The following is a 240,755-nucleotide window of genomic DNA, read 5'->3' as shown; positions in this document are numbered from 1 at the left end:
GACTTGAAGACTCAAGTCCGCATCCCACCCTACACCGTCTTCTGTTTCGAGCTTTCTCACAAGTGCACCCTGGGCTCCTGCCGACCACCTCCCCTTGAAAGCCTCCCTGCCTGGGCTCCTGCCGACCACCTCCCCTTGAAAGCCTCCCTGCCTGGGCTCCTGTGGACCACCTCCCCTTGAAAGCCTCCGTCTCTCATTTTCTGAGCTTCCCCAGTTTGGGCTCTGGCGCCCCCACTGCGCTCTTCCCGACAGCCTTTGCTTGGCCTGATGGGATCGTTGGCACAGAACTGCCTGTCCGGGTGGCCCTTGCTCTGGACCCACGCTCCCATCTATGGAGTGAATGTTTGCGAGTGGTTGGTGAGGAGTCTACAGAGTCCTTGTCTGAGACAGACAGACGGTTAGGGTACAGTGTAAACCAAGGCGCAGCCTGGCGAGAGGACAGACAGGAGCTATCTCAGCGGCTACCAAGCCCTCTGGGTAGCCCAGAGTCATAGGATGGAAGCTCCAGATCATTGATTCTCAACCTTCCTAATGCTTTGACCCTTTAATACAGTTCTTCATTTTATGGTGACACCCCGTCCCCATTATAAAATTATTTTGTTGCTACTTCCTAACTCTAATTTTTGCTGTTATGAACTGTAAACATTCAGAATGGGAGGGGAGGCTGGGTCTCTGTTGGTGTCAGAGGCTGGGTCAGCCTGCTGACTGGTCCCCATTGTGAAATCCCACTTTTTTGTTTTCACAAGTGGAATTTTCCAGATAAACTGTCTGTGCCTGAAAATGCTCATCTGATCTTTCTCTTAATTTTTATTTATGTGTGTGAGTGTAGTGTGTGGTATAAATCTGCGTGTGTTGGTACACGGGGAGGTTGGAGGCTGACATCCGTGTCTTTGTCTATTCTGTTACCGTCTCCACCTTGTTTTTCTGAAACTCCAAAGACCACTGACTTCTAGACTGGCTGGCCAGAGAGCCCTGGGGATTATCTGCCTGTCTATCATGTCCCCTGCCCCCATCAGTGCTAGGTTACAGATACATGTGACCATACCTGGCTTTTTGCATGAGTGCTAGGATCCAAATTCAGTTCCTCATGCAGGCACAGCGGGCACTTTACTGAACGCCTCCCCAACCCCTGCTTTGCTTTTTGTTTGTTTTGTTTTAAATTGCCACTCTGAATGTAGTTAAGAGTTTGGGTTTGAAAACCAGAGCATCCGAGTTTAAATTCCAGCCCTTCTTTCTTACTGGCAGGGTGACCTTTGATCAGTCTCTCAGTCACCTTGTGACCATTTCCCCGTCTATAAAATGGGGACAGTGCCTAAGAGTGGGACTGGCGTGTGGCATGAGTTAACCAAGTGATGTCTTCTTCACTCAACACACGGTCAGGGATGTCCAACAGATGTCGGCTGCTGTGATGTTTTGGATGCTCACTGCATCCTTAGAGCTCAACCCTGAGTTTTCTTTGTAATTAGGTTTATTCTCTCCCTCTCGCAGATCAAAACACTGATCTGCCTAAGTCCACCCCATTTCCAAGTGACCCAGCCAGGACTTGAAGGGAGTTCAGAACCTAAAACTGCTTCCCTCAGTAACTATGCTCCACTCCTCCCTCCCTCCCTGTCTCCCTCCCTCCCTCCCTCCCTCCCTCCCTGCCTCCCTCCCTCCCTCCTTCCCTCCCTCCCAACCTCCCTTCAGGAAAGAAGAGAGCTGCAGCCCACATCGCTGCACTTCAGACTCTCGGAGTCCAGTCAGGCTGTGGTGATAGTTAACTGTAAAGTGAACCCCATACTGCTCTCCTGCCTCACAGTTCCTGTGGTGCTATGGATGACCTATGTCATAAGGTCTGGTTGGAAGCCCCTAATTCAGGTTAGCTCTACTGAGTGGTCCTGTCTCCCTATTTCTATCCTGCAATCTGTTTGCAGATGGCCAGCCAATATCTTGTACCTCTTGCTGCCTGAATATTCTGTAGTGCTGGGAATTGAACCCAGAGCCTCATACAACTAAGCAAACACTCTACTCCTCAGCCACACCCTAGCTCCTAAATGTCCTTGAATTAAGCTTCCTATTGATTTGTACCTCACCTTGTGAGACAGGAGGACGTCTCTCACGCCCAGTTTCTCAGAGCAGCAGAATTGGTGAGAGAGGTACAGACAGGGCAATTCTGGCCTTCCCCTCCATAAGAAAATTCTAGATTTGAAAAGGTGAGCTAGGCACAGTGGCACATGGGCATGCCTTTAATCCCAGCACTCAGAGGCAGGCGGATCTTTTGTGTGTTCGAAGCCAGCTTGGTTTACAAAGGGTGTTCCAGGACAGCTAGGACTGTTACACAGAGAAACCCTGTATTGATCGCCCCTACCCATGGCCCTGCCCACTCTGCTGTCTTTTGACCAGGTTTTTCCGGGGCTCTTGGGGTCAAGGTGACTGACTCTTTGGCAGGGGCAGTGGAATTTGTTGTACTGCAGATGAAACCTGGCTACAACCTTTTAAACAACACACAGCTCGCTAAGTTGTAAGGAAGTACGAGTCACCTTCCAGGAGCTTCCTAGGGCTGGAATGGGAACTGCTCCAGGAATCCTGATTTGGGATACTCTGCTAACCACTATCTTTCATGCTCACTGAAGTCTCTCCCCACATGGGCAGGGTTCCAGAGACAAGGCCAGAAGTTCTCTGTCCCCAGCAGGTAAGGTTTGCTCCAGGCCTTCTTTTCCAGGCTCTTGTGGTTTGGGGTTTTCTTGTCTGTATGTTTTGTCTTGGCATTGTTCCTGAAGACAGTCTCCATGCTGAGAGCAATGGTAATGGGTTCACTATAGTTTTCAGTATCAAACTTTGGGTGATGCTCTGCAAGGTCCAGAAAATGGCAGACATCAGCCCGTGTGCACAACACCTTTGCCCAGGCGGGAGTTTTCTGTGTTCTCCTCTGTCTGTCCACACCCATTCTTCACCCATTTCTTGGAGGACTGAGTCCTGGCTCCCTGCCTTGCCTTCTGTGTTTAGCCAATAGGAGGAGAATGGGGACCCAAGGGACCTAGTCCCTTTGCCAGGGTGGCTTTAAGACAGCTGCCTCCTCTTGTTGAAGGTGTCAGTCCCAATAAGCTGTCCCTTCTCTACTTTCTTCCCATTGGCCTTGGGGGAGCCCCTGGTTCCACATGACCACCCCTTAGGCCAGTCTTCTGGACCCTGTCCCTCAGGTCTCCACTTCCCACTGGGACTGGGACTAACAAAGAGGCAGTGGATACACACACAGGGGACAGAATGGGGAGTTAAGAATGAGCAAATATGAACTACTTGTAAAAATAACTGTCTTCCCTGGCTTGTTCTTCCAATGCGCACAGCTGGCCAGCCTCAGAGCAAATCCCTCTTCATTCTCCAGCCGGAAGAGCGGACAGTTACTCCCTCCCCAGCCTCCAGCGCCAGCTCATTTCTGTGCCTGCTCGGCCCCATGGCTTCCATCACTAACTGCCCTGCCCCGTGCTCCCTATCACGGTAACATGTCCTAGGCAGAGCTAATCAGGCAAGTGGATGCAGATAGACAACTTTCCTCCTCAGAAATACCCGCCCGTGCTGAGTCAGGCACCTTCTAGAATAGTCTGGGCAGCAGGAAGCTGGTCACTCTGTGGATGATCATTTCTGGCATCAACCACACACCAGCAGGCTGGGGCCTGAGCTGATTCATCAGATGGCCTGGGCAAGCAGAGGACCACATGGCTGGTTTTGCTCCTCCCTAGGTAATCTGAAGGTTCTCAGGAGACTGTGACTAATGGGGACACCTGAAGAAAAGAGATGCTGAGGCTGGTGTGTGTGTGTGTGTGTGTTTGTGTGTGTGTGTGTATGCGCACGCACACACGTGCGCGTGCGGGGGGGGTGTGTGTGAGGGCAGCGTGTCTCAACCTGTGGTTCATGACCCCTTTGAGGGGTGGTCACATAGCAGAATCCAGCATATCAGATATTTCCATTATGACCCATAACAGTAGCAGAATTACAGTTATGAAGTAGCAATGAAAATAATTTTGTGGGCAGGAGTCACCACAACTTGAGTAACTGTATTAAAAGGTCAGAGCAGCCAGGCGATGGTGGCACATGCCTTTAATCCCAGCACTTGGGAGGCAGAGGCAGGTGAATCTCTGTGAGTTCGAGGCCAGCCTGGTCTACAAGAGCTAGTTCCAGGACAGGCTCCAAAGCTACAGAGAAACCCTGTCTCGAAAAGCAAATAAATAAATAAATAAACAAATAAATAAAGGGTCAGAGCATCAGGAAGGTTGAGAGTCATTTAGAGGGCTAGCCTTGGGATTCTAGGAGAAGATTTCAGGCCGGGTTTGCTCAAGTTGGGTTTCTTGAGAAGAGGAAAGTGCAGGGAACTTACGCAGGTCTGATGCTATGAAAATAGGCAGCTTCCCTGGGTCTCAGTTTCCTCTTTAAAATGGGCTTAATATAAAGCCGGGCTGTGGTGGTGCACGCCTTTAATCCCAGCACCACCAGGCTGTGGTTTTTCGAGACAGGGTTTCTCCGTAGCTTTGGAGCCTGTCCTGGAACTAGGTCTTGTAGACCAGGCTAGCTTCGAATTCACAGAGATCCATCCACCTGCCTCTGCCTCCCGAGAGCTGGGATTAAAGGCGTGGGCCACCACTGCCCAACTTCCATTTTCTTATTTGTAAAATGGTATCACTAACAATACCTCACAGGGTTGCGGCAAATGAGTTAATGGGTCTAAAACTCTTAGAACTATGCCTGGCTCTAGCGAGCACTCCATGAACATTAGGCTAACCCTCCTTAGCCCAGCACCCATGGAAAGTGCTGAGCTCTGCTCTGCCTCAAGAGTGCCAGGCTTCTTTGTGGCAAGGAGTTGGGTAGATGGAGACTGGTTTGTTCGCTCGACCCTCTTGGGTCGTATCATCTTGGAGTGTGTGAAGGAAGAAGGATGACAAAGAGCCCTTAGAGAGAGCCCCTGGGACTAGACACAGTGATACACATGTAGTCACAATACTCAAAGTTTGAGGCAAGAGAACCCAGCTGAAAGACAGGCTGCATAGTGAGGCCCCGTCTCAATAAACAAACAAACAGACACAGTAGTAGAGTACTGACCCAGTTTGCACAAGGAGGCCCTGGGTCTGTAAGACTTTAAGACAATCCTGAAGCCATTTCTGACTATTCTGAATCCTCTCAGCCTCTGTGCCATAGTGCTTCCCCTCCTCCCCTGGGAACCAAGGACCTAACAGCTACACTCGCACGTACTCAGTTCATGAACAATTACCCATATACGTATGTTTTGGTTCAGTCCCCTGGGAAACGGGGTCAAAATGACCTCTTACCTCACCTGATCTGGCAACAGCTCTCCAGTCAATTATTGGTAATAGCCCTTTCGAAACAACCCCCCTTGCTTCTGTGGCCCCTTTAAAAGTAGACTGTACCAGCTATTCGGGGTCCCTCGGCTTCCCGAATGCTGGGGGACCCTGTCATGACAGAATTAATAAAATCCTCATGCTTTTGCATTGGCTGTGGTGTGTGAGATGCGTCTCTGGGGGCAACTCCTCCTCGGTGTTTGGACGCTAGAGTCCAACAGGTCCAAAGTACCCCAAGGAAACCAATCAACCAATAATCAATCAACCAAACAATAAAACATCTCCTGGAAGCTTTCCTTAAGTCTTCAGGGACCATAGTTTAGGTGCCTATTATGGGGTGTGGAAAAGAGAAGATGGGGAGGACTAACAACAGACATAACCTAGACCAGGGCCTGGGAAATTCCAGTGAGAACTCTCTCCCCAATCTCTCCCCCAGTCAGCTTTAGACCTTGCTTGGTCTGAGCCCAGGGTGTAGGAGCAGCAATGGTACCAGAGAGGTGGTGTCACCTCAAGGTCAGAAAGGGAGTGCTGTAGAGTCCAGCTCTGCTACCCGCAGAGTTCTAAAAGCCCGAGCGCAGCATACGTACAATGAAGATGTATGATGTACCATGTACGATGGTGCCACCTGCCCAGGGTGCCATGCTATAACCATCCAATGTCAGCCACTGCTAACACAACCCTACCACAGGGGTTCCCGGGACATTCCCCCACAGATGTCGATGTCCTAGTCCCTGGAGCCTGTGAATATGTCATCTCACATGGCAAAGAGGACACGGTCAGTATAATTAAATTTGAGATCTTGAGATAGGGTGGTTGTCTGGATTAATTTAGGGGGAGCTCACAGAACAGCAAGAGCGAGAGAGGGATGCGGGAGACCCACCAGCCATTGTCCATTTTGAGGGAGGGAAGGGGAATAAGGAAAAAAAAAAAGCAGGCAGCTTCTAGATGAAAAAGGCTACCAAATGGAGATCCTCCTGAAAGATCCTTCACAAAGGACCCCACCCGGGAACTCTTGGCCCTGACCTTCAAAATTCTGAGATTATAAATCTGTGCTGTTCTGAGACAGCGCATTTGTGGTCATTTGTCATGACAGGAAATGAGTACAGCCACGGAGTTCCTGCATGGCAGTCTCCTTGATGGATGGGCCGACTAAGGAGACGCCACAGCATCATTGAGCCCTTGTGGCATTCACACCCCCTCCCCATCTCCTCTGCGTAGTTCCGCAACCCAGGTCATGGAAGCAATTGTCCGTGCTTGGGCACAACCCAGGGATGGAAACTTCCGGGATAGGCGAGCTTGGTTTCTAGAGAAACGGCTCTCGTTAGGTTTTTCTGTAGGTCTCCTGGAGGATGGACGTGTGTAGGTTTGGATGAGTAGGAGGAGGGCAGACAGAAAGACAGAAGGCCATCATTGGAATGGGACCAAGAGACCAGTTTTCATTCACCCGTGTCTTCCATACTTCAGGGCGGGGCACCTGGATAGTGACGGGAACTTTTCATGATATACGGAGTAGCCAACAACACACCAGAAGGATAGCGGGGTCACAGTGGGAGGTAGAGTCGCTGTGGGTGACGTCAGGTGGCTTCCTGGAAGAGGCGTCCCTCCAGCCACTGCAACAGGATGAGGTGCTTTCACTCAGCCCTGGGACGTCCAGGTTGACAGAAGCATTTAGCGATTTTTGTTGTTATTCTCTATCCAGTTCTCTTTTAATTTGTCTAATAACACGGAGGAAGTCTCTGCTGGGAGCAAGCATGCCTTGAATGCCGTTAGAGTTCTCTGCTGTGTGGAAGGGCCAGCCTCAGGCTGGTCTGCAGGCAGCGAGGACACGGCTTAAGAGCTCTGCTCGGCTTTCTTTTGTTTCACCTTTTGTCTAACTACTTTCCTTTTGTGTTAGGATACCGATTTCCCTTTTCTGGGTATGGAATACAATTTCTCTTTATAGCAAGGACCTCTCTTGATTCCTGCCTGCAGGTTAGTTGACAGGGACAAGCTCCCTTCACGTTGGGACAGAGCTAAGCTAAGCAGTGGGTTGGCCCGTGCGAATGAATGAATGGGAGCAGGAAGGGAAGGATAAACAAACTCAATAAATAATCCTGGGCCTCTCCCTTTCCCTTCCTCTCCCTGGGCCAGGGCCCACCCTGCCTTCCCCTCCATCTGTAATGCCACTGGTGGTCCCTGGTCTCTTGCCCTACACATTATAAGCAGGACGGTCAGGACGTGTCCCAGTAACTGGGCAGGGTTGGATTAGGCTCCCTCAGGAAGCCTAGGCAGGTGACCTCTTGGATCTGCTGCTCCTTACACAGCCTGGCAGGTCCTATCAAAGGGGATGGCTGCTACCTCCCAGCCCTTCTCCTCTCCATCCCCACCCCTCGGCTTTTATCCCTGAGCCTGGAATTTAAATTTCCCGTGAGAGGCCCGGAGCATTGCTGAAGGTCAGGGTCTTCCCTGTCTTAGTGTCTGCAGTCGTGAGTTCATCGAAGGTGTTATCTCCTGGCTGTACTGTACTCCTGGCTGTACCTTCCTCTTGTGGGCATGGATGGCACGCAGCTGGCACAGCGGGGTCGTGGCACGGGTCCGATGGAGGTTTGGCACCCATCTGCACCCCAGTGAGAGCAGGCCCCAGGCTGACACAGAGAGGCGCTGGCCAGCTCTCCCTACCAATTGCCCAGCAGTGGCCTGGGGAGGGTGCAGTCTCCACATTCGCTGGAGATAGAGGGACCCAAATCCCTGCCCAACCTTTTGAGGTACTCGGCGGCCGGCAAGGGGATGAAGAACAGGTAGCTGGTTTCAGAAGGCCAGGCAGACTGACTGATAAGGCTCACTGGTATGGGTCACCAGGTTGAGCACAGCCACCTTCCTCTCCCTCCTTCCCCAGGCACTAGGTGACAACAATGGAGATCCTTGTCCCCCAGCTCTGGCTGACTTCAGGCTGCTGCCAGGCAGAGCCTCACTGCCAAGCTGACTTCTGCCATGCTGCATGGAGAAGGGAAGGGGTGTGGGTGGGGATGGATTTAGGGCAGCTGAATTTGGGATGACCTGTGGTGGCCAGAGCAAGGAAAACACTAAGGGAAGTGGTGCTGTGGGCACACCTAGCCATCTCGATTTCAGCTTAGGACCAGCCTCACTTCCCTTCTGTTCTTTTGTTTTTGGCCATTTCTTCTTGATCTTATGTCTGTCCCCTCTACTGGTGAAGAGTTGGTCCACTCTGACTCCTGACAGCAGAACAGTGAATTGTGCAAACCAGCTGTTCAAGGTGGCCATTACCAGGAGAGGAGGGAGGGGAAACTGAGGTCGGGTTGTAAAATAAATGAATAAATTTTAATTAATAAAAACGGTGACCATTACTGAAGATGAACTTACGTCAAGCTATGATCAAACAATGTAATAAAAACAGGGATCATAAAAACTCAGAATTCACCCTCTTCTGTACTACTTTACTAAGTTCTGTGCCTTCACGGTTGACACGCATCTTATCTGTACAGTGGGTTTTACAGTGGGGGAGGGCTAGTGCACACCTTCCTTCCTCATCCATGCTCTATCACCCCATGAAGGTAGCTTGAAATCAGTTAAGTATTTACACCATAGGAATGGGCATGCTGTACTCATGGCTGGATTTGTGGCTGGTTTGGGGGGTTTTGTTGAGATAAGATTTCACTAAGCAGTTCAAGGTTCTCTCTCGTCTCAGCTTCTTGAATGCTGGGAATAACCGGCATGGTCTGTGCCACCATGCCGGGTCAATGTTTTTCCAGTCTGACTCGAGAAAGCGATGGAGACAGTAGGCTAGCACTATAAAAGCATGTCTTGGGTGAACACTGCGGTCCTGCCTTTAAGGACAGCTAGCCATACTGGAGACCGTTACCTCCTGAATAGCAACACACACGGAGGAACTCTCAATGCTGCAACCAGAAAGCACTACCTGACTTAGCAGGTCCCTCCCAAGTCAATGAAATCTGACTCAATCTTTGCCTTGCTGACCAAGTGCCAACCCACATTCACTTTGGACTGCAAGCACCCGCCAGCCAGGCTGACGTCAATACATGAGCACGGCAGCCATGAGCGAGAACATCCTTTGACAATCAGCTGGCTGCACGGCCTTTGATAAACTTTTATTATTTGTAAATATTTCATATCATTTACATCAATGAACTTAGATGTATGCAGTCATCTCTCCCAGACACAGGTATTTGCCAGAATGATCCCCAATGTCTGCTCTATTCCAAATGTTCTCTAGAGCCCCTTGTCCCAAATTTCTTGAAGACCTCACTGTGAACATGAAGACTCGTCTGTCACTTGGGTACTTTCCAGACACCTAAAGTTAGTGTAGAAGGTGGGATATGGGACCTAGGAGGGGTTAGTATTAGAACACACTTCTTAACCACTGGACCCAGGGTGTTTGTTGCTAAAGGACCATCATCACTTGGGATTGGATGTGGATTCAAGGCTTGAGTTGAAACCGTCTGAGGGAAGGGGCAAGGGGGAACACAATTCAAACACCTGGGCATGAATCATCATGTTTAGTGGAAAGGGGAAACGGACAGCCAGTCTTGGTGCTTGGGGCAGATGTGAGTTACATTCCAGGCAGCTTAGCGACATCTCAGTCATGTATGTGCAGATCTGGAATTTCAAAGGAGCTGGGGGCTGAGGATGGCACCTCCGCGCCTCCTGGGAATGGCCTGTAATTAGAATTGTGGATCTGGAGGAGCTTGTCAGGATGTGAGGGGTGATGAGAAGTCTAGGTGTGCCTCAGGTGGACAGGACTCAGTCCGCTGAGTGCAGGGTGTGGCTACGACAGAGCCCCAGAGAGGGGAGTGTCAAAGGGAAGGTCACCTGGGGTGAACGCACCAGTGCCCAGACTGCCTGGGGATTTAGTGACCTGAAGAGCAGTCTTTACGTTGGGCAGAGCTGGACAAAGTAAGGCAGAGAGACCAGAACTAGGGTCCTAGGGCTGGATGCCTGGGATGAAAGAGCTAACCAACCAAGGGCAGGACAAAAGCCTGGCATGATCTCTAAATATAGTTAAGAGGGTCAAGACCAAACGCGAGCCTCTGTAATGGCACAACAGATGGTGTCCACTCGAGAGCTTGGGGAGATGAGCTGAGAAGCTGAAGTGCAGGAAGGCGGACTTCATGCCTGAAGCTTCTAGGTCTGCGTTTGTGAGCACAGGGGAGGTGTGTGGAGGGAAGGGAAGTGGTGGAGGGAACCCAGGGCAGCCCACAGGCTCTGTGTGGGTGTGTGAGTGTGGGAAGGCTGTCCCAGAAGGGACTCGGTCGTGAGATAAAGGCTGCCAACAACAAGGCATGACTGGCCAGGTGTCAAATCCTACAAAGGTCACACAGAGTGAAGTCTGCCAAGTGAGTACTCCATGGAGAGCAGCTCCCAGCACGCAGCCAGCTTTCAACAGACTGCAGAGCCTCGGGAAGGAAGGGCAGGGCCAGGAGGCAAGAGCAGCTCACACAGGAAGTCTGGTGAGGGAGGAAAGGAACTTGAAATACCAGGTGGGCCAGGAAACAGGACACGATTAGGTCACCTGGGGAGATTAATATACTTTTTCTTGTCCCATTCATCCACCTAACTGATTTAAATACTAGGCTCTGACATCCAAATTCAAGATTAGCACTTGGGAGCTGTGTAAGGGGATCTTGTCCTGACTGCAGAGTCCTATGTCTAACTGCAGCTCCCCCAAGGCTGGCTACATGTGACATGGACCATGGGGGTTGCTGTCACTTCCAGGACAGCTCTGTTCTTTACCTTCGCCTTGCTGGCTGTGCAGCTCTGCATATCCAATGACTCAGCCAACTATGGACCCCCACAGCCGAGGAGCCTGGGGTGTGGGTGGAAGCCCTAGATTGTGGTAGCTCACTGCATGCAGCCATGGTGTTCACTGAAGAAAGCCAGGACTCACTCAGGTTCCATTCCATTTTATTATGGCCCTGCCCTTGTCTTCCAAAAAGAAAGGCTATTTAACACACAACCCAAACACCCTTACCATGGATCTTGTTAACATACAGAGATCTCCCGTTTCCTCCTTAGCACGTTACACCAAAACAGAAAATAAATCATTCAGTCCATTCCAGGAAAAAGCACCATGACAATAGGAAACGCAACATGTTAGGAATTGGACCGAATATAAAAACAGCAGGTCAGACCCTGAAAGAATGACTTCCAACATAACAGGAACATAAATAGGCCCCCGAAAGTATATCTATCTATATATATATTCATGTGTGCACATATATATTAAAGAAATTTGGTTTCTACCCCCAAAGTTATTCAGAAATAACAACATTCCATCTGAGCTAAGTGAGCTGGGTGCAACAGCCGCATCACAAAGGAGCATGGCTTGGCCTTCTCTCTGTACTAACCATGCCTGCCGGTCAGTCCACCGGTGGGACACTTCACACCCTAGGCCTAGCAGATCCAGTGTTTGTAAAGGCTGGTCCCTGGGCAGCCTCAAAATCCAGTAACAGAGCCCAGAGCCTGGGGCTGACCCTGGAGCTTGGTCCTGCTGGAGGGACAAGCCTGGAGCCTAGGAATGGGATGGCCACCACCCTGGGTTTAACAGCCAGCCCTGTCCTGGGCTTTTCCAAACACCCTGCAGATCTTTGCAGTTTACACAGCCCAGGCCTTTCCCTAGGATCAATGGCTTTTAGATGGGAGACCTAGAGTTGGGACTTGGCTCTGTGAGCTGGCGCACACATATGTATTCACATGTGCACACGCATGCTTTAACGGAGGTCGACAGGTTGCAAGTGAGCATTCCTACTCAAGTAGTGTCTCTTCCTGTGTAAACTGGTTTTGCCACTGGATTCTAAGCAGTCCCCCTGCTAAAGAGATCTGTCCATCAGACACCAGCTACCGGAAGCTGTAGATATAGAAGATAAGTTACAGACCCTGGAGAGCAATCCCCTTAGGGTTTGGCACAGTGTTTCCATCAACCAACAGGATGACTGTGTGGGAGCCCCATTCCCCTTTCCATACCCTTTCCTGGCACCCTGGGCAAACAGGAGAAAAGGCCATTGTAATCAGAAGGCGCACAGACAGTTTGGGGTTTGCAAGCCGCAGATCCAATGACAAGAGTCACACACAACCATACTCATACCACACTGTTTGTGGGTCCCCACCTGGCTCTGGGGATGCTGGTGTGCTCTTTGAGCTGTTCCCTTGACTGAAGTCATCAGGGCCCCGGCTGACATGAGGAGCCAACTCGGGAGACCTACCAGGGCTTTTGGTCAGGAGCCCCTCGCTGTAGCAATGCCCCGCGCCCCCATCTCCTTCTGAGGTGCTGAGCCCTGATCGTACAGGAGCGACGGTGGCTATCTCCCCAGAGTGTGGTGACACTTTGGGTTTTGTCCTGGCAGCAGGAGCCACAATGGGAGAAAAGTGCTGGATCGGGGGGTTGCTACCGCTGCTACACGCAGTGGCAAGGGCTGGGGCAGTGGCAGACTGCTGTAGGGGGGCCAGCCTCTCCTCCTTTGGGGGAGCCAGAGAGAAGCGCCTTGTGTCCAATGGCCGGCCACGAGGACCCGGGCCTGGAGAGGAGTTGTCAGCTTTTCCTGCCAGAGGAGTCCGCTCCCGGGCCAGACTGTGGGAGCCCTGCGAGCTGTGGCTGCCTGTGTCTCTGGTTCCTGCAGCCTCAAGACACCCAGGCTTCTGAGGAGACTCTGGCCTGCAGGCTTCTGGCCCACTGGCCCGGAGGAGGTCAGCCGAAGCCAGGCTGAAGGTTCTGCTCAGAGATGCACTTCGACTAGCAGGCATGTGGCAAGTCGGGGGCATCGTGGCTTGCCTGGGTCTACCCAGAGACAGGCTCTGGGGAGGCTGGACCTGTCTCGAAGGAACCCCAGCTAAGGCTTCTGCCTCAGACTGTCTCAAGTTGGGCTTTACATAATGCCCTGGTTTCAGCCGCTGCCCCTCAGAGGTGTTGACTGACATTTTGATGGTGGGAGCCACAAAGTTGGTGGGCATCTTGGCTCCGTCTCTCCTAGTTGGTCTTAGCTGGCCTCCCGTGGCTGGAGGTTCATGGGCCTTTCGGAAGTTGTCACTAAGAAGGTCATCACGGCAGCTGGGAGTGTCCTGGGGAGGGGAGAGAACAGAGGTGGAAAGTTAGGCCTGAGGGTCCTCGGGAGTCCAGACTGACATTTCTTTTTCTTATGGGCTTCTAGGCATGCCCGGGAAGCAGTCTCGGATGCGGGGCCAGGAGTGCAGGAGACACTGGGTAAAGAACCCCAGACATCTCCCAGGCAGCCCACTGCCTAGGCAGACACAGAGGGAAGTGACTTCTCAAAAAGCCACAGTTTTAATGCCCACAATGAGACCTGGGAAGAGCTGGCTGTTTCAGTCCATTTCCTCCCTATAGTACAGAGTAGGAGTGAAAAGTTTTGGGGGGTGAATCAACCCTTCTTTCTCCATCCATCCCACAGGCTTGGGCACTCACGAGGACAGGAGAGAAACAAGACACACACCACAACTGGTACTGCCACTCACATCTTCCTCTCAGGAACAGGAGGGGAGGAGGTGGAAGCCAGAGATGTGGAGGGCCCGGAGTGGAGATGGTTCATCCCGGGCTCCGGGAAACTGCTTCTATCCAGGAGTGGTATCCTTTGCCACCACCCTGGAAACAGCAAAGCTATGGGAGGCAAGGTCTGTGATACCGGTAGGGTCTGCAGTCTGTCGTCTCATAGGCTGACAGAGGCAGCGGTCAAGGTGAGGTGTTCTTTCCAAGGCTGACAGGAGAAGGGCTGGTAAGACAGCTCGGGGGTAAAAATGTTTGCCACCAAGGCTGACAACCCGAGTCAGCTCTCCCAGGACCCACTGGTGGAAGGGAAAACCCAACTCCTACTGCTGTCCTCTGAGGTCCACACGTGCCACCGTGCGTGTGGCCATACACACACATGAACAGACAACTTCAATGGGAATAGGAAGAGATGGGAGTGCAGACAGGATGTGAAGGGGCCGCCAGTTCCTGCTGTGACCTGCAGTGGGGCTCTCTGATGTGGCATGTGCGCTGTGGACGAGCGCTAATGTCCACAGACGTCATTTATCGGCTCTGCCACCAGGCCCCGCTCCAGGCTTCATCTACTAAAAAAAAAAAAAAACCCACAAAGAGCAAAAGCCACCTCACCTGTTGTGGAATACCTTACACTGTGTGAAGATGTGTCGCTGTGACGGGTTTAATAAGAAAAATGGCCGATAGCTAGGCAGGAGGTCTAGCAGGGACTTCTGGACAGAGAAAGCTCTGGGAAAGAAGAAAGGCAGAGTCTCCAGCCAGATGGAAAGGAAGCAGGATGGGCAGTGCAGAGTAACAGTAACCGAGCCACATAAAACAATGGAGATTTAAAAATATGGGTTGATCTCAGTTATAAGAACTAGCTAGGAACAAGCCTAAGCTAAGGCCAAACTTTTATAATTAATAAGTTTCTGTCTTTTTTTTTTTTTTTTTTTTTTTGTGAGCTGGAAGTCCAAGGAAAAATCTGTCTACATTCACCCAATTCCTAAAGCAGCCTGGCAGGGGTTGGTTCAAGCTGTGGAAAAGTACTTAGACAGATTGAAGAAATGAGGCCAAGCAGGCCGCAGGCTGGATGTCAGGTCAGGGCTGTGTGACCCTGAGCCCCTTTCCACACAGCCTCTCCTCTCTGCATGCCGCTTCTATTTTCATTCGGTCATTTGCTTCTGCCTGTGTGCAGCGACGGGGTCAGATCTCACCCTCCACCTGCTGTGGCAGGGCCTCTCACTTCTGCTGCAGTCCCTAAGGTTCTGCGGAAGCTGTCTCCTGTGTCTCCTATCTACCTCCTACCTCACTGGAGGAGCACTGGGATTACCAGTGTTTGCCACCATACATCCAACTCTGTGTGTGGGTTCCAGGAATTGAACTCAGGCTGTCAGGCTTGCATGGCAAGCTTTTTTTTTTTTAAACCTTCTGAGCCTCCCCCCGCTCCCCGGTCCCTCTTGTCTTCTGCTGAATTGACTTATAACAGCCATTTAGAAGACAGTACTTGGCCTTCTACACATGCCTAAGCATCCTATAGCATGCGTAAGTTCTTCGTGTTTGGAATCTCCAAACGCTTCTCTTGCAGTTCTTCCACCATTGGCACTCACTAATTCTCTATCAGTTTCTTTTAGCTTCTACGTGAGGAAATGTGTGGTGTCCGTCTTTGTGCAAGCAAATTTCCAAGTCTCGAACACGCACCTTCCAAAGGTCAGCCTTCCTGGCTACCCCAGGAACCCACCTTATGCCCTTTTCCCCCAGGCATCAAAGGCTTGGATGGGGACCCTACTGGGGAGGCTCTACTGTGGTTCAAACAATCCAGTGGTCCTAGGCACTCAAGGAAGGTGCGAGAGGCTATGGCTGCCCACATCAGATTTCATCAGAAGTAGCTACAAAAGGCCTCATATTAGCTGAGAAGAGGTGGGCGAGCCTATAGGGCTTGCGGCTCTTTCGCTGACAACAGGTCTGAGCAGAGGAGGGGGCCTCACCCTCTCTCAGAACCTGTAAGGGGAGAGAACACAACTGCTGTGGACACCACACAAGGACAAGAAGGAAGGCTCAGCTGCAGCCCCTGATTCCTGAACTGTGCCTTGTGCCAGCAGTTCATATGGTGCCCACTGAAGTGATCTGAGCACTGCCTCGGACCCATGCAGTCAGAAACCCCAGTGTGCCTTGTGCTCTGGCAAGCCTATTAGGCAACTGGACCTACAGGAACCATGAACTCAGAAGCATCAACTTGCCAGGGGACTCCGTCCTCCTCAGCTGGAGACCTCCGGCATCTGGCATGAAGCCAGCACGACAGACAGAAACAGTGCATGTTTCTCTCCTGTGCTGACCATGAAGTCAGGCACTGAGCAAACTTCTAGAGGAGTTGGTTGGCTTCACTGTGAAAAACAGGCACCATGCCCACTGCCCAACAGATAGCAGGTACTCAATGAACACTCACAATCAAGCATTTTATATACCCCGTGTCTTTGGGCTCTCTTAGTATAGGCCGTAGATACTGCTACACGGAAGAAATCTGTTTACTTAGGGGGAGTAAGGGGTGGGGGGAGACTGAAGCATTAACTCAACAATTCTCAACATCAAGATGGTATATTTCACTCAAAAACCCAAGACTCCCATTACTAATTTCAGAGAGCATACTGCAGCCTATGGGTGGCCCTAAGACACTGAAGCCCTGAAGAGCACAGAGGAGGGTCCATCAACAGGCAGTCATGGGGAGGGGGGTGAGAAGCTACTGAGCAAGTCAGCACACTAAAGCCATGAACCCAATCTAGCTAGCTTCTCAAAGATGGGGTGGGGGAGGGGGAGAGGGGGAGAGGGAGGGAGGGAGGGAGGGAGGGAGAGAGAGAGAGACAGAGAGAGAGAGAGAGAGGCTGGAGATCGAGCCCAGGGTCATGCCGAAGCCACCCAAGTACTCTACTATGTCCCCAGCCCCTACTGCAGCCTATCCTCACATTGTGTGAACAGACAAGTCTCTGATGGGTGGGTGGGTAACGCAGGTGTGTGTGTGTGTGTGTGTCTGAATGCAATGTGAAGACATGTGGAAGCCCAAGAAAAAACCTCTTCCAATGCTGCCTAACTTAATTTTTTTATTTTTTAGGAGACAAGAGTTTTTCCGGTCTGAAGCTCACCAATTAGCACAGCAGGATGGCTGATGAGCCTCAGGGATCTGCAAGTCTCTGCCCGTTCAGTGCTAGAATTACAAGGGGATAGCTACCATGCCCTGCTCCAAGCAAGTTTTCATGCTTCTAAACATTTGAGCAGACAAAAACAAAACGAAAAACAAACAACAACAACAAAAACAGGACTAGAAATGGCACAAAGCCCTGGGTTTAATCCCTAGTAAAATACACACACACACACACACACACACACACACACACCCCGTTACATCATGGCATGTGAAAATCATTCAAATGTCAGTGCATGTGAGCACAGCTGTGACAGACACGGTAAAAGCCTGCACTCTCTACAGGAGCAGAGAGAGACAGCTCTAACGAAACTACCCAAGGGTCTAGGACCTGAGATGTTTACTCTGCGGTCCTCGGGAAGCCTGTCCAAGCTGCCAATGGCTGCTGGAGACGACACAGGCTAAGAGGCACTCAGCTCTGCCACAAACGCTGCCAGTGAGTGCTGGTTTCCAAAGGGAGAGCAGCTGCTGTCTGGGACCTGAGCCCCTGCTGTCCCTCCCTGCACCACTGGCTCTGCTGGGACAGAGAACTCACCTGGTTGGGAGAGCCGCGGTTACTCTCCTCTAGAAATTCCTCCAAGGTGACCATCTCACTGCTGGGTGAGGCCGAGCGGGGCCGTCCCCCGGTGGGGGCTGGAGCTGCACCTCTCTTCTGGACACTCTCCTGGGGGACAGGCCCGTTCCGGAGTGGAGGGTACTCGTGGCGGCTGAGAACAGCACGTCCTGGGGTGCTGGGGTCCCTACTGGGGATCAGGTCTGAGCTGCTGAAGCTCTCGCAGCGGCTGTGCAGACGGTCAGAGGACCCTGGAGGGCAACGCAGGGCACACGTCAATCTCACTGTCCCCTGCTCCCTGCGGCTCACCTGAAACCATCCCAGCTGGGAAAAGCTGCCCAAGCCCTGCTGTGCCCAGCTGGGATCCCTTCTTCAGTCACTAACACTACACCTCAACTCTTAACAAACTGGTGAAAAGGAAAAGAAACTTCCAGTAAAATTTAAAAATGTATTTAAAAATTTCCCATCTCCTAGGCAGTATTTCTCCATGTCTTATTATTTATTTATTTAGTTAGTTTTTAAAAAACTTTATGTCTCATGTTGTGCAGGCTGGCTGGTGACCTTGGACCTCTGACCCTCCTTTACCTCCCAAGCGCTGGGATTATAGGCCTGCACCAGGTTTATGCGGTACTGGGGACTGAACTCAGGGCTTCATGCATGCTAAGTCAATACTCTATCAACTGAGCTATATCCCCATTCCTATTTTTTTCTATTCTTTGTTTGTGGAGGGGGTGTTGAGACAGGGTTTCTCTGTAGCTTTGGAGTCTGTCTTGGCCTATTTTTCTATTCTTAAAACAAAATAAAACAAAACCCCTCCCAGGACTAACAACTACTTTTGTGTCACAAGAGACAGACACTCCAGTTGGTGGCAAGTATGAGTGCTGAGGTATAAGGTTTACACTGGAGCAGGAAGTCTGGGGCAGACGGATGGATGGATGGATGGGGTGCCTCTTGGCTCCACCAGTTTGCACATCCTTCTTGCTCAGCAACAGTGCCCATCTCTTCTACACTGCTGCAATGTCAATATGTGTGACGCCACAGCAAGCAGTGACGTTGAAATGACTAACCCCGGCACCCTCCGAGTTGGAGGCCAGCGTGGTCTACAGAGCCAGTGCCAGGACAAGCGTTAAAAAAAAAATAGAACACCCAAAACCAAACCAAACCAAACCAAACCACGAAAACACCACAAATGTGGGGGAGGGGGGTCCAAACACGAAAACAGATCATGAAATAAACTTAAAATTTCTGTTGAAGAATCAAATTTGGCCTGAGGATGTACCTCAGTTGGCAGAGTGTTTGGCTAACACACATATAATTCAGGGTTGGAGTTCTAGTATCACACAGACTAGCATGGCGGCACTCTGGCCTTGGCTCTAAAGTGAGCTGGAGAGCTGCCTGGGATACGAAACTCATCTTCTAAAAGGAATCACACTTGTTCTCGGTTCTGCGTGGGAAAGAGCACTGGTCCCTCTCTCTATTCCACGTGGCTTGGGCCCAGAGGAGCTGTGATTTACCCATGTCCTTGGGGTAGGCAGGGGAAGAGGGGACCGGAGCCCTAATCTCCTTGGCCTGTGCTTGGAACCGTGCTGTAGCCTATAACTGCACCAGAATGTGTCTCCAGCCCCGCTAGGCAGATCTGAACTCTTAAGAATGGTGCAAGCCCAGGGCTGACCGTCCTAATAAATGTGTGCCTTACCCTTGAGGCTCAGAGGTGAGCTGTTGCTGGACGTGTTCCTGCTGCTCTCCAAGCTGTTTGGCCGCGACACTGAGAAGAAACAACTGTGTTTAATACAAAGGGCCAATGGCCAGGTAGATCCCAGGTTAATATCCCAACTCGAGGAAGAAAACATAACAAAGCAACTCTACACCAGTTCAGGCCAGCGCTCTCAGGCAGGGAGGTCTGCAGGATGCTGCATATACTCTTCTGAGGCAACTGGCTTTAGCAACAGGCAGGTAGACACAGCACGCAGCAGGCAGCCATAACTGGCAGAGTTACGTCTCTATCTGTCCCCAGGTCTAGGCATCTAGTTTAAAATGTTAATAAAACAGGCCACATCACAGAATTCTAACACAAAAAGTACATAGGGGGTCCTCTGGGCAAACCTAGGACTGAGGCTTAGAGACCACCTCTTACTGCACAGAACTTTCCAGAACACACGCCCACAGTCCTGTCAGCAGTGAGGTACTGTTGAAGACAGGAGGTGCACACATGTATGTGCGAGCAGTAGTGTGTATCTGAGTGTGTCCTGTAGGTAATCACAGGAGGTGATGCCAGGATGTCTGTCTACATGCTGTCTGTATTTCTTCAGCCGCTTTCGGTCACCTGCCTCAAACACTCATTTGCTCTAAATCGAAAACTCAAGGGACCCAGCCTTCATGACTGTGAGTGACAGCCTGAGCCAGCCTGCAGTAATCACCCTGCTTCAGGTGCAGAGGGCAGCACCTCACTCCTTGCCCTGGCTGGACCATCCCTTCTAGGGTCCACAGACCTCTCCTGGTCCACCTGCAGCAGCCTGTACCAGTGTCAGGTGAGAAAACACCTCTGCTCTAGGCTCTGAGCCCTGAGGGACAGGGGTAATATTCCAACATCTCTGTAGCTCTGGAGTCAAGTGCCGTGTGTGACAGCACTAGGCAAGCCTTCAGAAACTCTAGAAGGCCCCTGGCTTGCTGTCCTCAAGGGACGTCAGCTTGGTTGTCTACACAGGGCTAAGTACCAAGTGTGGTAGGCCTTGGCACAGAGCAGACATCCGGAACACATCCGTTGGCTAAGTGTTTAGGGATGAGCCAAAGAAGACTTGGAGCTTGGCAACAGTACTAAACCAAGACCCTTGGTGGAGAGGCAGTCGGAACAAACACAGGCTGTTCTGTATCAGGTACAGGGTGTGCTAAACGGAAGCATCTATGTTTATTATTTAATTCTGGTTTTGAGTTAGTGCCTTATTAGGTAGTTTAGGGTAGCCCTGAACGCACAACCCTCTCATCTGAGTCTCCTGAGACCTGGGATCATAGGCCAGAACCATCATGACCACTCACCCATATTCATTAAACAATTCTTTTTGTTCCATATTCCAAACAAAGAAACTGGTGTGGTCGGGAGGTGTATGAAGAACCTCACGGCCAGGCAACCAGTCTCCAACTGGCTCCACAGTGAGCTGGTGCACGTGGAAGGGCCCCCTCCTACTACAGGGCCCCCCACTCCAAGTAAAGACAGAAGGGCTCCTGGACCAAGAGGCCTCATTAAAGAGCCTGTCCTTACCCACAGAATCATAAATAACTAACACCAACACTGTCACACTCTCTAAAGAATGGGTAGAAGACAAGGTTGGCTTCCTCACGACTCCAAGCACATCAGAAACAAACTGAACCCATGTAAACCTCCAAGGTTTCCCTTCTGAGGAATTTCTTCCTACCCTTCTAGGGTTTACATTTTTTAAAAACATATTTATTAGTGTGTGTTATGTGTGTGTGAGGGCATGTGCGGAGGTAGGAGGACAAAACGGCAGGAGTTGGTTCCCTTCCACCATGTGTATCCTGGGATAGAATTCAGGCCATCAAGCTTGGTAGCAAGTGCCCTAACCCACTAAGACACCCCACTATCCCACTGCTTTTTAGTTTTTAAAACATTCATTATTTTTAAACATTTATTTGCATGCATGCATGCATGCGTGCATGTGTGTACATGTGTAGACACATGTGTATGGAGGTCAGAGGACAATTGCAATAGCTGGTTCTCTCCTCTGACCACTATGGGTTATGTGATCAAACTCAAGTTGTCACACCTGCACTTGGCAAGTGCCCTTACACACTGAGCCCTTTTGTCAGCCCCTTAGAATTCCTTTTTAAAAACTGAGAACTAGAGACCACTGGGAGAAGCGTGAGCAGCAGCATGGCAGGCCACAATGAAAACAGCAACGCCAGCAATGGCCTCCACAAATTACATGACCATGGGAGCCTCAGTCCCGCCAACACCAGGAGGAACGACCATCTGAGCCTTAGGCCCGTAGGCACCTGGAAGAACAATCATCAAAGGCTCTCTACACCTGAACCTAAGAATATGAATTGAAGTCCAGCTCAAAGGCACAGAAAATATACTCAACAAAATCATAGAAGAAAAATTCCCTACCTAAAGAAGGACATGCCTATAAAGGTACAATAAGCTTACAGGGCACCAAATACACTGGATCAAAAAAGAAAGTCCCCTTGCCACATAATAATCAAAACACTAAACATACAGAATAAAGAAAGAATATTAAGAGCTGCAAAGGGAAAAGGCCAAGAAACATATAAAGGTAGACCTATCAGAATTACACCTGACTTCTCAATGGAAACAATGAAAGCCAAAAGGTCCTGGTCAGGCGGCATTATACAGACACTAGGAGACCATGATGCCACCCCATACTACTACATCCAGCAAACTTTCAATCAACATAGATGGGAAAAACAAGATATCCCATGACAAAACCGGATTTAATCAATACCTACTCACAAACCCAGCCTTACAGAAAGTACTCGAAGGAAAATTCCAACCCAAGGAAGTTAGTTACACACACACACACAAAAACACAGGCAATAATCTCACAACAACAAAACCAAGAAACACACACACACCACCACCACCAAAAATGACAGGAATTAGCAATCATTGGTCATTAATACTTCTTGGTATCAATGGACTCAATTCACCTATAAAAAGACACAGGCTAACAGACTGGATACATAAACAGAATCCATCCTTCTGCTGCATACACGAAACACACCTCAACTATAAAGACAGACATTACCTCAGATGGACCTAAGAAACAAGCTGGTGTATCTATCTTAATATCTAACAAAATGGACTTCAAACTACAATTAGTCAAAAGAGATGAAGGTCATTCATATTCATCAAAGGAAAAATCTAACAAGATGAAGTCTCAGTTCTGAACATCTATGCCCCAAATACAAGGGCATCCACATCTGTAAAAGAAACATTACTAAAGCTTAAATCACACATCAAGCCACACACACTAACAGTGGGAGACTTCAACACCCCATTCTCACCACTGAATAGGCCTGCCATACAGAAACTTAACAGAGAAAGGAACTTACAGATGTTATGACTCAAATGGACTTAACAGACACCTACAGAACATTTCGCAAACACAAAAGAGTGTCTTCTCAGCACATCATGGATCCTTCTCCACACACTTGGTAACAAAGCAAATCTCAACAGATACAAAACAATTGGAATAACACTGTGTCTTATCGGATCACCATGGCTTAAAATTAGAATTCAACAATACTCATTGCAGAAAGCTCACAAACTCATGGAAATTGAGCAACGCTCAACTGAATCATCACTGGGCCAAGGAAGAAATAAATTTAAGACTTCCTAAAATTCAGTGAAAATGAATACACAATATACCCGAATTTATGGGACACAATGAAAGCAGTGCTAGGAGGAAAGTTCATAGCCCTAAATGCCTAAAGAAGCTGAAAGAAAATCCCACACTAGTGAGTTAACAGAACACCTGAAAGCCCTAAAACAAAAAGAAGCAAACTCACCCAGGAGGACTAGAGGACAGGAAATAATCAGAGCTGAAATCAACAACATAGAAACAAAAACGAACAATACAAAGAATCAATGAAACAAAGAGTTGGTTCTTCCAGAAAAATATCAACAAAATAGACAAAATAAACAAACCTTTATCCAAACTAACCAAAAGGAAGAGAAGGGAATATCCAAATTAACAAAACCAGAAAAGAAAAGGGGGATATAACAATGGACACAGAGGAAATCCAGAGACTCATCAGGTCATACTTCAAAAACCAGTACTCCACAAAATTGCAAAACTTAAAGGAAATAGACAACTTTCTGAATAAGTATCATTACCAAAATTAAATCAAGACCAAATAAGCAAATTAAACAGACCTATAGCTGCTAACGAAATAGAAACAGTCATCAACAGTATCCCAACCAAAAAAAAAAAAAAAGCCCAGAGTCAGATGGTTTTAGCACAGAATTTCACCAGCACATCAAAGAAGAACTAATACCAACACTCCTCAAATTGTTCCAAACAACAGAAACAGAAGGAGCTTTGCCAAACTCTTTTTACAAGGGTACAGCTACCCTGATACCCCAACCACACAAAGATACAACTAAGAAAGAGAATTTCAGACCAATCTCCTTCATGAACATTCATGCAAAAATACTCAACAGAATACTGGCAAACTGAATCCAAGAACACATCAGAAAAATGATTCACTATGACCAAGCAGGCTTCATCCCAGAGATCCAGGGATGGCTAAACATATGAAAATTGGTCAATGTAATCCATCACATAAACAAACTGAAAGGAAAAAAAACACACATGATCATCTCATTAGATGCTGAAAAGCCTTGGACAAAATTCAATACCCCTCATGATAAAGGTCTTAGAGAGAGCAAGGATACAAGGAACATAAATGGACAGAAACTCCCAGCGATCCCACTGAAATCAGGAACAAGACAAGGCTGTCCACTCTCTCCATATCTATTCAATGTAGTACTTGAAGTTCTCAGTAGAGCAGTAAAAGAAATAAATAAAAGGAGAACAAGGGGATATAAATTAGAGAAGAAGTCAAACTTTCACTATTTGCAGATGATATGACACTATGCATAAGTGACTGCAAAAATTCCACCAGGGAATTCCTACAACTGATAAACACCTTCAGTAATGTAACAGGATACAAGAGCTCTCCTATACACAGATGATTAACAGGCTGTTAAAAAAAGAACATTCAGAGAAACAACACCCTTTGCAATAACCACAAATAGCATAAAATACCTTGGGGTAACTTTAATCAAACAACTGGAAGACCTGTATGACAAGAACTTTAAATCCTTGAAGAAAGAAATCCAAAAAAATATCAGAAAATGGAAAGATCTCCCATGCTCTTGGACAGGTAGGATAGTGAAAATAGCAATCTTACCAAAATCTGTATTGCGATCTACAGATTCAATGAAATACTCACGAAAATCCCAGCAAAATTCTTCACAAACCTCGAAAGAACAATACTCAACTTCAAATGGAAAAACAAAAAACCCAGGATAGTCAAATCAATCCTGTACAATAAAGGTACTTCTGGAGACATCACAATCCTTGACTTCAAACCCTACTATAGAGCTACATTCATGAAAACAGCCTGGTATTGACATAAAAACAGACACATGGATCAATGGAATGGAATTGAAGACCTGGATATCAACCCATACACCTATGAATACCTAATTTTGGACAAAGAAGCCAAAATTGTAAAAGGGAAAAACGAAAGCATCTTCAACAAATGGTGCTGGCATAACTGGATATCAACATGCAGAAGAATGCAAATAGATCCATACCTATCACCATGCACCAAACTCAAGTCCAAATGGATCAAAGACCTCAACATAAAACCAATCACAATGAACCTCATAGAAGAGAAAGTGGGAAGTAGCCTTGAACGCATTGGCACAGGAGACCACTTCCTAAATATAACTCCAGTAGCACAGACACTGAGAGAAACAATTAATAAACTGGACCTCCTGAAACCGAGAAGCTTCTGTAAAGCAAACGACATGGTCAACAAGACAAAATGGCAGCCTACAGAATGGGAAAAGATCTTCACTAACCTACATCAGACAGAGGTCTGATCTCCAAAATATACAAAGAACTCAAGAAACTAGACATTAAAAGAACAAATAATCCAATTAAAAAAAATGGGTACAGACCTGAAATGATACTCTCAACAGAAGAATCTCAAATGGCTAAAAGATGCGTAAGGAAATGTTCAACATCCTTAGGTATCAGGGAAATGCAAATCAAAACAACTCTGAGATACCAGCTTACACCTGTCAGAATGGCTAAGATCAAAAACACTAATGAAGCCGGGCGGTGGTGGCGCACGCCTTTAATCCCAGCACTTGGGAGGCAGAGGCAGGCGGATCTCTGTGAGTTCGAGACCAGCCTGGTCTACAGAGCTAGTTCCAGGACAGGCTCCAAAACCACAGAGAAACCCTGTCTCGAAAAACCCAAAAAAAAAAAAAACCAACAAAAAACAAAAAACCACTAATAATAGCTTATGCTGGAGAGGATGTGGAGTAAGGGAGAACCTAGACAACAAAGAAGACCCTAAGAGAGACATACATGGATCCACTTTGGAAGGAGAAAAAGACAAGATCTCCTGAATAAATTAGAAGCATGTGGGATAGGGTGGAAGGTGGAAGGGTTGTGAATTGTAGGCTGATTGTTCTTTGCTTTATGTCTAAAATCCAATTATGAGTGAGTTCACATTATATTTGTCTTTCTGGGTCTGAGTTACGTCACTCAGTATGGTTTTGTCTAGTTCTGTTCATTTGCCTGCAAATTTCAAGATGTCATTATTTTTTACTGCTGAGTAGTACTCCATTGTATAAATATACCACCTTTTCCTTATCCATTCTTCAATTGAAGGGCATGTTCTACTTATTACAAATAATGCTACTATGAACATGTTTGAGCAGATGTCCTTATGGTATGATCGAACACCATTTGGGTATATGCCCAAGAGTGGTATTACTGGGTTTTGAGATAGATTGATTCCTAATTTTCTGAGAAATCGCCGTAATGATTTCCAAAGCAGCACCCTCCAGGTGTGCCAGGGAGTCCTAGTGACCAATGTAGGGAAGGGAAGATGTTTTAGGAAGCCCTGCGGTTTGCCCTTGCTCGGGGCCCACATGCCCGTGGTAACACCGAGTTGTTTTCAGAACCCGGGGCTTCTAGGGGGACAGTAAATTCCCTACCTGGAGAGGCTGCCAAGTAGAACTGTGTGGAAAGTTCCTGGCAGGGCAGAGAGGCAGGCTCAGAGACGTTCCAGTCCCTGCATCTCCACGTCCACCAGAACAATTCCACCCTCACCTCTCTTGTGTGTTAATATCCATGACGCCCATGCCACTTGGCTCAAACTCAGAGTGTGACCAACAAAAACCCACCTAACCACACCGGTGGGCTACTCACCTGGCTGCCGGTGGTAGGGCCCCTCAGGCTCCATGGGAGGCTCACAGAGATTGTCTTCTGAATTACAACCTAAGGAGAGAATAAAGTTAATGTGTTGGGGTTTCTAGAATGCCTACAACCCACAAGGAAAACCCTGGGGTCCCGGGCTACAAGACCAACTCAGGCCTTTGTTCAGCCCCTCAATCAAGCAAGCAAGAGAAGGTCCAAGGGGTGAGGTAGGGGTGTGGATGGTGCCCCCGCTCATCTGTCTACCTGGGAAGAGAAGACAGGCTAACGCACTGGACTGACCCCATCCAACTCAAGTCACACTGTGCTGTGCATGAAGGGCAGGTGAGCTCTGGCAGCCAAGAGTCTAGTGCCCCAGGAACTTTCCAACCCCCAAAGCTAGCAGTACCAAAGGCAGAGGGTGTGCGATCATCTTTAAGGGCCACAATGTCATCAAGTGGTGGTGGTGGGGGGGGAAGCAGACAACTGGGACCCACCATCTACGGGTGGAGGGTGAGCAAGCCTAGAGCCCTCAGCCCCTAACAAGATACTATTTGGAGAACTCTCCAGTCAGTAAGAGGCATCTCCAAGATTGCCTGTTTCTATCTGAACACTAAATGTGGGGTCATCTCTGAAAAGATCTCCATACTGAAATCAGTTACCTACCCGCTGGCAACAAGTATCCAGACTGTGAACTCAGGGACCCCATGAGTGTTGCTTGTGTTTTACTTATAGCAGCAAGGTTGTGCATGCTTCCTTCCAAGGCTGAGTGTATAGCTGTAGCCCTGGAGAGGCCATCATATTCAGCTGTTTCTTTTTTCCTTTATTTTATTTTCGTATTTTCATCTTCCTTCAATCATATGGAGGGCGGTTCCTTTCTGTTTGCGTATTCTAGACTTTCAAATGCCTCTCTCTGGCCATCACTTCTTTCATAGCATCCTGTTCTTGTTTCGCGGCCACAGTAACTTTTCTTACCACTGTCAGGCAATTTAACACTTCCATCTCAATGCTTCCAAACACCCCAGTTTATGCCAGTGATTTCTGCATTGGCTTTTCCTCTGTTAGGGGCTGCAGGCTCTCGTGTGCCTACAGAATCCTTGAGCCTCTGTGGGCTTTATGTGACAGCTGACCAAGCCATCTGGCTGGGATCTCTTCAGCTAGTGAGACTCAAAGACTACTGATTTTGCACCTGCGGTGTGTACAGGCACTGGAGTGCTAGGATATAGCTATCTGCAAACCCTTCACTGATGTCGTTGTTTTCGGTACGGGACATTTGCCCTCGGTTCTGTCAACAGACTTCTGGGTTAGAGACCCTCTCATTCATCTTTTCTAGAGAAAATATCTTCTGACTTAGGGAGCTGCCTGGTATCAGCCCAGCCCTGGTGACAACAATGCCTGAATGCTCTTGCTGATGGGTCCTGAGGCTTTTCTTGTGGTACTTAGGCCTACTGATGGTTGAATTATTTATCCAAACTCACTTGGCTGGTAAGTAGAGACAAGGCTTGTACCAACTTGTGACTCAGAAGTCTTCATCAGCTTTTCCCCTCTGAGAATATCTCTGGTCTTAAGAAGGCCCCAGGCCCAGAGCTCATCACCTAAAGAGGTCATACTCACCTTTGGTACGGCCTGGGTGCTTGGGGACTGAGGTGGAGCTGGAAGGGGCTGCCGTGATGGCTGAGCTTGAAAAAGTCCGGGAGCCAGGCTCTGAGGGCCAGGACTTCACAGCTGGGTCTGTGGAGGCATCTGTGCGATCAACACTGCCTCCTCGTGGGGACCCTCGTTTTGGCTTTAGCTCCCCGGAGCCTGGGGCAGAAGACATTGAGAAATGAGGTTGTGAGCCCGAGTCAAGGCTGGGCAAGCACACGGAGGCCCAAAGCAGGTGCAGCAGGGCACAGAGACTACAGAGACACAAGCTGGGTGCCCCCCAGCTAGGACTAGCTCAGACTCCAGTGTGGCCACATGGCTATCACTGGGGGACTGGTGGGGAAGAAGAACAGAAGCAGAGAAATAAAATGTTGGGGATGACCCAAAAGTCAACTATGGGGCACACTTTCTGTGATCCTCTACAAATCCTGTCTCAACAGCCCGAACAAGTACCTGCAGCTGTCTCCAACCCTGCCACTGAGGAGCTAAGGGCCCTGCCAACTGGGTTCTTTGGGGTGTCAAAAGGAAGTTCACTGACAAGCTCACCACAGTTTGTTCTCAGAAACAAAACAAAAATAAAACAAAAAACAAAAACCCAAAAAGTTTTAATCTCTGCAAGATGGTTTTCACCTTGTATCTTAGGTTTTTATGCAGCGCTAAATTTTCTGCTACAACCTAATTTCTCAATGTCTTCTGCCCCGGAACCCGGGGATCTACCTGCTGAAATTAAGCAGTATTGTTGAAAAGTACTACCTCCAAAAACAAACAAACCAACACCCCCGCCCCAAAAAACCTAACCAAAAGAAGTGAGTGTGGGATCTCCAGACACAAAATATAAACGACCAGGGAGGGATGAGGGCACAATGAGATGGCATCATATGGAAGACCCAGGGTTCGAGCCCAGCATCTCAAAAGAAAATAACCCCGGATAAATAAAAGAAAACACAGGAGCATTCCCAGCAGCTGGCCAGGCTGAGGTGGGGGTTGCTCTTGCATAAACTGGACTCCTCAGCCCTTCCACTCCGGAGCTCTTCTCCGTGTGGTCTCAAGGCTCAGACCTTAGGATCTGAACCGAGGAGGAGATTAGGTTTTGGATGCGAACCCTGATGAGAAGCAAGACTCGAGTCTGGTAGAATAGATAGCAACGAGGCCTTCCCGAGGTTTATGAAAATGAAGTTCCAGAGGGGAGGTGGAGATGGGCAGACAGTTAGCATGAGCACCAGACACACAAGCACAATTCCAGCAGCATGCGAGGAAGACAGACTCTGGGGTCAGGCGCCACGATGGCTGGGTGTTCTTAAAGACAGGGTCACAAGCTGAAGTCAGCGGCAATGGTAACCAACCTTAACGCTGTCATAGCTGCAGGTTTATACGGTCACCTGGTTTCTACGGTGACACTTTTTTTCCATGTGCAGCACAGCACTGACAATAACCTTTCCTTTTCAAGATAAACTGAAGTGTAAGCACTGAGTCACTTTAAGGGAGAACATGTAATAACCATGCAGGAGACGGGGCCACGGCCCAGATCACAGAGCTGTGGTGTGAGACAGACAATGACGGTGCTGGTGACCTCTCTGGTCAGCATCTTCCCCTGCTCTGGCTGTAACTTAAGTCCTGATATATGTTCTGTCCACTATGGCTGTAATGTCACCATCCACGATGTCAAAGAATCACAACACAGCCATAAAACTCCACTCTGGCTGGGTGGAATCAGCTCAATGATTCAAAACGCTAGAGAAGAGCAGGGCCATCCTTCAAAACACAGACTGGGGGCTTAGGAGCAGAAGGCAGCAGCTGTGTTCTGAACAAGAGAGGGGAGCAAAGCTGAGCTGCTTAAGAATAAATCTCTAGAAAGGCAGCTCACGTCTGGCGGGACTTCAGGAAGCGCAGCGACATCTAACCATGCCTGCTTTGCACATACACAACAGAAGCTTGTAGACGCGGGAGGGGGAGGAACACGAGGCCTCTTCACTTACTTAGCACGGGTCTCCCGGCCCAAGGGCAAGTAAATGCACGTACATCCCGAGGGTCCCCTAAAACTGTGCTGTGCTGAAGAATGGTCCAGGGAGCATGAGAACTCATCTTCTATTTTGCAAATCAGAATCCACGATGGCTACTTTGTAACTGGGGTGAGGAACAGGGGTTCCACTAGGGACTGCGTGGCCTTTAGGGACTAACTTCCTTTGGTTGGCAGTTTGAATTTTAGAAATGAAGGAGGGATACATGATGCAGACACATGGTAAAGGAGGGGGTCAGAAATCCCCAATGTCTGAGAAAGAGACAGACTCGCTGGGAGAGGATGGGATGTCAGAGGAAGACCAGAACCGCAGGCGTTTAGACAGAGCTGGGTGGGCCGACGGAGACTTGTCTTTATCCTTGCTTTTGCTTCTCAAAAAGGGACTCTTTTTGCGCTGGGATGCTAAATTGTTATCATTGTGATAACCCAGAAGAGGAAAAACAAAAAACAAACAAATGAAATGAACAATAATCACAATGAATCTAGGCTAGCAAAAAGTACTTAGGAAAGCGGAGTCCTGTCCAGCCAGTACCCAATATCTGGGGCCAGAACCGTTTATGCTCTGACTCAATTTAATTTAGTGGCACACCGGTGCCAACCATTACTCCTGAGGTGCATCAGGAGAACGATACGCTGCCCCAGGAGCCGCCGGTTCAGATGACTTTTCAATTTCAGTGTGTTAAATTATTAAATACGAATGCTTATTAACATGGAAGCCAGCTCTCTGACTCATTCATTTTAATGACAGGTTCCCTGACAACTCATTGGACACACCTAATGACATGCTGGCCCACTGTCAGGGTACAGTCTGCCTGAAGCACTCACAAAAGGCTGTAACTCTAGACCCTCCTCCTTTGGCAACGTGAGTTTAGAAGCACTCAAATATCTTTTTCATCCCCCTCCACCCGAGACCAGGGGGAATTATTTCCTTTCAGATCCCCCACGTCCTCCACTCCTTCAAGTGGAGCTCCTGACTGCACCTGCCAGGGTATTCACTGCTCCAACAGATGTCTGGTTTAGGATTAAAGTGGAGACCAGATGCTCTACTATTTCTTTTGCCACAGCACCACCTAGTGGTCAAATCCCACATTACAGACTAAGGGTTCCAGGTTAGTGACCACAGCTGAGGGAGGACCTGAACAGAACTCCACAGCTGCTGCCACTCCAGGCAGTGCCAGCTCAGGAGGCTGAGGCTGAGGCTGAGACACCGGGCTTGGATCTCTATTACTATATCGGCTTTGCCTCCTCAGTGTTAACTTTGTGAGACCATCTTTTAGAAAATAAATAGCATTAAAAAAATGGACAGTAATAATGCCCACCTTGTGGGTTAGGAATCAGAGGAGATAGAGACCTTGCAAAATGGCTCAAAGGGTACTCAGCTCAGCTCCCAGTGGCAGTTTGGACCAGGCAGACACTTTCTCTGAAAGTCTGCTTGCTTGCTTGCCTTCTGGATTTTTGGGTTTTTCTTTTTTCTTTTTTCTGAGACAGGGTTTCTCTGTGTAGCCCTGAATGTCCAGGAACTTGCTTTGCAGAACAGGCTAGCTTCAAACTCAGTGGTCCACCTGCCTCTGCCTCCCAAGTGTGAGGACTAAGGGAATGTGCTACCATGCCAGGGCTTCTGAAAGCTTTCTTAACTCAGTTAAACTAAGCACAACTAACTCATTTATTCAACTTAAACAACAATATAGGCAGAAATGGAAAACGTTCAAAAACTGCTGATATGGAACTGGAAGACCCTCGCTGGCTATCAGAAATGTTAATGTCTAGAACTAGTTAAGAGCTGAGGCGTGGCAGCTCTCACCTGTCATCCCTGGACTCAGGAGGCTGAGGCAGGAGGAATGCCATGAGTTCTCGGCCTGTCTGGGTTAGACTGAGCTGCAGCATGGGACCCTGTTCGCTGTGACTCACCTTTCACCTACTCCCGTCCGCATAAAGGACAGACGCAGCTGACGGGAGCACGCGCACGCCTCCCAGCTGAAGTGACATGAACACTTGCAGTGGTGAACATGCCGCAACCCACAAGAGAGGGCACCTGTGACTCCTTCTCATGTGTTCTGTCAGCCCAAGAGCCCAGGCTTTCCTTGACGTACATTCAGAAAATTCCAGTGTCTTTAACAAAACTTTAAGTTACTTAGAATGAAGGTCTGGCATAAATAACCCAGTACTCCCTCCTTCCACGCCCCCATTAGTGAAAAGTAAATTTGAACTTCTTGACATGTTTAAGGTAACTTGTATTTCAGATTCGATGTTAGTCATTTTCGATGTAACATCGGAAATTTGGACCTAGCTTCAAAACTGTTCAGTCACTACAGACCTAGTGGTGACCGTGATAACAATGTCTGTAGCATACTGGCCTTGCCAACCTCTTCTTATTGTATGTTGTGTGCACAACCATCTGTATTGTTAAAAATAATAGTAATAATAAGAAAAGAGCTGGGCATGGTGGTGCACATCTTTAATCCTACTTGGGAGGGCAGACTCAGGTTCCCTGAGTTCCAGGCCAGCCTGGTCTACAGAATGAAATCTCAGGACAGCCTGGGCTGCACAGGAAAAAAATTAAATTTTTTTTTTTAAATTTTGTGTACAAGATCTTACTTCTGTGTGCATTGTGTGTGTGCAGTGTCTGTGGAAACCAGAGAGGGGCATCAGATTCCTGGAGCTGGAGTTACAGACACTTGTGAGCTGCTATGCGGGTGCTGAGAATCAAAGCCATGTCCTCTGCAAGAGCAGCCAGCGCTCGTCTCTGCTGAGCCGTCTCTCCAGCCCCAACAATCTATCTCTTAGATGAGGTTTTTACTGCACAGGAGCATGGTAAAACACCTCAGTGGTGAAGTGCTGCCAAGACCAAAGGCATGCACCAGCACACCTACGTGCAGCTCGTCCGGTCTGAGACGCTTGACGAACTACAACAACTAGTGTTCCTGTCTTCAGAGCTCCTGGCCCATCCCAAACGCCAGCCTTCAAGGGAGATACACCCAGTGTCCCAAGACTACAGTGCTCAGGTCGTATCTGTGTGGAGAATAAACCCACATGCTTTTCAAATGATGAAACACAACCACTCAGGACTTTCTAAAACTTGGCACGTGGAAGGTGTGGTAAATACGTGTGTACAGAAAACAGCTAACCATAACCTTTGACACACCTGAGGGAACTCCAGATGCGTAGCCCACGTAATAAATGGTGCTTCCCATTCTAAAGTAACAACCCATCCACAGCAGAGACAGGCTTGGTGACATGCCCAGGTAGGGGACACGCATACTGCCACGTTCATGGAGACACGGCACACCCAATCAGTGGGTGGAGCTGTCAGAGCTTCTATCAATGCTCTGGCACATCTGGCAAAAGCACCTACCTTTCCCCACAGGCCCGTTGTGGGTGTCACGTTCTTCTGCACAGTTTGAACCAGATGTGGGGTTGTCAGGGCTCTCTGTCTGTGATCTGACAGTCTGGGAGGCAGATGGTGAGGCGGGGTCTGAGGGCTCCAGCTGCCAGGAGGAGTTATCTGTGGTGGATTTTAATCGTTCTCTGGAGCCTTCTTTCTTTGGTTTGATAAGTTTGACTAGGGCTTTAGCTCCGATCCAGTGGTTCTTCCTAGTGAGAAGAATTTTAGGAGTTACAACCCATGCTCACAGGAGGCAAGCAATGGCATTGGGATGGAGGTGTGGCTCTGTGGCAGGGTTCTTGCCTCGTATTCACAAGGTCCCGAGCTGGATCCCAATAACCTCAAGAAAAGAGGACGGTGTTTATGAACATTGCCATGATCTTATTTACACTGCTGAGGCCTGGAACTGAGAAGCCTTGCTGTTGGGTGCAGGCTCTGCAGTGAGCAGAGGGTATGCGGCATCAGACCATGCTGGTCTCCTAGAGGACGACACTTAGCTGCACTGTTACTCATCTCCTGTGCAAGAACAGGGCTGTGCTGTCTAGCTGCTTTTTGTTTTGTTTTCCCCGTGAAAGTCATCTTCAGGCGTAGCTGCTGAAGTCAACCAGTGACGGCTGGTGCTCACAGACTGGCATTCAGGAGGTGCACCAGGGGCAGAGGTGTCTGGGTTAAAGGGAGCTCAGGGCATTCTCGGGTACCTGGAGGAGGGCCCCGCTACACGCCTCCGGCTCTTGTTCACCTGTCACTCCTACTCCTCACTGCAGCCTCAGTTTCCCCACCGCATACAAGATGGAGACTGGGCGTCTCAATGAAGCTCCCGTGAAGGACTGGTGGTGATTTCAACTCCACGGCCTAGCCCAGGCAGTCCAAAGGGACCGCTCTCAAGGCTTCAGGCCAGCGACCAGGGGAAGTACTACAAGAGATGATGGGCAATCTACAGGCACTGAGCTAGCCCCATAACCCGGGGCACTGCTCATGGGGGTAGATTCACTGTTCATGCTTGTGAAGTCATCCCTTGTAGACAGTGTGTCTACACAGGGAATAAGGCCAATATATATACCACATGTGATAACTGTGGGGCCCAGGCAGGGGTTCTGCTCACGATCCCTTTCCCTCCCGGGACCCTGGCTGTGCTGCCGACATCATGTTAAATTCTGACAAGCCAACCACGTCATTCAACTTTAATGACTGACTCACAACTTTCTGACTCGGATCAAGGTTCACCCGGTGTCTCATCAGGGCTGGCTGGCATTTGCCACCCCTCTCAGGACCAGCTGGGGTATACAGGGCAGGGCTGAGAGCTCTTACTTCTTTGCCATAGGCCAGTGGTTCTCCACCTGTGGTCGTGATCCCTTTGGACCACATATCAGATATTTAAGGTACTGTACAAGGACTGTGCACCGACCTAAGGTCTACTCACTTCTTTGGAGCAGGGTCATAGAACTTGTACTGATCCATAATTTTTTCTTCCAGTTTCTCCTTGTGTCTCCGTAAAGCATTTAATTTGTCTCTGTGAACAGAGGAACGGAAAACTGATCGATCGATCCAGTTTAAATAAACAAGTTAGAGTACTCAACATCCCAATCTAGATCAGAAGTCAGAGTCTGGATTCGGACCTGAGGGGGTTCAATCCTACACTGCTCACCGAACTGGGAATTTACGGTCAGCAGTACCAGCTATGCATCCAGCCGGCCTTGTTGGCGCACCCCTTTAATCCCAGCACTTGGGAGTGAGAGGTGGGTGGATCTCTTTGAGTTCGAGGCCAGCCAGGTCTACACAGTGAGTTCCAGTGTAGCCAAAGTTACAAAGTGAGTTCCTATCTCAAAAAAATCAAAACAAAAACCCAGCTATTCACCTCTTGGAACACCTGTGATCAGCTAAGTGGGCTTAAGAAAGCAAATCTCTAACGACCTGGGAACTCACGCTCGGAACTCCCACAATTTCCCAGCCAGGCCAAACTGTGCAGGACTCGGTACCACTGGCCTGGGGCAGACACTCTAACGCAGCAATGTCACCAGGCACGTTAGCACTTGAACACTGAGACTGAGCCAGTGGAGCAAAGGCACCCTGGGGCCTGGTAACAGCTTGTGAGGCACATTGCTTTCAGAGGACAAGCAAGAAGGCAACAGGCTGAAGGCCACAGACTGGGGCCCGCGGCAAGCCTGAGCATGCCCTGGGCAGCCAGCCCTGGCAGAGCAGCCATGCGGGAAGAAAGCATCTGGGTATGATGACCCCTTGAAAAGCCAGAAGCTCAGGGGCCAAAGCAAAGCTCCACTTCTAAATGGTGGAAACCGGCTTACGCCAGTTTCAACATCACAGTAGCGACTGACTGGCAGTCCCAGTGCCTCTGCTTCCTGTCTGCCATGCTTGCCGAATTCTGCGGGCCTCCTGTGTGGTCAGCTGGCTCCAAGCCCCCAGCTTCCTCATGGGAAAGTGAGGCCCTAGACAGTAACTGCTCAGGTTACTTCATTGCTGAAGCTGAGAAGATTAACATCTATGCGGAACACTTTCCCAAGAGCCCCATGAAGGCTGCACTCTGGGAAAAGGCAATGAGGTGCGCGCTGCTTGGAACAAGCTGAGAGGGTGTGCCGATCCACCGGCCTGACACAGACACTCTCTAATACAAAAAACATTACCAATAATCTCCCTAGGACCAGTCTTCTACGCTGTTTCGTTAGCATCTGCCCAACCTTGGCTGGCGACTCCACCACATGGATTACAGAGAAAGGGTAAACTTCAAGCAACTGCCACTTAGATCCCAAATTACAGTGTGGGCTGGCACATGAACCATCCCGAAGGAGGTGGCAAGCAGATGCATCAGGCAAAGAGGAGGCAGAGTTACATCAGAGAGAGCTGGGAAAACACCAGGGGTCAAGTGACCACACCCCTCCATAAACAAGCCACTTCCTGCTTTTGTTTTGAGACAGGGTCTCTCTACGTAGCCTCGGCTCTCTTGGAATATGATATGTAGACCAGGCTGGTCTCAAACTTACCAGAAATCCACCTGCCTTTGCCTCCTTGAGTGCTGGGATTGAAGCCACGCACCACCATGGCCCACTCTTCTTGTCTTAAGCACACTGAGCCCAGCAGCACAGGGCTTGCCCAAGATGCTGGTCATCGGGAAGGACGGGCATAATATATACAAGCATGGTGCGCTCGGATTACCCAACTGTGGGTTTCCAGCATCGCCGTTCTTCCTCACACTCACCACCGCTGACAAGTGACAAGACACGCATCCCTTCGGATGTCCCAGTAGAACAATGTCTAGCTGGGCACCCCTCTCACCTACATTCCTGATCACCTGCCACACCCGCCCCTCCCTATCCAACCTGGCCTCTCTCATTTCAGCACCACAAAGGACCCCGCCACGTGCCCTTCTGTGCCTCTCTAATCCCCATGGGAGGGGACACAACTCTGTTCATACCTGTCGCCCCAGGGTTCCAGGCTCCTACGGAGGAGGCTGGGGGGGAGAGAGGGGTTAAGCAAGGCACGGGACTGACTTACTTGCTACAGTCCGATGAGATAGAAACCGATTCCCAGTTTTCAATCTGAACTCGATCCCTGAGATACATCTGGTGCTAGCTGCCTGTTTCTACACATGAACTCAAGTCTAGAAGTAGAGAGAGACACCCCCACCCCCCAGTGGCAGATAATGCTACAGAAAAAGCAAATGAAGGCAGAGGATATAGCTCAGTTGGTGGAATAACTGCTATGGATGCAGGTGAGGACCTGAGTTCGATCCTCAGAACCCATATAAAAAGCCAGACCGAGTGGAGTACCCTTGTAATCCCAATAGGGAAGAGACGAGACAGGAGGACCCAGGGGGTTCACTGGCCAGCCAGCCTGGCCTAATCAGGAAGGTACAGGCCAATGAGAGGCCTTATCTCCAATGACACTCCAGGCTGAACTCTGGCCTACACACACACACACACACACACACACACACACACACACACACGCATGCGCGCGCGTACGCATATGTACCCCTCCCCACACGTTTTCACAGAGAGAGGGCACAAGGGAGCAGAAAACCTCTACCTCTTTCAGAAACCGAGAGCATTCCATAAAATGGTACAGTTCCATCTCCAACCCTCCAACCCTAACGGCTAGGGGCTGCTCTCTGTCTTGAAAGCAACAGGTGTATTGGGGAGGAGAAAACAGGACGTCAGGGGGCTGAGCGAAGACTGCCTACTGTAGGGGCTGAGGACAGTGGTCCAGGGGCCCCTCGTGGACACGCCCACCGCAGCACTCACATGTACTGTTTCTGCTCCTCGTGGTACTGCTCCTTGTTCTCCATGTTCTGCTCTAGCAGCATCTGGTTCTGCTGGCTCAGCAGCTGGATCTGGCTCAGCAGGTGATGGTTCTCCTCCTCTAAGTTCCCCTTGAGACGGGAGAGCAGCTGAAACACAGACCAAGGCTGTGATGCTACGCCGGGAACCCAGCCTCTCGAGGGAAAGGAACACTTGCACAGGGCACCCATCTTGGTGCTGTCTGCACTCATGAAGACCTGGGAAGGATCAACGAGTCTGGAGCCTGCATTTTCCTACATGCACACCTGACCCAGCAGCCAGCTGCAGCTCACAGCTGTTGGGAGCACAGGTGAGCCACTCTAATGGAGGTGTGAAGCCAGACACACAAGTGGGTGCTGAAAACTCAGTATGAAAAAGGGAGAATCCAAGATTACATTATGAAATAATATTTTTGATCTACTGGTTCAATAAAATGTTATTACAATTAATTTTCTGGGGCCAGGGATGTGGTTCAGTGGTAGAGGGCTGCCTGACATCCCAGCACTGAAAAAAGAAAAATTTATTAATCTAGAAAAGAACTGTTTTGAAGGCGGCTACTACACAGTGCTAAATCACATGTGCAGTTTCCATGTATTTGAACTGAAAGCTCTGCTGTGAAAGACAGCCTTTTCTACCAAGCCAGAGACTAAAGACTGTGGGCCTCCCAAGACATCTAGTGTCTTGTGCCCGAGCAACACAAAAGCAACCTAAGAGTGGCTGTGCCCCAACAAAACTGCGCTCTCACACATACTGACAAAAATCTCATATAATTTTCCCTAGCCACAAAATATCATTGTTAGTTTGATTTTTACCTTCAACCATTAAAAATGTCAAGAGCCATTCTTAATCCACGGGCTGCGTCACTGCAGGTGATAGGGAGACTCTGGCCTGTGCAGTGAAGTTCAAAGACTTTTGTTTTAGAACAGCACTGTGGTGTAGCGGGAAGGTCCAGAAGGTGGGAAGCAGAGATCGGGCTCCTGTCCGTTATGTACCTCACTGAGGATGGAATGAGCTAATGGGTAAGCCACAGTGAAACTCCCAGCATGCCACAGGAGGGAAACCCCATGAGACCAACTTCACTAATCGAAGGACCAAAGTCTACCTTTTTCTTTTCGATTATTTTTTACAACTAATATGTATGTCGTGAACAGAACTGGAAGGACAATAGAGGTTAGACAATTTTCTTTGCTAGAACACTTCTTTGAGGTCCAAAGAAATGGCTCAGTTCATAAAAGCACAAGCCATGCAAACCAGCAAGCATGTGCATGCACGCACACGCTCACAGACATACAAACACACAAAAGAATCCTCCTGCAATGGCAGTCTCCAGTGGATATGGGTTCCCTGAGCAGTGACAGCCCTCCCTAATAGGGCACTGGGCCAGGGCCTTTCTCTCTTATCCTCCATGGGCAGCTCAGATCTGGCTGGGTGATTGGATACTAGCACCTGGGACTTGTCTCCCAGGGGTGTCTCAGAAATCAGGAGGGAAATCACTTGCTTTCCTCAGTCTCTCTCTATACAGTGGGGTCTATCTGATATTCTATTTAAACAAGGTCTTTGCTTCCCACAATGGCCATTTCTGACCCAGCTCTGTGCCACCAGCAGCTAAATCACCCAGGGGAACGATGCCAGGCAGTCACACTCAATTCCAGGCCATTTTGCTTGTATAGCTCTCTACCGAAATAAAGAGGTAAAGAAGATGGTGCTACCATGTCCTGAAGGGCTGACAGGAGCTACTGCCGGCCTCAGGGAGCAAATGTCAACAAAGTGGTCTTTGAGATGTCCCTACCCCTGGTGGCGCTCGGGTCTCACCTTGGCTGCAAAGACACCTCCAGCCCCTCACAGACTTGCCCAACGCCACATCTCACCTCACAGTGGTTGTCCAGCTTGGTCAGTGAGATGTCCATGCTCTGGTGCTGCTCCTTAAGCTCGTCAAAGCGCGCCTGCCAGCGGTTCAGCTCTAGCTGGGAGTTGTTCAGGGATGTTTTCAGCTCCTTGGTGTGTGCATGCAGCTCTTCATATTCCCCTTTCAGTTGGTGGTGCAGAAAACTGACCCTACGGGGAGGAGAGCCACAGGCAAAGGGGCTGAAAAGCATTCCAAAGACAGAAAGACCTGCAGCAGCTACGGCTTCTGTACCCGTTCTGACAATGGCAGACTGTGCGAGCTGTTAACTCTTGTGTGTAACGTAAGAATTCTGAACAAAACTGCTGCTTTTCAGCTGTGTTCTCTGGGGCTCTAGGAGGGCACCTCTGATGCCATGCTGGCCTGGGTGGGGGGAGAGAGGACAACACACATGCAGGCTAAGATACTGGCCTTAAATTGGACATCAAGGTCAGTAGCCTTCTACATTACAGTTTAGGCATTCTGGTGTAAGTGGAAAAAAGAGCTACGGAAAAAAACATTGGGGAATATTTTTACTCTAAAACACAGCACTCACTCTTCCAAAGGAGAAAGGAAACCAACAGTCCCACCCAGCCAGGACACCTAAGAACCACGTTAACCACCAGCATGGCACAGTAACGCTACAGGTGCAATACTGGTACCTACTTGACAGTAACCAACAGCTCAGCTCTCTAACTGGACTTAAGAACCACTCAACCAGAGGGAGATCATGCCTGGTACTGGAAACCTAGCTAAGTAATCAGAGCTAGAGAGATCATGGCTACCGGAGGAGAATCTACAACCAGTAATTTACTAAACCAGCATAATCCCTAATAGCAACCTATAAACAGTTGACCTTAGACCCACAGGTAAGTGTAGTTTCACCCCTCGTCAAGGAAACTTCTCTTTGCAACAGAAGCTACTACAGACAACTACAACCAATCAATATGCAGAGATGTGGAGCCCAGTCCTAACATACATCTACAGACATTCCTACATCTAAGGCTCAGGGAACACTGCAGAAGAGGGGAAAAAGATTCTCAGAGGGGCTAGAGATGGCCCAGAGGTTAAGAGCACTTGATCGCTCTTCCAGAGGTTCTGAGTTCAATTCCCAGCAACCACATGGTGGTTCACAACCATCTATAATAGGATCTGACTGCCTCTTCTTGTGTGCATGAAGGTAGATTACATAAATACATGAATAAATTTAAAAAAAAAAAAAGATTCTTAGAGCCAGAGGATCGGGGACTTTACTGTGTGAGATTATCCCCTAGAGTAACATCAGAAACTATACCCATGAAGTCTCACCAACATGACTGTCAAACATGAGCTGAACAAGGAGGACACCAAAGAACATGCCACCCAGCATGGCGACCTCAGGAGACCTCAACCCTACCCAAAGAACTCTAGGCAACTGAGTAGAGCTGGGAGCTGGCGAGGTGGCCCTCCCAGGAAGAGAGCACAGCAACAGGTTGTCCAGTGCCAAACGTCAGCCCTGAAAACACAGGTACAAGCCTGCGACTCTAGGCAGGCGGGACTTATTTAACACAGGTGTTTTCTCTGCTAGGCACAAGGCTGCCACTCTGCACTTAGGACACCGACTGCATTTGAGCACTGTGCCCTGGGTCTGTTTAACACAGCAAGATGAGGACTCACGCCACCGAAGATGTGGCAATAATCGGTCCTGGGAGGACTTGGTCCACAGTGAGAAAGATGGAAGAAGGGAGCTGGTGAACCTGACAACTGGGATATTTTGTGAACGCTGTATATACCCACAAAAGATCCACAAACAAGGGGAGATGCTGGTTACAGATGCGCACTAGTGACTGGGTGACTCTTGCTGAATAAGGAGGACCACCACAGCTCCCGTGGGCTGGGCTGACATCTGAAGACGGCTATGCTATCCAGATACATGACCCTCCCTTCCCTGTACTGGCTGGGCACCGCCATCCATGCTACCCCCATTAGCACGGCCCTCAGCTCCTCGCCTGGCCAGCATCACGCAGTCCGTGACAAGGAGCTCACAAGCCTTCCACCAGCAGGTTTTAGTGAGGACCGGTCTGAACAGACTTTTGGGTAGCTGCCACTCCCCCAGGTGGGCGAGCCTGGGTGCTCACCTATCCAGCTCTACTCGCAGCCTTTGGTTCTCGCTCGTGGCAACGGCGTTGGTCCTCTGTTCCCGCTGCAGAGCCTCCCGCTCGGTGCTCAGCACTTTTTCCAGCTCCTCCAGCTCAGCTTTCTGCTTCTGTAAGTCACCGTGCCTGGTCGAGGAACAGTCATTGGAATCACAGCCAGGTTTTATCTTCCACAAGCAACTTACACCCCAGGAGAGGGAACAAATGCTCTCAGAAAAATGGGGACTCCTCTGAGACCGTCTCTCTGTGAGGTGAGAGGCCAGACGGCAGGGCAGCAAGATGGATGCTGCCAGAGTGGGGTCTGTCAGTCTCCCAGGGGCCCAGAGTCCTCTTCCATTCTCTGGTCCCTTGGCTTCCCTGTCACAGTCTGTCCCTTCTATAGGTCACCTGAGAGCATAAGGCCCGCACTCTATACCCTTTTAGAGACTCATGTTACAAAGCAGTTCACTAACAACCAGTAGATCTAAAGGAAACCACAAAATAAACAGCTAAATTCCACTGCATAAAACAGCTAATCCCTGCTCACACCCTCCTCGCCCTATGGGGAGCCCACATCTCTGTTCCCACTGACATGGGGGGGGGTATTGTTGAGGTCTCCCCCCTCTCGGATTGAACTTTCTCAATCCTTGTAGGCTTCACATCTGTCGCTGGGGGGCAGCAGAGCACAAGGAGGATCAACAAGCCCTGACTTTTGTCCCTCCCTGCCGATAACCCAGGATCTCCAAGTCCATGAAAGGAGTGGTCTGAGGCACATTGTTCAACCATCTGGCTCAGAAAACCTGGACGCCCTCCCCGCTTCAGAGTATATAACATTCTGTTGGTGTCTCCAGTCTCCTCTCTAACTTCTACCCCCCACATCAGCTGAGCCTGGGCCATTCACTGGAGCCCCAGGTAAGGGATCTGGTTAGGAGACTCAAAGACAAATATTTTCAAGGCCATTAGCCAAAGCACAGAGGTGGCCCTACCATACAGCAGGGCATAGAGATAGGATGTGGGGATCTGTCTGGCTTCTAGAGCCAAGTTAGCGACCGTGGAAGAATCATCCAAGGTTGACAAGTAAAGGCCACAAACTGACCAGCAAGGCTTTCCAGTTCCTTCTCTCCTTGTGTGACTTCAAGCAAAGCATACAGATCAAGCCTGCCGTGGCCCGCACGCCTACGGAGTCTTGCTTACCACTGAGCCCTTGACACAAAACCGCGAATATCTGGCAGGAGGCCAATTAAACATCAAATGAAAAGAATCCAGACTTCTGTCACTCTGAAGACTATGCCTCTAGTCATGCGTCCAACTAGCCAAAGACTTAAGTAGATGACATGCTATACCAAGCCAGAACCTTGACCTTCAGGGTCAGTCTCAACTACAAAAACCTTCCTCCTCTGAATGGGCATTAAGACTCTAAGAAGAGATCTCTGTGAGTTCGAGGCCAGCCTGGTCTACAAGAGCTAGTTCCAGGACAGGCTCCAAAGCCACAGAGAAACCCTGTCTCGAAAAAAAAAAAGACTCTAAGAAGAGGGGAGAGATGGCTCAGTGGTTGAGAGCACTGGCCATTCTTCCAGAGGTCCTGAGTTCAATTCCCAGCACTTACATGGTGGCTCACAACCATCTATAACTGTACTCCTTGGGATACAATGCCCTCTCCTGGTATGCAAAACCACATGCAGACAAAACACCTATACACATAAAATACATAAGTAAACCTCATGGTGGTGCACACCTTTAATCCCAGCACTCAGGAGGCAGAGACAGGTGAATCGCTGAGTTCAAGGCCAGCTTGGTCTACAGAGTGAGTTCCAGGACAGCCAGGGATACACAGTAAAACTCTGTCTTAAAAAAACAAAACAGACCCCCCCCCCAAAAAAAAAAATCTTTAAGAGACTCTAAGAAGACAGTGTTTTATGATGCTTGAGAGCAGAGATCACAACCGTATTAGGGCCAATGCTGTGTTCCACTGCATTAGTCTGCCAGGGGCATAGCTCCTTCCGGGACTAGACACAGCACAGTATAGGTCCAATAAATGCTGCATATAGTACGGGCAGCAGGGGAACACCAGGGGATAAAGATGCCCAGAGGCAGAAGCTGCACCATCCAGTAGGGAGGAAAAGTCACACTGAAGCCAACATCTTGGCAGCCCTGAAGGACAGAGATGGGAGGGAAGCTCTAGATGAAGGCAAAGAGGCCATACTTGATGGGAAAATCCACTGCCGCCACATTCTACCCACAAGTACCATCAGCACCCCCACAAGGCTTTTCTGGCTCGATAACATTTGCAGATCCCTACAATGGAAATTTCTTACACATCAGCCACTCCTACCAGACATAACCAATATACTCGGTGCCTAGCTGTTCTGCTGAGGACTGGGCAGAAATGCTGTCAGCGGGGGCACTTTGCTAGTCCAGGAAGGGGGGCTGGTTCTCTCCTGTCCCACTCCTGTGGGTTCCTTCTTTGGACAAACCTCCTTCTGATGCATGGCTCACTGATTCTCCAGGCTCTGGAGATAAACCTCCAGATGGGACTTTAGATACACCTGCTAGGGATCTGGAACCCACAGTACAGGAGCAGGAGCAGTCAACAGTGGGTAACTTTAATGACACACACCCCAGGACCTGGGACTGCCAATGGCGAAAAACAAACATTTATGTATTTCAACATAGCTACAGTTTACCTTAAAAAATAAAAAAGTGACAAGTGCAAATGAAAGGACAACTGTGGTGTGGGTGACCATGGGGGGCACCAGGGGCTAGAGCAGTCTCTCTTCCACTCCCTCCCTCCTGCTTCGACCTCCCACCGTGCTGAGATCACAGGAGTGGGATTCCTTTGTGCTCTGTTGTATGCATTGGAGGATATATATATACATATATATATGTATATATATATGTGTGTGTATGTGTGTGTGTGTATGTGTGTGTGTATGTATATATATATGTATGTGTATATATATATATATATATATATATATATATATATATATATATATATATATATATATATATTTCTTCGAAACAGGGTTTCTCTGTAGCTTTGGAGCCTGTCCTGGAACTAGCTCTTGTAGACAAGGCTGGTCTCAAACTCACAGAGATCCGCCTGCCTCTGCCTCCCGAGTGCTGGGATTAGAGGCGTGTGCCACCACTGCCCGGCAGATCTGGGTTTTTTAAGCAAGCCCTCTAGACTTAAGACTTGGGATAGGCAGTCTGAAGTGTGAATGTGCACAACCCTGCATAGAGGCAGCAGGAGAATTTTCTCAGGGCTGTGGGTCAGGAGAGGAGAAAAGGCGGGGAGGAAGAAGAAAGAATTCTTAGTGAGCAGATCTCCAAGTGTCCACACTGGGTCACCCAGAGTCACCCCTTTGCTCCAAAGTCCCCTGCCACACTTCCCAGCTGGACAGACAAAAATCACATAAAAATTGCTAAAGGTTCTATTTCCTTCCCTTTGGGAAAGCTCAGGTGCACCAACAATGGGAAGCGGCCCGCCAAGAGGAAATGCGGGGGAGAAGGAGGTGCGTAGAGGCCTCAGGAAAGTCCCAGAAGCTCTGGGACAGCCTAAGGGACTCAGCACAATAGCTGCCTCCGCCACAGGCTGCAGCCCTGCCCCCAGGCTCTACCCCTGCCCTCCCCTGGCCCCCCCAGGCTCTACCCCTGCCCTCCCCTGCCCCCAGGCTCTACCCCTGCAGTCCCCTGCCCCACGGGCTTCACTCTTCCCCTCCAGGGCCCACCTCTCCCCAAGCTCCTTATGCTCCAGCTCCAGGTTCCGATGCAGCGTCTTCAGGCAGCTGTGCTGTCGGATGAGGGCCTCGTACTCGGAGGACTGGCGCTCGTACAGGGCACCCAGGTGCTCATGGTCCTGCAGCAGGGCCTCATAGGCCGTTGCCAGTTGTTCCTGCTGCTTCTGCAGACCCTCGTGTTCAGCCTCCTTGGCCGCGTGCTGGCTCTGCAGCACTGTGTACTGCGCACCGAGTGCTGCGTTCTGGGAGCTCAGTGTAGAATTCTCCACCTGCAGGAGAGCAGAGCCCTGTGTGTGGTGAGCAGGCCAAGGACTACCAGCCGCAGGGGCACCAGAGGGACCGCAAGGCAGGCCAGGCACGGGCAATGCTTCTAGAACGTGAAGACTTGGCTCTGGAAAGGGTGGGGGTCGGGGAGGGGCAACATGGCAAACCCTGGCCATGAAAAGGTTGTCATCCTGAACCATCTCCAGAAATTGTCCGTCTAGGTAAGCCTGTTACATGTCATTACTGATTATTTTTTAAAGCCTGTTTTCTAGACAAGCCAACAGGAAATCTATAAGGATAGACTATCAGACCATAGTGTCTGTTATTTTTGTCCTGCTAGGGTCTGCACTGAGGACTTTAAGCATGCTAAGCATTTTTACTAGTGGTCTGTATTTGAACCCCTGGTGTTTTAGAATATTCTAACATAATCCCAAAACAGAAAACTGAACAGGGGCCAGAATTCCTCTGATATTAAAGGCAGACAAAGGCTTTTTCTAAGACAAAACAAAGTAACAAATCAGCATCCTATTTTGTTATTTTAACAAAACAAACCCAACCTCTTTGCCAAATACATTTCCTGTTTATTGTCTCTGTCCCATACGTAACTTTCCAACTTTTCCCAGAAATTACATTAATGAGCAATTTTTCATTTTCCCACCACCTAATAGCCACAAATACAACCATGTGATACGTGGGCTGCAATGCTGGCCCTACTGGCTGCTTCCAGCAGACGGAAGCCAGATCACAGCCCCACTTCCCCTCTATCAACTTCATACAGCTCTGCCAGGTTGTACAATACAGAAACTGTTTAACCGAGTTAACTTATTTCCAAACCTCTCTTTTGGTGTGTATGTATGTGTGTATGGGTGCGTGCGCATACGTGTGCATATCATGTTCACTTGTATAAACTGAAAAGCAAAGAAATGAAGTTTTAGTCAGATTTCTTTAGGCCCAGCTACAGGAAATGTCTCATGAGCCACCCTACTACTTTCAAAGACTCCTGTCTACAGCAAACCTCTTAACAACTACCCAGTCCCTACTGCCCCACGCTTGGCCTTGCAGCTCCCACCAAGGAGCCGCCCTGGGTCCCACTACCTGCAGTTTTGCGGTCTGGGTCTGCAGTGTGGTGGTGTGTTCCTGCAGGAAGGCGCTCTGCTTCTGTAGGGTCAGAATCTGGCTGCTGAAGGCCACATTCTGAGTCTCCAGGTGCTGCAGCTGATCCTTCAGCAGTTGCTTCTCAGCCTGAAGAGCTGCGTTCTAGAAAAGAAGCATGTGCCAGTTATCCACAGCGTGACTGGTTCTCTGACATGAGCCCTGGGGCTCCTGAACCCTCAACGGTAGATACAGCCCAGAGCTGGGGTTCCTCAGGCACAGGAAGTTAACAGCTTCCCTCTTGGAAACAGAGAGACAACTAACAGAATTTTCAAAATAGGACACAAGATTACAGGAGTTACTGCCCAGGACCTGAAGCACACGAGCATGCGAGCCACTTTCAGGATTCCATTTGTTTCCTCTGGAATGGAATACCTGAAGAGTCCTTTTCTGTGAGCTGAAGCCACTCCCCACTGATCACAGAGCTCAAGCCCTCAGCAATGGCTGTCCTTATATTTGAGACAGCAAATGGAACAGGGTACTTAAGAGTGGAAGACTAAGGTTGGAGGGATAGTTCACTGGCTAAGAGTATTGGCTGCTCTTCCAGAGGTCCCAGGTTCAATTCCCAGCAACCACATGGCAGCTCAAAACCATCTCTAACTCCAGTTCCAGGGGATCTGACACCCTCACACAGACACATGTGCAAGTAAGACACCAATGCACACAAAGATAAACTACTTTTAAAAAAGGGTAGGAGACTAACAAAGATCATATGTATCATGTTACCAACCAGCTTAGGAGCCAGGACATGGGCTTGGTGTTACTCCTTATTAGCATGTGACTTTGAGAGAACCTCTAATGTTCTGTCTCAGCTGGTTTGTCTATTGAAAAGCATCACAGTGAACTTCAAAATGTCACTGTTGTAAATCAGGGGGGCAAGGGGGGCAAGCATGCACTGGAGAGCTTTCTCTGGTAAGGGCCAAGGGTAAATAAATGCAGGTGTGGTGGTCTTCTCATCTAGATCCCAACAATGAAGGCTGCCGACGTGTGGGAAAGCAGCGCAGACCACATGGCAGTATAAACGGTGAGTGTGTGTCAATAAAGCTTTGTTTAGACACAGCTTGGGCCGTGGTACTGGGAGGTAGCTCTGGAAAACATATCACTGTGGGGATAAAGGCTGATGCACAGATTCTAGGTTTGTCACCGCAGGCAGGGAGGTCAGCCCAGGCAGGAGACTGGGTGCAGCCCCCTTGTATATGAAAGGCACCCAAGGGACCAGCCAGGACAGCTGAGGAAGTGTCCTACTAAATCCAATAGCCTCTGTGGCCTCTGCCATCCATATTCTTTGCAGTGGTGATATACTCCAGGGGTAACTGCTAATAAGACGCTCAGCTCAAGGGCGGCCCACTCACGCTGCGCTCTAGTTCGATGGCCCGGTCCTTTACACGGAGAAGCTCCATGGTGGCCTCTTTGTGGCTGGGCTCCCAGGCCTCTTTTTCTTGGGGACTGGTGACCACCTTGCCCGAAGGGAGCTTCAGTACATCCTGGGCCTGTGTTCTGTCCTCCTGGGTCTGCCTGAGCTGCTCACGTTCGTCCTTTACCTGCAAGCAGCATTGGAAAGCAGACTCAGGCAGGAAGCAGCCAGCGGGAGCTCCACTAGTAGGTAGGGAGGGACCCCTCACCAAAGCCTCAGACACTCATTACCTGAGGAGGGACAGGCCAGATGCTCTCCTTTGCCATGTGTTTCCCCAGAGAGGACATGAAAGGTGGGGACGTGAACCTATGCCTGTCTTAGCCCCACCTCAGCTACATGATTGGCAGGTTCTGTTGCTTGCCTGGGCCTCCAGTCTACACCATACAACAAAACCGGGCATAGACAGTCACACATCTCACAAGGGCCTTGCCAGCTCTGCGTCTGCCTGACTTCAAATCCCAAGTCAGCTCTGCCACATGTCTAAAAAGGGAAACGGTAACACGTGGCGCCAGCCCACCCATACACAGATGGAGATAGAATACACAAGTGTGTGTGTGTATGTGGAGCTCCTTATTGACATGTGTGGAAGATGTGAATGAGGGAAGCATATTTATATGCATGTAGACTGTGCACACATGTCGCCTGTATGTATGGGAATGTGTTCTTGTATGCATCCAAGAGTTGACACACATATTCATACAAGGTCCTGTCCCATCTAAGGGGCCTTTGAGTCTGCAGGGCTCTGCTTGGCGCTCTGGGCTGTTTCATGCTCCTACACCTTACCAGGAGGTGTGGGACTGCCCTGAGCCACAGCCTCCTTCCTATCATGCATCTGGCTGTCGTGCCAGCTCCTATACCCTGAGCTGGGCACCCTCATGGGCCTATAGCTCATCCTCATATGTCCCAGGACACTGCCCTGGTTGTCGCAGAGGCCTGGCAGGTAGGACCTCAGTCTGGTCCTTACCAGCTGCAGTTCAATCTGCAGTTGGCGATTCAAGCTTTCTTTCTCTTCCACCTGGGCCTCCAAAAACACAATCTTTTCTTCTTTCATGGCCAGTGTTGTCTTCAAGGCCGATTCACTTTTGCTTTCCAAAATCTTGCATTTTCTGAAAATACAAAGATACAATAGTACAGTTTTCATGCTACTTCACCCCAATCTCATCTCCCTGTGGCCTGCACACACCATTCCCATTTATATGCCACTTGCAGAAAGTGTTCCAGGGACCTAGAGCTCTGCCCGGGGTTCCCGGCTGACATGTCCACACCGCTACACTCTGTGGCTACTCCTTGAAGAGGTATGCTATCACCGCCACTTTACAGATGGCTCTCTACCCATCTCAGCAAACACCAGCAACCGCTCCAAGGTCACAAAGCTAGGGCATGGCAGCTCTGCGGCCTCCCACTGCACCAGACATATCAAAGCAGGCATGTGAGTCTTGGTGCTTACAAACCCAGAAAAGTCAAGTTATTCAGGAAGGCATCACTAGGAGAAAAGGAGATGTGGCTCTCCCCGGCTGCAGGTCATTGCAGAGCCTGTCAAACATGCTAGAGGCCCGGGGGTTCACTTCCAGCACCACAGCTGTTTGATCACACACAACAATCTCCTTCCATGCCTCCTTGAGACTCTCCAGGGACAAGACCTGGGCAGACACAAGGGTCACATGATAGAATGACTTCAGCAGTGAAGAACAGATTTTGGTTCAGGCTAAGATCCAGGAGCTCAGATTCCTCGGAGAGCACGATGCTAGCATGCAGGGGACTGTCCTTACGTGTCACTGTGACTATTATCCTCCTGCAGCAGCAGCTCCTTGCTGAGGCCAACCTTCTCCAGCTCTTGGCTCAGTTTGTCCAGTTCGCTGGTCAGCTGCTGGCTCTTCAATTTTTCCAGCACCAGGTCCTACGAGACAGGATAATACCACTGTAGACAGGAGTCTGGCAGAGGCATGGCAGGGAGGCAGGGCCTCATGACGGTGCCACACCTTCAAGTCACCTCTTCCCCAAACCTGGCCATTTCAGACGTTACAGGCAAGCAAGCGAGGTGACAAGGGGGTCAACTCCAGGATGCTCCAGGTTTGGGGACAAACACCCTTTCCCAGTTTTCTAGGTGCTAGAAACAACAGACCACACAGCAACATAGGATGGATCCAAAATGTTCTCCTCCAAAACAGGTCAGAAATATTCCACTGTGCTGACTTTTAGTAGCGAGAATGATCTCTACTAATATAACTTTTTAAATTACAAATTTAGCAATTAAACACTCAATAGCGACAGTGAAAAATAAGCAAGGAGAGAAAGATGGTTTGTTACCGTAACTCAGGACGGTCTTGCTGTGTAGCTGAGGCTGATCCTGAACTTCTGATCTTCCTGTCTCTCCAAGTACTAGGTGTACACCACCATGCCTGATTTTACACTGTGGTTTCAACCTTGGGCTCCGCGCATGCTAGGTGAGCAGGCACCCAACCAAGCCACCTGTCTCCACACCCAAAGGAGTTTATTTTAAACCTTGGCTTTGGTTAACTTTTCAGAATGTGGGCACTGAGCCCAAGGTTCATCTCCTCAATCCATTTTGCTTCCATCCCCACACATATCTCTGAGAGTAGCTATTACCTTCTGCCTGGTGCCACAGCTAACCCTCCTATCAAATCATAGGCAGGATGGTATCCCCACCACCACATTTCCTGGCCACACCAGCAGTTGATGCCAGGCGAGCAGCTCTGGCCATGAGTTGTGGGTTAGAGCAACATGGATCAGCTCCTGGATGAAGCAGAGACGAGCTAGCATGTGTTTTCCGGCAGCCTTCTAACCTGCCATGGTCACTGCCCAAGCCCAGTGCTGATATGGTGGAGCTCTAGGTCAAAGCTGCTGCTGGGCCCTTGGGAGGTTGAGACAGGAGGATCAAGATTTCAAGGCTAGCCTGGGCTATGCAAGGATCTAAGACTAGCCTGAGCTATATAGCAAGATTCTGTATTCAAAAATGAAAACAAGAGAAGAACAGAACCTGGGACGGCTAAGTCCCAGGTCACATGGCCGACTGCTTCAGGACTGTCCTGCGGCGGTGAGAGGGGCGTGCATCTGTGTGACAAGCCCTGGAGATCCCTGGGAAGTTGGTAACTCCATCACAGCCCGCACTGCCTGCACTGTACAGACATGGGCTGTGGGAGGCATGTAGGGCTTGTGTTCCTCTCTGGCTCAACCTACGTTGTCAAGGTTCTGGGCTCACTTTGAAGTCACTCCTTCTCACTAGGCACACAGCACCCTGCAGCCGCCTCAGGCTGAGCTCCACAGAGTGTCGAGCTTTCTCCCTTGATCTCTTCCTTGTCTACCTGGCACATGCTGATGAGCCAGAAAGACAGTCAACTAGGGGATGGTTTAGTTATAAGCTAGAAGGAGCCAGGCACCCAATCAATGAACTGCAACTAACTGGAACTGAGCTGAGATAAAATCTGCAGGTTGGACCACTCTCTACTAGAGCACACCATGATGAACACACCAACAGCCCCAAGAAAAGGTACCAAGGGCAGTAGAACAGATGCCCAGGAAGCAGAAGATACAAGAGGCTAAAACGGTCACACACTTTGATCCCATCACTCTACTTCTAGAAACATATCCTTAAAAAAAGTGTCTGATATGTTCGTGAAGTGATAGGAACGTCCAGTCCACGGAAGCAGGAAGAACAAGTGGAAACCGGAAGATATCTTGAGAGAGTCTGTTCTGTCCTTCCACTGTTTGGGTTTTGGGGATCAAACTCAGATCGTCAGGCTTGTCAGCAAGCAAGTGACATACATATGCCTACACACACACCAAATGAATGAATGAATGAATGAATGAATGAATGAATGAATGAATGTAAGAAAACCATCACCTAAAACCTGAAACTTATTTCATGTGGAAAAACATGAAAACATAATAAAAAAAAAAAAAAAAAGAGGAGCTTAGCCATATGTAGTCTAGTATGGAGAAACCCTATGATACATGACTGATTCATGATTCTCTTTAATTTATGGTCAGTTTGGGGGAATCCTGGTTTTATCCCAGGCTAGCAGTATACACAGTTCAATACTGTCTCTCAATGCTGGGCAAAGGCAGTGAGCTCTGAATCGCAGGCACTCCAGAATGCCATGTGCCTAAGCTTATGTGCAGAAGATGTGGTGTGTTAAGTGCATCTTCCACTTACAGAATCCGATCTATAGTGAGTGACAGGGACACAACCCACGGTGAGTGGAGGAGCGCACAGGCACGGGGGCACAGAATAAAAGGATAGGATTCCAGGGGGTTGTTAATGAGCAGTGAGCCCCATGCCCTTCCCCCAGGCTGACTGAGCTACCTAACCTCAGGGTACACACCAAGGTGCGCCTCCATTCCAGAACCTTCCATCCTGGAAACAGGCCGAGGCTCACCTCTCTCAGGGTGGTCAGCGTCTTCGTGTGCACAGTGACCTGCTTGGTGAGGTCCCTGTTGTCCTTCTCCAGCTCCTTCAGCTTGCTGGCCGCATCCCGGCAGCGTGCCAGCTCTTTGTCCAGCGCACGGCTCTCCTTCTCGGCTGCTGACAGTTTGGCAGCACTGTCATCCAGGACAGCATCCTTGAGCTCCACCTGCTGCCACAGCCGCCTGGTCTCCTTCTCCAGCAGTTTCTTGTCCTTCTCCAGTTGGGCCACCTCCTGCTCCAGGGCCTTCCTGTCCTTCTCAGCCCCCTCAAGCTGCTTGTTGGTGAGCTGCAGAGTCTCCAGGTCTCGCTTCAGAGACTGGCGCTCGGCCTCCAGCTCGCCCAGCTCCCTCTCGAGGGCCTGGGACTTGTGGCTGCTGCTTTCTAGGCTGTGCTGCAGCCGCAGGTTCTCGGCGCTCACGCTCTGGTAGCTGAGTTCCAGGCGCTCTGAATTCTTGCTTAAAGTCTTCAGCAGCTCCACACTCCTGCGCAGCTCCTCCTTCTCCTGCTCCAGCTGCTGGTTCTCCGTCTCGATCTGTGCCATCTTGGCGCTGGTGAAGCGCATGGCCTCCACCATCTTTCGCAGCTCCAGGTTCTCCTGATCCAGCTGCTTGTTGTCCCGCTCCAGGCCCTCGAGCTGCACAGACACATTCTGCAGGGTGTCTAAGGACTTTCTCAGCGTTCGGTTCTCCAGCTCCAGACCCTCGACCTTCTCAGTGACTGTCTTCAGGGAGGTCACATTCTTGGCCAGCTGCTCATTCTCCTTCTCCAGACGGTGCAATTCCTTCTCCAGCACCTCTGCCCGCTCTCCCTTCTCCTTGGCCTCCTCCAGGTCTCTGTGCAGCTGCTTCTTCTCTAGCTCCAGTTGGCTGACCTTGCTGCCAGCCTCAGTCACAGCCTGGTGGAGGGCTTTGTTTTCCTTCTCCACATCCTTTATGCCGCTGACCTGTGGCCTCTCCCGCAGTGACCACACAGCCTGGTGGAGGTGGCCCTTCTCCTGCTCCAGGTCCTTGATCTATAAGCAAACACATTAGGTATGACCCAGGCTGCTGCAGGAACCCACACCAGTGATCTGGGTTCACACAGGAGCTGCCAAGTAGAAGTCTTCAATAGCACTCTACGGTGTACCCAAACACATCCATGGCTCATCAAAACACACTCAACACAGTGAGCATGGCCTTAAACCTAAATGACATGTCTCTTTCTTGAAAGTGTGATTCCCTTGGTCATGGTCAGCAGAATCCAGTGGATATCCTCTATGGCGTTCTCTTGGGCAACACCCTTCTGTTGTCCAATTTCTTCCTACCATGGACACACTGGACAGGCTGCTACTTCCTGTGCCTTGGTCCTTTCCCTATGTCTTCTCTTCCCTGACCTCATGGTCAGTGCCCCAAGAAACCTTGCACAATGGCTCTAAAGAGCCGCTGTACTTGCTTGGCTGTGAGTTTCCTGGAAGTGTGCTGTGTGGGGTACCAAGCCTTCAAGATCCAGTTTCCCTGACCTCCCTTAATGATGGACTGTACCTGTAAACTGTAATGAACATTTCCTCTTCTACACTGCTTTAGGTCATGGTGTCTGTCACAGCCACAGAAAGAAACGAGAACGTTTGTGTCGGGAACGCTAGTCTTTTCCTTCCCAGAGTCCAAACAAACAACTGTCGGAAGACACTGCCAAGTGTCCATCCCAGACACAGGGGAGGGTGGAGACATGGCCGTGCCCCTCAGCGCCTCTCCGCTAGCACGAGCACGTGAGGGGGTGACAACAACGACGATGCCTACCTGCCTGGCCTTGTCAGCCTTCAGGGCCTCCATGTCACTCTGCAGCTGCTCCTTCTCCCGGATCAGCTCCTCGCTCAGAGTCTCCAGGTCTTGGCTGCTCTGCTTTTCTCTCTCCAGCTGTGTTTGCAACTTTTCAATCTGCAGATTAAAAGATCCAGCCTGTGACAATCAGCCTAACTCAAGCGAGCTGTGTTTGGACAGACAGACAGAGCCTTCTCTGCCCAGGCTATCCCCACAGGCCCTTGAGAAAAAAAGGTACTAGTGTTACTTTGCAGCGAAGTCCTCTCCCCCCTCAGTCATGGGCTTGACATGATCTGCACTCCCTGCTCGGGATAAGAGAAGTTACTTGGCAGAGGCCTGCCCTTGTCTGTCCCAGGTTACCCATGTGGCTTTGTGTCTAATCTACCCCATATCTTGCTTTTTTTTTTCTTGACCTCATCTACTTCCACTGTGTCTGACCACATCTCCCAAACACCCAGTGCCAGATTCCCCACAAGTACTATATGGTTCCCCTTCCCTCCTTACGCTTGGCGAGAGCACCCGGACGCTTAGGTTTTATCTTCCTAGGTAAACCTATCATCAAACCCTGCCCCTTCTGCCCACGCTACTTCCCCCCCCACCACACACACACTTCATGGCTGCACTGTTCTGCCTAGACATTACCCTCCTATTACCCCCTGCCAACACCAGGCTCTGACAGAGGCACCCACCGGTACCCAAGCTTCCAAAAGCATGAGTTATCTGGACAAGAGTTCTCCACATCTTTCAGCATCTGGGTGCCCGTGAGGACTCAGGACCTGGCTCAGCAGGGCTGGCAATCTTGTTCTCTGGAGATACTCAAGCTAGTCTACTCTGCTGAGGCTTCAAGCCCAGGCTGTCTCTTCTTGCTGTCACCAACTATATTCAGCATGGGACACAGATGCTGGCCTCAGAGGGGCAAAGCAAACCTGTCCTCCCTTACTGACGACGTGACGTCGAGTGAGTGCCTGACCATTCATCAGGACCAGACACACTCATGACGCTCAGTCACCACGTCTGCCACGTCACAGGTAGCTGACCCTCCCTGGAGACTGCAGGGCCCACACCCAGTTTCTGACTCTACGGGTCTGGGGTGAGGTCTGGGGATCTGCATTTTATGTCATCTTAGTGTGCCTCAGGCTGCTGGTTGGGGGCCACTGCTCTAAAAGCGATGCTGAGAAGCATCGGAAGCTCAGGCCACCATTCAGTCTGAACCTTGAAGGGAGAACCAGGGAAGCCCAGTGACCCTGGGAGCACAGAGGCTGAGCTGTGGCTCTCTCTCAGCTCGCGGTGTTGTACGGACAAAGGTTCAGGATCCCACAGCTCTGAGAATCCTTGTCTATAAAAACTCTGCAATCTCTCTCTCTTTTTTTTTTTTTTTGGTTTTTCGAGACAGGGTTTCTCTGTGGTTTTGGAGCCTGTCCTGGAACTAGCTCTTGTAGACCAGGCTGGTCTCGAACTCACAGAGATCCGCCTGCCTCTGCCTCCCAAGTGCTGGGATTAAAGGCGTGCGCCACCACCACCCGGCTAATCTCTCTCCTTCTTGAGGTGCCATCCAGCCTTCTGATTTCATAGTTTGGTGTACCATGATACCTTTCTTAGGAGAAACTGGGGTCCACCAGCGGAAAAGGCAGGGCCACTGGGGTGTGCATGCATCATGGTTGTTAAGAGACCCAACATGGGACCCTAGGGCAGGTGTGACTCATCCAGCCATATGGGTCACGGCTTTCCAGAGGATGCTACAATGTGCCACATACAGATCTTTTCCAAAATCAAAACCACCTATCTCACCCAAGACCTGACATGCAGAAGGGAGACTGAATTGGCTCAGCACAGAGCATGCTATGGGGCCAAAAGTGAGAAGAAAGTGGGGTCACAGTTATGGAAGAGTAAGAAGGGCTGGATGCATAGTTCCAGGCCTGTGGGATGAGGCCCCCAGCTCTGCCCTGAGCTATGCCAGTCTTTGAGTCCGATGCTACCACTGCTATCTAAACATGGGATTTTCCTGGGTCCTGCTTAGCTGCTCTGGGGTCACCTCCATCTTTTTCCTTCTTGGTTCTCTGTCCCACATTCTATTGCTCACTGAAGACAGCAAATCCCTCCACTCCCCAGCAAGCTGGCTATGCTGGGTTGAGAGCTAGTTACAGGCTTGTGAGCTTGAGAAAGCTTCTGTCCTTACTGCTGGGGCTCAGACACTTCAGACAGCTGCTTCTGACTTCTAATGGCCCCAAAGCAAGCGTGGCCCTCTTCCTCTGATAATACGGAATCTTTTCCTATTTGGCTACAGGAACTGCACCTCAGTGACACTGGTATAAAGTTGCACAAAGACTGGAGGGAGGCAGTGTCTCAAGGACCCAGCAGGGAAACTGCAAGGACTCCAGTGAGCCCTACCACACAGAGGATGACTGGGGGTAATAGAAAGGAAATGGGGGGGGGGGGCTGAGCTGGTTGAGTGTGACTGCCTACTGGTGCTCAAGTGCTTACTCACCAAACACAGGGAAGTAGGACTAAAAGATGGTCAGAGCTGTATAAAAGGACGGAAACGGCGCCTCTACTGGCTGGGCAGACTGCTGTCAGACACACTCTATAGGCAGGACACAGGACAACTCTGATCTGGGAAAAGCAACTTCCCTTCTAGTGTCCCATTAGTCCCTAACTACTGAGAACTCTGTGGGACATCATGGCTTTCCTGGGACCACAGCAGGACAGGGCTGGTAAGAGCCAAAGGGCTCAGGGAAAGCAGAAGCTAGGACTGGACATGGGCAGGAGCTGGTGGCAGTGTCCACTGCTTGTGTTTGTATACCAAGGATAGTCTACAGAACGGAGGTGACCCACACTATCCCTAGGCCAGTAAGAAGATAGCCCAGGCTTTCCTGAGAACCCACAGAGTGGGAAGGTCTCATCTTCTTTTATGTCAGCTCTTTTTCATTCTATCCAACACTGAATGCCCATTTATAAAGACATTCCCTGCCTTGGAACCACAAAAACCCAAGAGACCAAACCATGTGCTCACTTCTCCCCTTTTCGCTTTGCACCACAAGACAAGGCACGAGAGAAGGGTGTCTCCTGTTCTCTAAAGGAAGAACAAATCACTTGGCAGCTAAAATGTCACATGACAATCCGTACTTCAAAGGACCAGGAGTGTAAATGCAGCTAGATGGTTCCATGAAGGTCCTTTTCACAGCGGGAGGGTTTGGGCCACGCCCTGCGCAGAGGAGAGAAGCAGCAGAGAAGGATTCCTGGGGACTGGTCTCCTGCCAACAACCCTGCTCCCCTCCCTCCACTGCACCAGGTGCCTTATATGGGACTAAGGAACAAATCATGAGAACACAGACATGAGACAGTTCCTAGGAGAGCCACCAGTGAGGAAATGATCGCTGTCTCCCTGGAGCCTGGCAGTGAGTGTGTTAAAGGCCCAGAAGCATGCCATCTCCTGCACTGCACACTGGGTGTCCCGTGCCCGCCCAGGGAGGTCACCTTCTTGCTAAGCTGCTGGTTCTCCTTCTCCAGCTCCCCACATTTGAGGCTGTTCTCCTCCAGCGCCAGCGATGCATCCCGCAGCCCCTGGATGGTACTCTGGAGGCTCTGGTTCTCCTTCTCCAGCTTCAGGATGCGGCTCGAGGCACACTCGTTCAGCTCAAACACGAAGGACTTCCTGGAGGCTGAAGTGCCGAGTCAGTCAGGGTCTAGCATTTCGGGAGCCCCTGCTTCCACCCTCTGACAAGCCGAGCCCCAAGAGCTAGGCATTCCTCTTGTTCTCCGTTCTCATCCAATTGGGACTGCTGCTTCAGTGCCAAGAGTGAAGCCTCTCCACTCAATCTAGAGCTTGAGGAAAAACTGGATTACACTGGAGGTACCAATCGTGGAACTGATGGGAAGCTGGGTGACCACACTGCTCACTCGACTGACTCAAAGGCTGCAGGCATTTTCGGTGCCCACTCCAGAAGCAGTAGGTATCTCGGCTGCTCAGCAGGGAGGGCAGAGTGACCAGCCGACTATGAGTGAAGCAAAGTGGTGCCTGTGTATGTATGCCTGTAGCTGTCAGCCCGGGCTAGAACCTGGGCAGCCTGTGTATGTATGCCTGTAGCTGCCAGACTGAGCTAGAACCTAGGCAGATTTCTTCCAACCTCACAGTTACATTGAAGAAAAGTCAGACAATACATGCAAGGCTGCTTTAGATGTCTCAGTGAGATGAGGTAAATGTCTCTGTATTTACACATCCCAGGTATGCAAGTAGTACAGAGATATGCAAGCAGGCAAAAACACCCATGCACACAAAATAATGTGGTCGGTGAGATGGCTCAAGGAGTAAAGATGCCTGATGACCTGGGTTTGGGTCCTCACATGGTAGATGAATAACCAATCCCCACAACTGTCCTCACTTCCATGTATGCACACATGCATAAATAAATCTAATTTTTAAAATTTAAAAAAAAAAGAAAAAAATCTATCATGGCCATTGACTTAAAGGGTTCATAAACTACACCAAGCAGTATGAACTGACCAGGCCTTTGAAGCTGGCCATGAAAGTCTGCACTGCTTCTCCAGTCCACCAGGGGGCAGAAGTTCTTCTTGGTGGACTTGAACTTCTGAGCCATAGACAATGCCTTCTCCCACCCACCCTGTGTGCCTCCTAGGCACCTCAGCTTGGTATACAAGCACCAAAGCAGACACAGTTCAGTATCCACAGAAACAAGCTAATGCAAGGCTTTCATGTTCAGAGCTGGTAGGAGCACTGGAAGAAATGACCTCAGTAGTATTCTCAGGGAATTTTTATTGCTATCTTTCAAACCTAAAACAAGCCAAATGCCCAAGCCTGCTCTGTCGAGTGCTCAGTCAATACTAACTTGTTAAGTCGGGTGCATGGGAGAGGTGAACGTGGCTATTTTCAAACACAGGAATTGGCTTATTGTTTGCTGGGCGCTGGAGCTTCCTGCTGCAGTGCTGACTGGGGTCCCCCACCCTTCCCATAATGAACAGCTTATCTCAGGGTACCGGCAGAGGGCAGCAGTGCGAGCCAGGAAGAATGACTCTCCTCCCTCCCCTTCCCCCAAGATCATAAGGATCATAAAGAGCCGGAGACTAGGGAGAAGTGGCCACTTAGCATCCCCACCAGGGAGACAGGAGAGGCTGCATCCATCCTGCCCAATTATGCAAACGAACAGGGCAAATAATATCCAGGGTCCATTTATAATAAGGATTAGCGACCACTGGGAACACTTCTGGTGTCAGGGCTTTCCGTCATCAGCAAAGAGCTGTGATCTGGAAGCTTCGGAGTGTCCATATGGGAAACCCAGAAATCCCAGCACTTCATTTAGAGTTCACTTCTGGGCATCGGGGCTGCCAGGCCACTCACGTTTCCCCTGGGGATGGCCATAATGAAACAGCTCCAAACGGCACTTGAGGAAATCACATTTACTCATGGAGAATGGATGGGCTGTTAGAAGCCGCAGAGGCAGTCACGGGCTCAGCTCCTGGATGAGCAGCGGCTCGGTGGGGTCCCAGCACTGGGTGCTACGTACCATCGGACAGGTCTGCGTGCTTGGACAGCTGCTCCAGCTCCCAGCCCAGGTGGGCCGACTCGTTCATGCTCTGCTTCTGGGCAATCTCCAGAACCATGTTTTCTTCCAGCAGCTCCTCGATTCGTTTCTTATCTGTGTCCCTATCCTGGGGTAGAAAGAGGGAAAGTGGGAGAGAGGGCCGACTGGTCTCAGACGTGAAGTACCAACTACCATCCGCTCAGGACACAATGCTTCCTTCCAGACAGAGAGCTGTACACAAACACCCCCACTCAGGGCCCCACGGCAACAGGGAGCACTACTAGAGAGTGCTCCCTGAGCACTAAGTAGCCCTGACCTGGCTACTTAGGTTAAGAAGAAAATTCTAAGGTCCCAGTGAACACTCTGAACGTAGGAACACAAGGCTTTGCCACGTGACGCTTGGTGACAGGACACTTGTCAGCTCTCAGGTAGGTCTCTGCACCCTCAAGTGCTGTGACGAGATGAAATGCCAGTGCTCAACCCATTCAAGAGCCATTGAGGACCCTTGAAAAAGACAGTATGTGTCCACTCTTCCAGAAGCAACACATTAAGTTAGGTCCTAGCTGTTTTGAGGGCACTAAGTGCTCACTCAAGGCACTGAGTGCTGCAAGCTCTTCTCTTAACCCACAAGCTGCTGGGAGGCAGCAAACTCAGAAGCTGGCACACCAGAGGAGCTCACCCCTCCTATACCCCCACCATCGCTTCCGCACATGGCATCCGCTTCATTCATACCAGTTCCAAGTCATGGAGTTTGGATTTCAGCTGCAGGTTCTCTTTCTCTAGCTCGTGGACTTTGTCACTGCGAGCCCGGGAGGCAGTCAGTTGCTCCTCCAACATGGCCTTGGTCTCGATTAAGATAATGTTGTCCTCTCTCAGTTCCTGAAGAGCAAACACCAACAGGAGAGCCATCAGATAAGGCCAGGGTCATGACCCTAGGACTTCCAAACAAAGTGACACAGGGTGGGAAGCTCTGCACCCAGTCCTTGTCAGCCTCACCCATTCACTTGAAGCCGGGCACGTAGACTCTCAAAGAAAAAAGTTCAAGAATGAAGAAAACATTTAATAGTGCTAGGGTGCAGATCAGCGCGGAGCGAGTGCCTAGCACGCACAAGGCCCTGGGTTTGCTCCCCGGCACAGCAGATAATGAGAACTCCGGGAAAGCAACCCTTCCTCAAGGTCTTCCAGTCAGTCAGATGATCCTCAACTTGGACCCCACTGGAAAGTGGACTCTACTGACATTGTGGGTCACCTCTGGCCTGGTTTCCTTTAACACAGGGAAGTGAAGGGGGTGGCTGAGACTGCCGAGGGGAGGGAACCCAGGACAGTCAAGTCGCAGTCAAATCCCAGACAGGTGCAGGCAGAAATTGGCCTCTGCAGGCATCATAGGAAGAGGCCAGTCTATGAGCCATGTCTGTCAGACCTTGCTGTCCTGAGCCTCTCATGTCCCATGAGCCCTCCTCAGCAATGCTTGGTGTCCTGAGTGGGGGGTAGGAGTGGGGAGGCTGCATGTCTCTCACGTCTTGATGGTTTATAAACAGTGCACACTGGGAACTGTCACCTTCCTTGGTGGGGAAGGTTCTCAAGGCTTGTCCCATTCACAGCCTGCAACAAGGACCAAGGATGGAGCTTGCACTTACCCACCGTGTGCTCATTCTCCCATACGGGCCTGATTCCAAGCTTCCCGGGGGAGGAAAGCACTCACGGACATGGGTGTGATCAAAGCTGGCCCTGGGGACGCAGCTCGTTGATTCTAGAGTCTCCATGCCCAACAAAGACTGTATCACTGGGGCTGGTTCTCTCTCACCTGCTCCTCATAGCACCCCTCAGAGGGCAGGCAGGGCCAGTCTCTTCTCACAGATGGAGAAACAACCCAGTATATGAAGGAAGGTGCCCAAAGTCACAGATCTGCTGAGAGCTGATGCTGAAGTTCCCATTTAAGCTGTGGGCTCAGACTTTTCTCCATAACCCTCAGCTTCTCAGGGGCCTCTGGTGAGTAAGAGGCCAACGCTGCCAGCAATGACATAAGACAGAGAACACGGAGGATCTGGAATCAGCGAAAGTCCAGCATGGTTTTTGCAGTCACTGTCCATCCTGTGTCTAATAAGGTCTACCCAGCAGCCCCAATTTCAGCCTCGCTATGCTGATTTAGTAAACAATCACAGGACAGGCTGTATGTCTATCCGCACTGTCAACCCCTACTTAGTCTTCAAGATCCATCCTGAACGACTCCCTCCGAGGACTTGGAGTCGACATTATCCTGTTCACTAAGTCAAGTCCTCTTCCCCAACTCAGGAACTCTTGGGAAGGAACTGTTACACTTTTGCTCACTGAGTCTTGTAGCAGGAGGAGATGGTGGTAGCCTATGTGGTGGCCCTTGAAGGACTCGGATACTATGACAGGCAGGGACAGCACCTAAACACCTTTCAAACTGCCTCTGCTTTGGGCTCAATGTCCCCAGTATTAGGTAATGACATTCCACCCTGCCTTACACATCTACCACTTCACAGGACAGCAACCAGCCAGGAAAGATGTTATACTTAAGCTCCTGACGGTCAAGGACTTCACTAGTGGTCTGCAGGGCTGAGAAGCTGACTCCATTGCTCTGGGCAGCTGTCTGGCACACCTATCTGTCCCAACCAGGAGGCTGTTATCAAGTCCAACCCTGCCCTGCCTGCAGCTGGGGTGGTTATACAGCCATAGGTTAGACTAAAGGTCCTGTCCCCAAGTGACTTGAAAGAGTAACTGAGGGGGCAGTGGGCCAACTCCATTTCTGCCACGAATTCTGGCTGTAGGAACTCTCAGACTGGATAACTGCCTACGTGAAAATGTGGGTTAATAATGTATACACAACTCCGATTACACAACGCCTGGACTCACGAGCTCTCCGGTCACAGGCACTTCACACCTGGGAAGGACAAAGTTCAATCCAGCACTCGCCCACGAAGCAGCTCCTTGTTAACACATAAAAATTGTTTGGCAAGGGCTCAGGGGTGTTGCTGAACAGTGGAGGACTTGCCTAGCATACATGAAGCCCTGGGCTCTGTCCCTAACACTGGAAAACAAACGCATACAACAAAAATTAACTGGTTTCCCAGAGTGCCTCGTGACCCCCTACAAACACCAAACACTGAAAGGGATACGGAGTCAAAGAAAGTCTCCTTTCCAGTGAGCTTGGGATTGCAACACACAGGGTTCCTGGCGTCCATTGCAACAGAAAGCCCAGGGATGCCGAGGGAAGCAAGAGCTGGGTCACCGGACCCATGGCAACAGGCCTCTTGCTCCTTCCTGCCCTCTATCTATCCCTCTTAGCCCTACTGCCATGGAGAGTCAAGGGCAGGGTATGCTCTACCCTGACTCTGAAAGCCTGCATGCCTGAAGCAAGGCCTGACCTGAAGAAATGTGGGGACCAGAGCAGAAACCAAAGGTCCCCTCTGTCCTGTTCAACTTGACAGATCTCATCACAGGACACCCAGAAGTCAACAGGGACAAAGAAACCCCAAGACAGAAAGAATAGAAGAGTGCCCAGCCAGCATCTGAGTTCCCCTCAGTCAGCTCCCTGGAATTTAACACTCCTCACTTGGGACATGATTGCTTAGTTGGGCATGAATTGCGGAAGGCTGGGGTCCCCCACAAACACCTCTAGTTCTCCTGCACCACCCTTACCCCCTTTTCTTCTTCTTAATGGCCAAGGCTCCCCCTCATTCTCTGGCAGTCACTCAGGGCTCTGGAGACTGCCAGCTACATTCCGATCCCAGACCACTTGCTTAGCAACTGTGCCGCCTTTTATTGTCTGAAGAAAGGAGGTTGCTACACCTCACAGGGTTCACTGTGGGCCTTAAACGGTACAGTGGACCTAGAGCTAAAGGTAGTTCGTGTTCTATAGTCCCTACTGCTCACCTAAAGGCCACGCTGCACGTCTGCTCCGTAATGGACCAGAAAGCAATACTCTGTTGGGGCCAGAGAATGGGGCATTGTGTGCCAATAAAACTGTACCCACAAAAGCCAACGGTGGGCTGGGTTTAATCTACAGACTACAGTTTGCTGCTTGTGAGCCGAAAATGTCCCTGGGGCAGAGGCCTCACTATCAGAGAGGCACATACTATCTGCCTGGGCATACAGTCTGGTCAGGAGACACAGAAACATGTATCACAATAATATCATACTTCACACACCACCCAGAGCGGCGGGGTGGTGGGAGGGGGTCTTATCAAAGAAATGTGAAGCACAGGATTTGCTGAGCTCACAGACCCAGCCCTCTGCACTCTGGCCCTAAAGGGACAACTTCTGAATGAATGAGCACAAGGAGAGGCAGACAACCTGGGAAGTCAGCTGCAGAGGCCCAGGGTGGTGGCTGCAGGGGTCAGGGCAGCACTGAGTGCTGGACAAAGGGAGAGCATGGACTCATTCCGGTGATATAAAGTATATGGTGGACCATTGGAGAGGGCATCCCAGGAGTAGGCCAGGGGACTGAGCAGCATAGCTAGTTTAGATTCAGGGAGGGCAGCTGCCGGGACAACCAGAGCAAGCCAAGAGAGGTCAACTAGAGGCATGCACAGACTTCAGATACCTACTGAGGACCGCAACATGCTGAGAGATGGGAACACAGGTTTAAGGGATGATGGGCCCCTGGGCCTGATCCGGGTGGGGTGAGGTGAGGAGAAAAAAAAGAGGGCGTGAACCCCGCACGAGTGCAAGGAAAATGACTGAACTCCACAGTCAGCACAGGCCGGCATGGAGGGCAGACAGTGATTCTGGACACATTAACTGAGGCTCCTATGGGACAGAGATCTGAAAGCAGGAAAGGGTCCAGCCCAAAGCTCAAGGCACTGGGCGCATCTCCCACTGAAGGTGACAGACACATCTAGAAGAGCTAGGAACCTCAGGGTACCTCAGGGTACAGGGGAGTAAGTCAGCCTGGGGTCAGGGCAGGAATGACCAAACTCTGTCCCTTCCTGACCCTGGGCCCCCCCACTGTCATCTTAGCGGTGTGATCTGATGCTCTGAGAATGGGGCTTATAGGAAAGAAACACGAAACACGTTGGAACTGGTCATTAACTCAGCTCCTAAGGACCAGGGCCTTGCCAGGGACCCACCCATCTCTCTGGCTGCCGCTTCCCTGCAAGACCTGTTCCAGGGCTTTTATCTCTACTCGGGGTTCTCTACAGGGAAGGGCTGGCTAGAATAAGCTTGCCGCAGGCATGCCTCTGTGCCTGAGAGGCCAGGGCAGGACACACTCCTCCTTTCGTAACAGGACAAGACTTGCCCAGCACTTGGCAGAACAGTGTACGGCTGGGTCTCTGCCCCTCTGATTAGTTCGAAACCAGCACTTCCTAGAAAGCTGTTCATCTACACAGCACAGGGAAGACCACGGCCACTGTGCTCAAGATGCACACAGCATCTGATCGGCTGCCTTCTGCTTTATGCAGAATTTTTTAAAAATATTTATTGTTATGTATATAAGTATTCTGCCTTCGTGTACGCCTGCACACCAGAAGAGGGCAGCAGATCACATTATAGATGGTTGTGAATCACTATGTGGGTGCTGGGAATTGAACTCAGGATCTCTGAGTTAACAGCCAGTGCTCTTAACCACTTGAGCCATCTCTCCAGTCCCTTAAGCAGAAATTCTAAGCCAATCAGGAAATACTGAAAAAGAAAACCTCCCAGGCTGTGTCACCGCCCTACAACCCTGACTGAGACCCTCTTGCCCCAGGCAGCGGCCCTGAGGACCACTGTTTTCAAAGGGAAGCCACAGGGGCCAGCTATGTACCCATTCCATACCTTTTCCCTTCTCCAGGGTGGTTACACTGCTCCCTGTATGCAGTTTCCATCCTTGTGAGAACTAGACTAGGAACCACAGAAACGCTGTTGCAGTTTAAGAATAAACTGCAAATCTGTGATCCAGATTTTACTCATAAAACCCAGTTTGCTATGGCCCTCAGACCCGAGCTCTTCCTCACCACCACCTCCTCCTCCTCCTCCTCCTCCTCCTCCTCCTCCTCCTCCTCCTCCTCCTCCTCCTCCTCCACCGGCACCAACACGTTCTTCCTCTGGGCATCTGCACTGTGTGCTCTTCATCATCATCCATCAGAAAGGATGGCTCAGTCACCCCTATCCCCACCCCCCACCCACTGTGACCGAGAAGCGTCACAAATGGGGACAGCTGGTACGAATGTGACAGCTAAGCAAGCCAGACTCTCACTTAGAGGAGCTTGCTCAACCTGCCCATCATAACTAACTTGATCCATTCCAGTCCCAAGGAGAGTGACCCTCAGGCTTCTCCCTGCATTCTCCCTACAGCAAAAAAATCTCTACACAGCAATGGTTTCTTTCACTGGGTGCAGGGGGTTCCCAAAGATCTTATGCCTGTTGCCATGTAAGGTAGAATCCGCACCCAGGGTTGGAAGCCCTCAGGAACAGAGCAGACCACAGACAGGTATTAAGTTCTGTAATTCTCGCCTATGGAAGTGAACACCCCGCAGCCTCTGTAGGAAAGTATTATGGTAGCACATGCCTGTAATTTGTGCGTGTTGGAGAGTGGAAATCCACAGGTCAAGCAGGCCAGAGGTTGGAGCTAAGCGTCTCCTCAATAACTTTTTTACTTTATTTTAAAAACGTACTGACTGGTCAGTAAGTCCCAGGGACCCTCCTATACCTGCCTCCCCAGTGCCTCCCCAGTGCCGGGATCACAGGAGCAGTCCAAACTCAGGCCTTCCGGCTGTGGAGCAGCACGTTACCAACCGAGCCATCACTAACCCTCTCCTTTGAAGATGAATGTGTATGTTTATTTTATGAGTGTTTTGCCTGTGTTCCTATCTGGGCACCACACACCAGAGAGGCCAGAAGAGAATGGTGGATACCCTGGAACTGGAGTTAAGACAGTTGTGAGCTGCCATGTAGGTGCTGGGAATTAAACCTGGGGCCTCTGAAGATCAGCCAGTGCTCTTAATCACCATTTAGCTGTCTCTTCAGTCTGAAACGTGTGTTCTTAACAGGTCCCTCAGCTGATTCAGGCCACAGCTTGAGAAATGAAGAGCTAAGGTGCAGGGAAGGAAGGTGTTTCATAGCTTCAAACTAGCATTTCTGTTTCATAATTAAGTTGATGTGGCCAACCAGGTATGCACCTATTCAAAGGGCTAATGGCCCCTTTCTCCATTTACTTAAACTGTGTGTGTGTGCGTGTGTGTGTGTGTGTGAGAGAGAGAGAGAGAGAGAGAGAGAGAGAGAGAGAGAGAGAGAGAGAGAGAGAGAATATGCTGGCTGTTCTCTGTTTTTCTCCACATTCACACAAGACGGTCTCTCACTGAACCTGGAGCTCACGATTTCCTTGGACAAATCCTACTACTCCTTCTTCCATCAGAGGTGCTGGTGGGCCCAGGCCCAGTCCTCTGACAGGGGAACAGTTACCTTGATCCCTGCAGGCCTAGACAACATCAGGACCTTCAGGGAAAGCAAACTACCCAAAGTCTCCAAGCCGCACTTGACCTTAGGGCCAAAGCACACTGGCGCACAGGCCAGTAGGACCGGGAACAGCCTGTGTCTACAGAAAGTATAGTGGTTACCAGGTGTGCAAATGCAGCACCGCCCAAGAAAGAATCTAGTAAGTATGATTCTTCAGCTCCTGGTATGTGCCAGGACTGTTCCAGATGTTGAGAATATGTATCCATTAACAGCACAAACCAAGCTCCTTTCCCAAAAAGGCTTTTCTGGTGGGGCCCAGGAAAGCAGGGAGAGTGCCAGCCCAAAGGAGCTTCTGAGATAGACACCAGCATTCCACCCGCTAGACTGCTGGGGAATAATCCTTTTGTACACTGTAAAAATGGGTGGCTCTCATTGTTAATAAAAAAGTTAACAGGCTAAGCAGAATTTTCAGGGCAGAGAGATTGTTGGGAAGAAGGGCAAAGTCTGAGGAGTCTCAAGCCAGAAGCACCATGGGACATGGGAAGTTCATAGCTGAAGCAAACCAGCCTCGGGGCGGCACACAGATGAATAGAAATGGGTTAGTTTGAATTGTAAGAGGTGGCTGGAGACAAGCCTAAGCTAGTGACCCACCATCTATAATTAATAGCAAGTCTCTGTGTGGTTATTTGGGAGTGGCACTGGGACACAGAGAAACTCGGCCTATACTAGACATTGAACAAGGATGGTATACACTGCATACCTTGGCTAACTGGGCCCCCAAGCCTCCAAGTTCCCTTTGCATTGTCCACCATGGACACACCAGGACTGCATAACCCTGACCTCATCCCAGGTACTGACTGCCCTGCTGGTTGCTTTCTCGGGCTTCTCAGAATTTGACTCCTCTGCATGGTACCCCCAGCCTGGAGCTGCTCCCCATCACCTCAGGCTCTTCTTTTTCCTGCGGCCTCCCAGGAAAGCATTCCTGATCTTGGTCTGTGTCCTGAGGGGAGCTCTCTCATACAGCACCTGCATAGCACTGACACCACAACCTGACTGCAAGCTCTAGGAGGGGACTGGCAGTGTCCCTGCCATTCCCATGGCTGTCTCCATATTGTTCAATGTCACCACAGGGCAAAGTCAAACTCACACCAAAGTGTGTCAAGTGTGGAAAGGACAAAGAAGGTATCACAACTGTTTTTCACATTCTCCAAGGGTAAAGGCAGCTCACACTTGCTGCTGGGAATTCTCCAATCCAAGGAACATCCAAATGCTGTGTGTTCCACCATTACCTGAGTTCTGGGGCCATGTTGCACAAATGTACAAGCTTCTCCTCTCAGGCCCAATTTACCAGGAAGCTCTGACCCCACAGTTTCTGCAACCCATGCATGCATCATCACCTGCCCTGCAAGGTCTCACGTAGACAAATGCATTCCTTCTTACTATTAATAAAACTACTTCGTAACTTATGGAATTAATAATATAGAAAGTGTTACTGTGTTCAATTGAGTCAGGTGGTGAGAACATGGGTGGAAAGATACTCCCTGCAAACCTCATTCAATGTCTAGATTCGCCCTGCGGCAGAGAGCAGGACTCCTGGCATCATCACCAGTAGCAGCAGCAGCATCACCAGCATCAGCAGCAGCAGCATCACCAGCAGCAGCAGGAGCAGCTCTTAACACAGTAGCTTATCTGCATGTTCACGGGAGAACATTGGGACAATGCAGAAATGAATGTGGAGTCTGGATCTAGGAGCTGCCCACCTCTGGTATCTGAGTGAGTCCTGCCCATCACATCGTACTCCTGACCCTATCTGGGGACCTTTTAAAGTCCCAACTGCATGAATAGCTGCTGAAACAGCAGTTTGGGAAACCTGTACAAGACCGTGCCTGAGGCTCCATCTGCGGCATCTGAACAAGCAATAAAGCCCAACTGGAACACACTCTCCACCTGGAGTCCTTCAGGCCAGAGTGAACACCTCTCAACATGGGCAGAGGCAGTAAGCCATGTTCCCAGAACAAAGAAAGGCCAGGGCCCCTGCTCTAGCTCCTTACTCAAGGTGTCTTCTTAGCAGGGAGGAAGGTGAGTCATCCAGCTACTGAAATCCCTCAAGGGGACACTCCCTGAGCGGGTCTGAGAAGCAGTGTTCAGCCATATCCCCTAGGACTCACCTCAGTAACCCTGGCTGCAGCAGGAGGGCGAGCGTGCCAGCAGGAAAGGGAAGTCCCACAGCAGGGATGACAGAGGGCCACTAGACCTGTGCTCCGTGACCCCAGAAGCTATCCAAGCTGAGGCAGGACAGCTGGAGCCAGTGTGAGCAGGGAGGCAAAACCCATTCTCAAGTTGGGGGGAGGAGGGAAATAGTCCAGTGGTAAAGGCATTTGCTATGTAAGGTTGACAAATCAAGTGCAATCCCTGGAATCTACATCAAAACTAGACACGGGGGGTGGGGGGGTGGGGGGGGTGGAAGGGCAGCTCAGTGATTAACATTTAGTTCCCAGCATCTGTCTCTATAGAGCAGCTCACAACCACCTCTGACCTCTGTGGACACCTGCACATGCATGCACATAGCCACCCCCCAAATATACACACCATTAAAAGTAAGGTTAATCTTTGTAAAAAAAAATTCAAAAGCCAGACGTGGTGGCACACGCTTGTTGTTATGACACTCCTACAGTGATGTGGGAAGCAGACACAGAGAACAGGATGGAGACTCGCAGACCAGCCTGCCTGGGGAGTGCAGGGGCACAGGCACCCAGCCTGCCTGGGGAGTGCAGGGGCACAGGCACCCAGCCTGCCTGGGGAGTGCAGGGGCACAGGCACAGGAACAACTCTCTGTACCTCACCAAGGTAGGAGAGGCAGATGCTGGAAAGTCATCCTGATCTCCACACTCACGCTGTGTGTGCCCGCACTTACAAACACAATGAGTAAAGTAATGCTAACAGCCAGCAGGGCTTCCGCTGCCTAGGGGTAGACGAGGGGACCTGCATTCCACATTGCTCATTTTTAAAACTTCATCAGCAGCAGTATTTTTATTTTATGGATGGTGGACACTGAGGCCTAGCAAACAGCCCAGAAATTGTAAGCCTTAAGAAACAAACCAAACAAACAAAAACCAAAACAAAACCACAGACAGAAGTCATCATAATGTTATCACGATGACTGGTTTGATGTCAACTTGACACAAGCGAGAGACATTTGGGAAAACGAATCTCAACTGAGAAAAAGCCTCCAAAAATGACCTAAAGCTGAGACTACGGTACACTGTCTTAATTAGAGATTGATCTAAGAGGGCTGTTGTGGGTGGTGCCTGAGCTGAGGAAGCCATGGCTTCTCCATCAGCTCCTGCTTCAAGGTTCCTGTCCTGACCTCTATCAACAATGAGCTGTAAGCCGCAATATAACATAAACCCTTTCCTCCCCACGTTCCTTTTGGATAAGGTGTCTACCACAGTAATAAAAACCCCAAGACAGTTATAAAGTGGAGAAAGAAAACTCTACAAAGCACGGCTCCATTCCCCTCACCCTGGGGCTCGAAGGAGACCCAGGAAGGACCCAGGCAGGTGGGCTGTGCAGGAAGCAGCCGCTGCTCTCTCCTCAGATCCTCCAAGGACACATGCTTGGTGGCTGTGCTCAACAGCAGAGGACGGAAGCCTGTCTGGCCACCTCACTCTGTCTCGAGGGTGGCCACTCACCTCCATGCGAGCCTTGTAAAAGTCCACATCGTGCAGCTTCTCCTTGCACCGTATCAGTTCCATCTCCAGCCTCTCCACACGGTTCGCCTTTTCCCTCAGCGAGTCCAGCTCATCCCGATAGGCCCGGGCTGACCGGGCATCAGCAGCGAGCTGAATATTCTGTAGGCGCAAGAAGGTGAAACCCCAGCTTAAGACACTCATTTGAGGAAGAAAGGGATCAAATCCCTACAGCACGGGATCACCTGAAGGCCAAGGAGCTCCATGTCCATGCACCCTGCATGGTCTCCCACACTTTCACTAACACACACAGCTGGCATCCTGAGGAAGCTCTCAGGACAACAACTGTGAACAGCTTTGTTGGACAAGTCCCGTGCTACGTTCTTGACCCCCTGGGACCGGTTACTGGGGAACCCCAGCCTCAGCCCGGGCCTTGTGCTCACATCTTGCTTGGCCTTCTGAAGCTCCAGAACCAACTGGTCCACCTCGTGTCTGGTATCTGCAAGCTGCTCCGTCTTCTCCTCCCTGCAGGGGTGATTAGGAGAGAGTGAAGGGGAGGATGTTTCTTGGCAGGCTCAGGGAACAGGCTGCTACTTCTAGGACCACAGAGAAGAAAGGAGGGCACACAGGCTTCTAGGGGCCTGTGAAAATATTCCTGACATGTATTCTGTATGCTTGTACACACATGTGCACACCCACATGTGCACACATTCACTTGTGCAAGTGCGTGTAGTATTTATAGATTTGATAGTCCATGTCTTTTTCTATGCCCTCCATATCATTTTCTTGAGACAGAGTCTCTCATTAAAACAGGAACTTGTGTTTCAGCTAGACAGGCTAGCCAACAAGCCCTGGGGACCCTCTGTCCTCACCCCCAGTACAGGGTTACAGATGTGCTGTTATGTGGGTGCTGGGATCCCAAACTCTGCAAGCACTGTACGCACTAGGTCATCTCTCAAGATCAAAACTCTTAGGTTTCTAACAAGCACCCTTAAACTGGGCCCAATAACCAACCACCAATTGCCCCTAAGTGTACAAGACAGACAGAGCCTAGCCACAGCTCTGTGAGTCCACAGGTAGCTCTGAGGCCAGACATGGAGAGGTAAGGCTGAGCAACTCCCCAGATGGACAAGCGACATTCACAACTTCAAGAAAATAGGAAAGAACCAAGAAAGCCAAGAAAACAATCTGTTCATCCCGGCCCTAAACTGAGTCTGCGTGAGCAGCAGTCTACTTTGATAGGCAGCCTGGCTGGATCCTAAGCACCAGGAAGCCCTCCCTACAAGTGCAGGCCTGCAGAAGGCTGGTGATGAGCCTTCAGCCACAAGGAGCTCAGAGCAGCCCCGCCAGCTGAGCTATCCCACGACACCACGCATGCAAGCAAAGTACCTGAGAAGAACCGTGTTAGGTTCATACCACAGAAGAGGGGAAAAACGGCAGGACTCACAGTTCCTGCCTGACACGCCGCAGCCTGGCCTTAGTGTCAGCCAGCTCAACAGCCAGGTGCTGCTTGTCTTCGCTAGATAGGCTGCTGGTGGGGCTTGGTGTGGAGTCTGGACTGGAGAACTTGCCGGGGCTGGGAGGGTGCTGTGCCTGGAGGTAGTCCCTCTCTTGTGTCAGGTCCACAATCAGCTGCACAAGACAGGGAGAAGACAGACATATGCGGGGTCACTGCTGCTCCCTGGACTGGCCCAGTGTCCAGGCCCAGATTCAGTGAAGAACCACTGAGACAAAAGACTGAGAATCAGGAGAGAGAACATGCTACATGTTTACAGAGCAGGAGCAGACCCCACCCGTGTTAGGAACCCTGGTCAGCCTCTGTCTTCCTGTGGGCATCTCTGCTGAGGCTATTCACCACAGGGGCTATACCCTAGGGGAATACTGACGTCCCACTCTAGAGACCCTGACCAGCAGGCCGGGAGGAATTCGGACCAGAGACAGAGAGAGGGAAGCAGAAGGAGAACGGCCAGCCATAGCGGTCCCACAAGCACACCTCGGTGCACTCGTCCCGTTCGTCGATGAGTCTGCGGAGGTGGAACACCATGTTTCTGGAGAGGGCCTCCAGCTCCTCAGGGGCCACATCTGGCAACTCCAGCCACTGCAGGTCAAACACGTTCTCCTGGTTGTGGGTCACCTGTGGGAACACAGCCTAGGTTTGCAGAGGCTGCTATGTGTGGTCCTGGTATTCCTGAATGTCCAGGGCCATGTGGGGTGTGACCCAGGCAGAGCCCAGAGCCCACTCTATACCTCATTCCCACATCAGGAACAGCAATTTACTCCCCAGACATGATTAAGCCCTCACTGATAAATTTCCCATGCCCAACAGAGGGGGCTCCTTAAGTCCTGTCCTTGGATAACAAGATACTCATTCTCTGGGATGCTGTAAGCTGCACTAACTCACAACATAGAGAAGGTGAGTTTTCAGTGCGTGGATGAGGAACGGCTCTTAGCTTATTTCTTAAAATAAAATCTAATGCAAATAGAACAAAAATGTTAAGCCTCTTAATTCAGAATCGTGCGTACATAGCAATCTTGGTTTCTTCGGGGGAGTTATTTACAGTCTTAGGCGATCTTGAGGTCCGAGCCTCATTCCCACAGACCACAGAGGGCAGCCTGGCTTTACCACTCTCCTGAGCAGAGAGCTGAGCATCTGCTGAGCTGCTATCTTCTCATTGTTGGGAGAGAGAGATAGCATAACACACGGGTCTCAAGGGGACGGCAAAACCAGGCAAAGAGGTGTCCACGGCAGAAGCACTCAGATGTCTGAACAAGGAGAAATCTTATCCAATGGTATCTTGCAGTCAGGATCTGAAGCAAGTCCCCAACCTGATCTAGGCCAGGGCTGGGAAGACCCTGCGTCTCAATGTCATCGTGGATGGCTGCAGGGTCTCCAAGCCCGTGGCACGTGGTCACCTGAGTTTTTTAATTTCAGGCCCATTATCTCCCTCCCTTGATTCTAACAAGCAGTTCCATAGCAGATCCTGAGCATAGGAGCTTTTAGGAGGCACTCAGTGAATATGCTAGCGGTCAAATTTGCTAGTTTACACAGGCATCTTTGGTTGTATATTTCTTTTTCTTTTTTAATATCCTGCAGTGAGGGCAGGAAGGACAGTGAGTGGCAAAGAAGTCACAAATTTCAATGACCTAAGTCTGTCCCTAGACACACATATTTGCAAAACACAATACCCACAAGGAAACTGAACGGCAGACTACTTCTTAAACTCAAAGGAGCACAGTAATGGGTGAGAATATTTATTAAATACTGACTTTCTCCTATGTCAGCTTTGCTGAGCCTCCTCCTACTGCATGCCATAAGTGGCTTCTACCTCATACTTCAAACCCTGAAATCTGCAACGCCCCAGCCACCATGGGAGCCAGGTATCCCAGCCACAGACATGTCACCAGCACCTACCAGGAAAGCCCTGTGCCTGGTGCCTCTTCTAATTGCACAATGGCTCTTGCATGTTCCCAGTTCCACATTTGTCTACCTTGTCTAATTAGAGCGCGCGCTGAGCCCCAACAAGGCACCGAGCCCCAGGACGTCCCCGGTGGACATCTGCTACACATGAAGCCACCTTTCCAGCTGACACCATCTCAGTCAACCTTAGACAGAGGAACAGGAAGGTCTGCCTTGTCCTTCCCCGTGGCAGTGACCGCACAGAGGCCTCCTGAGGCAGTGTTCTCAGGGTCTGCTGGCTCTGACATCTCACTTGGTGGCAGCTTGTTTCCTTGTGTATCGCTGACAGCAGTGGAGACTCTCTATAAAGATCAACTGTTCAGAGCGGGATGAAATTTGCCAGAATACATTTTCAGGGCCAATAAATCAAATTCTGAGCCTAAACCATTTGACAGCTCTTAAAAATAGTCTGAGTCCATATAAGGCAAGAAGAAGCAGGCAGAAGATGACTTGATTGAAGTGTTGATTTTTTTTAAAACCTCTATTTTATTTTAGCTTGCTGGTGGCTACCTTTCCAAACAGAATCAATGTGTCTGTGGTGTTATGAAACCTAAAATTAGCAGCACCATTCATGGTGATGTAGTCCTCAAACTTTTCCACTATGAAGATGTCACCTCTTGCTATAACCCCAGATCCATGGCCACCCCACCCCCATGCTTACCTCCTGGATGTGAGCCACAATGCCAGCCTGGGTCTCAATGTCCAGCTGTTTGATTCTCTCAATGAACTCCTCTTTTCTCTCACACTGTGAAGGGTTTACACAAGTTGATGGAAGCATTTGTCCAGGTACAGAAAACCTGGGTAATCAACACACCCACAGGAGCCTGGGGACCTTGTACCCCCCTCAGACTAAGACTGCATAGAGCTCCTCTGGCCACATACAGGAGACTGGTTTCTGAAACTTGCCTTTGATCCCTCCCAGGTGAGAACTTAGGTGGGACACAGAATTGCTTGCTTCATAGAAGGTCTTCACAAGTAAAGGGAACACACCTGACTCAAGGCAAGGGCAAGCACACTCCAACCATAAAGGGCCAGAGGGCAACTATGTTTGCTTGGTGGCACCAGGGACAGACCCACGCTTTTATACAGGCTAGCCAAGTGCCTTGTTAGTAAACTTGCACCAGTCCTCTTCATTGTTTCAGACAAGGTCCTCTAGGTTACCCTCAAATTCACAGTTCTCCTGCCTCGGCCCCCAAGTGCTAAGATCACGGGTGTGTGTCACTTCATCCAACCAGATGCTGACAGTTTTCAATTTCCTGGCCTCTGTCACAGTTCCTCAACCCTGCCACCGCAGCTGGACAGCATGCAGCGACGATTGCAAAGAACAGAGCGTGAAAGTAGCTCAGTAAAACCTAGTTAGGAAAACAGGTGCCCGAGATCTTGCCCACAAGTTGTAGGACTGGCCACCCGGAACCCTCCCCAGCCACCGAGCGTCCCTACCTGAACAGCACAGCCCAGCACCAACAGCAGCACCTTCTTAATCTCCTCCATGCTCTTCCCTGTGTCAAAACAGCAACAGATGTCATTAAATTCAACTGCTTAAGCAAGTCCTGGGAGATGTGTTTTCCTTAAAGGAGGCGCGGGGGGGAGGGGAGAATCAGAGAAAAGACAAAAATAAAATAAAACAAAATCCCAGTAGCCACTTACACACACACACTACATAAGAGTTCATTTATTTTATTTTTTTAACCATGAGAATTCTGTGCGGAACCATTTAAGCCCTTTACCATAAAATAAAATACCTCATAAAATCTCTCTCCATGATAATCAACAGACCTTTCCATCTGCAAAAACTGTTAGCATGTACTATAAGCAAACAACAGGAGCCTCCTGTGCACAGCTTTGCCTGTTATCATGTGGCATCTCCAACAGAGCAGGCGGGACAGCATAGCAAATGCGCTGTCTACAACTTCATTCACACTGCCAATGCTTATGTATCTCACATTCCTTCCCCCCATTTGTTGGTGAAGTTCAGTGTCGAACTGGAGTGCTCTAATATAAACCACAGAAAACATAGATGTCATCTTTTGTTTTTTTGAAACAAAAGCTTCCTATGTACCCTTGGTTGGCCTGGTCCTCGTGACTGCCCTCTTCTTCAGTACCCCAAGCTGCGGGCATTACAATCAAGCACTCACACTGGATCCACATTAGTTTTTGATGGTACCACTTCCAGGGGTCAAGTTTTGAGAAGAGCATCTTGTGGCTAGTTCTCTAGCCTAACTCACTTTCTTGGGGGACAGACACTTCACACTTGCCATGTGGCCAAACTGTCCTACAGACGACAGGCTTTTTCACATGTCCTGTGAATCAAGTAACAGTTTCTACTTTCCAACTCTTGATCAATACATGCGGCTACTCTCTTCACTCTGCCACTAGGACAGGCCCCAAACTGTCCTTCATTCAGAGTTAGATGTCTTTGTGCTTGAGGCTGAATGAATGTCTCAATTACCTAACCAATATCCGAGGACCTGGGCTCTCTCCTGCTTCTGTGAGATGGAGGCAGCTGGCCGGGGTTGGGAATAGGGTTTCCATTCAAGTTTGTTTTAAAAAAAATTGTGTTTCTGCTTTTTTCACCACATCTTGTCATACAACAGGGAACAGTGTTTGCCAAAAACATGGCATCATTTTGTCAAGACTTCTGACTCCCTATCTTACTGCGCCAAAACGGCCCCGAGTACCAACTAGAGACACTTGTGATGTCAACCATCACTGTCAATTTGACTAGATTTGGAAGCACCTAGGACACCTCTGTATGTGTCTTGGAGGCCAATTCCAGAGAGGCTTAACTGAAGACAGAAAACCAACACTTTTATGGGTGGCACCATTCCATGGTGCCTGAACTGAAGAAAAGGGAGAAAAGGAGAAGCCCGATAAGTGCCAACATCCCCATCCTCTCCTGACAGAAGCAGAATATGAGGTAATATGACCATCCCTACACTCACACCACCATGAACTCCACATCTTCTCACCATGATGGATCCTCTTAAGCCAAAATAAATGTATCTTCCCTTACGCTGGTCTGTCAGGTATTTTATAATGAAGAGAAAAGTAATTGATACAAGTGAAAAGACCAAACCACACCTAGGAACTGGGATATAGGCACAGGGGCATAGGCAGGTAATATGGGATTTCCTTCTATATGCTGTGACTATGTTTTATTACCACTGGTTAATAAAGAAGCAGCTTTGGCCTATGGCAGGGCAGAATATAGCCAGGCTGGAAGAGATAGAGACAGAGAGAATAGGCGGAGTCAGAGAGGCATTATGTAGCTGTTGAAGGAGAAAGCCACCAGCTGCCAGCCAGAACCTTACCAGTAGGCCACAGCCTCGTGGTGATGGGCAATGGCCCAGATAGTCCAACATCTATAACAGCTTCAGGACTGCTGGCTAAGATGGACCTACCACAGAGGATACCCCATGAAAGGCCTGATTAACAGCACCCCAATTAGCAAAAGGTAGTCTAGACAACAATGCCCAAATTCCCCAAATGATAGTTTATAAATGTTTATTTACCTTTAAAGGGTGATATCCTATAGAGATGAATACTTAGCATTGGTATGGGTCTTGGTTTATATGTATATTTCTGCTCTTGATTAAAGTATTGTATTTGTGCAGTTCGTTTAAAAATGTTATGTATAACTAAGAAATACGGGTTAATAGACAGTCATCTATAATAGTCAAGCTTGTAGTCACGTTAGTTAGGTTTTCTAAATTTATAGAGATATATTTCAGATGAATAGGTATTCTTCAAACCTTTCAAAGACTACAAGAATGTTTTAAGAACTTAGGACTTCACACAACAATGATACACATCTGCTCCTGGCAACACCAAGTTACTTCAAGGGGATGATGGGCATCAAAGATGCTCCTCATGGAGTTTTTTAGCCATTTGGGCAAGAAACTGCTCTTGCCTGGACTGCTTGATGGTATGTTGTATGAACTGGACATGCAGGACCCACAGAAAAAATGCCTGCTGAAGTTGCCTAAAGGTGAAACAGTCCTTTAGGGTTCCTACTTCATGAAAGAGTCCGCCATACATTCATTCTGCAGGACACAGAAGAAAGAAACTGCAAATAGAGGTGAAACAGTCTTTCAAATTTCCTGCTTCATGGAAAAGTCTGTTGGATACTATGAGCCTGTAGGCTGAAGATGGGTGCCCAAATGTTACAGAAGAACTTTGGGTGACTTTCCAGGCAGTGAGATGTCTCTGTCAATTCTAAAGTTTTGGAAGTTGCTTATAATATACTTCCTGTTTCCTTAGGTAATATTATATCCTTCTGGGGTCTTTGATGGTGTTGAAGAATAGATAGTTATAATTTTTCTTAGTTATGATAAAAAATAAAGTAGAAGCCGGGCAATGGTGGTGCACGCCTTTAATCCCAGCACTCGGGAGGCAGAAGCAGGCGGATCTCTGTGAGTTCGAGACCAGCCTGGTCTACAGAGCTAGTTCCAGGACAGGCTCCAAAGCCACAGAGAAACCCTGTCTCGAAAAACCAAATAAATAAATGAATGAATGAATGAATGAATGAATGAATGAATAATAAATAAAAAGATAAAGTAGATATAAATATTGTAACTGTAATTCTTGCATGATACCAGTTTTGTTATGTGTAATTTTACTATTTTAAAATTAAAACCTGGCCGGGCGGTGGTGGCACACGCCTTTAATCCCAGCACTCGGGAGGCAGAGGCAGGCGGATCTCTGTGAGTTCGAGGCCAGCCTGGTCTACAAAGGGAGTTCCAGGACAGGCTCCAAAGCTACAGAGAAACCCTGTCTCAAAAAAAACAAAAAATAATAAAATAAAATAAAATAAAACCTTCCTTTTTATTTAGAGAGAAAAGGGGAGATGATGTAAGATTCCCCTATGTACACTGTGAATATATTTTATTACCATTGGTTAACAAAGAAGCTTCTTTGGCCTATAGCAGGGCAGAATATAGCCAGGCTGGAAGAGATAGAGAAGAGGCAGGCAGAGAGATGCTATGTAGCTGATGAAGGAGAAAGATGCCAGTCACCAGCTATAACCTTATCAGTAGGCCACAGCCAGGTGGTGATTCACAGATTAATAGAAATGGGTTAATTTAAAATCTAAGAATTAGCTAGAAATATGCATAAGCAATTGGCCAAACAGTGTTATGATCAATATAGTTTCTGTGTAATTAATCAGGTCTGAGTGGCCGGGAAATGAACAAGCAGCCTTCGCTTACAGACAGTAACCTGTGAGCGCCTGCTAATTCCTGACCAAGACTTCACTCAATCCTGTGGCATTAGCATGGTTGTCAAGGCTCAGAACAGGGAGCTAGGAGATCACTCCTCTACACCCGCGAAGCACCTCCCAGCCTCGGGTGGGGCCCGAGGCCATCTCCTTGTTCTCAGTGATGCATCAGAAGATGAGATTCGGTGATGTGGATCCACATATGATGGCCTTCTTTTTTGCCCAAAGACTCTAGTCCATACATTGCCATGCTCCCTTCTTATCATTGAGAAAAAAATAAATAAAAATCAAGCCTTCCACATTGGTTCTAATTAGAGAAAAAGGGAAATTCCATGTCCAAGAGCTAACAGCTTCAAGTCAGGCCAATGGGATGCTCTGGGCATCCCCAGTCAACACGTACCTCCTTCCCCTCTGAGTTTCACAGATTACAGGCAGGCAGAAGGCCCTTATGAGCCCTTGGGTAGGCACAAAAGTGCTGGCTCCTAGCCCTACAGTGAGAGGTACATAGCCCCTGCTTCCATACTGACCTGCCCCTATCACTGGACCTGAGACAAGGGAAGAAAATGCTTGTGGAGCTCAAGCTCATGCAGAGAATATTTACGTCCAGGAACAAAGGATCTAATTGTAGCGTCCTTTAGAATAACTGAGACAGCTCCAGTGACGCAATGGAACAGCAGACTAAAACAACAGGGAGGGGTGGCCTCGAGGAGTGCGGGCCCTCCAGATGGGAGGAGCAAGCTCTGTGCCCTACAGACAGTGGTGACAGCTCGCAGTACTGTTGTAGGGAGGACTTGGGTGTTCTCTCCAGGGTTCAGTGTTTGAGTGATGGGCAACCTAAGGGGCCTAGGTTGATCAATACACAGTATGAATGGACCAAGATGTCACGGTGAGGTGCATTCTGTCTGTAATTATCAATGAAAAACAAATCTAAGTATGGAGTGAGTGCTGGATAGCCTGATGCCAGTGCCAAGAACAAAACAAGTGTTCTGACAACAAAGGGTTTAGAACCCTGCACAAATGTTAGGGCTCAAAACTACACCGAGGGGCTGCAGAAATGGATCAGCAGCTAAGAGCACTGGCTGCTCTTCCACAGGACCCACAGAGCAGATCACAACTGTCTGTAACGCCACTTCCAGGACAGCTAATACCCTCTTCTGGTATCCATGGGTTCCAACACATGAGTGGTGCACAGACATCTATGCAGGCAATATGCCCATATACACAAAAAATAATTAAAATAAACAACAGTAAAACCCAATGAGGCCGGCAAAAGAGCAAGCGTGGCACTCCCTCGGCACCCTGCCATCACCCATCACCAAGCCACTCATTAACTCAAGAAGTCACCAGAATTAGGGAAAAGCTAAGGAAGAGCTAGGCATGGGGCACGCACCTACGGCAGCACTGGAGGGATTGAAGCAAAGAGGATCATGTGTTCAAAAGGCCGGCCTGGGATGCATGGTAAGACCTGTTTCAAAATAAGACGAAACAGCGTCAGCAAGATGGCTTAGCAGGCAGAGTCACCTGCCACCAAGCTGATGGCCCAAGTATGAAGGAAAGGACTGAGCCCTCCAAGTTATCCTCACCGTCCACACTCATGCTGTGTGTGGCAGCTTCCTCACATGAATGTACACACAGAGACAAATAAATAGAAATGTAATATAAAAATTTAAAAGACAAAAAGGCTAAATGTTCTCTCTGTAGAGCACTGTTTGAAAAATAAGGATTTTTTTTCTTGCAGAAGGGAACAAAGACTAAAAAATATAGATTAAGCTTAGGGGAAAAAAATTCCTAAATGAAACTATGGAAATAAAGCCCATTGGAGATAAGCAGGGTCCCAACCCCAAGTCACACCCACTTGGTGCTCAACACTGGCAGGCTGCATGCTTTCACCTGGGATTCCTTCCTAAAGGAAAGCCTGGAATCAACGCTGGAGTCCACTTCTCCAAGCGGCTATTGAAAAGCAGATGCCTGTTTCTTTCAAGATTCCACTAGGAAAGAAAAGCGCCTCTTTTCGTAAGTCTCCCAGGCTACAGGCTGAACTAGTTTTAACACACAGCAGAAGACTCTCCGGAGTCCCTGCAGGCAAACGGGCTGGGTAACTCATTCAGCACCCGAGGACAACCTGCTCCCTGCCAGCTCCTACTGTGTGCTGGAAGCATAATAGACAAGTCCTCTGAATGCGGACAACGTGGACACAGATGAGCAAGCCGTCAGTTTCAAAGATCTAATGGGCTGGAGAGATGGCTCAGCGGTTAGGAGCACTGGCTGCTCTCTTGGGCCCAGGATTTACAGATTTGGTTCTCGGCACCCACATGGCAGCTAACCACTGCCCATAATTCCAGTTCCAGAGAATCTGACACTCTCTTCTGGCCTCCATGTGCATACACACATGTGGTGGATAGACAGGTATACCTCACGCGCGTGCGCGCGCGCACACACACACACACACACACACACACAAACACTCTGGGGACCCAGAAAAAGAACTTCTAGTTTGCAGTGCCAGGCACAGGAAACACCATCTGCAAAGGTCCAGAGGTAAGAAAGCACATTTCTCAAATTTTGAATGTTTTGTGGTTAAGCTTACTGGAGCTGGTTTCCACAGAGACGGTGCTGGGGGTAAAACAATATCATTTTCTAGGCCAGATGATTCACAAGAAACCCCAGGTAGTGAAGTCAGACACCCACTCTAACCTTAAGTTTGGTCAAGGGAACCCCAGAGAGTTTGAGTCAGTGATGGAGTCTAAGAAAATCCCACTAGCTTGCTTAGAGTCACCCAGTTTGTCCCAGTCAGCACGGAAAGCAGCAGACAAGTTGATCAACAAATGCACAAACCCGAAAGATGCACACAGCACCTGGCTCCAGGAACAAGAGGAAAGCATCTGTCTCATGCATGGTGTGAGGGTAGATGGACAGTGGCAGCAGTTATACCGTGGAGCTGGGCTAGCTCAGAGGGCTAGCTCAGGAGTGGACAGTAGCAGTGCAGTTATTCTGTGGAACTGGGCTAGCTCAGAGGTGTGAGGGTGGGGCGGACAGTGGCAGCCTCGAGGAAGGTAGGAAGGAAGCACTAGGGATCTGGACAGGGTCAAAGAAGAGCAGGGCATCTCAGCCCTGCCTGGCTAACTTAGCAAGTGGAGGACCTGCAAATTAGCCAGGTTTGCGGGGAGGGAGATTAGACCCAAGAGTACCGGCCTGAGCCTGTGGAGATATGCTACAGCCACGATCACTGTACCTCAGTATCATGTACTATGGCTACCATTGTGTTAACCCCAAAACATCCCCGGGAAGGACAACTTTATCTCTTCCATCTTACAGACAAGAAGAAGGAGGCTGAGTCAGAGCTTCAGGCTGCCCCCAGCCTGCCTACCTCCTCCCTAGCAGCCCAGCACTTACTGATCAAGTGTTTCCCCACGTTCACTCACTGATTGATCTTAACTGTTACAGGAGATCAGCTAAGATAACAGTGTTGGTTTCCATATATAGATGGCTGTCTTAGTAATTCTACGTTCTGTTCTCCCCTGACTTTACATGCTAGGGTGGACCACTAACTCTGCTCTCCCTGGCTTGCTGTTTAAGAAGCGGTCGTTTCCTAAGCGCAATTACAGGGCTGTCCCATTTGTGAAAACAACAGTTTGAACATGATTATCAACGGTCCTCATGTATATCCAGGGGCTCACCCAAGAGGCTGGCTCTGGGACCTTCCTGGAAGTTCTGCCTAACATGAAGGCAGTGATTTGTTATTATTTAGAATAGCCTTCCAGGGTACTACCGCGGAATCATGCACAAAACTGCTCATGTGTGGGAACATGGACAACCTGTACCATCCATGCCCCACTCGAGGGGTAGGAAGCAGGCTCACATTCTGCGGTGGGGGTGGGGTTTGGTTAGATTTCTTAGCCACTGAATGTGATCACACATGACACCCACCCGGCACCAAAGAAACCATGCAATCCCCTATTTGTTTATTTAGTCACTCAACAAACATAATCAACTAGAGACTTTGGTAGGCACAGAGCTACACTGCTGTGCAGGATGGTGCAGAGCTGCCCCAAGTGCACCTGACCAACCACACACCCCATCCCTGTGTCTGTCTTCCATATTAAATCTGTCCGATGCCTCTGAGTGCCCTGGTAAAACCACACAGGACAGAAGACAGGTGTCCCCAGTTTATGCAGAGCCATCTGTAACCACAGGAGCCCTCAGAACACCCTCCCCACCCCAGCCTCTTCCTACCAGCCTGGGGCCACAGAAGTTGACAGAAAATTCACCAAGCAAAGAATAGGAGAGGAAAACACATCCACACAGTTTGCCCAGGAGGAGACAGACGAGGGGCTGTGCAGCAGGAACACATCAGAGTCGAGGGACCTCCTGGCACCAGATGGAGAACTCTAAGCCCAGACATCAGGGAAAGACAGAGACCTTTGACAAACAACATCTCCTCCTTCAATCTCCTCTTCCGACTTGGTCGGCTGCAGCCACAGAGAGCAGAACTTCTAGAAGCCATGGCGGTGGTGGCTGAGGCTCTCTCTGGGCTCGACCACTCCAGGAAGTTTACTAAACAAAGTTTGGTTTCCAAGCAGGCCCTGCTGGCTAGAGGGCTGACCCTGGGCTACTGTGCTGGTATGGGCATGCCGGAAACCAAGCTCCATCTGTTCCTAGGAGGCATGGCATGGGCTTCTACTGTCCAGGCCACCAAGCCAGCACTGCAAAGCGCAGCCTGGCAAAGGGACACAGGGAAGCCAGGAGCAGGCTAACAGACCCTGAGAACATCAGGATGCTATCCTGAACTGCTCTCGAGAGTCAAACAGGAGACACCAGAGTGATTAAAATTCCAGGAAGAGTAAAAATTTTTTAAAATGCATTAGCTATTTTTTCTCACTGCTGTGACAAAGGGTGCACTCAGGCTCATGGCTTGAAGGAATACGCCCCTCACAGCAGGGCAGGTGCAGCAGCAGAGTGAGGCGGCTCTCATGTAGCAGATTTGATTCAGTCCCGGACTCCATTCCACAGCATGGTGCTGCCCCTACTCTTTCTGGAAACATGCTCACAGACACACTCAGGTGGTTCCCAATCTAATCAAGTTTATGAAGATTAACCATTAATTCTTACGTTTTCTTCCTCCTTGTTCAAACAACTTAAGGTTTTTGCGATCCACAGTCAGCCAGACCTTTGTGGGTAAAGGTGCCTGTGACCAAGACTACCAAGTTGAGTTTGAACCCTGGACCCCTACATGAGGGGACGAGAAAAACAACCCCTAAAACGTCGACATCTGTGGAGCTATACATGTACACCGTGGCACATGTACACGCAAAGTAAGCGTAATAAGTAAACAAACAGGGTTAGCAGTAAAAGTCTGGATAAATGAAATAAAAACAAGGGCAGCCTGGGGAAAGGACACAAGAACGGCTCAGCAGCCCCATGGAGACTCTTAACAGCTTCACCACCCCACAACAGTCGGTTCTGAGGAAAGCAACCTAGGTAAGAAGGCCAATCATGACAAGCAGAGCCTGGGCCATTGCAGGAAGCAGCCGGTGAAACGAGCACAGCTGCCTTGATACCCGCAGTTGGCTGTGCAGAGCTGTTGTGTGTGGGCTGTGTGAGGGAGGTTGCTGTGGGATCCAGGAACTTCAGAGCTAGCCCTGAGAGGGGTGAGGGGTACGGCTACCTCAGAACTTCAGAGCTAGCCCTGAGAGGGGTGAGGGGTACGGCTACCTCAGAACCTTCCTCCGAGCAGGGTTGGCTCCTGCACGTCTCCAATCCTGAGCTCCTCCCACCCCCTCACCCTCTTCATCTCCATAGTCTGAATGGCCTGTGTGTTGAAGGGCTGACCCCAGAGTAAGAGACCAAAGAGATGGGGACTAATGGGAGGTCTAAAGTTAGGTCACTGGGGCATGCCTTGACCCTGGTCATTTCTTCCTCTGCTTCCTGGCCCTCGTGTGGGCAGTTTTGCTCCAACATATGCTTCAAGATCCCAAAGCAACTGAATTTATAGCTGGATCATCCTAACATGATCCAAAGTAGACCAGCCCCCGTATAAGGCGATCGCTCGTCTCAAGTATTAGTTCCGTGACAGAAAACATGCACAACTTCTCCATTAAGAATTCATCAAAGGGGGAGCTGGAGAGATGGCTCAGCGGTTAAGAGCACTGACTGCTCTTCCAGAGGACCCGGGTTCAATTCCCAGCACCCACGTGGCAGCTCACAACTGTCTGAAGATCCGGTTCCAGGGGATCTGACACCTTCACACCAATGCACACAAAATAAAGTTAAATAAACCATAAGAATTTAAAAAAAAAAAAAAAAAAAGAATTCATCAAAGCTCTGCCCAAACACCACCTCCTCCATGAAGCTCTTCTGACTTGCTCAGGTAAGATTAATTATGTCTTTCTGTACACGGCAGCATGCTGTCATGCTAGGATACCCATCATTATGGATTCTCCTCTTTCACCTTCCTGCTCAATACACGCTGAGGGCTTTTCTATGGCTCCAGGGCCCCTGGATCCAGTACAGGGAGCATCTGAACAGCAAAGGCTGAAGAGCAGGTTTGGGCTGAGCTCCTTCTGCAAGGCTCCAGCCAAGAGGCAGCCAGCCAGGATGAAAAAAGACACAAGGGCGTTTGGGTCTCCTTGGGAGGGTCAGAAACCAGGCCTCTGGCTTCCTTAACCGGAGCAGCAGACATCACAGGATCCCACACTTGGCCGAGGAGGAAAGATATATACAGAACGCTCTGAACCCTCCACGGGCCCCGCCTGCTGCTGGAGACCTTTCTCAACCGCGACGCCAGGAACACTTGGGACCAATGGCCGATCCACTGACAGCTAGTTTCAAGAGTTGCAGCTTGTATTCAAACAGACAGGTCCCTACGGAGCACACATACAGGGTCACAACCCCTCCACAGCACCCCCACCCCGGATTCTGAATTGACATTCAGAATGAGCATAGCAATGGTGGTGGCCGGTCCTGCTTGGGAGCTATGGTTAAAAACCCTCAACCATAACCATCTGCATGATGTATGGTTTAAACACGGTTACCTAGGAGACCTCCATGCTGCATGCATATCTCCCTCTCTCAACAGGGTCTCTGCACCTTCATGGCTCCTTCCCTTCTATTCGTGCTAATGCAGATGAGATCAGCAATTTATGAGTATGTAAACCACCACTGCGCTTGGATACAAGCCTTGGACGAAGAAACAAAGTTCTCTTCCAGACTGTTCTTTGCGGCATCACAGAAATTAATTTGCTAACCCTCTGGCTTCTTGTCAGACGAATTCCGTCTTTCTGCGTAGGGAGGGGCTCAGTGGCAGGCCTAGGTGCCGAGGAACCAGAAGTGTCGTATGTACCACCCCACCTCATTCTACAGTCAGAGCTGACGTGGGGGCCGGGGGGCGTCGATCTTCCTAAGGCTTCTACAGAGCACTCTCACCAGCAAACCAAATAAATGGGCTTGATGATCATGCAGCTGGCAAGCTGGTGTGGCTCTCTCTTTGGGCCATCTTGGGCCTAAGGAAGAGACAGCTGTTACGGAGCAGAGATTAACCACCACCCGAATGACCTTTTATGTATCCAAGTCTGTGGTTAAACAACTGTAGGAAGCCGTAGGAAGCTGTTAAAAGGAGTAGCATATGGAGAGACAGGAAGAGATGATAGGAAGCTGTTAAAAGGAGTACATATGGAGAGACAGGAAGAGATGGGGAATGCCTCCAGCACACAGGCCGTGGCTCTGCGTGTCTGCCGAGCAGATATCTCATGCCAAACCCTGATCTAGGCACAGACTATCCACTCAAAGGAGCTAGGGAAGAAGGAAAAACAGGACAGGAAGAATGGGACAGGCTGGTGAGGGACAAGGAGGCCAGGAGGGTCTTGCTGAGGAAGCTCAACAAGCAAGGACTTGAAAGGGGCTGCCCCCATGGGTGCCTGAGAGAGGAGGTAGCAAGCAAGAGAAGAGCAGTCGGTGGTACCAGGAGGGTACGTCACAGTGGATTCCACACTATTTGGGATCAGAGACATTGTTCCATTGTGGTCCCTGTGCCAACAACACAAAAGTAACCTCAAACAGCAAAGCTATGATTAACAGCACGGTGTGAGCCTCTGCCCAAAAAAAAAAAAAAGGTTCAAATGCACCCCTCATTAGATGCAGGAGACGGGTGTGAAAACGCCAATTCTCTCTACCCCGGGGCAGCCACACAATTCCTTTAAAATGCTAACCCTGTTCTTTGTTTAAAAAGGAAACACAAAATACTTCACACATCTATTTTTAAAATTTAAAACTGAAAATATGATTCCATAAATACCGCCTGGGATCTGTGTTTGCATCTTCTTGCTGGCAGATGACTCCTGCCATCCCCTCCCCTGACTCTCAGAACCCCTCAGAGGCCCTGTCAAACCTACTCATCCGTGTGTCGTGGGGAGGCCACCTCTGCCCTCAAAGGCAGCCTGCTGAGGCCCCTGTCTAGCCTGTCATTCAGGCCTGCCTAGGTCTCTGAACTTAGGCGTGAGTGTCATTTTTTGTTTTAATATGTGATGCTCACGGCGTCTCCTCATCACTTCTCCTTAGAGCTGGACCCAGAGTCTCTGGAACGGGTGAGCATTGGTTCTGAATCACAGAGGAGCCCTGGGACCATTCACCTCACCTGCAGACAAACACCGAAAAGCAGCCACCCCATGGACTGAGGTGAGGGTTATACAATTCTGTGCACTTGTGGGGAAAAGCACTAGTGTGAACAATACACTTAAAACTGGGGGGAATCTGACAAATGAAATATGCAAATAAAGCTAGGTTTTGGTTTTGGTTTCAAATCGGGCTAACAGCCGGGCGGTGGTGGCGTACGCCTTTAATCCCAGCACTCGGGAGGCAGAGGCAGGCGGATCTCTGTGAGTTCGAGGCCAGCCTGGTCTACAAGAGCTAGTACCAGGACAGGAACCAAAAAGCTACAGAGAAACCTTGTCTCGAAAATCAAAAAAAAAAACAAAACAGGCTAACAAAATGGCTCAGCAGGTAAATTCATTTATCACTAAGCCTGATGACCCAAGTTTGATCCCTGGACTCTATGTGGTGGAAGGAGAGAACCAACTCCTGCAAACTGTCCTTTGATATCCACATGCCTGCCATGGCCTATCTGCCTCTGCTCCCCCTAAAATAAATAAAGAATATAATTTATAAGAATCTACTTTTCTGTGGGCATTCTGGGTTGGTGCCACACAGGAACAAGGACTTGTTTTCCCTAACATGGACACTCTGTCTCTGGTAGGGGTAAGGGACCCTGAGGAAGAGAGACAAAAGGCGTCCAGATCTGGGAGCAACAGGAAGATGAGGAAGCGGCACAGATGACAGGGTGGCCGGGCATGGCAAGGAAAATACGTTTATTACATCGATCCGATCACCACAGACACTTTTCTCAGCACCACGATCCAATTACATGGTCCAAATAGGTTGAATGTTGGCAATTGCTGAGCTGGGTGTGTACTACAGACAGGAACTCAGGCCCCAGAGAGCCTGAGTTGCCAATCAGCTGTTCTGCTTATCAGCTAGTGACAAGGGTGTGTGCACACATAAATTCCACACCTATATAAATGGGAATGACATTGACACACCCCAGAAGCACACTGTCATTTCCACACTTTAAGGCATGTTCAAAGGCTGGTACAGGAGCAGGTGTTCTGTTTTCTTGCTCCTCCAGTGCCCTCAAAGCAGACAGAAGGACAGCCTTTGCTGGCACAGTCAACCTTACAAGGTACACTCCTATCTACTAGTTAACATCAGCCCCTCATCAACCTGAAAGGCAACACAGTTCTCAGCAAAACAGCCCTACTTCCCCATCATCACCATTCGAGTCTCACAGGATCCAACTGTCCCTGAGGTTCAGGGGTGCTGGACAAACCACAGCTGGCATTCTCCACCTCTTTCTGGAGGGCCCTAAGCTGAATCCAGAGTCAGGGAACCAAATGTTCCCGTTCCTGATGCAATGGGATAGAATAGAATGGGGAGGGTTCTCACAGGCAGGAGCCACCAAGCAACCTGGTGGACATGGAAGGGCCACCATGTCAAGCTGCTGACGAGCGCTTATGCGTCAGTGCCAAGGACGTCTTTTTTTTTGGGGTGTACAGGAAAAAAAAAAAAGAGAGGTGGACATACTGCCAGCTGGAGCCCAAAAGGAGTATCCTACCTTAAGCTGTACAAAGATATCTTTGCCGACTCCCAAACGAACTGCTGTTCTAGAAGCCATGTTCTTGGTTGGTCACTGGATTTATTTTTCCTCCAGTATCACGGCAACTTAGGGAATGTCCCAGTCAGGAGACCCTGGTAGGCCAAGGAGCAGCCCACAGAGGGAAGCTCCTTCCGTGAAAACTGCTGACTCTCAGGACCCCTGGCCTCAGCCCATCCTGCAGGCCTAGTTCCCTTGTTTGTCCTAACACCAAATGGACTCCAGAGTTCTAAGCAACCAAGGAACAAGGAGGAACCAGCATGAGGAGCTCGCCCAGGGCGCACACTGGGTGCCGCAGTGCGACAATGTGTAAGGGAGGCCACCCACCACCTTTTCACCTGGAAATTACCTGCACGTGGAATGAGCTGTGCTGTGACACCTAAAAGCGTCAGGAGGATTTGCCACTTTATAGACTTACTGAGTCCGAGACCAGAGGGGCTCAGAACCCTCGCCCACCAGGTGCTCTCAGTCCAGCGAGGGACACGGGACAGGGGAGAGACACTGGCTCCCAAAAAGGTGCTTGCTTCCAATCTAGGGACACATCCATCACACTGGAATCCGGTGCCATGTTTACAGGAGTCGAGTCTGCAGAGCCCATCACAATTCAGACTCCCAAAGTCAGACCCACATTCTCAGAAGGAACACAGCAGAGGCCCGTCTGTCTCTGCCTTGCATCTGAGGGTGGAGACAGATTCACCAAGGGAAGAAATGCAAGCTTGGCCTAAAGTCTCACCAAGACCATCACGTATTTCACTGTGCTGGCTTCAAGCTGGCAGCCAGAGCTGTGGCTAACAGCTGTCCAAACTGATGGCATTGCCCAGGCACTACAGAAGGTGGGGGTGGGGTGCTTGCACTCACCAGACAGAGGATCTTTGCCAATCATCAAAACATTGGGCAAATTCATTACGATCAGCTGCTGGAGAACTTCCTATAGAGACACAGAGAAAACGACACTGTTAAAGAGCCATTAGGTAAATTACAGCTAATCAAATCACTAGAGAAGTGTGCAGCCACTATGTGGCAACCGTGAAGGCCCTAAATGATAGGATGAACCATTCAACACAGAGTGTAATCATTCTGTCTTGATCACCAAATAAAAATGGTGGCTACATATGTAGAAACTTGCAGGGAAAGATAAATGACATGCTAGGTCTAAGCTATACGGAATTGTTTTTGTTCCTATAGTAGGTGCAGTTAAAACAAAATAGGGAATAATAATGGAGATGCTACTGAGCCTTTACAAGCTGAGGGTGGAGGATCTAAGCATGGGATGAAGCTTTGGGGTAAGTTCTAGAAGAGATTTTGTTTTTCCACAGGTAGTGACCTTCAGCTCAGTCAGAAAAGGTGGCCTTGGGGACAGTTGCCTCCTGACCCGCACACAAAGGCCCCTAAAAGAAGGTGGGGCAAGGCCCCCTTCCTCTCTGTAGGTCTTTCAGGAGCTGTGCTTTGGCCAGTGGTGGCAGTACTGCCCCACACAGCCCTGGTCATTCCCCGCGTTGGGCAGATCCAGTCTTCCTCCCTGCTTAAAACTGCTTTTCACGGATCCAGAAAAGAAAAACCCAAGTCCGGAGCTCCAACACTCAAATGAAAATTTAGGCATGGCCAGGGTGGGGAGGGCAGCAACAACAGGCGGATCTTCAGAGATCACCGGCCAGCCTAGTAGTGAGCTCCAGATTCAGTGAGAGACTCTGACTTTATAATAATGATGATGGTGAATATGATGATGATGATACGTGAAGTGATAGAAGAAGACATCCAACATCACCTCTGGCTCCATGTGCATGTATGGGGAGACACACATGCACACAGACACACATGCACACATCAAAAGAAAACTCCGGTTTTATGGAAGACTGGTGGTAAAGAGTGGGTGCCTTTGAAAAGTTTTTCTCCTGAGAGGCAGTCTGAGTCTGACTTCTCTGCTGCATGGAGGGGGAGGTGCCAGTTGTGTTCAGCAGGCTTCCCACTGGCATTTGAGAAACAAACTCAGTACCTAGTGGGCTAGTCTCACAGCTGAGCACCTCAAAACCATCTCAGAGGCATAAGGTGAGACACTTGACAGTGGGGACTTTCTAGTACCTGGGCGCACATGTCACCTTGCCAACCACAGCTGTCATCTCAAACATACCTCGGTGGCGACACACAAACGTCTCCCAGCACAGGTCCAAAGAGCACATCTGGGGCTTTTAGGATAGCATGTCCATCCTTTTAGGCATCTCCCTCTGTGGGGTCCTAGCATCAGGCTACCCTGGGAGATCAAGACCATCCTTGACAACCACCTGTATTCCGAGTCCTGGTGGCTTTCCTGCCACCTTGTCCAAATCTCAAACCTTCATGCACCCTTCTATAAATGACGTGAGTATAGTAATAAACAATGCTTTCTTCACCGTTTTCGAGGTAATCCGTCAAATCTCCAAGCTTTACTTTTGTGCTAAAATAAGCAAATATTACAAAGCACCATTAGGAAAACTGTCTTTCGAAACAGGAGGCTTAGATTCATTTAATCAGTACTTCCTCATTTCTCTTAAGAAAGATGTTATTTATGCAATGGTGAAAAAAACGGTTTATGTCATGGTGGTGTATGCCAATAATTTCAGCATTCAAAAGGGTGCGGCATGAGAATTGCTAGGAGTTCCAGACCAGCCTGGGCTACACAAGACCCTGTCTCAAGAAAACAGTAGTAAAGAAACAATATTTATAAACAGGATTTTAAAAAGTGTTCCTTATAAAACACCAGGAGTCTCCTAAAACCTAATTCAATGAAAAAACAAAACAAAACAACAAAAATGCTAAAGGGCCATTAACCACCAGTTCCCTTAATGGAGCATCCATAACATTCCAGCAAAAGCAGGCTCAAAGGTTAGCATTGCCAATAACAAGCAACTTGAGATACATAGTTAATTTCAATTTCTCCAGAAGCCCACTTTAAAAAGATAAAGAAAAGTGGAAATATTTTCATAATACCTTTAAGCCAGTGTATCTAAATGTAATCATAAAACAAGATAAAAATTACTGAGTCATTTTACATTCTTTCTCACAGGATCTTTGATATTCACAGTATATTTTACACTTAGATCACTCAAATTTGTATGCAATTTGGAAAAACTTGAAGTGTACATACATTTAATAAATTTATAGCTAAACAAATAGATTTCGATTCCCTAGTTGTTCCAAATACACTTAAGAATATCTTTTTTTCTTTTTTTTAAATTCGGACGAACTAAAATAGTAATTTGTATTCCCAGATGTACCAGTCACATCATCCCAAAGCTCTGACAGTCATAGATAGCTACAGGGTCCCCAAGAGTGACAAGGTACTCTGTGGCCCATGAGTTCCCTTGCACCTTTGACCTCCCCCAACAAAGTCCAGCAAAGTGTTGGGGCTCCCGCAGGGCTGGAGCCTCCCTCCAGGACGGGCCTCAGCCTACTGGGAACGTGAGCAGGGTGCTGACGAGAGGCTCCTCTGCCTGGCACTCAGAACAGAAAGCCACTGTGAAGCAGCTGCCACAGTCTGCTTGGGACACCTGGTACCACCCAGGCTGGCTGTGAGGAGCAAGGCTGGCTGATGCTGGAGCGCAGCCCAGTGTTGAGCTCCCCACAGTCCCCCAGACCCAACCACCCCAAAAGACCACAGCGACATCCTGACGTGGGGATGGGGAGCCTTAACCAAGGCTTGGGTTTGACAAGCTGTCCTTCCAGAGAGCACCCCTGCCCTACTAACCCCCTGAGTAGCGTGGGTAAGAGTCTGCACCCTCCGCCCTGGACTTGAGATCTGCTGTCGCAGCCGCACATTGGAGGCCGTGGAAACCCCAGATTTTCCTTTTCATAAATGAAAGTGGACTAAATCCAATCCTGGAATGGCCCACTGGCAGTTAGTTGCTTGAAACAATCCCCCAAATCTGGGTCAGAGGAGGGTGTGTGCATCCTGCAGAGGCAGCCTGAGCCCCAGGGAGGAGCAAGGCAGGAGAGTACTTAATATAATAGGCACCCTTTCTGCCATACTAATCTGGGCTTCAAAAGCAAATGCAGGGTCTCACCAATTGCTCGAGACCAAGGGGAGCAGCTACAACCCTGTCAAGGAGGGTCTGCCACACCAGCTTTGATGGGCCCCCAGGACAGTCCCTGCGCCTGCACTCTGAACAAGCCAGAACCACAAACTGAGCCTCCCTCCGTTTTGACCCAGCCGGGCAGGATGGCATAAGGTGGCTACTGTCAAGGTCTGTGGTTTTCAGCAGGCCCCAGAAGAGTTAAGAATATACTAGGCGTGACGGCTTAGGTCTAAAACCCCAGGACAAGGCAGGGGCCTGTGGTGGGGAGACCCAGAAGGGCACTACACAGAGCACTACACACCAGCAAAGGCAGAGTTGGAACCTCACTGTAAGGTTCAAACAGCCTTTGCCATACATGTGAACAGAAGATTCTTTCTCTGTAAAGGTGGGAGAAATGTAAGGTACTAGAAGGGTCAGGAGAACACCAGGCGGGCATGGTGGCACCTGCCAGAAACCCCAGAAAACAGAGGAAAACAGAGACAGAAGATTACCACAAATTCAAGGCCAGCCTGGGAGAGAGTAAAATCACGTCTCAAGACACCGAAACTCAAGCCAGGTGTGGTGTTGCACACCTACAAGCCCAGCATTTGGGAAGTGTACATCTACAATCCTAGCATTTCGGAGGTTGAGGCAAGAGGATCACCAAAGAGTTTTAAAGTAAGCTTAAGAATTCAGAAGTGAGTTTCAGGCCAGCCTAGACTATAAATAAGACTTGTCTCCAAGAAACAAAATGAGGAGCAGGATCGGAATAAAACTACTCTTGTATGCATGTGTGGGACTGCCAGATCAACAACAGGGATTTCAACCAACCAGGCAGGGGTGGAGCACATCTTTAATCCCAGCACTCTAATCCCAGGTAGAGGCAGGTGGCGTCTGTGAGTCTGAGGTGAGCCTGGTCTACATAGCAAGCTCCAGGCCAACCAAGACTACACCTAGTGAGACTGTCTCCAAAGTCAATCAATCAAGCAAGCAAGCAAGCAAGCAAAAAAGAACAACGATTCCATGAGAAATGGAAAGAACAACCCACCACCAACAACCACCACCTGAATGATACTTTTTTAAAAAACGTGTCTAGGTATTTTGCCTATATAAATGTATGGGCACCACAGGCACACCTGGAACCCGTGGAGGCCAAAAGAGGGTATCAAGTCCCCTGGAAGTGGAGTTAGAGGTGGCTGTGAGTCACCATATACGGGGTACTCACAAAAAACTTGGGGTCCCCTGAAAGAGTCAATGCTCTTAATGGCTGAGCCATCTCTCTAGCACCCTGAAACTGAATCTTATAGGTTGACAGTTTGTCCAGAAGGGAAAATGGGAGCTGCTGAAGCTAAGTGTTTAATCTTTGTAAGAGATTTGTAACAGCAGCTGTTAATCCTGAATCAAGAAGGGAAATCCCAAAAAATTAAACACCCTGCACAGGCAGCAGCAGGAAAGTGATGCTCTTGGTTGCCAAGGAGATGGGGATGGTCCATATGGCAAAACCACAAAGAATGTTCATGCTGACCTACCCAGACTCTCAGAGTCAAGACTAAAAGGCAGGAACATGCATGACATCAGCTTTGTATGAAGTACTCACACACGCTTCAGGTCTACTCTGAGTTCAGATATACACAGGACACAGACCTCACTGTGGCTGAGAATGGCAAGTAGGCAGACAGCCACAGCACAGCAAAAGGAACACAGTCAAGGGCTTCCCAGTGGCAGGGGCCTTCTGGCCTGGGCTGTGGAGGATGCTTAGGAGCCTGAGAGATCAAAGACCAGGCTGACCAACTGTTCCAGGTGAGCAGCAGATCAAGCCCCAGGTTAGTGAACAGCACACTGAAGGACGCACAATCAGCTCTTCCACACAAAGCCCTGCAACACCAGCCAGGGCCTTCTCAGCTCCCAAACCTCAGGCAAAACACCAGTGCCCACGATCACATGCAACCTTCTCTCTCTCTAAATTTATTCAGCTGCCATTTCCACATTTTACTTGTCAATCAGCTCCCCACTCAGCCATCAAAAAGCCTCCAATGGCGACAGTTGGGAAAACTCAATCAGAAAACATTCCTAAAAGATCTGCATTAAGACTTCCTTACAAAGCCTCTTTCATGTGGGTGTCTTCTCTCTCCCATACTGATGAGACACCAAACCCCCGAAAACCAAATGCTTCCCTCTGCAGAGTTATCTCCCATGCTCTCAACCCTGGCACTCTCGCCCACTAGTTCCTTAAGATTCACAGCTTGTAGCTGTTAGCAGAAGATGAACTCTTTCAAAGTGGGAGGGGAAAAAGGAATAGTTCGGAACGTTTTATAATTCTCCATGAAAACGTCCATAAGTGGACTACTGAATATAAATGTAAAAAACACATTCCGAGAAATCTATGATGCTGGAACGTGCTGTGCCCTTCTAAACTGTAAAGTCCCGCAGCAAAGGCCCACTGGTGTCAGATGCCTACAAACGCCATCAGGGCTCATTGGGAGCTTTCCCTAGGAATTGCACCACACCGGCTCCACCCAGCGTGGCAGGAACTGAGCCCCACAGAGACCCTGAAGCTGGGAGGAGCATAACACGGGTCATTTGCGCCGTGGTGGCCCAACACTCGCGACACCGATGTGCATTCCTCCACATGTTACATCTCAAAAGTCTTTGACCTGTATTTGGCCACGACAGCTCTCAGAACAACACTTCAACACTGTCCAGAACAAAAGCTGCCCTTCCAACACAGCTCCCGGGCCTTACTGATCTCTTCATGATTCTTACTGGAAGTACCCAGTCATCGGGAGGTTCCTGTCCCTCTCTCCTATCACTCCTATGTGGTGTCCAGGACAGGAATGGCCAGTACACAGCATCTGCAGGACCTGCTGTGTTTTTGCTGCTCAGGGATTTCATGGGAGGAACCAGAGTGAGGGGCAGGGCTGAGCGAGCTTATCCCCCACCAGTTTCTCCGTGGCCCAAACCAGGGCATCTCTTGCAGCTGACACTTGCTTCATACCTTCACTATGGCCTCATGACATTTCCAGCCTGCCACTTGAGGCCAGGCCAGCATGCCTCCTACATTGCCACCCCTGAGAGGGCAATAGGGATTTAACCCCAAAATCGTGAACCACAGAGAGCTTTGGGGGCCTGTTACGCCAGGACCACAGTTTTCTAATTTAACTGCCGTGAAGAAACATAAAACGCTGATTTATCCATGACACCTGCTCAAAGCACGACCCAGAGGACCAGGAGCTTGTAATTCCATCTGTACGGGGGCCTCCAGTCCTACCAGCCCCCGCTGACTGGGGCAGGAGTCCTGCTACAATCAGTGGGTAATGAAGTGCTTTAGTGTGAAGAGGCTGCCATGGAGCGCTGCTGATAGACTCAATCCATCTGTTCCGCCTCGTTTCAATTAATCCAGGGTCCCCAGGGCCTGAAACCAGCCCGGTCTGAACAAGCATGGCAGCACAGGTTTCCCTAATTAGGCCAAGCTGTGTTCTAGGATAAGGCAATTTTAAGGCCTGTCTGAGGTTACCAAGTCACCAGAAACCCTCTTCCAACAAAACGGAAACACCAGCTGACTGAAGAGAACTGGGGTGGGGGGAGCCCCCAGAAAAGCCAGCACCACCAGAAAGGGCAAATCAGCCCCTCTCTGAATCACATTCTCTTGTAGCAGAACAGACTCCCTCAGCTTTTGTGGGGGAGGTGCACTGGATGGATACAACACCCAGTGAGCATCTTCCTGCATCAGGAGCCCAGAGCTGTCTGCTCTGAGAGCAAGCAAGCACACCTACCAGGAAGAGCCCAAGGAGCTCAAGAGGGGTGGGCCCAGAGGACATTTCAAAAGTATTCCCAAGAAATGCCCGCCCTTCTCTTTAAAGGCTGTGATGCTCCTTATGGCTATGTGGACAGCTGTCTGTCTAACGCAGGGGAGCAGGACAGGGTGGAAGTGCTTGGGGAATCCTGTATGAGGTGAACACATGCCTGGTCGTGAGAACCCAGAGGGAGGCTTTGGGGACCAATGTTTCTCATGATGTCATCAGTAACCACATGTGTCGGGGTGGCAGGTCTCAACTATACACAAAGTCCAACCAACGTTAGGAGATATGGAAAATTTGCTATTTTTTTTGAAGTCTTATTTTAAATTATGTGTACGCGTGCCTGCATGTGGCCAGGTGCCTATGGAACCTGGAGGTATTAGATGCCCTGGACTGAAGTGATATGAAGTTATTCGCCACTCAGTGTGTGTGCTGAGAACTGGACTTGGGTCCTCTGCAAGGACAGTGTCCATTCTTAACTGCTGAGCCGTTTCTCAAAATCCATCAAACCAGCACAGCCTTATGGATTTCCTACAGAGCCAGAAAACAAGCCCAGAGGAGAAAAAAATGGGAGGCCTAGCACCACATTTGGGTCTTGAAGCAGGACCCAATGGACCCTGCCTTGGCTCTTTGTACCACACCACAGAGCTTTCGCTCCAGTGTCTAACAAGGACCGCTGCTGGGAAACGGAGGAGCACGTGTGCAGCTGAGCCGAGAGAGCTGTCCTGCCCTCTGCCCACCAACACTTCTACTGTCAGCTTACGGGACAGCACTGCAGCCCTGGAGTGGGGGCTAACAGAAGGAGCCTGCTCTCAGAAGCAGAGGGAGACTGCTATCAATCAGGTTCTAAAACTCCTTTCTTTCGGCTTCCAGGAAAGGCCTGGTTTCCCTGGTGAGCAAGCAACAGAGAAGAGAAGGCAAGGCTTCCTGGAGTAAGCTTGGCCTGTCAGGGGCGATGTAACCTGCAGCATTCCTGAAGAACAAGGCACTTCTCCAGGCCTCTGGTCATGTGGGAGGCTCTATGCTGCCTTCCCAGCAGAACCTTCTGCCCTGAGCGTCCCACTAGCCAGAGCTCAGTGACCGAGGCATAGCCTTCCCTCCACCTAGCAAGTGGCACCTCCTCAGCTATTACGTCCCACCGTACCTGGCACACTATCCTTACCCACTGCCCTTGGTTCCTTCATTTTTGGGGTATAGGCAGAACAAGAGCAGCAGAAAATGCCCATGAGCCTCCATCTGCAGGTGGCAGCCCACATCATGCAGCTGGACAGGACCTGAGGGCCCCAAAGAGAACTGGGGTGGGGGCAGCACACGAGTCTACCATTGCACACACGAGGACAAGATTAGGCCTTGTCACATGAGTACCCTGGGACCAAGGCTGCCAATACTCTGTGGTTAGCGGTCCCCTGACTCCATCACCCCAATGCAAACATCTAGAAGACCAGAAATGTGACATATGTGGTTGTATTTAATGCCCGCCTCACTGATTTCTGGGTACCTGCTGGGTGTCACATGCTGCACCTGTTTGGAGATTATGGACCGAAACAAAACCCACAAAACCTGCAGGGAGAAGGGAGGACAGCCTGAGAGTGGGTGGGCCTGCTCTCAGAGCCCACAGCTGGGAGGAGGCAGCTCCTCCAGCAAGCCCAGCACCCTAACAAAGACAGCTGGCTGCTGAGCTGGGGATCCCACTAGGCTCTGGATATGCTGTGCAACCCCCAAGATTCACGAAAAAAAAAACAAAAGAAAAAAAAAACTTAATCCCCAGAGTGGCAATGTTAGAAGACGGTGAGACCTTTAAAAGGCAGGGCTGAATTGGAAGTGATTAAATAGTTCTCAAAGGACCCCAAATCTCACTTGTTTTCTGTTTTGTCATGTGATCTCTTCTGCACCACTCCTTTGTGAGGACCCCGCCTCCAAAACAGCTGCCTGATCTTGGGCTTTCAGTCCCACAAACCATGAGCTAAATAAACCACTTCATAAAATACACCGCCTCAGGCGCATCACTGCTCAACAGCTTAATTACAAGCTCCAAGAGGGGGATGATCCTAAAGCGAAATGACAAACAGGGAGCAGGTACCAACCAAGATCTGCAGGAATGTGTGCTGCCTGGGTCTGCGGCAGGGCAGGTGGCACCAGAGCCCAAACTACCTTCTGTTCTCCAACCCCAAGACGGTCATGGTACATTCTCCTCCAGATTCGCAGCATGACAACTGAGAACAGAACTGAGCCACTGCTCAAGGCGAGTGTCCATCTATGACTTTAAGAGTCTCTGCCAGCTTCAGAATGCCTGCCAGACAAGCAAGTGTCCAGCCCACAGGCCACCAAGCTCTACACCTGGCGTGCAATCCAGTTCCCTGCCCTGTGCTGGCTACACCCAAAGCCACACTGGTGCCCTTGGGTTTTGCTAGGTGTCATTCCCAACATAGTTAGGGGCTATGGATGTTCCCTCCCTTCTACACTGACTTAGAAAAGCCCAGCTGTAAAGAAGACTCAAGGCCATAGCCCAAGAAAGTGGATCCCTTGGAGACACACAGACCACAGCTACTTTTGCATAGGGAGAGGGGGTATCAATTCCACTCTAGAAGCTTGGAAAACGTTTCCCTCAAAGCCCTCTCCATCCCTCTGGGTCAGGCCTAGAAGGAAGGAGAGCCGAGCAGGGTCATCTACTAGGACTTTCTTCTCTCTCCTTTCTCCAACTGAGGAAATATGCACGCATACACGCACGCACACGCGCCCACTCTGCCTATAATATCAAGGGTAGTTTTGATTCCCCAGGGCTAATGGAAACACCCACTGAGAACCGAGGAACCTGGCTGGTCTGGGCTCAGTGCGGGAGGATGCAGCAGTGGATGAGCAATGCCTGCTAGACTCAGTCTGTGCCAGGGAGAATGAATGACAAAGGCTGCAGAGAGAGAGAGAGAGAGAGAGAGAGAGAGAGAGAGAGAGAGAGAATGTGTGTTGGCCTTCTAACAGCCCCCTCACTGTCCCCCACCCTGTGGGCAGATCTCTATAAATCAGCTCCTTTCCAAGACGTAGGAGTCTTTAGCAAGAGATGACACTTCATTAGTCACCAAGTATATACTCTCAGGAAACTGAGGGAAGACAGCCTGGGACAGGGCTGACAACAGGGTAGTGAAGCGGTGTGTGTGTGTGTGTGTGTGTGTGTGTGTGTGTGTAAGGGGGGAATAAGTTTCACCAATATCTTAGCAGGAAGTGAAATCTCAACAGATATTATTGGCTTTAGGGCTGCCATCCCGGGTGGGATGGGGGGGAGGGTTTGTGGCTCCACCCATCACGTGATACAACGTGCTATATCCTGTGACACCCACCTACCATGCCTGCCCCCATCCCAAGCCTTTCTAATTCCTCTGCTGACTGTGTGTCCTCTGCACAGGTAACCAAGAAGGTCATTCTCAAGTGTTAATACCTGGAAGACGCCTACCAAATGTTGGCTGATCAGGGCTGGCTGGAAGGAAGGTTGTGCTCCTGTGAACAGAGGTTACAAGACCTCAACACACACTGCCCATCTCCAATGCAAAGGATACTTTATCTTGAACAATCACAAATCAAAGGGCCTCATAAGCCAGATATCGCATTATCTCATTTAGTCCTAAATTAGGCAGGTGGGACCAGAGTGAGGTAACTAGGTACTAGACCCCACCCCTTTAATCCCAGCAGACACAGGTATCATAACTCTGTGCGTTTGAGGCCACTGAGGTCTACAAAGTGAGTTCCACATCAACCAGTGCCATATAGTTAGATAATGTCTCAAAAAAGGAAAAAAAAAATCCACTCTACCCACAGTTCCCCCTGACAGCTCAGGGCTGCGGGGGGGAGGCTGTGATACATCCTGGGTATCAGGACCTCGATAAAAGGAGGACTGAGCAGGACAATGTGGGGTGCGAGTCAGGCCGAGATGTGGAATGAGAGCTCCAGGCAAAGGGAAGACCAAATGGGAAGGGCTCAGACAGATTTTCTGGAAGCCCAACTACATCTGCCTTGAGCTCCTGTGGTCAGATATCCCAAGTTGAGAAGCAAAGACCCTTCTCAGTCAGGTGAGCAAGAATTTCCCAGCGTTTTTCTGTCTCGTTTGGGGGCTCAGGTGTCTGGTGATGACTATCTAGAGTGCATTCAGGTTGATGATCCTGACTGGGGCTAGAGAGACGGCTCAGCAGTATTGGCTGAGTTCAATACTCTTGTAAAGGACCTGGGTTTGATTCCCAACCCCCTTAGGGCGGCTCACAACTGCCGGTAACTCCTCTCCCAAGGAAACCAGCATCTTTTTCTACAAACATGCAGGCAAAATGTCTATACACATAGAATAAAAAATTTAAATCTTAAAAAAAAAAAAGGGCCGGGCGGTGGTGGCGCACGCCTTTAATCCCAGCACTTGGGAGGCAGAGGCAGGCGAATCTCTGTGAGTTCGAGACCATCCTGGTCTACAAGAGCTAGTTCCAGGACAGGCTCCAAAACCACAGAGAAACCCTGTCTCGAAAAACCAAAAAAAAAAAAAAAAAAAAAAAAAAGGATTCAAAAAAAAGGATTCAAAAGACAGATCTGAACTCAGAAGCAGAAAGGCTGCAGTCGACCGAACGATGTCTGAACCAGGAGTTAAGGTACGCTGTCACTCCGCTGTGTAATCAAATGTGACAGGTGACTGTAACCGTGTAGAGTACTGACGGCTAAGGGAGTATGGGCAAGGGCAAACTTCACTGGTTACAAAGTGGTGCGCTAGCCTCCCTGGCTCAACCAGATGTACTTTTGCAGTCTCTTTCCCAACTTGTGGGCTCCTAAATGTGGCAATGGGGACTATTACTTCCCAGGCCAGCACTCAAGAGAGTCAACGCCATTTTCTAAATGATCTAATCCAGGGACCACACTCCCCAGGAAGCATGTTCACCCTCTATGTGACAGCCTGGCAGTGGATCTTACCGATGGGGACGAACACTGCCCCTCAGTCAGCCGCTATTTGAAGACAGAGCCTTTCCCCTCCCTTCCTGTCCCCAAACAGGGACGCTGTCTCAGAAAATCAGACCGCGGTCCCTCAGCCAGCTGAGGGTCTAGTCATTAAACACAGTGTTTCTGCTTCCTGGCAGCCAAACCTACTGGGCAGGAGGAGGCAGTCTGCAACCCCTCTGCTATGGCAGCAAGTGGACTCCTTCCTCCGGCTGTAGCCCAGAGATGCCATGAATAGACCCAACACCACAATAACTGAGTGCCTGTGAGGCATAGGAGTGGATGGCCAACTCTCTCCAGCTACATGTTCTACTGGAAGCATGGAGGAATAGATTAAGATGCAAGCTATGAGCCCCGGGGCGCGACTAGTAACCCCCAAGTGGGGCTTGACCTTCCAACAGTAAGGCCGTGATAAGTTTGGTGACACAGAGAAGTCCCTATGTGTCTTCCCAAGGATCCAGAGGGGTTGGCAGGTGAAGAGGTGGCCAACCAAGTCCACACGAATGATGCAAATCTGGGTAGCCAAGGAAAGGCAGGTGGACAAACATGCCAGGCTTCTCTGGGCAGTTGCACCCATGTTCCCAGACCCTCCCAAGCCTCAGCTTTCTCTCCGGGTTTCTGTACACTGGGCTCTTTAAGCCACCTGCCCCTGCCCCCAGTCTCAGTTTTCTGCTTTGCATACTCAGCTGCTGCTTCCCTCTCAGATTCCTCCAAGTCTTCATTCACTCCAGTGCATCACAGTCTTTTCACAGCAGGGCACTAGAAACCAGGACGGGAATGTGAACTCATATAGTCTTCCTGCCCTCCAGACAGTGATTAGCCCTCCCCACTGTGAGCTCAGCCAGAACACTGCCTGCTGGGCACAGAAAAATAGAGACCTGCTTGTAAAGAGAGTGTGTTGCAAGGTCAGTAAGAGTCATCCTAAACCACCACCCCCTCGAGAAGCATGGCGTACTCCACCTACAGGGCAGTGCTCTCCCACATCAGCCACCACTGGGTAAGCCGGGTTGGCTCAGCCTCCAGCTGGCCACTCACTGGAGCCCCGGGCGTGCTGAGACGGCTAAGGGCTTTCTCCTCACAGACTGCAGAGACTGGCCATGCCCTGAGGTTAGCATTCCAGAATTGTGACTGCTGCCCAGTCACCGAATCAGAGGGTGAGGCTGTTGCTGGGCTCCACATTGGACTGCCCTAGGTGAAAACCCTACACCTACCCAGTGAAGTCACCCCCTCCCTTTCCAAGCATAGCTATCATCCTGCCTCCATTTACAAGCTACATAGTGAGGCCCTGTCTCAAAACAACCAACCCACCGAAATTAACCAATTAAAAAAAGAAACCGAAATTACAATAAAATGCTACACTTCCGGTCCCACAATCCATGCTGATTTTCCTCTAGAGAGGAGACAAGAATGGTGGCCCAGGGCTGGCAGGGTCAGGTAGGAGAGCCACCTTTAACAGGGGTGACTGTCAAGATCAGCCATTCCAGGGCAGAGATGCTGGGTCTGGGTCTGTGGAGCTGAGTGCACTCCCTTGCGGCGCACCCCCCCCCCATGCTGTGCATGCAATTGTGATGCCTGGGCACAGACCCTATGGTGGCAAACTGCCTCACTGACAGCAGGTACCTTGTTAACTCAGAGAAGTAACAGGGTTTAGGAGTCAAGAGATGCCTGGATCAACCAAGAGTGATCAGAAAGGACCAGAGTCCCTGGGGATTCAGGTCTCTGGGTGAATGCAAATGATCCTGGAGTCTGAAAGTCAACAGATGCCACAGACTTTTAAGTCACTGGGTTCATGGTATACTCATCCTGTATCTAGTAATGCTAAGAACAGGTGGAGGGCTGTCAGACATACCACAGAAAATTATGCTCAACTGTGTTGATAAAGCCTCGAAAAGTAGCAACTCAGAGACGTAAATTTATGAGAAGCCAGGACAGCCCCAGCATAGGGTATCATGACCCTGGGTGCTTTTGACCTCACTGCCCTTTGGGAGGCCATTTCCCTGTTCTGCAGGAAGAAAAGAAAGAAGGAAGGCAGGAGGCCACCTCCACTTTCCAGAGGGACAGCAACCACGCTACACATGGCCAAATAGCCTACCTGGCCTTGTAGCCACAAGAGGACTTGAGTTCTGCTGTCTCAGAGGAAGGGGCAAGCAGGCCCAGAACTAGGGCACTATCCACCACAGAAGAGGAGATAAAGCCTGACCTCTGCCCTGTGGAGATTACCATCTCATCAGAGACCCGCATGAACACATGTGGGAACGATTACCCAGAGAGGTCACACACAACAAGGCTTTAATCGTGTGGCGCAGATAGGAAACAAGCAGTTAAGGAAGGAAAAAAGTCTCAAGCTGGCTGAAGTCACAGCAGCCCGCAGGCATCCCAGAGAAGGGAGACCTGAACTGGAAGGACAGGTGGTGAGGAGACAGAAGCAGGGGGGAGGGTAACTATGAAAACACAGGCTCCACCCCAACCCTCAGCAAATGCTGGGTCACATCAGCCTTAGCTAAAACCAACTCCAGCTGCAGGATTGTTGGCCTGACATGCACGGAATGGGGATAATTAGTGAACTTAATCCTTGGCCCCTGATGTTCACGTGGGGCCACACACTAGCCTCACTCCACAATGCAATAACCACCTGCAAGACCTCCACCGAAAACGAAGGCCAGGACCCTGACAGAACCAACAATTAACCAGACACCACCCTACTCCCAGATTTCAGAACCTGAAAATTCCAGCTAGCTTTCTTAAATACTGTCTATAAATAGTCCTAGTGAGTATGCCAGTTTAGTTGCCTTTCACCTTACAACAAAAGAATAGGCTGTGTGTGGTGTCTGGGAACACGCTATTTTTACCTAATATTTATGTATTGCTAGAATTCATCTTCAGCGCCGCATGCCACTGTACTTAATTTGTTTAGACAGCTGGGTAATATTCCATTGTGCAATTGTGTCTTAGTGTATCCAACCGTCCTCCCATTGATGGGCATCTGGGCTGTTTCCAGTTTTTTGTTATTATGCATGGGGGTACAGTGGGCATTCCCGTTCGAGCTTCCTAACGTCCGTGTGCTAGCTTCTCTCGGGTGTATGCCTAGGAAGGAAGCCAAGGTGGGCTGTGGGCGTGTGGACTCCAGACAATGCCAGATACATTTGCAAAGCAACTGTGACAATTCACGCTCCCAACAGAAGCAGACGAGAAACAGAACAGTGAACGCTGTCTCAGGAGTCCACCAAGGGTCTGATCCATCCTAGGTTTGTGACAGTCCCTTCACAGAAGCAAGCAAACCCACCACAACCCGGCACTACAGACGACTGTATTCAAGAACTGGGTCCTGACAGGGAACCAACTTGACTCTGAAACCCTGTGTTCCTACCCACACCTCCCACCAACAAGTGAAAAAAAAACAAAAAACAACAACAAAAAAAAAACAAAAACAAAACACCAAGTATCTCTTGCCCAAAGCAGTAGCTCAGACAAAGTCAGAGGACACTAACAACTACAGAAGGCTCAAGTATTAAACACAGATAAGACACTTCCAGACCCGTCTGCGGGATCAGGTCATGGCTATACAGGATGGCTTGGGAATGGGCTGGCCATGTCAGGAGGTCTAACTGGCTTTCTATGTCCAGCGTTTCTCACTCCTTCATTAAGTCCCCTGATGCACACGCCTCCTCTCAGTCAGCCCCCATGTGTCCATAAAGAATGGATACCAGGAAGACCTTGTCTCCCTCCATGGCAGCCTGGCACCTGCTCTCCTTGACAGCTGTCAGCATGTAGCTCTGAACAGCTGGCAGCCATGGCCTACCTCAGCAGGCCCTTGCCCCCCCCAATCAGAGTTCTTTATGCATTCGGCCTTCCCTGTGGCGGGCCTGCTGGAAAACATTAACTGTCTGCCCTCAAGAGGTTTAGCTACTGTGAAAGGAGCCAACCCCAAAAACAGGACGAGAAGGAGTCAAGGCAGAGACTGTGGCTGAGTCCAGACACCACCCGGCTCTAACAGCTGATAGGGGTTCAGATCCAGCAAAGTTGTTGCGGCCTGGCCACACCCACTGTGAGGAAGCCTCTCCATGCTATGAGATAGGACCCTATAAGGACCCTTCCTTCTCCTGGGACCTTGGCTACAGTGAGATCCTGGGAAAATCAGGGGCTCAAACTACTCACTTCCTGCTAGTGTTTGTTCAATAAAAACAAAACTCATATTACTATTTATACAAGGGCACTATGAATAACCTCTGCAAACCTACCAATGATGAGGTTCCTGCCATTTGAGGGAGCTCTGGATATATTACAACTTTTCAATAAAACATTAGCTACATAAAGGAGGAGGAGCAAAAACACAAGCACAGAGCAAACAGAGCGCTCTGCAGCAGCTTCTCCAGACAAGTCAGTTTGACAGCGAGGCCCCAACAGAATGCTACACACATTTCGCAATCTTCCTTCCTTTCAATTACATTTAGAGGTTGGAGAGATGGTTTAGTGGTTAAGGGCAAGAACTGCTCTCACAGAGAACCTGAGTTTGGTTCCCAGCACCCACATGAGGGCAGTTCACAATACCTGTAACTCCGACTCCAAAGGTTCTAACACCCTCTTCTGGCTTCCATGGAAACCAGAATGCACATGCACATGAGTGTATGCACACATATATACACAAATAAATAATAAAACAAATATTTTTTAAATTACATTCATTCATTCATTTATTTATTTATGAGTAAGAGAGGTCAGAGGACACTAAGGTCAGAGGGTCTTAAGGATCAAACTCATCTCAGACCCAGCAACAATCACCTTTACCAGCTAAGCCGTCACAGGAGTCTTTCTGCAAGCCTCACTATGAATCATCACAAAATACAAACACAAAAGGACACACAGTCAGCCACATATGCCCACCCCTCATCAAGGAGCAAGGAAGTTTCACCCGACTTTGGTCCCTTTGCTGAAACACAGGAAGAATTTTAAAGCAAACTCCAGCATGATACTCCACTATCCATCAAAAACACACTTCCAAAGAATACTGGAACTTCCTTACAGACCACAATCGCACAGGCCGCATGTCTCTCTTGCCACGTGCTTCACCTGTCACTGTAGAGGGGTAGGGAGAATGAGAAAGGGCTGGCCAGCATGGTTACAGCATTTGTGATGCTAAGAGCTACAGTCTCAGGAGGGCAGCGATCCACACGCCCGGGCAGGTTTGCTTTCTTCCTTTCAGGACTATGACTGCCAACCACTAGCCCAGAAGAACGCCAGTCAGAGGGTGACTATGTGGCCCATCAACCCCATGCAAGGAGGATGTAGCAACATTGCCGGCGGGAAAAGATTAGGCGACTCTTACGCCTGCCAAACTAGCTCCTCTTCCTGTAAGAAAGATGAGCTACTGGCTGGAGCCATGTGTTCCTGGGTCCACTCTTGGCTGAAACTGCTGGGTGCTGAGTCTCCTGTAAGGGACCTGTCACACACTACTCATGGCTCCCAGAAGCTCCTGGGTAAGTGGAAGAGAAGGGTGCAGGGGCTTCTCCTGTGGGAATTCCAGTCACTTGTCCATGAATGATGTGCAACAGAGGCTAAGACCCACCAGATCTGTGTCACATGTGGGACGCGAATGAAGTCTCAACCAGAACACGGAGTACTATAGAAACAACACGTGGGCCCAACCAGCCAGCAAGCACACAAGAATTGTTCTGGGGTCAGAATAGTCCTCTTCACTGTACAACAAAATTTAAAGAGTACCCCATTTCCCTCAGCTGCAAAGCAGCTCCAAAGAACACCAGCACTTCAACCACATTCACACACTTCAAATACCTTCTCCCCACGTGCATCATAAATAAAGGCTTTGCATGCATTTGGAGGCCGATCCAGAAGTGGATGAGTGGGTGGGGCTCCTAACACCACGTTCTCCCTGCTGCTGAAGGAAAAATGCTTTAAAACCTAGCACCAAGGGCCCAGGCAGCAGCTTCACCCTTTCTGCCCCTGTCACTGAAGGGGATAGAAAATTTACATTTTACACCAGTCAGGCTTCTCTTACAAGAGCCAGCCCTCTGCCCTCTCCAGTCTGAACCCCTCTCCCCGTCTCCTCAAAAGCCTGTTGCTATTTTGCCCTAGTCATTTAGCACTGTCTTCTCTCTAGCTAGGATGATTCCTTAATGCCAAAGTAACAGAAAGAGTACAGGAATGAACGTCAGCAGCACTGGGTTCTAACTCTAAGTCCACAGCACAATTTCCCTGGGCCTCAACTTTCTCATGATACTGCACTTCATGCATGGAGTGATACCAATCCCCCCTCATGACGTCACAGCTAACAAACTGGACACTTTCCCCCACGATCATGGTGGAAGATTCAAAACCCAGCCAAAGCTAATCAACCTGCACACAGGAGTAAACCATCTGCCGCTCCCAGGCCTAGAAGGTCTCCAGGGACACTGTAACCACAGTGGGGCCACAACTCGGCACTCGGTAGGAGAATGCGAAAGGTAGGCACATAATGAATCCTGCCCTAAATGAGCTGCACTCCAAGCTGGCCTCCTGTCAGAAATAGCAGTCTGAAGAACTCTTCAAGAGAGGCCCCCAGGAGCTGTCTGTTCAGTGTGCTCCCGAGAGTTCTGAGCCACCTATATAGCACGAGGCACACTCGTTCACCCTAGGGCCCTAGGCTGAGCCAGGGCCATGGTGGGTCCCACAGAAATAGTCAGCAGTAAGAAACAAGACTTACAAAGGCAGGACCACAGCTCACCTGCTCCCCACTGGGATGGAACCCAGGGCTTCATGCCGGTCAGGCAAGCACTCTACATCCAGGCACACCCCTAGCGCTCTTTTTACATTTTATTCTCTTATTTCTGGTTGTGATACTGAGAATTGAACCCAAAGCTTCCTACAGCGCAGGCAAGTGTGCATGGGGGTGGGGGTGAGTGGGTATGGTGTATGTGCGTGCGTGCGTGCGTGCGTGTGTGTGTGTGTGTGTGTGTGTGTGTGTGTGTGTACTGGCCTCCTATGTGCATGCAGAGGTCAGAGGAAAGGTCAGGCATCCGGCCTATCACTCCTCCTCTTATTCCCTTGAGACAGAGTCTCATTCAACTTGGAGGTAGCTAGCAGCCAGCAAGCTCCAACAACCTCTCTGTCTTTCCCCATAGCACTCAAATTACAGGTATGCATGTACCCATCAGACTTTTCATGTGGCTGCTGGGGATTGAAACTCGGATCTTCAAGCTTTCACAGCAAGCTCTCACTTGCTGAGCTCTCTCTCCAGCCTGTTATGTGTTTGTCTGATATAGGTCTTGAACTCCCGCTTCTGTCTCCTGAGCACTGGGATAATGCGCCCAAGCTACCGTGCCTGGCTTCCATATGTATTTCTGTATTACAGAGGGTTGAACCAGGGCCTTGTGCATGCTAATAAACACTCTACACTGAGCCAGGCTGGCCTTGACTAGAGCCCAGGACCTACACTGTACCCCTTCTCAGTACCCTCCAGCTCTGGCCTCTGCCTTTCTGCTTGTAGACTTGGGGGGATTGTTCCTCACAAATGAGTCATCCCTCCAGCCCCAGCTTTGGTGCCTGTCCCTGAGGCCAGTCATCTCCTAGGCTGGCATTATTTCAGTCGGAAGTCCAGCTAGGAACTCAGGGGGGCAGTGGTCTGATCTGCCAGGCATGGCTGGCTTGGTTTCTACCTGAGAATGCAGCCTTTGATCTAGGCTTCCACCCTACTGCCCAGGACGGGAAGGCTCCTCCCTCATTCTGCTTGAATGTGGGAGTGCAGAGGATCCAGGAGAGGCTGTCTGAGAAATCTAGGAGCCTAGGAGTGTCTGGCTCTGCCAAGGTTGGCCATAACTTACTAGCTGCTCATCTTCCTAGCTAAGGAGATTGCGCTTAGCTGTCACTTTACGAAACCAGTTCTCCCAGATCAAGAACAGTGTGGGACTTAGTGAATGGCTGGTGGGAAACCAGACACCCCTGGGAACAGCTTCGTTCTTGATGAAAGGAGGTGCTGAGGGAAAAAAAAAAACATTAGCACTCCTGCAGGTTATAACCCATTTTATTGTTAGCTGCACGCTGGGACAGAGAACAGGACTCCCAGTGGAGAGAACACAGCACCGTAACACAATAGCTTCAAAAAGATGAGGCAGTTTTTCTCACAGTGAGACAAACAGATTCATCTGTGTGTGAACGCCTACAGAAGCGCGGTGACTGTTACAAAGCCGGTAGAGAGGCAGCCTCTCTCTGAGCTCTTGACCAAGGCCAATTCTGTACCCAGCATGACGATGGGGACAGCTTGCCTGAGCACCTCCCTATACACTGGTACCACAGCACACCAAGTCCTTGGGAGGCAGAATGAAGATGCCACATCTGGATGCCAATAGGACTAGAGCATACCAGTAAGAATGAAGTAAAGGCTGGGCGGGTGGTGGTGGCGCACGCCTTCAGTCCCAGCACGTGGGACGCAGAGGCAGGTGGATCTCTGGGACTTCGAGGCCATCCTGGTCTACAGAAGAAGATCAAGGAGACAGTCTCAAGAGCACCTCACACCTTCTAACACCCCAACCCCAAACTCCTGCCTTGCAGCTATTTCACAGCATAGGGCTAGCTGGCAAAGTGGGCATGTCAAGGTGGGGCTGAGTCACATGCTAGATTCCAGGCTTGAAGTCCTGACTTCCTTCCCTCCTTAGGCAGACCAACCCACGGTATACCAGAGAAACCCAAAGGAGGGCACAGGAGTGCTTATGTGATACTTAAATCACCACCTGCTGCCCTTGATGATATCTAAAATCAAGTCCCTGGTAGGATGTGGCTCTTAGGTCCCCAGTCACCCAGTATCAAAGCATAACACGATTCCTATCCTCTTAAGTGGACAAACTCCATCCTTTCTTGTTATTCAAAGCAACATCCTCCCATGAGGCAATGCACCATGGCCTCTTAGATTACCAGGCACCTCTTAATACACCCCAACGAGGGCCAGCATTAATACTCCTTTTCACCAATGACGGCACCCTAGGCTGGTTTTGCTTTCAGAAGTGCGGGTGGGATAAAGTATACTCCACAGGACAGCAGCCTCCCTCAGGAGTTAACCAACGAATGCCACCAACCAGGGTCAAGGCCCCAGTGAGCCTTTTCATGTCCTCCAGATTCACAGTTCTCCTGACCCTTGAGTGACTTCAACAAAAAACTCTTGTGGCTATCCTCCCCGCCTCCCTCCCCTGCATCAGGGCCATGATCCACGCTACTGCTAGTTCCAACAGAGTGGCAGTTTGGCACTGATCCCAGCTGGAAGACTTAGAATCCCAGGCCAGCCTAGGCTATGTAGTAAGACCCCACTCCCTTTCTCCCTGAGGCTGCTATGGTCCCTACCTTCCCGGGTCTCACTACATAACCTGGGCCGCCTTGGAATTCTCAATCTTGCAGCTGCCCGAGTGCCAGGATTGCGAACATGCCCTTCCACACGCTGTTCTGAGCAGGATCCACTCCCTACAGCACGTCTCCACCTCTAACAGAGGTAACTGCACAAATTTTATTTCAGAAGCCAGAGAAAAATGATGGGCAGAGAGCAGAGACCAAGGTTCTGAATTCAACAAAACACTCAGGCCAAACACAGTGGCACACACCTTTAATCCCAGCACTAGGGAGGCAGAAGCAGATGTATCTCTGTAAGTTCCAGGCCAGACGTGGTATACAGTGAGACCCTGTCTCAAAACACACACACACACACACACACACACACACACACACACACACACACACACCCTAGCTGGGTATGGCCCAGGGCAAGCCATTCCACACTCCAGGGTCTCATTTTCTCATCTGTGAAATGAGGCAATAATTCCCAAGCCATCTGCTTTGTAATCTTTAGTAGGCTCTTTGATGAGTGGGTTTCCTCTTCTTCTTTATCCTATGACTAAGATACAATTAAAAAATGAATCCATGCCGGGCGGTGGTGGCGCACGCCTTTAATCCCAGCACTTGGGAGGCAGAGGCAGGTGGATCTCTGTGAGTTCGAGACCAGCCTGGTCTACAGAGCTAGTTCCAGGACAGGCTCCAAAACCACAGAGAAACCCTGTCTCGAAAAAACACCAAAAAAAAAAAAAAAAAAAAAAAAAATGAATCCATGTCAGAACCAATAATACAACCACAGGTGTGCATGCACAAGTGCACGCACGCGCACACACACAAGTTTTGAGGTACTCATAGCTCAACCACCATCCTCTAAAGGCTGACCAAAAGTCACTCAGAAGCCGGGCAGTGGTGGCACACACCTTTAATCCCAGCACTCGGGAGGCAGAGGCAGGCAGATCTCTGTGAGTTCGAGACCAGCCTGGTCTACAAGAGCTAGTTCCAGGACAGGCTCCAAAACCACAGAAAAACCTTGTCTCGAAAAACCAAAAAAAAAAAAAAAAAAAAAAAAAAAAAAAAAAAAAAAACAAAAGTCACTCAGAAAAAAGGAGAGGGAACCAAACTCACTCTGTGTGTGTGTGTGTGTTAGTTAATTAACTACTCTTCCAGGAGATAAGAGCACACCATGGCAGCAAGCAGTAGATGTGGTGGCTGGAGCAGGAAGCTAAGCATGAAACAGAGACAGCCAACTAGAAATGGACTGCCCCCAGTGACATACTTCCTCCAGCAAGGACAAGCCTCCTAAACTTACCTAAACAGTGCCGCCAATTGAGAGCCAAGTATTCAAATGCCTGAGACTGAGTGACATTTATCATTCAAACCACCACGTTGTATGTGTGTGTGTGGTTTTGCTACTAACACATTTCAGAATTTCCCACAACTGTTCAAATGAGAGGGAAGCCTCACCCCTTCTCTACAGGCCAGCACACTTCCTCTTCGTGCCTGGGACAACCCCAGGGCTCTGCTGGCATCAGCTGTGAACCTGTCCAGACCCATCTCTTTAAGCCACGAGGACAGCCAGAACTGAGTGTATTGGCCACTTCTGAGCGTTCTGAATGTCCTCGGATCAAGGGCAGCAGGTGGTGACTGAGGGACAGACATCATTCTAAGTGTTTTAACTAGACTGTCCTACGCATCCTTAGCCCAATCTACTGTAAGTCTCACTTTGTAAACAGGGAAACCGAGGTGCAAGGATGTAGAATGACTATCCCATACCAAGGTGGTCTGGCCAAAGAAAACTCACAGCCTCAGACACTAACACAGTGCTGGAGAGAGAATGTGAACGGCTGGGTTTTGAACACTGAGAGTGTGGCAAAGCTAAGTCCGCTCCTCTGTGGACTGTGCAGCTGGGCAGCATCGACTCCACAGTCGCTGCTGGTGTTTTACTGGCTGAGTTATGTTAGTATCAGCTTAGGTCCTGACTCTTTGGCACCTGCGGACTGGCCATCGAGCTGTCTGGGTACATAACAAGTGCTCTATAGAGAGAGGGAGACCCTGAGAAGCAGCCGGCAGAGGTGAGTGGTGTGGGGGGTGGGGGCAGAATAGGGGCATCCAGGGCGCTTTGAAAATGCCTAACACAGAAAAGACCAGCAGACCCTGACCTCTGACATGCACAACTGCAGCTTTAACACCTCCACACGCCCCTGGATGTGGGAGCTGGAGCCAGGGTGCAGCCTATGCAAGTCTAGTAGACTGCTTCAGAGGAAGCCTGGAGCTGCAGCACCTTCCCCCAGGGCCTAGCTCTGGCCAGACTTCTACACAACAATCCGAACCATATAATCAGAGTTGACTGAACCCAGGAGAGCACTGACGGCTGTAGCCCCCAAAGCCCTTCCTAGATACCTGTGTTTCCAGTCAGATGCAAACTTAGAGCCTGCCTTGGTAGAGGCTCCAGGCAGCAAAGCCACACGGGTCTTCCTTGGTCTAAAGGTCCACAGAAGCCAACAACAAGTGGCAGCTGCCTGGGCACTTTCCACAGCTATTTATGCAGCTTCAGGAAGACGCCAGACTGATGCCCAACATGGAAAAAAGGCAAGGAGTGAAGGAAGCAACCCGAGGAACTGGAGTTGATATAGGAAGTCTGGACTCAGCCGCTGTTGTCTTCAGATCGCCAAGAGGGTGGAGCAAAATCACTCAGTGCCCATTGCTCTGCTGTCCCCGGTGCTAGACAGGAGGCGGCTGAGAGGGATCAATGTTCTAGGCTCTCACTGCATGTCAAAATCCTCTGAGATTTGAGAGAGCTATCAGATACAACTGTCAAGCAATACTAATTCCCTAGGTCATCAGGTCAGTTAACTACTGGTCTCTCACTGGGGAAGGGATCCCCATGCATTCTTCAGGGAAGCTGGAAGTGACAGCTACCCCACTGGGTGATCCAAGCCCCTTTCACAAGCTCCTGTCTTTCTTTTGTTGGTGTTTTTCTTTTTTTGAGACCGGGTTAAGTGTAGTCCAGGGTGACTTTGAACTCCTGGTCCTCCAGCCCCACCCCACCCCCCAACGATGGAATCACTCGTGTGTGAGCCACCTTGCCTTGTTAACATCTGTCCTATCTGACTGACGGTGCTGGCGTCAGAACCGTCATCCCAACACTAAGCTACACACCTACTACCCTTTCCAGCTACTACAGTCTCACAAACACTAAGGAACAATGGTCAAGCCCCGGGGTTATCCCAACTGTTTCAGTCAGGAAGTGGGTGAGAAATGGAGTATTCAAGTGAGTTCTAGCCAGTGTATGAGTTTATGTACAGCCAGGCTTCTGACAACTCCATTATGTGGGACCCTGGATAAGTTCTGCTATTCATTCTGCACGTGTGTGTGTGTGTGTTGCTGGGAATACAACCCAGGCCTTCAAATATGTGAGGTAAGCCCTCTACCACTGAGCTACATCCATCTCCCTGGTCCGACTATTAACTCATTTATGTGGTCTCAACCAAGACCTATGTATGGTAAGAGGGCTGGGCTGGGAGCTGCAGCTCTGGGAGGCCACAACCCACTCTCGAAAGCCCTTGACACTGACCCTGACCTCTGAGCTCAGGTACCCTGCTGCATTCGCTTAGGAAAGGGTTAGGCTGTGGACTGGGATTGTGGCTGGCTACAGAGGCTCTGGATGCTGGCTGAGCCACTCTCTTTCCTATGTAATGTGGATGAGAGGCACGGCGGTCTCAAAGATCAGACCAGAAAGTAACGACGCCTGCTGCTCAAGTTCACAGTAGGAGCTCAAACAGATATATAAACAAGAAACACACATGGCAAGCTGTCAGCCTGTGTGAAACACTAAAAATGACTAAAAAAGGATCGAGACACTCAAACACATGCCGCTTCCACCAAATAAAGACAGAGCTGTTCCAACAGTAGGCCATGACTCAGAAGCACACTTGGGGAGCAAGCTGTTAGCTCCTCCCTCGGGGATCCATCAAAAGGAGTTCCCCGGGTATTAATAACCCTCAGCTGTAAAGAAAGCAAAGAAGACAAAGATTCCCTTCCCAGGGACCGGCTGCACCCTCAGCAAGACAGTGAACGGTGAACTGCTGTAACATGCTGAGGCTGCAGGAGGATGAGTGGCGGGTATGTGTCTTCTCTTCTTTCATTATGACCGAGGTGATAAAAATAGAAGGCCAGAAATAAAGCATCTGAGTCCCCGACTCTGCTCAGGCCAAGACATGATACCGGTTCTGACCTCACAGCAGCACTAGGGCCAAGCAAAGCCCATGTTCCCAGGACACACACCCGGCACTGGGATCCAACCTGCTCCTATTTAAAGAAGGCCAGTCAGAGTCCCTCTGGCTGACCAAGAGAATTGGGAAGAGAGAAAACATGCCCGACCCCCACTCCTTCCATTCTCCCATGTTCCTAACCTCTATGCCACCCTTCCTTTTGGCCCTCCAAACCCCACCCTCCCCTAGTGAATGCCACTCATTTCTTCCTCTAGAAATAAGTCCAAGTTCAGATCCAATGCTACTGACTGGCTCAAAAGTCCTCAATTGGGGGGGGGGGGAGATTTGATTGTCTGCCAGGTTAATTCTGGATTGATTCAAACATAAACTTCTAAAAAGTCCTCTACTGAGTCAGCAAGACAGCTAAGCGATTAAAGGCCCTTGTTTAGCAACCTGTTTACAGCTGGAACTCGTGTAAGGAGGAAGGAGGGAGCAGACTCCCTGGAGAGCTGGAGAGACGGCTCAGCGGTTAAGAGCACTGGCTGTTCTTCCAAAGGACCCAGATTCAATTCCCAGCACCCATATGGCAGCTCACAACTGTCTGTAACTCCAGTTCTAGGAGATCCAACACCCTCACACAGAATACATACAGACAAACAGACAAAACACCAGCGTACATTAAATGAATAAATAAATCTTAAAAAAAAAAAGCACTGTCCTCCAACCACCAGAGGCACCCCTCCCCCAACACACACACATTCCCAACAATAATAAAATGCTAACAGAAACTCTTCCATCCTAGAAGTACCTACCCACCAGCCACAGGGACATCTCAGCTGCTAGGATTTCTTAAACTAATTGTCTCTTAATTAATTAATTGTCTCAATGCAAAAAAAAACTTAAACTGACAAAGAGAAAAGGAAGGAAGGAAAGGAGGGAGGGAGAGGTGGGCTGAATGGCCTAACCTGTGTGGTGGTGTGGATGAGAACCGTCCACCACAGGCTCATGCATATGAACATCTAGTCCCTGGCGGAAGGCATTGTTTGGGGAGATTACGGCTCCCTTCGGAGGTGGAGCCTTGCAGGAGGAAATACTTCCCTGGGATTTGGACTGTTTACAGGCTTAACCTACTTCCAGTTTGCTCTCTCTGCTTCCTGCCTGCGGGTGAAGATGTGATCGCTCCCCCAATCAGCCTATAAGTATTAAGTTGCTCTGCTTATGGTGTTTTATCACGGTAACAAAAATGAACTAATACAACCAACTCTGGTTACTTAGCCTCTCTTAAGTCCACGCGCCTTATGATTAAGGCCGCATATATTTTCATTTTATGCCTTCAAAAAACTATGCGACACACAGTGACAAGTTCCACATCAACCTAGCCTCCTAAGGTATGCCTGCGGCATCCTCCTCTGTTTCCGAACAGGGCACTGCGGTGTAACACCTATAGCCGCCACAAGGGGATGAGGAGCGTGCCAGACGGCCTCAGGGGCTGTCACACTCCTTAAAGAGGCCTCAGGCAGGAAAGCTCTAGGACTGTACAGTGCTGCTGCAGGCCTGAACAGGGAGGGACCTCTGAAGTTCACTGTGGAAACCTGACCCCCAAGGCAACAGCTAGGAGGTGATTAGGGCCTCGGGGCCCCGCTCTCAAGAACTGATAAAGGCCCTTCTAGCAGGTCTCCCTCCTATCTACGAGTGAGCCCTTCCCCGGCCCCTCCCTCTCCTTCTGCCACATTAGAACACAAAATGAAGGCCCTCGCCAGGAGCTGCCCTTGGACTTCAGACTTGCTAGCCTACAGAACTGGGAGTAGAAGAAGATCCGTTGATTATATATAGATAACCTTGTCCGTGACCCCTGCTGTTAGCGCTGTAGAACTACTAACAGAGAGGTTGTGCAGGGTTTGCCAACTGGCTACTCCAAACCACCACTGCTGGACTAAAAGACAAAGCCACGGCTAGCCTGCCACACCCTCCTGACGTGGAACTCAGTCACCTGGCAAATGCCATTCACTCTTTATCGGGGCTGCAAGGCCAGAGGGTGGAATGGGAGCAGTCTACTTCCTTCAGCACAGAGGAGCACAGCGTTCAGGGTCCCAGAGGGAAGGAGCTGTCTTCCGGCATAGCCACCTAATGCTTTCGACCCTATCCTCACAACCACCAGGATCCTTGGTTTCTCTAAGCTTCCATTTTCATCTTTGAGACAAGAACACGTGTCTTGGGAGGCAGAGGCAGGCATATCTCCGTGAATTCTAGGCCAGCCTTGTCTATATTAGAATGGTCCAGAGGAGTCAAGGCTACATAGAGAGACCCTGCCTCAAACAAAACAAACTTTCATGTCATAACAACGAAGAACGAGGTACGTATGCAAAGATTCTACACCACAGACCCAAAGCTCTCCACTGTCAACACCAAACACCCAACACAACAGACGGCATGATTTAGGGAAGATTCTAGAAGCCTCAGAAATCAACCTGCCCATTCTCTAGCGGCCTGTGTGTCAGACTTCTGAGACCCTGAGGCACAGAACTCTCAGATCTGGCTTCACATCCTCCGGTGCAACTGTCTTACTGCCTACCCCTTCCTCTAAGGAAAAAAACGGTGTGTGCAGGGGGTTCTGCGCTGAATTTCTGAATTGCAGTAATATACATAACATCACACAGCACTTGGCTCTTTCGGGCTGCTGTGCTACCAGCCTGCCTTCCGTCTCCACAAGACTTTCCGTCTTGCAGAGCTAAACAGTAACTCCCTGGGCTCCGTGCTTAAGAACTAAGGACTTCTAAAACCAGGCAGCCTTCTATAAGACCAGTGCTGAACTTTCTGGAAAGCTCCATTTCTTTCTCTTTGCCTTTTAAAGGCTTGGCTCTACTCAGAACTTATAAACCTCATTACTCCTCACACCCTCTGAACTCTTCAACCCTGAACACACACCAGGGTTTCAGACCCTATCATTACTTCACCCTCTCACTCCTGACCCTGAGCTGTGGAAGGAACCTCTTAAGGTTCCCACCAACCTAGTGCCTGGTGCTTCAACTCTTGCCTTCCAGATGCTGGACCCAGAAGTTCAAGCAGACCCCGGGGTTTAAAAGACCTATAAACCCTGGTAACAGATTGCCTCTTCCTCCCATGGCCACACGAACCCCAACCACTAACCCTGGAAGTAGGGAAGGCTGTGAACAGAGGACAGAGGTCCTGACCTGGACCTCCCATCGCAGGATGGAGCCGGGCAGGCACCTCAATCATCACAACAGAAGTGGAAGCTTCACTGATCACATTTCTAATTACGTTCAGTTAAAAACAGCAAGTTTAGAAGGAGATCAAAAGGCCTGTCACGTGACTCTGCCTTGAGAAATCACCGTAGCCCACTCTTTGAACCTCCGTTGATAATAAGGCCCCGAGTTTCAATACAGACAAAAGCCGAATCATCTTGGTCCGCCCCCACCTGCCCGTGGACCTCTCCAGTGGCTATGGGCTCCTGAGCTAGGGCGGAAAACTGCTGGAGCAGCTGGGCTGCTTTTAGGAAAGCATCAGTCATATTCAAGCAATGCCACGCAAGAATGAGGGCGGCAGCTGGCACCAGAGTTTCTGCCCTTGGGACACGAAGACAGTGAGTGGGAGCAGGGACATCCAATGACGGCGATAACAAAAACCATTAGCTGGTTCAGGAGGCTGTGTGGGCCTTCCAGAGGAGGCCAAGGGAAGCAACTATGGGCAGGAGGGAGCTGGTCATAAAAGCAGTCCTGCTCACCAGACCCTAGCTGGGCAGCAGGATACAGACGTAGCCCACTGTCTCTGAACTGGCCAAACCTAGAGAGCTGAGGCCAGAAGTTACCCCCAAATGATAGAAAAGGAAAACGCTTGGAATCTGGCAGGGATTTCTGGTTGGTTGCCATGGCAATAGGACCCTACAGAAACTGAGCAAGGAGGGCAGGCAAATCCAGTTGTTACCCTCCTCCAGGACAGATGAGGGGAGGCTTTTCCTGAGGCCCCCTCAAGGTGCTGCCCAGGCCAGAGGCAACCTCCCCAAGTGAAAACCAAAGGTAAGGGCAGGAGAGAAAGGGAGAAAACTGCAGATTGGAGCAGTGACCCCTTTGAGTGACCCACACCTCACCCAGGCAGGTCTTCTACGAAGGTGTGGTCATTCTATCCCATATGGTCAGCAGAGCAGGCCGGAATCACCAGAAAACATCAGCCCTCTGACACCTCATGCTTGGGACACCCACGTCCATGACTCAGTCCATTTCCATCTGAACAAGGCAACTCTTCAGGCTCCATTCATAAAACTCACATCACTTATCCTCCGAAGACATGGGGCTACAAGGCCAGCTTAGCACAGGCACTGCCGAAGTGGCCTCAGCTCTGGGCAGCTCACTGGATGCAGGTGTTGACCCGAAGCAAGAACAGGAGATGAGCCTGTAGGCTGCAGGTTTGAAAGGAGGCTTTTTTTTAAGCTTAAGGTCATTCATTAGGCTTAAACCTTAGAAAGCTCAGGGGAGCCAAGCTGGCTAGACCAAGTTGAAAACAATTTAATTTTTACCTCCCAGGGCTTGAGGCTCTTAGTACATATGACATGTGGCATTTCCATCAAAGCAAACAGAACATAAAAAGCCTACAGGCTAGTGAGAAAACAGCAGGGGTCCTGGAGTGGGATTCAGACTCTAGGGCCTCAGTCAGTTACCTCAATGCAGTCAGGGCCTGAGCCCCTGCCCTGTGTCAGGCTCCTGTCCACCAACTATTCAACCATCCAGCAAGGGCAAGAGGTCAGGGGCTTTGTAGGGTCGTGGCCTAGAGCTAGGATCCCTGTGCAGACCCAGAGCGGGCCGCCCACTAGTTCCATGAATGAAATGATTGTATCTGAAGTATTTACTTTATCAAGCAGCAACTTATATTGCTCAGGTCATTAACACACACACACACACACACACACAGAGAGAGAGAGAGAAAGAGAGAGAGAGAGAGAGAGAGAGAGAGAGAGAGAGAGAGAGAGAAAGAAAGGCAGCTGTGTCTCCATGTGGTATTTAGAGTTTCGTTGCTGGTGTCAGCCAAACCTGGGCAGCTCCCTTCAATGTGAAAGTGTGAAGCCACTCGGCACTCTGCACGTACCCAGAAAGCATAAGCCAGAAAGATCAGAGAGGAAAGGGGCCAGCAGGGCAAGAGACAGGCAAACACATGCGCGCACACTGCCGATCCATGAGTCAGAGCAGGCTGCCCTTGGAAGGTCTTTGGATCCACTCCATAAGGCTGCCTGCCCACTACACCTACTAGACCAGAGGGCAGCCCAGCCACCCACCGATCAGAGCCATGGTGTAGCATAGCGCTAAGTCCCTTTTAACTGCCAATATCCCCTTTTCAGACAGGAGGGAACTCAGGGAGAAGAGGTGAGCAGCTCGGACTTGGTGCCTGCGGAAGTTGGCGATTACTTTTCTTACTCTCCTGTATGGATTTGTAGCTACTGACTCCTACGTTCTCATTCGGCACATCCCCCGTCCCTTACAGGGTCAGCCCTGTACGGCTGTTGTGATTCACAGACCCCACATATCCAGATCACTTCGTTAAGCCTCCCCATAGCACACGCTACATCTTACAGACACAGCTAAAGTTGCTTTATCTGTGGCTAGGAAAGGGGTCACAAGGGGATCCTGTAGTAGAGCTCTCCCTCATGGCCGCCCTCCCACTTTTCATCTTGTCCCTCAGCTGCTAATTTCACTTTCCCAGCCAGGGAGAAGCTGGCTGACTCTTCCAGCCAAGACTAGCAGATCATGACAGCAGCAAGGGATTACTCTCTGCAGACCTCTGCTTTCAGAGTACCCCGACATCCAGAGAGACACCCATCAATCTGAAAACTCAAGCCATTAGACCCCTGCAGTGTGCACACTATCACAGCCTCTATGTGTCTCTTGGAATATCTATAGCTCAAACTATTACCAATAAACTCAGAATCCGGGGTAGGGTGTGGCCTGCCCATTCCCTCTATAACCCTGGCTGCTCTGATGGTTACTAGAAACAACAGAATGAAATTATCTGGGAAAGGCCAGGGTTCTGAATGCCTTGGCAAAGCCAAGGGGGGAGGGGAGGATCTGTCCTTCTTAAGCCAACAGTTCAACGACAAAAACTGTTATTAGCTTGGCCGTGTACCAGGTAGCCAGCTTTAGGGAGCAACCAAGCTTGCCTGGGCAAATCGTCGTCAGATTCCATGTGATAAACCAGTTACAATCAAATATGCCGACCTTGGCACTGACACCCACCTCACGGAGATAAGAATATCTCCCCCCCCCCATCTCACTTTAAAATTGAGAACTCCATTTCCTGAATCTGGTCACAAGAGAAGGGGTACTTCTTCCCACCTCCTACCGGATACCACCATTGGACAAACTGTTACACTGTCATTCATTCCAGCATGGCTTGAGTCTCATGGTCCTGGGTGCCCAACACCACTGACTAAGTGTACAGTGACCACTGTGGACCAAGAGGCTCAGGGACTCTTGGTGTTTGAAGTACAGTGTAGCATGTGTGGTTTTAGCTGTAATTTTGCGGGCAGCATGAATTCAGACTTCTTCCTCAGCAACTGAGGGTGACGATGGCTTCCATGACAACAGCCTTCCCACTCATGTCTGTGCACCCACCACCACAAATGAGAGGCTCACATGCACAAGTCTTCCTAAGACCGAGCCACGGCGGGAAAATCACTCCTTGATACAGTGAGACAATGCACTGGAGATTCTGGACAGGAAAGCAGCAGAGGAGACATGCAGGTCTCTGGGCTGAAGGGAACAGACCAGTGCAGGAGCCACCATGTCACTGGGTGGCATTCTCCACAACTGGGAACAGAGGACCAGGGGCACAGGCCAGCACACAGCTCCAGGTATCCCTGAAAGAAATCCTGGCAATTCAAATCTGGACTCAAGACCAGGAGGAGGAGCCCACAGGAAGAGCCCAGACTAATGCATGTCTGCATGCACTCACACACACAGTATTCATGTATGTGCATGTAGACAGACACATGCATACTCATTCACATTTGCACATATAATATGCTCATGCTCACTCAGGCGTGCTCGCTCTAACTGTGATAAGCCTCCAATACCTCTGGCAGAATCCCAACTCTGCTAATTACATCAGACCCACCTTTCACCCCTCCCACCAGCTGCAATTAGCCCTGTATCTTGACTTCCTGCTGCTCTGGGGGTGAGGGGAAAAGCCAGCTGCTCCCTCTGCCCAACCCCGGAAATGCTGGTTTCAGAGGTGCCTCAAGCAACCCAGTCTCTGCTTCTTGGGGCTCCGGGCTGATAGGAAATCAGGGGCAACCCTTTCAGGACGCTCTGAGAAGCAACGTCCCCAGCCTAGCACCAGGCTGCACCCACACTGATCGACCCAAGGCAAGCCACCTCCCTACACAGACTCCAGAAACTTGACTTTGAAGAAAGAAGTTGCTCTAGGCAGCCAACAACTTAGCAGAAACATACTGCTCTCTGGGGCTGAGGTTTCCTCGTCCATAAGTCTCAGTTTCTTAACCTGTAAAATGGGCCCCGCAACTTCTTCCTCTTGAGGATGTGGCTGCAATGAAGAATAAGGCAGGCAAGCCCTGGTCCCAAGGGAAGGCTAAGCTCCCTCCTGCTTGGTCTCTGCCTTTTGATCCCACTTTGGGCTCTGTCCCCCACATTCCTGTTGCTATTCAATATGTCTTGACAGCATCTGAGCTGACAACAAAAAGATGAGGTGAAAGGAGATGGGGGAGGGGAGAGAAAGAATGGAAATCAAATTTCCAGGTAGCCTCACATCCAGCCTCCCCAGGAATGCGGCAAGTCCCCAGGGCCAGGGCCCCTCAACCTCCTCCCCAGTCAACACCAGAGTTCAGAAGATAAGCTGCAGAGATCAGCAGGCCAGGGAGAGGGAAGACCAGAGAGGAAGTATGGAGTCAAATGGAGAAAATGACTTTCTGTGACCTTGAATGTTTGAGCAGTTAGCTCCCCAGCTCCCGCCTTGGCCTCAAAGCAGCGATGAACAGACGCCCTGCAGAATACAGCTTTCTTAGGCGGGAATCCCAGTGGAGCTGGGTCCATAGACCACCTGCCTGGGTCTCAAACCCAGGTTCCTCAGCACACACAGCCACAGACCCTAGGTGACCACCAACCACAAAGACCCTCACTTCCCCTCGGTCTGGTGGGCCTTCAATCCCAGCCTCCACCTTGTCTTCTGTTCTGGTGTTAGGTCACACCCAGCCCCACCCCTGCTCCCTGCCAGTGCCAACTCATGGTTCATTCTCCACATAGGTACCCGAGTTTCAACTCAGCCCTTTTCCTTTCTAAAATAAGGAGAAAAACAGCTCCATCCTTTCCCTTTTACAGCTCCGGTGTGTGGGCTGGAGGGGTACAACCCAGTGGTAGAGCGCTTGATGAGCCTGCGTGGTCCTGGGTTTGATCTCTAGTAAAACAGGTAAGCAGAAAACACCTACGACACCAAATACATCGGGACGAGGTTCACGTCCGCTAGCACGGCACCTCAAGTGTTTCGTCTCCAGGGGCCTCACCCTTACCTCTGGCCCAGCCTACCTCACATCCATCCTTCAGGTGCCTCCCAAGACACCCCTCCACCAGCCTGGTGCCCTCAAGGCACAGGCAAAGTGCCACCCCCTAGAGAAAGCTGTCAGTCAGGGTCCTCATCCTTCCTGGCCTGTGTTTGAGACACTACCTCGTCCTGTGACAAGCTGCAGCAGCGCTATCTGATCTCCTTCCTACAGTATCTCAGGTATGAACAACAGCCTTTAGACCCAGGAGAAGCGCACAGCAAAGATCAGTCCCACAGGACCCCAGCCACACCCACCGCTGGGCCACCAGGGCTTCCTGTCTCGCATTTCATCACTCTGCACACACCCGTGGGGGAGCAGGGGGCAGGAAGAGGAAAGGAGGGGCAGGCAGACTGCTGTCCTCCACTCAGCACTCACACCGTGGCCCACAGGGAAACAGAGGTTCCACTGACCCCGGGACAGAGCCCAGTCTGCTGCCTGGGACCCTATGATCTCTCCCCTCCCCCTCCATCCCCAGACTGCCTTCCGTGGGTTCCATATTAGAAAGGGAGTCCACCCAGAGAGACTGGCAGAGACCATCTCAGGCACAGTCTGCCTTACATGAGCGAGGTACCAGCTTTTGCAAAGTGAGCAAACAACCCCCACCCCAGAACTCTGGCCAGTGTTCAGCAGCAGCACGGAATGCGGTCTTTCAAACAGGGCAGCAGGCACAACTGTGAAAGGCACAAAAAAGCAATTCACTAGAAAAAAGGACAAGGCCTATAAACAGGGTACTTGTAGCAATAAGGAGCAAACACCCCTAAAGTATTCATGCCCTCCTCTGACCTGGCAACTCCCTGACAGGAACTTACCTTGAGGAAACCAAAGACAAATTTGCTGAAACATTTATGTTCAGGGTGGTACCACTCATAATTCAGAAAGAGGGATATCGGAAATATCAACGACAGTATAGTCACACAAAACATCACACAGGTGCTGACATTCATATAAATGAATGTTTAATGGCAAGGGGAAACAGTCCTCCATAAATGAAAAAGAATACACTGCACACAGGCATTGGGAATTACGAACCACACACACAAAGAAAGCAAAGGCAAGGACCAAAATGGTGACGGTGGGCACCCCCAGGTGGGGAGATGAAGGGTGAACTGGATTCCTTTGACAATTCCCAACCTGGAGGAAGGAACCCAGGAAGAAAACATGATCTGTAATTTCCTCAGCTGTAGACGCGAGCTGGCCAATCAAGAGGACAAGCCTCCTCCTTAGGCTCTAAAGGCAGAAGCGTGGAAGGTAATTTCTCGGCAAAGCCAATGCAATGTGTTATTCATGAAGTTCTGTGTGTGGCTGGATTTCTCGACCCCTCAACCAGCTAAGGAAACACGGCTTCGCACTCCCCGAGCCACACAACACAGAGCTGAGTGAGATTAATATGCTTCTGCCACCAACAATGCCGAAGATCTATCGCCTTCTTTTCCATTTTCTTTTGTTCTGTTTCGAGACAGGGTTTCTCTGTGTGTAGCCCTGGCTGTCCTGGAACTCACTCTGTAGACCAGACTGGCCTGGAACTCACAGATCCACCTGCCTCTGCCTCCTGAGTGCTGGGATTAAAGGCGTGCGCCACCATAGCCTGGCCTTTTTGTGTTTTTTAAGACCAGGTCTTATATAGTCCAGGCTGGCCCTGAACTGTCTATGTAGCCGAGGATGTTTCAAGGCTTGCTCTCCCTGTGTTCCGTCCCCTAACTACTGAGATTACAGGTGTGTAACACCTTGCCCTAGTCTGGGTTGACTTCTGACAGTGTCTCATTCCAGCCAGTGAGTAATACCCAGAGCAGGTGGAGAGAAGAGACTTTCATCGGCTGTCCTCTGACTTCCCACAGACACTGTGGTACACAGGCACACACACTAACATGAGAGAAACTGTCCCCTTTGTCAAGCCGCTTCTCATTCTCAGCAGCTGCCATATGCGTATCAACACAACTGCCAAAGAGCTGGCAGGGGCGGAGTTGGAGCTGCATCTTGGCATCTACCTATCACAGAGGCTAAAGGTCACACAATGTAGCTCAGGCAGGACAATTGCCTAGCATGGTCAAGGCCTTGCACTTCAGGAAAACGGAGCTTGGGGGCTGCAGATAACACAGTCACTGGGAACACTTGTTGCTCTTGTGGAGGAACCGAGTGAGATTCCCAGTGACCAGACAGCCGCTCACAACACCCCTGGAACTCCACTCCCAGGGATCCATTGCCCTCTTTTGGTCTCCATGGCACTAGGCACACATGCGATGCACTGTATACATGCAGGCAAAACACCCATACGTGTAAATAATAATTTTAAAAGGTATCTTCCAAAAAGCACCCCTCTCACACCCACTGGGGTGATCCCCCTCCCTCCTGGCCATCCCAGACCGAGGAAGGAGCAACAGTTGCTCTTGGTTGGTTGGCTTTGTTAAACAGTCTCACTGTGCAACCTATGCTGCCTGTAAACTCGCTGTACAGCGCGGGCTGGCCTCAAGCTCTCCACCCCCCTTTCCTGCCTCCCTAGGGCTGAGATCACAGGCAGGCGTCCACCACTGAGCCTAGCTGGGAATGGCATGTGGGTCATTTCATACCACTCTGGGCTACTTTCCAACACGGAAGCCGGGCAGTGGTTCCTTGGGAAAATGCCCATTGAATACCCTCTTCACATAAATAAGCTATAATGCTGCCCTGGAAGGGAAAAGGGCAGGACGTGCAGTTAAACTTATGGCATGCCCACACGGCACAAAACAAAACCCATTCACCCGACTGTGGGGAGGAAACACTAAACGCGATCGGCGATTGTCTCTGGTGGAAGGCTGACGTGTTGGCCGCCTTCACCGTACTTGTTTCTCAAGCTGTTTATACAGACCCAATATTCTTCTAACACGAGAACAGAATTTCTGCTCCCCATAAACCAGAAGGAAAGAATACACAAAACACTGTGCCCAGGTAACCTGCCAGTCACGAATGCACACATCTCATGAGCTCTTTCTAGGCTGGCAGAATGAGGAGACAGTGAGTGGCCCTTTGCTGCTTCCAGCAAGTGCTGATGTACACTTTAATTACCTGGAGCTAGACAGTCACCCAATGCCATCCCCACTCTCAAAGAGCTAAACGACGACAAGAACACAGGGCCCTCTTCCCCACCTCCATTCTGGCTGCCCAGCTCTTCCTTTGTGTGAGTTTCTGGAACCCTAGGCAGCAGCTACCTCTCAGCTGCACACTGTCTTCAGGCCTTTCACCTGTCCCTCACAGCTACTAATCACTGGCAGCAAGGAGCCCACTGGGCAGGATGCTGCTGCACCTCTGCCTCGCAAGATCACCCTGAATACTGTCGTTCACAGGTGGGGGTGCACACGTGCCACAGCCACATCTCCACAGTCTGTGTACACAGTACAGCTCACCTCCACTGACGACAGAATACCCAAGGCACTGCCCACTTCTTCCTTCTCCCAGCCCATTTCAAATCCATAGTGAAGAGAAGCCAAAGATCCTGCAACACGCGGACAGTCCTTGGTAGGACTTGAGCCCAGGGCAAGCCCAAGACCTCTGCCACTGGTCTATAAAGTCAACAATCAGGGCAGAGGGAAGCCTCGGCTAACAGGGAGTCCTCGGGTCGGCAGAGACCTCACACATCTACGAAGATCACTGATTTCAAGCACCAGGACTCAGCTACAGACCAGGAAACTGAAGGGGCAGAGTCCGGCCATAGATGTGAGACCCTGACACCAACAATGGTTCTTGAGCCATGGCATTGAGAGTGACTGTGGTTGTGTTGGAGTGTCAAGAGGTATCACATGGCAGAAGGCAGTTTCACTGCTAATCAGAGACTCAGAAGCCAGGGGTCTGAGGTCCCCAGCTGCAGCTCATTTCCCGCCAGTGCTGGCCATGCAGAAGAGCCACCCTGAGCGACCCACCCAGCACATCTGACCAGGTGGACTCTTCACACCACAAGCCCGAGTTCCCGCTGGCCTAGAGACACAACAGTTCCATTATTGGCCCCTATAGCCCTTGTGGTTCCTCCTCCCTCTGCTCGAGTGATTTCAGCAAAGAGCTACCGAGCCAGAGGCATGGACCATACACCCCTTCCAGAGTCCCCAAGTGACATATAGAGAACAGGCTGTGAACCAAGACCCCCCAGGCTCTTACGGCATTCAGAACGAACCAGTCTGAAATGCAAGAGTCCCCACCCCCAAACTGACACCCCCACAGCAGGGCTAACATAAAAGTACCAAGGGTCAGCAGCCAGCCACCACTTACTCTGGCTTCTTTGGGGAATCCATCCAAGGGACCCCACTGCAAACACATGGGAACTCACTCAAGGGGCCTCTGTCCACCTACTTGAGGGGCCTTTCTACGCACACTAGAGGGGCCCCACCCCAGACTCACAGGAACCCCTGGGCCAGCAGAGCGGCCTCACCTGGTAGTAGGTCTTGATGTTTCTCACCAGGATGCTCAGGTTCTGGATGCGCAGGTTCACGTCGTTGTTGACATGCTTGTTGATACGCTGATTGTTGGGCCTGGGGTCTCTAGAGTAAGAAACAGAGTAGAAGTCACACCTCGGGACATTCACTGTCCCTCCTTCCCCAGCAGAGGACCAGTGCTCAGGTTCATGAGCCTCGTTAATCCTTTGGTGGTCATGAGGCTATGAGGCCGGAGCACAAGTCAGATTCTAAGTCTGCTCACAGTTGTGCTAGAACCCTACATAACCCATCATCTCTGCTGCCTCACTCAGGCCCCTGCCGAACACAGCCCTTTTCATTACCGTTCCTGTTTCCACTGCTGGGAGCACCATAAGGGACATTCAAGTGTCAACACTGTGAAAATCAACATACAGATATATAAGAACCAATAACCTATCCAAAATTGCATTTTAGCATTAAAAGCCAAGCAAAGGCCAGGCGGTGGCAGCTCATGCCTTTAATCCCAGCACTTGGGAGGCAAAAACAGGCATATCTCTCTCTGTGAGTTCAAGGCCAGCCTGGTCTACTCTACAGAGAGACCAGCTCCAAAGCTACAGAGAAACCCTGTCTCAAAAAACAAGAAAGAAAAATACATGAAACACCAAAAAAAAGGGGGGGGGCTGGAGAGATAACTCAGTGATTAAGAGCACTGGCTACTCCTCCAGAGGTGCTGGGTTCCATCCCCAACACCCACATGGTGGTTCACAGCCGTCTATAACTGTAGTCCAATGGGATACCCTTTCCTAGCATGCAAACATACATGTAGATAAAACGCCCATCCATATACATAAAATAAATAAATCTTAAAAAAAAAGAAAAAATACAAAACGGGGGGGTGGGAGAGAAGGGGTGGGTGCTGGCATGTTTTATGACCTTAAGAATCGCGTTCCACTCAGCACTGGTCTTCCTGTCATCTGAACTTAGGTTAGTACTGCTCACGATTTACACTCCAGGGAAACAATGGTGTCTTGACAACCTGACATCTAGGAATCTAGGATATGACTGGTGTACCATCACACCCCACAAGAAACGCCCAGTGTGGGAAACCCCAAGCGTCACTCATTTTCCAACCTCAGGCGAAACCTGGGTCTGGCTCTAAAGACATCAGCTAAGAGATTTACAGTTTGGCTCATCAACATGCAGGACAGTGTGGGGAAATGTCTGCCAAGAAGAGTGAAGTGAAAAGGGGAGCCTGCTTTCCATAGCAAAGGCCTCCCTTCCATCCACTGTCCTGAGGCACCACCAAAGATAAAGGGCAGGGAACTCAGAGGCCCGTCTTCCCATTTCAAGTGAGCCAAGCCCTTGTGATAAAGGTGCAGAGCCTCCTCAGGGCTGGTGCGGAGCTACAGAACTACTCCTGGGACAATCTGGTTCATACAAGGCCGCATTAACAGAAGGTGGAGAAACAGAAGGGAAATCTCCGACCATTTCGAATGTCATTGGAAACACAACCTCTGAACAAATACTGGACATATACTCTGTCTCCACACCATGCCCTGAGCATGCGAACCTTCCCACAAGCTCTCTGCGGCCCCTGACCTCACAAAGTCCTTCCACAGCCCCTCAAACAGCCACGTGGGTCCCCTAAGGGGAACCAAGGAAACTGTTTTCAGCTGTCAAGTGACAACATTCCTCAATGTCCCCACACCATGAAGGAGTCTGGAGAAACCATATGCCTATTATTAGGCTTCTTCTAGGGCCCTTAATTAACAAGGAAACAGAGGCCTAGAGCCCCACTGATATTAACTTAGGAAAGAGGCAGCATTCTGTATTTCAACTGTAAAGGCATTTTAGCCACAGAAGCCTTCCGAATGTGACAGTAAGGGGCTCTCCTACGGGATGAGCAGCGGTTTCACGGGACCACACATGAAGCTGTGAGAAGCTGCAGGCTTTGCTAATTCCTGGTTTGAGGAAAGTTAGGGAATGAAGCGGAAGCTGCACACATGTTTAGCAAACACTCATCACCAATCCCTAACTTTTTTTTTTAACTCCTGAGACAGATTCTCATTATGTGGCCCAGGCTGACCTTCAACCTACAATCCTCCTGCCTCAAGCTTTGAAATAACCGGGGCTGCAGGTGTTAGGATATGCACTTCATTATTTCAATCCTGAATTGTTCTTCGAGACAAGGTTTTACGTAGCCCAGGCTGCCTTAAACTTCTGATCCTCGCCGGGTGGTGGTGGCACACGCCTTTAATCCCAGCACTTGGGAGACAGAGGCAGGCGGATCTCTGGGAGTTCGAGGCCAGCCTGGTCTACAAGAACTAGTTCCGGGACGGGCACCAAAGCTAAAGAAACCCTGTCTCGAAAAACAAACAAACAAACAACAAAAAAAATAACTTCTGATCCTCCTTCTGCTCTTCCTACCAAGATTCCAAGACTGCATCACCACACTTTCTATGTGTAACGCCAGGGACTGAACTCAGGGCTTTGAGAATACTAAGCAACCGTTTTACCAAGGGAGCCACATCTACAGCCTCCAGATTCCATCTACATCAGGGGGGCCACGTCACAAGTACCAGGTATCGAAAGCATCAATGTACACACTGACAGCCACTCACTTGCAGAGGCTCTGCACACACCCAGGACCTGGGATGCGCAGCCATATCTGTTTTTGTTCTCCCCAGGCATGGGAAGAAACGGCTAATTGATAGAACACTAGAAAAGAACCCTGACATTAGTTATGTGACTAATTAGACTAATTATCATGATCCTTAGCATTCCCTCAGTTAACCGAGTCTCTCAGAGTAAAGAGTACTTATTAAGAGTTAAACCAAGGGAGGCAGAGGCAGGCGGATCTCTGTGAGTTCGAGACCAGCCTGGTCTATAGAGCTAGTTCCAGGACAGGCTCCAAAGCCACAGAGAAACCCTGTCTCGAAAAACCAAAAAAAAAAAAAAAAAAAAAAAGGAGTTAAACCAAAAGTTTCAGCATTGCTTACAGAAGGCAAATCCCCTTTCTACCCACTCAGTGTTCCACACTGGGTGCCAGGAATGGGGGTCAGAGGCCCAGGGCTCACAAGAATTTGAACAAGCAATAGGCTGTGATGAATTTGCCACCATCCTAGCAAAGGTGGAAAGAAGTCAGCAGGCAGAGCCCCTAGTCCACTGAGGTTCCTTCACGAGCACAGATAAATACCACTGTGAGCACCACACACGCGCGCGCGCGCGCGCGCGCACACACACACACACAACCCATCCCTACTTCACTCATACCCCACTAATGACACCTGGATATTAATACACACCATCTTGCTTAACCCTCGCCACATCTACAAAATTCTACACCTTCATCCCAGAAGAAGAAACTGAGGCCCGGGGGTGGCATGGAGCAATTTGCCCAGTGTAGCAGAACTAGTCAGCTGTGGAAGCTAGCTCTGCCTGAAGCTAGCACGCCACCCCAGTTTCCCAGTACTCCTCAGAGACAAGAGAAATACAGCCTGTGCTCTGGACCACCTGGTGGACTCTCATTCAAGAATTCTAGCCCTGGGCCTCTCCTGAAAGCTGAGCCTGCAGGGCTTTCCTGCTTCCAGGTGGGCCTGTGTCAGGGAGGCCAGGGCCAAGAGACTACCCCAGCCTTCTAGAGTTGCCATAGACAATGGCCAGGTGCGGTCACGTGGCCACAGCCAGCCTCCAGATGGCACTGAAGTATTAGGTAACAGGCTCTTATCTCAGCCCACCCCAACCCAGTCAACCACACTGCTCTGCCATTTTCAAAGGCCACTGCCTCCCAACAGGGGAGAATTTATCAAAAACAGCATAGCAGTGGTCTCCAGGTACCCAGCACAGTAGGTAACACCCACCCACTGATCCTGACAAGGACCCAATCCTTAGGTAGACACTGCTCCAACTGGGCAGAAAGGGAGGCGAAGGCTCAGCCTATATATCACCAGGGAATGAGCAATGCTGAGAACTGTGTGGTTGTTTAGAGACTGAACACAGAGGGAAGGAGACTTACAGAGGGGGTAGTGAAATGCTCACAAGTCAAGGCACTGGTAGCTAGGTCTGAGTTCAATTCAGGAACTATCCGTGGCAGGAGAGAACCAACTCTGCAAGCTGTCCTGACTCCACGTACATGCACACAAGTAGACTGAAGAAACCAAGCACTCTCTGTATGTGACTGACGCGCAATGCCATTTCCAGTACTGAGCTAGGCTCTAGTATATCATCTCATTACTCTCCTTAGGGCAGAACTTTAATTCCTGCTTTTCAGATGAGAAAACCGAGGCACCTAGCAATAATCCCAGTACCGCACTGCTCATAGGAAGACAACCCTGGGCTCAAACCTAGCCCGACCATTTAGGATGCCCAATACTCGGTCAGGGTTCTTTTTGTTTTTCTTTGTTCTTTATTTCCTTTTATTTTATGTGCACATTTGTCCATGTGAGGATGTTGGGTTCCTTGGACCTGGTGTTAAAGACAGTTGTGAGCTGCCATGTAGGTGCTGGGCATCGAACCCAGGTCCTTTGGGAGAGCAGCCAGTGCTCTTAAGCACTGAACCATCTCTGCAGTCCTGTTTGTTTTTTGAGATAAGGTCTCATATATAGCCCAGGCTGGCCTTGAATGTATGTAGCTGAGATTGGCTTTGATCTCCTAACCCACTGTTAGGATTACAGCTGTGCACTACCATATCTAGCAGAAGAACTCATCCAAGGTTCTTTTAGTTACGCACATTTTGAGGTGGCAGGTATGGAGCTCAGGACCCTAGACACTCCATGTAAATACCAGAAAACTACAGATGCCCCTGTTTGTGTTTTTATAGAGGTTACTTTGTTGTTGTTCATTTTTGTTGTTTTTCGAGACAGGGTTTCCCTATAGCTTTGGAGCCTGTCCTGGAACTAGCTCTAGTAGACCAGGCTGGCCTTGAACTCAGAGATCCAAGTGCCTCTGCCTCCCAACTGCTGAGATTAAAGCAACCATCACAATCCTGCCATAGCCTGGCTAGAGGTTACTTTTACAAGGAGTAAAAGGTGCGTATCTTAAATCACAGCCTGGAGCTTGGGAAAACACATTACAGGGAGCCATTCCACAGGCCCCCTGGCAGTCAAGCCCCACCCACTTCCGGAGGCAAACACATTCTGAGGCCTGTTACCTGGTGCCCAGTTATGATTCCCTAGAAGCAGAAAATGATAGGCAGGTCCGGTGCCCACCCACTCCTGCCTGTCCGTCCTGGTACAGGAAAGTCACTCATTGTCTCCGCGGCTGTCCCAGGGCTGCTGCATACCGGCCAGTCCTTCTTCCAGAATGATCGTATTAGCACACCGAAAACTATCAGGAAGAGGAGCAGCCGACCCTTCCGCAGAATTTAGCCAGGGCCAAACGCAAACAAGTGATGAATCGGCCTTTCTCAGAAAGGTCCAACAGGCTCCCCTGATTTACAGGCAAGTGGTAAAGGCTTCAGGAATTCCAAAGGTCGGGAAAGAAAGAGAACCGGGACCTGGGCTTTTGTTCTCCCCAGTGCCCCCGTGTAGCTCGGTATAAGCCTGGAGGACACTGCTGTGTTCCCTAATTAAACAGACTCGAGCTCTACGGGGATAGGCTGAAGTTCCGATGGTCCTTAGACCAATGCAACCCAGTCTGACAGAATGGGGAGACAGTGGCCAGAACCCAAGCCTGCCATGAGGCAACCCCAGAAAAAAAACATTTTCATCAGAGTCTAAGACACACCGCCAAAGCCAAGAACAAATATATTTCTTTAGAATCTGGTCAAATGCTGAAGGATCATGATTGACGATATTTTTTTTTTTTTTTTTTTTTGGAGACAGGGTTTCTCTGTGAAGCCTTGGCTGTTCTGGAACTCGCTCTGTAGACCAGGCTGGCCTCAAACTCAGAGAGATGCCTCCTGAGTGCTGTGATTAAAGGCATGTGCCACCACTACCTGGCAGAAGAAATTTTTAAAAAAAAGAAAGAAAGAAGGAAAAAAAGCTGGGTGGTGGTGGCGCATGCCTTTAATCCCAGCACTAGCGAGGCAGAGGCAGGCAAATCTCCAAGTTCAACGCCAGCCTGGTCTACAAGAGCTAATTCCAGCACAGCCTTCAAAACTACTGAGAAACCATGTCTCAAAAAAAAAAAAAGAAAGAAAAGAGATGACAGTTCCACCACGGTGAGCCCTCTAATTGGGAAGGCACCCCATACCTGCCCCCAGCTACAAACAGACTGTTTTTAATTAGCTAATGAATAACTGAGCATGGCACCTCCATCAGCCCCAGGTGAGTGGGTTAATGGAAAGGCGGGTCCACAGAACACACTGAGGTGTTTCTATTTCCCCCCAAGTGCCCGTGACTCATACTGACACTCACTTCCAATAAGATCCCTGAAGCTTCTAAGTTAAACACAGAATGTAAGAGCCAACACCTACACGGCGATAAGATGTCAGACAGCCTCTGCAGAACTCTGCAACGGATGTGGTCAGAGGCAAGTAGTATCTACAGAGACCCCATTTAAGGCCAAACGGTCCGGCACGGCTGCCTATGTGCCTTCTGAAGCAGACTTCTGAAATGACTGCATCTGCCCCAGCAATTGGCAAGAGAAGGGAGGCTCAGAAACTCGGTTACCAAGCCACAGCGAAACTTCAACCACCACATTGCGACGCTCCAGACCCACCGGACATTTCCTGTAATCAGACCCTCGTTACTGTTCTGGGTCTCCCCCAAAAGAAAAGGGACTTTTAATGTCAAGGTTCAGACCACCATCAAGTCCTTGAGTTTGCAGACGAGTCAGTTCCAAATTCCTTAATTGAGTAAGCAGCCAGGGAGAGTCCAGCAGCCCACCTGCAGGCACCCCCCCCACACCTCCCTGACCACCCGGCATTCACACAACAATTTCAGGTTTCCGAAAGCATCCTCTCTGAAAAGGCAACTTACATTTGCAACATGATTTGGTTCAAAAAGATGCCATCCACTAAATCCATGTACAGAGTCAAGTTGTCCTGGTGGCCACTTCCAAACGTGCCAAAAGTTTTCACCTGCGGGGAAGCAAAGGCACGTTGGTCTGACGCTGGGGGACAGGCGGGCCAGGGATGTCACCCACCACCGCGGCACCCTTCGCAGGCAACAAGCCCACCCTTCCCGAGCGCTGTCCCCTTCACGCGCCAGGCAACAGACACAGGACAGGAGGAAAACTTCTGGCTACTTTTCTCCAGCGTCCCGGAGCGCGAGGAAAAAAAAATCCAAACAATCAAACAAAAACAAATAAAAGGGACTTTTTCAACGCATTTCTCACGTCTCAGGTTCACTGGAAAGCAGCGCGCCCAGCCCGTCGCTCCGCGTCCCCACTCGGAGCCCCCAGCGCGGGACGCCGGGCTTCAGGAGCGCCCCCCCCCAAACACCCCGAGCGGGAACAGGTGCGCGCTCCCGAATGGGAAGGCCACCCGCCACGGAGCCTCCCGGTCCCCGGCACCGCCGCACAGAGTGGAGGAAGGCCAGGACGCGCTCACCCAGGTCACCAGCGGGCTCTGCAGGAACAGCTCCACGAGCTGCGACACCGTCACGTCCATGCTGAGCCGCGGCCGCGCCGCACAAAGCGGCTCCGGCAGCCGGCGGCGGGCGCGGGAGACAAAGGCGGGGCGCGAGCCCACGGTGCGCGGCTGCAGCCCCGCCCGCCCGGGGAGAGCGAGGGGACGGGGGCGGAGGGATGAGGAGGGAGGGGCGACGCGGTCCCTTCCTCGGCCGCAGCCGGGCGCCCTGCGCAGCCCAGTGGAGCGGAGCCCAACGGGGCGGGGCGGGGAGCGCGTGGGGAGCGGGGACGCGAGCGGGGAGGGGCGGGGCCACAGCACGTGGCGGCCCGAGTGCGCGGGCAGGTGCAGCCTGCGCGCGCAGACCTGGGCGCGGTGTTGGCCCGGGAGGGAGAGGGGCTCGGTGTTATCCTCAGGCCGTAGGGTCGCGCACCGGTGCAGGCGCTCAGCCGTTTCCCGGGCTTCCCTCCCTTGCAGAAGTCCCTTTAGGATGCAAGCGGTGTGGCCGTCTCACCCGTGTGCACCCCCTGCTGTGTTTCTGCCCTCCCTCTACCATTGCACCCAGGGGTGGAGAGCCTGTCCCGGGCGCAGTGCACCACAGCACCTTTGAGGCAGGGCCCCCAGCACGATGGTCGCCGTGCCCCCTGCTGGCAGGGCTGTGTGCGTGGAGGCCTCGCAGCCCCACTCTCTCACCACTTCCTGGAAATAACTTCGCTCCCCTAGGTGGGCCGTTGTTCGATGAACGCTGTATGACTGACGGATTTAATCCTCAGTGAGTCGTGAGAGTGTTAACCCGAAGCCCCTGGCACGCTGCGTAGCGAGCTACTCAATGGCTGCCCTTTGGCTAGCAATTTTACAGCGTGGCTTAGTCACATATTAGGGGTGCGACATCTGCTGATGACATGTAGTATTACAGTTCCGCCTGACGGGAAAGCATGTTCATTGACTGCAGCCGCTCGTAGACTGTAAGGGTCTAAGAACTGTAGAAGTCAGGATAATAATAATAATAATAATAATAATAATAATAATAATAATAATAATAATAATAAATAAGGCGGGGAAGGGGATGTCGGAGATTAAGAGCACTGATGCTCTTTCCCAGAGGACCCAGATTTGATTCCCAGCACCTACAGGGTGATTCACAACCATCTGTAAATCCACTTCCAGGGTCTGATGCCTTCTGGCCTCCTGTGGGCCCCAAACACATACGTGATGTACAGACATTTATGAAGACAGAACACTTAAACTCAAAAAGAGTAAAATAAATTTATCTTTAAAAAAAAAGGAGGGTGGGAATAATGGTACAAGCCTGTAATACCAGTTCTACGGAGATGGCGGCAAAAGGATAAGGAGTTCATGTTTTCCTTGGCTACATAATGACTTCAGAGCTAGCCTGAGCTCAGTGACGCCCTGTCCCAAAAGAAAAAGACAATGGCAGTCAGTCTTAGTTCCTGTAATCACAGAACTTGGTGGAACTAAACCAGGAGGATCTTGAGTTCCAAGCTAGCCTGGGCTACATAATAAGCTTTAGGACTACAGCGGTGGGGACAGCATAGACCACCCTCTTTGGAAAAGTAAGGGCTGTTTTGGGAGGGTTTGTTATTTTTTTCTGTACCCATCTAATTTTTTTAAAGATGAGAAATCCTTCCAGCTGTTTAATAAACAAGCATATTATTTCAAACTAGGAAATTCATTGAACAAATGCCTGTTACTGTTCATGAGACATTTCATTCTAGTGTGGAAATAATTTCTCCACTAGAGATGTTGGCAGTGCCTGCACAGCCACACCAGGGAATTTACACTTTGGGTCAGTTATATACACACATAACAATGTCAATGAAACAGTATGTATGACTAATGTACCATAAAAACCACTCCACTTTTTAGCTGCACACACACAACTTAAACTCCTACCAGGTGACACAGAAATGATCTTAGTTATTATGTAGCCGAGGTGGCTCATGGTCACTGACATCTGGGCTGACTACCACCATTGCTTGGCTAGACCGCTTCATCCAGACAAGGATTTACCCCAGCCTGCTGAGGACAGCTGTGCAGTGAACCCCAGGGGTGGCCTAGTTCTAGGTAGAAAGGCTTCAAACGATGGGGTGGCCTGGGATGGAAAACACAACGTCTGTTCTGCGCTCTTAGGTCTGCGCTACGAACCAGGCTGGAGACTTAAAAACACACGCACACAGACAGAGACACAGAGATACAGGTCATCCTTGATACAAGAATAACATCTTTATTGGGAAGCTCAGGGGAAGCTTACATAGGGCTCTGGGTATGCCCCAGCTCTTAAGATCTTTTAGTTGCAGGCCCACTAGAAACCCATCCCCTCTTGTGCTCAGAGCAGCTGCCAACACAAGAAAACAAGTTTGTTTTTTTTTTGTTTGTTTGTTTTTTGTTTTTTTTTTCGAGACAGGGTTTCTCTGTGGTTTTGGAGCCTGTCCTGGAACTAGCTCTTGTAGACCAGGCTGGTCTCGAACTCACAGAGATGCGCCTGCCTCTGCCTCCCAAGTGCTGAGATTAAAGGCGTGCGCCACCACCGCCCGGCTTGTTTTTTTTTTTTTCCTCAGAGCAGCGGCAAGCAAGTTGTTTACAGGAAATTCAGGGTCTAGGGGTCCATAGCCCCCAACACTGGGGAAAGGAAGTCTGAGAATTTTCCCTATTCAAGGATTTTTACAAGGTAAGTTGGAATTTCAAAGTGAGGCATGTAAAATCTTTGCTGTGTACATAACCACGATGTCTTCCGCTGCTCTAATGAGAATTGTTCTCTCGAAGCTCCATTACGCTGGGGCTGAGCTTGGGGGGAAAACTGAACTGCCAAGTAGTGTCCCTCCACCCACCTCTTCCATTTTAAAATGTCTCAGTTCATTTCTGGATAGAAATGTGCTTGTTGCTTTTACAATTTTTTTGTTTTTGTTTTTGTTTTTGTTTTTCGAGACAGGGTTTCTCTGTGGCTTTGGAGCCTGTCCTGGAACTAGCTCTGTAGACCAGGCTGGTCTCGAACTCACAGAGATCCACCTGCCTCTGCCTCCCGAGTGCTGGGATTAAAGGTGTGCGCCACCACCGCCCGGCTGCTTTTACAATTTTTGAGTGGAAGAAGGAAGGGTACCCATGGCTTACTTAACTTGCTGTGTAGACCAGGCTGGCCTGTCTGGTCTGTTCCTGCTTCCCAAGTGATGGGATTAAAGGCATGGGTCATCATGCCTAGCAGGAACCAGGTTTTCAATTTTCATTCTGACTAAGGAGTTTCTCCGAGGAAACACTGACTTAGTATCATAGCTAATGGCATTTCTGTGTCATCTGGTAGGAGTTTAAATTGTGTGACTGACTAGTAGGAGGGGTGACGTTTTATTTTTTATTAGTATATATTATGTATACACAAGTTTCACTGACATTGTTATAAATTGTTTTTGTTTTTTGAGGCAGGGTTTCTCTGTGTAACAGTCCTAGTCCTGGAACATGCTTTGTAGACCAAGCTGGCCTTGAACCTCTGCCTCCCAAGTGTTGAGGTTAAAGGCATTCGCCACCACCATCCAGCTTTTTGTTAACCACATTCACTGTCATTATCTTCTCTGTCCCCACTCCTACCCCCCCCCCACTCCTCCACCCCTCCTGTTGATCCCTTCCTCTTCCTGATGAGTCCCCTTTCTTCTCTGTTTTGGTTTTTTTGTTGTTGTTGTTATTGTTCCCAGTGACTGTCATTGAGATTGCCCACAGGAGCCCGAGTAAGATGTTACTTTCAGAAGCATGGATGCACCACCAGTTGTTACATTGCTAAAGAAAATGTCTCCCCCTCTACTGGCAACCATTATCTGTGTATAAATTGTCAGAGAGGGATGGAGTTTCTCGTGAACCCCCTTTCCTTTCCATGACAGGATACTGATGGGCTAAATTGGTGTAGGAGTTTCTCCTGTTCATGTGTTGCTTTGATTGGTTAATGAATAAAGAAATTGCCTTGGCTTTTTGATAGGGCAGAATTTAGGTAGGCGGGAAAGACAGAACTGAATGCTGGGAGGAAGAAGGGCAGAGTGAGAGAAGCCATAGATCCCCAGCCTGAGATGGACGCTGGTTAGAATCTCCACATGGTTAGAATTGCCACATGGCGATACACAGACTAATGGTGGTAGGTTAAGCTAATATGTAAGAGTTAGCCAATAAGAAGTTAGAACTAATGGCCAAGCAGTGTTTTAATTAATACAGTTTCGGTGTGGTTATTTCAGGTGTAAGCTAGCAGGGCAGCTAGGACAAACAGTGAGCCTCTCCTTACAATACTGGATCTTATACAGGTAGTGACAGCTGTGAGTTCGAGAGTGAATAAGCTGGGCGGTGGTGGCGCACACCTTTAATCCCAGCACTTGGGAGGCAGAGGCAGGTGGATCTTTGTCAGTTTGAGGCCAGCCTGGTCTACAAGAGCTAGTTCCAGGACAAGCTCCAAAGCTACAGAGAAACCCTGTCTCGAAAAACAAAAACAAACAAACAAAAAAAAAAAAAACCAGTGAATGATGAGGATGTATAGGGATAGAAAGGGATGAGCAGTCAACAGTCTCTGATTCTTGGCACTTTGACCAGTTATGAGTTGCTGCATCATAAAGTGCCTCCAGTACAGCGATAATTCTTTGACCAAAGCTGACAGCATCAGTAGCCTATGGGCATAAGTACTTATTTAGAAGGTAATTTGATGGGCTCATCATGTCCATTTAGCAAAACAACAACAGTATAGGTGTCATGAGCCTCCTTTTTGGGGTGACTTCTGCTGCAGTCCTAGCCACGACAGGTAGAAGTGTGAGGACCAGAAGATGCTAAGTAACAAGAACAGAGATAAGAAAGAATCACAGAGACACAAGATAGTAATGGGAGAGCAACTGAGTGAATACAGAATGCTGAATTCACCTGCCTTTATTTTCTTTTTCTTTTTCTTTACCTTTATTTTATGTGCATTTGGTGTGAAGGTGTCAGATCTCATGGAACTGCGTTTCAGACAGTTGTGAGCTGCCACGTGGGTGCTGGGAATTGAACCCAGTTCCTCTGGAAGATCAGTCAGTGCTCTTAACCACTGAGCCATCTCTCCAGCCCCCCCCCCGCCTTTATTTTCTATAAACCTTTATACCCAATACAAAAGGGGGAAGAAGTCAAAAGACTGCTTTAACATGATAGAAAAGACAACTAGACAGTTATTTGCTTCAGTACTTTGAGACATTAAGTCATTATTCTTTTTTTTAAAATATTTTAAAATATTATGTATACAATATTCTGTCTGTATGTCTGCAGGCCAGAAGAGGGCACCAGACCTCATTACAGATGGTTGTGAGCCACCATGTGGTTGCCAGGAATTGAACTCGGGACCTTTGGAAGAGCAGGCAATGCTTTTAACCACTGAGCCATCTCTCCAGCCCTAAGTCATTATTCTTGAGAAAAGCATTCTGTTGTTAAGGCAGTGAACCCACCCTAGACCAAGTATCCTGAAGGCAGCCACTCCCTAGGTCAAACTTCCCATTTCCAAAGAAGGATCAGAAGTCTGTTTCAATTCTCTGATCTTTGGTAAGGACCATCTTAATGTCCAAAACACCAAGTAACCACACACTAGGTCAGGACGTGTAGACTCTCAGACCTTTAGAGAAGGTGAAATAGGCTCACATTTTTAGGCCTCCACATATAATAGCATTCTCTCTAGGGCCTGTGGGGTTTTGAGCAGGTTTAGTTGCAGGAGGCCTCAGCTGCCCAACTGATAGTCTTCGGGACCCTCAAAAACCCCTGGTACCGTAATTGTTACTTAATAACTTGTAGCTTTGGGGGACAGTTTTATTTGCCTCTGCTAAGTACCTCTATCAAATGCTTTTTTTTTTTTTTAAGATTTATTAATTTATTATGTATACAGTGTTCTGCCTGCATGTATGCCTGCATGACAGAAGAGAGAACCAGATTTCATTACAGATGGCTGTGAGCCACCATGTGGGTGCTGGGAATTGAACTCAGGACCTTTGGAAGAGCAGGCAGTGTTCTCAACCACTGAGCCATCTCTCCAGCCCCTATCAAATGCTTTAAAAGGATCTTTTCAAATTTACTTATGTATGTGAGCATTTTTTTTTTTTTTTTTTTTTTTTTTGGTTTTTCGAGACAGGGTTTCTCTGTGGTTTTGGAGCCTGTCCTGGAACTAGCTCTTGTAGACCAGGCTGGTCTCGAACTCACAGAGATCCGCCTGCCTCTGCCTCCCAAGTGCTGGGATTAAAGGCGTGCGCTACCACCGCCCGGCATGTATGTGAGTATTTAGCCTGTATGTATATATGTATGTATGTGTACCACGTGTATAGCTCCAGATGGTTGTGAGCAGCCATGTAGGTGCTGGGAGCTAAACCCAGTCATCTGTGAGAACAGTAAATCATCTGCAGCACTGAGTCACCTCTCCAGCCCTCAAAATACACCTTTCCTTTTGAATTTTTTTTGTGCGGCGTTTTTACCAGCAATGAGAAAAATACACTAAGCTTTTTCTGGCTTGTTTGTAACCCTATTCCCTGAACCTAGAGCCTGGTACACACTAGACATCTGCTTTTCCATTTAACTATACAGCCAGACCCCGTTTTTCCCCTTCTTGAAGATTACTTGCATTATTTTGAGTCCCTTGTAATTCCTATTAGCTTCATTTTACTTTATTATGGTGCTGAAGACAGAACCCAGGGCCCTTGTGTGTGGTGAGCATGTGGTATGACATGGAGCTCTATCTTTGCCTCCATAAACGCCAGAATATTTTCAGCATCTACAAGGAAATAAGCTGTAAAATCCTAGGTGGCCTCCACTGAATTTGTTTATTAATATTGAGGATGCACGGCCACTTAAACAATACTGTCATCCAATATGCATGAGGTCTTTTGCACTTATTTAAACCTTTGTTTCTTTCAACAATGTTTTATATTTCTTTTTTTTAAAGATTTATTTTATTATGCGTACAGTGTTCTGTCTGCATGTATGCCTGCATGCCAGAAAAGGGCACCAGATCTCATAGATGGTTGTGAGCCACCATGTGGTTGCTGGGAATTGAACTCAGGACCTCTTGAAGAGCAGTCAATGCTCCTAACCTCTGAGCTGTTTCTCCAGCCCATAAACCTGGCAATTTTTTTAAAAAGGTTTATTTATTTATTTCATGTATGAGTGTTCTATCTGCATGTACAACTTTATACCAGAAGAGGGCATCAGATACCACTATAGATGGTTGTGAGCCACCATGTGGTTGCTGGGAATAGAACTCAGGGCCTCTAAGAGCATCCAACTCTCCAGACCCTCTGGCACTTTTGTTAAATGTGTTAATCCTTCCCCATTTTTCTTTTTTTTGTTATGTTTAAATCCTCGAGAGGTACAGCATCACATAGATTCTGTGTCCATTGGCCTTCCATAGGAGGTTACTCCAGAATTTGGTATAAACCAGAGCGGGAGAAACGGCTCACTGGTTAAGAATACCAGTTACTTTGCAGAGGACCTGAGTTTGGTTCCTAGCACACACATGGTAGTTCACAATCACCTGTTACTCCAGTTTCAGGGGATCTGACACCCCGTCTGGCTTACAAGGGCAGCAGGCAGGCACAAGGTGCACATATATTCAAGCAAAACAGTCATAAGTAATTTATTTTTGTTTGTGTTTTTGAGACAGGATTTCTCTGTGTAACTCTGGCTGTCCTGGAACTCACTCTGTAGACCTGGCTGGCCTCAGGCTCAGAACTCTACCTGTCTCTGCTTCCCAGTGCTGGGATCAAAGATGTGTGCTACCACTTGCCATTTTTTTTTTTTTTTTGATTTTTCGAGACAGGGTTTCTCCTGGAACTAGCTCTTGTAGACCAGGCTGGCCTCGAACTCACAGAGATCCGCCTGTCTCTGCCTCCCGAGTGCTGGGATTAAAGGCCTGCGCCACCACTGCCTGGCGCCATTTAAATCTTAAAAAGAATTCTGGGGGCTAGAGAAAAGGTTCAGAAGGTCCTGAGTTCAATTCCCAGCAACCACATGGTGATTCACAACCATCCATAATGAGAACTGGTGCCCTCTCCTGATGTGCAGGTGTACATGCAGGCAGAACACTGTATACATAATAAATAAACCTTAAAATAAAAGTCTTTGGACAAAAACTACCTCTCTCAAGATCGTTTTAGCTTTTGGGGAGTGTTGCTGGGAGTTTCTGCGTTGTTATTTGCTTTGTCCACATTAACATAATCTCTTGTCCAAATAGAATTGTTTTATGGTGGACAAAACACTCAAATTTAAGATCTGTGAGCTTGAGAGATGTTCTAGTAGGCAGCCTTCCAAACATGTTTTACAGGTTCTGTTCCTGGTTAGAGAGATGGCTCAGAGGTAAAAAGCACTTGCTGCTCTTGCAGAGGACCAGAGTTTGGCTCCCAGCACCCATGTCTGATTGTTCACCACTGCCTGTAATCCAGCTCCAGATCTGATGTTTTTTTTCTAGCCTCCATGGGCATCCACAAGCACATGTGCATAAACAGATGCAAACACACACATGTAAAAACAAGAAAGTAAAATATTGTTCCTCCAGGCATGGTGGCACATGCCTTTAATCTCAACACTTTGGAAGCAGAGGCAGGCAGATCTCTGTGAATTCAAGGCCAGCCTGGTCTACAAATCGAGTTCTAGGACAGCTAGGACTGTGACAGATAACCCGTCTCAAAAGCAAACAAAAAGAAAACCTTGTTCCGAGTAGGCTTTCATAAACCCCAATGTGGCAGGAAGAGCTAAGTGCCATTGTAAATGGAATCTTTTTTTTTTTTTTTTTTGATTTTTCGAGACAGGGTTTCTCTGTGGTTTTGGAGCCTGTCCTGGAACTAGCTCTTGTAGACCAGGCTGGTCTCGAACTCACAGAGATCCGCCTGCCTCTGCCTCCCGAGTGCTGGGATTAAAGGCGTGCGCCACCACTGAAAGACCACCTCAGCTAAACTGCCCCCCTCCTCTGGGAACCAGGAACCTGATCATCAACCACACATGCACTAGAGCTTTGGGTACTTTCCCCTGGAATTTTCCATCCCCTTTGTAGTTTTTTCTCAGTAGACTCAGATCCTGGAACCGGGGTAAAATGATTTTTCAGATGACCTTGCAGGTGTTTCTCCTTGTTCAACCAACCCAGCAATCGCCATAGCAAAGACCCATAATAGTTAGCTGAGCATTGAACGAGCTAGTCACAATAGTTGGCAAATGACTTCTATACTCCCCCTTTTGGTTCTGCGGTTTTTCTCTTTAAAAGAAGCGTGTAATAGCTTCTCCCCTGTGGCTGAGGGACCTCCGGCGTCAGAATTAAAATCCCTCTTGCTGCCGGGCGGTGGTGGCGCACGCCTTTAATCCCAGCACTTGGGAGGCAGAGGCAGGCGGATCTCTGTGAGTTCGAGACCAGCCTGGTCTACAGAGCTAGTTCCAGGACAGGCTCCAAAACCACAGAGAAACCCTGTCTCGAAAAAACCAAAAAAAAAAAAAAAAAAAAAAACCCTCTTGCTTTTGCATGGACTGCGGTGTGAGAGTGGTCTCTCGGGGCGACTTCTCGGTGATTGGACGCTAGGGTCCAACACCACCACCCTGCTTTTGTTTTTTTTTTTAATTTTTTTTATTTTATTTTTTTATTTTTCAAGGCAGGGTTTAGTCTGTGGTTTTTTGGGGTTTTTTTTGTTTTGTTTTTTTGGTTTTTCGAGACAAGGTTTCTCTGTGGTTTTGGAGCCTGTCTTGGAACTAGCTCTGTAGACCAGGCTGGTCTCGAACTCACAGAGATCCGCCTGCCTCTGCCTCCTGAGTGCTGGGATCAAAGGCGTGTGCCACCACCGCCCGGCTAGTCTGTGGTTTTTTGGAGCCTGTCCTGGAACTAGCTCTTGTAGACCAGGCTGGTCTCGAACTCACAGAAATCCGCCTGCCTCTGCCTCCCAAGTGCTGGGATTAAAGGCGTGCATCACCACCACCTGGCTGTTTTTGGTTTTGTTGAATCAGGGTCTCACTATGCAGATCAGGCTGCTTGTTATATAGTTGAGGATCATTTTAACTCTGGTCCTCTTATTTCTGCTTCCTATGTAATGAGAAGACAGATATGTGTCACCAAGCTCCTACTGCTTTTTGAGTTAAACAGTTTGTCTCTCTAGTATTATGTCACTTCATCAAACTTATCAATAATTATTAGTATTCTCTCATTATCCTTTTAATTTCTATAATGTTCCAATTAATTAAGATTTTTTTTTCCAGTTTCTCCAGACAGGTTCTCTCTGTGTAACTGCTGGGACTGTCCTGGAACTAACTAGCTTTGTAGACCAGACTGACCTTGAAATCGTAGAGATCCAGGTCTGCGCCTCTTAAGAGCTGGGATTTGAGATTAAAAGCATGCACCACCACTGCCTGGTGGATTATAAATTCTATTTGTGTATGTGTGTGGGCACACATGGGTCACAACATTGTGATCAAAGGACAACTTTCAGGAGTCAATTCTCTCCTCCCAGGCCCAGGGATTAAGCTCACATCAGACTGAATTTAGGTGCCAGGCACCTTTAACCACTGAGCCAACATACCAGCGTGTATGTCTGTGTACGACGCGTGTGTGTGTGTGTGTGTGTGTGTGTGTATGTGTAGTGACTGTGGAGGTCAGTAGAGGGTGTGTGATACCTTGGTACTGGAGTTACAGATGATTGTAAGCCGCCATGTGGGTGCTGGGAATTGAACCCTGGCCCTCTGGAAGAGCAACTAGTGGTCTTAACTGCTGAACCATCATCCCTCCAGATTCCTTACATATATTTGATTTTAGTAATCTTTTTTTCTTTATTTAGTTGCTGCTTTTAACTCATGAGTATTTTTTCCCCTACACTCCCAACCAGGTGTAGCAGAGAAGCCATTTGTTTCAATGCTGTCTGATCTCATTAGAACTACCTTAAGACTGACTAAAGATTAGGTAGCTAGTGGGTGGGTGGACTGCCACCATTCTTAGGAGATTCTTTTCAATATGCCCTTGATTCTTGAATTCTGCAACTGTTGGGTTGGGGCACTTTACCCCAATTAAAGAGATTTACAAGGTTTTCTCCATCATTTCTAGTTTTTAATCAATATACCATTCTTGCTGCACTGATTCGGAATGACTAAGAGTAGAAAATTTCAGGTAAAGATCAAGTTTTATATTCCTCTCCCTCCAGGTTTTGACTCTATCAATATATTTAGGGGTGGGAATGTAGCTCAGTGGCTAAATCATTGTTCACCAATTGGGAAGTCCCAGTACAACCAAGAGTGTACACACACAAGCATATATACACACAGAGCTGGGTTTTGGCTTGGTGGTAGAGCACTTGCCTGGATTTTCCTCATAAGCAACCCCCAAAGTAAGTAAGTACACACACACACACACACAATTTGCAGTGCAAACGTATTAAATACTGATCCTTCAATGATAGCATGCCATTGGGACACCTTTTCATACACACCCTTTGCTATAGCCCTCAATTGTTTTCAGTACAGGTAAGGATCAAGAAACTTAAAAACGTCTATGCTCTCGCTGTTGCACTCTTGCGGTCTTGAGTTGCACCCAGGGTCTCCCACATTGTAGGCCAGTATGGTAACACTAAACTATCTCCAGTCCCTACATTCTGCCCATACTTTTTAATAGCCAGAACTTGGTCCTTTAAGAGTCAGCTGGGGCTGGAGAGATGGCTCAGCCGTAAAGAGCACAAGCTGCTCTTTCCCAGCAATGACATGGTGGCTCACAACCACCTGTAATGAGATCTGGTGCTATCTTTTGGCCTGCAGGCATACACACAGACAGAATACTGTATACAGAATAAATCTTTAAAAAAAAGTCAGCTGACCAATCAATAGGGACTATTACTTCCTAAAAGATCATTTGGCCTCTATTGTTTCTGGCCCTCCTACCTTTCCTCATTTCCCCAAACGTGAACCGTCAAGTACTTGAGTAGCAACCCCAAGAATCCCCCAACACCCAATTTTCCTGGATTCTTACCATGTGAAGTCTACTCAGAGCCACCCCATTAGGACCATGATAGAGGCTGTTAGACCCTCACTGACCTCCATTGGTAGCATGCCACTGGGACAGCTATATCCCACACGCCCTCTTCTACAGCCCTCAGTTTGTACTTCCTCTAGTGCTTAAGTTATGAGAGCATACAAATTAGTAATTTCTGGACGAATTACATTTTTTAGGTAAAATTTACCTATCTTCTTTCTATATTAATAGATGCTTATGTATATGTGTGGGCTGTGGTGGAGGACATATGTGTGACACCAGACAAAGGAAGGTTCATGAACACAATGCTCAGCCTGGACTAAATTGTCAAAATGTTTTGTCTCAAAACAACCCAGAAGCCAGGTGCACTGGCACATGTTTGAAGTTCTAGCCATTTGAACCTGAGCAACACAATGGGAGGCCGACTCTGGAGGCATGCACAGGAGGAAAAATGCCATAGGATGAGGCAGGAGGATCCCAAGGTCCAGGCTAGCCTGAGTTCCATCATTCCTAGTCTGTTGGGTATGGTGGCACACACAAATGGGAGATGAAGGCAGGATAGGCAATTCAAGACCATCCTTTGCTATGTGAATTTACACACCAGTTTAATAGAAACCTTAACTGTACTTGCCCCACACTCCCCAGAGAGAGGGTGGAGCCAGAAAAGATTATATTTTAGTAATTATTACCCCCTCCCCCTACACAAAACTCCTCTGTATAGCCCAGACTGGCTTCAAAGAGATCAGCCTTCCTCTGCTCCTGGAACTAAAGGGGCATCACATCCAGGAAGAGTTATTAAGACTTCTCTAAACACATTAACAACAACAGTAAGTTAGAGTTCTAGTTTCGTAAAATTTCCCTGAAGATCAACATTAAAGAAAAGAGGTTTAGAGTCCTCCATTTCTATCCACTAAAAGGGGAAATTAATGGTTAAGAAAACTGTTAACTATGAAAGCCATCAGTTTGCAGTGAGCACAGGTGGTCTTTTCTGTACTCAGCATTTCCAGAGTCCCATGTAGGTAGGTTACATAGTTGTTAGGTCACATATAGGTAGGCTACATGGTCTGGGTGTTGGGGATATAAAGTAAAAAACAAGATAGAACTTTCCGTCAAGGAATAAACAGGGTGTCTGGGCAACAGACAGAAAGATCTGGGGGGATATTCTGATGTAATTACATATAGGATCTGATTACAACTGGACAAGAAATGGTAACTAATCATAATCCATTGAAAACTACAAGGGCAGCTTTATAGAAGAGTGGATGGCAAAATGTTTTCTAGATTATAAGGCTTTCATCACTTCAAGTTTTTTTTTTCTTCATTGCAAACATTATAAAATGAACAAAAGAACTGATGGTATCATTAAGGCGAAAAATATTTTATACTATATTCCTACCAGCTACCAAGACTTGGGCTTAGGAGTGTGAATGTGGGGCTAGGTGTGTAGTTCAGCAGTACTGCATGTGCTTAGGGTACTGGAGTCCAGGGCTGAATCGCCAGAACATAAATACTGTGGCCTTTTAGTTAAACTGTCAACTCGAGGGCTGAATATCTAGTAACTTCTGGCTAATGGTAGGTCTCCCAGAAGCTCTTTTTGACTTATAATAGCAAACCTTCATTTGCACTAAGAGCTAAGAAAGCAATAATCTGAAAAGCATGACCAAAGGTTTACATAGATTTCTTTAAAATAACTGGATGATTTATGAAGTGATGACTAGAATATCAAAGCAAGTGTTCCAAGAATAATTCTGAAAAGTCAGAAGGATTTTGAGTTTGGCTAGAGATGTTTAAAAAATGTTTAAGCCACCATCATTAGTTGATGCAAAATGTTCTAATAGTAAAGACAGTATTGACTTAGATCTCTTTTTTTCTCCCTCTATATAAATAAGTTGATTCAGGCATGGTGGCACATAGCACTCTTTTTTGGCAGAGACACCTCTGTTGACTCCGGTTTACATAGTGAGTTCCGAGCAGTTAAGGATTCCTAGAGACCCATTCAAAAATATAAAATACAACAACAACAACAAAAAAAACACCAAGATACACCAGGCGGTGGTGGCGCACGCCTTTAATCCCAGCACTCGGGAGGCAGAGGCAGGCGGATCTCTGTGAGTTCGAGACCAGCCTGGTCTACAAGAGCTAGTTCCAGGACAGGCTCCAAAACCACAGAGAAACCCTGTCTCGAAAAACCAAAACAAAAAAAAAAAAAAAAAAAAAAAAAACCAAGATAGGCATTAACTTCAATTGTTAACAGCCAGAATTTCTGACTCAGAAGTAGCTCTAACTGCATGTTGCTGCAAAGCAATTCACAAGAGCCAGGACTGCTGCTAGCTAGTTTAAGGCCAGTTTGGTCTAAATAATAAGTTCTAAGCCAGCTGGAGCTATAGAGTTAGAGCCTATGTCAAAAGTTCAAAAGGGGGGCTGGAGAGAGGCTTAGAGGTTACACTCAATTTTTGCTTTTACAGATGACCAGGATTTGGCTCACAACCATCTGTAACTCCAGTTCCAGAGGATCCATCCAACTTCTGCCCTTCCCAGGCACTGCAGACATGTGGTACATTTACATACATGAGGCAAACACTCATCAACATAAAATAAATCTTTGTTTTTTTTGAGACAGTTTCTTTGTATAACAGTCTTGACTGTCTTGTCTCACTGTAGACCAGGGTGGCCTAGAACTCCCTCTGCCTCCTGAGTGCTGGGATTAAAGGAGAGTGCCACAACCATCTGGATAAAATACAAATCTTTTTTAAAAAGCAGATTTACAGTGAAATAAATTTACCTTTTGTAGCTTATTATACTCTAAAGTTTCTTCTTTTTTTTTTTAGACAGTGTTGCCTCAAACTCAAAGATTGATCTGCCCCAGCTTCCCAAGTGCTGGGATTACACTCACTACCACGTCCCGCATACTCTAAAGTTCCCGTTGTTGCTAAGGAATAAGCAGCAAAGACAAGCACTAAGTGCTTGGTTGGGTACTCAAAGTATACCCACAACTGTGTCTTCTCCTGGGTATGAAATTTTACTCATTCACAACTATAAAGTTTCATTTTTCACCTTAAAAAAGTGAGGTTTCTGGAACATTTTAATTTCCTTGAAATCATCTTAGTATGTCTAATAATAAAGACTCTATTCAAGAATATATATTTTTTGGGTGGTAATGGAGCTAAAAATGGAAATTGCCCCAACCCACTCTACCACTTAGTGACATCCCCAGACTCCAAAACGCTGTTTTAATCAGGTGCCATCTAACGGTCATTAGGTGTTTATTACCATTTACAGCTTAAACTGGTATTCCAAAGGGCATATGTTAAAAAACGAAAGAAAGAAACATACAATTAATACAATTTCTCTTACTCTTCACTTTTCTTTTATTATTCAAAAGTCAAGTATTACTTTTAAATCATCCATCCTCAATTTTGATTTAATGTACCGTCATTTCTCCAAGATACGAAATTTCTGAATCTCTTTGGAATACTAATTTCATGTTTCTAAGTTTAACAAAACTGTCGAAGTTTTAAATTCCACTCTATTTCCCTGAAATCTCAAGACAGCTGCTGATGCAAATTTTAATATAAAATATTTAGTCACAAAATAGTATTGCTTTTTTATGCACATAGTTGTAAGATTACTTTGCTTTTGTCAATAAAAACTATACCATCTTTCATAAAACTCTAAACAAATTAAGAACTGTGATGTAGAACACAAATTACACATGTAAAGCAGGTGCCAGCACGTTAGGCTATATTACATCAAAAATGTTTTAATGGTCCCAAATATATATATTCAACAACTAATCATACACTCAGGGGAGAAAAACAAAACAAACTGAAACAAAAAGAAAAAGTATGACACAAATGACCACATCTAGAATTCCACTCAATCTTTAATCAAGTAGGGACAAATCCCCACCTTAAAAAAAAAAAATCTGCAGTTTGAAGGGCAAAGGGAACAGATTAAAAAAAAGAGGATACTTTATTTTGCCCCTCCCCCACAGAGGTTTTCCAAACCTGTTGTAGCTTGACTAAAATGTTCAGAATGTACGATTTTAAAGGCAGGTCTCTTTAGACAAAGAAACTGCTGGCATTCTTTACTAGTGAGGAACTATGGCAGAAAGACCCATCTTCTAAGTCTCAAACATGGTCCAAGAAAGCAAGTTTTGATTGTAGCAACCGACCAGTCAATCCAGAGTTCCACTGACAAAACCCCTGCCCTGTTGGCTTTTTATTTCCATTTCCTTCCCTGAGAAAAGGGCAATGTGTGGTCCAAGCTGGAGAGCTCACAGGCTTATGTCTTCCCCTAACTGCACAGCATCCCCCTCCTCCTGCTCCATTGAATTGGCACTTGATGAGCAGAAGTCCAGTGTGCTGCTGATTTGTGTCAGTCACTCACAAGAGACCACTGCGCTTTGATGTGGATTTTGTGGGGGAGGGGTAAGAACCAGTTTTGTCAACAGGTACTGATCACAGGCAGTTGCTATTATTAGGACTCAAATTTTGCTTTCTTTGACAATGGTAGCGTGTCTTCTTTGTCTTCATCCTCATCATCATCTTCATCATCATCGGGATAATCTACCAGACCCACGAGTCCTCCCTGTTCAGAAATAAAGGTTATTTAAAGGAAAAACAAAAACAAACAAACAAAATACTGCATTTGAAAATACCTGTGTTAAGCACAGAAAAAGTGTAAGTCTAATGGCAGGATATTGAAGCTCATTAATTATTTTTATATGTATTTTAAATGTTCATATTTTTGGAAGGTTGTTTTAAGCTCCTAAAAATTAAAACAGCAACAAAAATACTAGAAAAGCACCCAGGAAACAAATACTACCGAAAAATGGCCTGACTAACTGTATAAAATTTCATTTTTTTTTGTTTTTGTTTTTGTTTTTTTGGTTTTTCGAGACAGGGTTTCTCTGTGGTTTTGGAGCCTGTCCTGGAACTAGCTCTGTAGACCAGGCTGGTCTCGAACTCACAGAGATCCGCCTGCCTCTGCCTCCCAAGTGCTGGGATTAAAGGCGTGCACCACCACCGCCCAGCAAAATTTCATTTTTTAAAAGTGATGCTGGGTATTGAATCCAGGGCTTCAAACATCTCAAACCAAGGGTTCTACTACTACCACCCACCCAGCCTTCATTTTTATTTTTTGAGCCAGGGTATCACTTAAGTTGCCCAGGCAGGCCCTGAACTAGCAATTTTCCTTTCTCAGTTTCCAAAGTAGCTAGGATTATCAGCCTGCACTACAATGTCTGGCTCAAATTTACTTCAAAATATAGTATAAAATGGTATCAAAATGCAGAAGACAGATCACTCAAAATGAAGGCAGATAGGAAAATAGTTCTACTATCTCTCTGTCCTTCTCTCTTCTGGATTTTCTTTTTAGCCTGCTTTTCCGCCATAAGGTACTACCATACAACTTGAATGCCTATGAAAATTCACAGTGGTTTGCTCTGAGCCCATGCTGCATTTCAACATCTTTGACTCACCCTTAGCCCCGAGGGATCTCCTGCCAGTGTCAGATGAGATGAGACCAGTGAGATGGCACAGTAAGTTAAGGGGACTGTAGTGATATTTCATTTGTTTTTTAATAAATAAAGCTTGCCTGAAGATCAGATAGTAAAACAGTCCCACTGCTCGGTCTTACAGACCAAGCAGTCGTGACACACACCGTTAATCCCAGTAGCTATACTAGTTTGCTATAGAAATTGGGTGGCAGTGGTGCATGCCTTTAATCTCAGCCCTAGAAAGGAATATAAGAAAGAGGAGACAGTCCTCAGACACAGTCTCATTCTGAGATTCCTTGAGACAGGATAGCTATTTCAGATTGAGGTAGAGCCAGTGGCTGGCTGTTTTGCTTTTCTGACCTTTAGGTTGAACCCCAATTTCTTTCCCTGGGTTTTTAATTGTGCTACAGGGAGCTTTCTGACCTATGCTTGATCCCTGATCCCTGGGTCCCACACATGGTGGGAGAGCTGATTTCTGCAAGTTGTGTTCTGACCCCCCATACATGCTGTGATGTACACACACACACAAAACATGTTTTACACTTTTTTTTTTTTGCGACAGGGTTTCTCTATGTAATAGCTCTGGCTGTCCTGTAACTTGCTTTGCAGACCAGGCCGGCCTTGAACTCATGCCTGTCTCTGCCTTCCAAGTGCCGGGATTAAAGGCATGCACCACCATTGTCTGGTACAAACATATCTTAAAAAGAGAAACAAAAGAAGAGATTGGATTTTACTATGAATTAGCCTGGCATTATGCCAGTCTTAATTAGTTTGTTCTAATAGCTATTACTTTTATCTGTGTTGGGGGAAGGCATGCTGAAGTAGCAAATGCCACCAAAATAAATGGTTTTCTTAAAAAGAGATATTGTCTAAGAACCAGGCAATGGTGGCACACGCCTTTAATCCCAGCACTCAGGATACAGAGGCAGGTGGATCTCTGTTGAGATTGAGGCCAGCCTGAAAAAAAAAAAAGGGACAAAACAGTGAGAGGTCGTCTACATATTTTGTATCAAAATTTTATTCCTTATATGAAATGTTAGTGATAATGGATAGTTATAGTAAAGAAAACAAAATAAAACTAAAAAACAAAAAAACTTTTGCTTCCCCTCCCAAGTTTTCACATGGGCTCTAATTGGGAAAGGTAATAAAGTTACAGTTCACAAGTGAAAAACACCAAAGACAGACTAAATTTTGCATTGGACACATGAGGTGAGTTCAGGTGGTGGTTGTAATGAAGTCTCACCTAGTTCACAGCATTTAGCTAGCTATAGAAAAGAGAACCAGAGCTAAAACCCACTGACCACTGAGAAACCCTAAAGCACAGTAGAGAGGGGCATGTGGGGAGTGAGAAGAGTACCTTTGTGGTAATAGCTGCCGTCTGAGATGTACTCTTAGGGACGGATCCAGGAGAGCCTGGAGAGCCTGGGGATCCAGGTGATCCTGGAGAGCCAGGCAGGCTTGCTGCCGATGACTGGCTGCTGAGGTTAGTCTTTGTCCCACTGGACAGCGAGAGTTTGAAACTTGGGCTCTGTCGTCCAGAAAGATTAGTTTTCAGAAGCACCTCCTTTTCTTCACTTTCTTTCACTAAAAAGGAGAGCATAAAATAGTTGTCATTCATTTTTTTTCTGAATTCCTCCAAACGAAGCAACACTAAAAGATCATTAACCAGATTTTTGTTTTTTGCATAGGAGCAACTCTGTTCCAATCTATGAATGAAGCCTAGCCAAGTATTATTTGCGATTATGCAGCATTTTTTTTGTTGTTGTTGTTGTTTTTTCGAGACAAGGTTTCTCTGTAGCTTTGGTGGCTGGCCTGTAAATGCAGAAGTATGACCTTTGGTATTACATTTAGTATTTGTATCTTCTAAACTATTTTCCTTAAACTAGGAAAACTCAGCCTACGCCTTCACATAGTCATCAATTCAGCCATGTCCTGTAGACTTTGGAACTGTCATTATATACTGAGTAGATACTAATCATTTTCTCAAGAAGTAAAGACCTGGATTTTCCCTTGCCCCCTGTTTCAACATACATTTCTTCCTTTCCATGAATTTACTTATTGGATCCATGATATCATCATCATTCTTAGTTTTGTCAGATGGAGACACCACAGCCTCTCCATCTTCCATGTCATCTTCATCTGTGTTGAACCACATCTCTTCTTCATCTTCTAGTGTTCTGGCATCTCGTCGATATCGATGATTCCTCAAGATGGACCGCATGCTATGAGAAAATGGAAGGTCGTAAGGGACTGAGGTAAACAAGGTACTAGGCCTAATCCCTGACACCACCAAACCAAATACCAAACCACATGGGAACAAATACACAATTATAAGACAGACCCTATCAAATCTAGTAGAATAAAATTTCCTATTTTTATAACTGTTATAGCTCAATTATTATACTTGTTAACCTCGAGAATTAAGTAATTATAATCCATACTACAAAGACTAGAGATAGCACAGTAGTTAGGACCTGTGTTCATTCCCAGCATACAACAGCAGCTCACAACCATTTGTATCTCCAGTCCCATGGGATCCAACACCCTCTTCTGTCCTCAGTGGCTATCAGGCATGCACCAAGTAGGTACACAGATATACATGCAGACAAACCATATATATATTAAGAAATTAATGGAGTTGGGAGGTGGTGGTGGACGCTTTTAATTCCAGAAGGCAGAAGCAGGCAGATCTGTGGGTTTAAGGACAGCCTAGTCTACAAATCAAGTTCCAGAACTGTTACATAGAGAAACCCTGTCTTGAAAAACCAAGAAAAAAAAAAAAAAAAAAGAGAGAAAGAAATGGGGAGGAACCCCCCCCCCACAACCCATACTACAAGTGTGAATCCAGTTATTTAGGAAGGTACATGGATGATATTTTAAATAACCTATACATAAAAACAATTAAGATAATATTCTGACCATATGAAACCTCACTGCTGTATCAGTTTATTTTGGTATCTAAAATCTTCTTATAATTCAACTACACTTTCAGAAGCAAACAAGCAAAACTAGTACAGGGTTGCCTTCCAAGTATTGAGCCCCAGAACCCACATGATGGAAGAAAATCAGCTCCTGTAAATTGTCCTGAGACATTATTCCCACCTCCCCATAATGGTGTACATGTGTGTGGTGACACACGCATGTGTAAAATAAGTGTTGAAGAAAAAGACAATGGAAAGTTCTTCACTCCTGAAAAATTTTTGCATGTCTTCTCTTCTTTCAATGGCCAAATCAAATACTGCCAAGAACCAAGAAAATGATCACCATACAATCTACTGCCAAATGAACATATTCAAGCATGTAGTAACTTACCTGTCAAGTTTAGGGTTGTCTTGCCTTTCTCTTTGTTGTTCAAACCTCAATTTTAATCCTTTAAAAGTCTGCACATAATCTACATCTTCTAGTGCTTTCCAATAATTTTCAATTACATGGGCAGTTAATGATTTTATATCTTCCTACAGAAAAGAATTATAATGAAATAAAAAAAACACTTTAACAAGATAAAATGAGGCATTACTGTGGTGATTCCTAAGATTTACAAAAATTTAATTACATAAAGTTACCATATAATTTAAAAAATAATCAAACAGTAAAAACAATAGTATACTATACTGGCTCCTTCAATAGTCTTTTGGTGTATCTCGGAATTGTTAATAGGTGTTCCCAAAGTGTATGTCCAAGCCCTACTCTAGTGATTCTGGCTCACCAAGACTGGACACAATGGCACACAGCTGTAATCCTAGCACTTATAAGGCCTGAGGCAGGCGAATGGTCATCAGATTGAGGTCAGCCTGAACTGTAGAGCAAGGCCCTCCTTAATCTCAAAAACATACTAAAAAACAGAAAAAGTCTACAGTAAACTTCAGTGGAATTTGTGTAGCAGCATAAAATACTACCCATAGAGGATATATTTTAGAATGAAAATGATAAACATTTGAAGTTCTGTATATCTTATCATTATTCTTTCTTTGGTTTGAGACAGGGTCTGAGTACTAGGATTACAGAGTCACCACACCCAGCATATTTATCTCAGCTCTTAAAAAATGCCAGATACTTTTGCACAATTTTTTTAATTGATCTGAATTGAATTAATTTTAGTTTTTTGGTAGCATGGTTTTTTTTTTTAAATTATACATACAGTGTTGTGCCCGCATATATGCCTATAAGCCAGAAGAGGGCACCAGATCTCATTATAGATGGCTGTGAGCCACCATGTGGTGGCTGGGAATGGAACTTAGTATCTCTGGAAGAGCAGCCAGTACTCTCAACCTCTGAGCCATCTCTAGACCAGTAGCATTGTTCTTAAAGAAAAATCTCCACATTCTCAAGACAAAAGACAGAATACTCATGTTTCTCAAATTAAAGACAAAATCCTAATATAAGAAGACAGGACCTACCACTCTAATAAATTCAAACATTTCTATTATGGCGGAGTTCATCAGATTGTAACGAGATCCATTGTTGAGAAACGCTTTGACTACAGGTTCAAATAAAAAACTTTTCATTATGTAGCGGTTATAAAATTCATCTTTTAATCCAATGATTTTTCTCTTAAATCGGAGGGCACCTGAAAGACAGAGGCATTACTGTTTAATGTTCTACATCTCAGAGTAAACAAACATCAGAACTTATCAACAGACACCAGTAGCCTCCATTCTTACCTGTGTGCAGGTATGTGAACCTGAGCACAGGGACTTTTAAGAGTGCTGTAAGAAAAAACATTCTCAAACAATATATGTTGGTAGGGTGTGTGATTCATGCCTATAATCCCAACACTTGGGAGGCTGAGATAAGAGGACTACTTAGAGTTCAAGGACAGTGGAGACTACCTATTTGAGATTTAGGACATCCTGGGCTATGATGTGAGACCCTGTCTGTTACCCGCCCCCCACACAAACAAAGGTAGTGTATGTTATCATAGAACACAAGTCTTAGAAAGCCAGAAAGTTCTGGGAATATATCACTCACTATCAGTCAAAATGTAAGGACTGAATTATCATATTACTAAGGGGACAATCAATTTTTTTTTAATCATACCCCTTTGAATGCATTTTAAAATCACCTAAAAAAAAAGCACTGTCTTTTTTTAGGGCAATCCACTGTATTGTAATTTGATCTTAAAATTTTTGGACCCTTAGTATTTTATGGACTTCATGGATCTATACTGGATTATTTGTAGATGTGGTTAAAAAAAAAAAAAAAAAGACAACAAATCACAAAAATCCGCATGCCCCCAAAATTGCCTTCCCATGGTTTAGATATAAATTTAGTTGTTTTAAAATTCGGTCCTCTACTCTCATTGCAGCGAGTATGCTTTTGAATTTTCCCTTAGTTTTCCTTTTAATAATAAATTAGGCTTTAACTTACAGATTAGCAGATATATATTTGCATCTTGAGGTATGGGGAGTTACTTAAGTCACCATTCATCAAGATCCAAATACACTCAGACAGCTAGACTTCAGCAGAGCCCTTGAACCTATGGAATTATCAGTAAGTTAATGCCCCAATTACTGTAAACAGTTCAAAAAAGCATACTCACTTCACGCAGTCACATCGTCTTCGGTTGGCAAGATTAAATATTGTGTTTGTATTTTGGTTTCTTTGGAGATCATGGAAGTGGCTCGTTAAATTGCCAATTTGTTATTAATCAAGTCCTTCATGAGCAGGTAGCCAGGCAACCATGCTGACACGGTTTCTGGGTGGGAAGGCAGAGGAGTAAAGCAGCTCAATTTTTCTTTAGTTGGCACAAAGAGGTCCACAAGTGAATGCCCAATTAGGTACAGTTGGTTAGAAACTGCCCTAACAATCCAACTTATTTAAGAGTGTATCTTTATAAAGAAACACTCTGGGCAGGGAGTTTCAAAATAGTTTAAAGAGTAATAACTGCGTTTTATTTTTAATCTACTGAAAAAATTTAAAAACTTAAGTATGGTGAAGACATTTTAAACACTAAGAGGCATTGTTCAGTGTGGTGAATGAAAGCCTGACAAGGGCTTATTTCTAAAACAGTGATTTCTCTTGTTTTGGGTAGCTGGCAAAAGAACTTAAGTGAGACAGTTCCACTTGTTTAGATAAAAAAAAAAAAAATCAACACTCAAAAAGCTCATGCTAGTAAATTTTAAACGTTCAAGAGCAAAAACTAGTTATTCTAAGGTTTGGTAATCTAACTCTACAGGCTTTGTGGAGACTTGTGTCCTATCAAAACATCACATTAACCACGATACCATTATACACGCAATTCCTAGGTATGGGAAAATAATCTCCTACCTTCCCAGAATTCAGTAAGGCCAGGATTTGCCCTGATGTACATCAATAATTATTTCTTTCAAATCACCCCCCTCCCCAAGCAGCCCTGCATCAAAAATATCCAAATATTACTATTCTTTGCTACTAAATAGCAAGTTATTCTCTTTGTTTGTCTGTTTTTTGAGACAGAGTTTCTCTGTAGCTTTGGGAGCCTGTTCTGGAACTCGAGTTACAGACCAGGCTGGCTTCATACTCACAGAGATGCACCTGTCTCCGCCTCCCGAGTGATGGGATTAGAGGTGTGTGCCACCATCACCTGGCTGTTTTCCATATTTTACCAGTCAGTTCTAAAGTCCAGTCATTCAAAAAAGAGTAGAGAAAGCTCCCAGTTATGCACAATTGGCATAACCACAGCATTTTCAACATAATGTGCACTCTGGTTCCACTCACAACAGTGCTAATCTTCATTAGAACAGGCCAGGAATCCCGTGTTCAGTTTTGATGACACTTTTTTGTAGTACATGATATGAGATTTCATGGAGTAAGTTTGAAACTCATCACCACATGTGAAAGTAATAATAGAAGCTTTGTAGCAAAGCTCTATTTGCCCCTCCTTCCTATTGATGCTAGGGATTGAAGCCAGGGTCTTTCTATGCTAGCATGCCAGATAAGCACTCTACCTCTGACCCTACAATAAAGCTTTAAAAGAAATCCATTCTTTTTATGGAGTTCTGTTTCTGTTCCCCATTTAGTATGTGTGGGAGAGGGAATATATGTGTGATGGCTCACACAGATGACAGATGGTCAGATGACAACTTTAGGAGTTGGTCCTCTCCTACCAAGGGATCAAACTTAGCAGCAAGCCACCTCTACCCACCAATCCATCTCTCCAGCCTGAATGCAATACTTCTTAACAACATTACCTAGTCAACATAAAAGTACCCAAAGTCTTAAAAAGGCAGTCAATAGAGTAATAGAACTTGTTATCTATCTTGTACTCAGTTTTGAAAGGAGTGTAGGCCTTATCTAAAGACTTGCTTATTTAAAAATGACAAACACTAATTAAAAAGATAAAACTCCAGGCCGGGCAGTGGTAGCACACGCCTTTAATCCCAGCACTCGGGAGGCAGAGGCAGGCGGATCTCTGTGAGTTTGAGGTCAGCCTGGTCTACAAGAGCTAGTTCCAGGACAGGCTCCAAAACCACAGAGAAACCCTTTCTCAAAAAACAAACAAACAAACAAACAAACCAAAAAACACAAAAAAACCAAAAACAAATGAAAACAAAACTCTGGGGGCTGGAGAGATGGCTCAAAGGTTAAGAACATTGGCTGCTCTCCTAGACGTCCTGAGTTCAATTCCCAGAAACCACATGGTGGCTAACAATCATCTATGAGATCTGGTGTCCTCCTAAATCCCCAAACCACATTTAACTATTGTCTTTTCTCCTTACACAGTATATTTAATGTGCAAATTCTCTCTCAAATAACATCCCCCACCCCCGACAGAGTTTTTCTATGTTGTCTTGGAGTCTGTCCTGGAAATAACTCACTCTGGTCTCAAACTCAGAGATCTGCCTGTCTCTGCCTCTGGGGTGCTGGGATTAAAGGTATGCACCACCACTACCCAACTTAAAGCCAGTCCCTATTAACTGCTATTGTCTGAGATGATCTGATCTAAAGTATGAAAATAGAGGCCCACTGTAAAGAGTTAGATTTCAAAATAACTTGTTCCAGTTAAAACATGTACAGAATATACCTAAGATAGAATAGCAGTTTCCAATATGATCTTCATCTTGTAAAATAATTTTCTACATAATTCTTACTGGATTATAGTAAATTTGTTTTTAGAGTACAAGCAAAAAAATTAGGGAATGCCTAAATTAAAGAAAAGGACTTTTCTTTTAGCTTCCACATCCTGACACTTTCCACCTGGACTCGTTTCCCACCTATAGCAAAACATACCACCGTCCTATACTTAACGTCTTAACTGCACATTCAATGAATGTGAACAAGACAATTCAAATACCTCTGTGAAAACTTCCTGATATGATTCACTTAAAATAAGTTGATAATATACTGTTTCTCTAAGTACAGTTCTTATTTAGATTTTTTATTTTCATATTACACTCCCCTAATAAAACAATGAAAACAAAACTACAAATTAAAACACCATGCCATCAACTTTAAGACTTACCTTAGTTTGAGATGATAAATAAAATAAAGATGTGCACTTCAGATTTAATGAAATATAATAGTAGTTTGCGTTTAATCTCTTTTCTTTTCTTTTTCTTTTTTAAATTCTTGGAGACAGGGTCTCTTTCTGTAGCAATGGCTAGCCTTGAATTCAAAGACACTGGGCTGCCTTTGAAGTACCAGAGTCACCGTATCCAGCGATTTTCTTTGTTGAAATAAAACTATTTAAACTTAATCTATGTATTCAGTTTTTCCTTTCTGTTTCATTTCCAAATTTCTTTTCCCTACATATATAGACAAGACTTTTTATGGTGACTCAAAAGAACATGGCCTTGGTACTATCACCTCTCCTATGATAAATATATGGAGAAATGTTTTTAGCGTATCATGTTCTGTCTGTATGTATGCCTATCTACCATGTGTGTGCCTGATACCTGTCGAGGACAGAAGAGGGCATCAGATGGTTCTAAATCTGGAGAATAGACAGTTATGCCACGTGGGTGCTAGTGCTAGCAATCAAACTCAGGTCCTCTGGAAGACCATTCAGTGTTCTTAACCAGCGACATCTTTCTAGTCCCCTAAAGCCATTCTTTGTTATGTGCTGAGCTAACATCCTTAGTCTCATCAATAATACAAAAGTTATGACTAAAGTAACATTTAGTATTCTCAGTGTTCAGTGGAAAGTAAATGAACCCAATAGTCTCTTCACGATGTAAAAAGATATATTCCAAACACACGAATTCATCACATATGTGTCAAGTAAAGAAACATGACAAGTGCAAACTTAAAACACAAAGCCTTAAAACGGTACAATAAAATCCGACTTACCTTTAAAAGTCAACTGGCAAGTTACTTGGCATTATCTCAGCCTCCACTATCTCTAAACTTGGTCGGTCAACTGACCAATAATTACAGTTTAGATATGCAAACTCATTACCTAAGGAGTCTGGCTACAGCATGATTAACCTATTTCTTTCTTGCGAAATATTTATGTATTTCATGTATATTAGTGCTCTGTCTGCGTGTATGCCTGCACAATAGAAGGGGCATCAGATCTCATAACAGATGGGTGCTGGGAATCGAACTTATGACCTCTTGGCTTAGGTTAAGAGCAGCCAGTGCTCTTAACCACTGAACCATCTCTCCAGTCCAATAATTTTTTTTTTCTTTTTTGGTTTTTCAAGACAGGTTTTCGGTTTTCTATGTTTTTCTGTAACAGCTCTGGCTGTCCTGGAGACCAAGCTGGTCTCAAACTCACAGATATTCTCCTGCCCCTGCCTCCCTAGTGTTAGGATTGATGGTGTACACCACCATGGCCAAGGAATAAACTATTTCTATTCAAAAGTATGTTTTACTATAATAAAACTGAGATCTTAACACTGTGAATGTCAGCTTAAAACAAAAAAATTATAGCTAAGATTAATCTAGAAAGAAAAAGAAAGAAAGAAAGAAAGAAAGAAAGAAAGAAAGAAAGAAAGAAAGAAAGAAAGAAAATCCTGTTAAAATTTTTTTCTATTGCTTTTTGGGCTAGGGGTGTAGTATAGTGGTCAAGGTATTGGGCTCAATTCCTTAGCACACCACACACACACACACACAAATTACTACGTGTAAAGCTAGGAATGGTAGTTTGCACCCGTAATCTCAGGACTCAGGTAGTTGAGGTATGAGGATTGTGGTGAGCATAAAGACAATTTGGGCTGCAGAAAGACTACTGATAAAAAGATAAAATAATAAAAACAAAACACACACATACGTACACAAAACAAAACTATCCGTATCTATGAAATAGTTCACTAACTTTCTCCATAAAGGTTCACATGTACATATTTCATTCAGGCTCTGTGGGACATATATGGTCTCTGTAGTATTGTTTTTCTTTTATTAAACCACTCTTTAAAACCATCTTTTAAGTTATACAAAAGATAGGCAACTGGTAGTACCGGTGAAACTGTAATTACTTACCACTTGAATTGGAAGATACCTTCTAGTCATTCCACTTTGTACGAATACCTGCCAAACTATGTCACAGGGCACAGAGCTTGTACTAAGAAGCTAGGTCCCCTGAGGACTCAACCCTGAAGTCAGTGATGTTCTCAGCAATGAGCTTTAAAGCTACAAACAGGATAATACAGAAAGATAATAATTCTTTAAGAAGCACTTACATAATGCTAAGAAAGCATGCTTGGAGGCCATAAGAACTAGCACTCTGCGAAGGATGTCCTTGTTGATAATATAGTTCTTTATGTGGTAGGTATGGTGCTCCACACAAAATGTTAGCAATTCCAATACAAGTGCCAGTAACTGTGCAGTTTGAAAATCATCTAGAATAAGCAAAGCATGGTCATATGTATACTGAACAGACAATAAACAGTATAAGAAGTCACACTACACACCCTTTCTTTTTTAGTGTAATTTTGCTGTTTCCTCCATTTTTTTTCATTGTGCTGTGTTTTCTTCACAACATACAGTATGCTTTTAATACTGTATTTACTGATAAATCTTTACTCTTTAAAGCCAACAAGTCTCTCCAAGTATCTTATTTTTTTCATTCTTATCACGTAATCCCCATAAGATTATGGCGTAATTCCTTCTACAAGTTCTTAGTAAATGCTAGGTGGCTTGAAGGTGTGAATTTGGAAACAGACTTCAAATTTTACCAAATACAAATACAGAAAGAAGAAAAATAACATTTCAAAATTTGACTTTGAGGGTTGCACAAGACTTTATCTAACTTGTTGGACACAGAAACACACCTTTAATCCTACCATTTGGGAGGCAGAGGCCTGTGGATGTCTCTATGTTCAAGGCCAGCCTGGTCTACACAGTGAGTTCTAAAATAGCCAGGGCTATGTAAAGAAACTCTGTCTCAAGAAGGAAAAAAAAAAAAAAGTAAAAAGAATAAACATTTTTCACAACAGTACATCAACACCATTACAGTTTCTATTAATGCCATGAATAATACTAGTATGCTTTAAATTAAACATACTAAATTGTGAATTTATAAGGGAAAATAATGTATGGATTCCTAAATACAGCATCAATGGCAATTGCCCAATAACGACTCTAAAACTATCCCTTAAATACATACACTTAAGTGCAAGTCCTAAGAAATAAATTGAAATAGTTTGCCACGTACCACATGGCACACACCGGAACCCCCGTAGTGGGGAGGCTAAAACAGGAAGATGTTTGAGGCCAGCATGGATCCCATAGCAAGATCTCTCAAACATACAATCCTACAAACAAAAACCCAATATAAAAATAACTAGTTTCTTTGGCATATTTTTAACTGTGATCATAGTGCTTTTAAACAAATTTCACCTTAAAAAATCTCTTGAAAATACATGATTAAATCTCAATCTATTAAAAATTGTTACTTCCGTTTTAGGGTATATTCTGCTGCACCTGCTTCTGTCCCTTCCTATAGACTTTTTATTTTAGGTGCATTATTTTTTTGCCTGCATATATTTCTATGCACCATGCATATGCAGTGCCCATGAAGGCCAGAAGATGGTGTTAATGCTATGGGGTTGGAATTGCGGATTGTTTTTAGCCACAGTGGGTCCTCTGGAAGAGCAGCCAGTGCTCTTAACCACTGAATTATTTCTCTAGCCCCCATGTCTTAAATCTAGACTGTAATCAACACCAGGTTTTGAGTCTGACAATTCAAGAAAGTTACAAACCTGTATTATCTTACCTTTACTAGGCTTGTCTTCTGTTGTATTTGCTAGTAAGGGAGCAGTGAGAACATGCATACAGTGCTTGTAGAAGAAACCCAGAAATTCAGTCTTTTCTGTTTTCTAAGGAATCAAACATACTTTGATGAACTTTAACTGTATTGGTTCCTACCAGCAATAGAAAAGATACTGCTATTAAAAGAAGAAATAGCTATGGCTTACATTGGCAGTGGCTAGCATGTTCTCTGGGTCAACTAAAGTTCGAAGCAGGCCCATAAGTTGGACTGCTCCTCCAAGTTCAGGATCTGTATCACAAATCATATGTTCTATAATGAGGTTGATGAGCAAAATATCCTGGTGATAAAAATACACATAATACAGATTACTAAGACACACAGCATTACAGCTAACTCTACCTGTCTTGTTAGCTTCAAACATAGAACGACTGATCAATCTAACAGGGTAGATGAAGTGTTTCTTTCTCCTAACGAATGATACAGATATTCAATACCCCCCCACCCCCAGTTTCATTTTCCTATTATTTCTTTTTTCTTTTTTGAGACAGGGTCTTACTATGCAGCTTTGGCTGCCCTGGAACTCACAAGGTGCCCAACCCCCAACTCAGAGATCTGCCCATCTCTGCCTCCCCAAGTGCTGAGATTACAGGCATGTGCTATTACCTCTCTGGCCTTTTCTATTATCTTTAAACTTGTCGGATTAAAGGGGGAAAAAATCACAAAGGTCAGGTTTGGTGTTAAAACATGTTTTGCTTCTCTAATAATTCATCTAACATCTGCAGAAAGCTCACGGACTTTACATTTATGGCTTCAAAATAAGAATACTTAGAATTTATAAAACTGATTTGCCTTCATTGCATTTACTTTTAGTTTGTTTTTTATTATCATTTTTTTGAAATGGTAGCAATTTTCCATTTGTGGACATAATAAATTGAGTAAAGTGAGACTGGAGTGTACAGAACAGTAAGTATTATTATGTGGATTCCTAATGTCAAAGAAAATCAAATTCTGATTTTTTTCAAAGGACCTTTTAAGGTGGGTGTTCTTGGTTCAGAGGATAAATAAAAACTGAGGGATACAGTGAGCAAGCTCCTCCCACTTGCCTATGTATGCAGTGGTTAAGACAGACAAGGACAAAGAAAATGCAGACACTATATGGAAATGATTGGCAGGTGAAATCCAGAAGCCTAATGCATGTTTATGGAGTGTGAAGATGTACAGCCATGTCTGCTCACCCAGTGGTTACAGGGCCTACAAGAACAGCTTTTAGTTCTAATTACTCAAGATACTCTGGTTCTCAAGATAGGACTATTTCATAGAAGAAAAATGTGATTATGATTCAATAATTCATGGTACATTTTTGCATGTAGCCTAGCACTATAATTTTAAAAACAAACCACAAATATAGACATTACTAGGCATTCAACTTCATACTGATGGGATAGGTTTTTTAAAAGTAACAAAAGCTGTGGTTGATTTTCTAAGAAATACTGCAAGCTGAAATTCTACAAACTCCCCCCCCCCCCGCAAAGGAGACATAAATTTCTTCTCAAGGAATTCAAGATAGCTTAATCTATTCTTAAGTAAAAAATAGCTTCCAAAAATTTGGAAGGAGAAAAAAACAGAACCATTGGTTTAATAAATGAAGTAGAATAGCACAAACATCCAGAGCTTTGACATACATTATGTACCACAAAATTCAATCTACCCTACAAAGACAGTCTAAGGTATTTTTAAAGGTAATTTACCTATCTTATTATCTGATTAAATACTACCATAGCTTATGAGTGTACAAGACAATAAGTTGTTTTTATTGCTAAAAAGAAACACTTCCCTAATACATTTCAGGGAGATGTATTTTATTTTACTTCTTTAGTCTTGATGATTCTGAGAATCCATCCCTAGTAGTGTACTTTCCAACAAAAATTACTCACAATTCCACATACAGAATGTTCAATTGATTTAAGGGTTTAAATAAGACAATATAGCCAAGTCAGCTTCATAATTTAAAAAGTTGAGGTCAAATACAATAAATTTATAAATTAAGGCAGGAGTAAATTAAGGGGAAGAACAAGACATTTGACACTATGGCTACACTTCCCAAATAGTAGTAGTTTAAATCTTAAAAATATATAACCCCAGCTATAGCCTCCTATGCATAAATACTTACTATTAATGTAAATAATATTTACCTTGCTGGTTATTTTTTGCTCTGTTAACTTCTTACTTACATCATCATTCTGTTGTGCCTCCTGCATGACAAACTCTCGTACCATGGATGGATTATATTCAACCAAGTATGAGAATATATCAGTAGCAGCACTTCGCACCTGTGTATCATCCATGCCCTGCAAAGGAAAAGTACCATTCTCTCACAATCATAAAAATATAAAACTTTATCAATGAAGTTCCTAAACCCTGATAAAAGAAATTGTCACAAAGCACTGCAACATAAAAGAAACATTTAAATGGTTGCTGGGGAGAGCTATTTTTCTGGTACAACTCCTTACCCACACTGACTTATATAAGCAATCCTAATTAAAAAGGAAGGAAGGAAGGGAGCCATGAAAGCAAGATAGTGATGACAGCAGGTCAGTGGTGATGCACGCCTTTAATTCCGGCACTCTGGAGGCAGAGGCAGGTGAGGCGGATCTGAGTTTGAGGCTAACCTGATCTACCCAGAGTTAGTTCCAAGACAGCCAGAGCTACACAGAGAAGAAGAGAAAGAAAGAAAGAAAGGAAGGAAGGAAGGAAGGAAGGAAGGAAGGAAGGAAGGAAGGAAGGAAGGAAGGAAGGAAGGAAGGAAGGAAGGAAGGAAGGAAGGGATGATTTAGAAGGGGGGGGATTCAGCATTCAGCAAGAGTGGGAAGAGATTAAAAACAGGATTGGGGATAGTGCATTAAATTGTCAGAATTGTAATAAATCCTATCTAAGGGCTAGGGAGATTGCTCAATGGATAGAGCACCTGCAAAGAAAGCCTAAAAACCCGAGTTTAAATCTCAAGACCCCATGTAAAGCCAGGGATGATAGCGTCCAGAGTTGTAACCCCAGTACTTCTCTATGGTCAAGATGAGAGATGAAGACATGAGAATTCATGAAAGCACCTAACCTAGCCAGCATGTTGTATATAACAAAAAGTAAGAGACTCTCTCTCAACCAGAATGGAAGGCAAGGATTGATGCCCACATAATGCAATGACCTCCACATGTACAGTGGCTTGTGTGACCATACGTCTACATTCACACACAAACTTTATGGAAGAAGGGAACATACATATTAATGTGAAAGAACAAATCTTAGAGAAGTACCAGCGGACCCATTTCCCAGCCTCCTTAAGATATATATTTTTGAGACAGGGTTTCTCTGTGTAATAGTTCTGGCTGGCCTTGAACTCAGAGATCCATCCACCTCCCTTTGCCTCTCTAGTGCTGGGATTAATAAACATATCTAAAATAAAAATTATTATGGAATAGTAACACAATATTAATACCATAATTATGTCAACATGTTAATATTATATATACATGCATGCATGCACGCACGCATGTTTTTAAAGAGGAGATTTCTTTTCTTTTTTCTTTTTCAAGACAGGGTTTCTCTGTGTAATAGTCCTATATGATCTGGAACTAGCTTTTCATGTCTTTTTTTTTTTTTTTTTTTTGGTTTTTCGAGACAGGGTTTCTCTGTGGTTTTTGGAGCCTGTCCTGGAACTTGTAGACCAGGCTGGTCTCGAACTCACAGAGATCCGCCTGCCTCTGCCTCCCGAGTGCTGGGATTAAAGGCGTGCGCCACCACCGCCCGGCTCGGAATTAGCTTTTGTAGACCAAGCTGGCCTCGAACTCACAGAGATCTGCCTGCCTCTGCCTCACAAGTGTTGAGATTAAAGGCCATGAGCCATCACCACCCGGCCGGGATTTCTTTGATTAGCCCTGGGTGACATTTTTTAAATTAAAAAAAATAAATAAATAAAAGAAAAAGAAAAGAAGTCAGGAATGCTTGGATTAAAGGCAAGAATCACTCTCAGTTATTTTAACATTACATTTGATAGACTGAAAGGCTAATTATTAAAGATGTGATAAATTACTGTCTATATGCATGTGTGTATGTATGACAAGGTCTAACATAGCTCTCAATGGCCTGGGATTCTTTGTGGTTAGTCTCAAATTCATAGACATCTCTCTGCCTCACAAGTGCTGAGATTAAAGGCATGTGCCATCACTGCACAGCTGCACAGATTATTTTAACCAAGCAGTTTTGTTAATTAAACATGAGGAGGACTCTAATGCTGGACTCGTATCACTTCTTTAACTTTATGCTATACACAGCTAGTATTCAATATTGGTTACACACAAATATGCTGCCTATTACATAAAAAGTCTGCTGTATTTATTTATGTATGTATGTAATAAAGAAAAAGAGGCTGTTAACGAGAGAGAGAGAGAGAGAGAGAGAGAGAGAGAGAGAGAGAGAGAGAGAGAGAGAGAGAGAGAATATGTGCAAATGTGCAAGTGGCTACCTGGAAAGGGAGGACAGGGAAAAATTATTTGATTTCAAACAATAAAATTGTACAACATCATCCAATTTTTGGTATGGGCTCACATGGGTAGTTCAGAATTAAGAGAAACTTACAAGGATGACTTCTAAAGCTGGTAATATGCCCATGTTTGACAAAGTCTTGAAAAAAGCATCTCTGTTTTGGGGTTGTAGCGTTTGAGAAAATGCACAAAATTCTTTTAAAAAGTTAACCTGAAATCAGGAAAGAAGACAAGCATTAAAAGGCTAATCTCAAATTAGAAAAGTATTAAGTGAGTGTAAATGTTTGTTTTATTTCTCTGCCCTTCTATTTGACTTCTTACCAATTCTTGTCTTTTTTCCTCATCTGTTGCTTCATCTGTTAGTTGTGCAAACAAATCTGTCAGAAATTTTTCATCCTCCTATGAAATAAACGACACATTAGCTTACTGATAAGATTGTATAAAATACAATTTCAGCATGTCATAAACTAGTTTGACAAAAGATGTCAAATTTCTTTTAAAAAAGAACTAATAAAAATATATATGTACACACGTGCGTGCATACACACAGACACACATGCACAGCCAAACACAGGGAGTACACACTTTTAGTCCCAGTACTAGGAAGGCGGAGGCAGGTGGATCTCCATGAGTTCCAGGCCAGCCTGGTCTACATAGTAAGCGAGACCTTGTCTCAAAACAAAACAAAGACAAACTGAGACTTCTATCAGAAAGATTACCTTTGTGTTTTGACAAAACTCTTTTCCAAACCCCACTTTAGAGCCAGGAAGTTAAGTGTTTCACACCCTGCAAGCCAGTGGTTTATAATACCCTACTGCTGCAGGTGAGCAGATAGACAGTATGTAATTGAATACAGCTATGTTACAATGAAACTTAATAAACTCAAGCATACATGTCTGGCCTAGTGGCAAATGCTTAAAATCACGGCAATGGGGAGGCAAAAAGAGAGGGGTGGGGAGAGAGGCCCACATGGGCTGCAGTGAGATCCTGTCTCTAATGGTCAAACACACATACCATGTAGTCAGTGTTTGCCATGCTCGGTTTACATGAGCTAATGGTAGATATTAAAGTTCTATAACCTCTCTTCAGTAAAGATAAAAATGACACATTCTTTGGGCTCCAAAGATAAAGAAAATGGCCAGGTGGTAGTGGTGCATGCCTTTAATCTAAGCACTTGGAAAGGCAGAGGTAAGTGGATTGATTTCTGTGAGTTCAATGTCAGTGGTCTACAGAGTGAGTTCCAGGACAGCCAGGTAAAGACAGAGAAACCCTGTCTTGAAACAATAACAAAAACCTTAGAAAATAAAAGAAATATCTATTATTTGAAGATACCCATTACAAATATATTCCTTAACACATTAAATTATTTTGAAATAATTATTTAACACAGTAATAGTTAACACATTAATTTTGAAAAGGCCCCAAAGGATTCTTTTTTTCTTCTCCTGGTTTTCCGAGACAGGGTTTCTCTGTAGTTTTCGAGCCTGTCCTAGAACCAACTCTTGTAGACCAGGCTAGCCTCAACTTACAGAGATTCACCTGCCTCTTGTCTCCTGAGTGCTGGGATTAAAGCTGTGTATCACCACTGAGCGGCTGCCCCAAAGGATTCTATCACAGGATATTTATTTTTCTGGGTAAGTAACAAGCCATATAGATCCTCCCTGTTACCCATGAGTTTTCTTCATTACAATTTGTCATCAAGATTTTTTGTTGTTGTTGCTTAACTATATTTTATGTGCACTGGGATAAAGATGTCAGATCCTGGGGAACGGAGCTACAGACAATCGTGAGCTGCCATGTGGTTGCTGGGAATTGAACCGGTCCTCTGGAAGAGCATCTCTCCAGGCCCTCATCAAGATTTTTTAATATTATTTTTTTATTTACCTAAAAATACATTTTCATCAAGATTTTGTTAATAATTTATTTGCTTAGGTAGGAGTACATTCAATACTACTCCAGCTAAATGTAAATTCATACAGACTACAGTCTTAAGTTTCTAAGAAATTACATTTATTTATATATTAGAAATGAGGGGAGCAACGTGCCACAGAACACATATGAAGGCCAGAAAATAACTTTCTGGAAGTTAGTTCTCTCCTCCTAGCACTGAGACAGTCATCTTGCTGCTCCTATGTAGTAAGTTTTATATTAACTATGGTAGGTGTTTAGGAAGCATTTTCTATACGACACATTATAATGCTCATTATTTCTTCTAAAATGTAAAATAGGAATAAATGATACAATTCTGATGTTTTCTACTTTTTTCAAAACTAATGGCATCCAATTTCAACATACATTCCAGATTAGTATCAGAGTATTTAATAGCATTACAGAGGAATTTTGTATGTGTACATGTAAAAGGGTGGTATTGAAATTCTATCTGTAGGGGCTAGAGAGAAAGTTTAGTGTTTAGAGAGCTTACTGTGCAATCATAAGAACAGTTCAGATCCCAGTACCTAGACAACAAGCTAGGCATGGTCCTGTATACACCATCAGCAACCACTGAGTCAGGCTGGGAAACAAGGACACATAGCAACAGATAGGTCCAGAGAAGGTTCTGCCTCAAAAGGATGAGGCAGCAAGTAACAAGACACCCAGTGCCCTCCACTGGCTTTCATGTACACTAACGTGTTTATACCTGAACACTTATGCAGATATACCATACAAAACAGAGAAAAATCTATTTCAGTTAGAATAGACTAAGGTTTTGTCAAATACTATGCAACATAGGTCACATTCAAATCAAACATTAAGAGACATTATTTTTTTTTGTTTTTAAAGATCCTATTTATTAGAAAACGGTCAACACTTTACTATATGGTTTCACTTGATCTTCAGACACTTCATAGTATCCTATAGTATTAATATGATTCCTCAGATGGTAAATTCAAGTTTCCTATAACAACCTAGCAGCTATTAAGTAACAAGTAAAGCCCAAATATTCTCAACTACTTCAAAAACATACTTTTGGAAGGGACACATACAGATGTGGCCACAGGTACCTGATGTGGGTAATAGGACCAAATGCCAGTTCTCTAGAAGAACAGCACGTTCTTATTAGTATTAAAATATTTACCATCATATCACAAGATTAAGTTTAAATGTAAGGATGTAAAAGAAATTATTATTTTTGCAGTACCTTTTTAAAGTTGGGGGATGGATGGATAGGAGATAGGGAACTGAGAATGACCGAACTTACCTGTAACATACCAACAATTTCTACCTTGTTGAAAAAGATGAAAGAGTGAAGTGTTGATAACATGTTTTCTTCAAAGACTGAAGGGGTGGGGAGAACCATATCTTGTATATACTGAACTCTGTATGTCTGATGAATTTTTTGTTTCAGCTCAGGATCTGATATCGGAATCACTTCTTTAAACTTGGCTGTTTTTGTCAAAAATTCCCTGTGTTTTCGTGGTTGTGATAAAGTTGGGTCATATTCCAAGCATCCAATGACGTCCATTATACATTCCTCAGAGAACATAACCTCAAAAAGAGCAGTTCGGTTCAAGAGGAAGATCCCTTTGATAATTTCATATAAGTGGTGCAGTCCTTCAATGTTTTCCAAATCTTCACACACATGAAAAAGCTCTAAAAGCTTTTTAATATAACCCTCATTTTCCAGTGCTAGTGCGAGTTTCTCACGACGGAGGGGGGAAGGTAAAGATGATGCCACAAGCTCTGCGATTTCCTCCAGTCGACTTAATTCACAAGATGGCAATTCTAAACCTGGCGAGGACATATCATCAAATCGCTCCTCTTCTGATTCATCTACCAGGTCCTGAGTGATGTCCACTGAAGGGTCCTTTCCTTGAACCTATAAAAAAGAAAAGATTCTGTGGTAGCTGACAAAATTCAAACAGTAAATCTAAACAACAGCCTTAAATGAAAGAGACATTAAAAAAAAGCTGTAATGACAAATATAAAGTTGGAAGACTTTTCTCAAACCTGAAACAACTGTCTACTATGCTGTAACTCTCCAAATGACATTTTCATGTTTATGCAAACTAATCTAAAGTTGAAGAACTTAGTAAAAGCTCTCCTCAAGTACAAGTGTCAGGCACAACTTCACTTCGAGACCTACAAGACAGAGGACCAAATACATCAGACAGTCTTCTGTCCATGGTCATCTTTTCTAAGCAGGAAAACTCCACATTAACATTCTAGGGCCATATATTGACTAGTACCAAGCTCATCAATATTTAAGTAAAATTCAAATGAATATCAAATATAATAATGCCATAGTCATAAAGAATACACATAATTCTAAGACAAAAATAAAAAACATCTAATGTCAATTGATCCCAAAGGCAAACTAGCTTTGGACCAATGTGGATCAATGGTCTGTTGTAAATGCTGAATAATAGCCCTGGTGCGGGACAATTCTATATTCTGTCAATTATATTTTAAATAAACACTGATTGTCCGGTAACCAGGCAGAAAGTAGGCGGGAAAACCAGACAGGAAGTAGAGGTGGGGCAACGAGAACAGGAACATTCTGAGAAGAAGGAAGCTCTTTCTGCAGTCCTGCCCAGACACCAAAGAAGCAGGATGTGACCTACCCTGCTGAAAAAGGTACCGAGCCATGTGGCCAACATACATAAGAATAATGGGGCCGGGCGGTGATGGAGCACGCCTTTAATCCCGGCCCTCGGGAGGCAAAGGCAGGCGGATCTCTGTGAGTTTGAGGCCAGCCTGGTCTACAAAGGGAGTTCCAGGACACGCCCCAAAGTTACAGAGAAACCCTGTCTCGAAAAACCAAAAAAAAAAAAAAAAAGAATAATGGGTTAATATAAGTTATAAGAGCTAATATGAAGCCTGAGCTAATGGGCCAATCAGTTTATTATTAATATAGTCCTCTGTGTGATTTCTTTGGGGCATAACAACTGTAGGAATCAAGCAGAACCGGGGAGGACAGAAACCCCAACAAGCAAGACCCACGTGTTACAAGCCCTATGATTAAGAAAAGTTAATTAGGACAAAGTGCATCAACATAATGGAGTTTTACTCAGTTATAAAAAATAAAATGTCATTTGCAGGAAAACGAATGGAAATAGACATCATTAGGTTAAATAGACTAGGGTACGTGTCTTCTTACACACAGATTAGAATTAAACAAGACATGAAAGTAGAATAAGGTCTTTATTTATTTATCTATTTATTCCCCCGCCCCTTGAGACAGAGTTTCTTTGTATAGCCCTTGCCTGCCTCTGCCTCCCAGAGCGCTGGGATTAAAGGTATGTGCCATCATGTCAAGTAGGACTGTTCTTCTTGTAGCTGTTCCCACCTCAGTTGACAACTCTATGCTTCCTTTTGCTCAGGCCAAAACCCGAGTCATGAGTCGCCCTTGGCTCCCCCCTTGCCTTCTGCCCCATGTCTGATTATCTGTGGATTGTGCTGTCTCTGCCCCCACAATCCACTGATCCTAGCTTGCCTCTCACTGCCTACCTAGCATCTCTCAAGTGGGTAACTCCCCTTTGTCCCACAGTTTGTCCTCAGCACAGGAGCTGCTATGGTTTGGATAAGTGTATCCTGGAAGGAGAAGATCTTAAGGGGGAACCAAGAGTTAGGTAACAGAAAAGAAAAGATAACTACATGTTTTCATAGAGAGAATCTTGACTTAAAACGTGACAAAAACAAAACTACTTGAAGAAAAAGGGAACCAGGGGAGGAAAGACAAGGAAAGTAAAGGGGGTATGAACAATGATAACAATGTTATTTGTATTTAAGTATCATTATGAAACCCATTATTTTTGTATGCTGAGTGAAAAATTATTAAGAGTGTGTTGTTTCTCTATTCTTAAAATTACCTGACATATTTTCTCCCAAATTTCATCACATCCAGCTTTTTCTTGAAAGCTAAGGGCCAAGTCATAATTTTCTGCTTCAGACCACACAATCAGAGTGTCCTTTGGGTTAAAAAAAAAAAAAGTTTGAATGACTACATGTGTTATCACAAACTCTTTAAGATATAGCAAATGAATAAAGCAACAAGGCAACAGGAATTGAGAACATCATTTTAACATTTCCAACACTTCCTACTGGTAATTATTAGTGCTTTGTTATACTTTATTCTGCCAAATCAACATAAATGAAACTATGTTTTAAAAATAGAAGTTTGGCCAATATATGAAAAACACTGTAAAAGGCATACATAATACTTATATTCTAAAAGGAAAATACAAACCATTGCACCAAGACCATCTTCACACATTGCAATTTTTAAAAAGGTTTATATGTTTTGGTGTTTTCTTTTTTTGCATGTATGCAACACCTACGGAGGGCTTTGGATCCCCTGGAGCTGGAGTTATATACAGATGGTTATGAGTAGCCATATAGAAGCTGGGATTCAAATCCAGGTCCCTTGGAAGAGTAGCCAGCATTCTTAGCTGCTGAACTTTTTTTCCAGCTGCAACTGTATTTTATAGTATCATTAAAATGCCCACCAAAGGAGTCACAAAATGATCAATAAATAAAATCCATTCCTTCCCTCAGTTGGCAACAACTGTTCTTTACCTGTGGCTTATTTAGCCTCTGAAATTACTGGCTTGAATAAGCCAGGCATGAATGAGCCATACCTCTAATCAATACTTAAGGGCCTTGAGTTTGAAGCTAGCTTGAGTGGTTTTAGCTGCTAGGCTCAACCTGAAGGAGCACTAAATGTGGGTTCATAAGGATACACCAAACAGCAGTCCTGTCAGAGCACCAGAAAGGAGCACTGACCAGTTTCTGGAACTAAGCTGGAATTCCTGTCTTACCCTTGGAGCAAGAGTCTACCAGATACACTTCCATATAGAAAGGCTTGAGTAATGGGCTCCCTCTCCCTAGCCTGTGGGAGGTCTTCCTCATAAGCCCAGCCTCTCCTGTGGCTTGGATGCAAAGAGAGTTCCCGGCCCCAATAAGCCATAGCCTGGACTAAAAAGTCCTATATTCTGGGCCAGCCTCTAACCAGAGGCTGAGTTCTCCCCAGGGATCCATGGAGCTACCCTAAACCCTAAAAGCCCTGAAAGTTTAGATCCAGAAGGACCAGATTCGAGTGAGTGCTGGTGCTGGGTAATTTCTGCCTCCTGCATGTAGTTGCCCCAACCTGCTGGAGGGAGGGATTTGCAAGTCTCACTAAACCCACAGTTCTTAACATGTCCCCATATCCTTCTCATGTTCCTCAGGAACATTTCTACAAGTTTCCAGTCTGAAAGTGGGATTGGGGCTAATGGATGTTTTTCCTTTGATGGTTGCTGCCCCTTGAACTCTCCAAAGCACCTACCTGCACTCCCCAACATGTTGCATTATAATAAAAATTCATGTTGTTTTACGTTTGAAGCAGGAATGTACCTGCCCAGGCTTGCCTGCCTCAGTCCCGAGTACTGCATCACAGGTATGTAACACCAGCCAGCATATTTGTTCTATGCCCCACAGCAGTTATATTTGTCTGTTTTGTTTTTCTTTGGCAAGGCCTCAGACTTTATAGCTAAGGCTTCTGATCCTTTTATCTTCCACCCTGCAAGTGTTGAGATCACAAACATGCACTACCACACCCAGCCCCTACCAATACCAACTTCTTTCTAGTTTTATTTTAATACTCAAGGATATAAATTTTTCATACTTGTACTTTCAGGGCAATAAAGAGATTTCTTTATTTCAATGGCTTTGTGGAGCACATTTTATTTGTGTATGCAAAACACTCATTCTTTCTGCAGAAGCATCTCTGATAGCACAGAAAGGAACTTCAACCACTTGGCTGAGTTAGTAGTTGATTATTACAGCAACGGTCACTTTTTCCTTCTGGTAAAAATAAAACTGCTACTTTAATTTTATAGAAACATGTGTTGCTAGAATATATGGAATATGAACTCAGATTAAGACAGCTTCTTTAATTTTTGATTTAAAATTGTGGCTGAGGACTGGGGAGATAGAACAAGTGAACTGATTCCTGAAGAACCCAGTTCAGATCTCAGCAACCATGTCAGGCATCTCATAAACTCCTGTGACTCCAAGGGATCCAACACTTTCTTCTGGCTCTGCAGGTACCTGCATACTTGCAACATGCAAACACATACTCAAATACACATAAATAAAAGAGTGGCTGACAATACAGTTAAGTGAGTATGTTTGTCAGCCTGTAAGAGGCATGGAATTCATTACCATCAAGCTAACAAACAATAAAAACAACAACAACAACCCAAAACAAAAAAACAAGGCTGGAGAAATGACTCAAGTGGATAAGGGCACTTGTTGCTCTTGCAGAGGACCCGGATTCAGTTCCCAGCACACATGGGTGCTAACAACCACTCCTAACTCCAGTTCAGGGGGACTGATATCCTCTTCTGACTGACACCCAACTCCTGAGGACACCAGTAATGCATGTGGTACACAGACATATATACAGATAAAATCCTTGTATACACATAAATTTAAAAAAAAAAAACCAAACCACCAAACACCTTTTAACCATATACAGACGGTAGAGATCTTATTTTAAAATTAGACTGGGCATGCAAAAATGGCTCAGGATGTAAATATGGCTGCCATCAAGCTTGACAACCCAAGTGTGAGGCCCAGAATCCACACTGTGGAGAGAATCAACTCTCTCAAATTGTTCTCTGACCTCCATGGTCACGCTGACCACAACACCCCCCCCACCCAATGTAATAAAATATTTTTCAGGAATCAGACTGGCGAAATGTTATAATCTGTTCTGATTTTCTTATTGTAAAGAATCAATGGTAAATTTATTTAATCACCAAACTAAAAAAATACTGCAGGCGGATCTCTGTGAGTTTGAGGCCAGCCTGGTCTACAAGAGCTAGTTCCAGGACAGGCACCAAAGCTACAGAGAAACCCTGTCTCGAAAAACAAAACAAAACAAAAAAAAATACTGCATAATGCACAATAGCTTTACTTTTTGTTTTTTTACCTGTTGTTTCTGATATGCAGTGTTAGGATTTATTTTGGACTCTAGAAGAAGAGAACCTATAAAATAGGAAAAAAACCGTTATTGCAAAACAGAAAAATTAGATATCCTTCATATACATATGCTTATTTTCTCAGTTGCATGTACACCATCAGTTAAGGAACAAAATGTAATTTGGGGCTGGCCAGATGATGGCTCAGCAGGTAAATGTGTTCTCTCCAAGAGCCTGACAACTTGACTTTGGTCCAGGAACCCACTGTGGAAAGGAACCTATCCTGAAGGCTATCCTCTGACTTCTACATGCTCACCTTGGCAATACATTTACTTCACATATACAAACAAAACAATGAGTGCAACAAAAACTGCAAATATAACTTGCAGCTTGAGAAACACACTGTTTTGAGTGATTTATTTTTGGTGGTAGAAGGTCAGTCCAAGTCTCAAACGTGCTGGGAAGTACAGAGCTATACCCTCCTAGCCAAATAGATTTTTGGTTGGTTGATTTGTTTTTATAAGACAGACAAGACAATATGAAGAGTGAAGACTGGGAAGCAATAACAATCCAACAATTTGGGCTGGTCTGACACACCTTTAATCCCAGCACCCAGGAGGTAATGGGAGGAGGCCACCATGGTCTATAGAGTGAATTCTGGAACAGCCAGGGCCACACAGAGAAACCCTGCCTGAAAACCCACCCCCTCAACTTACCTCCCCCAAACCCAACCTAACAATTTACAGAGAGCATAAGGCAGCAAAAACAGCAGCGTGACGCCAGATATTAATTTCTAAAATTAATTGTAAATTTTATGGAACCATGTTAATGTGTACATGTATATAATACATAACAAGCAAATCACTTCCATCTAACTAAAAATATTTTGATAAACAAGTAACAAATGTGCATATTTACATAGCACAATGGTATGTCAATAAAAATAAATAACATGTATTGATCTCAATAAGGTTAACAGATATTTCTATCCCATTGTTTTGTTTGGAGTCTCTGAAATCCTCAGATAATCTGCGGTTAATAATGTTTGATATGGTATGCGTCTTATAGAATACTTTAAAATAAGTAAATAAGGCTCTCAATACAATGTGACAAGTGTCAAGACAAAAAATGGTTGTCACCTTCAGAAGCCTCAATTTTCTTCCATTTCCCATCCTTCCTGTTTTTCTGTTGTTTTAACACAGTGTTCTCACTATGTAACACAAGCAGACATCAAAATTATGATTCTCCAGGCTGGAGAGATGGCTCAGAGGTTAAGAACAATGGCTGCTCTTCCAGAGGTCCCAAGTTCAATTCCCAGCAACCACATGGTGGCTCACAAACCATCTAGAATGAGATTTGATGCCCTCTTCTGGTGTACAGGCACATATGCCTGCTGAACACTGTATACATAATTTAAAAAATGAAGTCAAGCAGTGTCTTTAAAAAAATTATGATTCTCCTATCTTAGTCTCTTGATCAGCTCAGACTATAAGCTTGTGTCATTACGCTCATCCACTATTTCTATCTCCTCTGTTCTCTACACATTTTAAGAATAAAATTCTTCCTATCCTCTCATCAACCAGGTCTAGTTTATCTGGAGACAGAATATCTAAAGTTTTGGATTGAGGAAAAAATGGTGCCTGCAGCTGTTCTCTTTTGTACTTTCCTCCTTCATATTACACTTTACAGTTGCTTCACACATACAAAATAGTGATGAAACTGACAAAAAGTCAAGGCTTACTATTTCTAAATTCACTTTGTACTTAGTAAGTGTATGATCAACCATTCACTACTTGATCAGAGTGCTAAATGATATCCTTCATTAGCTCATGAAGACTCCATTTAAAATCTCTTATCCTTTCAGAATTTAAGTAACTAAACGTGTGTGGGGGGAGGGGGGAGAGGGAGAGGGGGGGATTCTACCCATAACCACCAAATCCTATTTCTTTAGTTTTCTTTCCTTGTATCCTCCCTAACTGGCTTACTGAGGTTCAGATAAGAATCATCACAATTTAGGGGGAAAAAAAGTTTCAACCACCTTCTTTTCCCCCAACTTTTGTGAAATTAATCATAAAAAATCACAAACTACTGAAAATTTTCAGATTTTTATTTTATTGATTAAGACCTATGTTAGTGATACAACACAAGAAAACTGCAGGCAAATTAACAGAATGTTTAGAACATCCAAAAATGGTGAAGTCAGAGGGAGAGGACACAGCTTAGTGGTACTGTGCATTCTCGGCATGTAGAAGCCTGAGTTCAACGCCTAGGACCCTGCCAAGTCAACCATCTTTGTATTTTTCCAATTTGTTTAGCAGAATAAAAACTGCATTCTATTATTTTCCACTAAAATAATGTTCAGGCTATGCAATTAAAGGTTGAATTTATTCTTTAAAAGATTAATGAAGGCATATATATATAATTATACTTAAAATGGTTTTTATGGGAAAATACAGGGGAGCTAGAGAGATGGCTCAGCAGATTACAGTATGTCTTGCCTTCCCAAAGGACCTGAGTTCAAATCCCATGACCCACCTCAAGCGGCTCACAACCACCTGCAATTCCAGTTCCAGGCCTCTGCCAGTACCTGCACTCATGTGTACATATAATCCCCACATATATATTAAAAATAAATCTTATCTCTCGGCCTTAGCGCCATCTTCCTTGACACCCCTGCGCCATGAGAGCGAAGTGGAGGAAGAAGAGAATGCGCAGACTGAAGCGCAAGAGAAGAAAGATGAGGCAGAGGTCCAAGTAAACTCGTCTGCCCACCCACGAAGGCCGCAGGAGCAGCAGTAAGGGACGCTGGAACAAGCTGGACTGAGCTGCAGTCGGAGGAAGTCTCCGGACCCGCGACCTCGCCACCTGTTCGCAGAGACCACCGAGAGACCAACGCGCCTGCCGTCACAAGAGCCCCGCTGGCCCTTTGCCCTGGACCTGTGGCGTTCTGGACTAGTTCTGTCCTCACTTGTGGCCAATTGTAACCTGTGTACAATAAACCATCTTTGTCGCTGTCAGCTGAAGAATGCAAAATCAATCAATCAATCAATCAATCAATCAATCAATCAATCAATCATAAGGAGCTGGAGAGATGGCTCAGCGGTCCTGAGTTTAATTCCCAGTAACCACATGGTGGCTCACAACCATCTGTAGTAAGATCTGAGGCCCTCTTCTGGCCTGCAGAACACTGTATACATAATGAATAAATTAAAAAAAAATCTAAAAAACAAACACAAAATAAAAAAGACAACCCAATTCTGGAAAAAAAAATAGAAAACCTAAAAACAAGCAAATAAACAAAAGCACAACAACCTGGGTATTTTGGGCTGTGGGATAATGGTCTTATATCCCCTAAAGATTTGTTACTTGTATTCTAATAAAATGCTGATTGGCCAGTGGCCAGGCAGGAAGTATGGGTGGGGCAACAAGAACAGGCGAATGCTGAGAAGAGGAAAGGCAGTAAGCAGTCATCATCCAGACACAGTAATGTCACAGAACCAGGACAACAGAAAGAGGGAAAATTGTTCATTTAAAGAGGAATCATTTCACCTCCATTCCCAAAAACCTGGGTAAAGTAAGTACATTTAAAACAGTGGTTCTCAACCTGTGAGTCACAACCTCTATCTCCAAAAATACTTAATTATGATCCATTCGATTCATAACAACAACAAAATTATAGTTACGAGGTAGCAATGGAAGTAATTTTATGGCTCGTGGTAAGAACTGTATTAAAGGGTCGTAGCATTAAGAAAGTTGAGAACCACTGTTTTAAACTGGTATTTGAGATGTTGGGGAAGCACCTTTCTTGAAATCTAGTTCTCTCATGTACCTTGGCTTTATCTAAGACACCACTTTAGAAGTCCAGTTCTGGGCCCTGTTGAAGGTGACCCAGCCCCGGTGTTGGGGTAGGGGGCATCCCCATTACCCATCTGACATGTAGTGGGCATGGGTGGAGGAATGATGCTCTCCCTCCCCACCCCCTGCCCATCAAAGCACTGACAGGTGGGGGAACTGGCCCTGGTGTCATGGAAGTGGGAGGGCTGTCACTTGTACCTCACCTGAGCATGCTAATGCAGGAGAACTAGCCCCACCCCTCGCTCATTGCTACAAGGGGTGAATGGGGGGGCACATGGTAGTGCTGAAGAGCTCACCCTGGTGGGGAGGACAGAGAACTGGCTGCCTGACCAACCCTGCACTGCCCAGGCCCAGAACCAGGGTTACGACTTGGCCTGCCCCAACAACCACCCCATCTATGATCTGCTGGAGCACTTGCAGGGGCCTGACCCACAGACCCAAAGCTGCAGGATCTTCATAACACAGGGCAACAACAGGATATCCAAGAAGAGTCCCAGTAAGGGCCCAGTATCATTAGTATAGTAGAAACCAGAGGCTCCTACAAACCACAATCCCAGAGAACTTAGACAACAATGAGGACACTAAGAGAGACTTACATAGATCTGATCTACATAGGGAATAGAAAAAGACAAGATCTCCTCAGTAAATTGGGAGCATTGGGACCTTCGGGGAGGGAAGAGGCAGGGAGGGGAGCAGAGAAAAATGTAGAGCTCAATAAATATCAATTAAAAAAAAAAAGACCAGAAGCCTCTAACCATGACTTACTGTGTTATGTGCCACACTGAGCTTACATGATGAGCTTTTGAATCTTTTCCTTTTTTGTCTTAAATTTTGTTTTAATTTTGGAGAGTTTGCAGGGGCAGATGCAAAGGAATGGAAAAATGAATGGGATCAAGATGTACAATGTGAAAGACATATAGAATAAAGTTCAAAAAAAAAGCTTTGGTCTCTAATGCCTTATTCCCCAGCTAGTACATAGATTGAAACTTGGAAAACAGTTCTACAATGTTGAGGTTAACTAATATAACTAAAAACAAAAACAAAACAAACCCAATAAACTATTTTGGCCCTGCACGTACAGTTTATTTATGCCAGTCTATCTAATTGTCTGTGTCTGCCATCTAACAGCACTTATATAACTTATGTACACTTCTCCAGCCTACTGAATCCCAGCACTCAGGAGGCAGAGGCAGGTGGATCTACAAAGTTTCAGGACTGCTACAGCTACACAGGGAAACCCTGTCTCAAAAGATCTTAAAAAGAACAACAAACAGGCTCCGATTATGCAATGTTAGTATCAGTTAGCTACAGACCCTAAACAGTAATTCTATCACAATGTACGGTATAGATCCTGACATAAGAGTACAATTTTATGTGGGAGGCATTTACCATCCCAACAGGAGAAAAAAAAAGTATGATCCTGAGACTGGAGAGGTGGCTCAGTGCTTAAGATAGCTGCCACTCCTACAGAAGACTGGGGTTGAGTTCTTGGTACCTATATGGCAGCTAACAACCATCTGGAATTCAAAGTTCCAGTGGATCTGACACCCTCCTCTGGCTTCCACAGGCACCAGGCAGGCATGTGGCACACTTAAATCCATGTTGGCAAAACATCCACATATATAAAATAATAATAAAACATTAAAATAATAAATAATAAAAATAACTAGTATGATCCTTAGCAGGAGACTTCAGTATCATTAATGAAAATGTAGAGAAGACTCTTATCAAAAGCAACACGTTTCTGACGGGAGTAACTTAGTAACAACTGCAGTAAAAATTTAGGACAGTCCTTCCCTACTCCAACTCATGAAAAAAAACACATCTAGGGCTAGGCATGGCAGTACACATCTTTAATCACAGTATTTGGGAGGCAGAGGCAAATAGATTTCTGGCCTACATAGTGAGTTCCAAGACAGGCAGAGCTATAAAAAAACATAGGCCCTATCTCAAAAATTGAAAAGAAAACAATCTAACCATTATTTTGTTAATGTGTAATATCGAACATCATTATTTTTAAGTGAATAAATAAGTCTCAGTTTTAGTTTCCAATATGGTAAACATTAATGGATAAAACCCAAATAAATTGTGTGGGATACCCAAAGCAAGAACAATGGTATTCTAATTAAAATCTTCAGAAATGCCACCAAAAGGCAATACAGAGTGGAATACTGTGCTACTTTTATGAGAGTTTGGTAGAACCTAACACTGATAAACAAACTATACCAATAACGGATAACCAACAGATAGTCATGGTTCCTCCTATAAAGTAAACAGGGTTTTCTTGTGATTTGTTGTCACACACCATTTCGATGGGTTGGGGCTAAGGGTGCAGGTTGCTAGTGTTACTCAGGAAAGTGTCATAGAAAGTCTCAGAACTCTAAACTAATGGGCACATACAATTAAAGGGTTTTTTCCCCCTTAAGGTCCATCAAGCTCCAAGCATGACAAATGTGAGTTCGAGTAGATCCCTGGGACCTACATAATGGAAAAACTGAATTGACTCCTATGGGTTACCCAATCTCTTCCTGAGCCCGTGTGAACATGCATGCATAGACACACAACAAATAAAATGCAAACCCATTTTTTCTTAAATATAGGAAAAACAGGCAGAGATAGTGCAAAACCAAATAAGGATAAGGGTAAGAGTTAAAACTGTCTGGCTCTAGAGTTCATGGTTTTAACCATTGTGTTTTATACTGTTTCTTCAATGCTGTTTTCCCCACTTTTGTTCAGTGTTTTTATAGCAGGGATTTGATAGTAGAATCCAAGAAAATCTTTAGACTCCAGTCTAGTGACAACAGGCTACTTGAGGCTAAGGAAGAAAGAGGCAAAATCAAGGTCTATGTGAGCCAGGTGAGAGAAACTCGTTTCAAAATAGGAAGTAAAAAGAATGGTGGAGAGATGGCTCAGCAGTTAAGAACATGCACTATGCCTCAGAGGACCAGAGTTAGATTCCCAGCAAATTTCCTGTACTTCTAGCTCCAGGGGATCTGGTTCTTCTGACACTAGAATTCACTTGCACAGATACACACACACACATAATTTCTTGAGCAAAAAAAGGTTGTTGTGTAGCTTAACAATCAGTGATTGTACAAGGCCCCAAGTTCAGTTCCCCCGGTTTCTTGTTTAGTGTGAGTGTGTGTGTGTGTGTGTAGCTATCCAAAGAATCAAAACATTAAAACTTATGGTTAGAAAAAACAATGCAAGCCAAGCAGTGGTGGCACACACCTTTAATCCCAGCACTTGGGAGGCAGAGATAGGCGAATCTTTGTGAGTTCGAGGCCAGCCTGGTCTACAAGAGCTAGTTCTAGGACAGATTCCAAAACTACTGAGAAACCCTGCCTCGAAAACCCAAAAATAAATAATTAAATAAAAAACCAACCAACCAACCAAACAAAACCAATGCTATGGGTATTCACTAAAAATTTATATGAAGGGCCTAACCCCAATATCTAGCATAAAATCAGCACTTAGTAACCTGGATTTTTAACTGACAACCATTTGTTAACAGGAAATGGAGCTTTGGCAATGATGATACAGATCTACATTACAAGCATAAGGCTCATGATACTGCTTAGTCAACATTCCATGCAAATTGCCATCACTTCTAAACTTCTAGTACATATTCTTAGCTGGAAAACTTTATATGAACCTCATATCCCTTCATGACAGAAGCTGAGTTATCATGAAGAGTTCTTGGGCTAGGGATGTAGCTTAGTAGAAAAGAACCTGCCGATGCACAGGGCAGGAATGGGCTCAAACGTGGTGCTGGAGGTTGGAGAACCTGAGAACCTGAGAGTTCTTGAACTGCTCTATTTTCAGCACCAAACAATCAATTAGATTCAGATGTATGTGAACCCTGAGTTTGGTCCTGGTTTTAGTGCCAAAAACAAATACTAAAAGATAGTTCCACCTTATTGTTAAGTCTGGAGCATAGCCCCAGCCCCTGGCATCCATCCCAGCCCCCTGGACTGGGAGTTGCATTGGTCTGGATTCCAAATCCCAGCATGCCAGGGTATTTAAGTGAGCTCCCAAAGGAGGAACACGTGGTTCCGGATTTGCATGTGCTCCCCTCTTTCTTGTCTCCCTGCCATGCACTCTGCCACCCGAGAGCACTGTATTTAATAAAACAATGGAACTACATTAAAGGACCACAGCATTAGGATGGTTGAGAATCACTCACTGCTCTAGGTGATCCAAGTTTGGTTCCCAGTATCTACTCTAGGTATTGCCAGTAACTCCAGTTCCAGAGTATCCAACATCCTTGTCTAGCCTCCATGAGCACCACACGCATTAGCACAACCCTTCTCCTCATAATTAAAAGTAAAAACAAAGCCGGGCGGTGGTGGCGCACGCCTTTAATATCAACACTCGGGAGGCAGAGGCAGGCGGATCTCTGGGAGTTCGAGGCCAGCCTGGTCTACAAGAGCTAGTTCCAGGACAGGCACCAAAGCTACAGAGAAACCCTGTCTCGAAAAACCAAAAAAAAAAAAAAAAAGTAAAAACAAAAATTTAAAGGTATAGTATTTAGGTCTGCCCTATAACACTCAGATCCCTTCAACTATAATGGTCCTCAAACTTGCGTAAGTTATCACATTCAGATATTAAGGTTTTGATTAATTCACTGTTAGTCTTCTACAAAGCTGTTGTACTCAAACTTCAAAATGTACTTTTAGGTGTACTTTCATGATTGATGCTGAGCTATGGATACCTAAATACACCCCACATTGTAGGCAAGATTCTATACTAATACCAAGAGTATTATTAGTATAGGAAAACAGCCATGTTTCCCTTCACTAGATCAAAAATGAAAACAAAAAAACCTAAGAAAAACCCTTCCTACCCAAATGTCTCTTTTTCAAATCATTGGGCAGGTAGAGACAGACTATACAACCAATATAGAACTATACAAAATTTCATTAGGCTGAGCCTAATTTAAGCCTCAGAAGTCAGTGAGCAGTGCTACCTTGAATAATGTCTGTCTCCTTTCCTTCATGCCTCAATTAACAAAATCCAATCTGTTTAATTTTTACACAAGTAACTCAGATAATAGATAACATTATTTTGAAATGTAAAAATACTTTACAATACTTAAAAAGTAGGGCTGGTGAGATGGGCTATGCTTGTTGCCAAGTCTAATATCCTGAGTTCAGTATGAACCCACATATTAGAACCTTCTGATCTCCACATGTGCAAGCATACACATCACCCTCACCTCATACACATATATAATACCAACAACTTTAAGTAGAAACCAAACAGAAGAACCCTATTTTTGAAACCAGGAAGTACAGATACGTAAGCGGCTGAGGGAGAATCAATCACTTGAGTTCAGAGATAAAGGGAAAAACATATTTGGTGAGGTGGAAGGGGTTGAGACAGTTCTTAGTAAAGGCCAAGGAAGCCTCAAACTGAGCCATTCTCTTGCCTCAGGTTCCTAGGTACTGGGATTACAGGGGTGCACCACCATGCCCACTCAAAACACTGTTCTTGATGCTGTCCAGGCAACCTTAAGTAAAGAACAAGGGTATGACTTTATAAGCCCAGTGTAGAACACTTGCCTGACATGTAGCAAGGAAGTCATCCTTTGTATGAAGAAATGCCAACATCCAACTTTATCAATTCTAAAACTGGCTAGGTTGTCATTATCTTTCAGCAAGTTAACAGGGAAACAAAGTGCAACATTAAATCATGGCTGGAACACAGAACATCACACAAGACCTACTATAAAACTGAGAGGGAAGTGACATTTTTTTACTAAAGAAAAGGGTATTTGGGGGCTGGAGAGATGGATGGCATGGCAGTTAAAAGCACTTACTCCTTTCCACAGAGGACCTGAGTTCAATTCCCAGCACCTTACAACCACTTGTAACTCCAGTTCCAGGGGATCTGATGCCCTCTTCCAATGTTTTCTGGCATCGAAAAACACATGCAGATGGTGCATATACATACATAAAAAACAGGACATAAATCTAATTTTAAAAGGGGGCTGTGTCTGCCAGCAGACGCCTACTGAGTAAGAATGAAATCCAGGAAATGGGCATAATAACTAGAGCTTTGTAACACATTCCTCCCCTCTACAGCAAGGAAAAGTGGACTACAGATCTGCCAAGCGCTCCAGAGGTGGAAAATGTATTTATCTAGACAGATTTGCTTGAAACACAGAGGCCACAAATACTGAGATTCAGAAACTGTCTTAGAAAACCATGTGTGGGAGATTGAATTCACCCTGCCCCCACCGAAACTGGCTCATGTTTGAATACTTGAGTCACCAGTAAGTGGAAATGTTTTAAAAGTAGTAAGAAAAAAAAAGTATTAAGAGGCGTGGTATGTCATTGACGGCAGGCTTTGAAATTTGAAAAGACATACCATTCCCAGTGTGTTTGCTGCCTCCTGCTTGTGGATTAACATGTGAACTCTCAAGCTGCTATACCAGCCACCTATCACCATGCCTTCTTCACTCTGCCACCATAGAAACAACCTCTGGAATCATAAGCCCAGGACCCTTTCTAGGTTGTTTTGATCATCGGAGTTTTATCACAGCAATTTAAAAATAACTAAGGCAGACTCTGTGACATTGAACAAGGAAATTAACACAACACAAAGTTTACTTCAGGGTGAGCAATAAGGCTCACAGAGTAAAGGTACTTAGCTAATTAGTAGCTTGACAACCTCAGTTTTATCACCTGTGCCCACAAAGTAGAAGGAGAGAACCTGCTTCCCACACCACTGTGCAGATGGATGGACAGACAAACAGAAAAGAAAAAAAAATTCAGGGGTCAGGATGCAGCTCAGTGGTAATGCACTTGCCTAGCACGTACAGTCCGGGTTCAAACCCGTTATTGCAGACTGCTTTTTCCTTCCGGCCGCCCAGACCTGAATTATCACACAGAAACTATGTTAATTACAACACTGTTTGGCCTATTAGCTCAAATTTCTTATTAACTAACTCTTACATCTTAAATTAAGCCATCTCTATTAATCTGTTTATCACCTACTGGTAAAGTTCCAACATCTCTCTCCTGTGGCAGCTACATGGTGTCTCCCTGACTCAGCCTATTGTCTCTATATCTCTGTTCCGATTTCCAGCCTGGCTTTACTCTGCTAAGCCACTGGCCCGAACAGCTTTATTCATCAACCAATAAAAGTAACACATATACAGAAAGACTTCCCACATCACAAACCATTGTATTTCAAATCAGTTTTATAATGATTTTTGTTTTGGGGACAGAGCATTGCTATTCATTATTTAGAACAGGATGGACCAAAAATCAGTATGTAGCCCTAGTACCTGAATTACACATGTATGCTAATTCTCAAAAAATAATCCAAAAAACTTATATTCATAGAAAAAAGAATGTTACCACATAACAATGTTTTTGAAGGATTCTTTCAGGGTGTTGGGGGGACAGCGACAGGGTAACACATTTTTTTTTTTTTTTCCCGAGACAGGGTTTCTCTATAGCTTTGGAGCCTGTCCTGGAACTAGCTCTGTAGACCAGGCTGGCCTCGAACTCAGAGATCCGCCTGCCTCTGCCTCCCAAGCGCTGGGATTAAAGGCGTGCGCCACCACCGCCCGGCCAGGACAACACAATTACTAAAGGTCCAATCCATACACAATACTTTCCCTTTCTTCTTTTTTGAGAAAGAAGCTTAAACTAATCTAGAAGTAGGGATACTTCTGCTTCAGCTTTCCAAACACTCAGATTATGAGGAAGTGTTAGATTATAAATTTGTGCACCATACCCATCTCTAATCTTAATTTTCTACTAGACAATGAGCCACTTTATGGAAGACCACAAACACTTTCTATTTGTCAGATGGTTGCAGACACTTATGCCTGCAGTTCTTGCCTTTAGGAAATAATTGGCAGAAGGATAGTATTTGAGGCCAGTCTTTGAAATCACCTGAAAACAAAACAAAAAAGAAATGCTGAGGTGGAGAGATGACTCAATGGTTAAGATCACTTGCTGCTACTGATTTCAGAATCCACATGGTAGCTCATCAAAGTCTAACTCTGGGTCCAAGGAATCCTTTTGACCTTTAAGGGAACAAGGTATGTATGTAATACACATACATACATATATGTAGGTAAAACACCCACATACACAAAATAAAAAAGTTTTAAAAAAGAAATGCCTTCGTTGACCATCACAATGGGAAAAATTTCTCAATTAATTATATGTAACAGAATGGAGAAACAAACAATAATGGGTGATCTAAACTAGTAGCAGATGTCATAACTTTTAAGCATTCAGGGCTACACAGTAGGTAGGATCCTATCTCAATCAATAAAATGAAACTATCTTGGGGCTGAGCCCAAGGCTCAATTGCTGCTTGTCTAGCACTCATGGAGCTCAAGGTTTCATCTCCAGCACCACGTGGATAAAGCAGGAGAGCATAACATGAGGAAATGGAGGCAGGTTCAGAAGTAGAAGGTGGGGCTGGAGAGATGGCTCAGTGATTGAGAGCACTGCCTGCTCTTCCGAAGGTCCTGAGTTCAATTCCCAGCAACCACATGGTGGCTCACAACCATCGGTAATGAGATCTGGTACCCTCTTCTGGCCTGCAAGCATATATGCAGTCAGAACACTGGATACATACATAAAAAAAAGGTCATCCTCACTACATAGCAAATTCAAATCCAGCCCAGGATACATGAAATTTTGCCTATAACAAAATTAAAGTATCTGCAGAGTAAACTCGAATTTTGTTCCTTTGAAATAATTGAGGCCAAGAATAAAATAGCACACAAACAGCCCATAACATAGGCATAAAAAATTACATTCAACGTAAGTAGCTATAAGTGCTTTAAGCTGTAGGCTAAATTTCTCACTAAAATACAGACCACCATCCTAGGCTGAATTTGCACCAACTTACAATTACCTCAGACTCTAAATTATCTATAAAACACAGCTAATTATAGAACCCACATTTGAGAATGGTTCTAAGAATTATTTTTGTAAATACAAGTGAATTGCCTAAAGAGGCCCTGGCACATAGGACATACTCAATATTCTCTATTTCTAATCTTGCTTGGAATTTATCTATAGGGGGAAAAAAAGCTTTAGTAATAAAACTAGAGACTTCATCACAAGTATCCCACAATTTTTCTAAGTCCATTTTTTTCTTTGTTGTTTAGTGAAAAAGTTTTACTGTGTAGGCCCCGAACTTGAGCTCCTCCTGCCTTGCTTCCGAGTGGTGGAATTAGGAATATGGTTACCACATCCATCTTAAATCCATAAATCCATTCTTTGGAATTAGCTTTCCCTCTTAACACGAATTTACAAGGCGAATCAGTAATTTTGTTTCGCTCTTTTCCCACCTGGGTAAAAATAAAAACCATTTTACCTGTTCTAGTTAAGTTAGAATGTCAAAAGTCCAAAAGGAAAAAGAGGGTTTAGAGGCTATTTCCTGAGTGACAAAAATATAAAAGGGCATAAAAACACCAGACCTTTACAAAATCTTGTTAGAAGAGATTCTTCAAGAAGTGTGGTATTAAGCTTATCCTTTCAAAAGGTCTTTGTAAACTGGTTGGCTGTGGTAGCTCACTGCCAGTAATCCCAACAGGAGGATCTGAGGCAGAAGATACAAAGAACAGATAGAGAGAATGGCTCTAAATAGAAACAAAGAGGTTGGATAAGGAAGTAGATTTACAATCCCAGGACTTGGGAAAGTAGAGATGGAAGGACCAGGACGTCCAGATTTATTTATTTATCTATCTATTTATTTGGTTTTTAGAGACAAGGTTTCTCTGTAGCTTTGGAGCCTGTCCTGAAACTAGCTCTTGTAGACCAGGCTGGCCTTGAACTCACAAAGATCCGCCTGGGACTTCCAGATTTTTGACTACATATCATGTTTGATTCCAGGCTGGTACTACAGGAAACTCTGTTTCTCAAAAACCAACAAAAGGGTCTTTGTATAATCAAATAAAGCACATTGGTGTGAAGAAATTCAACAAATTGGTCTAAAGCCTACACATAGTTAAATCAAAATATCTAACTGGGTGTTTGCTGGAAGTAGTTCAGTGGTAGCCTAGCATGCTCAAGACCCTGGAGGATTCTATTTCTAGTTAGCCCACCCTCAAATAAGCAGCTAACTTGACTAGTGTTAACCTCTATTTCCAATTTACTATAGGAAAGTTTTCCACACACACAAAATGTAGCAGTGGAGGTGCGACAGTCACCTACACATTCAACTTGGAACCCTGGCTGGCCTACAAGTTTATGTAGACCCAGGCTGGCCTCCAATTCACCTAGAACTGCTTGCCTCCATGTTAGAAACTTTTAAGAATACCCATAGAAGTAACTTTTTACCACTGTTAACTCATTTGGGATATCTTTATCAAGATAACCTACAGGCACTGTACTCCAAATTACCATTTTCCATTTCAAATGTTTCTACAACTTCAATTACAACCAGGAGAATCTTGTTTTTCACGGAATGAGTCCTGGGTATAGTCCAAAGAATACAAATCTTTGAGCCGGGCGGTGCATTTGGTGCAAGCCGTTAATCCCAGCAATCCGGAGGCAAAGGCAGGTGGATATCTGTGAGTTCGAGGCCAGCCTGGTCTACAAGAGCTAGTTCCAGGTCAGGCTCTAAAACTACAGCGAAACCCTCTCTCGAAAAACAAAAACAAAAACAAAACCAAACCCCACAAATCTTTGAAATAAATTTGTAATAAATTAGATACGAAACAACTACAAACATAGTAAAGTGCCCGTTCCCTCCGATTAATGCAACAAGGTAACTATATTTATACTTCAAAGAAACAACTTTAAAAGTTTTGCTCAACATGTATATTTTCTTTCATTAAGTGAAATTCACAGAATGTGGGCAAAGAAAAGGGCAAACCCTGAAGAAACTAGTAATTTAAAATGAGAAGCTGAGCCGGGTGGTTGTGTCACACACCTTAAATCCCAGCACTCGGGTGGCAGAGGCAGACGAATCTCTGAATTTGAGGCCAGTCTGGCCTACAGAGCGAGTTCCAGGACAGCCAGGGCTACACAGAGAAACCCTGTCAAAACAAGACAAAAAACATAAAGCCGTTATTTTGAACAACTTGGTCTTTGAACCCTGAAGACTGTTTCAATAGGCCTAAGAGAAAGCAGGAGGGAAAACTCAAGTTTTAAAAATACTTCTCCCCGAGCCAGGCGGTGGTGGCGCACGCCTTTAATCCCAGCACTCGGGAGGCAGAGGCAGGCCGATCTCTGGGAGTTCGAGGCCAGCCTGGTCTACAAGACCGGGACGGGCACCAAAGCTACAGAGAAACCCTGTCTCGAAAAACCAACAAAACAAAACAAAACAAAAAACCCAAACAAACTTCTCCCCACCTGTTAGTTGACCCAAATGAGGACCATACGCTTAAGCAATCAGAAAATCTTGCAATAAAATGTTCCAAAGGTCCACGAGTTCCCACAGTAGAATTACAAAGTCTTCCTTTCTTGGCCAGGCGTGCTGGCGTACTTTAATCCCAGCACTCGGGAGGCAGAGGCAGGCGAATCTCTGAGTTCGAGGTCAGCCTGGTCTACAGTGCTAGTTCAAGAACAGCGAGAGCTAAACAGAAGAAAAAAAAAAACCTGCCTCCAAAACACAAAACGGCAACAATAATAACATCCTTCCCTTTTTTTTTTTTTTTTTTTTTTTTGTGAAAAAGACAACCAACAGCGGAGAAATCAAAGGGATCCTCGCAAGGCGAAGCAGCAATTTCTCTGTCTAGTGGAGTTGCCAGATTTACAGACCAGCACTGCCGACCCTGAAGGCCAGAAAGATGTAGTGGGGAATGTTCACAAATAAAACAGCAGCTCACAACTTTCTCCAAAGTGGGCAACAGCTATCAACTTCAAGAGCTCCAAGCAAGGTCTCCCGTCGCTCAACTACGGCGGGTCGGAGTCGTCCCGCGCCTTTCTCAAGGTCACGCCGGGGCAAAAAGCACGCCGGGTCCCAGGTCTCCGACCGTTCCCCACCGAAAAGGCGGCCGAACGCACCGCGCCCCTCTCGGCTCGAACTCTCAGCACCGCAAGGTTCCGGGGTTAGGGAAACACCCCGAATGCTCTCCGCCGAGCTCCGCCGGGCCTGGGGCCCCGTGCGGCGTTCCCGCCCAGACTCCCGGCCGAGGGCCGCTGCTCCCCCGGACCCGGCGCGCTTCACCTACCGTCGCTCTCGGCCCTGACGAGCAGGGACATGCCCTTCAGCCGCTCCACGTAGCCGGAGGACACATGGCCAGTGCCCCGGTCGTCCCACTGCCGGTCCTCGTTGAGCGTGTAGACCTTCACCCGCCGCCGGGTGTCGGTCATCGTGGCGGCCGGGGACCCCGCCCGAGTGGCCCGGGGACTGTGTCCAGGAAAGGCGGGCGGCCGCAAACAGGAAACTCCGGGCCCTCAGTGCCGCCGCTGGCCGCCGCGGAGCTGCGCCGCCGCTCGCATGGCCCGCTCCCGGGTCCGAGCCCAGGGCCGCCGCCTTCGCTCGCCGCCCCGCTCCTCGGCGCTATTGTCCAGGCCGGGTGAGCGCGGCTGCCCGGCAGCCCCGACGGGGACGCGCAGCGGTGAGCTGCCTACCGGCCCGCCGTTCACACGAGGGGCAGCTCGGTTCACAGCTCTGCTCCCGCCTCCGCCATGACCTCCGCAGAGCCGCTTCCCGCGCCGCCGCCGCCTCCTCAGGCCGCCGCCGCCGCCATGTTTTCCTCCCTTGTACCTGGCCCTGCCGCCGCCGCCGCCGGAGCCTCCGCTCGGCTCAGCTCCTCCCGCTTAAAGCACCCGAAGCGGACGAGCTAGCGCTGCCGGGGAGACTCCGAACGTCCCGGGCGACCTGAAAACCCCTAGGTCTTCTTAGAAGCCGCCTTCCCTACCCCACCGCCTCTTCCGTCTTCCTCACAGAGCCAAAGCCGCCGCCATCTTGACTCGCCCCTCAAAAGCGGCGCGCGGGGCCACCTAGGCAGCGGCGGCAGGGGCGGCCCGCAGGCCCCACCACTTAAAGAGACAGGCCCCGAGCCAGCAGCCTCGCTGCGGCGGAGGCCTCGCGCCGAGGCGGACCCGGAGCCGCGGGGGTGGCGGAGCGGAGGAGGCGGGACGCGAGTCGCGCCGGTGTCGGACCGGGACTCCCTCGCGCTGCCCTGCACGTAGTGTCGTGCGAGCGCGGGCTGCGTATACGTCCGTCGCACCCTGAGTTCGTCATCAGCCCTGTGGTGGGCAGGGAAGGGGTGTGGAGTCGCCTGGCGGTCTAAGAACCAGCCTGGGTTTTGGACTCTGATCCCGTAGCTCACCTTTCTCCTTGAGTGCTTTCTCCCGCCGCTTCCCGGGGGGGCCTTTGGGGTCGGCCCCGGGGCAAGGGCTTCTAGCCTCTTCCCTTGGTTTGAAATGAGAAGCTTCTGGGGAAAAACCGTTGGGGCCGCGGCGGGCCTCGCACTGGCCGGACGAGTCTACTACACACTTGGCACGATGTTCATTGCGCGGCACGGGTCGTTCTGAGCACCCACCTCCTTTTCTCTGCCGGTTATCAGAGCTGATGTTCTTTTTCGTGTGTGTGTGTGTGTGTGTGTGTGTGTGTGTGTGTGTGTGTGTGTGTGAAACAAAACAAAACACGTCTTGAAGGCCTTGCAAAAATAAATGCAGTGAATTTCTTTTTGTTTTGTTTTTGTTTTTTTTGAAACAGGGTCTCACTATGTTGTTCTAGCCGGCCAAAGCAATGTATGTGAGAAGCTGGGACCTTCCTCACCCACAACTTGAGAGACAAGAGGAAGACATGTCTGAAAACGTTTGCAAACAAAATTGGCAAGTATGGAAAAACAAAGCTGTTGCTTTAGCCACGGGAATCCAATTGTTTCCAATATCTAGATGGAGCCCATGGACTATCAAGCAGACTAGATTATCAATCAGTATGTCGCACTGGTGTGCTGATTGTTTTAAAGCAGTGGTTCTCAACCTTCCTAGTGCTGCGACCTTTTAATACAGTTCCTCATGTCGTGGTGACCCCTACCATAAAACTATTTTGTTGCTGCTTCCTAACTATAATTTTGTTACTGCTATCAATCATAATGTAAATATCTGATATGCAGGATATATGCTGTGCATCCCTGAAAGGGTGGTGGTGACCCACGAACCTCTGTTTTAAAGAAACTTGTAGATCAGCTAAGAGAGGCTGCACCCTGGATAGTTCCTTATTTGCTTTAATTCTTTACCCATCAAAGAGGAGATTTGCTTTCAGTCCTCTTTGGAACTTTTGCTGGGGAAAGAAAACCGGAATAAAGCACACCTAGCCAGAATGACAGTATCTGCCTCTTGGATGATAAAGGACATTATTTACAATTTAATTTGTGTCTTCTGGAGTCATTCACCTCTGAAATAGTTTTGTTCTAAATTGTCTAAGTTGCTAGACTCTGGCTCTCCCTGTCCCACTCCCCCCCAAAAATTGCATTTTAGGGACTTTGAATCAGGCCCAACCAGGATTTGCGCTTCTCAGAATTTCAGACTAGCCAGCGTCCAGCAGACGCTGTTTACTAGTGATGTTTTAATCTAGACTACACAGGGGAGTAGGAGGAAGTGAGGAGCCCAGACGGACATTCTCCAGTACATGAGTATAGGCTTCTCAAAGAGTCAGTTTGTCGTTTATTTTTACTTTTCCCCACACAATAGTCAAATACAGAATTTGGGTGGATTTTGAAGTTACTATCTTCAAAAGGTTACTGAGGAATCTGAGATCTGCAGCGCAATCCATAAGATTACAGTTGATAAGGTAAAACTCTAGATCACAAGAACATGGGGTATACTTACTGTAGATAAAGTTGACAGTCTTAATAAAATTCCTGAAAATGTCTGAGGAAATGAGACCCTCCCTAAGGTTGTGTACATTCAGGTCTTAAGCGTTGCTATTTTATATAACACACACACAAACACACACACCACAAGGGACTATATGTTGGGACAATGTTCATAGCAAATATTGTTAGAGAAATTCTTGCTTCTCAGCTTCAGTCATTATGATGACATCTCTGTTGACATCAGACTGTGCCTTGTTCTAAGTTACTCCATAGTGTATGAAACAGTTCAGGCTGTGTCTTGCCCTAGGAGACCCCATTTTCCAAGCAGCTCTTGTTTCCATTTTGAGGGAGAAGGATGACCACAGCCCCTGGGTGAACCCATAAATTTTATAATTTGTCGAGTACCATCCATCCCCCACAGACTGATAAATTACATTCCTTGGAGTAGAAAGGGAGCTACCCTATGAATTGAGAATGTAGGTGGACAAGGGTCTATTAGAATATCAGGGATGTTTATGCTACTTTTCTGTTACCGTAACAACACCATGATACAGGCACCTTGCTGAAGCAATAGCTCAGAGCTTGTGTTTTGGGATGACTACCATGAGGCAGAGAGAGATGTCTTGGAATGAAATGGGGTGTTGAAGCCTCAAAGCCAGCCTTCAGTGGCATACTTCCAACAAGACGACACCCCCGAATCCTTCCCAAACAGTTCCACCAAGTATTCAGATATAGCCTATGGCAACATTCTCATTCAAACCACCACAAAGTGGGCTAAAGAGATGGCTCAGCATTAAGAGTGTGGACTGCCCTTCCACAGGAAGCAGGTTTGCGTCTCAGCAAGCAGACAATGGCTACCTGTATGCTGCCATGCTTCCCACCATGATAGCAATGGATTGTGGTGTCTCTTCACAGCATTGAAACCCTAAGAAATTAATAAGATTGGAATAAAGAATCTGTATTCATCTTAGCCAAGTTACCAAGGTAGGTGGTAACATGATAAACGCTTCATTAAAACAGCTAGACCCTGCAAATGTTTGTTGTTTAATAAATTCTGACATTGCAGGAAGACATATACTTATTTATGTTTCGACGTATTAAATTCACAACAGGTTCCCTTCCCATGTCCCCATAATTTCCCGTGTTTCTGTCCTGCTTCAATGACAAAAGCCTTCAGAGGGAAAACTTATAATTCTCCCGGGAGGGTGTGTGAGAAAGCTTTCTTTTTTTCTCTTTAATTTTGAAGTACTTAGGGATTGAACCTAGGCCTCATATGTAATAGAGGGACATTTTGTTTTGTTTTAAATTTGAGACAAATTCTCACTAAGTTTCCCAGTTTGGAGTTGAATTTGCTCTGTAGACCACATAGACCTTGAATCTGTGACCTTCCTACCCCAGCTTCTTGAATAGCTAGGATTACAACAGGCCCCACTGTATTTTTTCATTTTTCTTTTTTACATTTTGTGCGTGTGTGCTTGTGTGTGTGTGTAGGTGTATCTTTCCATTATTTGGTCCTTTGGTCCTGGGGACAGAACTTGGGTTGTCAGGCTTGGTAACAAGTGCCTTTCTCTGCTGAGCTGTCTAACTAGCCTTCAATTTTGTCTATTTTTGATGCAGTGGGAAATTAAGTTTAGACATATGTTGATTAACTTTCACATATCCAAATCAAAACAAACAGTAATTTATAGAAAAATAATACTTTAGAGCCCAGCAGCTGTATAAGCATGAGAACCTGACTTCAGATTGTAGTACCCATGTGAAAGAAAAAGCTGGGTATATATGAGGTCAACTTGTCTCAAAACTACAAGAACAAAAATAACTTACAATGACAAAGTTGCTAAACATCAATTTTAGGGGCATACATGTCAGAATCACAATGAGAGGATGGGGGGGGGCTATTATCCAAAAAGCAGAAAATAGTGAGTGTTCTCCAGGACCTGGAAATGTGGGGGACCCTGAGCACTGTCAGTGTAGAAGACCTGGGTATAGCTGGAAACAGGATGTTTTATTTAAAACCACCCCCATCCCCACACATACGTGGTTGGTTTTTTTTTTTGCTTTGTTTTTGAAACAGACTCTCGCTATACAGCCCTGGTTGGCCTGGAAGACACTACGTAAACTGCCTGCTTCTGCTTCCTGAGTGGTGGGATTAAAGGTGTGCACCAACATGCCCTGCTCAAAACGGAAGTTGTTGAATGACTCAGCAATTTTACTTGTAGATATAGATTCAAAAGAACTAAAACCAAGATATTTGTACCCCTATGTTCATAGAAGAATCATTCACAATAGCCAAAAGATAAAAAACAAAAAACAAAACAACAAAAAATCCAAAGCCGGGCAGTGGTGGTGCATGCCTTTAATCCCAGCACTTGGGAGGCAGAGGCAGGCAGATCTCTGTGAGTTGGAACCCAGCCTCGTCTGCAAGAGCTAGTTCTGGGACAGGCCCCCAAACTACAGAGAAACCCTGTCTCAAAAAATCAAAAAGAAAGAAAGAAAAAAAAAAATCCAAAAAAAAAAAAAAAAAAAAAACCCCAAACCCAGAAAAACCCACAAAGGCCTATGGATAGCTATCCGAAACACTGGAATGAACACTAACATATGCCCATACAATATAATGTTATTTGGCCCTAAAAAAGAATGAGGGTAAGGTGGCTTGAAAGAAATGACCTCCAAAGGGAGTGGCACTATTGTTTTTTTGGTTTTGGTTTTGGTTTTTCGAGACAGGGTTTCTTTGTGGTTTTGGAGCCTGTCCTGGAACTAGCTCTTGTAGACCAGGCTGGTCTCAAACTCACAGAGATCCACCTGCCTCTGCCTCCCGAGTGCTGGGATTAAAGGTGTGTGCCACCACCGCCTGGCTAGGGACTGGCACTGTTGTGAGGCATGGCTTTGTTGGAGTAGGTATGGCCTTGTTGGAAGAAGCATGTCACAGCAGAGGCAGGCTTTGAGGTCTCTTATATGCTCAAGCCATGTCCAGTTTACTTTTTGTTGCCTGCTGATCAAGAGTAGGATTGTCAGCTCCAGCACCTTGTCTTACTGCACACCACCATGTCCCACCATGATGAAAATGGACTAAACCTCTGAAACTGTAAGCAACCCAATTAAATGTTTTTCTTTATAAAAGTTGACATGCTCAGCCTTTAATCCCAGCACTCGGGAGGCAGAGGCAGGTGGATCTCTATGAGTTCAAGGCCAGCCTGATCTACAAGAGCTAGTCCCAGGACAGGCTCCAAAGCCACAGAGAAACCCTGTCTCGAAAAACCAAAAAAAAAAAAAAGTTGACATGCTCATGGTGTCTTTTCACGGCAATAGAAACCCTAACTAGGACAGAGGGTTAGGAGTAGGAGTATGGCTCAGTTATACCATCCATGCACAAGGCCCTAGGTTTAATCTCAGCACCTAGGTTAAAAAGGAATGAAATTTTGATATACTACATTGTGGATGAACCTTGTAACATAACGCTAAGTAGAATAAAGCAGACACAAAGGGAATATTCCAGATGCCAAACAGTCACATTTTCCCAGCACTTGGGAGGCAGCCGGATCTCTGTGAGTTCGAGGCCAGCCTGGTCTACAAGAGCTAGTTCCAGGACTGTCTCCAAAGCAACACAGAGAAACCCTGTCTCAAAACAAACAAACAAACAAACAAAAACCCAGTCACATTTATGGAGATCGAGAGCAGAATAGTAGTTACCAACCAGAGACTGGGAAAAGGAATGGTCAAGAGTTATAGCTGTGCTTGCCACAGGGTGATAAGGGGTAACTATGTGTGCTGATGGGCATGCTAATGTGTTTCACTGTCTTAACCATTTTGCTATATATGTATCTCAGGACATCCTACTGGATACCTTCAGTATATAGAAAAATATTTATTTGTAAAAGTTGATTTTCATTATTACTTATGTTTGTGTATGTGGGTGTTTCTGAATGAATCTATGCAAGTGCTCATAAAGGCCAGAAGAATGCATTCGATCCTTTGGACCTGCAGCAGCTGTTAGCCACCAGATGTTAGTGCTAGGACCAAATTGGGTCCTCTGAAGGAGGAGCAAACTCACACACGCTTCTAACAGGTGAGAGAGATGGCCTAGTGGGTAAAGGTGCTTGTCACCACGTCTGATGATCTGACTTTGATCCTTGGGACGTGAAGGGACTCTAGCTGGCTTGAGCTAGCAAACACGACTCTGGCAGACCTTGCCTTTCTCCCCCATTCTCTCTACCTTGCTATAAACCAATAGCTTACGTTCCTAAAGCTAACCATCAATGTCTATTCCCTCATTTGGCCGCTTCTTCCTCCTGAGGCTGACTACCAAGGTCCAACTGTCAAAGTATTGACGTCCAACAGTCAAAGGTCCCTCTTGGTCTCCTTAATTAATACACCCAATCAAAATTAAACAACTCATCCTAACAGGAATTTCCCTTTTACCTTTATAAACTTCTATTTGCCTATATGCCACTTCTGTCTCCTCCTTTTCCAGAGGCGGTTCTTTGTCCCTCACACCCCCTTGGGGCAAATGTATCTCCTTTGTGCTGAGAACTTGGTCTTGGGGTATCTTGAGTCACTACTGGTCCCTTCAAGACACACATAGCAGAAAGAGAGAATTGACTCTCTGTGTGTTTGTGCACACACATGTGCACATATAAATAAAAGGTATAATTTAAAAATTAAAAAATAACTTGGTAATAATAATCTAAAAGTCTGCATCTCCAAATTATTACAATGATAAATTTCACCATACACATATTGCCACAATAAATAAAGATGCACACTTTAGAAATGGAATTCTGGAAGTATTAAAGATGGGTGGGAAAAGGGAAAAAATGGTATGTAGAAGATTCTCGTAAAGAATGTGAAATAGCCAGGCTGTAGTGGCACACACCTTTAATCCCAGCATTCGGGAGGCAGAGGCAGGCAGATCTCTGAGTTCGAAGCCAGCCTGGTCTACAGAGCTATTTTCAGGACTAGCTCTAAAGCTACAGAGAAACTCAGTTTCGGAAAAAAAAAAAAAAAAAAGAAAGACTAAAATATTCAGTTAGAGGCTGTCAGTAATAACTGCAGCAGAGTTTTGAAAAGAGAGGAACTGACAAAAAGCTATTTTAGGATTTCAGGTACACAGCCAAGAGGAATTAGACAAGCTGGGCAATGGTGGCGCACACCTTTAATCTCAGTACTTGGGAGGCAGAGGCAGTCTGATCTCTCAAAGTTCGAGGCCAGCCGGGCGGTGGTGGCGCACACCTTTAATCCCAGCACTTGGGAGGCAGAGGCAGGCGGATCTCTGTGAGTTTGAGACTAGCCTGGTCTACAAGAGCTAGTTCCAGGACAGGCTCCAAAACCACAGAGAAACCCTGTCTCGAAAAACCAAAAAAAAAAAAAAAAAGGTCGAGGTCAACCTGATCTACAGAGCTAGTTCCAGGACAGCTAGGGCCGTTACACAGAGAAACCCAGCCTCAAAAATAATAATAATAATAATAATAATAATAATAATAATAATAATAATAATAAATAAAATAAAAAAAGGAATTATACACCATTTGAACACTGAGAAGGGAGGAATCATGGGTAGCTAGAGTTTCTAAGTCACATGACATTTTGAGGCTAGGAAATAGATCACACGAGACAGTTTGGTAGTAATGTGAATAATTCAAAGTTAAAAAATATATTCTAAACTTGGTGTGGTGATGCACACCTTTAATCCCAGATCTCTCTGAGTTCAAGGCAAACCTGGTCTACATACCAAGTTCCAGGCCAGCCAAAGTTACTTGGTGAAGCCCTGTCTTAAAACTACATGCTGTTTTCCTTTCTGTTGCTGTGAAAACAGCATCAAAACCAATAAAACGCAACCAAACAAAAAACCGACTCTGATCAAAAGCAACTTAGGTGAGGACATGATTTATGTGGCCTATACTTTTAAGCAACAGTCTATTGTTGAGAGGAATCAGGGCAGGAACTCAGACCAGGAACCTGAAGCAGAAACCTTGGAGGAATGGTACTTGTTGGCCTGTTTCCTCATGCTTAGCTTCCTTGGAAAGCTCAGGACAACCTACTCAGGGAGTGGTGCTTCCTGTTGTGGCCTGGGTGCTCCTTCATCAGCTGTCAAGAGAACCCCCAAAGACAGACCCGCAGGTCAGTCTGAGCTAGGTAGTTCCTCAATGGACTGTTTCTCCCAGATGATTCTAGAATGCATCAGGTGGACAACTGAAGCTGAGCAGGGCACATGAGATGTTTAACTAGAGGAACGTGAAGCAATCTTCCACCTCTATCCTGGCACACACAGCCAACTCTTTCTCTTCTATTTTCAAAAGTTCCCCTGTGGGGTAAAAACCAAAGTTCCAGATGCAGACTGTGGTTTGCTGATTTGCCACATTTTGTTCTTTCTGTTCCCAGGTTTCTTGTCATCAAGAGGTAAGTTTATCAGAGCAGTCTAAAGTCTGTCTGCTAATGTATTAGAGATATACAAAAATATGGGACCATATTGTTTAGTTTATTGAAAAATAAAATAAGCACCATGAACTGACACATATGACAGACCACCGCCTATAATTTCTGGGTATTATTATCTATTTATCTTTTCCTCTTTCTTCTTTGTTTTTCAAGACAACATTTCTCTGTGTAGCATTGGCTGTCCTGGAACTTGATCTTTAGACTAGGCCGGCCTTAAACTCAGAGATCCACTTGCCTCTGCCTCCCAGGTAATTTTTTTAAATTATGATGTTGGTTCTAATGCAAGACCTGTGCATGCTAGACAAGCTCTCTGCTACTGAACTATATCCCCAGCCTCCCCCATTAAAAACATTCTCTCCTTCTTGTCTTCCTCCTTTCTGCTCCCTTCCCCTTCTCCGACAGGTCTTTTATACCCCAGGCTAGTTACCTAGCTTTGAATTCATTCAGGCAATAGATTAATTTCTAAACAAAATGTTCTTTTGATTTGAAAAACTTAATATCTAAGCCCAGCACTTCAGAGATGGAGGCAGAAAGATCAGAAGTGCAAGGTCATCTCTGGTTACATAATGAGTTTGATCCCTAAAAAAAAAGTAAATAAAATAAAGTTTGTGTCTGCTCAAGTTTTGAGAAAGCCTTAGTCAGCAAAAATGTTCATATATCTTCCCTGCTCCTATTTCAGAGAACTGAATCCTTTCCTGATGTTGGATGTGTTGCTTCTATTGGTTAATGAATAAATCTGCTTTGGCCTATGGCAGGCCAGGCTGGAAGAGATATAGAGAGTAGGTAGAGTCAGGGAGACATCTTGTAGCTGCCAAAGGAGGCAAATGCCATGTAGTTGCTGAAGGAGACAGATGCTGGATCCTTACCAGTAAGCCACAGCTTTATGCCAATACACAGATTAGTAGAAAGAGGTTAATTTAAGATGTAAGAGTTTGTTAATAAGAAGCCTAAGCTATTGGCCAATCAGTGTTGTAGTTAATATAGTTTCTGTGTGATTATTCAGGTCTGGGCAGCTGGGAAATGAACGAGCAGTCTCCCTTTACACTTTCCAGGATGTGTCAAATCTATACTTTCTTTTAGCTCTAGTTGTAGTGACGAGGCAAGCAGGCCTGCTTTTTGTCCCGGCTGGCTCCCGCATGGCTAGCTTAGCCCCCAGAAATAACACAGAAACTGTATTCTTTTAAACACTGCCTGGCCCATTAGTTCCAGCCTCTTCTTGGCTAACTCTCACATCTTGACTAACCCATTTCTAATGATCTGTGTAGCCACGAGGTGGTGGCTTACCAGGAAAGATTCAGTATGTCTGACCTGGCGGCTGGCTCCATGGCATCTCACCAACTATGCTTTCTTTCTCCCAGGATTCTGTTCTGTCTACTCCACCTATCTAAATCCTGCCCTATCAAAAGGCCAAGGCAGTTTCTTTATTAACCAATGAGAGTAACACATAGACAGATGACCCTCCTCCATCATCTAGTACTTTACTAAGCCCCCAATCCTGTTGTGTTCAGTTTAACATCTTTGATGTCCAGATTATAGAGAACTTCTCATTTTGAAATATTATTCTGTAGTTTTTTTAAATTATCATTAACAAGAGAAAATAACCTATCTTTTTTGAGCATCCACGGGTCCGTGCACTCGTTCCTCTTCACTGATTTGAGACAGGATCTCATGTAGCTCAGGATGACTTTAAACTCACTATGTAGCCAAGAATGATCTTGAATTACTAGTCCTCCTGTCTCTACTTCCAGAGTACTAGTATTACAGGCCTGTGCTATCACACCTGGCTTCTTTTCCACTTTGCTAATCCAAGGGGTAAGGATGGCAGATATAAAAGTATTAACTTTTAAACAAACAAACATGATCTTGCTATGTAGACCATTCTGGAATCTCCATTTTCCTGCCTCTGCCTCCTGAGTGCAGAAATGCACAACCACTATACTACAGAACATTTTTATTTATTTTGGTTTTTCGAGACAGAGTTTCTCTGTGGTTTTGGAGCCTGTCCTGGAACTAGCTCTTGTAGACCAGGCTGGTCTCGAACTCAGAGATTCGCCTGCCTCTGCCTCCCAAGTGCTGGGATTAAAGGCCTGCGCCACCACCGCCTGGCCAGAGCATTTTTATTTAGCTATCTTTAAATGACCTACAGATTGTGACTTGGCTTTTGTAATTCCAAATACTCTTGCTAATTTTTTAAAAAAACTTTACGTGCATTGGTGTGAAGGTGTCAGATCCCCTGGAAGTAGAGTTACAGACAGTTGTGAGCCACTATGTGGGTACTAGGAATTGAACCTGGGTCCGCTGGAAGAACAGTCAGTGCTCTTAACCACGGAACCATCTCTCCATTCTGCCATTTTTTTTTTTATTTGGGGCTAATATGTTCCTTAAACAACTGAAGAATTCAGCGCCTCAACATCTGGTCACAGTGGCTCAGGTAGTACTTGACAGAAGTCAGGCCAGTCGATGCAGAGCTTGCCTTTCTCTGTTCCTGGGGGAAGGGCTAGGGATGTGCATATCACGTGTGCCCACAACTCCATCCTCAATGTAAACAAAAGGATGCACCCTTGGGAAGAAAGCTGAACATTCTGTGGGGCTCAGGTTGCCTCCCATAGCAGAACAGTTCCTTCCTACGGTCCCCCCTGCGGTTCTTCCTGCGGTCCTTCCTATGGTCCATCAGAGCTGGATTTTGCCTTCCTATCTGTAGCCTGAAATTTATCTTGCGTCACTGCATGCAGATGTATGTGTTTGTCTGTAAGCATATATGTGCATCATGTGTGTGCCTAGTGCTCTTGGAGGCTAGATGAGGATGTTAGATCACCTATAACTGGAATTACAGGCAGTTGTGAGCTGCCATGTGGGTGATGAGAAACAAACCTGGGTCCTTTCCAAGAGAAACATGTGCTCATAATTGCTGAGCTGTTTTTCTAGTTCCAAATACCTAAGATGATTTTGAAATTACTTGTAGAAAAAAAAATTACTTGTAGAACGAATAATAAAAACCCAGAGACAGATATTGGGGTTCCAGCCGAAGATCAGAAAAACAAAAAAGCGCTGGGCGATGGTGGCGCACGCCTTTAATCCCAGCACTCGGGAGGCAGAGACCTGCGGATCTCTGTGAGTTCGAGACCAGCCTGGTCTACAGAGCTAGTTCCAGGACAGGCTCCAAAGCCACAGAGAAACCCTGTCTTGAAAAAACCAAAAAAAAAAAAAAAAAAAAAAGAAAAACAAAAAAGCCATGCCACCAAGGCAGGGCCACTGCAGACTGAGCCCTGAGCCTCTATCTCCTCCTGTCCTCTATAGTGCCGGGATTAAAGGTGTGTGATGTCACGGCCCCCTCGGCCAGCAAGAAGGATGCAACACCGGAGCTCTTCCTGCTGCAGTTTTATTCAGGACTTTATTCACAACTTCTCTTTCCTTTTCTCTCCCTCCCCCCTCCCTCCCCCCTCCCTCCCCCTCTCCCTCCCCCTCTCCCTCCCCTCTCTCCCTCCTCTCTCTCCCTGGGCAAACCTCTCCCAGCCCTTAAGTAGGCATGGGCTACCAATCCCGGATTGCCAGGTGGGCACTGCTCATAGGTCCACGCATATGCAAGCAGCTGACAATCATTGCGTGATCACAGCATAAGTCAGGTCTTAGCCATAATTAGGAGCTGATTATCAGATGTGGCCTCATACAGCTCGCTACAGTGTGACTCCCTAGTACTGGGATTAAAGATGTGAACCACCACTCCCTGGATCTGTTTCTGTATTGGTCTTGTGTAGCTCAGGGTGGCTTGAACTCTCAGAGATCTATCTGACTCTCTCCCAAATCCTGGGATTAAAGGTGTGTGACAGCCGGGCGCACACCTTTAATCCCAGCACTCGGGAGGCAGAGGCAGGGGGATCTCTGTGAGTTTGAGGTCAGCCTGGTCTACAAGAGCTAGTTCCAGGACAGGAACCAAAAGCTACGGAGAAACCCTGTCTCGAAAATTCAAAAAAAAAAAAAAAAAAAGGTGTGTGACACCACTGCCTGGCCTCTAGTGGCTTAGTTTTACTGTCTGATCTTCAGGCAAGCATTTATTAAAACATAAAATATGACTATGATTACCTGCGAAGGGCCTTGAGATATCTTAGTGGGTAAAGGCACTTGTTGCTAAGCCCAAGGACCTGAGTTTGGTTCTTGAAACCAACACGACGGAAGGAGAGAACTGATTCTCCTCTGACAGCCACACACCCCTCCCCATCTCACAGAAACAAAATAAATGTTTAAAAAAAAAGTCACTTTCAAGTTCTTTGACATTTTTCTAAGACATTTTCCAAAGACTCCAAGAATGGAGTCTTTGCTAGTTGTGATCATGCATGCCTTAGTTCCAAATTCTTGGAGAAGACACAGATGGATCTCTGTGAGTTAATGGAGTCTTGTTTGAGGTCGAAGAGCTAGTGCAGGAGAGCCCTTGCTGCTCTTGCAGAGAACCTAGATTCAGTTGTCAGCATCCACACTGGGCAGCTCGCAATCTTGTACCTTCAGTTGTAGGTGATTTGACATCCCCTGCTGGCCCCTGTGGGTATCTGCGCAAAGTAGGAGCATATGTATCCATTCACACTCAGTTACACACACATAAAATAAATATCTTTTAAAAATGGAGTCTTGGAGCCGGAGTATTGGTGCAAATGTCTTTGATCCCAGCACTTAGGAGACAGAGGCAGGAGGATTTCTGAGTTCAAGGGCAGCCTGAAGAGTTCCAGGATGGTCAGGGCTACACAGAGAAATCCTGTCTCCATAAAAACAAAATACAAACAAACAAGCAAACAAACAAAAATGGAGTCTTGGGACTGAGGATGTAGCTCAGTTGGTAGAATGTTTGCTTAACATGACCAAAAACCTGGATTCAATCCCAAACCCTGCATAGACCAGGCACGGTAGAGTATGCCTGTAATCCCCAGCACTTGGGAGTTGAGGAAAAAAAATCCTAAATTTAATATCATCCTTGGCTTCACAACAAGTAGGGGCCCTCCTATACTATATAAGAACATGTCTTGCCAGGTGGTGGTGGTGCACGCCTTTAATCTTAGCACTCGGAAGGCAGAAGCAGGTGGATCTCTGTGAGTTCGAGGCCAGCCTGGTCTACAAGAGTTAGTTCCAGGCCAGGCTCTAAAACTACAGTGAAACCCTGTCTCGAAAAACCAAAAACAACAACAACAACAACAACAACAACAACAAAGAAGAACCCGTCTCAAGATGGCTGTGGCAGAACATGCCTCCCAACACTAACACTTTGGATGCAGATGCAGTAGGATCACACATTTGTGGACATCAAGGACTATATATAGTGAGTTTGAGGTCAGCAGGAGCTAAATAATGAGACCCTGCCTCTGTAGCCCAGGCAGGCCTTGAACTTTCCAAAACCTATCCCTCCAAACCACCAAATTAAAACATACAAAAGGAATGACACCACCACTTCCCTCCTCAGACCTGGGCAGATCACCCCAACCTGTTTGTGCCTGACAGAGGGAAGCAGGATTGAAGATACTGACATCAGAGACCAGGGCGGAGCTGGCAAGCCTGCTTCTGTCAAAATGCTTTCTGTGGGGAAACCAGCCACCATGTAAGTGCTCTGCCAGAAAAGCCACCTGTGTCTGCACAGGTGCAGGGAGCCCTGGCTGAGCTCCAGATGACAGCTCTCAACAGCTGCGGCCATGTGTGTTTCTTAGAGAACGGTGCAGCTGGTGTTTCACTGTAACTGCAGGAGAGGCCTCGGGCCAGGGTCTGCCTAGCCAAGCCTTCCCATTCCTGACCCAGAGTCCAAACACGTTAAAACGCCTGGCCCAGAGCACAACACAGATTCAATAGGAAGCAGATTGTTATCTGCATAATCGGGCCTACTTTTTTCTTTTTTTGGTCTTTTTGAGACAGGGTTTCTCTGTGTAGCCCTGGCTGTCATGAAACTCAGAGATTTGTTTGCCTCCCAAGTGCTGAGATTAAAGAGGAGCCCAGGGAGTCTACTTTCAAAGAGGGTAGAAATACATTTGACCAGGACTGAATAAGTGGAATCTAGTTAGCTTGTGTTTTTGTGGTACTAGAGTCCTAACCCACGGCTGGTGCGTCCTACATTCCCAGCTTTCCTCGGAAGGCATGAGGACCCATCTAAAAGACAAGTGTAGCGGCTTATGTCTGTGTTCCCAGTACTGAGGAGACAGCTGGCCAGCCAGTGTGGTCAGTTAGTGAGCTCTGGGCTCAGCAACAGATCCCCAAAACTAAGGTGAAGGGACTGGAAAGATGGCTCAGAAAGAGTGCTTGCTTCTATCCTGAGGACCTTAGCAGTTTGGATCTTAGCATCCATATTGGGCAGCTCACAAATGCCTGTAGCTCCAGCTCCAGGGGATTTGATATCCTCTTATGACTTCCATATGAACCTGCACACACGTGTGCACGCACACACACACACACAAACAGAATTAAACTAAGATAGAGAGTGTTGAAGATACCCAATGTTGACTTCCGTCATCTAAACATATGCTATGCATGTACAGATACACAAACACATACCAAACATACAGGACACATTAAAAAAAACCCTGCTGCCGGGCGGTGGTGGCGCACGCCTTTAATCCCAGCACTTGGGAGGCAGAGGCAGGCGGATCTCTGTGAGTTCGAGACCAGCCTGGTCTACAAGAGCTAGTTCCAGGACAGGCTCCAAAACCACAGAGAAACCCTGTCTCGAAAAACCAAAAAAAAAAAAAAAACAAAAAAACAAAACAAAAAAAACCCCTGCTGATAATGGTAATATATACAGTACTTTTATGCAATGGGTTTTCTTTTTTGGTTAGTAATGGGGATTGAACTGAAGGCTTTTCACATGCTAGGTAAGCAATCTACTGCTAAGCCATGTTCCCAGCTTTTTATTTGTTTATTTATTTGATATGTTGTGTGTTTGATGTATATGCATGAATGTGGACATGCAATGCATGCCTGTGGAGTTTAGAGGACAACTTTCAGGAGGTGATTCTCTTATTCCACCATGGGTTCCGTAGCTAGTACTTTTACCTGCTGAGTCATTTTGCTCAGCCACATTCCCAGCCTTTGAATTGTTTTTTTATTTTAAGAAAAGATTGCCCAGGTTGACTACAGACTTATTGTATATGATAGGTTGACCTTGAATTTGTCCTTCTCTTATCTAAGCCTATGGAGTACCTGGAGTCACAGACCTGCACAACCCCGTCTGGCTATGATATGACCTTTTGAGCACAGTCTAGATGTCTGGTTCCAAGACTTGAATCGGTAGAGATCAGGTATTGTCAGACCAACTCCACAGTAATTGTATAGATATACAGACTGAACACTACAAATACAGATATTTGTACTAAAAAGCTGTGCTAGTTTTGTTTTTATATGAGTGACCTCTACATTTTAATTAAATTGGATTTTCCTTCCTTCCTTCCTTCCTTCCTTCCTTCCTTCCTTCCTTCCTTCCTTCTTTCCTTCCTTCCTTCCTTCCTTCCTTCCTTCCTTCCTTCCTTCCTTCCTTCCTTCCTTCCTTTCTTCCTACCTTCCCTCCTTCCTTCTTTTGCAGGCAGGGGGACCAGTCTGTGAAAGGGTTTCATGTGGCTCAGACTGGTTTTCTGGTTTTGAAGTCACTGCAAACTTCCTGCTTCAGCTTCCTGAGTGGTGGGCCTGCGCTGAGTGGGTAGCAATGCACCACCACACCAGTCAGTGGAGTTTAGTTTTCAGTTATATTATTATTGGATCAAAGAAACATATGAAAAATTGGCAATATAGATTGAGCATTGAACAAGATGTTTACCTGTAATTCCAGCGCTTAGAAGGCTGAGGTAGGAGGATTGAAAATTCAAGGCCAGCTGGGTGGTCATGGTGCACGTCTTGCCTTTAACCCCAGTACTCAGGAGGCAGAGGCAGGTGAATCTGTGAGTTCAAGGCCAGCCTGGTCTACAAGAGCTAGTTCCAGGAAAATTCAAGGCCTACCTGGGCTATGTAGTCAGACACTACCTTTATTAGAGGTTTGTTTTATTTTTATGTGTAAGTGCGTATGTGTGTGAGTGTGTGTGTGTGTGTATGTATACATCTATGTATGTGCATGTGTATTTATATGCATATGTATGTGTTGGCCTGTATATAGTTTGTGTGTGTGTGCCTGCGGGGACCAGAAGAGGTTGTCTGATCTTTTGGAGCTGGAGTTATACGCGGTGGTAAGCATCTCAGTGTTGGTGTTATGAACTGAATTCAGTCTTCCACAAGAGCAGCCATTGCTCTTAACCACCGAGTCATCTCTCCAGGTCCCAGACACAGCTTTTTTAAAAAATCAATACAAATTTAAAAAGAGCGAGTATACGATCTTCCTTTTTAACTGACTAACTGGGAACACTGTTTTGGAGCACTAGGTAAAGGTCAGTGCCATTTCTCAGCCTCGACGCCGAGCTAATTAACTGAAAGTGAACACTTGTAAGATTAGCGCGCGAGGAGAGAGGTCACGGCCCAAGAATCTGTCTCTCAGCAAAGTCCAATTTTAGGAGGTCATGACGAATTCCAGAGCTGAGTGGAAGGCTAGAGCAGAAGCCGAGAGAGCCCAGAGAAGGGCTAGGCAGGCTGAGAAAGGAAAAGCGCAGCTTGTATTGTCATACACTAAGGCCAGGGTCTAGCTTTTATGCCCACTTGTGTCTTTTACAGGATGACTTTCCTTCTCTTCAGTGCTTCCCTCCTTTGACCACGGTGACAGGTGTGACTCAGGATCCCAGATCCATCTGTGAACCAACCTTTGTCCTTAGTTATTGATGGGAACTTTGTACTGGCCAAATGGCAGCTTTAGTTTTCTCAGCTCTGAGTATGTGTATGCAGCTGGAGAGGTGGTTCGGTGGTAAAGAGCACTGATCCCTATTCCAGAGGACCCAGGTTCAAATCCAAGGGGATCTGATGCCCTCCTCTGGCCTCCACAGGCATGCACATTGTATACAGACACACATACATGCAAAATGCTCATAAAAATAATGATTTTTTTATATAAAAAGAAAGTACAGGTTTCTTCCTGGGCCTCAGAAATTCCAAGTATCCTGCCTGGCTCTGATCCTCATGTTTGGGAAGTTGAGGCAGGAAGATCTCTGTCAATTCAAGGCCATCCTTGTCTACATAGCAAGTTCTAGGCCAACTAGGTCTGCATAGTGAGAGCTAGTGAGATACTGTCACAAAAACAAAGCAAAACAAAACAAAACAGTTGGGTGGTGGTGGTGCACACCTTTAATGCCAGCACTGGGGATCAGGGGGTGGCAGAGGCAGGTGGATCTCTGTTAGTTAGAGGTCAGCCTGGTCTACAGGACAGGCTCCAAAGCCACAGAGAAACCCTGTCTTGAAAAAACAAAATAAAACGCAAAAGAGATAGATGATAGATAGATAGATAGATAGATAGATAGATAGAGGAAGATGATAGGTAGATAGAAGGATGGATGGATGGATGGATGGATGATAGATAGCTGATTCCAGGAGCACATGAGAAAGTATGACATAGGCTCTCTCCTACACCTTGAGGCACTAGAGATTAAACATGAAAAGTGAATGCTAGGAAACGCTCACCCAGCATTCGTTCCTTTTTAAAAAGTTGTTTTATGTGTATGGGTGTTCTGTCAATATCTATGTCCGTGCCATCTGCATGCAGTACCGTTAGGGGCCAGAAGGCGGCTTCAGATCCTCTGGAACTGGAGTTACTAACAGCTGTGAGCTGTCCTGTGGTTCCTGGGAATGGAACCTGAGTCCTCTGAGAGTACAACCAGTGCTCTTAAGCTATGGGTCATCTCTCCAGTCCAGCGATAGTTCTTTCAAAAATCTGCTGTGAGAACAATGGCATAAGTAAAACATTTGCTCTGGTAATAAGTGTTTAGACTTTCAAGGTAAACTAGGAGAGGAATAACGTCAAATGCATTTATTTCTAGCACTTTTGAACTTGACACAGACAGCACAAGCCACCAGCAGAAGAATTATTGAGCCGGACTTTATACGAATTTAAGATTTCCTCCATCAAATACCCTGTTACTAGCATAAAAGGATATGCTACATACTGGGACATTATGTTTGCAAAGCCATATATATATATCTGATAGAAGATTTTCTAGAGTATGTGAAGAATGCTAAGCATTCAACAGCGAAAATCAGACATTCCAACCTGCGAAAGACACAAACTGATATTTTACCAGAAACATTGTTGCAGGATATTTGATTACAATGTGAACCCAGAGATTGCATTATTTACTGAAAAAACCCATTTCTAGCTGTGGTGTGGCTCAGTCCTAGTGCACACCTTTAATCCAAGAGTCTTTTCTGCTTGAATGTTGTAAGCAGGATTTAAAAACATTGACCATAGATCAAGAGGTAAAGCAAGCACTCAGTTGACAGGAAGTGAACAAGAAAAAACCATAGAGAGTAAGAGGGAGCTGGGGACAGATAGAGAGATGCATAAGAAGCAGAGGGGGGCATTGAGTTTGAGAAGACCTGTTTGAGATGGGAGGAGAAGAGAAGGGTGTTGGGATGTTGGCAGAGGAGGAAGGTCAGCTGGGTGCTTTCTCTGCCTCTTTGAACTCTAACAGGCTCTGACTCTAGCAACTGACTTGTTTTATTTTTATACTTATTTCTTTTGGTTTTTTTTTTTTTTTGAGACAGGGATTCTCTGTAGCTTTGGAGCCTATTCTGGAACTAGCTCTTGTAGACCAGGCTGGCCTCAAACTCATAGAGATCCATCTGCCTCTGCTTCCCAAGTGCTGGAATTAAAGGCGTACTCTCCCACCACCTGGCTGGCTCCTGAGTCTTTTTTTTTTTTTTTTTTTTTTTGAGACAGGGTTTCTCTGTGGTTTTGAAGCCTGTCCTGGAACTAGCTTTTGTAGACCAGGCTGGTCTCGAACTCACAGAGATCCGCCTGCCTCTGCCTCCCAAGTGCTGGGATGGCTCCTGAGTCTTACTGAAAAAAAACTAATGATTTATATTTCATTAAAAACAACATTTGGGGCCAGGCGGTAGTCTAGAAGTATTCTGATCTAATGCTTTTTTTTCTTCACTTGTAGTTCTCCAAGCAGCTGTTCGCCCATCTTGGGTGGGTGGGTATTCACACTTTTGTCCTTTGGGAAACACACCATTTGGATACAGGTCACATATTGGAACTGAGAGAGGATCTGTTTGAACTTTTGGTTCTTTCTTTCTTTCTTTCTTTCTTTCTTTCTTTCTTTCTTTCTTTCTTTCTTTCTTTCTTTCTTTCCTCCCTTCCCTCCTCCTCCTCCTCCTCCTCCTCCTCCTCCTCCTCCTCCTCCTCCTCCTCCTCCTCCTTCTTCTTCTTCCCAGTTGCACTATCACCATCTCCATCTTCATCATCATCATCTCTCTCTTTCTCATCCAATGCTTGTCTTTCCAACTGTCCTGCTACCTCGTCCACTGAGGCGGCTTCTTTACCAGGTTCTTGTTGCACTGCTGACACTGCCCCTTTGCCCTTCTTCTTCCGCCTCTTCTTCTTGGCAGCTTCCTCGGCCCTGCTGGAGGCTCCCTCCTCCCGGTCGTCTGGATCAAGGTCACCATTCAGGTGGTTCCCAAAGGACACGGCCTCCTCCGCGCTCACCATGTTGCCTGAGAGAGAGAGCGACGGAGTGAGCTAGAGGTATTGATATTTCCCAAGACTAGCTTCTAGGTGAAGGTCAATAATGCTGAGTTACAAAGGCAGCATGAATTTGAGAACCACCTTGGCACTATGTCATTTAGCAGCCTCTAAATGATTGACACAAGGCTGAGGAATCAGGAAAGAGGTCTGAGTCATTTACTAAAGTTATACAATGCTCAAAAGAAGCCTGCACTGATTTTTTTGCAAAGATTGACTTTAGCTGTAAATAAAATAGTATCAGATCCAGAAGTTAGACAAATACTAACTGAATCTTTGGCTTTTAAAAATGCTAATTCAGAGTCAGGCAGTGGTGGTGCACACCTTTAACCCCAGCACTCAGGAGGTGAGCTGGAGGCCAGCCTGGTCTACAGAGTAAGTTCCAGGACAGGCTCCAAAGCTACACAGAAACCCTGTCTCGAACCTCCCTTCCCCACAAAAACCAAACAAAACAAATAACCCGCCCCCTCAAAAACAAATGCTAATTCAGAATGCAAAAGGGTGATTAGGCCTTTAAAGGCAAAATCAATACCAAGAGATAAATGGATTAGAAATATGACTGATATTGGATCTCATGTTTATGATGCTACTCTGATAGGAGAAATAATTTGTAAAAGTTTTAAGACAAATCAAAATGTCAGATGTTTTAATTGTGGTAAGCAAGTCATTTGAAAAGAGATGGTAGGGGCTGGAGAGATGGCTCAGAGGTTAAGAGCATTGCCTGCTCTTCCAAAGGTCCTGAGTTCAATTCCCAGCAACCACATGGTGGCTCACAACCATCTGCAATGGGGTCTGGTGCCCTCTTCTGGCCTGCAGGCATATACACAGACAGAACATTGTATACATAATAAATAAATAAATAAATATTTTTTTAAAAAAGAAAAGAGATGGTAGGCAAGGCATTCCTAGAAAGCATGTTTTTTTTCTAGAGATAATCCAAACAGAAGGCCCCAGCTTTCTGGAGTATGCAGAAGGTGTGGTAAAGGTCAGCATTGGACTAATGACTGCAGATCAACAAGGGACAGGCAAGGTAATCCTTTGTCAGCAGGAAAGGCCCCAACATCAAATTTGGCTCAATCATTCCCTGTCAGCACCAGAGAAACTTACCCACAGAACAATTAAAAGATTTAATGCCCGTTGCTAAAAACAACAATGGTGTGTATGCCATCAAGGACAGAACAGCTTCAGTAGATAAAACCAAAAATTCAGGAGAGACCAGAAAACAAGTATTTTGGCAAACTGCTATAAATACAAAGCTAGAAATACAAATAAATGATATTAAAATTGTAGGTTTATTAGACACAGGGGCAGATGTAACAATAATTTCACCAAAATCTTGGCATTCAGTTTGGACTCTTCAGGAGCTAAATATTCATCTTCTTTTTTTAAAAAAAATATTTATTTATTATGTATACAATATTCTGTCTGTGTGTATGTCTGTAGGCCAGAAGAGGGCACCAGACCTCATTACAGATGGTTGTGAGCCACCATGTGGTTGCCGGGAATTGAACTCAGGACCTTTGGAAGAGCAGGCAATGCTCTTAACCACTGAGCCATCTCTCCAGTCCTAAATATTCATCTTCTAGGGACTGGAATTTTATGTCAGGTGAAAACAAAGCACAAGATGGGTCGAGTGTATAGGGCCAGGAAAAATAGGAAAATTAGAAGCATATGTGGCTAATATAGCCATGAATTTATGAGGACTTGATTTGTCGCAGTAGTGAAAAAACAGATTAACATTCTTCCAATCTCAAAAAAAATAAAAGGTGACTGGAGAGATGGCTCAGAGGTTAAGAGCACTGGCTATTCTTCCAGAGGTCCTGAGTTCAATTCCCAGCAACCACATGGTGGCTCACAACCATCCATAATGAGATCTGGTGCCCTCTTCTGGCATGAAGGTAGACATGCAGGAAGAATACTGTATATACAATAAATAAATAAACATTAAAAAATAAACAAATGTAAATAAAAAACAAAATATAAAGAATACTTCTGAGATAAATATTAAAAGGTATTATCAAGAACAGTCACCATTCAAACTCCTCAGGGTTTTCATAGGCAGGGCACAACAGTTGGTCTTTCAAAGACACCAACAGTCCTACCTTTAAAATGGTTGACTGACAAACCTGTGTGTGTGGAACAATGGCTTTTGACATTATAAAAATTATAGGCATAAGGACAGCTGGTACAGGAACAGTTTGATGCTCAACATACTGAAAAATCAACCAGTCCTTAGAATTCTCCTATATCTGTCATTATGACAATTGGGAAAATGGAGAATGTTAACAGATAGAAGAATCATAAATAAAGTGATTCACCCAGTGGGCTCTCTACAGCCTGGATTTCCCTTGCCTTCTTTATTACACAGGGAATGGATTATTATAGTGATTGGTTTAAAAGACTGCTTAAACTGTACCTCTACAAGAACAGGATAGAGAATGTTTTGCCTTCGTAGTGCCTACTTACAATGACTAGTTACTTACTACTCACAGCCTGTTAAAAGGGATCAACAAATCATTCTTCCACAAGGAATATTAAACAATCCCACCTTATGTCAATATTTTGTACGACAGACATAAATATAATTCCGCAAACCATTTCCTCAATCTAAAATCTACCCATATGGATGATATCTTATTGGCTGATTCAGATGCAGATACCTAAAAAAAATGTTAGATGAAGTAAAGAAAATTTTATTTTGCTGGGGATTACAAAAAGCTCCTGAAAAAATACAAAGAGAATATTCTATCAGTCATCTAGGAGATAAGATAAATTCACAGAAAATTCAACTACAAAAAGTACAAATCAGGGGAGATCAATTAAAAACTCTTAATTATTTTCAAAAATTGCTGGGAGATATTAACTGGCTATGGCCCAACATTGGATTAGCTACTTAAGAGCTAAGTAATTTGTTTCAAACCTTACAAGGTGATAGGGATTTAAATAGTCCAAGAATATTATGAGCTGTGGCTGAGAGAGAATTTTCTCTGGTGGAAAAGAAATTACAGGATGCACATGTGGATCTCTTGGATTCAGAGTTTGATTGCATTTTAGTTATTTTGCCTTCTACTAATTCTCCCACAGGAATTCTTACGCAGAGAGAAGATAATATTTTAGAATGGATATTTTTACCACACAGTAAAAAATTAAAGACCCATGTGGAAAGTTTTCTGAATTGACTTTGAAAGGAAAAATGAGATTTCATCAATCAGCAGAAGTAGACCCATCAGAAATTGTGGTACCTTTTTTTAATGCTGAAATAGCCTCCTTATGGGCAGAAAATGAACTGTGGCAAAGAGCTTGCAGTAATTTTTGGAGGAGAGATTAACAACAAATATCCCCAAAGCAAGAGACTTCATTTTATAAAAAGAACTAATTGGATTCTCCTTTGTATAGTAAAAAGGACACCAATTTCTGGAGCCCTTACATTCTCTACTGATGAAAATAAATTAGGCATACCTGAAGAGATGGCTCAGAGGTTAAGAGCACTGGCTACTCTTCCAGAGGACCTGAGTGCAATTTCCAGAACCACATGGTGGTTCACAACCATCTATACTGAGATCTGGCGCCCTCTTCTGGAATGCAGGCAGAACAGTGTAAACATAAAAATAAATATTTAAAAGAAAATAAATCAGAAGAGGCAGGTTATATGTTAGGAAAGCAAGTAAAGTGGCTCAAAGCTCTTATGATTCAGCTAAAAAATCAGAACTATATGCCATTCTTATGGAATTATTAGATTTTCCTGAATTCTTTTTTAAAAAATATTTATTTATTTATTATGTATACAATATTCTGTCTGTATGTCTGTAGGCCAGAAGAGGGCACCAGATCTCGTTACAGATGGTTGTGAGCCACCATGTGGTTGCTGGGAATTTGAACTCAGGACCTTTGGAAGAGCAGGCAATGCTCTTAACCACTGAGCCATCTCTCCAGCCCCCTGAATTCTTAATATAGTTAATGATTTTTTTTTTTTTTTTGGTTTTTCGAGACAGGGTTTCTCTGTGGCTTTGGAGCCTGTCCTGGAACTAGCTCTGTAGACCAGGCTGGTCTCGAACTTACAGAGATCCGCCTGTCTCTGCCTCCCAAGTGCTGGGATTAAAGGCGTGCACCAAAAGAATTGTTTTGCGTATTGAAACCACTGAACTTATTCCAGATGATTCAGAATTAACTATACTATTTATTCACCTACAACAAGTAATCAGAAATAGAAATCATTCACTATAGATAACGCATATCAGATCCCATACAGGCCTACCAGGCCCTCTAGCACAAAGCAATGATGAAATTCACCAACTGTGAATAGGAAATGTGCTAGAAGCCTCAGAACTTCATAAGAAACACCATGTTAATAGCAAAAGTTTAGGAGAGATTTTTCTATCACTTGGCAACGAACCAAGGAAATTGTAAGGAGATGTTTTCCTTATTCTTTGTACAACCAAACTCCATTACCTGTAGGAAGTAACCCAAAAGGCATACAAAGAAATGAAATCTGGCAAAATTTTCCTTTTGCTGAGTTTGGAAAATTAAAGTATGTGCACCACACCATAGATACAGATTCAGGGTTCCAATGAGCTCCTGCTTTAATTTCTGAAAAGGTTGATTCTGTGGCTATACATTTATGAGAAGTTATTGCTATTAGGGGATACCTGTACAAATTAAGAGACAACGTTCCAGCATATGTCTCTAGTAAAATGAAACAGCTTTTTGCATATTGCAACATAAAGCATATTACAGGTATACCACACAATCCTACAGGACAAGCAGCTATAGGAACATCTAATTGCACTTTAAAATAAACGCTTAACAAACAGAAAGGTATAATAAAGACCCCCAGACATACATTATGCAGTGCTTTACTAACTTTAAAATTTTAAAACGCTAATGAGAAAGGGACAGAAGCTGCGGATGGTAGAGAGAACTGCTGAATTAAATCACCCTATATATTTTAAAGATGTGTTGACTTCAGAATGGAAACTGGGATATGTGAAGAGATTTTACTTTTGTTTCCACAGGAGAAGAAATGCTGTGGATACCATCAAGATTCATAAGATTATATTCGAAAAGGAGAGACCTCCTGAATAGGAGAGATGATAATTCATTATACAGCTTGGTCATTCAATCCAGAATTTTTTTTTTTAACTTATTTTTTTAAGGATTTATTTATTATGTATACGGTGTTCTGCTTGTGTGTGTACCTACCTGCAGGCCAGAAGAGGGCACCAAATCTCATTACAGATGGTTGTGAGCCAGCAATTTGCTGGAAATTGAACTTGGGACCTCTGGAAGAGCAACCAATGTTCTTAACCTCTGAGCCATCTCTCCAGTCCTCCCAGACTAATTTATAAAGATTAACAAAAGCCTTCATTTGATTAGGTATAAAAAAGAATTTCGAGTGATAATTTACCAGAGGCATATTTGCCTTACTGGCCTGAAAGGAAAAAAATCAATTTTCTTAAACCACAGGTCTTAATTCCACATTTAAATGTTAGACTGTAGACTGCAGAACCTTATACTTAGTCCTAAAGGCGCCCCTTACAATGATGCGTAGGATCCACTCTAAGGCAGAGTCCTTCACAGGCGTAGTCATGAAAGCAAAGGTATCTCAGTGGAATTTCTGTCTAAATTCCTTTGTGACTAGGATGTGGTAGCAAAGGAGTCTGTGCCTTCCTGTACCAAGAAAATAGCTCAATTGTCTAAACTGCTCACCCTTCCCTCAAAAGTGGCACCCATTTGTAGCATTAATTCTAGAATGTTTTAATAATAAAATCCAAGAGTCAGAGATTAGGGGGTGAAAGCCGAGAGATCAGAGAAGCAGATCAGCCAGTCACTAGAGAGACCTTTTACCTCTACCAATATTCAGACCAAAAGGGTGATTGTGCCCCAGACTGTTTTAGACTGCACTTCAGACCATATCCAGAGATTGCGACTGCTCTCTCCAACAAACCTCAGGCTGTATCCAAGTTCCTGTCTCCTCCCGCCTTATATTCCTCTCTCTGCCCAGCCATATCACTTTCTATCTCCATCTCCCTAGTGCTGGGATTAAAGGCGTGAGCCACCACCACCTGGCTTCTAGTGGCTTAGCTCTGCACTCTGATCTTCAGACAAGCTTTTTTTTTTTGTTAAAACACAAACAAAATATGACTATACCTATTGAACTGTGGGGACTGCCGGAATGATCACAACGTTTGCTAATGTAAGGTTTACTGATGGTTCATCAAGTACTGATGGATCAAAAACTAATGGAAAGTGGCAGCCTACAGACCAGAGGATGAAATGGCCAATACTGAGGAAGGAACCACAACATCAGTGCAGCACCATTGGCTATAAGATAAACAACTAGGAAAGCAAAAGTTAAATCTTTATCCTCTTCCATTTTTGTTGCAGGTGCAATGGTATAGCTATATGGTCATCAAAATGGAAAAGCTCTGGAAGATAAATGGCAAGGTGGTCATGAGAAACATGGATTGAAATGGCAAAAATCTAGCAAAATTTAGCAAAGACTTCAAATTTTATGTAGCTCACACAGGCAAGACAGACAAAAACATCTGCAAATAATGAAATAGTGGACAAACCGGCACCATGTCTAATTAAGACTAGACTATTCAAATTTGCCAGGGAACAAATTCAGAATAAATCAGCAGGAATGATAGATTATACATTCTAAAAACTTGAAATTTTTACCCCTAACACAGTAAAATAAGGGGAAATAGAGAACCAAATGAAACCAGGACAACCTTATGAGAATAACTTTTATAAGGAATCTACACCTTTAATCCTCAAATTTGGGAGGCAGATGCAGGCACACAAGAATTATAGTGATTTAAAAATAAAAACCAGTCGGGCGATGGTGGCGCACGCCTTTAATCCCAGCACTCGGGAGGTAGAGGCAGGCGGATCTCTGTGAGTTCGAGACCAGCCTGGTCTACAGAGCTAGTTCCAGGACAGGCTCCAAAGCCACAGAGAAACCCTGTCTCGAAAAACCAAAAAAAAAAAAAAAAAAAAAAAAAAAAAAAAAAAATTAAAAACCATTTACAAAAGATAGGCTCAAATTCAAAGTGAATGTCTTTTGTGATCTAAAAATAAATCCACTTAAACCTTGACTTTCTATATAAAGACAAAGGGGACTATAGGTATATTACTCCACACATACTAAGGTATTTAGTTCCAAAATTTCAAACAAATTTTTAATTGAAAGATATACTTTCTCTATTGCCAAAAACGTTTTACCCTAGGAAAGATATAACCTGCCAAAAAAGAAACCCCCTCCCCTAGAGTTAGTGTTGAAGTGCGGTTTTGCTTTTTTCTTTCCAGGAGAATAAAAACATTCAACTTAGGAATTCAAAGACCACTGGACAAGAAAAAGAATGAATCATCAAGAGAAAATGTCCCAAGAAAAAAAGTAAGTTGGCCAAATGGTCTTGCCCACCTCCAGCTGACTGGCCTGAAATCTCAGTTTGGAGCTCCAGGCTGGTTCTGGCACCCAAGTCCCCATCTCGACTGAGTGGCTGCCCCCTCCCACTGTACAACCACCTGATGCATGCTGGGGGTGGGCCCTCCTTTCTTTCTTCCCCCCATGTGGTTGCACGGTGGAATCCCAAATGCTTTTCTCTGCTGCCCTCTACACACATAAGTGACAAATGGTCTTTATGTGGACCCAATTCAATTAAAAATTAAAGCTGGCTTTGAGATTGGAGCATGGCTTTCTCCTCCTCTAAACACACACATGCTTGTTAAAGGAAAAGCCAAAATCTCTGTGTCATATCAAAAGAGCCACTCCTATGGGACAGAATAAAACAAAAAATAAGAGACTGTTTTATTGCCACTAATCTTATAATCTTTGGTTTCATTTGATCTCTATAATGTTTATTAAGTTATAAATATCATCTCAAAGTCCATAAGATTATTATGTATACATAACCTTTCTGTCATGATACTAGTAGTCATACAGAGCACTAACTAATCTAGAAATAAGCTTCATCTAGTATATAGTTTTGTGTTTGAGTCTGAAGCAGGTAACTAGGAACTAAGTTTGTGTACCTTGGATGGACTTAATAGACTGTGGTCCTCAAACCTTTTGGAGATCTGCTGAGAATGGCAATTAAAATGTTTAAGTTTTCTACAGTAAACTGTGACCATTCCTAACAGACACCTTTTAGGTCTCCAAGAAGATGATGGAGCCCTGCAATGGCAAATCCACCCAGATTGTGGTAATGCTAACCAAGGGGCAAAATTGCCCAATGTTTCTTCTGCCACCAGATTCTGTGTCAACAGTGGACACCTTTGGGTTGACTGCTGTGTTCTATGTAGCCAGGATTGCTGCTAAGTTGACAAACACCACCCAAAGATCAACTTTGGGCTTCAAACTTCTCTGGACATTCAAATTGCTGAGTTCATATGAGACTGACACGAACACTTTACAGAACTTTGAACTCAAAAATATTTAATCTTTCCAGGCGGTGGTGGCACATGCCTTTAATCCCAGCACTCGGGAGGCAGAGGCAGGCGGATCTCTGAGTTCGAGGCCAGCCTGGTCTGCAAGAGCTAGTTCCAGGACAGGAACCAAAAGCTATGGAGAAACCCTGTCTCGAAAAAAAAAAAAAATTTAACCTTAAGACTGCCAAATACAACCAAGCTGGACATTGTGGAACGCTTGGGTGAAATAGCTTCATTATTGTAAATAGTTTTACTGAGCTAAAAACCTTTCCTTTTTTTTAGGCAAAGGGGGGAAATATTGCATGATATTTGATTATACTGTGAACTCCAGGATTGCATTATTTACTAGAAAAGCCTTTTCATAGTTGTAGTGTGACTCAGTTTTAGTTCACACCTTTAATTCAAGAACTTTCTGTTTGAATATTATAAACAGGATTAAATAAAGTCAACCTTTGGTCAAGAGACAAAGCAAACAGACAATTGACAAATGAACAAGAAAAACCATAGAGAGTAAGAGGGAGTCAGGAACATCCTGACAGATGCACAGGAAGTGGAAGGGGGGCTTTGAATTTGTGGAAAGTTAAGACTGGAGGAGAAGTGAGAGGTGCTGTGATGCCAGTAGAGGAGGAAGGTCGACTGGGAGCTTTCTCTGCCTTTCTGAGCAGGCCTTGACCCCAGCATCTGGCTCCTGAGTCTTTATTGATAAAAATCTAACAACTGAGGTTTTGTTAAAAACAACAAGAAATGGCCAAGAAAAGTTGTTCAGATCATTAGCTATTAGGGAAATGCAAATTAATTCCATAATTAGCTATGTATATATACTTAACAATGGCTAAAAGAAAACTGTAATCAATTGACATCGTCAGGAACTGTTGGTAGCACAAGGGCCCAGTTGCTTGTTTCATTCCAGATGGCCAGTTTCCTAATAAAAATTAACTATGACTCAGCAATGGTACTTTCTGGTTAGGTGACAATGTTTTCAGGGGTATTTATTGCCTTTGTCCTTCAAGTCAACATGTCCTGTTGAAGTATCTAGCTCTCAGAATACATATATATATTTAAAATTTAAATAATTTATATATATAATTTAAAATCAATCTGTATGTTCACTAGAATTTTGCCTTTTGTATGTATGTATACTGTTTTCATGTAGTACTTATAGAGGCCAGAAGAAGGCACTAGGTACCCAGAAACTGGAGCACTTGCTGCTCTTGCAGAGGACAGGGTTCCTGGCACCCATATTACCCACAAATGTCTGTAACTCTATTTCCAGAGAACTGATGTTCTCTTCTGCTCTCTGCAGGTGCTGTGTGCACACAGTGCGCATACATACATGCAGGCAAAACACTCGTGTACATAAAATAAAATAAATAATCTTAAAGATGCTTCACAGATCAGAGAATGTCCTCCAGGCAGTTCAGCTGGCCAGAGGAGTTCCAGGGAGATCCGCTCCCCTTTTTCTCTAGAGAAATTGTTTGACTGGCTCTATACTTTTGGGGAGGACCCTATGAATTTCCTTACTTTCAGCTCTCTAGGACTGGAAAGTTTGTTTATGTTTTAGGTAGTGTTTAGCTGTGTTATAACACCATGACCAAAAACAACACAGGGAGGAAAGGGTTTATTTAAGCTTACACTTCCAGGTACTCTCCATTACTGAAGAAAGACAGGAAAAGAATTCAAGAAAGGAACCTGGAAGCAGGAATTGAAGCAGAAGCCACAGAGTAACACTGTTTTTTGGCTTGCTTTTCATGACTTGCTCAGTTTTCTTTCTTATACCACCCAGGACCACAAGCACAAGGATGGCACCATCTACAGTGAACTGGGTCCTCCCACGTCAATCATTAACCAAGACAACTCCCCAGAGATTTGCCTGAGGCCAATCTAATGGAGACATTTTCTCTAGTAACGTTTCCTCTTTCTAGATATGTCTAGGTTTGTGTCAAGTTTACAAAACCCACTAGCATAGTTGACCCTTTGCCCACTTGTGGAATGCATCATTTATTAAACCATAACCTTTCCTATTATTTCATCCCCAAAGCCTCGTATATTAATTTAAATATTGTAATATAAGCATTCTGACATTTTAAAAAAGCATGTGACCCTAGCAACTTCATAACATGTTATTTGATCAGTTACTCTGAATGTGTACTTACTGAAATTCCAAGTTTGTACATGTTTCAAAGGATGTTTTGCTTACCAAATGGCTCTCTGCAGCTTTGTGTTGCATTTGTTATCTGAACCAGGAGGTGGGGATGCATCTTATTCTTGACCAAAGAAGTTGAGGATTTTCCTATTCAGGTGAGTCAATCTTGTGAAAAACTCAAAATGACATCCATATCTTACAATGAATAATAAGAAATAATAAGAAAACCTCACTCAGAAGGAGTCATATCAGTATCAAACCTACAGTTGAAAATGCCTGATACCCACTACCCACTTTTTAAAAATACAACTGAGCTGAGCATGGTGTTGCCCACTTTTAAACCAGTACTCCAGAGGCAGAGGCAGGCGGATCACTGGGTTTGAGGCTAGTCTGGACTAGAGAGAATTTCTCTCTCTCTCTCTCTCTCTCTCTCTCTCTCTCTCTCTCTCTCTCTTTAAATAAAATCTATTGTCATTTTGTACTTTGACACACCTTAAATTTGTTAGAGAAAGTTATATATTTACCTTAAAAGAAATAGAATATTTCATTTCCAAAAGATCAGGAAACTAACGTGAAACATTTGTCTTGTATGTGTTGCATTAGGATAGCAAAGGAAGTCTCGGTTTTAGGATGAAACTATCAGTTCTTGTGCAGAAGAACAGCAAGCAGTGGGAAGATGAAAGGATTCTGTGTTTTTTAGAAAGATACTGTTCCATGCATCCATTGCTGGTGGGAATGCAAACTTGTACAACCACTTTGGAAATCAGTGTGGTGGTTTCTCAGGAAATTGGGACTCAACCACCTCAGGATCCAGAAATACCAAGAGATGCCCAATCATACTACAAAAGCATTTGTTCAACTATGTTGATAGCAGCATTATTTGTAATGACCAGAACCTGGAAACAACCTAGATGCCCCTCAATGGAAGAATGGATAAAGAAAATGTGGACTATATACACATTAGAGTACTACTCAGCGGTAAAAAACAATGATATCTTGAATTTTGCATGCAAATGGATGGAAATAGAAAGCACTATCCTGAGTGAGGTAACCCAGACCCAAAAAGATGAACATGGGATGTACTCACTCATAATTGGTTTCTAGTTATAAATAAAAGACATTGAGCCTATAATTCGTGATCCTAGAGAAGCTAAATAAGAAGGTGAACCCAAAGAAAAACATATAGTTATCCTCCTGGATATTGGAAGTAGACAAGATGGCCAGGCAAATCCATCCAGCCCTGGGCTGTTTTTGGTTGGGAGATATTTGATGAAAGCTTCTATTCCCTTGTAGTTTATAGGTCTATTTAAGCTGCTTACCTGGTCTTAATTTAATTTTGGTATATGGTGTCTATCTAAAAAATTGTCTATTTCTTTTACATTTTCCAATTTTGTGGAGTACAGGTTTTTGTAGTAAGACCTAATGATTCTCTGAATTTCCTCCATGTCTGTTATGTCCCCCTTTTCATTTTGGATTTTGTTAATTTGGATATTCTCTCTCTGCCTTTTGATTAGTTTAGATAAGGGTTTGTTTATCTTGTTGATTCTCTCAAAGAACAAGCTCTTTGTTTCATTGATTCTTTGTATTGTTTTCTTTGTTTCTATTTTGTTGGTTTCAGCCTTCAATTTGATTATTTCCTGTAATCTACTCCTCCTGGGTGAGTCTGCTTCTTCTTGTTCTAGAGCTTTCAGATGTGTTGTTAAGCCACTAATGTGAGCTTTCTCTGTTTTCTTTATGTGGGCACTTAGTGCTATGAACTTTCTTCTTAGCACTGCTTTCATGGTATCCCATAGGTTTGGATATGTTGTATCTTTATTTTTGTTGAATTCAAGGAAGTCTTTAATTTCTTTCTTTATTTCTTCCTTGACCCAAGGGTGGTTCAGTAGTTCACTGTTCAATTTCCATGAGTTTGTAGGCTTTCTGAGAGTAGCATTGTTATTAAATTCTAAGTTTAATCCATGGTGATTCAATAAGACACAGGGGATTAGTCCAATTTTTTTTTGTGTCTGTGGAGGTTTGCTTTGTTACTGAGTATGTGATCAATTTTAGAGAAGGTTCCATGAGGTGTAGAGAAGGTATATATATTTTTTGTGTTTGGGTGGAACATTCCATAAATGTCTGTTAATTCCATTTGATTCATGACATCTGTTAGTTCTCTTATTTCTCTGTTAACTTTATATCTGGTTGACCTGTCCATTGGGGAGAGAGGAGTGTTGAAGTCTCCTACTAAGGTGTGTAGGGTTTGATGTACAATTTAAGTTTTAGTAATGTTTCTTTTACACATGTGGGTGCTCTTGTATTAGGGTCATAAGTGTTCTGGATTGAGACTGCATCTTGATGAATTGTTCCTGTTATGAGTATATAGTGTTCTTCTCCATCTCTTCTGACTGATTTTAGTTTGAAATCAATTTTGTTAGATATTAGGATAGCTACACCTGCTTGTTTCATAGGTCCATTTGATTGTCTTTTTATAAGTGAATTGAGTCCATTGATATTAAGTGATATTAATGACCAGTGGTTGTTAATGCTGATTATTTTTCAGTGGTAGTGTTTGTGTGATTCCTTTCTTTGGGTTATGCTGGTGGAGGGTTATCAGATGCCTGTGTTTTTGTGGGTGCAATTAGCTTCCTTGGGTTGGGGTTTTCCTTCTAGTACTTTCTGTAAGGCTGGGTTTGTGGATTTTTTAAATCTGTTTTTGTCATGGAATATCTTGTTTTCTCCATTGCTGGTGAATGAAAGTTTTTTTTTTTTTTTCTGAGACAGGGTTTCTCTGTGGTTTTGGAGCCTGTCCTGGAACTAGCTCTTGTAGACCAGGCTGGTCTCGAACTCACGGAGGTCCGCCTGCCTCTGTCTCCCAAGTTTTTTTGGATTTTTTGAGACAGGGTTTCTCCATAGCATTTTTGGTTCCTGTCCTGGAACTAGTTCTTGTAGACCAGGCTGGCCTTGAACTCACAGAGATCCACCTGCCTCTGCCTCCCTGGGATTAAAGGCTTGCCTGCTTGGTGAATGAAAGTTTTGCTCGGTATAGTAGTCTTGGCTTGAATCGTGGTTTCTTAGTGTCTGAAGCACATTCTGGCTTTCATGGTTTCTATTGAGAAGTCGGGTGTAATTCTGATAGTTTTACCTTTGTATGTTACTTGACCTTTTTCCTTTGCGGCTCTTAATATTCTTTCTTTATTCTGTATGCTTTGTGTTTTGATTATATTATATGGCAAGGTTTTTTTATCCAGTCTATTTGGTGTTCTGTAAGCTTCTTGTACCTTCATAGGGATATCCTTATTTAGGTTAGGAAAGTTTTCTTTTATAATTTTGTTGAATAATTTTTTTTGTGCCTTTGAGCTGAAGTTCTTCTTCTTCTTATACCCCTCTTATTCTTAGGTTTGGTCTTTTTATGGTGTCCCAGATTTCCTGGATGTTTGTGTTAAGAATTTGTTGGATTTAATGTTTTCTTTGACCAATGAGTCTATTTCCTCTATAGTATCTTCAACACCTAAGATTCTTCTATCTCTTGTATTCTGCTGGTTATACTTGTCTCTGTAGTTCCTGTTTGTTTACTCAGAGTTTCCATATCCAGAATTCCTTTGGTTTGTGTTTTCTTTATTAACTCTATTTCAGTCTTCAAGTCTTGAACTGTTTCCTTCACCTGTTTTTTGTTTTTCTTGATTTTCTTGGGCTTCTTTGGGTGATTTATTAATTTCTTCCAATTTTTAGTTTGTCTTCTCTTCCATTTCTTTTTTAAAAAAATATTTATTTATTATGTATACAATATTCTGTCAGTGTGCATGTCTGCAGGCCAGAAGAGGGCACCAGACCTCTTTACAGATGGTTGTGAGCCACCATGTGGTTGCCGGGAACCGAACTCAGGACCTTTGGAAGAGCAGGCAATGCTCTTAACCACTGAGCCATCTCTCCAGCCCTCTCTTCCATTTCTTTAAGGGAGTTTTTCATTTCCTTTTTAAAGTTCTCCATCATTTTCATAAAGTTATGTTTAAAGTAGTTTTCTTTTACTACTTCTGGGTTAGGATGATCAAGTTTCCCTGTTGTGTGACAGCTAGGTTCTTGTGTTACCATATTGCTTTTTAGGTTGTTGGAGGAATTCTTGCATATTGCCTACCCATCTCTTCCTTCAAATGAGACCAACAGTGTCTTTGTGTCTTGGTCCAATCCTTGCAGTGGCTGTCTGAGCGTTTGGGAGTTTTTTTTTGGTCTGCTCTGTACTGTCAATGTCTGTCTCAGAAAGCTTCTGAGGTCTCTATATGCCTTGGTCTTCTCTCCTGGTTTGCTCTCTTGGGCTCTCTCTCTTTTTATACATTTTTATTGATATTTATTGAGCTCTACATTTTTTCTCTGCTCTCTCCCTGCCTCTCCCCTCCTCCCTTCAATCCTCCCCCAAGGTCCCCATGCTCCTAATTTACTCAAGAGATCTTGTCTTTTTCTACTTTCTATTTCCCATGTAGATTAGATCTATGTAAGTCTCTCTTAGTGTCCCTATTGTTTTCTAAATTCTCTGGGATTGTGATTTGTAGGCTGGCTTTCTTTGCTTTATGTTTAAAAACCACCTATGAGTAAGTACATGTGATAACTGTCTTTCTGTGTCTGGGTTACATCACTCAAAACAATGTATTCTAGCTTTATCTATTTTCCTGGAAAATTCAAGCTGTCATTATTTTTTTCTGCTGTGTAGTACTCCATTGTGTAAAAGAATACATTTTCCATATCCTTTCTTTGGTCGAGGGGCATTTAGGTTGTTTCCAGGATCTGGATATGACAAACAAAGCTGCTATGAACATAGTTGAGCACATGTTCTTTTGGAACAATTAAGCATCCTTTGGATATATACCCAAATGTGGTATTACTGGATCTTGAGGAAGGTTGTTTCCTAATTTTCTGAGAAATCACTACACTGACATTCAAAGGGGTTGTACCAGCTTGCATTCCCACCAGCAATACAAAAGTGTTCCCCTTTCCCCACAACCTCTCCAGCATAATTTGTCATCAGTGTTTTTGATCTTGGCCATTCTTACAGGTGTAAGATGGAATCTCAGAGTTGTTTTGATTTGCATTTCTCTAAGGAACATTTCCTTGAGTGTCTTCAGCCATTTTAGATTCCTCTGTTGAGAGTTCTCTGTTTAGGTATGTATTCCTTTTTAATTGGATTATGTGTTCTTTTGGTGTCCAATTTCTTGAGTTCTTTGTATATTTTGGAGATCAGACCTCTGCCTGATGTGGTGTTAGTGAAGATCTTTTCCCATTCTGTAGACTGTTATTTTGTCTTGTTGACCATATCCTTTGCTTTACAAAAGCTTTTCAGTTTTAGGAGGTCCCATTTATTAATTGTTTCTCTCAGTGTCTGTGCTGCTGGGGTTATATTTAGGAAGTGGTTCCCTGTGCCAGTGCCATCAAGTGTATTTCCCACTTTCTCTTTTATAAGATTCAGTGTGGCTGGCTTTATGTTGAGGTCTTTGATGCATTTGGACTTGAGTTTTGTGCATGGTGATAGATATGGGTCTATTTTCATTCTTCTACATGTTGATATCCCGTTATGCCAGCACCACTTGTTAAATATACTTTCTTTTTTCCATTTGATATGTTTTGCTTCCTTGTCAAAATATAGGTGTACAAAGATGTGTGGATTGATATCTGGGTCTTCTATTTGGTTCCATTGGTCCTCCTGTCTGTTCTTATGCCAGTACCAGGCTGTTTTCTGTACTGTAGCTCTGTAGTAGAGTTTGAAGTCAGGGATTGTGATGCCTTCAGAAGTTCTTTTATTGTTCAGGATTGTTTTGTCTATCCTGAGTGTTTTGCTTTTCCATATAAGTTAAGCACTGTTCTTTCAAGGTCTTTGAAGAATTTTGTTGGGATTCTATGAATTGGAACCCTATCTTAAGTGAAAGAAAGCACAAGATGGGTTGAATGCATAGGAACAAAAGGACAGAGAGGAAGGCTGAGGCCATATGTGGTTAATATCACAGTGAATTTATGGGGTCCTTACCTGCTGTAGCAATGGAATACCCAGATTAACATTCCTGTAGTCCCAGAAAAGGATATTATAAGTTACTATTAAAAAATGGTCACAAGTCTTTCAGGCTGTACAAGATTACAAAGCAACTAGCAAACCTTCAGTGGTACCAACAACCTTACCTTTAAAATGGTTAACTGAGGAACCAAGATGGGTTAAACAATGACCTTTAACAGAAGAGAAACTGCTGGTTTCAGAACAACTGGTACAGGAACAACTAGATGCTCACCATATTGAAGAATCAATTAGCCCTTGGAATTTTCCTGTATTTGTTGTTAAAAAGAAATCTGAAAAAATGGAGAATGTTGACAGATCTAAGAGCTGTAATTGAATTGAATTGCCCATAGGGTAATTCAACCTATGGGCCTTTGCTTCCCTACTACCTAGAGGGTGGGCCTCTTATAATTATTGATTTAAAAGACTGTTTTATTCACTATACCTTTACAAGAAAAGAACAGAGAAAAATTTGACTTCACAGTTCCCACTTATGAAAATTCTCAGCCTACTAGGAAATATCAATGGACCATCCTCCCACAGGGAATGCTCAATAGCCCCACCTTGTGCCAATACATTGTAAGTCAGCCATTGGAAATATGTAAACAATTTCCTAAATCTATAGTTTACCATTACATGGATGACATTTTGCTGTCTGATTCAAACACAGATACTTTAGAATGAATGTTGGAAGAAGTAAAGAAAGCTTTGCCTAAATGGGAATTACAAATTGCCCCTAAAAAATACAAAGAGGAGATTCTGTCAATTATCTAGGTTATAAGACAGGTTTACAGAAAATTAGAACACAAAAGGCACAAGTTAAGAGCGATCAATTGCGAACTCTTAATGATTTCAAAGATTTTTAGGAGATATTTTCAGTCTACAACCTGCTGTTGGGATAACACATGATCTAATAATTCATTTAAACAAAACCTTAGATGGTGACAAAGACTTAAATAGCCCCAGGGAATTAATAGCTGAAGCTGAGAAAGAATTTGTGGTTGAAGAGAAATTACAGGAGGCACATGTGGATCAGGTAAATCCAAATTTTAATTGCATACTAGTCATATTGCCTTCCAGAATTTCCCCTGTAGGAATTTTAATGCAGAGGGATGATATTATCTTAGAATATATCTTTTTACCACATAAACCAAGTATAAAATTAAGATCTTATGTGGAAAAGATCTCTTAATTATAAAAGGAAAATTGAGGCTGCATCATCTAGCAGAAATGGATCCAGCAGAGATTTTAGTGCCTTTTACTACTGATGAAATTTAATTTTGTTTATTTTCACTTGTTTTTCTGAGATATATCTCACTGTGTAACCAGGACTGGTGTCTAACTCATGGTAAGCCTCCTAACTCAGGCTTGCAAGCACTGAGATGGCAGGTAAGACCCACCATATCTGTCACATCAACAGGAATTTAAAAAAATATTATTTATGTATACAGTGTTCTGTCTGTATGAATACCTGCAGGGCAGAAGAGGGCACCAGATTGGATGGTTGTGAGCCCCCATGTGGTTGCTGGGAATTGAACTCAGGACCTCTGAAAGAACAGCCAGTGCTCTTACCTGCTGAGCCATCTCTCCAGCCCCACTAATGAAATTTAAAAAAATTATGGGAAGATTATGAACCCTAGCAAATTGCTTGTGCTAATTTTAAGGAGAGATTAATAGCAATTATCCCAATAGCAGTAGAATTAACCTTATAAAGAGAACTGCTTGGATCCTTCCCCACATTGTATGCAACACACCAGTAACTGGAACCTGAACATTCTATACTGATGCAAATAAATCAGAAAAGGCAGGTTACATATCAGAAGATTTAAGTAAGGTAGAACAAAGACCTTATAATTCTGTCAAAAAGTCAGAATTATATGCTATTCTCATGGTACTAAGGGATTTTAAAGAATCTTTCAATATAGTCACTGATTCACAATATGCAGAAAGAATTGTCTTTCATATTGAAACTGCTGAATTTATAACAGATGATACAGAATTGTCTTAATTACTCATTCAGGTTCGAAATATAATCAGGAATAGGCTTTGTCCCATATATATAACAAACATCCAATCCTATACGGGTCTGCCAGGACCTCTAGCACAAGGAAATGCTGAAGTTGATGGATTATTGATTGGAAATGTGGTGAAGGAAACATCACGTCAATAACAAAGGTTTAAAGAATGAATTTTTTATTACATGGCAACAAGCTAAGGATATTATAAAGAGATGTCCTACTTGTTCTTTCTATAACCAAACACTGCTACTTGCAGGGAGTAACCCAAAGGGTACTCAAAGGAATGAAATCTGGCAGATGGATTTGTATGGAATTTGGAAAATTAAAGTATGTACAACACACCATTGACACTTATTCAGGGTTTCAGTGGGCAACTGTTTTGAGCTCAGAAAAGGCTGATTCAGTAATCATGCATTTTTTAGAAGTTATGGCCATTATGGGTATACCTGCACAAATAAAGACAAATAATGGTCCAGCATATATCTCTAAGAAAATGGAAGAGTTTTTTTGCTTATTATAATATAAAGTATATTATAGGTATACCAAGCAATCCTATAGGTCAGGCAGTTATAGAAAGGTCAAATTGAACTGTAAAGGATATACTAAACAAACAGAAAGGGATGAAATATACCCCCAGAAATAGATTGCATAATGCTTTATTAGCCTTGAATTTTCTTAACGCTAATGAGAAAGGAACAGCAGCAGCGGAGAGACATTGCATAACAGAAAAAACTTGTGAATTTAATCAGCTGGTGTATTTCAATAATGTGTTGATCTCACAATGGAAACCAGGAGATGTGCTACATTGGGGATGGGGTTTTGTTCTTGTTTCTTCAGGAGAAGAAAAGCTATGAATACCTTCAAAATTAATAAATATTTGGTTTGAAAAAGAGAAACCTCTTGAGACAGAGAAATGACAACTCATCCACAGAGGTGACAATCACACAGGTGGTAAGGAAATCTCATAAGGGTTGGGGCAGTGTTCTGTTCTTGTCTTTGCAGGAAAACATTCATCTTCAAAATGTCAAGAATCTTGGACATTTAGAAGCCTAAAGAAAAAAAGTTAGCTATTCAGAAAGATCACAAAGCAATGAGAAATCTGACTCATGGTACCATATCCTCTACAGGGTAAAATTTTATTAGCTGAACATTATAAAAAGTTAATGGTGAGGCCCCAACAGGCATATTTCTAGTTCTATTGGCCACTCAGTCTAGTAAATCTATGAGCTCCAGGTTAATTGAGAAACCTTGCCTAGAAAAATATTTACCACCGTCTAGTGTAAGAAACAACCTATGAGAAAAGAGGAGTCTCCAGTATCTGGGAAATGAGTTATTACTAGTGGACATTCTTTGCTGTGTTCTCCACTTTTTTTCAGATTTAGACTAACTTCTTTCAAGGTCATCAGAAAAGACAAGAGTATTTCTTACACAGGCTTTCCCAGGAATACATTAAACTGTGACCAGTTTACTTCTGTGGGAGGTATACAAAACAGATTTGATATGACTGTGTGAATCCTCTTTTGAAGTAAATGATGAATATAAAATGGGATTAAGTAGCATAGTTACAGCATTACTTGCCAGCTTTACATCCATTTATGAGTGTTTGATATTGGGAAAGTCATTAAGATTCATTCTGGGTACCTTTAGTGAGTCTGCGCACCCAACAATGAACATCCACACAGCAATGAATGTGGGAGAAAATTGGTATAATTCTATGCAGACACAGCTCTTTCTAATCTTTGCATCGTGTGTGTTTAATTATTTATCTTGCAATAAGTTCATTTGTCAGTCTTTGTGTTTAACTCCTATTTTTTCAAGATAGGTATGAAGCTCTTTATGACAGGTTGCCTTAAGTTTCAATTTATAGAGACAGAGCGACATTTTGGCTTTTATGTTTTTACTTGAGAACTCAAATAAGCATCTGGACACCCTAAAATGGATATTATATTAAAGATTATAGATTTGGGAAACTACTACTGATTATAGGTTTTCATTGAAAATCTCTGATCCCCTTGATGGAGGCAGTTAGTTAGAAATTCCAACTGCCTATCCTTTAGATTTTTCTTAGCAGGCTTCTGTACTTAGTAGCAGCTGATTGGCTGTTACCAAAATTAAGTGGACTGTTAAGGCAGTCAACTGTAAAACTCAGCTAAGGCAGTCAACTAACTGTGAAACCTCAGTTCTTGATAGCTGGGTCTTTAATCTGTATAGAGAAACAAGGCTAAAATGTAAACAACAACAACAGATCGAAAGAAAGGACAAGGGACACATACAATTAAAGGTAATTATAGTAATGAATATTAAAATAAGCTTCCTACTATAATATTAATTGATGTAATCACTTTTCTATAACAGTGGAATAGCTACATGTGAGTCAGGTGGGGAAGAGATGGGCTTCTTCTTTGGTTTACAATGTTTGTTGCCACTGAAGAAAAACACCCAAATACATTGTCTTAGACAGTTACGTAAATTCAGTTCTTAATACTACATCTTTGGTCTTTAGTGTAGACTCCACACAGCAGAAACATGAGTAAAATATAAAAAGAAAAGGTAACCAGGGAGGAATTAGAGGTTATTATAATAATTAATATTAAAATAAGCTCTCTGCTAAAATATTAATTTGATGTAATCACTTTTCTATGGCGATGGAATAGCTACAAATAAACTGAATGGGGAGGAAGCAGGGTTCTTCTTTGATACAATTTGCAGTGTTTGGTCCCAGAGAAGAGGAAAATTTAAACTGTGTGGTTTGTCATAGACAGTTCTATAAAACCCATAATAATCAAAGGCGTGGCTAACTAGAGCTGTTTAACTGTTGTCAGTTTAACCGTTAAATGAGTTGGAAAAAAGTAAAAAACATTGCCATTTACCATTATGTAGCTTCCAAATTTGAATCTAACCAGTGAAAGAGATAGCATAATTGTCTGATAAGATGAAACATATAAATTTTATAAACTGAAATTTATGTAACAGAAGAAAGAAGTTGTAGAGGTAATCAAATACTTCTCTGTAAAGAAGCTGCCAGCAGATATAATAAGTACAGACAGTGTAGAATAGCTGCAGTACTAATCTTACAGAATAAAAAGTGAGCTTAGAGAAACAACTTACTGAAAAAAAATTCAATTGTTCAAGATTAACTCAAGCTAAAATGTCTCTAGAATATGAAGTGCCTGTTGCAAAAAGGGAATATCAGCATAGGGAAAATTTTTATATTGAAGGAAAAATGAGTTGGTCAAATACAATAATTTCTGATATACTTGATTTTTTTTTAATTTATGGCATCTTTGTGTGTTGACTAAATATGTTTGAAGATCTTGGTCCTAAGCTCATCTGTCACTAGGTAGTAATGACCTTGAAACATGCTACTATTAGTTATTGTTTTATTACTGTGATAAAATGCCACTAGCAAAACAACTAACTTATAGAAGAACAAGTGTATTTGGGCTTCTGGTTCCAGAGGGTTAGACTCTATGATGGCAGAGCAAAGGCATGGGGCAAGAGCAGGAAGCTGAGGGCTCACATCTTTTTTTTTTTTTTTTTTTTTTTTTTTTTTTGGTTTTTCGAGACAGGGTTTCTCTGTGGCTTTGGAGCCTGTCCTGGAACTAGCTCTGTAGACCAGGCTGGTCTCAAACTCACAGAGATCCGCCTGCTTCTGCCTCCCGAGTGCTGGGATTAAAGGCGTGCGCCACCATCGCCCGGCTCAAGGGCTCACATCTTGAACTGCAAGTATAAAAGATAAAAGAGATTGAACTCTCAAAGCCTGTCTTGAGTGACGTGCTTCCTCTAACAAGGTGACACCTCCTAAACCTCCTAAACAGTGCCATCAATTGAGGACCAAGTGTTCAAGTGTCTGAGACTATAAGGGACAAATTATTCAAACCACCACAAACCCTAAAGTGCATTCTGTCACTATACTAAGAGAATAAGCCGTAAGACTGAATCCTGAACTAAGGAGTATGCAGTTAGTAGCAGAGCCATGGGGAACCTGAGGTGTATCTCCCTTGAATCAACTCTCTCAGTCTCTTTCCTCCCTGACTGTTTAAAGTCTTTCACAGTAAGTTCTTAGTTCATCTGTCAAAGATCAACCATAGCCTAATCAAATAAAATTAAATTTACAATTTTATGCCTACTTAATAAGAGGAATTGGAGTAATATTGAGGATAACAATAATGTAAGTAAATTAATTTGGAGATCTAGTGTATAATGCATTTCTATTAAACTAATGAGAAAAGCTTATGGGTTCTAATGGTGTTATATCATTTAATTTGAATGTTTAGGTAAATAATACAAAATCTTGATATCAAGCACTATGCTGTTGCTTTATCAGGCTAGTTGCTTCCCTTTCCTTTGTGACAACTTGTTTTTTAAGGTGACTGAAAGTGTGAGCTTTTTTTTATTGAAAAAAATGTTTTCATACAATATATTATGATCACAGTTTTCCCTCCCCCAACTCCTCCTTAATCTTTCTCATTTCCCACTCAGTTCCATTCCCTTTCAGCCTCTCCCCCTTTAGGAAACATACGAGTAAATGAAAGAGAAAAAAAATAAAAGAAACACACACACACAAAACCATAAAGCCCTCTAAGTGGAAACCATAGCATATAAGTAGAAGACCAGTACAACAAGAATATAAAGATGCGTAAACAAAGCAGGGTGAGACAAAAAGTCCACAAAAAAAAACAAGAATATAAAGATGCGTAAACAAAGCAGGGTGAGACAAAAAGTCCACAAAAATGCCATCGAGTTTGTTTTGTGTTGGCCATCTACTACTAGGCATGGGACCCACCCTTAAGTGAGACTCCATTGAAGGACACTAGGTTTTCCTTTGTAAGCTGATGTCAATGGGGGATAGCTGTTTAGTTAGGGATGGAGACCATGTCCACTCTCCTCCTCAATACCAGGATTCCATCTGGCTTTAATCTGCCCAGACCCTGTGCATGCCCCCATCATCTCTGTGAGTTCAATGTGGATTCGTCCTGATGTGTCTGGACTCTGTTTACTTGGAGTCATCCATCCTCTCTAGCTCTTAAAATCTTTCCACCTACTCTTTTACCCTGCGGGCAGTGGTGTGATGAGACATCCCATTTGGGACTGAATATTTCAAATCTCTCATTCTCACATTGTTCAGTTGTGGGTCTCTGTGTTAGTTCCCATCTATTGAGGAGGAAGCTTCTCTGATGTGACTGTGTGAGGCCCTGGCCTATGGGCGCAGCAGAATGTTGCTGGGAGTTGTTTCATTGCTATGATCCTTTAGCAGAACAACATTATTTGGTTTTTCCCTCAGCCCATGCCCTATCCAGTCTCAGGTTCTTGGCAAGCTGAGCAGTGTTAGGGTTCCACCTCATGGAGCAGGCTTTAAATCCAATCAGAAAAGTGATCCTACAGGCAGATCACCTTTATAGACTACAGGTTTGTAGCTGGGGTGGTGGTTACCTTTCTCCTCTGGTAGCTTAACAAAGTACCTTTCAGTACCATGAACTTTAGTTAGTAGGGTGGAGTCTAGTCAGGCATCAGCTCAACTTCTCTGTATTCACTGAGATA

General features: G+C 46.0%; 2 protein-coding genes across 3 annotated transcripts; both read right to left on the bottom strand.

Annotated features, from left to right (window-relative positions):
- Positions 1 to 11,239: 11,239 nt before the first annotated feature.
- On the bottom strand, positions 11,240 to 137,002 carry Ccdc88c (coiled-coil domain containing 88C). The gene is made up of 30 exons (XM_057782641.1): positions 136,886 to 137,002; positions 136,314 to 136,414; positions 129,411 to 129,519; positions 91,015 to 91,084; positions 76,181 to 76,239; positions 75,402 to 75,485; positions 73,277 to 73,417; positions 72,731 to 72,915; positions 71,727 to 71,808; positions 71,287 to 71,445; positions 60,926 to 61,072; positions 60,176 to 60,320; positions 58,131 to 58,315; positions 54,636 to 54,773; positions 52,832 to 53,872; positions 50,204 to 50,331; positions 49,399 to 49,540; positions 48,373 to 48,561; positions 46,964 to 47,125; positions 45,596 to 45,873; positions 41,868 to 42,011; positions 39,737 to 39,923; positions 37,833 to 37,978; positions 35,000 to 35,089; positions 33,550 to 33,788; positions 28,151 to 28,339; positions 26,552 to 26,620; positions 19,255 to 19,323; positions 17,541 to 17,809; positions 11,240 to 13,397 (listed from the first exon to the last, which is right to left on the bottom strand). The coding sequence occupies exons 1-30, from the start codon at positions 136,943 to 136,945 to the stop codon at positions 12,405 to 12,407; spliced, it is 6,000 nt and encodes a 1,999-aa protein (XP_057638624.1). The 5' UTR covers positions 136,946 to 137,002; the 3' UTR covers positions 11,240 to 12,404.
- A 15,241-nt stretch (positions 137,003 to 152,243) lies between these two features.
- Positions 152,244 to 196,915, bottom strand: Ppp4r3a (protein phosphatase 4 regulatory subunit 3A). 2 transcript variants are annotated; one of them, XM_057782336.1, is made up of 15 exons: positions 195,961 to 196,915; positions 179,960 to 180,015; positions 176,856 to 176,954; positions 174,245 to 174,862; positions 171,367 to 171,444; positions 171,140 to 171,256; positions 168,703 to 168,858; positions 166,716 to 166,847; positions 166,514 to 166,616; positions 164,979 to 165,137; positions 158,775 to 158,944; positions 157,690 to 157,832; positions 156,409 to 156,599; positions 155,735 to 155,961; positions 152,244 to 153,467 (listed from the first exon to the last, which is right to left on the bottom strand). In XM_057782336.1, the coding sequence occupies exons 1-15, from the start codon at positions 196,100 to 196,102 to the stop codon at positions 153,357 to 153,359; spliced, it is 2,502 nt and encodes an 833-aa protein (XP_057638319.1). In that variant the 5' UTR covers positions 196,103 to 196,915; the 3' UTR covers positions 152,244 to 153,356. The 2 variants fall into 2 exon arrangements, with proteins under 2 accessions (XP_057638319.1, XP_057638320.1); XM_057782337.1 differs by having other exon boundaries at positions 168,742 to 168,858.
- Between the last annotated feature and the right edge of the window lie 43,840 nt (positions 196,916 to 240,755).

This window comes from Chionomys nivalis, chromosome 10, assembly GCF_950005125.1.
Source record: "Chionomys nivalis chromosome 10, mChiNiv1.1, whole genome shotgun sequence".
Taxonomy (NCBI): domain Eukaryota; kingdom Metazoa; phylum Chordata; class Mammalia; order Rodentia; family Cricetidae; genus Chionomys; species Chionomys nivalis.
The sequence above is the reverse complement of the archived record's forward strand: the minus strand, read 5'-3'. Positions and strand labels throughout refer to the sequence as shown.

What these genes read in the sequence shown, in the direction of transcription:
- Ppp4r3a (XM_057782336.1), bottom strand. Translation starts at nt 196,102, where the DNA reads ATGACCGACACCCGGCGGCGGGTGAAGGTCTACACGCTCAACGAGGAC. An exon ending in AGCAAAAAATAACCAGCAAG is followed by an intron (nt 166,848 to 168,702) that starts GTAAATATTATT and finishes TTTTATCACCAG; the next exon opens with GATATTTTGCTCATCAACCT. An exon ending in GACAACCCTAAACTTGACAG is followed by an intron (nt 156,600 to 157,689) that starts GTAAGTTACTAC and finishes ATTTTCTCATAG; the next exon opens with CATGCGGTCCATCTTGAGGA.
- Ccdc88c (XM_057782641.1), bottom strand. Translation starts at nt 136,945, where the DNA reads ATGGACGTGACGGTGTCGCAGCTCGTGGAGCTGTTCCTGCAGAGCCCG. An exon ending in AGCTGGACAACCACTGTGAG is followed by an intron (nt 37,979 to 39,736) that starts GTGAGATGTGGC and finishes TCTGTGTTTCAG; the next exon opens with CTGCTCTCCCGTCTCAAGGG. An exon ending in ACCGCGGCTCTCCCAACCAG is followed by an intron (nt 13,398 to 17,540) that starts GTGAGTTCTCTG and finishes TCCCCTCCCCAG; the next exon opens with GACACTCCCAGCTGCCGTGA.